The 288358-nt window shown below is 43.3% G+C and overlaps 1 protein-coding gene across 2 annotated transcripts; it reads right to left on the bottom strand.

Annotated features, from left to right (window-relative positions):
• Positions 1–66760: 66760 nt before the first annotated feature.
• Positions 66761–244777, bottom strand: LOC311107015 (serine/threonine-protein kinase MRCK beta-like). Of its 2 annotated transcripts, none has more exons than XM_084149466.1 (37): positions 243812–244777; positions 196077–196168; positions 165537–165620; positions 156877–156972; positions 156337–156485; positions 152629–152722; positions 149148–149348; positions 140130–140378; positions 139453–139711; positions 139129–139248; positions 138171–138304; positions 136474–136716; positions 132727–132837; positions 128759–129012; positions 128107–128212; positions 127659–127783; positions 127363–127468; positions 124392–124540; positions 123705–123802; positions 120553–120632; positions 113355–113438; positions 112742–112822; positions 112522–112627; positions 112159–112295; positions 111476–111615; positions 111314–111395; positions 108374–108590; positions 107816–107878; positions 106332–106573; positions 105594–105948; positions 102859–102956; positions 102148–102232; positions 84529–84646; positions 76368–76485; positions 72379–72487; positions 72113–72183; positions 66761–68872 (listed from the first exon to the last, which is right to left on the bottom strand). In XM_084149466.1, the coding sequence occupies exons 1-37, from the start codon at positions 243984–243986 to the stop codon at positions 68744–68746; spliced, it is 5160 nt and encodes a 1719-aa protein (XP_084005592.1). In that variant the 5' UTR covers positions 243987–244777; the 3' UTR covers positions 66761–68743. The 2 variants fall into 2 exon arrangements, with proteins under 2 accessions (XP_084005592.1, XP_084005593.1); XM_084149467.1 differs by having other exon boundaries at positions 84529–84643.
• Between the last annotated feature and the right edge of the window lie 43581 nt (positions 244778–288358).

Here is a 288358-nt window from a genome sequence, read left to right as displayed (position 1 = left end):
CTCACTTGCCAAAGACTGTGACTGCAAAAAGCAGACCACTGATGTCTGTGTGGGTGCCGTGGTCGAGACTACCGCGTCCGAATGTTGAGTGTAACCATCAGCCATCATGTAGAATCCTGATCCAACATTTTGTTCTCTCGGAATCACCTTTTCATGGATAGGTAGTGAAAGTAGTTGCGTAACAAAAGGGTTGCCTGCTAGAGCCTTTCCAAATGTGTCAGGAAGTGTTAACTGTCATAAAGGCGCTGATGGGACATCCTCCCCAAATCTAACTCGTCGAACATCTCATTCCAAAATCATTGGCATTAATATGGAGTTGGTTCCCCCTTTGCTGCTTTAACAGCCTCCACTCTTCTGTGAAGGCTTTCCACTAGATGTTGGAACATTGCTGCGGGGACTTCCATTCAGCCACGAGCATTACTGAGGTTGGGCACTGCTGTTGGGCGATTTAGGCCTGGCTTGCAGTCGGGGTTCCAATTCATCCCAAAGGTGTTCGATGGGGTTGAGGTCAGTGCTCTGCAGGCCAGTCAAGTTCGTCCACATCGATCTTGACAAACCATTTCTGTATGGACCTCGCTTTGTGCACAGGGGTTTCATGCTGAAACAGGGAAGGGCCTTCCCCAAACTGTTGCCACAAAGTTGAAGCACAGATTCCTATAGAATGTCATTGTATGCTGTAGCGTTAAGATTTCCCTTCACTGGAACTAAGGGGCCTAGCCCTAACCATGAAAAACAGCCCCATCACGTGGCAGCCCTTGCTTGTGGAAAAGGCTACTCTGAAAAGTTTCACAACAGCTGGCATGTCTGTGTGCCAAGCGCCAATAAGAATACAGAGTAAGGAGCAGTAGCTCTGTCAGCCTGTATGAAATAATAATAAACACCAGCAGATATACGCAGTTCCCTTCCCTCACTGTGGAATGTGTCCCCTTCCTTGGCTCTTCATTGTTAATAACTAAGGGTTTGCACAATTTTACTACTTCTGTTGTCCATAACTACTACACGGGATATCCACCCGTATCCACAATTTCTTATTATGAATCATACGTAAATAAAACTGAAATGATCTTGTCTGCATTGAGCCACATTCTTAAATAGGCCGGGGCGCAGACTGCCGGCTCTACTGTTGTAAAGCCCCGGTGTTGATGCTCAGCCGATGACACACAGACCCATCCTTCCAACACCCCAGCACGGCTGCACACAGACCCCACCCTAAGGACAGAGTCAGCCTGAACATCACCACACAAACGGAACAATAAAACCAAGGAGACTTTTATATCACACCATCAGCGTTCTTCAGTGTATCCTCCCTGCTCACACTGCTGAGAACTGTGCATCGAATGAGTTTAGTTTTTAAGCTTTGTAAGCTTTCGTTTTTTTATTCATTCATTTTCTGTATGATTTGTTTATTTTGATAACAAGATTGAGATAATATATTGCATTTATTGAAGTGACAAAGGTCTGGGGCTATTGTAGTAGAGTTCCGGACCAATTTTATTTCCAACGAATAGGAAATGTTGTGAAAACGCACGTCTGTTAAATATTTGTTGCGGATCATAAAGAGATTCTTACATAGACTGTAAAAAAAAAAAACTATGGACGAAGCCATCGATGACGTCACCCCATTGTTTCCTATGAGAATGCTCAGTGGCGCATTTAAAGATCAGGAAGTGTCATTTCAGCGTCTCACCATCTTGCTAAATGGAGTTTTTGGAAACATCGCATGCTCAGTTTGAGCTACTGTAAGAAGTGAAGTTACAGGCTAGCTCTGCCCCCTCATTGAGTATCTCAAGTTGAAGGCCGACCGAGGTGCTGCCATTAGCAATTCAATTATCCTTTTCACTTCGTCTGTGTGTGAAGTAATCGGTTCAAGGACATACATTTGGTGAAATAGATGCAAATATTGGCACCATGATTGTGTTAGATGTTTTCTTATATATCCACGAAGATTGGCATTCACTACACTGGGGGATCCTGTTCTCTGGAAACAATGCCTTCAGTACTGCGGTCGCCATTCAACTTGAAATCATCAATGCGAGGGGGCAGTCGTTCTCCCCTGGATTGTTATCATTGATTGATATTTTAGATGTATGTAACTGGGTCTTCCCTCATTTTGACAATGTGATTCTAACAAATAAATGGAAGATTACTATGGACCAGGCAGTCTAAAACTGGCAGCTTTTCGCTGTTTTCAGCCTGCAGCCACTTCGCGAAGTTAACCAAAATATGAAATTGCAGTATAGGTGGTACATGTACATTTGTAAAACCAGTCAATGTCCCAGGATTGAGAAATGGAATGTGTTATAATGATAGAATACCAGTCCAATAATTCTGGCCGGTCAAGTAACTCCGTAGCCCTCTGGTTCCACTCAATCATTTTTAAGGACTGTCTTAGGCTTTGTGTATTTCTGTTGCCACGATGGCGCCACACCTCAACTTTTTAGGTTTTCCATGCTCTTTCAATGTGCTTGGTGTATGCCATCGTGACGGGATCCACAAAATGCCTCCTTTGACAAACAGTGTGATGCTCATAGCTGTCGGTCTGGAGGACTCCTGCATACAGTGGTCCTCTGTAGCTCAATTGGTAGAGCATGGCACTTGTAACGCCAGGGTAGTGGGTTCGATCCCCGGGACCACCCATACGTAAAAAAAAGCATCTGCTAAATGGCATATTATTATTATTATAGGCTTTCCACTCATCAGACACAATAGCAGCGCCTCTACGCACATATTTCCTGATGATAGGAAGAAGCATTTCTCGTAACCGCCTCTTCACAATCTTCAGGATCGGCCTCCTGGATCTGGGCCCCACCTCCAAGATACCAAAGCCTATTTCTTCGACCGCCTCCAGGTATTTCCAATCCTTCCACGATTATACAAAACAGATGAATAGAGAAAAAAATACCCCTTTCACTCCTGGCCATTCTTAGTCTCCCAATGCCAATCTTCCAAATCACGTTTTCTTGGACAAGAATTGGAAGTCTGGAGAATTTTCTCGAGCAAAGTAAGAATTGAGTGCTGATGGCCTCCGTCTGTATGGTAAAGCAATGAAACGGTGGCCAGTTCTGGTTGATAAACATCCCTCTCTCTGAGTAAATTAGCCCATTTTCGCAAATCTACTTGCCAGTATACTACATTTAAAAAAACAGAATTATTACGTTGTATTGAATTTTTTTGAATTACAATTTGTTTATTGCCTGCTCTGTTTGGAATCTCCACCACTATATGAAGCTGCCTATTTCACAGATTGCACATGTGGCAATGGTGTGGATACATTATACTCATACTCCACACCCATTTAATGTTGTTCTGACCGTCTTCCTCAGAGAATCTCAAAAACACTACAGGCTCCCAATGTGTGAAAACCTTCACAAACAATATAGCCTACAGTGAGGGAAAAAAGTATTTGATCCCCTGCTGATTTTGTGTGTTTGCCCACTGACAAAGAAATGATCAGTCTATAATTTTAATGGTAGGTTTATTTGAACAGTGAGAGACAGAATAACAACAAAATAATCCAGAAAGACCATGTCAAAAATGTTATGAATTGATTTGCATTTCACTGTAGCGACCTCAACAAGGGGTTCAGACCTCTTGGCGTAACTGTTAAGGCGTTTGCTTGACAGTCACTGAACCAGGGTTCGAGTCCCTGTCGGGGCTACCTCCTGAATTGGCTGCAATATCACCAGCAAGATTCCGGGTGGTAGCCCAACACTCTATGCCAGGGGTTCCAAAACTTTTTCACTCGGGGCCCCCTTCCAGCATTGTGGAACACCCCTGCGTGCACGTCACTTCTATTTCTAAGCACTGTTCATGACACAAACTGTTCAGTTTTAAAGCTAATTTTCTTGCAATTCTATACATTTTGCCATGTCTAATGTGTATTCATGTGACATTTGAGTGTCTAAAACATTACAACAATGTCTATGGGCTAGAAAACCTAACTAAAAAACATTAGCTGACATGGGCTAGTTGTTCTGGACATTTCTGACAAGTTATAAATAGCTCTCTAAGATATGCAATGACTAACATGACAAGAGAAACTGTTGATGCACTACCCAATTTCGAAATTGCACCTTGTGCATTCTACTATTACAACTTTCAAGAGTAAGTTTAAAGCCGGACTGAGTTCCAAAAAACTCAGCAAGTCACGCCATGATCAACAGTAAAAACGAATTGCTGTAAGACATCCCTGTTTTGGACACTGTACAATTGTATTCGCGATCTACATTGTGGGCATTGGACTTTCGTTTTAAGCAATCCCTTTTTTTGCATCCATCTTGCTAGTTTATGTTTGTTTTTAAAATTGTTCTCCTTTCGAATCAATTTCTTGACTCTTTTCTTTATCGTCATAATGAAGCTAATTAGATCAAATCAAACTTTATTTGTCACATGCGCCGAATACAACAGGTGTAGACCTTACCGTAAAATGCTTACTTACAAGCCCTGAACCAACAATGCAGTTCAAGAAAGAGTTAAGAAAATATTTACCAAATAAACTAAGACTGGAGTTTATGACAATATTTTGGGCTTTCCTCTGGCACCGCCTAGTATATAGGTCCTGGATGGCAGGAAGCTTGGCCGTACGCACTACCCTCTGTAGCGCCTTATGGTCAGATGCCGAGCAGTTGCCATACCAGGCGGTGATGCAACTGGTCAGGATGCTCTCGATGGTGCAGCTGTAGAACCATTTGGGGAACTGGGGACCCATGCCAAATCTTTTCAGTCTCCTGATAGGGAAAAGGTGTTGTCGTGCCCTCTTCACGACTGTACCCCTAACATTAATGCAGATAGAAAAAATGTATCTTACTGCGCCAGATCCAAGTCGGATCTGTTGCAACATCTGGTCCGGATCCATAAAACTGAGCTGGCCCGGGTCCAAATGCACATTGGGCGAATACCTGGTGCGTATTTGGATTTCCAGATCTAAAACAGATTTGGCCAGAACAGGGTGCGTGGACTTATCAATCCAATAATTGAATATGATTGTTCAAATTGATAAGTTATTATTTTTTATGTTTAACTTTCTCTGATTTACATTTTAGTCATTTAGCAGACGCTCTTATCCAGAGCGACTTACAGTTAGTGAGTGCATACATTATTTATTTTTTTCATACTTCCCCGTGGGAATCAAACCCACAACCCTGGCGTTGCAAACGCCATGCTCTACCAACTGAGCTACATCCCTGCCGGCCATTCCCTCCCCTACCCTGGGCCAATTGTGCGCCGCCCCATGGGTCTCCCAGTCGCGGCTGGCTACGACAGAGCCTGGATACGAACCAGGATCTCTAGTGGCACAGCTAGCACTGCGATGCAGTGCCTTAGACCACTGCGCCACTCGGGAGACTCATTAAATTGAATAACATTCTAGCCTATAAACTGAGTTCCAATTTTTCAATTTCCAATTTTTATATAGCTTTGGTTATTCCATTTTTTTTATTTAGGCTACCTTGTGTAGTTTGAAAAATTAAGGTGTGTGGTTAGGAAATCCTGGGTGATTTTGTGTGTTTTTGAGCGTTTTTGTGTGGCTTAATTAGTGTGAAAAGACACTAATTTGCGTGTACATTACACCATTTCTTTTTTTTTGGGGGGGGGGGGGGGGGGGGTATCGATGAAGGTATTTGATTGGGGAATGGGGATACATTTTTATGATGGGAAATTATAATACACACCCTAATACACACACACACACACACATACTTACACACATATACACACTCACTTTGTTTGTTTGTACTCATGTTATAGCCAACTCTTGACTTTTGTATGACTTTTTTCTAATAAAATACTTGTGTCTAGTTGTCATGTATTCATTATCTTTAATTGGTTAAATGTTTGTATTTGCATGTTTCAGTAATGATTAACATGGTTAAATAATCAAATCTCTGCTTGATTTAGCTTTTGGTATATTTGGCATATTTATATATATTCTGTATTTCCACTGAAGAAATCAATAATTAATCAACACACTACTGTAAAAACAATTAACACTACCTGTTATAAAAAGGAAATTGCTCTCCGTAAATAAATGGTGAGAAATGCTCAGTCTGAAGCCATTCGGCTATGGGTTTCACAGCCCTATAATAATGATACAAGTTATATCACCTTAAAAAGGGTTTATTTACAACCTATGTTGGGAATAGTGGCATATGAGAGTCTGACATATAATCCCTAATTTGAGTTCAATCTTCGCCGATTGGAACCAAGAGGGGCATAGCTTCGTCCTTGACGATTCTAGGCAGTAGAAAAACCTACATCCATCTCATTAGATCACAACAGGATGGATCAACAGTGATTCATATTACTGGTTTGCGTCCTAAAAAAGGATATTGTCAGGTTATTTGATATATAAGCTTCAGTAACAAAAGAACACCATGGTTGTAATAACATTTTAAAGAGGTAGTTTGTAAATGTGTAGAATATGTTTGTTTTGGGTCCAAACTGGTAAGTTAACTTATGTAAATTAAACAGTCACAGAGGATTTTCTTCTGAATAACTGGTCAGGGCATAGCACTTTCCATTCAGCTTCAGGCAACTTTGATGTAAGGCTTGATCACACCTGTAGTGACTACTTCTAACCGTCACACACCCATTGTTGCTTATCCATTGTTCACTAGATATATCAATGTAATTACACCCAACACAATGTTGAAAAACAGAATGCTTCCCACCACTAGATCACATAACTAGACGTGAGCTGGACGTGAGCCCAACGCTGCCACCAATGTAGCAGAAGTAAGTGAAAGCTGCAACAGGGACTCTAACCAGGGCTCATACGTGGCAAAGTGAGCTATAATGGCCATTGTCATGAAAGCCTAGTAGGCCTCTGGGCAGAGGCAGTAGGCCTACAATGCTGGCATATGCCTTGTTACAATAACCTAAGTATATAACATGATTGACACGACTGTAATAATCATCATGAATTGGCCTTGGAAGTGCCATAAGTGTAATCCAACATAATTCATTATTTTACATTAACCTGTTAACTACATTGATATGGCTTAATTGATCATAGTCCAGACTCGTTATAGTTGCAAATACCATGCAGTTGCACCAGGGGAATTTAAACCAAACAGATTTTTTTTGTTTCCTTCTGTTTCCTCACATTTATTGATTAATTAATTTCCCATCATGAAAATGTATACCCATTCCCCAATCAAATACCTTCATCGATACCACAAAAAAAACAGACAAAGACAGCTTTTTATTCCAATCTGGCAACCCTCATAAAATCCGACATAGCACCAGTATCCCAAAGTATTAAGTGAAAACAAGCATAGAAAACAGCATTGGCATTAACCTCTTAAGGATCAGACCCTTCTTTTCAATTTCCGCCTAAAATGACATACCCAAATCTAACTGTCTGTAGCTCAGGAGCTGAAGCAAGGATATGCATATTCGTGGTACTATTTGAAAGGAAACACTTTGAAGTTTGTGGAAATATGAAATTAATGTAGGAGAGCATAACACAATAGATCTGGTAAAAGATAAAACAAACAAAATAACATACGTTTTCAGTTTTTATGTTTGTTGCATCATCTTTGACATGAAAAATAAAAGCCATACATTCAGATAGGAAGCTATAGCTAATTTAGATGTTGTCTACAAGAGGGCAACAGTGTATGTGCAAAGTTTCAGACTGATACCTTCAAGAATGAGGGAGTTACATAACATTTAGTATGAAGTCACCCAGGTGTCCCTCACGAGTTTGCCCAAATGTACCCAAGTGGCCTCCAAGTGGCCGAATTGGTAAATTGAAACATTTTCAAGAACATACAGTGCCTTGCAAACGTATTCATCCCCCTTGGCGTTTTTCCTATTTTGTTGCATTACAACCTGTAATTTAAATTGACTTTTATTTGGATTTCATGTAATGGACATACACAAAATAGTCCAAATTGGTGAAGTGAAATGAAAAAAATTACTTGTTTCAATGAATTCTACAAAAATAAATAACGGAAAAGTGGTGCGTGCATATGTATTCACCCCCTTTGCTATGAAGCCCCTAAATAAGATCTGGTGTAACCAATTACCTTCAGAAGTCACATAATTAGTTAAATAAAGTCCACCTGTGTGCAATCTAAGTGTCACATGATCTCAGTATATATTCACCTGTTCTGAAAGGCCCCAGAGTCTGCAACACCACTAAGCAAGGGGCACCACCAAGCAAGCGGCACCATGAAGACCAAGGAGCTCTCCAAACAGGTCAGGGACAAAGTTGTGGAGAAGTACAGTTCAGGGTTGGGTTATAAAAAAATATCTGAAACTTTGAACATCCCACGGAGCACCATTAAATCCATTATTAAAAAATTTAAAGAATATGGCACCACAACAAACCTGCCAAGAGAGGGCCGCCCACCAAAACTCACGTACCAGGCAAGGAGGGCATTAATCAGAGAGGCAACAAAGAGACCAAAGATAACCCTGAAGGAGCTGCAAAGCTCCACAGCGGAGATTGTAGTGTCTGTCCATAAGACCACCTTAAGCCGTACACTCCACAGAGCTGGGCTTTATGGAAGAGTGGCCAGAGAAAAAGCCATTGCTTAAAGAAAAAAATAAGGCATGTGGGAGACTCCCCAAGCATATGGGAAACTGGTCAGAATAGAAGGAATGATGGATGGCGCTAAATACAGGGAAATTCTTGAGGGAAACCTGTTTCAGTCTTCCAGAGATTTCAGACTGGGACGGAGGTTCACCTTCCAGCAGGACAATGACCCTAAGCATACTGCTAAAGCAACACTCGAGTGGTTTAAGGGGAAACATTTAAATGTCTTGGAATGGCCTAGTCAAAGCCCAGACCTCAATCCAATTGAGTTCTGTGGTATGACTTAAAGATTGATGTACACCAGCGGAACCCATCCAACTTGAAGGAGCTGGAGCAGTTTTGCCTTGAAGAATGGGCAAAAATCCCAGTGGCTAGATGTGCCAAGCTTATAGAGACATACCCCAAGTGACTTGCAGCTGTAATTGCTGCAAAAGGTGACTCTATAAAGTATTGACTTTGGGGGGGTGAGTAGTTATGCACGCTCAAGTTTTCTGTTTTTTTGTCTTATTTCTTGTTTGTTTCACAATAAAAATTATTTTGCATCTTCAAAGTGGTAGGCATGTTGTGTAAATCAAATGATACAACCCCCCCAAGAATCAATTTTAATTCCAGGTTGTAAGGCAACAAAATATGAAAGATGCCAAGGGGGGTGAATACTTTCGCAAGCCACTGTAACTATAGAGAACATACAAAAATGCTATGGTAATATAAAATACAAGTTTACACATTCCCAGGAATGTCATACATGATGGATCATTAGCGTCCCTACATAAAAGGGACTAACAGGAGACGCCTCGAGAATGCTGATCCAATGCCTCCCAACACAGAAGTGAACTATTTAAGATAATGGCCAAGTTAGCAGCCAACACTGATCTAATGTCATAAGTGAACACACCACAACCCACACACAAAGTGAAAAAAAAAAAAGATATATACAGTGGGGAGAACAAGTATTTGATACACTGCCGATTTTGCAGGTTTTCCTACTTACAAAGCATGTAAAGGTCTGTAATTCTTATCATAGGTACACTTCAACTGTGAGAGACTGAATCTAAAACAAAAATCCAGAAAATCACATTGTATGATTTTTAAGTAATTAATTTGCATTTTATTGCATGACATAAGTATTTGATACATCAGAAAAGCAGAACTTAACATTTGGTACAGAAACCTTTGTTTGCAATTACAGAGATCATACGTTTCCTGTAGGTCTTGACCAGGTTTGCACACACTGCAGCAGGGATTGTGGCCCACTCCTCCATACAGACCTTCTCCAGATCCTTCAGGTTTCGGGGCTGTCGCTGGGCAATACGGACTTTCAGCTCCCGCCAAAGATTTTCTATTGGGTTCAGGTCTGGAGACTGGCTAGGCCACTCCATGACCTTGAGATGCTTCTTACGGAGCCACTCCTTAGTTGCCCTGGCTGTGTGTTTCGCGTCGTTGTCATGCTGGAAGACCAAGCCACGACCCATCTTCAATGCTCTTACTGAGGGAAGGAGGTTGTTGGCCAAGATCTCGCAATACATGGCCCCATCCATCCTCCCCTCAATACGGTGCAGTCGTCCTGTCGCCTTTGCAGAAAAGCATCCCCAAAGAATGATGTTTCCACCTCCATGCTTCACGGTTGGGATGGTGTTCTTGAGGTTGTACTCATCCTTCTTCTTCCTCCAAACACGGCGAGTGGAGTTTAGACCAAAAAGCTCTATTTTTGTCTCATCAGACCACATGACCTTCTCCCATTCCTCCTCTGGATCATCCAGATGGTCATTGGCAAACTTCAGACGGGCCTGGACATGCGCTGGCTTGAGCAGGGGGACCTTGCGTGCGCTGCAGGATTTTAATCCATGACGGCGTAATGTGTTGCTAATGGTTTTCTTTGAGACTGTGGTCCCAGCTCTCTTCAGGTCATTGACCAGGTCCTGCCGTGTAGTTCTGGGCTGATCCCTCACCTTCCTCATGATCATTGATGCCCCACGAGGTGAGATCTTGCATGGAGCCCCAGACTGAGGGTGATTGACCGTCATCTTGAACTTCTTCCATTTTCTACTAATTGCGCCAACAGTTGTTGCCTTCTCACCAAGTTGCTTGCCTATTGTCCTGTAGCCCATCCCAGCCTTGTGCAGGTCTACAATTTTATCCCTGATGTCCTTACACAGCTCTCTGGTCTTGGCCATTGTGGAGAGGTTGGAGTGTGTTTGATTGAGTGTGTGGACAGGTGTCTTTTATACAGGTAACGAGTTCAAACAGGTGCAGTTAATACAGGTAATGAGTGGAGAACAGGAGGGCTTCTTAAAGAAAAGCTAACAGGTCTGTGAGAGCCAGAATTCTTACTGGTTGGTAGGTGATCAAATACTTATGTCATGCAATAAAATGCAAATTAATTACTTAAAAATCATACAATGTGATTTTCTGGATTTTTGTTTTAGATTCAGTCTCTCACAGTTGAAGTGTACCTATGATAAGAATTACAGACCTTTACATGCTTTGTAAGTAGGAAAACCTGCAAAATCGGCAGTGTATCAAATACTTGTTCTCCCCACTGTATATACACTACCGGTCAAAAGTTTTAGAACACCTACTCATTCAAGGGTTTTTCTTTATTTTTACTATTTTAATATGTGTTATTTCATAGTTTTGATGTCTTCACTATTATTCTACAATGTAGAAAATAGTAAAAAAATAAAGAAAGACCCTTGAATGAGTAGGTGTGTCCAAACCTTTGACTGGTACTGTAAGTACATTATTTACCTTCAGAGGTGAATGTATCAAACCAGTTGCCTTGATAAAATTGTTTTGTTATTGTGCACTATCTTCAAACAATAGCATTGTATTTTTTCACTGTAATACCTACTGTAAATTGGACACTGCAGTTAGATTAACAATAATTTAAGCTTTCTGCCCATATAAGACATGTTTATGTCCGTGAAAATGTGCTTTTGTTTACAACGTCATTGTAGTCACATTATCCGTATTGAGCAACAACTGTCCCGATTTCTGGACACCCATCTAGTAGAGGTTAGTACAATTTTCTAATTAAACGTACGGCTGCTATTATATTATAAGTATTTCGGTGACAACCTGGTTGATTAACAACATTTGGTTGTCAACATTATTTGTTTATTTAAATTGTTTTTGCCCAGACAGAGCAAAACATGCATGCAACTTCTCTTGTTTAATTAAACTACCCTACTGTGTATTTGTTATTTCCATGTTAATGTAAAACCATGTTCTGTTGTGGTGGCAGACACAGAGATTTTGCTTCCCTACCTCTCATCCAGAACTCTCAGCACATGCATATTTTAACAGGGCTGTCCAGGATCCTGAACATGTCAAAATACAAATCGGAGTCCGTTTTAAATTGTTCGTTTCTTGATGGGATTATTTTGCCTGGACGTTTGTAACGTTCACCCTGATACACAGCAATGAGTTGCTACGAAAAACATGTTCATATTAAAAACAACAAATTACTATAGAGAAACTGAATCCCTTTGTTATTCCTTAAATCCCTTATGTATGAAATTGGAACAAAATAATCACACAGATATAGGCTAGTATATACAAAAATATTGTATTGTCTCAAAGGTCAGATAAGGACAACAGAAAACACTTTCTTTACACAACAGACTAGTCCCAACCCTATGAGTCTTAACTAAATCATTGTCCGTTAATAGTCCAAATACCGCCCTACACGCATCTCAGCCTAGTAATCCAATCCGTCAGTTACGCGGCTGTGAGAGCGCAAAACGAAAAGTAATTTGTAATCCAACAAAAAGGAATACTTCACCAGCCTTAAAAAGTAAAGGAATGACAGCGTAGCAAAAACAAATAGCGAGGTAAAAGGATCGTGTAGCCCATAATCCACTGTTTGGAGAGGCTTGCCAGAACAGGTAGCCGCTTAGGCATATTCCAGCCATATAACAGCAATCAAAACAAACACTTTAGCCTACTTGATTTACTAGAAATGAACCTGCGAACCCATGTCACAACATACTACCCAGGAGCGGCATAACTCTCTTTCTGGTGCCAACTGACAAAACCCCTTTTCACATCTATTTCCCCATCTGCCCCCATTAAAATAGGCTAAACATTAAATTCACAGACATAGCCTATACCCTTATTGTCATTTGGAAAAATTGATATTCTTTAAGCTTACATACAATTATTAGTCTAGGGATGACCTTTTACTCTTTTTACCTGTAGTTAGATGACCTTAGATGACAAAGCGAAAACAGTTTTTTTTTGCAAATGTAATAAAAATTAAAAACAGAAAAACCTTATTTACATAAGTATTCAGATCCTTTGCTATAAGACTCTACATTGAGCTCCGGTGCATCCTGTTTCCATTGATCATCCTTGAGATGTTTCTACAACTTGATTGGAGTCCACCTGTGGTAAATTCAATTGATTGGACATGATTTGGAAAGGGACACACCTGTCTATATAAGGTCCCACAGTTGACAGTGCATGTCAGAGCAAAAACCAAGCCATGAGGTCCAAGGAATTGTCCGTAGAGCTCCGAGACAGGATTGTGTCAAAGCACAGATCTGGGGAAGGGTACCAAAAAATGTCTGCAGCATTGAAGGTCCCGAAGAACACAGTGGCCTCCATCATTCTTAAATGGAAGAAGTTTGGAACCACCAAAACTTTTCCTAGAGCTGGCCACTCGGCCAAACTGAGCAATCGGGGGAGAAGGGCCTTGGTCAGGGAGGTGACCAAGAACCCGATGGTCACGCCAGAGTTCCTCTGTGGAGATGAGAGAATCTTCCAGAAGGACAACCATCTCTGCAGCACTCCACCAATCAGGCCTTTATGGTTGAGTGGCCAGACGGATTCTCTGGTCTGATGGCACCAAGATTGAATTCATGGGATTCTTGTGGCACCATGACTTGCTTCTCAAGAGAGCACTAGAAGGTCATTAGATCAGATAAGAGTTTTCCTGGAAAAGTTTGTTGATCCTATTCAACTCTCCCACGATTGGCTGCAGAAACTTCAGGTACACAAGGTTGGTTTGGTCAGTGTACATATGGTAAAGTAGCTCTGCGGCATAGTTTCTCTCACTGTCTTTGGTGATCTGAAAGTGCAGCTTCAGCTCATCATACTGTGAAAGTACCCAATTGACACACTCACTGATTGCAAGCCATCTGGTGTCAGAGAGTTGCAATATCTTCAGAGGGGCTTCACCAACATTGATGGTGATATATATGTCCTCATATTTCGAGAGTCACTGGGTGGCATTGGAGAACCATGAATATGTTTGTGACACCATATATTCAACGTTCTGTGGAAGAACATTCACTGCTTTGGAGGCACAGAGTTGCCTGGAATGACACACACATTTAATGTAGACGATATTCGGATTCTGTGCTTGAAGTTTTGTCAGGACGGAATTGTTTTAGCCACACATTGTATTGCAGCCATCTGTGGCTAGACCGATGCAGTTGTCAATGGGCAATTTATTTTCATCAAGAAACTTGAACAAAGCATTGGCAATGGTCAGTGAATTATAAGATGGAATGATGATTATTCCTCCAAATGTGCTTATGATTTGAGAGAGTTTCTTGCTGTGGTATCTTATCACCACACACAGTTGCTTCTTGGTTGTGACATCAGTACTTTCATCAATAGTCAATGAGTAAGACACATTCCCAATGTCCTTTATTAGTTCCTCATGCACTGCAGGCACTACAACTGAGCACTGTGCATTTTGTTCTGTGGATATTGATTCCCATCTTTGCAATGTCTTCAACAACACAGGTGATCTACAGTTGCAATGCTGCAGTGGCATGCAATATGTGCAGCCATCTGTAACTCTGATCGTTTAACTGTGTTATTCTCTCTTACAAATGTAGTTCCTGTGTCAAACAATGTTCTTGCATTAGAAAATGGAGCAGCATTTCTCCTGTTTTTCTGTGTTTGTGCATGAGAAATAAGATCAGCGTGGTGGGCTCGCATTTCTGATTTGAAATATACCTACAGTAAGCTTTTCTGTTATCTCCTGGGATGCTCTTAATCCATTCCATTATACCCCGTTCTCTTTCCCAGTCTTTGCAATATTTTCGCCCATATTTTACCCATTTACCTGACATTCTGACAGTAGAATCGTGTCTAGCCAGTAAACTAGCGTGTCAAATCGGTTAGTTCCTCTGTCCTCACCTCTGCACATTGCTCTCTCTCTCTCCTCTGACTTCAACATTATGGCCAATGAATGTTAGCTAGCTAGCTACATACCCAGAGAGAAAGCACATTGTTCGATACTCTCTCCCTCGCTCTGAAACTATTGGATCATTATTTCTCAGTTTCTCTCCCTTGCGGTATTGGCTGTAATGATTGGTAGGACTTGGGGCGGTCAGGATACAAAGAACGAGGCAAAGAATTGTATTACCGGAAATGATCCAGATGTGAGTCAAATAGAGCAGTCAATTTTGCGAGCTAAACTGCAGATGGGGCTGCCCTCACCAGTAAGGAGCAAACTGGCAGAGGTGGTTGGACTTGGAAGCATGGCAAAAGGTATCTATACAGATCATATAGCCCATCAAGTGGATCTATACAGGAAAAAGGAACACAACTAGAAAGAACAGCTCCAAGAAACTCTCAGAAAACTCAATCAAATACAACTGGTGGAGAATAAGAAGACGGAGAAGAAACATGCTTTGGTTATGCAGAATCAGTGTTCACCAAATCAACAATCACTGCCACAGCTTCAACCGAACCAGGTCCAACCGCAATTGTCCCAGCCACCACTAGTGGTACCAGTTGTTTCATATCCACAGCCAGTTTCCGGACAGACACAGAATTGGAGAGGACGAGAAGGCTTAGGAAGACTCCATAGCAATCTTTCCTGGACACAGGAAGGCCTTGTAGCATTTGAAACGATCAAACAGAGGTTACAAGAGGCACCAGCACTCACACTACCAGACTACTCTAAGAATTTCTTGCTATATGTGTCTACTTCTACTGGAGGTAAATATGCTTGTGCAGTTCTTTGTCAGCTGACAGGTACAGGAACGAATCCTCAACCAATTTCCTACTACTCTACTGCCTATTCAGAAGTAGAACTAGGGCTACCACTGTGCTACAGAGCAATGGTGGGAGTATATTTAATGTATGACAAAGCATCATCTGTTACGATGGGTTACCCAGTAACATTTCTTACCCATCATAGTCTCAGAAATCTTCTGAACTATGGAAAATATACATTGACTATGCCTAGGCTCAGAGACTATCATAGGCTCTTAGAGCAGGAAGATGTCACCCTAGTGAGGTGTGATACAGTAAATCCAGCCGAGAGTTTACCAACTTCAGAGGATGGTGAGCCACATGATTGTGTTCAAGAAGCAGAGAAATACTTGAGGCTTAGATCAGATTTGCAAGCCCTTCCATTATGTGAGGCAGACCTGGAGTATTGGACTAATGTGTCTTGTTATCGTGTGGGAGATAAATTGTGTGCTGGCTATGCAGTAGTTAAAGCCGAAGGAACTGGATTTGTTGTTGAAAAGGCTGAAGTAATACCACAGCCTGCGTCCGCACAACTTGCTGAACTTGTGGGGCTAACAGAAGCATGTTTGTTAGCAGAAGGAAAGCGAGTGACGATATATACTGATTCTGCATATGCACATAGTGTATGTCATTTGTTTGGAGCAGTGTGGAAAGGTTGAGGGTTTAAGAGAGCGGATGGTTCTCCGATACAACATCATTCGCAAATAATGAAACTGTTGCATGCTATGATGAAGCCTAAAGAGATAGCGATAGCTAAGTGTGCAGCTCATAAAACAGATGTGTCAAAAGTCACACAAGGGAACAAAGCTGCTGATGAAGCTGCAAAAGCCGTCACAGGAGCGGACAAATTGGGCAAGGTATTTCTGGTCACTCATGGAGTGGACTTGGAAGACAAAATTACGCTTAAGGATGTGATTTTGATGCAGGAAGCTGCTTCTACGATTGACAAACAGTTATGGCTAGACCGAGGTGCCGTCAAAGATGCTATGGGTCTTTGGAGAAACCATGAGGGGTTGATAGTAGCGCCTCTAGACCTATTATGTCTGATGATTCAGGAAGCACATGGGTTAGCTCATGTTGCAAGGGGGGAGGTTAGGAGAAAGATCACAAAGGAGTATGGTTTTTGGGCACCATATTTGCTTGAACAGGTTGACTATGTCATAGACAGGTGCACAATCTGTCTGAAAAATAATGTTCGCAGGGGTGTGACTGTTCTTCCTGGTCACATTCCAACACCGAGAGGTCCTATGCGTGAGTTGGTTATCAACTTTGTTGATATGATAAAACCAATTGAAGGGAAAAGATACATGCTGGTGGTTGTGGATAGATTTTCACGATGGCCGGAGGCCTGTCCAACCAAGCGAAAAGACGCTCAGGCGGTTACCAAGTTCTTGTGTAAAGAAGTCATAAGCAGGTGGGGACTTCCCGATCGAATATCCTCAGATAATGGGAAAGAATTTGTGGATAAATCAGTGAAATTGATTTTGCAAAAATTGGGAATTAAGCAACGTCTAGGAGCAGTTTATCACCCACAAAGTCAAGGGATTTGTGAAAAAAATGAATGGTGTTTGGAAAAATCGCATTGTCAAGATTTGCCAGCATACGGGTCTAAACTGGATAGCGGCGCATTAATGGTGTGTTGCTCAAGTGAGTTGCGTGATCTACGTATGACACCCCATGAACTGGTCACAGGAAGAAGGACGCCAACGCCTTGTTTGCGAACAAGCGGAAAGGGTCCAAGTTTGGCTCTTTTGGAAGATGAAATGAGAGCGTACGTTACATATATGGCCAATTTTCATAAAAAGTTATCCACATATGTTTCTGACAGGCAAAGAAAAGAAGAGGTGCAGGAGAAGCTCGATGAGTAAAAAATGAGTACAGTGCAACCTGGGGACAAGATGTTCGTGAAGGTATTTAGAAGGAAGTGGTATAACGAACGCCGTGAGGGACCATTTGAAGTTGTTCGTAGTACTGGAACGGCTGTCCAGGTTAAAGGGTCTCCAACGTGGTATCATTTGTCACATTGTGTTAAAGCGCCTAGAGAAGAGGTGCCACACGCAGAGAGCCAAGATGTTGAAGGCTCAAGAGAGCAGGATGAAGATAGGGAAGAACAGACAGAAGGAGAGATGCATGACAATATCCAGAGTCAACACCCAGAAGGAGAGATTGTCCATGCTGTGGACAACGTTGATAGTCATGTGTACACTTCTGATGATGCCAGACACGACTCTGCAATGGATGGACAGGAAAGGAGATTTGGGGACATTGATTTTCAATACGTCCCAGAAACAACAGGGCATATTTCAGTGGAATGTGAAACCGCAGAGATCACCAATGGCAATTCTGTTACAGGAGAAGCTGGTGATTCGGTTAGACAAAGTAGCCCCAGACCAGTTCGGAAAAAAGTCAGACCAAAATGTTACGAAAACAAGGGTTGTTAACAGTGACTGATCTAGATGGAGATGAACAAGTGGTACTGGATGGAGTATTGATGGATAGATATCCATTTTGAATATCTGATTGTGCGATAATTTCTTTGCATATTGTTGTGATATTTAGTGTTGTCTTATGAATCAAAGGGGGGAAGTGGAATGTGATTCATTTTTATATATCATTTTTATATATTATTTTTGATATTGATGTTTTAATTTTCATGTGTTGCTTTGCAAAAGATACTGGTTGGTATTTTATTTTCTTCCAGAAGCATATGGGGAATGTGTAGAGTGGGATTCAAATACTCAAACATGGACAATATGAATGGAAGTTGAACAAGGACGGTGTGGAAATGTTCAGATTCCATCATCGACGTTGCATTGAAAGTCGACACTGCTGAGGAGCTGCAGTGTAGTGGACTACATTTCAGTGTCTGCAATGATATATATAGACATATTTGCATGTGTAATCCATCATTTGTGTCATATTCTTTCTGTATTAATTTTTTGAAGAATGATGTTTTCTGTTGTTGGGTACAAGTGGGGACCTCAGATGTTTTTTGGTTTTTTCATTGACGCTTAGGGATATTGGGTCTAGGCAGGGACAGAGAGAATCCACAGGAGGGTCCGATGGGTCGACCAGCCTGAAAGTGGACAGGTTTTTGATTGTATTTTGTTTTCTGAGGCTTTCATGTGTATTCAATTGCATCATAGCTTAAAATGCATTGAGAAAGATGTATAAATTGATCTGGAGTACTTAGGTGGTCGCCTGGGGCAGAGGGGCCGTGGGAGAATTTTCCTGTCTTGATTGATTGATGGATATTTGGAAAGAAATCTGCCAGACAGGTTTTTCGCTCTTACACTCCATAACAATTTGTTCACACGCCATAAACTTGGTTTTATTACTAAAGTTACACAAGAAGCGTGATGTAATAAAAATTGTTATTTGTCATAATCCTATTATTTTTGTTTTCGAGACTTAATGGTGCGGCAGGTAGCTTAGTGGTTAAGAGCGTTGTGCCAGTAACTGAAAGGTCGCTGGTTCTCATCCCCGAGCCGAATAGGTGAAAAATCTGTCGACGTGCCCTTTAGCAAGGCATTTAACCCTAATTGCTCCTGTAAGTCGCTCTGGATAAGAGCGTCTGCTAAATGACGTAAATGTAATGTAAATGTTAATTAGTCTTGAAGAGGGGAAATATGTAGTATCTGAACATTTATAACTTTGGCTGAGGTTTTCATATTGAACTCTACTTTACTTTGCTGAAACATCTGGAAAGTGTTACTATAGGGGCCCCGTAAGACAGAGGACATTTGGCTATGTGGAGGCCAGGGATTGGTCTATTCAAAACACGGCATCTTATGTTACATAGGGCATAGGATATATACAGTGGGGGAAAAAATTATTTAGTCAGCCACCAATTGTGCAAGTTCTCCCACTTAAAAATATGAGAGAGGCCTGTAATTTTCATCATAGGTACACGTCAACTATGACAGACAAATTGAGAAATGTTTTCTCCAGAAAATCACATTGTAGGATTTTTTATGAATTTATTTGCAAATTATGGTGGAAAATAAGTATTTGGTCACCTACAAACAAGCAAGATTTCTGGCTCTCACAGACCTGTAACTTCTTCTTTAAGAGGCTCCTCTGTCCTCCACTCGTTACCTGTATTAATGGCACCTGTTTGAACTTGTTATCAGTATAAAAGACACCTGTCCACAACCTCAAACAGTCACACTCCAAACTCCACTATGGCCAAGACCAAAGAGCTGTCAAAGGACACCAGAAACAAAATTGTAGACCTGCACCAGGCTGGGAAGACTGAATCTGCAATAGGTAAGCAGCTTGGTTTGAATAAATCAACTGTGGGAGCAATTATTAGGAAATGGAAGACATACAAGACCACTGATAATCTCCCTCGATCTGGGGCTCCACGCAAGATCTCACCCCGTGGGGTCAAAATGATCACAAGAACGGTGAGCAAAAATCCCAGAACCACACGGGGGGACCTAGTAAACGACCTGCAGAGAGCTGGGACCAAAGTAACAAAGCCTACCATCAGTAACACACTACGCCGCCAGGGACTCAAATCCTGCAGTGCCAGATGTGTCCCCCTGCTGAAGCCAGTACATGTCCAGGCCCGTCTGAAATTTGCCAGAGTGCATTTGGATGATCCAGAAGAGGATTGGGAGAATGTCATATGGTCAGATGAAACCAAAATATAACTTTTTGGTAAAAACTCAACTCGTCGTGTTTGGAGGACAAAGAATGCTGAGTTGCATCCAAAGAACACCATATCTACTGTGAAGCATGGGGGTAGAAACATCATGCTTTGGGGCTGTTTTTCTGCAAAGGGACCAGGACGACTGATCCGTGTAAAGGAAAGAATGAATGGGGCCATGTATCGTGAGATTTTGAGTGAAAACCTCCTTCCGTCAGCAAGGGCATTGAAGATGAAACGTGGCTGGGTCTTTCAGCATGACAATGATCCCAAACACACCGCCCGGGCAACGAAGGAGTGGCTTCGTAAGAAGCATTTCAAGGTCCTGGAGTGGCCTAGCCAGTCTCCAGATCTCAACCCCATAGAAAATCTTTGGAGGGAGTTGAAAGTCCGTGTTGCCCAGCGACAGCCCCAAAACATCACTGCTCTAGAGGAGATCTGCATGGAGGAATGGGCCAAAATACCAGCAACAGTGTGTGAAAACCTTGTGAAGACTTACAGAAAACGTTTGACCTGTGTCATTGCCAACAAAGGGTATATAACAAAGTATTGAGAAACTTTTGTTATTGGCCAAATACTTATTTTCCACCATAATTTGCAAATAAATTCATTAAAAATCCTACAATGTGATTTTCAGGATTTTTTTTTCTCATTTTGTCTGTCATAGTTGACGTGTACCTATGATGAACATTACAGGCCTCTCTCATCTTTTTAAGTGGGAGAACTTGCACAATTGGTGGCTGACTAAATACTTTTTTCCCCCACTGTATGTGTGTTAACCATCAGAAGAGTATTTTGGGAGATTCCCTTCCATGTGTTGCAATCTGAGTGACTTCTACCTCCTCTGTCGCTGTTATCAAGGGCAATTCGACTTGTTAGGTCTCTAACCTTCTTACTGAGTGTGGCTGGACAGACTGTTGCTGGCATTGGTACTGGTACCCAAGGGGACCAGCTATCCTACCGATTTATTCCTAAATGTTATCCTACCAAAACACATGATTAGAGCATTTTACTAGTTGCATTGTAGTTGAGACTACACATGGCAAGGAATTATTATTGTTACCATTTGTTTTTGGAGGTGGAAAGTCCACTGGACATTTACGACCAGTGTGGTACAACTCAGTGATATCTCAGATGTGTTCTAACGTTATCCCCGTCGAGGGGCCTGTCCGCTCCTCTCTGTTCTCGTTGGGAAGTTTACAACTAGATTTGTTTCCTGATCGGGCTGCCTCGTACAGTGTTGCACGTAGTCTCGACCACCCCCCCACCGGCCTCGACGAGGCTCATCATGGGTCTGGGCTAGTATTTCCCCCCTTTGTGTCTCGGGACCCCCCCCCACCAGTGGTTGGTGTTGTTGTCTGAGGCACAAATGAAAAAGTCGGACCCTTTGTACGAGTCGTCAGCAGCTGCGTTGTTAGTAGATTGGCTGTAACCTTTCAACCAAATCTCCTGTTGTTTGTGCTTCAAAACGGTCAATGGCTGTCATGGCCTGCCAGTCACCACAGCATCCGCATGTGGCAACTGTTCCAGTACCTGCGAACTGAGACAAGGATATCTTTCTGCGATATCGCACACTGTTTCACCAGTGGGAGTCATCGGGTCAGTTGCGGGACTGACGCCAATAGTTTCATTGTAAGGGCTTTCAGTCCCCCTCAAAGCAGAACATTTATCATCGAAAGCAGAGTACACTCTGCACGTTGATGTTTTGTTTCCTGAGACAGCCGCGGTGCTTGCGGAATTGTCCGAAAGGACAAGAGAAGTTAATCTCAGCTACAGTGTCGTATGACTCCAAGGAGTAGGGAAGTTGCTCACTCACAGAGACTGCAGGCTCGAAGACATGAAAAGAACAGTCAATCAGGTTTGCTGATTGAATGTGACCAGATATCGTAATATCTCCTTGAGTCAGATTCTGCACCAAGGTTCTTTTTCGACAGCTCCTCCTTGTGGATGACTGTGTTGCAGCCAGCGTTAGGAGAAGACAGTGTGGTCAGTGGAGACGGCATGGTTACCTGTGACCATACTTGGTTGGTTTTCCAATCCATTAGTGCGATCAAACGATCCATCAAGTCTGCTCCGAGAAGCAGGTGTTCAGTTTCAAGGCTGGTAACATACACAAGGTGAACAAGCGGTACGTCTTGGAAGTGTAGTTTCAGCATGAGTCTCAATGTGAGAGGTGAGGTAATCTGAGTGAAACCTCAAAGTTTAGTATCGCATCATTCTGTTTTTAATCAACGTTTAGCTGGATTCAAAGCCCTTTTGAGATTAACGATATAGTCAAGCCTGAATCAATTATTGCATCACAGGTTAAGCAGTCCTCCAGGACTGTTTCCAGGTATGGCCTCTTTGAGTTGCGTTTTGTGGTCATATTCCCCACAAAGTGGAGTGGTTGTTCGCAACGACGTGATGTGTCATTTGTGTTCATGTTGAAGACAGATCAAGTGGAATTGGCTATTGCGATGTTTTTGACCTTTTTCTTCGCAACATTTGTATCTGAGTCTATAGACAAAGCTTGTTTCTTGATCGTGCGGGCCCTGGATAGGGTCTCGATTGAGAGTGGGAGTAAGTTGATTGTTTGCGTCCTCGCTAAGGGTGTTAATTCCGGCTGACCTGTTGTCCGGCAATTCCACGTCTAGTCATAGTGACTTATCATTTTCCCCTTTCTCAAAATGTTCTCGCTTTAGTAGTTCTCGTAGCAGAACTTCTAGAGAGCATCGGTCTACGTTTTTATCGTCATTGAACTCTTTGTTACCCTTGTTACCCTTGTACCCTGACACTTTGTGTGGGTTGGGTGCAGGAACATAGCGATCAGGTTGATTGTAACGGTAGTCGTTTCACTGGCGACGTGCTTTACAGTTATTTTTACCGCGGTGGTTATTGTTATCGTGGTTTCGTGGTAGATACCTTTGTTGTGCGTCATCTCTCAACGCTCCTATCCCTGATAACGCACCCTCTAACTGGAGTGAGTGCTCCTGTTCAATCTTCAAAACCAAGATGTCAGGGCTCTTAGCGCTGTGCACTTTTGATGCCTCAAAAGCTGTGTTCGCAAGCTCTCTGAGTTCTGAGATTAGCAAACCAACGTGGGCTTTAGGGCCCAAGTAGTTAATGAAGTGAGGATACATGTTCGACAGAAACATTTGTTTGAATGGTAAGAGCTCTTCCATTCTTGTTTCAGTGAGTAGGCCAAAGTAAGCTGAACGAAGCCTATGATAGTATGCTTGTGGGTGTTCATTCTGAGCTTGTTTGACAGTGTTAGCCAGCGAGCTGTCATGTTTGCAAGTCGCAGAACCACTGAATTCGATTTTCAACACGTGGCAAGTTTCACATAGTCGTTTTGCACGTGTTGCTGTTGTAGACGGATGAACCTTGTCACGTGTCTATTCAACGTTCGCTTCGACAGGTAAAGCCTGTCAGTATCCGTAGTGTTCGGGTAGCCATCCATGGCGTCCTCTAGGTCTGCTAAGAACGTCTCAGTGTCGTTTGGCTTCCCCAGAACGGGGTGAAAGGTGCGGAAGTTTTTGACGATTTTGTCAAGGCTTTTCGTGCCAAGTGTGTGGACAGGGTTGGCTTCATCCTGTGGGGAAATTTGGGCCAAAAGGCCAAGAGGAGAATCCAAGCTTTGGCTTTGTTGGCAAGGAGGTGCCAGATTACTCTGTGCCGAATGGCCAAGAGGAGAAGACTGAGGGACACTTGAGAGAGGCAAGTCTGAAACCTTCTGTCATCTTCACTCCTTTGTGTACCGAGCTCCGGTTGCGAGCTTGGTTGTTTGGTTGGGTAGTCACGCTGTAGCGTGTGACTGTTCTGGAATTCCTCCAGATGGTACCTAAGGGTGGTATTCTGATGCATAGAAGAGTCCACTTGGGAGCTTAGAGTACTTATTTAAACTCTAAAGGTCTTTACCTATCAATATGTATAAAACAGTCAACATATTAATCATTACCTCTTATCAGTCTCATTCTGAACGGTCATGGACTTCTTGGATCTGCACGAACCCCAGCTTTACTTATGATTCAGCACTATGCAAATTGGTTTAATCATTTATTTACTAGCTAACTAAATAATAACACAGAATAAAATACACACTTAATACATGAGAAAAAGTTCCTAGCGAACTAACAACAACATGACTGCCAAGTAATCATAATACTTTGCTCACGAACCACCGCCCGTTTGGAGAAAGAAATCATTCATGTATTTACGTGTGGATGTCTTTGTTCGTCGTCTATCTCTGTTGACCCAATCCCTCTTGGAAAGGAGGTTTTAGCTGGTTCTTCGCTCAGCTCACTTGTAAGGCTCTGATTATCCTGTGGATGTAAGGCTCTGATTGTCCACAAGAGGTCACAATGTCCTTCTTCTTAGTTGTCCTGGCTTGTATTGGAATGTTTCCTCAGAACAGAACAGATACTCAGATGTACCAGTGATTGTCTGAGAGGGGAGCTTTCTTCTTCCCACCTCGTGTGGTTCGTCAGAATTAGAACCACTTTACACGCACAGCTGCAGCCTGGCAATGTTCAGGTCTAGTCTGAGAGGTGATCTTCTTCACCTCGTGTTGAGGTTCAACCTTCCAACCATTTTCAGACGTGTAGCCACCGCTTTCTGGTCTGATGTTAATTTGTCTTTCAAGACTTTATGCACTCTTGGTAAAAGGGTCATTCCATCGTGCTGACACGATCTCTGAGCTCACTCGGGGCGTGGCTACTTACTGGTGCAAAGCTTATATGAAAACTATGATCTCGTTAGAAAACTAAAATCACATTCCTATCTTCGTAAAGGATGAAAACCTGACACATATAGTCTGTATCCTTTTCAAGTTACAATATTTTCTTGATACCATTCTTAATGACATCACAAAATAATAAACAATATGACATGATTATTCTTTAGGTCCCCACTGACCATTCCCCACATTCTTATCTTAGAAATATTGTTCCAGTATTCACTTTTTGGACGTTATAGTTTTGGCGCCAAAAGGCTTCTGGAGACAAAGGACATTCCTTTACCAATACTGATGAGCAAGAGAGGGATTCCCCTCCTGCCTAATTTACGACAGAGTGTTAAGGTGTCAAAACCGGCCCAGCCCCCCCCCTCCCTCTTCTGTGGGTGAGAGAGGGTCTGGTTATTGTCAGCCATTGCCAAGATGATCTGAGGCCTTGGATCCTCACCCAGGAGAGTCTTGACAACGTACTGCCACTGTGGGGACGGCGTCGTCGATGCACTTATTATTGAAAACGTTGACTGATGTGGTAAACTCCTCAATGGCATCGGATGAGTCCCGGAACATATTCCAGTCTGTGCTAGCGAAACCGTCCTTTAGCATAGCATCCGCTTTATCGGACCACTTCCGTTTTGAGCGTGTCACTGGTACTTTCTGTTTGAGTTTTTGCTTGTAAGCAGCTACCAGGAGGATAGAATTATGGTCAGATTTGCCAAATGGAGGGCTAAGGAGAGCTTTGTATGCGTTTCTGTGTGTGGAGTAAAGGTGATCTAGAGTTTTTCCACCTCTAGTTGCAGAGGTGACGTGCTGGTAGAACTAAAGTAAGACAGATTTCAGTTTCCCTGCATTAAAATCATTGCCTCAGGATGAGCATTTCATTTTTTGCTTATGGCCCTATACAGCTTGTTGAGTGCGGTCTTAGTGCCAGCATTGGTTTGTGGGGGTAAATAGATAGCTACGAAAAATGTAGTATGGTCTTAGTAATTAGTATGGTCTACAGCTTATCATGAGGTATTCTAACTCAGGTGAGCAGAACCTAGAGACTTCTTTAATATTAGAGATTGCGCACCAGCTGTTGTTAACAAAGAGATACACACCAGCCCCTTGAGCTTACCTGACGGTGCCGTTTTGTCTTGCAGATGCATAGAAAAACCAGCTAGAATATTATCCATGTCCTTGTTCAGCCAAGTTTCCAAGACACATAGGATATTACAGTTCTTCAGGTCCTGTTGATAGGATAGTCTCAAACGGAGCTCGTCCAGTTTGTTTTCTAACAGATCAGAGGGTAGAGGTTTATTTACTCTTCTCGATAGTTTAATCAGATTGCCAGCACGTCACCCTCTATATTGCACTCACTTTCTCTTCAGAGTGTCGGGAATTAGGGCCTGGTTTGGGGTGAGCAGTATGTCCTCCGCCGCTGACTCATTGAAGTAGAAATGTTCATCCAAATCGAGGTTAGTGATCGCTGTTCTGAAGTACAGAAGCTAATTTCAGTCATAGGAAACGATGGCGGAGACATTATGTACAAAAAAAAGTTACGATCAGCAAAATAAAAAAATTAACACAAAATAGTAGAATTGGTCAGGAGCCCGTAAAACGTCCACTATACTGTACATTCCAGCGCCATTGTGTACATGTTTTGAAAACTGTCATGTTTACATGAATTCTGATTATTTACAGGGATACACAACATCCTGAAATATATGTAGATATCCTTGGTAGAAATAATGCTATATTTCCCTTGAAGGAGTAATGCTGAATGTAAAAAATGGCTCCACTTACCCAACACTGTGATGGTTCTGGCTGGAGGTTAGATAATTTATACATTTACATTTTAGCAGACGCTCTTATCCAGAGCGACTTACAGTTAGTGAGTGCATACATTTTCATACTGGCCCCCCGTGGGAAACGAACCCACAACCCTGGCGTTGCAAGCGCCGTGCTCTACCAACTGAGCTACAGGAGGCCCTATGGTGTTGAACGCTGAGCTATAGTCAATTGTTGTGGAAAACTTAACCAAAAAAGTAGGCAGGGACTATTAGAGTAAAATAGTAAACCTTTAATCAAGCAATTGCTAGGGAGGTCTGTCTCTGGGAGTAGCCAGGGAAGAACTCAGAGTACAGATAGTTGCATGTCCCCCATATAGAGGTGATAATACAATCATATTGGTTAAACAACAGTTTTTCTATGCAGTAGACTGCTGCAGAGCGGCACAGCTCAGCCATTTTTTATTCCCCATGATGGGGTGTGTGTTCACGGAGAGCGCCGACTCTGCCCGAAAGCTGGTATTGGGAACAAACAAGTAGGCTATATGACAGGCTACTCCCGAAGCAAATTCAACTTAGCTAGCTAGTTTGTAGCCGGCTATTGACTGACAACAGTAAAGCAACAACATGGCTGATCCTCGCAAGTAATGACATCTCTGCAGCAGGCAAACATTGCAACATGAGCATATTGAAGGATGTGGGGGAGGTTCAAACACAGCTAGCGAGCATTCCCAAAGAAAATATTATATCAGAAAAGAAAACAGCAGCACAGTGAGAAGAGCTAGTTACAGCAGCAGTGTCAATGAAGAAAAAGAAGCCAACGCATATTAGCAGTAGCAGCAAGCGGAAGCAGGATGAGTGAGCAGACCCGGTCAGCTTAAATAGACCGCCAAATAAGGTAGGCGTAATTGATACTAGCCTCTAATTGATGCCATCTCAGCTCATCAGCCTGAGAAGGGGCACTCGGGTTTCCTTTCTGAACTGGCTCCGGTTAATTTACAGAAAACAATGGCCTTGTGTTAGAGTACAGACAGATAACAGGCGTCGGAGTCTATGAAATGCAGTTCATGCAAGGACAGAATACAACTTCGAAGAGTTCCAACATAGCTTACCCCAACATTCTGCTACCACACAATGAACAGCATTCTCTTGTATGTGTTCCTCTTGTCCAGGTGGGAGAGGGCAGTGTGGAGTGCAATAGAGATTGCGCCATCTTTGGATATGTTGGGGCAGTATGCGAATTGCAGTAGGTCCTGTGTGTCTGGGATGATGGTGTTGATGTGAGCCATGACCAGCCTTTCAAAGCATTTCATGGCTACAGATGAGAGGTTACCTTGGCGTTCTTGGGCACAGTGACTATGGTGGACTGTTTGAATCATGTAGGTATTACAGACTGGGTCAGGGAGAGATTGAAAATGTCAGTGAAGACACTTGCCAGCGCATTGGTCAGCGCATGCTCTGAGTACGCGTTTAAAGGTCTTACTCACATCGGCTACAGGGAACGAGGTCCGGAACAGCTGGTGCTCTCATGCCTGGTTCAGAGTTGCTTGCCTTGAAGCAAGCACAGAAGGAATTTAGCTCGTCTGGTAGGCCCGCGTCACTGGGCAACTCGTGGCTGGGTTTCCCTTTGTAATCTGTGATAGTTTGCAAGCCCTGCCACATCTGACAAGCATCAGAGCCGGAGTAGCAGGATTCGATCTTAGTCCTGTATTGACCTTGAATGTTTGATGGCTCGTCAGAGGTCGTAGTGGGATTTCTTATAAGCGTTCGGATTAGTTCGGATTAGTGTTCCACTCCTTGAAAGTGGCAGCTCTAGCCTTCAGCTCAGTGAGGATGTTGCCTGTAATTGACGTCATTGATGCACTTAATAACGAAGCCGGTGACTGATGTGGTAAACTCCTCAATGTTATCGGATAAATCCTGGAACATATTATAGTCTGTGCTACCGAAACAGTCCTGTAGCTTAGCTTTATCGTACCACTTCCGTATTGAGCACGTCACTGGTACTTCCTGTGTGAGTTTTTGCATGTAAGCAGGAATCAGGAGGATAGAGTTATGGTCAGATTTGCCAAATGGAAGGCGAGGGAGAGCTTTGTATGCGTTTGTGTGTGTGGAGTAAAGGTGATCTAGAGTTTTTTCGCCTCTAATTGCACAAGTGACACACTGGTAAAAATGAGGTAAGACAGATTTAAGTTTCCCTGCATTAAAATCACCGGCCACAAGGAGCACCACCTCCGGATGTGCATTTTCTTGGTTGCTTATGGTCCTATACAGCTCATTGAGTGTGGTTTTAGTGCCAGCATTGGTTTGCGGTGCTAAATGGACAGCTACAAAAAATATAGATGACAATTCTCTTGGTAAATAGTATGGTCTATAGTTTATCATGAGGTATTCTAACTCAGGCGAGCAAAACCTTGAGACTTAACTTTAGAGATCGCGCACCAGCTTTTATTAACAAAGAGACACACACCTCCCCGCTTAACCTTACCAGAAGCTACTGTTCGGTTTTGACGATGCATAGAAAAACCAGCTAGATGTAATGTTTCGATCTAGCTACTGTACTCAAAATGTATTTAGCTTGTTAGCTACCTGGCTAGCTAACCAAACAACAGCTGGAACAACCTAGTAATGTTTACAAGTATCCCCACTAACTGGCTACTAGACGACCAATATAACAGTTGGCCCTGAAGCTTTTTGTAGGGAGCCAAGGAAAGCAACTAGCCTGTATCAGTGTTGGATACTAGCTAGAATGTGGAACAATACTATTATAGCAATAGACCAATACATTAGGCCAACTTCTTGCACAGAATAAGTCTCTCAATTGATCAAATCATAATTTATATTCTGTACCAAATACATTGCATATCAATACACATCTTACAATGAATGCATACCATGTAATTATACTGTATGTTCCTTTGCATTTACTTAGTATTATCAAACTTCATCCACTGTTGATGTGTACGGAGTACAACATTTCAAGGTAGCTTTTATTCTCTGAACAATAACACTAGTGTTCCTGTCAGAATGTGTATGTACTGTAATATACTGTAGGTTATAGCCAAGAGAGGAGGAAGTGGAGGCTTGTTAGAACACAGACATGGTTCTAATTTCAGTGGTGCTGATGAGAACCCCCACAACGGGTCCACTTTGAAAGCAAGCTAGCTTGCTAGCTTTTTTTTACATAACCCCTGAAGAGATGATAACATTGGGAACTCAATATGTAATCAATATGTGATAGAACCTTGAGCACAGGAGTAGACTATAATGAACATGCTGTCTTTTTATACATTGTAATCATTTATTTTCCATTTCATTGTTTGCTCAGATTGTAATTGTAGTTGGTTGTTTAAACATTATCAGAACAGGCATTGAATGATAAACATAACAAAACATGGACCCATTTGGGAACTTTATTTTTATTTTTATGTCAACCACATCTTACTTTATGTCAATATAACTATCGCTGCTGGCTCAGCCTGTCCAAGTCTGCATCACTCAGCCTGGGGAATCTTTGGTCCTGTAAGACACATGAAGCACAGGTCTGTTGTAGAATTTGTCATTATGTCTGTCATGGATTCAGTCCATACATGACCATTTTGCTGTTCTCAGTTTAGCCCAGAGAACAGAATCAGGCATGGATTCTCTCTCTGTATACAGTCAAGACAGAGCTGTTGGGTTCATACCCACCCTATGTATCTCAACGACCGGCTCAAGCCATCCATAATCCAGCCTTGTAATCCTGACGTCCTCTACTCTATTTCACATAGGGATTTTGGGGGGATGGGCAAACAAATCACAGATGGATGAAACTTGGGTCAATTTACAATTTAATTTCTTAGTTTTCTGGCCTTGATGTTTAGATTTTATTTGTATTAGTGGGGTCCGACACATAATGAAAAATACATTACAGACAAAATACTTTACAATTTACATACATTTAAAAACATTAACATGTAATGTGCGTGAGTGTGTGCACATCTATAAGTTACATATAAATGTCAGTACATACACACACAAAGTAGGTCACATGGGGGAGAGGCGTTGTGCCATGAGGATTTGCTTTATTTGTTTTTTGAAACCAGGTTTGCTGTTCACTTGCGCTATATGAGATGGAAGGGAGTTCAATGCAATCATGGCTCTGTATAATACTGTATGTTTCCTTGAATTTGTTCTGGACCTGGGGAAATGTGATTTACAGTGACATAGCCTACCTGTACAGGCTACTCAAATGAATATGTACACTGCATTTTTCTGGACAAACTTAAGTGAGGCTGAATTGTTGTCTGTTGACTCCTGAAACACATAGACACAGAGGTGGAGTTAGTGAATAGGCCTAGTTAGTGAATAGTCACCTTGTCTGTCTCATGGGTCAATGTATAGCTTAATTTCTATGAATTTGACAATGACATACAATGAAATACTCAAGCATTCTTCATGGAGAGGAACTGTCTGATCATGGTAGGATGGGTAGCCTAAGAGAAAATGGCATAGAGGCAACTATAATATTACTTCTCACATTTTGTGCCTGTTGTATAGGACATAATGTTACTCTGCTAAACACAGAAGTGCAAAATGTAGGGATGAACTAATTTCACTTGCTACTGTACATACATTACACACTGACACCAAATCTCTCAACTTTGAAAACAAGCTAGCTAATTATAACATAATTATGTTTTGTCCTTACTACTTTACCTGAACTGTAGTTTGCACGTTTTGATATTAGCCTACTTTGCAGAATGTTCTATCGCATTGGCCAGCAAGCACATTCCCTTTGACAGCTAGGTTTATTACGAGACAACTTGCAGTTTTGGAGACCGCTTCGCGTTTGGTAACATAAAGGCGGTGCAGTAGCGTTGGTACTGGTAAAGCAGTGATTTACTCACTGAGCTATATATGAACTTAGCTACTTCATATGGATTTACTTCACTGCACAGTTAGCTATACTATAGCTAGTTAGCTAGCTAGCCAGCCAAAGGTGTATAGTTAGTGACCCATAGGCCTACTCTTGCTGCTACTGTAGCTGCCCTGCATAACGTCTCGGACAATGTGTCCCAGCTGTGTTGACATTTCACCTATCCACGTCTTCATCCACTTTTGATGTCACTAGCTAGCTATCCAGCTAATGTTAGCTAGGTGACGTTAGCCATGAAGCTAGCCCCTGATAAGTCATTTGGCTAATGTATGCCTTGCCAGGCTGCTCACTTAACCGATTGGCTATATGGCTATATAAGTGAATGTCAGTACCTCATCAGAATAATATTATTAGCTATTTTCTTACTCGCCGTTTCACAGTCAGCCCATACAACAGCTCCAGGTTGAAGTGCATTGCAGCCACAGTAGCAAGCAACAGGTTGTAAACAGGAAGTAAAGAGCTGACATGTGGAACATATTTGTAGGTGGTTCCAAATGAACTAAACCCAGCCCTAGCAAGAGACGCGTAGTCAGATATAAAGTTATACGTCAGTTTATCGGGAGTGAAACGACATTGACATGGATTTCCACAGAGTTCCCACTTCTGATTTCCTACTTCACATCCAAATATATCATAATTTGACTAAAACGATGACTTATTGACTTAAATCATTGTGTAACATCATGGGTAAGCTCTGGGCATCATCTTTCAGCTGAGAAAATATTGGTTTTCGCTGGTGTGGGCATTTAAGGCTTTCCAACTACAGACTTGATATGTCATATTAGCTTGGTATTTCTAGAAAGTTTCTACCTGCAAGTTAAATAAGCAATACTGTGCTCACAGTGAAGCAATCACAGTGTTTTGGCTCTGTACTCCAGCAGTTAAGATATAAGATCAGATGATGAATATGAGAAAAAAGTACAGAATGTAAGCTTTTCCTCAACACGGGGGCCCCTCAGGGGTGCATGCTCAGTCCCCTCCTGTATTCCCTGTTCACCCATGACTGCATGTCCAGGCACGACTCCAACACCATCATTAAGTTTGCCGACGACACAACAGTGGAAGGCCTGATCACCGACAACGATGAGACAGCCTATAGGGAGGAGGTCAGAGACCTGGCCGTGTGGTGCCAGGACAACATCCTCTCCCTCAACGTGACCAAGACAAAGGAGATGATTGTGGACTACAGGGAAAAAAAGAGGACTGAGCACGCCCCCATTCTCATCGACAGGGCTGTAGTGGAACAGATTGAGAGCTTCAAGTTCCTTGGTGTCCACATCACCAACTAAGTATCATGGTCCAACACACCAAGACAGTCGTGAAGAGGGCACGACAAAGCCTATTCCCCCTCAGGAGACTGAAAAGATTTGGCATGGGTCCTCAGATCCTCAAAAAGTTATACAGCTGCACCATCGAGAGCATCCTGACTGGTTGCATCACCGCCTGGTATTGCAACTGCTCGGCCTCCGACCGCAAGACACTACAGAGTGTAGTGCGTACCTCCCAGTACATCACTGGGGCCAAGCTTCCTGCCATCCAGGACCTCTATACCAGGTGGTGTCAGAGGAAGGCCCTATAAATTGTCAAAGACTCCAGCCACCCTAGTCATAGGCTGTTCTCTCTGCTACCGCACGGCAAGCAGGACTGGAGCGCCAAGTCTAGGTCCAAAAGGTTTCTCAACAGCTTCTACCCCCAAGCCATAAGACTCCTGAACAGCTAATCATGGCTACCCAGACTATTTGCACTGCCCCCCCCACCCCACCCCATCCCCCTCTTTTATGCTGCTGCTACTCTGTTTATTATTTATGCATAGTCACTTTAACTCTACCCACATGTACATATTACCTCAATTACCTCGACTAGCCAGTGCCCCCGCACATTGACTCTGTACCGGTACCCCCCTGTATATATAGCCTCCCTACTGTTATTTTATTTTACTGCTGCTCTTTAGTTATTTGCTTTTATTTATTATTTTGGTATTTTACTTTTTCTTTAAAAAACTGCATTGTTGGTTAAGGGCTTGTAAGTAAGCATTTCACTGTAATGTCTACACCTGTTGTATTCGGCGCATGTGGCAAATACAATTTTATTTTATTTTATTTTAGGTTATTTGTCATGGGGTGCTGAAGGTGGGTGTGGTGCAGGAATCAAGCGCAGGACGCAGAAGCTAAGTCCAAAAGACTTTAGTGAGTTATTCACGTAGTACACGAGAACAATAAGCCCGGAGGCGAAATAACGGCGCACACAGGCGTCAAACAAACGGCGCACTAACATGTGCGAAAACCTCTCCTAACACGGAGGGAAGAATACGTAGCTCCGAACACCAAACAGAGGAGCAATCACACACAACACCATACACACACAACGAGAACTAAATAGGACACTAATGAGGACTAACTAGACACAGGTGTACAACATCCAGACAAAACCAAACGAATGTGAAACATAGATCGGTGGCAGCTAGTACTCCGGGGACGACGACCGCCGAAACCTGCCCGAACAAGGAGGAGGAGCAGCCTTGGCCGAAACCGTGACAGTACCCCCCCCCTTGACGCGCGGCTCCAGCCGTGCGCCGACCCCGGCCTCGGGGACGACCAGGAGGGCGCGGAGCAGGGCGCGCGGGATGGTCCCGGTGGAACTCCGACAGGAGAGATGGGTCTAGGATGTCCCTCCGCGGCACCCAGCACCGCTCCTCCGGGCCGTACCCCTCCCACTCCACGAGATACTGGAGACCCCCCATCCGGCGTCTTGAGTCCAAGATGGACCGAACGGTGTACGCCGGAGCCCCCTCGATGTCCAATGGGGGCGGAGGAGTCTCTCCTATCTCACCTTCCTGGAGTGGACCAGCTACCACCGGCCTGAGAAGAGACACATGGAACGAGGGGTTAATATTCTTATATTCAACAGGCAGATGTAACCTATAACACACCTCGTTCAATCTTCTCAGGACTTTAAAAGGCCCCATAAACCGCCGACCCAGCTTCCGGCAGGGCAGGCGGAGGGGTAGGTTTCTGGTGGAGAGCCAGACTCGATCTCCGGGTGCGTACACCGGCCCCTCACTGCGGTGGAGATCGGCGCTCACCTTGTGACGACGGATGGCCTGCTGCAGATGGACGTGTGCAGCGTTCCACGTCTCCTCCGAGCACCTCATCCAATCATCCACCGCAGGGGCCTCGATCTGGCTCTGCTGCCAAGGTGCCAGAACCGGCTGGTAACCTAACACACATTGGAAGGGGGTTAGGTTGGTAGAGGAGTGGCGGAGAGAGTTCTGGGCCATCTCGGCCCAGGGAATGTACCGAGCCCACTCCTCAGGCCGGTCCTGGCAATACGACCTCAGAAACCTACCCACATCCTGGTTGACTCGTTCTACCTGCCCGTTACTCTCCGGGTGGTACCCTGAGGTAAGGCTCACCGAGACCCCCAAACGTTCCATGAACGCTCTCCATACTCGGGAGGTAAACTGGGGGCCTCGATCAGACACTATATCCTCGGGTACCCCGTCATGCCGGAAGACGTGGGTAAATAGGGCCTCTGCAGTTTGTAGGGCAGTAGGAAGACCCAACATAGGGAGAAGACGACAGGCCTTAGAGAACCGGTCCACAACGACCAGGATGGTGGTATTCCCCTGAGAGAGGGGAAGGTCTGTCACAAAATCCACCGAGAGGTGGGACCATGGTCGTTGTGGAACGGGCAGGGGTTGGCAGGTGTCTGGGCGCCTTACACTGGGCGCACACCGAGCAGGAGGAGACATAAAACCTCACATCCCTGGCTAACGTGGGCCACCAGTATTTAGTGCTAAGACAATGCACTGTCCGGCCAATACCCGGATGTCCAGAGGAGGGTGACGTGTGAGCCCAGTAAATGAGTCGATCCCGAATCTCGAGCGGAACGTACTTCCGACCCTCAGGACACTGTGGAGGGCTGGGGTCGGTACGCAACGCTCGCTCGATTTCGGCATCGACCTCCCACACCACCGGTGCCACAAGACAAGACTCCGGTAGTATGGGAGTAGGCTCAACGGACCTCTCCTCCGTGTCATACCGCCGGGACAGCGCATCTGCCTTACCATTCTGGGACCCAGGGATGTACGTGATTTTAAATACGAACCTGGCGAGAAACATACTCCATCGAGCCTGGCGAGGGTTCAGTCTCCTCGCTGCCCAGATGTACTCCAGGTTCCGATGGTCAGTCAAAATGAGGAAAGGGTGTTGAGCCCCCTCAAGCCAATGCCTCCACACCTTAAGGGCCTGAACTACAGCTAACAGCTCCCTGTCCCCGACGTCATAATTTCGCTCCGCCGGGCTGAGCTTTTTTGAGTAAAAAGCACAGGGGCGGAGTTTAGGTGGCGTGCCGGACCGTTGAGAGAGCACGGCCCCTATACCGGCTTCAGACGCGTCCACCTCTACCTGAAAGGGTAATGCGGGGTCCGGATGCGCCAGCACCGGAGTCGACGTAAACAGGTCCTTCAGTCTCTTAAAGGCCCTGTCCGCATCAGCTGACCACTGCAGGCGCACCGGACCCCCTTTCAGAAGGGACGTGATGGGAGCTGCCACCTGTCCAAAACCCCGGATAAACCTCCGGTAGTAATTCGCAAAGCCCAAGAACTGCTGCACCTCTTTGACAGTGGTTGGGGTTTGCCAATTACGCACAGCTGACACACGATCCACCTCCATTCTCACCCCTGACGCGGACAACCGATAACCCAAAAAGGAGACCGACTCCTGGAAAAACAGAAATTTCTCTGCCTTGACATATAGGTCGTGCTCCAACAGCCTCCTCAATACACGACGCACCAGGGCTATATGCTCGGCTCGGGTAGACGAGTACACTAGAATGTCATCAATGTACACGACCACCCCTTGCCCCTGCATATCCCGGAAAATGTCATCTACGAAGGATTGGAAGACTGATGGAGCATTCATCAACCCATATGGCATGACGAGATACTCTAAATGACCTGACGTGGTACTAAACGCTGTTTTCCATTCGTCGCCCTCCCTAATGCGCACCAAGTTATACGCGCTCCTGAGATCCAGTTTTGTGAAAAACCGCGCTCCATGCAATGACTCCGTCATGGTCGCAATCAGAGGGAGTGGATAACTGTATTTCACAGTAATCTGATTGAGACCACGGTAATCGATGCACGGGCGCAACCCTCCATCTTTTTTCTTCACAAAAAAGAAGCTCGAGGAGGCGGGAGAAGTGGAGGGCCGTATGTATCCTTGTCTCAAAGATTTGTCTATGTAAGTTTCCATAGCTTTTCTCTCCTCTTGAGACAAAGGATACACGTGGCTCCGTGGGAGCGCTGCTCCTGCCTGGAGATCAATCGCACAATCCCCCTGTCTATGAGGAGGCAACTGCGTCGCCCTAGCTTTACTAAACACGAGAGCTAAATCCCCATATTCAGGCGGAATGTGCAGTGCGGGCACTTGGTTTGGACTTTCCACCGAAGTCGCCCCTACGGAAACACCCAGACATCGCCCCTCACACTGAGCAGACCACCCATCGAGAGCCCTCTGTTGCCACGAAATAGCAGGGTTATGGGTGCTTAACCAGGGAATTCCCAGCACCACCGGGTACGCAGGAGAGTCGATCAGATACAACTGTATAGTCTCCTCATGACCCCCCTGCGCACACATCCTAAGTGGCGCTGTGACTTCCCTAATCAACCCCGACCCCAATGGGCGGCTATCTAAAGCATGAACGGGAAAAGGCTTGTCAACAGGTAGGAGAGGGATCCCTAAATCTAAACAAAACTTCCGATCAACAAAATTCCCAGCTGCGCCTGAATCTACTAGCGCCTTATGCTGGGAATGAGGTGCAACCTGTGGAAAACAAACAGGTATACAAAAGTGCGCAACAGAGAGCTCTGGGTAAGTGGGGCGTCTACTCACCTGGGAAGCCTCCCCAGTGCGTGGCCTGTTGTCTCCTCCCTCGGGGAACCCTCCCCAGCACCTGGCCGCAGTGTGCCCTCCACGACCGCACTTGGTGCAGGGGACAGGCCCCCTCGGGCTCCTCCTCCTCCTTCCTCTAGCGCCAGCACCCCCGAGCTCCATAGGGCTCGGCTCGGAGGTGCCGGAGGGTGGAATGGACGGACCCCACTCGGGACGTCCACGGGTGGCCAGCAGGGTGTCCAGACGGATGGACATATCGACCAACTGGTCGAAGGTGAAATTGGTGTCCCTGCAGGCCAACTCACGTTGAACGTCCTCCCGTAGGCTACATCGAAAATGGTCGATGAGGGCCCGTTCATTCCACCCTGCGTCTGCCGCTAGAGTCCGGAACTCCATCGCGAACGCCTGTGCGCTCCTCCTCCCCTGTCTCAGGTGGACTAGACGCTCCCCCGCCGCTTTGCCCTCAGGTGGATGGTCGAACACGGCCTTGAAGCGACGGGAGAACTCGATGTAGGAGATGGTGGTGGCGTCCATCCTCCTCCACTCGGCGTTGGCCCATTCCAACGCCTTGCCCGTGAGACAGGAGATGAGGGCGGAAACGCTCTCGTGTCCCGAGGGCACCGGGTGTACAGTGGCCAGGTAGAGCTCCACCTGCAGGAGGAACCCCTGACACCCGGCAGCTGTTCCGTCATACGCCCTCGGGAGCGAGAGCCGAATCCCACTGGGTTCCAGACCTGGGACTGGTGGACCGGCCGATGGGGGTGGCAGGGTAGGTGGAGGTGTGGGTACCCCTCTGGACTCCCATCGGTGCAGGGTGTTGATGACGTCCTGAAGAGCGGTCCCCAGTTGTCGTATCTGGTCATCCTGGCCGCGGACATGCTCCTCCAGCGACTCAGGCGTGACGGTTGCTCCTGCTGATTCCATTCAAGTGGTGTGTGATTCTGTCATGGGGTGCTGAAGGTGGGTGTGGTGCAGGAATCAAGCGCAGGACGCAGAAGCTAAGTCCAAAAGACTTTAGTGAGTTATTCACGTAGTACACGAGAACAATAAGCCCGGAGGCGAAATAACGGCGCACACAGGCGTCAAACAAACGGCGCACTAACATGTGCGAAAACCTCTCCAAACACGGAGGGAAGAATACGTAGCTCCGAACACCAAACAGAGGAGCAATCACACACAACACCATACACACACAACGATAACTAAATAGGACACTAATGAGGACTAACTAGACACAGGTGTACAACATCCAGACAAAACCAAACGAACATGAAACATAGATCGGTGGCAGCTAGTACTCCGGGGACGACGACCGCCGAAACCTGCCCGAACAAGGAGGAGGAGCAGCCTCGGCCGAAACCGTGACAGTATTTTCTTACAAATCGTTTTGACCATTTTAGGAAACCAAAACTATTTGAACAAAAGGGCTGACAGGTGTGCTTATTCGTCAGCTGTATCCTGTTGCATTGATTGAGCATTCTTAGAAGAGCTGACAATGTCTAGGTTCTAGTCTTTGACTTTGGAGTCTGTCACCACTCAACATGAAGAGCATAGAAATGCCAATGCAGGTACCTACAGAATTGTCAGTTTCAAAACCAGGCTTAAAGAGCAACTGGTAGAAAATGGTGGCATCGATATTAGTCAGAAACATTTATTCCAGTGCCAAAGTTGACAAAAAAGTGTAAGTAGGGTAAAGTCAGTATATTCCTGTGGTGGAAATTCAACACCAGGGACACCTGTAAGTAAGCATTTCGCATGTGACAAATAAAATTTGATTTGATTTGAAGTCAATAATAATTGAATCACTCTTTATTATCAGTTAACTGGAGAGGTTTACAAACTCATCCAAGCTTGATGAAAACTCTGAAAAGGGCGTTCCCTTTCAGTCTTTATATAATGCTACACAAACAAGTCATATAAGCATGATTCATGATTCATTATTAAATGTTGGTTCCAGCGTGTGACTGACTGATACTGCACGAGGCTTCTTCTCTCAAAGCTGGAACCTTGAAACTGAGATACCCCTTTCGGCTTCTTTGCTAAGAGGGTACTGAGCTTTGTAAGGTCTCTGGGTGCTTTTTGGAAAGACCACAATGTCAGTCTTTGATTTAGCCGTTCTTCAGGTATATCTTACAATGTAGGTGTTCAGATACTTCCCAGTCCATTTGCCCTCTCCCCACTCCACGTCCAGGGGAAAGGTCAAACATTCTTCAGAGGGAATTCCAGATGCTCCAACTGTGTGCATTGTTTTCTTTGAGGGGGGGACAGACAGGGCAGATATTTTCAACACCGAGACCACAGCCCCAGTGTCCACCAAAAATGGAATTCTATGTTTATTAACTAATGTGTCAATAAGGGGGTTTTGGGTTGACAAGGTGGTCAATTTTTGCATGTGACAGGTCTCTTCTGGTTCTTCATCATTTTCTTCATTAGTTTCTTCCTCTGTTTCCGCCTCATCCTATGTTTGGTAGCCCCCTCGTCCACCTCCTCTTCCAAATGATTTGTCCACCTGCACGCCAACAGGTGGGGACGGCCACTCTCCTTGGCCTCCTCCTAATCCAGTGTCTTGAGAAATGCCCTAACTTCCCACAGTTGTAGCAGCTCCCGTCTCTCCCTCCGTCAGCTCCAGCAGGGGCCCCTCAGCCTCTACCTCTTCCTCTGCCTCTTTCGTTTCCACGACTGCTGCCATTTTCTCAATGTCCTCTTTCTCCCCCAGAGTAGTACATCAGCTGTGCCTTCTTCAGTGTCTTTCCGTTCTTAGTTTCATTTTCCTTCAACTGTCTTTCCGCATGGGTGATATATGGCTTTACTTCAGGCAGTGGTTTTGTTTCCCATGCAATACAAGTTGTAGTTACAGCTGTCTTCAGATCTTGTCTCAGGCCTGTCACAGACTCCAGTTTTTTTGTGCTCAGTGACCCATCAGCAGGGAACTCTCCATCTGTCCATCTTGTCCAGTCCCCCCTACCAAATATTTTTTGCCATTACACCACACAGCCCTTTTGGTTCCCAGCACGGATCCTCCATCCTACTCTTACTAGTTCCCTTTCCCATACTTAAACCCTTTGTTGAACTTATTTAAAAAAAACATCCAGTTTAACACGTCATCCCACACTCACACAATTCTCACACCGGGGCTAAACCCCAGTTCAGTCAATTAGTCAATCACACAATACTCACATCCACATTCACTTAGTACTATTCCCAAACACACTCAGTAATCTTCCTTATTTCTCCCTATGCATCTTCAACGATTCTCTTGTCGTTACTTCCTATTCATATAAAATAACACCTCGTGCTCAATAACACCTTGTGCTATTATCTGTGGTTCTCAGACCATGCAGACACTTCTCATAAATGCCTACAGACAATTATTAGTGGGGCTTTTCCTGCCCTCACTCTAGTCTTCTCCTAAGACTATTGTACCTTTCTTCATTTTTATGTTTAGTTTTATTGGTTTTATTATTTTATTTTACATATTCATTTAAATTGACTTACTGAAATTCATTAGATGTGTCCCTCAGAGGTTCGCGGATCAGGTATCTTCACCCGGGCAGCTCACAGCAAAAGTCTGGTCTGGGCGGGTCCACGTCATCTTTGGCCAGACGGGAATTTCCCTCATGCCTTCACATGGAATGAGCCACCGGTGTTCCCTCGCAGACCTTCAATGGGATGCTCCGAAGCTGGAATCACTGATTAGTTCGTGACGCCAAGATTGTGGTGGAAATTCAACACCAGGGACACCTGAAGTCAATATTAAATGAATCACTTTTTATTATCAGTTAACTGGAGAGGTTCACAAACTCAATCCAAGCTTGATGAAAACTCTGAAAAGGGTGTTCCCTTTCAGTCCTTATATACTGCTACACAAACAAGTAATATTTGCATGATTTACATTATTCATTATTCATTATTAACGTTGGTTCCTGCATGTGACTGACTGATCCCGCACGAGGCTTCTTCTCTCAAAGCTGGGACCTTGAAACTGAGATACTCCTTTTGGTTCCCAGAGCAATGTTCTGGGCATACTGCCAAATTGCTTATCAGTGATATTATGGTTTACTCCTGTGTGTAGTAAATCCGTCACTCGCATGAACCCAACGAAGACATGTAATTACAAAGCAGCATTATTCTAAACATACGGTCTGATACACACAGAGAACATTTCTATCACATTCCAAAACAGTTTTGTGAGATTTATGTAACTGAGTTCATCACGACATACTGAGGGTTTGGTTTGGATTGCAATCATGCCCACTTGCCCTCTAACACGAGATGGTAGAATTGTCATGCACGGAGAAACAGCTGCACTGATTGCGCTCGATCCAATCACCCAGAACCTACAGACAGGTTCTAGCAATAATATTGTTTAACATGATTTTTGAATGACTACCTCATCTCTGTACCCCACACAAGTATCTGTAAAGTCCCTAAGTCGAGCCGTTAATTTCAAACAGATTCAACCACAAAGACGAGGGAGGTTTTCCAATGCCTTGCAAAGAAGGTCACCTATTGGTACATGGGTAAAAAAACTAAAAAACAGGCATTGAATATCCCTTTGAGCATGGTGAGGTTATTAATTACACTTTGGATGGTGTATCAATACCCCATCACAACAAACATACAGGAATTCTTCCTAACTCGCTCAGGGATTTCACCATGAGGCCAATGGTGACTTTAAAACAGTTACAGTGTAATAGCCGTGATAGGAAAAACTGAGGATGGATCAACAACATTGTAGTTACTCCACAATACTAACCTAAATGACAGAATGAAAAGAAGGAAGCCTGTACTGAATAACAATATTCCAAAACATGCATCCTGTTTGCGATAAGGCACTAAAGTAAAACTGCCAAAAACGTGGCAAAGAAATGAACTTTATGTCCTGAATACAAAGCATTATGTTTGGGGCAAATCCAACACATCACTGAGTACCACTCTTCATATTTTCAAGCATGGAGGTAGCTGCATAATGCTATGGGTATGCTTGTCATTGGTAAGGACTAGGGAGTTTTTTTAGGATAAAAATAAATGGAATAGAGCTAAGCACAGACAAAATCCTAGAAAACCTGGTTCAGTCTGCTTTCCAACAGACACTGGGAGACAAATTCACCTTTCAGGATGCGTTGTTTCTTGCCTAGACTGCACACGCTGGGCATCATTCACAAGTGATAATATTCTCACCCATCAGACTATTATCAATTTAATCTTGTCTTTACATATACTAAATAATATACAGTACCAGTCAAAAGTTTGGACACACCTTCTCATTCCAGGGTTTTTCTTTATCTTGACTATTTTCTACATTGTCGAATAATAGTGAAGACATCAAAACTATGAAAGAACACATATGGAATTATGTAGAAACCGAACAAGTTTGAACAAAACAAAATATATTTTAGATTTGAGATGCTTCAAAGTAGACTATGATCTCCTCTGCAAAAATGTCAAAAATAATTACAGATTTCTTGATTTATCTTAGATTATTTTGAGGAAAGGATAGTGGTTATGTTGTTTCTACGGTGACTCAGGAGGGACAAACAAGAGTAACTACCAGGGTATGATATGCAAACATACAGTAACACACCCACATCCAACCACACCGCAAGACCCAAATCTCGTTTTTCTTAATGAGCACCATAAAAACACATGCGGAATCAGTGCATTCAGTCCCCCTTTGAGACCGACTTGTTTTGAGAGGCTTTTAAAGTGTAGGCCTAATGCACCATTTTGGTTTATTAGGATCCCCATTAGCTGGTGAACATGCAGCAGCTACTCTTCCTGGGGTCTGTAGTGTTATGTATTATATGAAGAATCCGAAAGGCGAATACCACTTTGGTTGGCTTTAATGAAACAATAAACATAACACGCAGACTGAACGCAGACTCACTCGCCCAATCACGTTTTATGACATCATGAATACACTTGCACCCTGCACTGAACAAAGATATAAACGCAACATGCAACAATTTCAAAGATTTTACTGAGTTAAAGTTCATAAAACAAAATCAGTCAATTGAAATTCATTAGACCCTAATGTATGGATTTCACATGACTGGGAATACAGATATGCATCTGTTGGTCACAGATACCTAAACGAAAAGTTGTAAACGGTACGTTACCTCATTAACCTTCCTCAGAACTTTAAATGGCGCCACAAACCGTGGGCTCAGCTTCCGGCAGGGCAAGCGGAGGGGCAGGTTCCGGGTGGAGAGCCAGACCCGGTCGCCTGGTGAGAAAACAAGCGCCTCACTGCGGTGGAGGACGGCCTGTTCCTTGTGCCGACGCAAGGCCCGCTGGAGACGAGTGTGCGCAGAGTTCCAGATCTCCTCAGTGCGCCGAAACCACTCGTCCACCGCAGGGGCCTCGGTCTGGCTTGGATGCCAAGGTGGCAGGGCCGGCTGATACCCCAATAAGCACTGGAAAGGAGTAAGGTTAGTGGAGGAGTGGCGGAGGGAATTCTGCACGTACTCAGCCCAAGGTAGAAAATCCGCCCACTCCCCCAGCCGGTCCTAACAGTAACCCCTCAGGAACCTGCCCACTTCCTGATTGACCCTCTCCACCTGCCCATTAGTTTGAGGACGGTACCCGGAGGTGAGACTGACCGTGACCCCCAGGCGTTCCATGAACGCTTTCCATACACGTGAGGTGAACTGAAGACCACGGTCTGACACAATGTCCTCCGGTATCCCGTAGTGCGTAAAAAGAGCCTCCGCAGTTTGCATGGCCGACGGGAGCCCAGGCAGAGGAAGGAGGCAACAAGCTTTGGAAAATTCCCGTTTACATAAGTATTCGGACCCTTTACTCAGTACTTTGTTGAAGCACCTTTGGCAGCGATTACAGCCTTGAGTCTCCTTGGGTATGACGCTACAAGCTTGGCACACCTGTATTTGGGGAGTTTCTCCCATTCTTCTCTGCAGATCCTCTCAAGCTCTGCACAGCGTTTTTCAGGTCTCTCCAGAGATGTTCGATCGGGTTCAAGTCCGTGCTCTGGCTGGGACACTCAATGACATTCAGAGACTTGTCCCGAAGCCACTCCTGCGTTGTCTTGGCTGTGTGCTTAGGGTCATTATCCTGTTGGAAGGTGAACCTTCACCCCAGTCTGAGGTCCTGAGCGCTCTGGAGCAGGTTTTCATCAAGGATCTCTCTGTACTTTTCTCCGTTCATCTTTCCCTCGATTCTGATTAGTCTCCCAGTCCCTGCCACTGAAAAACATCCCCACAGCATGATGCTGCCACCACTGTGAGTCACCCTAGGGATGGTGCCAGGTTTCCTCCAGATGTGACGCTTTGCATTCCGGCCAAAGTGTTCAATCTTGGTTTAATCAGACTTGAGAATCTTGTTTCTCACTCATGGTCTGAGAGTCCTTAGGTGCCTTTTGACAAACCTCAAGGGGGCTGTCATGTTCCTTTTACTGAGGAGTGTCTTCCGTCTGGCCACTCTACCATAAAGGCCTGATTGGTGGAGTGCTGCAGAGGTGGTTGTCCTTCTGGAAGATTCTCCCATCCCCACAGAGGACCTCTGCAGCTCTGTCAGAGCGATCATCGGGTTCTTGGTCACTTCCCTGACCTAGGCCCTTCTCCCCCGATTGCTCAGTTTGGCTGTGCTCTTTAGAATGATGAAAGCCACTGTGTTCTTGGGGACCTTCAATGCTGCAGAAATGTTTTGGTACCCTTCCCCAGATCTGTGCCTCGACACAATCCTGTCTCGGAGCTCTACGGACAATCCCTTCGACCTCATGACTTGGAATTTGCTCTGACCTGCACTGTCAACTGTGGGACCTTATATACACAGGTGTGTGTGCCTTTGCAAAGCATGTCCAATCAATTGAATTTACCACAGGTGGACTCCAATCAAGTTGTAGACACATGTCAAGGGTGATCAATGAAAACAGGATGCAACTCAGCTCAATTTCGAGTCTCAAAGCAAAGGGTCTAAATACTTATGTAAATAAGGTATTTCTGTTTCATTTTATTTTATAAATGTGCAAAAATTTCTAAAAACCTGGTTTCGCTTTGTCATTATGGGGCATTTTGTGTAGATTGAGGATTATTTTGTTAGTTAATCCATTGTAGAATAAGGCTGTAACGTAACAAATTGTGGAAAATGTCAAGGGGTCTGAATACTTTCTGAATGCACTGTATATAGAAATAGCTTACCTCAAGGACATGTCAGGAGAAACTACTAGAGTTAAACTGAAAAAACAACTTCGGCAGGTAGCGATGCCCACTTGTGCTAATTACAGACAATGCTCCCCAGTTCTCAGGTAGAGCTTTCAGACAATTCTATATGATTTCATACACATTACCACCAGCCCTCACTTTGCCCATGCAAATGGTGAGGCAGAGAGAACCATGCAGACAGCCAAAAGTATCCTGAAACAGGCTGACCCATTCCTAGCTCTCATGACCTACAGAGCAATGCCACTTCAAGCCATAGGTGTGAGGCCAGCACAGCTCATGATTGGCAGACAGCTCCGCACCACAGTCCCCACTCTGGAGGCTAACCTACAACTGGAATGGCCAGACCTCCAGCAGGTGAGATGATGCTATACTGAAAAAATATATAAACGCAACATGCCACAATTTCATTGATTTTACTGAGTTACACTTCATATGAGGAAAGCATTAAATTGAAATAAATGCATTAGGCCCTAATCTATGGATTTCAAATGACTGGGAATACAGATATGCAACTGTTGGTCGCAATGGGTCTCAGGATCTCTTCACCTGATTTTTTGTGAATTCAAATTGCCATTGATAAAATGCAATTGGGTTCGTTGTCCGTAGCTTATGCCTTCCCATACCATAACCCCACCGCCACCATGGGGCACTCTGTTCACAACGTTGACATCAGCAAACTGCTCACCCACACAACGCCATACACGTGGTCTACGGTTGTGAGGCTGGTTTGACGTACTGCCAAATTCTCTAAAACGAAGTTGGAGGCGGCTTATGGTAGAGAAATTAACATTCAATACTCTGGCAACAATTCTGGTGGACAGTCCTGCAATCAGCATGCCAACTGCATGCTCCCTCAAAACTTGAGACATCTGTGGCATTGTGTTGTGTGACAAAACTGCACATTTTAGAGTGGCCTTTTATCGTCCCCAGCACAAGGGGCACCTGAGTAATGATCATGCTGTTTAATCAGCTTCTTGATATGCCACACCTGTCAAGTGGACAGATATATTGGCAAAGGAGAAATGCTCACTGACAGAGATGTAAACAAATTTGTGGACAACATTTTAGAGAAATAAGCTTTTTGTGCGTATGGAAAATGTCTGGGATCTTTTATTTCAGCTCATGAAACATGGGCCCAACACCTTACACTTTGCGTTTATATTTTTGTTCAGTGTACATTCCTTTATTGTACATAGGCTGGTAATCTAGGTTTGTACCTGTAGACTTTCCATCAACATGAGAAAAAAAAGCACAATACAGTAACTGAGCACATTGAGACATCAAGTGGTTGTGATGATATGATGATGTGCCTCAGTTGGTAGAGTATGGCGCTTGCAATGCTAGGGTTGTGGGTTCAATTCCAACGGAGGACCAGTACGAAAAAGTATGAAAATGTATGCACTAAATTCTGTAAATTGCTCTGGATGAGAATATACCATTTCAGTTTTCACATAAATATAAATTGCATTTGCAAAGTATTTCAAGAACCTGGAAAACATATAACAAGCAAGTATTTTATATTCCACAAGAATTATCAGATTAACTGTTTTGTACAGATAATTATCAGACAAGTTACAAATGCTGGTAAACAAGCAAATACATTGTTTCATTTTTTTCACAAAAGTACTGCACTGGGCCTTTACTAGTCCTATATTAGTGGACCCATATAGACGTCTTCAGTGCAAGGCAATTTATATTTTCTGCATCCCCCCTCAGCAAAAAGATCGCAGCACCCCAACCCCCAAACATCTTCCCGCGGTTACACTACCAGTCAAAAGTTTGGACATACCTACTCATTCAAGGCTTTTTCTTTATTTTTACTATTTTCTACATTGTAGAACAATAGTGAAGACATCAAAACTATTAAATAACACGTATGGAATCATGTAGTAACCAACAAAGTGTTAAACAAATCAAAATATATTTGAGATTTGAAATACTTCAAATAATTATGACAGCTTCACCTGGAATGCTTTTCCAACAGACTTGAAGGTGTTCCCACATATGCTGAGCACTTGTTGGCTGCTTTTCATTCACTCTGCAGTCTGACTCATCCCAAGCGATCTCAATTGGGTTTAGGTCTGGGGATTGTGGAGGCCTGGTCATCTGATGCAGCACTCCGTCACCCTCTTTCTTGGTAAAATAGCCCTTATACAGCCTGGAGGTGTATTGGGTCATTGTCCTGTTGAAAAACAAATGATAGCCCAAACCAGATGGGATGGCGTATCGCTGCAGAATGCTCTGGTAGCCATGCTGGTTACGTGTGCCCCCACACCATAACACCTCCTCCTCCATGCTTTACGGTGGGAAATACACATGCGGAGATCATCCGTTCACCCACACCGCGTCTCACAAAGCCACGGCGGTTGGAACCAAAAATCTCCAATTTGGACTACAGACCAAAGGACAAATTTCCACCGGTCTATTGTCCATTGCTCATGTTTCTTGGTCCAAGCAAGTCTCTTCTTATTATTGGTGTCCTTTAGTAGTGGTTTCTTTGCAGCAATTCGAGCATGAAGGCCTGATTCACACAGTCCTCTCTGAACAGTTGATGTTGACATGTGTCGGCATTTATTTGGGCTGCAATTTCTGAGGCTGGTAATGAACTTATCCTCTGCAGCAGAGGTAACTCTGGGTCTTCCATTCCTGTGGCGGTCCTCATGAGAGCCAGTTTCATCATAGCGCTTGATGGTTCTTTCGACTGCACTTGAAGAAACTGAAAAAGTTCTTGACATTTTCCGTATGGACTGACCTTAATTTCTTAAAGTAATGATGGACTGTAATTTCTCTTTGCTTATTTGAGCTGTTCTTGCCATAATATGGACTTTTACCAAATAGGGCTATCTTCTGTATACCCCCCTGGCTCAAACGCATTAAGAAGGAAATAAATTCCATAAATTAATTTTTAACAAGGCACACCTGTTAATTGAAATGCATTCCAGGTGACTACCTAATGAAGCTGGTTGAGAGAATGCCAAGAGTGTGAAAATGCTGTCATCAAGGGTGGCTATTTGAAGAATCTCAAATATAAAATATATTTTGATTTGTTTAACACTTTTTTGGTTACTACATGATTCCATATGTATTCCTTCATAGTTTTGATGTCTTCACTATTATTCTACAATGTAAAAAATAGTAAAAATAAAGAAAAACCCTTGAATGAGTACATGTGTCCAAACTTTTGACTGGTAGTGTATGTAAATGTGATTTTAGTTTTTCATCTTTAATACATTTGCAAACATAAAAAAAATAATAACTGTTTTTGCTTTGTCATTATGCAGTATTGTACGTAGACTGATGAGGGGAAAAACAATTTTAATCAATTTTAGAATAAGGTTGTAACATAACAAAATGTGGAAAAAGTAAAGGGGTCTGAATACTTTCTGAATGCACTGTATACCATGGGTATGAAAAAACATTTATTTTTACCGCTTTAATTTAATTGGTAACCAGTTTATGATAGCAATAAGGCACCTTAGGTGTTTGTGGTATAAGGCCAATATACCACGGCTAAGGGCTGTATCCAGGCACTCCGCGTTGCTTAAGAACAGCCCTATGGCGTGGTATATTGGCCATATACCACACCCTCTCAGGCCTTATTGCTTAAATATACAATGGGGGTTGGCAACTACAATAGGTTTGGTCTCCAGCCAATTTGTTCCTGAGCTGGATAGCACCACTAGTTGGCAGGCCAGAAAATATTAGCCTATTATCAAATAGCCTACTATCTGACCAATTCATAGCCTTACACTACACTTTTAACACGTGGTTACTGAGCTAATAATCAATCAAATCAAATCAAATTTTATTGGTCACCAGTTGTGTAAAGTAACGAAGTAGAACTACTTCGTTACTGAACTTAAGTAGTTTTTTGGGGTATCTGTACTTTACTTTACTATTTATATTTCTGTGGACTTTTACTTCACTACTTAAAAAAAAAAAAGGATACTTTTACTCTGATACATTTCCCCTGACACCTTCGTTACTCGCTACAAAATCAAATCAATCTGAAGCTGGAAGAAAAAAACGAATCATGTTGGAAAAAAGATGCAAGCAACATCGGGGAGTCGGCACACTCATGGGTGAACTTGTTTTGCAATTCAGTAGGCGACGACATGCAGAGTTGATCCAATCCTCATCAGTTTGGGCAAATCCAAGGGTCCTAAAGTGCAAACCCCAACCACCGGGAGCCTGTCACTTGCAAAACAGTCATCCACGCAGTAGCACTTTGCCCAAGCATGTCCGAAATAGCACAATCATGTCTGACATCGCTCTACCACCTCCTCCTAATGAGGACGAACACCCTTGGCTGTATCTAAAATAAATGTTTTATTTTCTCGGAATGACAGATTCATCCTACCGGATGAAATGTCTGTTATGTTTACCAAAAGTTCAGGAAATACTAGCATTGAAGAACTCGCCTTCGAACTTAAAAAAACACATTGAGGTAAGCCTACTGTTAGCTTGCTAGCTAGAATTAGCTAGCCATTTTATTCCTTGTGTTAGTTGATAAAGTTGTTCTTACCTAGCTATTTACTGTAGACTTAAATGATTGACATAACCTATTAGCTACATCAATTAACATCGTTTTTTCTCATTGTAATATTAAATGGTGGTCACAAACTCTCACTTAACTAATGTTGTTTATAGTTTAAAAATTAGGATCCTATACCTTAAGTATTTGGTGATTGTAGTTATGTAGCTAAGTAACTGCCTTTCTCTTTTTCCTTTCTTCTTATTTCAGAGAAAGCATGTACAACATCTTAAGAAGTATGGAGAACTGACGGCAAACACACTGAAGACAAAACATGCCCCTAAGACTCCCTCCACCATCAAGCAGAGCACATTACTGAAGACAGTGTCTCAAAAATCCATTGACAAAGCTGTGGTGAAGTATGTGGTCCAAGGGCTCCAACCATTCACTGTTGTAGAACAAGAACTGTTAAGAGAGTTTGTCCAGGATCTGCAGCCTAACTCAAAGATCTTATCAAGGCCCACACTGCGCTCCAGGATTGATGAAGCCTCCACGGAAAGGAAGAATGTGACTGAGGCCATGAGAGGAGTTGACCACATCGCCACCACCATCGACTGCTGGTCTGCAAGAAGACGGAGCTTCATTGGTGTTACAGCCCACTGGATAGACCCTGACAGTCTCAACAGATGCTCTGCAGCCCTGGCCTGTAAACGGTTGAGAGGATCGCACACCTTTGATGTGTTGGCAGGCGCCATTAAATGACATCTATTCTGAGTTTGAAATCTGGGGTAAGATTGTGAGAACAACAACAGACAATGGCTCTAACTTCTTGAAAGCTTTCCAAGTTTTTGGAGAAGATGAAAACAACGAGGCAGTGGAAGCAGTGGGTGGTGAAGCAGCTCAGCCAGGATGGGAAGATGGTGAAGAGGAACAAGAGGAGAGTGAAGAAGAGAAGTGGAGTTTGTTGATGTGGCAACGATCCTGAATGAAGATGATGGTTTTGAGTACCAGCTGCCGAAGCACCAGCGCTGTGCTTGCCACCTACTCAACTTAATATCTACAGTCGATGCCCTGAAAGCAACATCCTGTGAGGCTTACAAGAAAGTGTCCCGTTCAACATTTTGCAAGTGCCAAGCACTTTGGAACAAATGCGGAAGATCCATGTCACGATCGTTGAAAGGAGTGGACCAATGCGCAGCGTGGAATGCGAACATACTTTTATTAAATAATCACCACACGAACAAAAACAACAAAACGATACGTGAAGTCCTTGGGTACATACACAAACCATACACAGAACAAGATCCCACAATCACACATGCCCAAACGGCTGCCTAAGTATGGTTCCCAATCAGAGACAACAAGCAACAGCTGATTCTCGTTGCCTCTGATTGAGAACCACCCCGGCCAACACAGAAACACATGAACTAGATAATGAACATAGAACACAAACACATAGAATCTACACACCCTGTCTCAACATATAAGAGTCCCAGAGCCAGGGCGTGACAGTACCCCCCCCAAAAGGCGCGGACTGCGACCGCGCCAAACATAAACCGAACAGGGGAGGGCGGGGTGGGCATTCCTCCTCGGAGGCGGTTCCGGCTCCGGGCTTGACCACCACCCTCCAACAATCCCCCCGTAGCGCCCCTGGTCCGGTCTGGCCCCGCTGGCTGGAGCTGGACTGGACATCAGTGGAGCGGATTGCTTAGGCTCCGGTGTGGAGCAGCTGACCGGTACCTGACCAGGCACCGGTGACCCAGGCACGGGCTGTGCCGGACTGACGACGCACACCACAGGCTTAGTGCGGGGAGCAGGAACGGGCCGGACCGGGCTGACGACGCGCACCACAGGCTTGGTGCGGGGAGCAGGGACGGGCCGAACCGGGCTGACGAAGCGCACCACAGGCTTGGTGCGGGGAGCAGGAACGGGTCGGACCAGGCTGACGACGCGCACCCCTGGCTTGGTGCGGGGAGCAGGAACGGGCCGGACCGGGCTGACGATGCGCACCACAGGCTTGGTGCGGGGAGCAGGAATGGACCGGACCGGGCTGACGATGCGCACCACAGGCTTGGTGCGGGGAACAGGAATGGGCCGGCCCGGGCTGACGATGCGCACCACAGGCTTGGTGCGGGGAGCAGGAATGGGCCGGACCGGGCTGACGACGCGCACCCCTGGCTTGGTGCGGGGAGCAGGAACGGGCCGGACCGGGCTGACGACGCGCACCATAGGCTTGGTGCGAGGGGCAGGAACAGGCCGGGCCGGGCTGGCGACGCGCACCATAGGCTTGGTGCGAGGGGCAGGAACAGGCCGGGCCGGGCTGGCAACGCGCACCATTGGCTTGGTGCGAGGGGCAGGAACAGGCCGGGCCGGGCTGGCGACGTGCATCACAGGCTTGGTGCGAGGGACAGGAACAGGCCGGACCGCACTGGGAACACACACCACTGGCCTTACACGAGGATCAGGAACGGGCCAGACCGGACTGGCAACACACCTCAGTACCTCTCGCCGTGCCTCTATACTTTCCTTCCCTCTACTCACCAATGGCTCCCGTAACCCGGTGGCCTTCTCTCCTCGTCCACTAACTCGCCCTTTATCTGCCTCCAGCCCCGTCGTCCATGCCGTGTGCCCCCCCCCTAAAAATGTCTTGGTGTGCCTCTCGCCTGTCCGACGACGGACCGGTTGGCGCCGCTTCTCCTCTCCTGCCTGGGTCTCCCCCTTCATAGCCCTCCGGTAACGGACGGCCTCCTCCTCCGTAATCTGACCCCAACCGAGGAGGACATCCACTAATGTTACCTCCTGCGTGTGCTCCTGGACACGCTGCTTGGTCCAGTATTGGTGGGATCTTCTGTCACGATCGTAGGAGGAAGTGGACCAAGGCGCAGCGTGATATGCGTACATACTTATATTTAATTCACCACACGAACAAAATCAACAAAACGATACGTGAAGTCCTTGGGTACATACACAAACCATACACAGAACAAGATCCCACAATCACACATGCCCAAACGGCTGCCTAAGTATGGTTCCCAATCAGAGACAACAAGCAACAGCTGATTCTCGTTGCCTCTGATTGAGAACCACCCCGGCCAACACAGAAACACATGAACTAGATAATGAACATAGAACACAAACACATAGAATCTACACACCCTGTCTCAACATATAAGAGTCTCAGAGCCAGGGTGTGACAATCCACACTTGCAGCCGAAACGGTTGAAGATGCTTGTGACATCCAGCTGCTGCGCCCGAATGCTACAAGGTGGAACTCCTGGTTCATGGCTGTAGAAAGACTCCTGAGGATCGTCAAAGACAAAGGCGAGGCGGCCGTCAGAGTTCTCTGCACAGACTTCGAGGCTCCAATGTAAGTAAGGATTATGTATTATTTTGTCATAATTTAAGGTCTTGAATGTTGTCTAAATCTGTTGCAGTGTTTCCTGACCCTTTGCTTGGGGACTTAACTGTTTCACATGTTGTAGCCATACACTATCATTGATCCATTTAGTCAACTACTCATCCAGCCATTGATTACTGTAGTTAAATCAGGTGAAATGGTTAGTGGTCCCCTTTGTATAGGGTTAGGAAACAGTATATTAGGTTCAATCCAGCTGAACTCGCCTTCCTCACAGAGTATGCTGCCACCATGAGCCCAGTCACAAAGGCCATCAACATCCTGCAGGCTGAAACCAATGTCCAGATGTAGTGGCTACTTCCAACTATCAACCTGCTGATCACAAAACTTCACAGACTCAAGTTGTCCCTGAAGTACTGTAAGCCTCTGGTGGATGCGCTACAACTGGGACTGAAGAAGCGCTTCAGCCACATGTTTCACGACCCTGAGCTGATCGCAGCTGCAATCCTTTTCCCCATATTCAAAATAACGTGGACAAAGGATGACGCCACCATCAGAATGGGTAAGACAACATGGTTAATTAACAGTATTTTATTATTCATAAACAACTGTGTATAGTGTACATTTGGACACTTCATAGATTTGAGAACCACTCATTTAAACTACAATCCTGACTTTGTGGTTCAGTCCAGTGGGTAGCCTACTTAGCCCTGTTGCTTGGTTTATATAGATGGGGGATGGGGATGGATTAATGTAGGCTCATAACGGCATAATTTCTATTGTCATCTTCCTAGTATTTCTGGAATGGACTACATCAAGGACCACCTGGAAGAACCCTTGCTGCAGCTAGGTGATGGCACCAGTTCATCAGATGAGGAGGACTTCTTCTCTGCCATGAAGACGTCTCAAGCACAAGAACGCTCCAAACAGCTGGACGGATACCTGGCCTGTTCAGCTGATCATATGGAGTTGCTCAAGGCCTTCCCGGCAGTCTGTAAGCTGTCTCTGAGGCTAAACACACCCTTACCTGCTTCAGCTGCATGTGAAAGGCTGTTCAGCATTGCATGACTGTTTTCAGCCCCAGGAGAGCAAGGCTGGATTCCAGAAACATTGAGAACCAGCTTTTACTGAAGATGAACCATAAATTCTTCAACTTCAAGTAATGACAGCTTAAAGCTAGCAAGCCCAAGGATACAGATGCCTAATGCGTTTTGTTAATTTATGTTTAAAATTCACAAGTTATAGGTGTCCTTGTTACAAAGGCATGACCTGACACACTGATTTCTAATACAGTTCTATCAGTGGTGATGTCCTCATATTCCTACAGTGAGGTTGTGTGCAGTTCTGTACATGTACTTTTGATAAGCTCATAAATTTTTTTTTTGTATGTATAAGGTTCTATTATAGGATGTTTTTTCTGAAGCAAAGTGACTGTGATGGTAAGTGCTTCTGTTTACTGGCTATATTCCTTCATTATTAAGGCATAATTCTATTTTGTCTGTAAGAGATGTATTTTGAAGTGTTGCCTATTTGAGAATCCACTTTTTTCTTTATCTGAGCTCTTCTTGTATCCGTAAGACTGTTACCTTTCAGAAAAGCTCAAACCAAATAAAAGGTCTGGCTGTTTTGCTTTTTGGATTTACGGCTCTTACGTTTCATACTTTTACTTTTGATACTTAAATACATTTACCTTACGGCTATTTAATATCAGCTACTTTAAGAATTTTACTCAAGTAGTATTCTAATGGGTGACTTTCACTTTTACTTGAGTCATTTTCCAGTAAGGTATCTTTACTTTTACTCAAGTATGGCTTTTAGGTACTTTTTTCACCACTGCTTAATATAAGGAATTTGATGTATAACATTTACTTTTACTTTTTACTTTTACTCAAGTATGATGATTGAGTACTTTTTCCACCACTGTACTTAAGTACATTTAAAAACAGATACTTTTAGACTTTTACTCAAGTAGTATTTTACTTGGTGACTTTTACTTGAGTAATTTTCTATTAAGGTATCTTTACTTTTACTCAAGTATGACAATAGGATACTTTTTCCACCACTGTTGGTCACATACACATATTTAGCAGACGCTATTGCGAGTGTAGCAAAATGCTTGTGTTCCTAGCTTCAACAGTGCAGCAGTATCTAACAATTCACAACAATACACACATCTAAAAGTGAAGAATGGAATTAAGAAATATATAAATATTAGGATTAGCAATGTCGGAATGGCATTGACTAAAATACAGTGGAAAACAGTATACACATTTGAAATGAGTAAAACAGTATGTAAACATTATTAAAGTGACTAGTGATTCCATTTCTATGTACATAGGGCAGCAGCCTCTAAGGTGCAGGGTTGAGTACCCGGATGGTAGCCGGCTAGTGATGGCTATTTAACAGTCTGATGGCCTTGAGATAGAAGCTGTTTTTCAGTCTCTCGGTCCCAACTATGATGCATCTGTACTGACCTCGCCTTCTGGATGATAGCGGGGTGAACAGGCCATGGCTCGGGTGGTTTGTATTTGTATTTATTACGGATCCCCATTAACGGCTGCCAAGGCAGCAGCTACTCTTCCTGGGGTCCAACCACAATTGACATACAATAAAACAATACATAACACAACACCTTATTACACACTACTCTACCATAACATATTTACAATACAAAATCAATAATACAGCAAAATAACAATATTAAAATGTGTGTGTGTAGAGTGCGTGTGTTAGCATGTGTTTGCGAATGCTGCATGTGTGTGTGTCTCTTCACAGTCCGCGCTGTTCCATAAAGTGTAGTTTAATCTGTTTTTTAAATCCTATTCTACAGCTTGACTGAGTTACATGATGTAGTCATGGCTCTATGTAGTACTGTGCGTTTTCCGAAGTCGGTTCTGGACTTGGGGACTGTGAAGAGACCTCTGGTGGCATGTCTCGTGGGGTATGCATGAGTGTCCGAGCTGTGTGCCAGCATTCCAAACAGACAGCTCGGTACATTCAGCTTGTCTACTTCTTTAAAAAACAAGCAGTGATGAAGTCAATCTCTCTTCCACTCTAAGCCAGGAGAGACTAACATGCATGTCATTAATGTTAGCTCTCCGTGTACTTTTAAGGGCCAGCCGTGCTGCCCTGTTCTGAGCCAACTGTAATTTTCCGAAGTCCCTCCTTGTGGCACCTGACCACACTACTGAACAGTAGTCTAGGTGCGACAAAATTAGCGCCTGTAGGACCTGCCTTGTTGATAGTGTTGTTAAGAAGGCAGAGCAGCGCTTAATTATGGATATACTTCTCCCCATCTTAGCTACTGTTGTATCAATATGCTTTGACCATGACAGTTTACAATCCAGGGTTACTCCAAGCAGTTTAGTCACCTCAACTTGCTCAATTTCCACATTATTCATTACGAGATGTAGTTGAGGTTTAGGGTTTAGTGAATGATTTGACCCAAATACAATGCTTTTAGTTTTGGAAATATTTAGGACTAACTTATTCCTTGCCACCCATTCCGAAACTAACTGCAGCTCTTTATTAAGTGTTGCAGTTATTTCAGTTGCTGTAGCAGCTGACGTGTATAGTGTTGAGACATCCGTATACATAGATACACTGACTTTACTCAAAGCATGTCGTTAGTAAAGATGGAAAAAAGTAAAGGGCCTGAACAGCTGCCCTGGGGAATTCCTGATTCTACCTGGATTAAGTTTGAGAGGCTTCTGTGTTCTGTTAGACAAGTAACTCTTTATCCACATTATAACAGTGGGTGTAAAGCCATAACACATACGTTTTTCCAGCAGCAGACTATGATCAATAATGTCAAAAGCCGCACTGAAGTCTAACGAAACAGCCCCCACAATCTTTTTATCATCAATTTCTCTCAGCCAATCATCAGTCATTTGTGTAAGTGCTGTGCTTGTTGAATGTCCTTCTCTATAAGCATGCTGAAAGTTTGTTGTCAATTTGTTTACTGTAAAATAACATTGTATCTGATCAAACACAATTTTTTCCAATAGTTTACTTCGGGTTGGTAATAGGCTAATTGATCGGCTTTTTGAGCCAGTAAAGGGGGCTTTACTATTCTTGGGTACCAGAATGACTTTTGCTTCCCTCCAAGCCTGGGGGCACACACATTCTAGTAGGCTTAAATTGAAAATATGGTTATTAGGAGTGGCAATATCGTCCGCTATTATCCTCAGTAATTTTCCATCCAAGTTGTCAGACCTCGGTGGCTTGTCATTGTTAATAGACAACAATAATTTTTTCACCTCTTCCACACTCACTTTACGGAATTCAAAATGACAATGCTTGTCTTTCATAATTTGGTCAGATATACTTGGATGTGTAGTGTCAGCAATTGTTGCTGGCATTTCATGTCTAAGTTTGCTAATTTTGTCAATGAATAAAGTATTAAAGTAGTTGGCAATATCAGTTGGTTTTGTGATGAATGAGCCATCTGATTCAATGAATGATGGAGCTGAGTTTGCCTTTTTTTCCCAAAATGTAATTTAAGGTACTCCAAAGCTTTTTACTATAATTATTGATGTCATTTATCCTTGTTTCATAGTGTTGTTTCTTCTTCTTTTTATTCAGTTTAGTCACATGATTTCTCAATTTGCAATACGTTTGCCAATCAGTTGTGCAGCCAGAGTTATTTGCCTTTCCTTTTGCCTCATCCCTCTCAACCATACACTTTTTCAATTCCTCATCAATCCATGGGGATTTAACAGTTTTTACAGTCATTTTCCTAATGGGTGCATGCTGATCAGCAACTGGAATAATCAATTTCATAAATACGTCAAGTGCAGTGTCTGTCTGATCCTCATTACAAACCACGGACCAACATATATTCTTTACATCAACAACATACGAATCACTACAAAACGTATTGTATGACCTCTTATACACAATATTAGGCCCAGCCTTTGGAACTTTGGTTTTCCTAGATATGGCTACTATATTGTGATCACTACATCCAATGGATTTGGATTCTGCTTTCAACCAAATCTCTGCAGCATTAGTAAAGATATGATCAATACATGTTGATGATTTAATTCATGTACCATTTGTAACTACCCTGGTAGGTTGACTGATAACCTGAACCAGGTTGCAGGCACTGGTTACAGTTTGAAGCTTTCTCTTGAGTGGGCAGCCTGATGAAAGCCAGTCAATATTTAAAATCACCCAGAAAGTATACCTCTCTATTGATATCACATTCATTATCAAGCATTTCATACATGTTATCCAGATACTGACTGTTAGCACTTGTCAGCACTACTGACTGTTAGTAGCGTCCCACCAGAATTGGCTTTAGGTGAGGCAGATGAACCTGTAGCCATATTACTTCAACAGTATTTAACATGAGATCCTCTCTAATCTTCACAAGAATGTGGTTCTGAATATAAACAGCAACACCTCCATCATTGGCATTTCTATATTTTCTGTAAATGTTATAACCTTGTATTGCTACCACTGTATCCTCAAAGGTATTATCTAAGTGAGTTTCAGAGATAGTCAGAATATGAATGTCATCTGTTACTAGCAAATTATTGATTTCATGAACCTTGTTTCTTAAGCAACATATGTTAACGTGGGCTATTTTGAGCACTTTTCTTCTGGGATGCTTACTTGTTTTTATTGCTTTACTGGGAAGCTTAGCAGCAGTATATGTGGTCATGTTCTTTATGTTAGTGCAGGGTGAGCTGCACACAGTGGCCTTCCTCCTCAGGCACACCGGCTCAGTGTTAACAGTATAAATTTGGTTCTTAGGCACATGATTACTGCATACAATAGCTGTAGGATCAGCAGAGGCATTCAGGGCAGTTAGAGGGACATAAATTAGGTTACTTATATTGTGTCTACCGACGCCCCTGTTGTAATGTACATTTGCTGAAGCATTTTGACAACTCTGCGTCACAATGGTAGGGATTAGCTGAGCTAGGCTTGGGTCATTGCTAAGTCATTGTCTCAACGCAGCCTTATAATTCTGTGAAAGGATCCAGGAACCCAAATGATTTGGGTGGATCCCATCCTCCTTATAAAACATGTTTTGTTTCCAAAAGGTATCGAAATTGTCAACAAAAGTTACACCCATTGTGCTGCAATAATCACGTAGCCAATTGTGAAGAGCAAAAATCCTGCTAAAGTGTTCAATGCCACGATTCAGAGAGGGCACAGGGCCAGATATGATGGGTTTTTTGTTAGTGTCTAGCAGAGAGTCAATCAGTTCTTTAAAATCCAATTTCAACTCTTCATAGCTGCCCTTCATAATGTCATTAAAACCCACATGGACTACGATAGAATCGATTTCCATGTCCTGACTTAGTACATTCGGGAGCAGCTTAGTAATGTCATTTACTCCAGTTCCGGGATAGGACATTGTTTTTGCACCAGGAACGGTCACATTTCTTACCATGGAGCTGCCCAAAATGTCCTTGGTTGATGTCCTTGATGATCTTTTTGGCCTTCCTGTGACATCGGGTGCTGTAGGTGTCCTGGAGGGCAGGCAGTGTGCCCCTGGTGATGCATTGGGCAGACCGCACCACCCTCTGGAGAGCCCTGCGGTTGCGGGCGGTGCAGTTGCCGTACCAGGCGGTGATACGACAGGATGCTTTAAATTGTGCATCTGTAAAAGTTTGTGAGGGTCTTAGGGGCCAAGCCAAATACCTTCAGCCTCCTGAGGTTGAAGAGGCAATAACATCATAATTTCGATCTGATTACAGTGGTAAAATCACCAATGTCACTATTAATAGGCCTACCTACTCTTTAAAATATATTAATTTTATGGTATTTCTCCAATGCCAAACCAGTGTGTCTCGTTTGCAACGAAACTGTTCGCAAATAATTCAATCTGAGATGTCGTTATGAATCTCAGCATGGTACTGTCAGAAGTTGATTTTTCCACCCCAGACATGAGGCCCGAGTACGATACAGAAAGGAGGTGGGCCTATTTAAGGAGTGCATGGTGACAGTATAGGAGGAAAAGCTATAGGGCCTACCGACAAATATATGGATAACATAATTGTGTCTGTCAAACAGGTAGGCCCACCTCTTATGTTATAGTGCTCTAACTACGCCCTCTTGTTAGTAAATTTGCCTACTCAACTTTCAGCACTGGGCGATGCCCATATTAATTTTAAAAATAGCAATCCACAAGTGAGTGGTGGCTGCTTCTCAACTAATCTTTTTTCAGATGTATCCAATTATATTCCATTACTTTGTTTTTATCATGGACATATTCCCACTAATATTGTAAAACCGGGGTCTGAGGTACTGGAACACATTGAGAAAAGAAGTGTCAAACACAACGTAGCAGCAAAGTAGCCTACTATCTATGGTGGTGAAACGGACAGCACTCTCCAAGGTGCTAATTAATTCAAAGCATTTTAGACGTCACTGCAGTATGCCCACATACTTGAGTATAGCTGCGGGGCTTACACAAGTCCGAATTTATTATAGCCTAATTTTCTAGACATCAATGTACAGCAACATTTTTAGACGACACTGCAGAACACCCGCCATATGCACACATACTCAGCTGTGGGGCTTACAAGACCACAATTTCATATAATTTTCAAGCATTAATTGTTTTTTTAATTGTTTTTATTTCACCTTTATTTAACCAGGTAAACCAGTTGAGAACAAGTTCTCATTTACAACTGCGACCTGGCCAAGATAAAGCAAAGCAGTGCGATAAAAAACAACAACACAGAGTTACATATGGTGTAAACAAAACATAAAGTCAAAAAAACAACAGAAAATATATACAGTGGGGAGAGCAAGTATTTCATACACTGCCGATTTTGCAGGTTTTCCTACTTACAAAGCATGTAGAGGTCTGTAATTTTTATCATAGGTACACTTCAACTGCGAAAGACGGAATCTAAAAATCCAGAAAATCACATTGTATGATTTTTAAGTAATTAATTTGCATTTTATTGCATGACATAAGTATTTGATACATCAGAAAAGCAGAACTTAATATTTGGTACAGAAACCTTTGTTTGCAAGTACAGAGATCATACGTTTCCTGTAGGTCTTGACCAGGTTTGCACACACTGCAGCAGGGATTTTGGCCCACTCCTCCATACAGACCTTCTCCAGATCCTTCAGGTTTCGGGGCTGTTGCTGGGCAATACGGACTTTCAGCTCCATACAAAGATTTTCTATTGGGTTCAGGTCTGGAGACTGGCTAGGCCACTCCAGGACCTTGAGATGCTTCTTACAGAGCCACTGCTTAGTTGCCCTGGCTGTGTGTTTCGGGTCGTTGTCATGCAGGAAGACCCAGCCACGACCCATCTTCAAAGCTCTTACTGAGGGAAGGAGGTTGATGGCCAAGATCTCGCAATACATGGCCCCATCCATCCTCCCCTCAATACGGTGCAGTCGTCCTGTCCCCTTTGCAGAAAAGCATCCCCAAAGAATGATGTTTCCACCTCCATGCTTCACGGTTGGGATGGTGTTCTTGGGGTTGTACTCATCCTTCTTCTTCCTCCAAACACGGCGAGTGGAGTTTAGACCAAAAAGCTCTATTTTTGTCTCATCAGACCACATGACCTTCTCCCATTCCTCCTCTGGATCATCCAGATGGTCATTGGCAAACTTCAGACGGGCCTGGACATGCGCTGGCTTGAGCAGGGGGACCTTGCATGTGCTGCAGGATTTTAATCTATGACGGCGTAGTGTGTTTTTCTTTGAGACTGTGGTCCCAGCTCTCTTCAGGTCATTGACCAAGTCCTGTCGTGTAGTTCTGGGCTGATCCCTCACCTTCCTCATGATCATTGATGCCCCACGAGGTGAGATCTTGCATGGAGCCCCAGACCGAGGGTGATTGACCGTCATCTTGAACTTCTTCCATTTTCTAATAATTGCGGCAACAGTTGTTGCCTTCTCACCAAGCTGCTTGCCTATTGTCCTGTAGCCCATCCCAGCCTTGTGCAGGTCTACAATTTTATCCCTGATGTCCTTACACAGCTCTCTGGTCTTGGCCATTGTGGAGAGGTTGGAGTCTGTTTGATTGAGTGTGTGGACAGGTGTCTTTTATACAGGTAATGAGTTCAAACAGGTGCAGTTAATACAGGTAATGAGTGGAGAACAGGAGGGCTTCTTAAAGAAAAACTAACAGGTCTGTGAGAGCCAGAATTCTTACTGGTTGGTAGGTGATCAAATACTTATGTCATGCAATAAAATGCAAATTAATTACTTAAAAATCATACAATGTGATTATCTGGATTTTGGTTTTAGATTCCGTCTCTCACAGTTGAAGTGTACCTATGATAAAAAGTACAGACCTCTACATGCTTTGTAAGTAGGAAAACCTGCAAAATCAGCAGGTTATCAAATACTTGTTCTCCTCACTGTATACAGTGTGTGCAAATGTAGCAAGTTATGGAGGTAAGGCAATAAATAGGCCATAGTGCAAAATAATTACAATTTAGTATTAACACTGGAATGATAGATGTGCAAGAGATGATGTGTAAATAGAGATACTGGAGTGCAAATGAGCAAAATAAATAACTGTATGGGGATGAGGTAGTTGGGTGGGCTAATTTCAGATGAGCTGTGTACAGGTGCAGTGATCGATAAGGTGCTCTGACAACTGATGCTTAAAGTTAGTGAGGGAGATAAGAGTCTCCAGCTACAGAGATTTTTGCAGTTCGTTCCAGTCATTGGCAGCAGAGAACTGGAAGGAATGGCGGCCAAAGGAGGTGTTGGCTTTGGGGATGACCAGTGAGATATACCTGTTGGAGCGCATACTACGGGTGGGTGTTGCTATGGTGACCAAAGAGCTAAGATAAGGCAGGGATTTGCCTAGCAGTGATTTATAGATGACCTGGAGCCAGTGGGTTTGGCGACGAATATGTAGTGAGGACCAGCCAACAAGAGCGTACAGGTCACAGTGGTGGGTAGTATATGGGGCTTTGGTGACAAAACGGATGGCACTGTGATAGACTACATCCAATTTGCTGAGTAGATTGTTGGAGGCTATTTTGTAAATGACATCGCCGAAGTCAAGGATCGGTAGGATAGTCAGTTTAACGAGGCTTTGTTGAGAAATAGAAAGCCGGTTCTAGATTGAACTTTGGATTTGAGATGCTTAATGTGAGTCTGGAAGGATAGTTTACAGTCTAACCAGACACCTAGGTATTTGTAGTTGTCCACATACTCTAGGTCAGACCCGCCGAGAGTAGTGATTCTAGTCGGGTGGGTGGGTGCCAGCAGCGTTCGATTGAAGAGCATGTATTTAGTTTTACTAGTGTTTAAGAGCAGTTGGAGGCTACGGAAGGAGTGTTGTATGGCATTGAAGCTCGTTTGGAGGTTTGTTAACACAGTGTCCAATGAAGGGCCAGATGTATACAAAATGGTGTCGTCTGCGTAGAGGTGGATCTGAGAGTCACCAGCAGCAAGAGCGACATCATTGATATACACAGAGAAAATAGTTAATGTAGCAGTAGAACAAATATAACAATATTGGAATAACATCAAATAAAATAAATCAATGTAGGCTACAGCAGAACACACATATGAGAATATATAGCCCTCCTGCCTATGTGATAATAGGAAGCACATATTCAGATTACATACTTGTTCTGTGCTGTGAAGGTAAAGGAAAAATGTTTTTCCTACCTTAGTTTTCAAAACCTCCCACAATGACTCTCCCCATGTCACATCCATTTATCTCCTGAGACTCAACTTCTTGCTCAAAGCCATGAGCGGGCATGTGGCTGTGATGTTTAGCCTCCTTCTAAGGCTGTTCTGAAGACTCTGGCTGTAAAGTGTCAAAACAATGTTTTCATTTTGAGTGTTAACCTGGGTGTCCTCTTTAGCCTTGTCTACACGGATTGCTGCCACCAAATGCGCCTTGGTTCAGGCAAGTTCAAAAACCTTTTTTTGAGGGCTATTCTTTGCTAGGATGTTAATTTACTGTACATTCCACCCACTCTGTTGCTAGTTTAGTGCCGCCAGTCGTTTCTAGACCGAAGCTCCCCACCTTTTTGCATGTTGTACACAGTGTTACCAACTAGCAACACATTTTCAAAAAATCGACTAGCGACAAATCTAGCAACTTTTTCTGGTGTTATTGGAGACTTTTGGAGACTCTGACGTCAAAGCACGTATCGTTCTTACTCTTCTCAACGAGCAGCGGGTGCTGCCGTGGGCCCCACCCCTGTCCCAAAGCACTCACAGGCGGCCCAGTCCTCGCGCAGCAGTCCCTCCCAACTGCAGTCAGAGCAGGAGACGTTCACCCCTCCGCGTCCAGACTGCAAATGAATCGCGCATGAGGGAAGCCGCCGCTGGCTGATCCCACCCTGGCTTACATTCAGGGCGGGATGTAAATGTAAAATATTTTAAAAAACAAGAATCGACAGAAGAAAGTTCATTTGTAGTTCTAAACATATTTAGGGTGTTTTTTACTCACTTCCTCTCTCCTACAGCATCCATCACAATTACATGCACATGGCCAATTATGCAAATTAGGTGATTACGTCATTTAGCGACTTTTAGGACAGCCAATAGCTACTTTCCTTACTGAGGAGTTGGCAACACCTGGTGTACAGCCCAATTTTGAATTCTGCATGACAAGCCAGGGGTTATATGTTTGCTTGTTCTTGAACTGCAAATTGCACCTGCTCCGATCACTTCATCGGTGGATGCACTGCCTCCCTCCTCTGCAGCTCCCCGTCTCCCTCTCCCGCTGAGTCTGACTCGCTAGTAGCCTACTAGCTAGTGGAGGTGCCGGTGGTGATTCTGAACTGGCGGATTAGCATCGCCATCAGGAACAGTTTGCCCCTCACTCCTCTCCTCCGGCACTGCCAGTTCTCTGGCTCATTCTGGGTTCGATTCACCATCTTTCTCTGGATTTTTGGATTTGAAAAATGTAAAACTCGATTGCCTTTTCTTATCAATTTTTTATTTGGCTTTCCCACGACTCAAATTCAGTAGTGAGACTAGGTTACGTGACGTGATTACGTAGGGACCTCTTCCCTAGCTGAACACCACTACCAAGACCTGTGTCAAGATCAGTTACGTACCCCACTGGCCCGCCCCATAACCTCTATGTACAAATAAGAGAGCAGGTCTGGAATCATTGTGGCAGGATAGGATGATTACATGGAAGGATCACCACGCTTTTACATGATGGTCTTTCTGGGGGGCGGGAGAAATAACGAGGAGGCAAATTGATTTAATGCTGATCGCTTTTATTAGAACGTCTACAGTGCGAACAGTGAAATAAATCATGCTGCGAGAGGTACCGGATCTGGGCGAATAGGTGCCGGAACAAACAAAGTCAAATCTGAGAGGTGCCGGATCCTGTTCAGGCAAATTAAGCACTGGTGATAGCCCCTGTGATGAAACTCATCCCGAAACGCGCATTACGCGCCATTTACTTTTCTGATTTCTCTGACCTGATGGGAGATCAAAGCAGCGGTGGAGTGGTTAGTCTGGGTTGGAGATAATGTGGCGGTCTTTGCGCTCATGCGCTGTATAGCGCGTTCGTTCAGTAGATGAGGGGGATCCAATCAGTTTAGATGCCGTGAACATTTTTAATAATAGGCCTATAGGCTACTCCAGTGATATGTAATAGCCTATACACTTTATTTTTTATACAAACCTTCATTACATACAGTGTGAAAATACATTTCAATCGTGTTTTCATGCGATTTTTTCCCACCCTTCTCCATGTTGTATGCCATTTCAAATGTGGCTTCCAGTGCCGCTTTACTTCCAGGCGATTATGAAGCATCTGGCAGTTTCTTCTCTGGATGGTCCTAGTACAGTACATGACAAGGGTGTTGTCATCAGAGCCTATGTAATTCAACAGTTAGCACAAGAAGGCTGCAATGGTACTAATGCAACCCGGCAGAGCATACAGCTGGAAAAGCAAAGTTGCAAGGTAAAGCAGTTTGATAAATTGCATGGATGACAGATTCATTGCTTGCTCTATTTATAATGGCCCGCTTTTTTAATGTCTTATCTTTGCAGCTGGGAGAAAGGGCTAAAACTAAGTTGAAATCCAAATGGGTTAAGAGTCAGGAGAATGCAAAGGTGAGAGAGGATGTACTTCTAATAAAATTTTCACTATTCATTTAGGTTCTCATTCATTACTTATTTTCTATACACATTTTTCATGCATCACAAGATTTTGTAAAATAAATAAAATGTCAATTCATAGCATTAAAGTTGTGTTTTGAGCTGATGAAAATCCATGAAATAACAATCCATATATAATACACACAGTATATAAAAAATAGCACACACAAAGCACACGGAGACAAGCGAAGCACAACAGATACTATTTTATTGTCTGTTCAAATGTTTGTTGCAAACAATTCAATAATTACAAAGATTTCAACAGGTGATTTATGAGAAAGAAAAGCAGTAGTATTTCAAAGAGAAAAAAAGTCATTTTCAGAGAGCTGAACAGTCCAGGAAGGGGGAGAATAAAAAGAACGAGAAAGATCACTTACACAAAATCAAAGAGGATTTTCCTTGGATTAAAACATGTGCAAGTTTAATACAGTGTTTCTGAAAACCCCCCTCTCACCGATGGCCTGCAGAGTTAAATTCACTTCAGGAATTGATCTGAATGTGGTGCTGCAAGACAAAAAATAAAATGGCACTGAAGGCACACTAGTGATTAAACTGGATATGCCACACACGCCTGTACAGTATCTCACGCTTCTTTCTGTACAATGAAACGTCCCACAGTTGAGGAGGAACCACTATTCACATGCCCCCTTGTGGCGGTACGGCGCTATGACTACAGCTCCGCTAATGCTTCTCACTCTCATGATTGAACAGTTAAAAATGCAAGGGCCTTGTCCAGGAGGTTCTCTCTCTATGGTGAGCGGGTCTTCACACATATACTTATTTATTTAAACATAGCATACAAAAGCAGCAACTTGTGAAGAAGTCTTATTAATAATCCTATGAGTTATGTGGTCCTTTTCGCTGTTCAGATTCCCACCAAGTCTCAGTCTCATGATTCTGTGGCTATGGCGCATTGGTTTTGCCAAATATACCTTTCATGGCAAAAGGTCTAAGTTAAAAACAATGCATGTTACAAAGGCTGGCGGAAGATGTGTAATTGCTGTAAAAGATGCCCACTGGTTTAGCTTAATAGTAAAACCCCTGCAGTCTGTTGAGTGGCAGCTCGTCCCCTGGGTAGGTACTGCTCTCAAATTGGTGGCCACTGGTCCGGGAACAGCTCAGTAGGGGTTACAATGCCAGTATGGCAGGGGCTGGGATATGTGGGAGGGGTTCATGGTCCTTGAAGAAGGCTGCCCTTTCTCTCACTGTTCTGTTTTGTGTACCCCATACTATATACACTTTAAAAACAAAAAGTAATCCTTCCCTCTTTTCTTTTTTTTCCCCTAAAATGTTTGTTTAGAAACACAAACATATACCTATAATTAGGATAGTTCATCATTAATGCTTTTCTTCTGTGAGTGTCCTGTTGACAGTGATCTTGGTTTTTAATTCAGCTCATCGCATCTATGTATCAGTAACTTAAACTAAGTAATAATATTCCTTAAACTCATTGGAAAAATGAACGGCCTGAAATTAAGAACAAATAAACAAAAACAAATCTACTGCGCTGTTCAAGGTTTTTTTTTTTTTTTTTTTACTGTTAGCTAAAAATACCACATGCCCCTCAGGAGGGGGGCGCCAGTCACTGGTGGCAGTTTGTCCAATCCTGCCTCCGCACAATAATTCATCAAGTCCCTCCCCAGTCTCTTTTTTTTTGGGGGGGAGCAAAAAAGCCAAGCGCATGACAGGTCTGAAAGCAGCCAGACTAGAGGGAGGAAGAAGAGGGGGATGTTGAGGGGGTGGAGCCCTGTGACATCACCACACTCGAGTCCCATCAGGAAGTGAGGTGGAGAGGGGGGTTCTGGGTAAGGGAAGGGGGTGGGGGGGGAGTGATGGGTGGCTCCTCCAACATGGAACTGGAGAGGTGTGTGTGTGTGTGTTGGGGAGAGGCGTCCACACAGGATTGATAGTAGTGCTGTGGGGTGTACCTGGTGGCACCCTCCCTAAACAAAGTGAAAAAGAAAAGAGGAAGGAAGACAAGTAGGAATGGGGGGAACCAAAACGATAAACGTTCATCAAGAATCAGGGTGGGGGGGGGCCGGGGGACAGTCTGTTCTTGGCACTTTTGCAGCGATACACAAGTTCTATGTCGAATGTAGCACACATTATGTGTGTGTGTGTGTGTGTGTGTAAGGTGTATGGGGTGTGTGTGTGTCTGGTGGTGGGGTCCTCAGCCATCCAGGGTGTGCTCCAGACCGTCCAGTGTTAGCTGGCTGCGGTGGGGGGAGTTGGGGCTGGGGGGGCTGCTGGGGTTGGAGCTGTTGGAGGGGGTGGAGTGCTTGGTGGAGTCCGAGTCCGGCTGAGGGAAGACAGAGTGTGTTTATGTTAAAGATGCAGTATAAAGGGATAGTTCACCCAAATTACATATTGGTTTTCTTACCCTGTAAGCAGTCTATGGACAAGGTATGACAGCAATCCATGCTTTGGTTTAGTTTCCCTGGCATTTGTGGGCCAAATCCCATTCAAGTCATGGGACAGATATTAGCATTTTTCGCACATCACGTCTACAAGTCTTTGTTGAGCTTAACAATCAATTTTACATACTTTTGGATGATTTGGACATGATGTGCACAGAATGCTAATATTGGTCCCATGACTTGAATGGGATTTGTGCCACAAATGCAAAACCGTTAGCATGTGAAAACAGTGAGTATGTTTACATGCACACTCATAATTAAATATTAAACTGATTATGGCAGTAGGCCGAGCACGGAAATAGTAATGTAAAAACCTACACTGCTTACACTATATATACACAAAAAGGTATGTGGACACCCTTTCAAATGTGTGGATTTGGCTATTTCAGCCACACCCATTGCTGACAGGTGTATACAATTGAGCACACAGCCATGCAATCTCCATAGACAACATTGGCATCACAATGGCCTTACTGAAGAGCTCAGTGACTTTTAACGTGGCTCAGTAATAGGATGCCACCTTTCCAACAAGTCAGTTTGTCAAATCTCTTCCCTGCTAGAGCTGCCCCGGTCAACTATTTACATTTACATTTCAGTCATTTAGCAGACGCTCTTATCCAGAGCGACTTACAGTTAGTGAATACATATTTTTTTATACTGGCCCCCCGTGGGAATCGAACCCACAACCCTGGCGTTGCAAACGCCATGCTCTATCAACTGAGCTACATCCCTGCCGGCCATTCCCTCCCCTACCCTGGACAACGCTGGGCCAATTGTGCGCCGCCCATGAGTCTCCCGGTCGCGGCCGGCTGCCGGTCGCGGCCGGCTGCTTTTATTGTGAATTGGAAACGTCTAGGGGCAACAACGGCTCAGCCGTGAAGTGGTAGGCCACACAAGCTCACAGAACGGGACCGCCGAGTGCTGAAGCGTGTAGTGCGTAAAAATCGTCTGTCCTCGGTGGCAACACTCACTACCGAGTTCCAAACTGCCTCTGGAAACAACGTCTGCACAATAACTGTTCGTCGGGAGCTTCATTAAATGGGTTTCCATGGCCAAGCAGCCGCACACAAGCCTAAGATCACCATGTGCAATGCTAAGCGTCGGCTGGAGTGGTGTAAACTCTAGAGCAGTGGAAACACGTTCTCTGGAGTGATGAATCACGCTTCACCATCTGGCAGTCCGACGGACGAATCTGGGTTTGGTGGATGCCAGGAGAACGCTACCTGCCCGAATGCAAAGTGCCAACTTTAAGGTTGGTGGAGGAGGAATAAAGGTCTGGGGCTGTTTTTCATGATTCGGGATAGGCTCCTTAGGAAATCTTAAAGCTACAGCATACATGACATTCTAGATGATTCTGTGCTTCCAAATTTGTGGCAACAGTTTGGAGAAGACCCTTTCCTGTTTCAGCAAGACAATACCCCTGTGCACAAAGTGAGGTTCATACAGAAATGCTTTGTCGAGATTGGTGCAACAGAGCCCTGACCTCAACCCCATCAAACACTTTTGGGATGAATTGGAACGCCGACTGCGAACCAGGCCTAATCGCCCAACATCAGTGCCCGACCTCACTAATGCGCTTGTGGCTGAATGGAAGCAAGTCCCCGCAGCAATGTTCCAACATCTACACCAATGTTCCAACATCTAGTGGAAAGCCTTCCCAGAAGAGTCTAGGCTGTTATAGTAGCAAAGGGGGGACCAACTCCATATTAATGCCCAGGATTTAGGAATGAGATGTTCGACCAGCAGGTGTCCACATACAGGTGTTTACATCCACAGGTCATGTAGTGTACCTTAAATTGGTGTATTTGATCTGCACATGTACCAGCACCGGTAGCGCAAGCCTCCCACTTATGTGATCGTTTGGAAAAACTGAAAGTATGCATCTTAGAAATAGTTTTCACATACAAACGTTATACACCGAGTGTACAAAACATTAAGGACACCTGCTCTTTCCATGACATAGACTGACCAGGTGAATACAGGTGAAAGCTATGATCCCGCATATTGATGTCACTTGTTAAATCCACTTCCAATCAGTGTAGATGAAGGGGAGGAGATTGGTTAAAGAAGGGTTTTTAAGCCTTGAGACAATTGAGACATGGATTGTGTATGTGTGCCATTCAGAGGGTGAATGGTCAAGACAAAAGATGTGCCTTTGAACGGGGTATGGTAGTAGGTGATTTGTGTCAAGAACTGCAACGCTGCTGGGTTTTTCACGCTCAACAGTTTCCCGTGTGTATCAAGAATTATACACCTTCCAAAGGACATCCATCCGGGGGGGGGGGTCCTTAATATTTTGTACACTCAGTGTATGTCCGAACTCAGAATCAAATAGGCTTTGCAAAAAGAACATGATCACTGTGGTAGAATGTTTCTTTTGATTAGTGGTTTTCTGCATTTATCAAAATTCTCATCAGGTAGCCTGATTTCAGATGTGTCCATGCAAACAGGATTATTAGGGAAATTGCTCTTCTTGCAAAGCATGTAAACATTTTAAACAAACTATTATATTAATCTGACTATCCACAATAATCTTATTATTGTGTGCACGTAACAGTGCTCAGTGCCAGGGAAACTAAACCAAAGCATGGATTGCTGTCATACAGTACCTTGTCCATAGACTGCTTACAGGGTAAGGAAAACAATGTGGCATTTCGTAATTTGGGTGAACTATCCCTTTAAGTTGCTAATTGTTTGGCTCAACTGTTGGCTGGTTCATATACATAAAATAAAAATATGAATCAATGTATTTTCTCATGAAACCACACACATCCTTAGCTTTAGGCAGACATTATTATATGCTTTTGCTCATCAGTGTAGAGAGGTGTATCCCTTTCCTATCAAATTAGGTAATTTCTGGACAATATTTATGTCAATTTTGGCTCAATAGCCTTTAACAATACAAATTGAAATATTAATGATTAATGTTTGCCTTGGCATTGTAAGATAATGTGTTATCATACCCAGGAAGATAGTTTAATTGAATTTAACAGAGAATGTGGGAGAGAGGGATAGAGGGGGAGATGGACAGGGAAAAGAGAGGGGCATAGATTGAGTAAACGTGTGAGTGATTTAATGTGTGTGTATAGTCAGTGTGTGTGTGCTGTGTCTGGGGTCTTTACCTCTCTCTCAAAGTCCCCGTCTGGGTCGGAGATGTTCCGAGACGATCCTGCTCCTCCAAAGTCTGCACCTCCTTTATGACACACACACAGAGACACACACACACACACACACACACAGACACAGCGCATTAGCGTCAATGACAGAGAGAGCGAATGGATTTACTAGTGCGTGTGTGTTGAAATGTAAGCATTATGTGTTGTAACCAGTGTTCACATGTGGAAGGTGTGTGTGTGTGTGCGCGTGCGTGTGCTTGGGGTCCTCTCACCAGAGGCCGTGCGGGTGATGTGGGTCTTGCTCCTCTGTTGCCGGGAGATACTGGATAGTGGGCGGGGCTTATCCTTGGTTGGGTCGTCCTGAGAAGAATGCATCACACTCTGTACCGCCACGCAGTCGCCAAGACACACAAAGAGACAAGACAGTAAGACAATGACATACACAGCCGTGTGTACAGAAGGACCTTACTATATGAGTGAACAGGTTTATGCTCATTAGGACACACAACGGAAAACTTTTTAATTTTTAATTTTTTTAATGAGTTTCTTATTGGACAAGCCCCAGTTTGGACCTTCCCTGTTTCATTGACTTTAATTCCATTGGGTGCCTAATGAACACGACCCATGTACATGAGTGGACAATGTCAAGACATTTACATGGACGCTCACACATGAAACCAACAGCCTTGTACAGGTCCCTCATTTGACTGAAACAAGTCACACGTACCCTGGTATGTTTTCACAAAATTCAATGGGGGGAAATATCCATAGAGAAGTGTCTACTTGACTTTTGGTGGCCGTCTACTAATGAAATTAACCTTTTTTTCCAACGCTTTCTCTCCATTGAACCCTGAGGTAAGCTTATCAAGCATGTTGCCGTTTTTTTTAACATGACAAATATGCGGAGATCACACAAAGCACAACCACACTGCAGCCAGTACAGAAAAACAGACTCATATGACGTCAGCCGAAATAAAACGACCCCAGCTTCCGAAAAACTCACTGCACTCGAGCAAATGGAAAAAAGAACAGCGAGAAAGGAAGGAATGGGAAGAAGGAAGAGTGCAAAGGGGTGAGAGAGAGGGGGGCGGGAACGCTGGAAATAAGCCCGATCCCAAGTCGACCCCTCGTACCAACTCCCTATTCACTTGTGGAGATCGACGAGTAACGGGTTAGATAGGTATGATCAATTTAATCATATTGCTTACACTTATCCAATCCTCTCAGATTCACACAAGTGCATAGGGGTCCTTTTCACAAATTTAGGCCATGAGGGTAGAAGTATAGCCAGTTGTATCATTTCCCTCTAATTAGGGACTGATTCAGGCTTGGGACACCAGGTAACTCTGTCCAATTAAAAAATAACATGAATCAATCAATTAACAACCAGAGAGAGAAAATGAAAACCAGCAGTACTCCAGAACTCCAGGCTCGTATTTGACTACCAGTAACACTGGCATAGGGTGTCGATTTGTAATTGCGCAAAAGAGGTGGTGGTGGTAAAAGGAGGAGGGAGGAGGGGTGGGAAGCGTCAGGTTAGGCCTACCCTTCCTAGGGAGGAGGTGGAGGGAGAGGAGGAGGAGAGCTGGGGCAGGCTGCAGTGCTGCAGCGAGGAGGAGGTGGCGGAGGAGGAGGCAGGTTCTTTCTGCAGGTAGTGGTCGGCCGACACAGGGCTCATGTGATAGACGTGCTCAAAGTTGCTCGGTGGGGAGATCAGGGCATGGTGGCGGGACGATGAAGGGGAGGGGGTGGTGGCGGTGCTCTCGCTCTGCTGCCGGGCCGGGTGGGGGGCGGGGGGCAGAGAGAGGAAACAAAGGAAACAAACAGGAAACAGAGAGAAATAGAGAGTGAAGAGGGAGGGAGAAAGTGAAAGAGGGCGTGGACTATAGGGTCATTCTCGAAAAGGAGGAGTAGGAAGATGGGCAGAGGTGGTGGAAAGTAAGAGAAGGGTGACATCTAGAAGGTAGTATAGCAGTGCTATTCTGTGGAGTTAGGAGTGGGAGCTGCTGGTGTCAGAAAATGCTGGGTGACACCATTTTGGCTCCAGTAGTGTCTTGTGATCGTTAGAAAACAGCTGTTATGGCTCCTGTTTTGTTACGTTTTAAGGGGCGGCATTTTGTCACCTGCAGTAACGTTATCACAGCCACATTGGCTGCTGCAATATCAGTAAGCTTATCAGGGGTTGGGAGTAGGGCTGTGGCGGTCACAAAATTCCGTCAGCTGGTGATTGTCAAGCAAATAACTGTCGGTCTCACGGTAATTGACCGTTAATTAACATAAACACATTTAGCATCTCCTGGCTTCCACATTCCATGTAATATAGCCTACACCTTCACAATAAATCCATTATTTATTTTAGACAGGTCTAAAGTTGCACGATATGAAGAAAATGTAGTCTATTTCAGAAGAAATGAATAGCATACTCTGAGTTGTCCTTAAGTTAGGTCCTGATGTGGCTATGCCAAATGGCTGTGGGCTACACTAGTTCATTTATCAGCCAAGATTTGCTTATAATTCCATGGCATTATTTTATATTATTTTACAGTATGAAGAATACAATTGAACAAAGCTGAATAAAATTTAAATATTTTCTCCAAATGATTTGAGGGAGTGCGCACATGCGGCTATTCTGTGTTGAGCGGTTAGCAAAGAAATAGGTACTCCTATATGCTTCATTTAGAGTTATTCATGTAACTTTAGTTGTTCTACAAACGTTGGGCTATATGTTTTGATTTTTAATACATTCTTTCTCACAGGCTACAAGTTAAGACAGACACATCGGGGACGCAACTGCGCGCGTCCTTATCCAATTTCGAGGTGCATAATGGAGATATTGGAAGAACCGTCCATATTTACTTTCCGTCAGCCAACAAGATGAGTAGGCCTAACGAACAGCAAAACCACTAGCCTATGTCAATCTACCATCCCCCATAGTACAAAAGTTGACCTATTCTATTCTGTGCGATAAATAAATATTCCAAACATAGTCTGGGACAGTTGTGGGATGCGATAGATCCCAAATTAATACAACCACTAGCATCAAAAAACCTTTTTTGTGCAATGTGGCTGACGCAACAGAAAGTTTAGCTTAAAATGTTGATAAACTATTAGGCTATTTCTTCACATTATAAGCGCAGCAATGCGCACATGGTAGTAGGCTATAAGCTCACATTTTCCATTAGCAGAAAACACCATTATCAAAAGTGACCGCAAATGCAATTATGCATGTAATGCTTTTATTATAAAGGTGTATTTTTATGGTGAAAATGATCTTCCCCAAACTTGAAACTCACGCGCTGCTTATATATGCCAGTTAGGCTCTACACCCCTTGTAAAGCGGATTAATGTGCTTAATTTTAAGAAGTTATTTGGCCACATTAGGTGTGATACAAACCTTATTAAAACATATAGGCCTATGGGCTAGGCTACATGAGGTGTGTGACTATGATTCGAAGTCGCAAAAAAAAAGGCATTGTTTCTTATGCTGGGCATCATTCACAAGTGACAATATATAATTCACAAGTGATAGACAAATATTGTCACCCATCAGACTATTCTTGATTTAATCTCGTCTTTACATATACTAAATAATATGTGTGACCTTTGTTTTGATTTAGAATGGACCATTATCATGCACCTGTATCAAAACAGGGGCAGCGGGAAAAAATACGTCATCTATGAACTTAAATAGCAAATGGAGGACGCTTTTCCCCGTGGTTTATTTTCATGCCAGCCAGGTAGGCTATCCTTCTGTTGTAAATATAAGCAATGTGCTTAATATTAGGAAAGTTGAGAAATAAATATAGTAGGCCTAGCCTATAGAAAGCTGATGGGATCCTCCTCTTTTTAATAGTGGCCATCACTCTGTTTTCTCCCACAATTGCATAGCCTATAGAAATGTTGCGCAACATGAGCTCATGGGCTCTCATTAAGTGTTAGATTAGATTTTCAAATACATTTGCATTGATGTTAGTGATTACAGGGATAATAGAGTGCGGAGTACCAGGCAGTTAGCAAGTTTGGTAGGCTACTAATGACCATCAGCAGCATCAGCGCTTGGAGAAGCCTAATTACCGTGACAAAACGGTAATGTGGAATTTGACTCCCTTCATGACTCGTGACTGCCGGTGTGGCAGTAATATATATGGTCACCGCAACAGCCCTAGTTGTGAGGCCATTTTGGTTCCTGAGTTATAAATACAGTATGAGGCAGACATTTTGTCTCAAGCTGTGTTGACAGGTGATCAGTTGCGGCCCTTACCAGAGGCAGATCCATGAGGACCTGCATTCCGTCGCCGGGGCCCATGTGTGCCACGTGGTTGAAGTTGATTGGGTTGGAGATCATCTTGGACCTCAGCTCTGGGTCCCTCAGCATCTCTCTGTCAACACAACACAGATGGTTAACAATGGTCAGTGTGTATTATTGTGAATAGTTGTACGGGGTTGAGTGTACTACAATGGGGGTATACAGACTGACTTAAGTAATGATTGTCGGAAGTTAGACGTATAGTCATATAATGCATTCACATTGGATTTACGGTATTTTGCCTGTAAAAAAAAGGGCAATGTTTATATGACCCCCTTACTGTATATGACCCCCTTAACATTTTTACCAGATTCTTGCCTGCATACACCTTTTATACCTCCCGTGGGCATGCCGGGGATGAGTGGTAGTAGTGGTGTGCAGATGTGGGTGGGTGTCTATTTAATAAATCCATTGAGAATATATACCATCAAAAATAAATCCATTATTGATTTGTTTAGACAGGTCCTAAGAAACATACGACTAATAAAATGTATTTTCAAAAGAATAGCATATTCTTTGTTTAATTAGACCTATGTCAATAGTTTTTTATTTTGTTCATTAAACAGACAAGACACACTTACCCGATCAGTGAAAGCACATATACACTAATCGGCGTATGCTTACTTCGATTTTGACCTTACGCCAATTAAGATACACTACATGACCAAATGTATGTGGACACCTGCTCGTCGAATATCTCATTCCAAAATCATGGGCATTAATATGGAGTCCCCCCTTTGCTGTATAACAGCCTCCACTCTTCTGGGAAGGCTTTACACTAGATGTTGGAACATTGCTGCTGGGGACTTGCTTCCATTAAGCCACAAGAGCATTAGTGAGGTCGGGCACGGATGTTGGCCGATTAGGCCTGGTTCGCAGTCGGCGTTCCAATTCATCCCAAAGGAGTTCGATGGGGTTGAGGTCAGGGCTCTGTCAAGTTCTTCCTCACCGATCGACAAACCATTTCTGTACGGCCCTCGCTTCGTGTCATGCTGAAACAGGAAAAGGCCTTCCCCAAACTGTTGCCACAAAGTTGGAAGCACAGAATAGTCTAGAATGTAATTGTATGCTGTAGCGTTAAGACCATGAAAAACAGCCCCAGACCATTATTCCTCCTCCACCTAACTTTACAGTTGACACTAAGTATTTGGGATGGTAGCGTTCTCCTGGCATCCGCCAAACCCAGATTCGTCCGTCGGCCTGCCAAATGGTGAAGCGTGATTTATCACTCAAGAGAACGTGTTTCCACTGCTCCAGAGTCCAATGGCGGCGAGCTTTAGACCACTCCAGCCAATGCTTGGCATTGCGCATGGTGATCTTAGGCTTGTGTATGGCTGCTCGGCCATGGAAACCCATTTCATGAAGCTCCCGACGAACAGTTATTGTGCTGACGTAGCCTCTAGAGGCAGTTTGGAACTTGGTAGTGAGTGTAGCAACTGAGGACAGGTGATTTTTACACGCTACTCGCGTCATTTACATTACATTTACATCATTTAGCAGACGCTCTTATCCAGAGCGACTTACAAATTGGTGCATTCACCCTATAGCCAGTGGGTCAGCGGTCCCGTTCTGTGATCTTGTGTGAACTACCACTTCGCGGCTGAGCCATTGTTGCTCCTAGACTTTTCCACTTCACAGCACTTCCAGTTGACCAGGGCAGCTCAAGCAGGGCAGAAATTTGACGAACTGACTTGTTGGAAAGGTGGCATCCTATGACGGTGCCACGTTGAAAGTCAGTGAGCTCTTCAGTACGGGCCATTTTACTGCCAATGTTTGTCTATGGAGTTTGCATGGCTGTGTGCTCGATTTTATGAAATAGCCGAATCCACAAATTTGAAGAGTTGTCCACATACTTTTGGCCATGTAGTGTATTTTATACTAAGAATATAATGGAATATAACAGAATAAAATAAAATAAATATTTTTCCCACACAACTTGTGTCAGGGAACATGTGGGACCGTTGGCATATAAAAAAGTTATTTTTTTAAACAGAGCCCAAGGCCCATGCTCTTTCCTACCCTCACTCCACTTTGTTAGGGAGCAGGCGTAGGGTCTTACCTTCATCATGATACCGATAAAAAATTATAGCAATTCTATTTTCAAAAGCATGTGAGTCTCGTTCATATTTCACAACCTCAGCGGGCTTTTGGAGTTGCTACAGTCGGAAGTTTACATAAACTTAGGTTAGAGTCATTAAAACTCGTTTTTCAACCACTCCACAAATTTCTTGTTAACCAACTATAGTTTTGGCAAGTCGGTTAGGACATCTACTTTGTGCATGACAAGTACATTTTCCAACAATTGTTTACAGACAGATTATTTCACTTATAATTCACTGTTTCACAATTCCAGTGGGTCCGAAGTTTACATACACTAAGTTGACTGTGCCTTTAAACAGCTTGGAAAATTCCAGAAAATGATGTAATGGCTTTAGAAGCTTCTGATAGGCTAATGGACATAATTTGAGTCAATTGGAGGTGTACCTGTGGATTTATTTCAAGGTCTACCTTCAAACTCAGTGCCTCTTTGCTTGACATCATGGGAAAATCAAAAGAAATAAGCGCTTGAAGGTACCACGTTAATCTGTACAAATAATAGTACACAAGTATAAACACCATGGGACCACGCAGCCATCTTACCGCTCAGGAAGGAGACGCGTTCTGTCTCCTAGAGATGAACGTACTTTGGTGTGAAGATGCTGGAGGAAACCGGTACAAAAGTATCTATATCCACAGTAGAACGAGTCCTATATTGACATAACCTGAAAGGCCGCTCAGCAAGGAAGAAGCCACTGCTCCAAAACCGCCATAAAAAAGCCAGACTACGGTTTGGAGAAAGGTCCTCTGGTCTGATGAAACAAAAATAGAACTGTTTGGCCATAATGACCATCGTTATGTTTGGAAGAAAAAGGCGGGCGTTTGCAAGCCGAAGAACACCATCCCAACCGTGAAGCACGGGGGTGGCAGCATCATGCTGTGGGGGTGCTTTGCTGCAGGAGGGACTGGTGCACTTCACAAAATAGATGGCATCATGTGGAAGGAAAATTATGTGGATATATTGAAGCAACATCTCAAGACATCAGTCAGGAAGTTAAAGCTTGGTCACAAATGGGTCTCCCAAATGGACAATGACCCCAAGCATACTTCCAAAGTTGTGGCAAAATGGCTTAAGGACACAAAGTCAAGGTATTGGAGTGGCCATCACAAAGCCCTGACCTCAATCCTATAGAAAATTTGTGGGCAGAACTGAAAAAGCATGTGCGAGCAAGGAGGCCTACAAACCTGACTCAGTTACACCAGCTCTGTCAGGAGGAATGGGCCAAAATTCACCCAACTTATTGTGGGAAGCTTGTGGAAGGCTACCCGAAACGTTTGACCCAAGTTAAACAATTTAAAGGCAATGCTACCAAATACTAATTGAGTGTATGTAAACTTCTGACCCACTGGGAATGTGATGAAAGAAATAAAAGGTGTATGTTGTATGTAAACTTCCGACTTCAACTGTACATACACCTACACACAAGCATCCACAGTCACCACCCCACACAGTTGGGTCCAGGCATTTGACCTTTCAAGGGATGTGGAGACACATGTATCTTCTCAAGGGTCAAACGTGAAAGAGCTAGTGCAAGGTAGCTAGCTAGTGTAAGGTAGCTAGCTAGCTACACGCTGATCTATGTGAAGGTGTAGTTTCTTTTTAATTATGTAAGCACTTAGTTCTCACTCTCTCTCCCTCTCTCTCTCTCCATGATACACACAATCTCTTTCAATCTCTCACACAGCAAAGTGAAGGATTCCGAGTCCAGGAGCAGGGAGATGGCAGAGCAGCTGGAGAGCATGATGAAGGACTTGGAGGAGAGCCGCTCCCGCTCGGACAAAGGTTGGCTAACCATGCTCTAACCCTGAACCAAACCTCTGGCCAACCATGCCTTAACCCTAAACTGTCCCTGGCATACAGTGTCTTCAGAAAGTATTCAGACCCCTTGACTTTTTCCACATTTTGTTAGGTTACAGCCTTATTCTAAAATGTATTTTAAAAAATTATATTCCTCATCAATCTACACACAATGCCCCATAATGACAAAGCAAAAACTGGTTTTTAGAAATATGACATTTACATAAGTATTCAGACCCTTTACTCAGTACTTTGTTGAAGCACCTTTGGCAGCGATAACAGCCTCGACTCTTCTTGGGTATGACGCTACAAGCTCTCCCATTCTTCTCTGCAGATCCTCTCAAGCTCTGTCAGGTTGGATGGGGAGCGTTGCTGCACAGCTATTTTCAGGTCTCTCCAGAGATGTTCGATCAGGTTTAAGTTCGGGCTCTTGCTGGGCCACTCAAGGACATTAATAGACTTGTCCCGAAGCCACTGCTGCAGTGTCTTGGCTGTGTGCTTAGGATTGTTGTCCTGTTGGAAGGTGAACCTTCGCCCCAGTCTGAGGTCCTAAGAGCTCTGGAGCAGGTTTTCATCAAGGATCCCTCTCTAATTTGCTCCGTTCATCTTTGCCTCGATCCTGACTTGTCTCCCAGTCCCTGCCGCTGAAAAACATCCCCACAGCATGATTCTGCCACCACCATGCTTCAGAGATGGTACCAGGTTTCCTCCAAACGTGACACTTGGCAGTCAGGCCAAATAATTAAATCTTGGTTTCATCAGACCAGAGAATCTTGTTTCTCATGGTCTGAGAGTCTTTAGGTGCCTTTTGGCAAACTCCAAGCAGGCTATCATTTGCCTTTTATTTCCGTCTGGCCACTCTACCATGAAGGCCTGATTGGTGGAGTGCTGCAGAGAAGGTTGTCCTTCTGGAAGATTCTCCCATCTCCACAGAGGAACTCTAGAGCTCTGTCAGAGTGACCATCGGGTTCTTGGTCACCTTCCTGACCAAGGCTCTTCTCCCCCGATTGCTCAGTTTGGCCGGGCAGCCAGCTCTAGGAAGAGTCTTGGTGGTTCCAAACGTATTCCATTTAAGAATGATGGAGGCCACTCTGTTCTTGGGGACCTTCAATGCTGCAGACACCTCATGGCTTGGTTTTTGCTCTGACATGCACTGTCAACTGTGGGACCTTATATAGACAGGTGTTTGCCTTTCCAAATAATGTCCAATAAATTGAATTTACCACATGTGAACTCCAATCAAGTTGTAGATACATCTCAAGGATGATCAATGGAAACAGGATGCACCTGAGCTCAATTTCGAGTCTCATAGCAAAGGGTCTGAATACTTATGTACGTAAGGTAATTTATTTCAGTTTTTATAAACAAAAAAAAACTGTTTTCGCTTTGTCATTATGGGGTATTGTATGTAGATTGCTGAGGATGTTTATTTATTTAATACATTTTAGAGTAAGGCTATAACTTAACAAAATGTGGAAAAAGTCAAGGGGTCTGAATAATTTCTGAAGGCACTGTATGTCTACACAAATACATTGCCTTCAAAAAGTATTCATGCCCCTTGGCTTATTCCACATTTTGTTGTGTTACAGCCTGAATTCAAAATGTATTAAATATATATTTTTTAAACTGTACAGTTGAAGTCGGAAGTTTACATACACCTTAGCCAAATACATTTCAACTCAGTTTTTCACAATTCCTGACATTTAATCCTAGTAAAAATTGCCGTCTTAGGTCAGTTAGGATCACCACTTAATTTTAAGAATGTGAAATGTCAGAATAATAGTAGAGAGAAGGATTTATTTCAGCTTTTATGTATTTCATCACATTCCCAGTGGGTCAGAAGTTTACATACACTCAATTAGTATTTGGTAGCATTTGCTTAAAATTGTTTAACTTGGGTCAAACGTTTCGGGTAGCTTTCCACAAGCTTCCCACAATAAGTTGGGTGAATTTTGGCCCATTCCTCCTGACAGAGCTGGTGTAACTATGTCAGGTTTGTAGGTGTCCTTGCTCGGACACGCTCTTTCAGTTCTGCCCACAGAATTTCTATAGGATTGAGGTCAGGGCTTTGTGATGGCCACTCCAATACCTTAACTTTGTTGTCCTTAAGCCATTTTGCCACAACTTTGGAAGTATGCTTGGGGTCATTTTCCATTTGGAAGACCCATTTGCGACCAAGCTTTAACTTCCTGACTGATGTCTTGAGATGTTGCTTCAATATATCCACATAATTTTCCTTCCTCATGATGCCATCTATTTTGTGAAGTGCACCAGTCCCTCCTGCAGCAAAGCACCCCCACAGCATGATGCTGCCACCCCCGTGCTTCACGGTTGGGATGGTGTTCTTCGGCTTGCAAGTGCCCCCCTTTTTCCTCCAAACATAATGATGGTCAAACAGTTCTATTTTTGTTTCATCAGACCAGAGGACATTTCTCCAAAAAGTACGATCTTTGTCCCCATGTGCAGTTGCAAACCGTAGCCTGGCTTTTCTATGGCAGTTTTGGAGCAGTGGCTTCTTCCTTGTTGAGCAGCCTTTCAGGTTATGTCAATATAGGACTCATTTTACTGTGGATATAGATACTTTTGTACCTGTTTCCTCCAGCATATTCACAAGGTCCTTTGCTGTTGTTCTTGGATTGATTTGCACTTTCCGCACCAAAGTACGTTCATCTCTAGGAGACAGAATGCGTCTCCTTCCTGAGCGGTATGATGGCTACGTGGTCCCATGGTGTTTATACTTGCGTACTATTGTTTGTACAGATGAACCTGGTACCTTCAGGCATTTGGAAATTGCTCCCAAGGATGAACCAGACTTGTGGAGGTCTACAAATTTTTTTTCTGAGGTCTTAGCTGATTTCTTTTGATTTTCCCATGATATCAAGCAAAGAGGCACTGAGTTTGAAGGTAGGCCTTGAAATACATCCACAGGTACACCTCCAATTGACTCAAATAATTGACCAATGTGTCGGAGGAAACACCATACTGCTGGCGACCGAAGTCGGCGTGCATGCACCCTACAGGAGTTGCTAGAGTGCGATGGGACAAGGACATCCCAGCCGGCCAAACCCTCCCCTAACCCGGACAATGCTGGGCCAATTGTACGCTGCCTCATGGGTCTCCCAGTCGCGGCTGGTTGCGAAACAGCCCGGGATTGAACCCGGATCTGTAGTGACGCCTCTAGCACTGCGATGCAGTGCCTTAGACTGCTGTGCCACTCGGGAGGCCCCGCAGGCAGAACTTTACCGAAATTATTACTAGGTCGTTGGCGGAAATAAAGGTTTCGGCTTTGATACCGGCAATAACTTTCAGATATGTGATTTATTTCAGGAAATAGGCGTTTGTCGCGCGTCACTACTTCACAGGGGCGCCATTTCAACGTATTGGCTGAGATAATGGGTGGGCTGGACATGCCGAGAGATGAGTTTGGATTGGTCTGCCATGTAGCACACTTCTGTCTATAACATGAGCTGGTCAGTATGTGTAGGTAATCCTTTCTAATGCGGCTTTTATTGAAAGATATCTCGTAGTAGAACTACAAAAGTGTTACTCTTCACTTTCTAGAGGGACCGAGTTTTGAAATCAATGTAATGCCCGGTGGAATTAGAGTATGATACCTAAGGAGATGGAGAAAAATCTGGCGTTTGATTGCAAATATGCAGAAGGCTGTTGTATAAAACACCTGTCTCCGGATTACATCTTCAAACTAAGGGCAACCATGGCATCCGTGACAGAGAGGGAGAAGTGTCCATCCATGTATACGGATAAGATAGTATAGCTAGCTACATTTTTCAGATATTATACATTTCTTATTTTGTCAGAAAGTCGTTTTCATTTCAAGTTAAAGCGTACTGCTAACGTTACGTGTATGATCTGTGTAGTAATATTATTCATATCTCAGAGCCATTTGCATTGCTAGTTATAGCGTAATGTTAGCTAGCTAGCTAACATCGAACCTTGGCTGTATGATAGTTGCCAGAAAAACGTCTTAGTATGAAAGGGATAATAGTGATAAGTGAACAGAGTAATGTTACCTCCTCTGATGCTGGAGTCTGGTCGAGCGGTAGCGCTCTCGACTCCGGACCACAAATAACCCCCTTGCGACTGTGGTTCAAGCCCCGACTCCGCCTCCCTTGTCTATGCCCCTACTTTCTGTCTCCTCTCTGTACTTTACTGCTGAACAGTCTAAAAGTCAATTAAAGATAAATCGTAAAAAAAGGTTACCTCCTCTGCTGAAGTCTCTCTTCCTCGGGAACCTTGAAGAGGAACTTTCTCTTGCTGCGCGTCCTCACCATCAGCTTCTTACTGTTGTCAGATGTCTCCGGGATAGCCAGGTCACCTTCTGGAGGAGAGAGGGAGGGAGGGGGGAGTGGGAGAGAGAGAGATGTTAAACATTTACAAAAAAATCGATCACTGACTACATTGAGAAGCTGTACAGAGACAAATGCTCCTGAGGATTTGTTAATGAGTATATTGTGTATGGGTGTAGTTGTGCCTGAGGAGTTAGTAGTGAGTTAATGCATTGAGGGGTCAGTAGTTAGTAAGTATATTAAAGGCAGACTCAGCAAAATGATGTAGATGCAGAAAGTAAAACAGCATAGTGGGTCAATTTCCACAACAATAAAGAGTGTTGAAGCGCGAGGCTTAACTTCTCCACAGTTTTGGTGACCTGGCTACCACACTGTAACAGTGTGAAGCGAACCCGTCCACATGCGCAGATACTGTGTGTGACTGAAGTCTTGCATCTCGCTCATCTCAATATCTGCGGGGCTGCTCGTGGCAACGTAATTTCGCTGAGTCTACCTTTAAGGTGTATTTGAGTGTATTTGGGTTTACTGTATCCAGTGCCTTCATAAAGTGTTCATACCCCTTGACTTATTCCACATTTTGTTGTGTTACAACACAAATTCAAAATGGATTAAATAATTTTTTTTCTCTCACCAATCTACACACAATACCCCATACTGACAAAGTGAAAACATGGTTTTAGAAATGTTAGCAAATTTATTGACAATTAAATACAGAAATATCTAATTTACATAAGTATTCACGTCCCTGAGTCAACACCTTGTAGAAGCCCCTTTGGCAGCAATTACAGCTATGAGTCTTTCTGGGTAAGTCTCTTAAGAGCTTTACACACCTAGATTGTGCAACATTTTCAAAATTCTTCAAGCTCTGTCAAATTGGTTGTTGATCATTGCTAGACAACAATTTTCAGGTCTTGCCATAGATTTTCAAGTAGATTTTTAAGTCAAAACTGTAACTTGGCCACTCAGGAACATTTACTGTATACTCCTGTGTAGAGTTGTCCTTGTGTTTTAGGTTATTGTCCTGCTGAAAGGTAAATTCATCTCCCAGTGTCTGGTGGAAAGCAGACTGAACAAGGTTTGACTAGGATTTTGCCTGTGCTTAGCTTCATTAATTTTTTTATCCTGAAAAACTGCCCAGGCTTTAACAATTACAAGCATACCCATAACATGATGCAGCCACCACTATGCTTGGTACTCAGTAATGTGTTGTTTTGGATTTGCCCCAAACATAACACTTTGTATTCAGGACAAAACAGTGAATTGCTTTGTCACATTCTTTGCAGTATTACTTTATAGCAATGGAATGAAACATACAACCAATGCCTCAAGTGTCATGCTGTAGGTCAACCACACACCTGACGAGTTGTGCGGTCCTGTCCAGAAACAACCCCCTAACCCCTACCCACTTGTGGAGATCTGTGAGGATTGGACAGGTGTAAGCAATACTGCCAAAATTCCACTGAGCCTACCAGAGGGTAAGGTGGAGCTCTCACCATGTCACCATCCATCAATCCCACTCAGATCTCCACAAGTGTCTAGACTCTGGGCAGTAGGGACTAGAGATTGTTTCTGGACAGGCCATGATTATTATGGTAGCTCAGTCAGTCAGTCAGTCTAGCACGGTCAAAAAATTGTAATAGCTGTCAAATACTTGCTTCCTCTCTTCTTGGAACAATCTAAATAGCATTTCCTTGATTCGTCACATCCTCACTCCTGCAGGAGCAAGTCACTGCTTTAATGTTTGCAGAGAACAACAGGATGTTGTCCAGGGTCACGCCAAGGTTCTTTGCATTCTGGGAGGGCGACACTGTGGAGTTGTCAACCGTAATGGAGAGGTCTTTGAGCGGGCAGGCCATCCCCGGCAGGAAGAGTAGCTCTGTCTTGTCGAGGTTGAGCTTGAGGTGGAGGGCCGACATCCAAGTTGAGATATTTGCCAGGCACGCAGAGATGCGTGTCACCACCTGGGTGTCAGAAGGGGGAAGGAGAAAAGTAGTTGCGTGTTATCCGCATAGCAACGATAGGAGAGACCATGTGAGGATGATGGAGCGAAATTACTTGGTGTATAGAGGGAAGAGGAGAGGGCCTAGAACCGAGCCCTGGGGGACACCAGTAGTGAGAGTATGTGGTACAGAGAGAGATCCTCTCCACGTCACCTGGTTGGAGCAGCCTGCCAGGTAGGATGCAATCCAAGAGTGTGCAGAGCCTGAGACGATGCAGAGAACAGCAGTCTCGGTTGAGTGAGCCGTCTATAATCCTAACTGGTAAGGGTCAAGAAGTTCGTTCTGAGAGAGATAACAAGAAAGTTGATCAGAGAAAGCACACTCAAGTGTTTTGGAAAGAAAAGAAAGAAGGGATACAGGTCCATCGTTTTTGACGTCAGATGAGTCTAGTGGTGGTTTCTTGAGGAGGGGAGCGACTCGGGCCATTTTGAAGTCAGAGGGGACACAGCCAGTGGTCAGGGATGAGTTGATGAGGGAAGTGAAAGTAGTGATCAGAGACCTGGAGGGGGGTTGCAGTGAGAGGCAAAGAGGAGGTCAAGCGTATTGCCTGCCTTGTGAGTTGGAGGGGATTGGGAAAGGAAGAGGTCAAAAGAGGCAAGGAGGGGAAAGAGAGAGTTGGAAAGAAATTAATCGAAGGCAGACGTCGGGAGGGTTGAAGTCGCAAAGAGCGGTGAGCCATCATCAGGAAATGAGCTTATCAAGGTGTCAAGCTCATTGAGGAACTCTCCAAGGGCACCTGGTGGGCGATAGATGACAATAATGTTAAGCTTGAGTGGACAAGTGACAGTGACAGCATGGAATTCAAATGAGAAGATGGACAGGTGAGAGAGAGAAGAGAGAAAATCTCCACTTGGGAGAAATGAGTAGACCTGTTCCACCAGTGTGACGACCAGATGCTCTTGGATGATGAGAGAAAAAGAAGGCAGATGAAGAAAGAGCAGCTGCAGTAGCAGTGTTCTCTGGGGTGATCCATGTCTCTGTCAGGGCCAAAAAGTCAAGGGACTGAAGGGCATCTTAGGCTGAGATAAACTCTGCATTCTTGACCGCAGATCAGCAGTTCCTAATGCTGCCAGAGACCCGGAATTCCACATGAGTTGTGCGCGCAGGTTACACTAAATTTGAAGGGTTGCAACCAAGTGGTGGGGAGTCTCTGTGAAGCCTACAGGGAAAGGAGCGAAAAGGTACAGTGAGGGAAGAAAGTATTTGATCCCCTGCTGATTTTGTACGTTTGCCCACTGACAAAGAAATTATCAGTCTATAATTTTAAATGGTAGGTTTATTTGAACAGTGAGAGACAGAATAACAACAAAAAAATCCAGAAAAACGCATGTCAAAAATCTTATAAATGTATTTGCATTTTAATGAGGGAAATAAGTATTTGACCTCCTCTCAATCAGAAAGATTTCTGGCTCCCAGGTGTCTTTTATACAGGTAACGAGCTGAGATTAGGAGCACACTCTTAAAGGGAGTGCTCCTAATCTCAGTTTGTTACCTGTATAAAAGACACCTGTCCATAGAAGCAATCAATCAATCAGATTCCAAACTCTCCACCATGGCCAAGACCAAAGAGCTCTCCAAGGATGTCAGGGACAAGATTGGAGACCTACACAAGGCTGGAATGGGCTACAAGACCATCGCCAAGCAGCTTGGTGAGAAGGTGACAACAGTTGGTGCGATTATTCGCAAATGGAAGAAACACAAAATAATGTCAATCTCCCTCGGCCTGGGGCTCCATGCAAGATCTCACCTCGTGGAGTTGCAATGATCATGAGAACGGTGAGGAATCAGCCCAGAACTACACGGGAGGATCTTGTCAATAATCTCAAGGCAGCTGGGACCATAGTCACCAAGAAAACAATTGGTAACACACTACGCCGTGAAGGACTGAAATCCTGCAGCGCCCGCAAGGTCCCCCTGCTCAAGAAAGCCTGTCTGAAGTTTGCCAATGAACATCTGAATGATTCAGAGGAGAACTGGGTGAAAGTGTTGTGGTCAGATGAGACCAAAATCGACAACTTCACCGCATCAAAGGGATGATGGACGGGGCCATGTACCGTCAAATCTTGGGTGAGAACCTCCTTCCCTCAGCCAGGGCATTGAAAATGGGTCGTGGACGAGTATTCCAGCATGACAATGACCCAAAACAAACGGCCAAGGCAACAAAGGAGTGGCTCAAGAAGAAGCACATTAAGGTCCTGGAGTGGCCTAGCCAGTCTCCAGACCTTAATCCCATAGAAAATCTGTGGAGGGAGCTGAAGGTTTGAGTTGCCAAACGTCAGCCTCGAAACCTTAATGACATGGAGAAGATCTGCAAAGAGGAGTGGGACAAAATCCCTCCTGAGATGTGTGCAAACCTGGTGGCCAACTACAAGAAATGTCTGACCTCTGTGATTGCCAACAAGGGTTTTGCCACCAAGTACTAAGTCATGTTTTGCAGAGGGGTCAAATACTTATTTCCCTCATTAAAATGCAAATCGATTTATAACATTGTTGACATGCGTTTTTCTGGATTTTTTTGTTGTTATTCTGTCTCTCACTGTTCAAATAAACCTACCATTTAAAATAATATACTGATCATGTCTTTGTCAGTGGGCAAACGTACAAATTCAGCAGGGGATCAAATACTTTTTTCCCTCACTGTATAGAAAACACACACGTAGTTGCCAAAGCTGCAAAAAATAGCAAAAATGTGATAATCTGAAAATAACTAGGTAAGATACTCAAGTGAGAGAGTGGTGTGGAGCCTTCCTCGAATAACTCTGCAGAACAACTCGGCAGAACCGCCACACACACACATACAGTGGGTGAAAGTGTTGTGGTCAGATGGGCGGCAGGTAGCTTAGTGGGTAAGAGCGTTGTGCCAGTAACCGAAAGGTCGCTGGTTCTAATCCCCGAGCCGACTAGGGGAAAAATCTGTCGATGTGCCCTTAAGCAAGGCACTTAACCCTAATTGCTCCTGTAAGTCGCTCTGGATAAGAGCGTCTGCTAAATGACAAAAAAAAAAAAAAAACATATCCACAATGCTTGAAGAGTTTACTGATTATAATGATTTTATATTTGTTTATTATTGTCATTGAGTTTGACAGACACCAAAGTATTTTATTATTATTTATATTATTATATAAAATGAAATGCTGTTAATAGGAATGTTTAGAATGGCTATAAATGATACAATAGTTGACTAAAGCACAAACAGACCTGGCTACTAGGCATGACGAAGAAACATGCATTGTCCATGTTTCACGTGAAATTATTTATTTTTATGTTTTGTTGTTGATAGGTTGAGTTATGGTCTCATTGTGCCTATCTAGACTTTTATTCCTGTAAGTACACATGTGGAGCTGAAAGAAAATCATATTTAAATGTATATTAAACCATTTAGAAATGTATTTATATAGAAAGATCCAAATACAGTGGGGTCCGACATTATTGATTAAGATTAGCAAAAATTACTGTATGAAATAAATAATTCAAATACTGAGCTATATTGCGTGTAAAAACAAAAGGGGAAATTTAATGATTTTATACTAATACAATTGCTCAGAGAATCAAAGGTTTGCTGTCATTCAAATTCTCGTCAGTTATTTACATAACATAATAAACAGATAGTAAACAAGGTTATAATGAAAGTCAAAATCATGGCATGTACAGTGGGGGAAAAAAGTATTTAGTCAGCCACCAATTGTGCAAGTTCTCCCACTTAAAAATATGAGAGAGGCCTGTAATTTTCATCATCGGTACACGTCAACTATGACAGACAAAATGAGAATTTTTTTTCCAGAAAATCACATTGTAGGATTTTTAATGAATTTATTTGCAAATTATGGTGGAAAATAAGTATTTGGTCAATAACAAAAGTTTCTCAATACTTTGTTATATACCCTTTGTTGGCAATGACACAGGTCAAACATTTTCTGTAAGTCTTCACAAGGTTTTCACACACTGTTGCTGGTATTTTGGCCCATTCCTCCATGCAGATCTCCTCTAGAGAAGTGATGTTTTGGGGCTGTCGCTGGGCAACACAGACTTTCAACTCCCTCCAAAGATTTTCTATGGGGTTGAGATCTGGAGACTGGCTAGGCCACTCCAGGACCTTGAAATGCTTCTTACGAAGCCACTCCTTCGTTGCCCGGGCGGTGTGTTTGGGATCATTGTCATGCTGAAAGACCCAACCACGTTTCATCTTCAATGCCCTTGTTGATGGAAGGAGGTTTTCACTCAAAATCTCACGATACATGGCCCCATTCATTCTTTCCTTTACACGGATCAGTTGTCCTGGTCCCTTTGCAGAAAAACAGCCCCAAAGCATGATGTTTCCACCCCCATGCTTCACAGTAGGTATGGTGTTCTTTGGATGCAACTCAGCATTCTTTGTCCTCCAAACACGACGAGTTGAGTTTTTACCAAAAAGTTATATTTTGGTTTCATCTGACCATATGACATTCTCCAAATCCTCTTCTGGATCACCCAAATGCACTCTAGCAAACTTCAGACGGGCCTGGACATGTACTGGCTTAAGCAGGGGGACACGTCTGGCACTGCAGGATTTGAGTCCCTGCCGGCGTAGTGTGTTACTGATGGTAGGCTTTGTTACTTTGGTCCCAGTTCTCTGTCCTTTGACAGCTCTTTGGTCTTGGCCATAGTGGAGTTTGGAGTGTGACTGTTTGAGGTTGTGGACAGGTGTCTTTTATACTGATAACAAGTTCAAACAGGTTCCATTAATACAGGTAACGAGTGGAGGACAGAGGAGCCTCTTAAAGAATACGTTACAGGTCTGTGAGAGCCAGAAATCTTGCTTGTTTGTAGGTGACCAAATACTTATTTTCCACCATAATTTGCAAATAAATTCATTAAAAATCCTACAATGTGATTTTCTGGAGAAAAAAAATCTCAATTTGTCTGTCATAGTTGACGTGTACCTATGATGGAAATTACAGGCCTCTCTCATCTTTTTAAGTGGGAGAACTTGCACAATTGGTGGCTGACTAAATACTTTTTTTCCCCACTCTAAGTATCTATTCAAGTTATTGTTTTACATGTGCTCAAGCTCTGGATGGTGTTCCTGTGAGAGGAAAACAGATCATGGTGAAAGTAAGAGGGTGTTCGCTAAACATAATTGGATAGGAGATATAGCGCAGTAACAGAGTAGTCATCGATGGTATTAAGAACAAAAAAGTAATGGTTTTATTAACATTGTCATCACCAGCTTTCTCGAACACTGACATTACCATATACAATTAGACAACTATAATATCATCCCCTGACAGGAAAAGTGGAAGAGTTACAGTATTGCACACACACTTAGCTTCTCACCAAGAACTTTGTTTGGCAGAATCTGTTGTGATATGTGATGGTTGGAGTGAAAATCTACCGGAGAATAGATGTCCAGGAGGATGGTTGGTGACCACTGCCCCTACACACACTACAAATGTGTCTTCCAATAGTCATACAGTCAAACACAGATAGACATAGGCCCTACCAATTTACAATTCCTACTAATCGGTTATAGGGCATAGTTTAAACACTACACTCTGAAAAAAGTAATAGGACAGGGGTGATGTGCTGCTAGGACTTGGTGTGGGTGAGAAGTCGGGCTGCAGAGTTTTGAACCATTTGGAGCTTATTGAGGGAGCTTGTGTTGATGCCAGAGAGTAGTGAGTTACAGTAGTCTAGTTGGGAGGAGATGCCTTTGAACGGGGTATGGTAGTAGGTGCCAGGCGCACCGGTTTGTGTCAAGAACTGCAACGCTGCTGGGATTTTCACACTCAATAGTTTCCCGAGTTTATCAAGAATGGTCCACCACCCAAAGGACATACAGCCAACTTGACACAACTGTGGGAAGCATTGGAGTCAACATGGGCATTCATCAACATGTTATTCCAAATAGGAGACAATACATGGAACTTGCAGGTTACAGACAAATATGTTTCAAGTTGAGATCAGACAATCAAAGTATTGGTTATTATAGACCCCATATGTGACACAGAAGTATTTTGCTTAACTGCAGAGAAAGGCTAAACTTGGATTCTGATTTGGGTGGGATAGGGCGTTCTCTAGCGTATGCCAAGGCACACAGGAAGAGGGATCCAGTCAATTCTTAAAAGTTCTCAGCTGGAATGCCTAATAGTAATATTTGAAGTTGGGCAAAGAAATGCCACCCAACTTTTTTGGACGTGTAAAGGTGGAAAGGCTGATTGTAGGACATTTCTCATTCCAAATGAAGTTTCTGAATAAGGCACCATGTCCTTAAAAAAGTTAAGAGGGGGAAAAAGAGTAAGCACTGAAAAAAGAACATTGATGCGGGGCAGAATATTCATTCGTCCATGGAGACTGACATGCATGGTGGACCAATTATTTAAGTATCTTGATTTAACGAGGAATGCACTGAAGTTGTCACCAATGATAAGAGGGAGGATGGGTCTGATATGAATACTAGGTAAGTAAAGCCATGACATTCAAGAGACAGACAATGATGGTAAATTGACTTATTTGGCTGTGGCACTTAATGGCATTATGATAGACCCAATTAATCTTGTAGTCCCAAAAAATATATATATATATTCGACGAGGGCAAGGACTTGAGGAACAGAGTTAGCAATGTCAGATAGGTACAGTAAAATGTAATTAGCGTGAAGGGAGATATGATGAGTTGTTCCTTTGATTAAAATAGGCGCTCTACAGTGCCGTGAAAAAGTATTTGCCCCATTTCAGATTTTCTCTATTTGTGCATTTTTTTTTTTACACTGAATTTGATCAGATCTTCAACCAAAACCTAATATTAGATAAAGGGAACCTGAGTGAACAAATAACACAAAACTTGGATGCTTATTTCATTTATTTAACTGGTTGTGCCACCTTTAGCTACAATGACTGCAACCAAACACTTCCTGTAGTTGTTGATGGGTCTAACATTGCTGTGGAGGAATTTTGGCTCACTCTTCCATGCAGAACTGCTATAACTCATTGACATTTGTGGGTTTTCGATCATGAACTGCTCATTTCATGTCCTGATACAACATCTCAATCGGGTTTAGGTCTGGACTTTGACTAGATCATTCCAAAACTCAAAATGTGTTGCTTTTCAGCCATTCTAATGTAAACTTGCTTGTGTGTTTTGGATCATTGTCACTGATACAGAGCAGAATTCATGGCATGACCCACCTGCGCTTCAGCTCACAGACAGATGGCCTGACATTCTCTTGTAGAATTCACTGATACAGAGCAGAATTCATGGTTCCTTCAATGATCACAAGTCATCCAGGTCCTGAGGCAGCAAAGCATCCCCAAACCATCACAATACCACCACCATGACCGTTGGTATGAGGTTCTTACTGTGGAATGCAGCGTTTGGTTTTTGCCAGACATGTTGTCCAAAAAGTTACACTTTTGACTAATCTGTCCATAAAATATTCCTCCACAGTGATGTAAGAGACTGATCAACAACTACAGGAAGTGTTTGGTTGCAGTCATTGCAGCTAAAGGTGGCACAACCAGTTATTAAATGTAAGGAGGCAATTACTTTTTCACACAGGGGCATCGGGTGTTGCATAACTTTGTTTATTTATTCACTCAAGATCTGATTACATTCAGTGTAAGAAATATGCAAAAATAGATAAAATTAGAAAGGGGGCAAATACTTTTTCCTGGCACTGTAGTTCCCCAACAGCATGCGCTAGAGGTTCTAGTGAGAGAGCAAATAGACCCGGAGAATGTGAGCAACCCTGTTTCATACTCCTATGCAATTCAAATACAGGTGGACCAGGGTGGCCTGTTTAAACGCGTGCAGTGGGACCAGCACAGAGGGTACGAACCATATGGATAAATGACGGTCCGAAGCCAAACCGCTTCAAAACTGCCAATACTCCAGTTTGTCAAAAGCTTTCTCTGAATCCAAAGAAAATACTGCACCAGGCTGCTGCTGAGCAGGGGCAGCGTCAATAACATTAAGTAAACGACAGATATTGTCCGAAGCCAGACGGCCAGGTCCGGATTCTTGATAGAACCTTTGCATACAGCTTGAAATCACAATTCAAAATTGACAAGGGCCTGTAGCTGGTACATTCCAAATGATCTTTACCACTTTTTAGAAAAAGGGAAATAAGTGCTGTTTTTTTTTAAATATGATTATATTTGATATTTTATAAACAATACAAAACATACACATACAAACGACTACATCATACAAACATCACACCTGTCCAGACCCCCTAGCCACCACCCCTATCTCCACATGGCCTCAAACTACATTATTTTATTTATCTCCGTCACCCACACTCTTTCAACGTTTAGATAATAAAGCATTTGACCTTTCCATTGCGTGAACAATGGAGGACTGGCTGATTTCCAGTTTGAGTATACGTTTTTTTTAAAGATAATTGATGAGAAGAGTATTGTCCAACCCATCAGGTATCTCACTACACCCTCATATGTCATGTCTTGAAATATACAGACAAATAACGTATTTATTTTATTACTCTGCAATTTTTTTATTCATGCCCTCTGTCCTTGACTAAATAGGTCTATATAACACACTGCCGTTACAATCTTAATATCACAAACAGAACTGGAGTTATAACCAGTTTCAGGAGGGCATGTCATTATTTGAATGGTTTTCCCCTGTTGCCCCTCCTTCTCCTGACAGTATGGCCTGCTCCACTCATTCTCCCAACATTGGAATGTGCAGTGCCCAGTTGACAATCACCCCGATAAATGCCTTGAAACTGAACCTAAACTATACCGAAACGAATTTCACACATATAATAGATGAAATAAATGAAGTATGATGGGGGAGAAAGGAGGAAAATGGGTGTTGATGAGCTAGGGGAAGCGAATTATGCATAATGATATAATCACCAATTGTGAATGAAGAACAGAGTGGGCCATTGTATTGTATTGGTATATTCTAATTATAATCTCAAAATGGTATGTACCCTATCTAGGGCTGTGGTGGTTATGAAATTTTGTCAGCTGGTTATTGTCATGCAAAAGACTGCCGGTCTCACGGTAATTGACCGTTAATTCACATAAACGCGTTTAGAATCTCCAGGCCTCCACACATACAAGCCGCTGACATCTATATTTTAAAAAGTTGAATAAATCAATTTAATGAACACCATCACAATAAATCCATTATTTATTTTAGTCAGGTCTAAAGAATAGCCTAGTAATAGGGCATTTATTATATTTTAATGATTAATTGGGTGACACTTTACCTTTAGCTATACAGAATATCTCACCACCATGCATTTCCATCTCCTCCTCTTCTTTATTCCTTTCTCGAGCGCGCAGACGGGCTGTCAACAATTTAGTAAAATATGTTTTGTTGCGAAAACATCTTACTATCGATGTTCCCAAACAGATTTCACTTCGTTCCCCAAATGAAGCACTGGGTAGCTGCAGGAACAAGGTTGGAGAGCCCATGGCATACAGAGTTTGGGCAGAAAATTACCTGTTGGGGCAGCGAGAGCATACTTTGCTCCGTTAATCTTTTCCTTGATTCTGACTAGTCTCCCTGTCACTGAAAAACATCCCCACAGCATGATGCTGCCACCACCATGCTTCACTTTAGGGATGGTGCCTGGTTTCCTCCAGACGTGCATTCAGGCCAAAGAGTTAAATCTTGGTTTCATCAGACCAGAGAATCTTGTTTCTCATGTTCTGAGTCCTTTAAGTGCCTTTTGGCAAACTCCAAGCCGGCTGTCAAGTGCCCTTTACTTAGGAGTGGCTTCTGTCTGGCCACTCTACAATAAAGGCCTGATTGGTGGAGTGCTGCAGAGATGGTTGTCCTTCTAGAAGGTTCTCCCATCTCCACAGAGGAACTCTGGAGCTCTGTCAGAGTGACCATTGGGATCTTGGTCACCTCCCTGACCAAGGCCCTTCTCCCCAGATTGCTCAGTTTGGCCAGGTAGCCAGCTCTGGGAAGAGTGTTGGTGGTTCCAAACTTCTTCCATTTAAGAATGATGGAGGTCACTGTTTTCTTGGGGACCTTTAATTCTAAAGCCATTTTTTGGTACCCTTCCCCAGATCTGTGCCTCGACACAATCCTGTCTCCGAGCTCTACGGACAATTCCTTTTACCTCATGGCTTACCTCTACTGTGGGACCTTATATAGACAGGTGTGTGCCTTTCCAAATCATATCCAATCAATTGAATTTACCACAGGTGGAGTCCAATTAAGTTGTAGAAACATTTCAAGGATAATCAATGGAAACAGGATGCACCTGAGCTCAATTTCGAGTCTCATAGCAAAGGGTCTGAATACTTATGTAAATAAGGTATTTCTGTTTGTTATTTGTAATACATTTGCAAACATTTCTAAAAACCTGTTTTTGATTTGTCATTATAGGGTATTGTGTGTAGATTGCTGAGTATTTTTTTTATTGAAACCATTTTAGAATAAGGTTGTAACGTAACAAAATGTGGAAAAAGTCAAGGGGTCTGAATACTTTCCGAATGCACTGTGGGCTGCAGAGTGGCGCAGCAGTCTAAAGCACTGCATCTCAGTGCTTGAGGCGTCACTACAGACCCCCTGGTTCGATTCCAGGCTGTATCACAACCGGCCGTGATTGGGAGTCCCATAGGGCGGCGCACAATTGGCCCAGCGTCGTCCAGGTTTGGCCGGTGTAGGCCGTCATTGTAAATAAGAATTTGTTCTTAAATGACTGGCCTAGTTACAGTGGGGGAAAAAAGTATTTAGTCAGCCACCAATTGTGCAAGTTCTCCCACTTAAAAAGATGAGAGAGGCCTGTAATTTTCATCATAGGTACACGTCAACTATGACAGACAAATTGAGAATTTTTTGTCCAGAAAATCACATTGTAGGATTTTTAATGAATTTATTTGCAAATTATGGTGGAAAATAAGTATTTGGTCACCTACAAACAAGCAAGATTTCTGGCTCTCACATACCTGTAACAACTTCTTTAAGAGGCTCATCTGTCCTCCACTCATTACCTGTATTAATGGCACCTGTTTGAACTTGTTATCAGTATAAAAGACACCTGTCCACAACCTCAAACAGTCACACTCCAAACTCCACTATGGCCAAGACCAAAGAGCTGTCAAAGGACACCAGAAACAAAATTGTAGACCTGCACCAGGCTGGGAAGACTGAATCTGCAATAGGTAAGCAGCTTGGTTTGAAGAAATCAACTGTGGGAGAAATTATTAGGAAATGGAAGACATACAAGACCACTGATAATCTCCCTCGATCTGGGGCTCCACGCAAAATCTCACCCCGTGGGGTGAAAATGATCACAAGAACGGTGAGCAAAAATCCCAGAACCACGCGGGGGGACCTAGTGAATGACCTGCAGAGAGCTGGGACCAAAGTAACAAAGCCTACCATCAGTAACACACTACGCCGCCAGGGACTCAAATCCTGCAGTGCAAGACGTGTCCCCCTGCTTAAGCCAGTACCCGTCTGAAGTTTGCTAGAGTGCATTTGGATGATCCAGAAGAGGATTGGGAGAATGTCATATGGTCAGATGAAACCAAAATAGAACTTTTTGGTAAAAACTCAACTCGTCGTGTTTGGAGGACAAAGAATGCTGAGTTGCATCCAAAGAACACCATACCTACTGTGAAGCATGGGGGTGGAAACATCATGCTTTGGGGCTGTTTTTCTGCAAAGGGACCAGGACGACTGATCCGTGTAAAGGAAATAATTAATTGGGCCATGTATCGTGAGATTTTGAGTGAAAACCTCCTTCCATCAGCAAGGGCATTGAAGATGAAACGTGGTTGGGTCTTTCAGCATGACAATGATCCCAAACACACCGCCCGGGCAACGAAGGAGTGGCTTCGTAAGAAGCATTTCAAGGTCCTGGAGTGGCCTAGCCAGTCTCCAGATCTCAACCCCATAGAAAAACTTTGGAGGGAGTTGAAAGTCCTTGTTGCCCAGCGACAGCCCCAAAACATCACTGCTCTAGAGGAGATCTGCATGGAGGAATGGGCCAAAATACCAGCAACAGTGTGTGAAAACCTTGTGAAGACTTACAGAAAACGTTTGACCTGTGTCATTGCCAACAAAGGGTATATAACAAAGTATTGAGAAACTTTAGTTATTGACCAAATACTTATTTTCCACCATCATTTGCAAATAAATTCATAAAAAATCCTACAATGTGATTTTCTGGATTTTTTTCTTCTCATTTTGTCTGTCATAGTTGACGTGTACCTATGATGAAAATTACAGACCTCTCATCTTTTTAAGTGGGAGAACTTGCACAATTGGTGGCTGACTAAATACTTTTTCCCCCACTGTAAATAAAGGTACAAAAATAAAAAATGTGTGTATTGGGCCATATGTAGTGAGTGAGTATATTGAGATGTACAGTGCCTTGCAAAAGTAGTCATCCCCCTTGGCATTTTCCTATTTTGTTGCATTACAACCTGTAATTTAAATGGATTTTTATTTGGATTTCATGTAATGGACATACACAAAATAGTCCAAATTGGTGAAGTGAAATGAAAAAAATTACTTGTTTCAAAGAATTCTAAAAAATAAATAACGGAAATGTGGTGAGTGCATATATATTCACCCCCTTTGCTATGAAGCCCCTAAATAAGATCTAAAGGTAATGGGTTGCACCAGAAGTCACATAATTAGGTAAATAAAGTCCACATGTGTGCAATCTAAGTGTCACATGATCTAAGTATATACAGTGGGGAAAAAAAGTATTTAGTCAGCCACCAATTGTGCAAGTTCTCCCACTTAAAAAGATGAGAGAGGCCTGTAATTTTCATCATAGGTACACGTCAACTATGACAGACAAATTGAGGAAAAAATTCCAGAAAATCACATAGTAGGATTTTTAATGAATATATTTGCAAATTATGGTGGAAAATAAGTATTTGGTCACCTACAAACAAGCAAGATTTCTGGCTCTCACAGACCTGTAACTTCTTCTTTAAGAGGCTCCTCTGTCCTCCACTCGTTACCTGTATTAATGGCACCTGTTTGAACTTGTTATCAGTATAAAAGACACCTGCCCACAAGCTCAAACAGTCACACTCCAAACTCCACTATGGTCAAGACCAAAGAGCTGTCAAAGGACACCAGAAACAATATTGTAGACCTGCACCAGGCTGGGAAGACTGAATCTGCAATAGGTAAGCAGCTTGGTTTGAAGAAATCAACTGTGGGAGCAATTATTAGGAAATGGAAGGCATACAAGACCACTGATAATCTCCCTCGATCTGGGGCTCCACGAAAGATCTCACCCCGTGGGGTCAAAATGATCACAAGACCGGTGAGCAAAAATCCCAGAACCACACGGGGGGACCTAGTGAATGACCTGCAGAGAGCTGGGACCAAAGTAACAAAGCCTACCATCAGTAACACACTACGCCGCCAGGGACTTAAATCCTGCAGTGCCAGACGTGTCCCCCTGCTTAAGCCAGTACATGTCCAGGCCCGTGCTAGAGTGCATTTGGATGATCCAGAAGAGGATTGGGAGAATGTCATATGGTCAGATGAAACCAAAATATAACTTTTTGGTAAAAACTCAACTCGTCGTGTTTGGAGGACAAAGAATGCTGAGTTGCATCCAAAGAACACCATACCTACTGTGAAGCATGGGGGTGGAAACATCATGCTTTGGGGCTGTTTTTCTGCAAAGGGACCAGGACGACTGATCCGTGTAAAGGAAAGAATGAATGGGGCCATGTATCGTGAGATTTTGAGTGAAAACCTCCTTCCATCAGCAAGGGCATTGAAGATGAAACGTGGCTGGGTCTTTCAGTATGACAATGATCCCAAACACACCGCCCGGGCAACGAAGGAGTGGCTTCGTAAGAAGCATTTCAAGGTCCTGGAATGGCCTAGCCAGTCTCCAGATCTCAACCCCATAGAAAACCTTTGGAGGGAGTTGAAAGTCCGTGTTGGCCAGCGACAGCCCCAAAACATCACTGCTCTAGAGGAGATCTGCATGGAGGAATGGGCCAAAATACCAGCAACAGTGTGTGAAAACCTTGTGAAGACTTACAGAAAACGTTTGACCTGTGTCATTGCCAACAAAGGGTATATAACAAAGTATTGAGAAACTTTTGTTATTGACCAAATACTTATTTTCCACCATAATTTGCAAATAAATTCATTAAAAATCATACAATGTGATTTTCTGGATTTTTTTTCCTCATTTTGTCTGTCATAGTTGACGTGTACCTATGATGAAAATTACAGGCCTCTCTCATCTTTTTAAGTGGGAGAACTTGCACAATTGGTGGCTGACTAAATACTTTTTTCCCCCACTGTACACCTGTTCTGAAAGGCCCCAGAGTCTGCAACACCACTAAGCAAGGGGCACCACCAAGCAAGCAGCACCATGAAGACCAAGGAACTCTCCAAACAGGTCAGGGACAAAGTTGTGGAGAAGTACAGATCAGGGTTGGGTTATAAAAAAAATATCTGAAACTTTGAACATCCCACGGAGCACCATTACATCAATTATTAAAAAATTGAAAGAATATGGCACCACAACAAACCTGCCAAGAGAGGGCCGCCCACCAAAACTCATGGACCAGGCAAGGAGGGCATTAATCAGAGAGGCAACAAAGATAACCCTGAAGGAGCTGCAAAGCTCCACAGCGGAGATTGGAGTATCTGTCCATAGGACCACTTTAAGCCGTACACTCCACAGAGCTGGGCTTTACGGAAGAGTGGCCAGAAAAAAGCCATTGCTTAAAGAAAAAAATAAGCAAACACGTTTGGTGTTCGCCAAAAGACTCCCCAAACATATGGAAGAAGGTACTCTGGTCAGATGAGACTAAACTTGAGCTTTTCGGCCATCAAGGAAAACGCTATGTCTGGCGCAAACCCATCACCTCTCATCACCCCGAGAACACCATCCCCACGATGAAGCATGGTGGTGGCAGCATCATGCTATGGGGATGTCTTTCATCGGCAGGGACTGGGAAACTGGTCAAAATAGAAGGAATGATGGATGGCGCAAAATACAGGGAAATTCTTGAAGGAAACCTGTTTCAGTCTTCCAAAGATTTGAGACTGGGACCAGGGTTCACCTTCCAGCAGGACAATGACCCTAAGCATACTGCTAAAGCAACACTCGAGTGGTTTAAGGGGAAACATTTAAATGTCTTGGAATGGCCTAGTCAAAGCCCAGACCTCAATCCAATTGAGTTCTGTGGTATGACTTAAAGATTGATGTACACCAGCGGAACCCATCCAACTTGAAGGAGTTGGAGCAGTTTTGCCTTGAAGAATGGGCAAAAATCCCAGTGACTAGGTGTGCCAAGCTTATAGAGACATACCCCAAGAGACTTGAAGCTGTAATTGCTGCAAAAGGTGGCTCTTCAAAGTACTGACTTTGGGGGGGGGGGGGGGGGGGGTGAATAGTTATGCATGCTCAAATTCAGTTTTTTTGTCTTATTTCTTGTTTGTTTCACACCCAAAAATATTTTGCATCTTCAAAGTGGTAGGCATGTTGTGTAAATCAAATGATACAAGCCCCCCAAAAAATAGGAAAAATGCCAAAGGGGGTGAATACTTTGGCAAGCCACTGTATTTGTACCTGTGGAGTTGTTGCTGAAGTAGATGAGGCGTGGTTGTTCGGCGCCCAGCAGGTTCAGACTGCCCTCCACATTCAGAGGCCTTATCTGAGGGGGCAGGGACATGGGTTACACCAAGCCACACTACAGGTGGACACATTCATACATGCAAGCAGGGGCATACACATGCGCATGACAAGTAAAAACACACACGTGCACAAAGACACTTACACTCTTCTCACTCATGCGCACACACACATACTTTGTAACATTCACCCCCTACACACAAACCGAGATTAGAACACGCATCCTCTCATACACTCACCAAGACACACCATTATGGGGCATTCGACTCCAGACTGTTGTACGGGCAGCGCTGCTCTTTTGCCTGACGACTTCCCCTGAATTTAATTTAGCTACTCTATCGATCGCTACATACATTCAGTCTGAAACTGCAATCCTAGAAGTCGTTTGTGTAACTTCAAAATGAGGGGTGTTGTACAAAACAAATGAATCCGCAATTGGATCATCTCTAACAAATCTAACCAATCAGAGTATCAAAGTTAATAACGTCATCATGAAAGCCGGTTCTGGCCCAACCTATCGGTTTCTGGGACCAATCAGAACGGTCAGAATGGGTTTACAATCTAGAAATCGATGGGGAGGGAGGCAAATCCAGACTCATCAGTTGGCAGGAGCGATGTGGATGGGTAGCCATGGAAAGCTGCTCTTACCTTCCTCAGTGAAATGGTCTGGACCCACTCGGTGGTGTGGATGTCAAATACATCCACTCCGTACTCGCTGTACACTGTCAGGTAAGACGAGTTGGAGCCTGGCGGACACACAGGAGAGACAGTGAGCAAAAACAGAGGCCTCCACAATTTGATCTATTTGTAGGATACAATATACCAGATAGTAAAAAAGAAAAAAAGAAAAAACATTTAACGTTTGAGCAATATAAAAATGTTGTCTTCAGTGCCCCTTTGGATAGCTTACAATTTCTGGGTGTCATGTATTGGGAATACATTCAGGCATTCTACATAGGCTGTTATAAGGTGTCTCCATCACTAGCAATAATAAATATTGTTTTATCTGGTGCCAACATTGCTGTATAGCCCTACTATTACATGTCATTCTGCATTTCTTAAAAAATATATACAGTGAGATCTAAAAGCATTGGGACAGTGACACATTGTTTGTTGTTTTGGCTCTGTACTCCAGCATTTTGTATTTGAAATTATACAATGACTATGAGGTTACAGAGCAGACAGTCAGCTTTAATTTGAGGGTATTTTCATCCATATTGGGAAAACCGTTGAGAAATTACAGCACTATTTGTACATAGTCCCCCCATTTTAAGGGACCAAAAGCATTGGTATTAAAGTAGTAAAAAGTTAAGTGTAATGGTTCCATATTAATTGCTCGCAATGACTACATCAACCTTCCGACTCTACACATTTGCTGGATGCATTTTCTGTTTGCTTTCAGATAATTTTGTGCCCAATAGAAATTAATGGTAAATAATGTAGTGTCATTTTGGAGACACTTTTATTGTAAATAAGAATATAATATATTTCTAAACACTTCTACATTAATGTGGATGCTACCATGATTATGGATAATCCTGAATGAAATTGTGAATAACGAGTGAGAAAGTGAGACGCACAAATATAATATACCCCCCCCCCCAAAAAAAAAAAAATGCTAACCTTGCAAAAGTATTCATCCCCCTTGGCGTTTTTCCTATTTTTGTTGCATTACAACCTGTAATTTAAATGGATTTTTATTTGGATTTCATGTAATGGACAAAATAGTCCAAATTGGTGAAATGAAAAAAATAACTTGTTTCAAAAAATTCTAAAAAATAAATAACGGAAAAGTGGTCCGTGCATATGTATTCACCCTCTTTGCTATGAAGCCCCTGAATAAGATCTGGTGCAACCAATTACCTTCAGAAGTCACATAATTAGTTAAATAAAGTCCACCTGTGTGCAACCTAAGTGTCACATGATCTGTCACATGATCTCAGTATATATACACCTGTTCTGAAAGGCCCCAAAGTCTGCAACACCACTAAGCAAGGGGTACCACCAAGCAAGCGGCACCATGAAGACCAAGGAGCTCTCCAAACAGGTCAGGGACAAAGTTGTGGAGAAGTACAGATCAGGGTTGGGTTATAAAAAAATATCAGAAACTTTGAACATCCCACGGAACACCATTACATCAATTATTAAAAAATTTAAAGAATATGGCACCACAACAAACCTGCCAAGAGAGGGCCGCCCACCAAAACTCACGGACCAGGCAAGGAGGGCATTAATAAGAGAGGCAACAAAGAGACCAAAGATAACCGTGAAGGAGATGGAAAGCTCCACAGCGGAGATTGGAGTATCTGTCCATAGGACCACTTCAAGCCGTACACTCCACAGAGCTGGGCTTTACGGAAGAGTGGCCAGAATTGAAGGAATGATGGATGGCGCTAAATACAGGGAAATTCTTGAGGGAAACCTGTTTCAGTCTTCCAGAGATTTGAAACGTATTTCTTGTTTGTGGAAGGCATGTTGTGTAAATCAAATTATACAAACCCCCACAAAATCCCTTTTAATTCCAGGTTGTAAGGCAACAAAATAGGAAAAATGCCAAGGAGGGTGAATACTTTCGCAAGCCACTGTAATGGTGAGAGGTTAGCATGTCTTGGGGATATGATATTTGTGCATTTGTAACTTTCTCACTCATCATTATTTACCATTCATTCAGGATTATCCGTAATCATGGTAGCATCCACATTAATGTATAATAATATAATAATATGCCATTTAGCAGACGCTTTTATCCAAAGCGACTTACAGTCATGCGTGCATAAATTTTTGTGTATGGGTGGTCCCGGGGATTGAACCCACTACCTTGGCATTACAAGCGCCGTGCTCTACCAGCTGAGCTACAGAGGACCACTTGTAGAATGTATATGGGACACATGTAGAAGTGTATATGGGACTAAATACTTTTTACTAATTTAATACACATAAGTGAATTTATCCCAATACCTTTGGTCCCTTAAAATGGGAGTATTATGTACAGAAAGTTCTGTAATTTCTAAATGTTTCACCCGGCATGGATGGAAATACCCTCAAATTAAAGCTGACAGTCTGCACTTTAACCTCAGTAATTGTATCATCAAAGTGTTGGAGTACAGAGCCAAAACAACCACAAAATTGACACTGTCCCAATACTTTTGGAGCTCGCTGTATATTTTAAGATAGTTTCTGATTTTATTGAACAGATAGAGGATGATAGTGGGGAAAGACAGGGAGAAGTTGTGTCAAAGAGCAGTAGGCCGGATTCAAACTTATGCCGAAACCATGCCAGATGCTGCGGCATTACCGCTAGACCAGCCAGGCCACTGCATTTCTTCTCCAAACCTTGCCTAACCCAACTCAACCACTCAAAATAAAACAAAACCGTGACGTACTGCAGGCTAGCGGTGTGGCGGGCCACATCAGCTCCTGGGCCCTGCTCCTCCTTCCCGTGGGGTCTACATAGATGCCTAGCTGGCTGAAGCAGAGCAGCAGCTCGGCCGTGCCCACCTCCAGGGCATGCAGCGCGTCCAAGGGCTGCTGGGCCAGGAAGGCCAACGACGGGTCCCCAGGGCTCACCAGACTTACGGGCGATGACTCGCCCTGAAGGGCCAGCAGGGCGAAGCCCGAGGGGTAGCCCACGCACAGGCGTTCACGCACCATGCCCAGCCACTGGGCCACCCCCGGGGCCTGCACCTCCCACAGCTTGCGGTGGTGCGGCTTGGCCCGGGTGATCTCATAGCACAGCACCTGGTAGAGGCGGAGGGGGGAGAGGGGACATTTTACCATACATTCTGGCAAAGCAGCAGATGTAAAGGACCTTTCATGTCACCTTTGATGTAGCTAGTATGAGTTCGCTTATGAATGATTTGCGAAGCATCTATGCAGTGCTTATGAAGACTTTATTGATGCTACCTTTATATATGTTGTTGTTTGTTTTGAAGTGGGGCCGACATGAGATACATTTATGACTTTTCCCCCCTATTTCTTATATAAAAGTTACAACTTCACCTACACATGTAATTTTAACTGTATTGGAACTATTTTGTTTTGGAACTCTTTAATGAACTAACTTTTTTTTACTTTAGTCACTACATTTGTCTGCATGTGTAAATAAGTAAATAAATACTGACCTGGCGCTTGATGGCGGCCAGCAGGCAGGCGGGTCCCCCGGGGCGCAGCACACCGGTGGTCAGCGCCTGGCAGCCCTTGGTCTCCGTCAGCTTGATGTCAAAGGCCGACTCAGCCCCCTCCAGCACCCCCCAGGGGTGCAGGTGCACGTGGCGGTTGCGTCCGCACAGCAGGGCCACCATCTTCTCTTTTGGGATCAGCTCGATCTGGTGCACCTTCTTGCAGTCAGCCGCCCGCACGATCACTGGAGGGGGGAGAGAGGGGGGAGTCAACAGGGGAGTCTGTAGGGCAGGGTTCCCCAACTGGCGACGCACAAGCCAAATTTTCCCGCGGGTGATTTTATTTGTCCCCCGAAGTTTTCTGAGCAATTGTAGGATATAAGATTGTAAAAACATCAGCAAATCAGCTCCAAGTGATTTTAATTTTGGAAATCTGTTCCAAAGTATTCCGTATTCCCACACATAATAGACAGAAGGGTTTGAAATTATGTTTAAGTTAAATATTATATATCTGTTTCGGCTTCTTGCAGTCAATTTGCAGTCAACAAATTATTTGTAATTATGTTCCGGCCCCCTGACCATTCACTCATGTAAAAATCGTCCCAAGGCTGAATCTAGTTGATGATCCTTGCTGTAGGGGCTAATGACACACTGAAGTCGATGGAGAATTGTGTTAAAAGGAAGGAATCACAAATAAAAGGTAGAAGTTCATATCAAATTATAAACCATTAACAATTTATTTGGATAGTCCATCTGTAGATGCTCTACAGACTATCCATAACATTCCAACTATCTATCTACTGACCCTAACCCTAGCTCTAACCTTAACCTTATCCTAACCCTAAACTTAAACCTTACTCTAACCTTAACCCTTACCCTCATTCTAAACCTAACCGTAACCTTAGCAAGCAGTTGCTTATCAACAGATAGTTTGTTGATAGTATGGTCATCTGCAGAGCATCACATGATCACAAGACAAGCAAAATGTTGGAAATCTACAAATCCTTGGTCTGCATGTTGCTATGCACAAAACCAGTTATGTTCATATCGTATCATCTGAGCCTCTATGGGCGCTCTCACATACATATCCCTGTATGATATTGATCCTGGAGCATTCGGTACCCTGATGATCTGCACTATAGAGCATTTGTGAGATGCAAATTAAACCTGGCTGAAACAAATCCTGGACCCTGGCCAAGTGGTGGATCCAAGATCCAGGACTAGAGTACCAGGTATCGTGAAGTGTCAGTGCGAGTTGAGTGGAACTTTTTTGCCCGTTGTAAACAAGCTAGCTTGCTACTGTCATGTAGAATGTGCGTCTAGGCAAATCGCACCATGAAACAATTATTTTCAGTTCTTGTGAAAGCACAAAGTATATGGTAGAACTTTCACAACCGCTCCAGGAAACTCTACCATGGTTCCGAATGTCATAGGTGAAAACGCCCTATGAGTGAATATGACCAGATGTCAGATAAGTATGTTCTTACCATCTCTGGTGACCTCCACTACAAACAGACCTTCCTCTGTGCCCAGGGCGATACGCTCTCGATCTGCAGAGAGAAGAGCAGTCAACAGTCAATCACACTTCCTCTGACAGTAACACATTCTCTGCATACACCTCTCTCGCGCTCTCTTTCTCTCTCCATCTTTCACGCACACATTCTGGAACTCATTTATCAATACATACACCTTACATTTGTTATTAATGAAAATGCATAAATAAAACACACAAGATATTTAACTAATGTTTCTTACACCTTGAACATAGTTTTTATTTACCTGTTCGAGCTACTAAACTGTGTAAAAGCTGAAATCTTTGAGAAAAAAATATTTCCACACACATTTTTTGCTGGTCACGAATGATAAATGAGGCCCACTGTCCCTTACTGATCATGCAGAGTGTGGTCTTGATGACAGACAGAGAGGAGTCGTATGCCTCTCACACACTATCCCATTGCCATCCTCACACACACAAAAACACACAGCGCAGGTGTGTTTGCAAGAGGTAAATGTCACACACAGTCTCCCCATTCCCTCCAACTCACCGATGATGGCGGCGGAGATCGTAGTCTTGATGGCGGGCAGTGACGAGTCATAGGCTTCGTGCAGCGCGTGCACCACACGGTTCTTGAGGCGGTTCTTGGCCAGGATGCTCTGCAGGCCCTCCAGGATGCCAACCCACTTCCTCTTCTCCGCCTCGCTCTCCGCCAGCACCAGTAGGGAGACGGCGCACACTGGCGAGCTCAGCAGGGACGACGTCACCTGGGACAGAGAGAGAGAGAGCGAGGGTTAATAATAATAATAACTGGAACTTTATTAAGTGTCTTTGGGTCCTTTAATGGCGCATTTCCATACAGGATTTACCCAAAAGGCTCAGACTTTTCTGTTTCCATCTACGCGGGCCGGCACCCGTTGTTTCACTGGGCCATGGCTCTGGCGAACCTGCTTTCACCTGGGGCGAAAGCCAGGGCACTGGTATGTTTCAGCGGGCATTTACATAACAATGGCCAACTTTGAACTTTAACACCTCACAAATCGACGGTCTTGATGCAGAGGTTGTTGATTCTGCTCTCCCAAAGTTCTTAAGTGTCACACTCCTAATGGAAACACAATTACACTACAGTTCACATTAACATAAACACTGGTAACACACTGGTGTGGGGGTAAAACTCCATGGAAATGCGGCAGAAAAGTGCTATATAAAACCCATGTTTAATTATTACTATTTCAAGTTTGTTTATTGCGTTTACTTTTCTCACATAGGAAACATCCCATATTAACAGTAGATTAGAATACAATTATACAGTAATCAATATATTAACATTATTTACATAAAGGGTAATGTGTTAATTTTTTACATTTTACATTTACATTACATTTACATTTTAGTCATTTAGCAGACGCTCTTATCCAGAGCGACTTACAGTTAGTGAATACATATTTTTTTTATACTGGCCCCCCGTGGGAATCGAACCCACAACCCTGGCGTTGCAAACGCCATGCTCTATCAACTGAGCTACATCCCTGCCGGCCATTCCCTCCCCTACCCTGGACGACGCTGGGCCAATTGTGCGCCGCCCATGAGTCTCCCGGTCGCGGCCGGCTGCGACAGAGCCTGGATTCGAACCAGGATCTCTAGTGGCACAGTTTGCACTGCGATGCAGTGCCTTAGACCACTGCGCCACTCAGGAATACACTTATTCAATATAACATTCCTTAGTAACTCCTAAATAGTTATAACATCCTTTAGAATGTGTTACAATAATGACTTTACTTAGAGATTGTTTATTGGGTTTTCTCTGATAGGAAACATCATCCCATAGTAGGAATAGATTACAATAAAACTATAAAGGGGTCAATATAATAACTTTACACATACAGTGGGGGAAAAAAGTATTTAGTCAGCCACCAATTGTGCAAGTTCTCCCACTTAAAAAGATGAGAGAGGCCTGTAATTTTCATCATAGGTACACGTCAACTATGACAGACAAAATGAGATTTTTTTTCTCCAGAAAATCACATTGTAGGATTTTTTATGAATTTATTTGCAAATTATGGTGGAAAATAAGTATTTGGTCAATAACAAAAGTTTCTCAATACTTTGATATATACCCTTTGTTGGCAATGACACAGGTCAAACGTTTTCTGTAAGTCTTCACAAGGTTTTCACACACTGTTGCTGGTATTTTGGCCCATTCCTCCATGCAGATCTCCTCTAGAGCAGTGATGTTTTGGGGCTGTCGCTGGGCAACACAGACTTTCAACTCCCTCCAAAGATTTTCTATGGGGTTGAGATCTGGAGACTGGCTAGGCCACTCCAGGACCTTGAAATGCTTCTTACGAAGCCACTCCTTCGTTGCCCGGCGGTGTGTTTGGGATCATTGTCATGCTGAAAGACCCAGCCACGTTTCATCTTCAATGCCCTTGCTGATGGAAGGAGGTTTTCACTCAAAATCTCACGATACATGGCCCCATTCATTCTTTCCTTTACATGGATCAGTCGTCCTGGTCCCTTTGCAGAAAAACAGCCCCAAAGCATGATGTTTCCACCCCCATGCTTCACAGTATGTATGGTGTTCTTTGTATGCAACTCAGCATTCTTTGTCCTCCAAACACGACGAGTTGAGTTTTTACCAAAAAGTTATATTTTGGTTTCATCTGACCATATGACATTCTCCCAATCCTCTTCTGGATCATCCAAAATGCACTCTAGCAAACTTCAGACGGGCCTGGACACGTCTGGCACTGCAGGATTTGAGTCCCTGGCGGCGTAGTGTGTTACTGATGGTAGGCTTTGTTACTTTGGTCCCAGCTCTCTGCAGGTCATTCACTAGGTCCCCCCGTGTGGTTCTGGGATTTTTGATCTTGTGATCATTTTGACCCCACGGGGTGAGATCTTGCGTGGAGCCCCAGATCGAGGGAGATTATCAGTGGTCTTGTACGTCTTCCATTTCCTAATAATTGCTCCCACAGTTGATTTCTTCAAACCAAGCTGCTTACCTATTGCAGATTCAGTCTTCCCAGCCTGGTGCAGGTCTACAATTTTGTTTCTGGTGTCCTTTGACAGCTCTTTGGTCTTGGCCATAGTGGAGTTTGGAGTGTGACTGTTTGAGGTTGTGGACAGGTGTCTTTTATACTGATAACAAGTTCAAACAGGTGCCATTAATACAGGTAACGAGTGGAGGACAGAGGAGCCTCTTAAAGAAGAAGTTACAGGTCTGTGAGAGCCAGAAATCTTGCTTGTTTGTATGTGACCAAATACTTATTTTCCACCATAATTTGCAAATAAATTCATTAAAAATCCTACAATGTGATTTTCTGGATTTTTTTTCTCAATTTGTCTGTCATAGTTGACATGTACCTATGATGAAAATTACAGGCCTCTCTCATCTTTTTAAGTGGGAGAACTTGCACAATTGGTGGCTGACTAAATACTTTTTTTCCCACAATGCATATCATTTTTCATGCTGCAGCTCGAAGCTTACCCTGAATATGCAGGGGACGTCTTTGCGGGTGGCGTGGATGACGTCTGAGGCCAGGACGGAGCTGACGGAAAACTCCTCATCTCTGTGGACATACACATAACATAGTGTTACAAACACATACATCTACACTGCCCCCACCCCACCCGCCCACAGATCCCCTACCTGAGGTCCAGGACCTGACTGGCCACCACGCCCGGCTGGGTGGACTTGCCCTCAGGCACCTCGTACAGGAAGAGCTTACAGTCACACACCACAGAGTACGCCCGTTGCCAGCCCTTCTTCACCCCGGTGGGCTTGGGGATCTGACAGAGAGAGGAGCAGCAACCTTTCAATTAAGGTCTGTTTTTGTTGTTCAATTCCAATATACGTTACAGTTTCCTATCTTGTTAAGCTGAACAGAATTGAGATGTTTTGATTGTTAACTCCAAATGACACAACAACTAGGTTCCAGATTAACAACGTTTACTTCGCCGTATCTCCACGGTACATAGATGCCATTACACTCAGGCCTGGTCCAACAACAAGGGAAACTTCTGCGCAGGCGCACTAATAACAGAGTGAGAGTACCGTAATAACAGAAATATAGGGATACTTAAAACATGAACTTAACATTAATTACATCCGATACAACATTGAAAAATTGTATTAGTGAATTATCTTGAAACTGAATTACGCACGACGCTCTGAAGCTTCAGGGCCAAGACCATGACTTAACCATAGAATTATAATGACTCGAATGGGAAAAGCCCCTTTGACTGTACACTTATGGGTACACAACATGGCGGCCAGAATGCATATTCTAGTCATTCTATTTCTATGGTCATAACCTGTCACTAGGTGCTCACCCTGACGAAGCCCTTGTAGGCGGTGCCGATGCCCCTCTGTACGTCGATGCCCAGCGGCCTCTTGGCCTGCTCGGGGGGGATGGGGCACACCAGGGGGGCGTTGTCCTTACAGGACACGTGGCAGATGAAGGAGCACACTGAAGAGAGGGAGGGGGAGAGAGAGAGAGTATTAGTTTACAAGGACACATGCAGTACAATGGCGAGCTGCAGTATCAGATCTCTCGTATATTTAAAATGTTACAGTCCGTTTACTCATAAGTGAGTGTGTTAGCCGGAGAAAAATGCCGCCCATAGTTTCCTCAGTCCCCCAACTCACCGACAATGGCGGCTGAGAGTGTGGTTGTTTGTGTGTATGAAACTTACCTTCGCAGGCGTAGCCCTGGCGGATGAGGCCCACCATCAGGGAGGTGCAGTGGGTGCACTGGGTGGGGCTGGAGAAGGTCTTGATGCTCAGCTGGTGAGCTTTGGGCTGCGGGCGCACGCGCACACACACACACACACACACAGAAAGAGATAAGAACACAGAACACATAGCCAAGCATTACAGACTACCTGACAGCGTGTGTGTGTGGCCAGGCGGTACCTTTGGTGCGGTCAGCAGCGACGTCTGATATACAGGGGAGGGGGCGGCAGGGGCAGCAATAGGGGGCTTGTGGACTGGCTTCTGTGGGAGAGAGAGAGGTCAAAGTTCACAGGTCAGCAGGTCAGACTGGAGAAAGGACAAAGCTGGGTCGTGTTCATAAGGCACCAAATGTAAGATAATTTACTGAAACAGGGACGGACTATATTGAGTTGCCCAATAAGAAACCCTATTTTAGTTTTTTTTATTGCAAAACACTTTAAATTGCATGCCCTAATAAACAGGACTCCGGTTCTGTACTGTGAAACTGAACTATGCTTTACTGGGATAAGATAGTCATTCAATGACCAACAATCAGGATTAAGGTCAAATGTTACTTCTAGAGAACAATTTAATTCATTGATTGGACATTGAGTTAAAACGCACCTAAACCCTGTTAAAATGATCAATAGGCATTGTGAATAATAGCACACAGTAAAAGCTTAAATTGTACAATGGTGACTGGTGAACTCGGATGACACACAGGGAATGTCTGGAGAAAGGATCTCTGGGAGGGATGTGCGACGGGACGGAAGTGTGTGCGTGTGTGTGTGTGTGAGAGAGACAGGACACTCACATCCTGCTCGGATGCCACAGAGATTGATGAGGATGGGACGTCTGACTTCTGGGGTGTGGCGTCTATTTCGCTGACAGAGCTGCTCTGGAGGAGGAATGACAGGACAAGTGAGTGTGTGTGTCTGTGTACTGGGCGGGTGGTACAAAATGCCAGTGTCTCAATGCCTGTGTTGTGTCAAGATGTGTTCCCCTCCTCAAATGCTTGCGTTTCCCATGTACCAACTAGTGTTTTGATAAATGAGTGTCAGTTTCCGAGGTAGGAAACACATCTCAACAACACCTGCACCAACTCACACACAAATAACTGCCAATGCTAATAGTATTTCACCATCACGAAGGCATATTAGGGACATGTACTGAGCTGATGAGGTTTTGTAAATAAAACAAAAATACATAAGCCCACTTGTAACATGTACAATGCCTTCCGGAAGTATATATACCCCTTGACTTTTTCCACATTATGTTGTGTTACAGCCTGAATTAAAAATGGATCAAATTGCTTTTTTTCTCACCCATCTATACACACACAATACCCCATAATGACAAAGTGAAAACATGTTTTTAATGTTTGCTAATTTATTGAAAATGAAATACAGAAATATCTCATTTACATAAGTATTTTTACACCCCTGAGTCAATACATGTTACAATCACCTGGCAGTGATTTCAGCGGTGAGTCTTTCTGGGTAAGTCTCTAAGAGCTTTGCACACCTGGATGGTACAATATTTGCACATTATTATTTACAAATTTCTTCAAGCTCTGTGAAGTTGGTTGTTAATCATTGATAGACAGACCTATTCAAGTCTTGCCATAGATTTTCCAGCCGATTTAAGTCAAAACTTTAACTAGGCCACTCAGGAAAATTCAATGTCGTCTTGGTAAGCAACTGAATTTGTCTCCCAGTGTCTTTTGCAAAGCAGACTGAACCAGGCTTTCCTCTAGGATTGTGCCTGTGCTTAGCTCTATTCTGTTACTTTTTCTCCCAAAACACTCCCTAGTCCTTGCCGATGACAAGAATACCCATAACATGATGCAGCCACCACCATGTTTGAAAATATAAAGAGTGGTACAGTGATGGGTTGTGTTGGATTTGCCCCAAACATAATGCTTTGTATTCAGGACACAAAGTTAATTTCTTTGCCACATTTTTTTTGCAGTTTTACTTTAGTGGCTTATTGCAAACAGGATGCATGTTTTGGAATATTTTTTATTCTGTACAGGCTTCCTTTTCCCTCTGTCATTTATGTTGGTATTATGGAGTAACTACAATGTTGTTGTGGATCCATCTTCAGTTTTCTCCCATCACAGCCATTAAACTCAATAACTGTTTTAAAGTCACCATTGGCCATCGGGTGAAATCACTGAGCGGTTTCCTTCCTCTCCGGCAACTGAGTTAGGAAGGACGCCTGTATCTTTGTAGTCACTTGGTCTATTGATACACCACACAAAACGTAATTAATAACTTCACCATGCTCAAAGGGATATTCAATGTCTGCTTTTTAATTTTTACCCAACTACCAATAGGTGCCCTCTTTTGCAAGGCTTTGGAAAACCTCCCTGGTCTTCGTGGTTGAATCTGTGTTTGAAATTCACTGCTCGACTGAGGGACCTTACATATCATTGTATTTAGTGGTGTACAGAGATGAGGTAGTCATTCAACAATCATGTTAAACACCATTATTGCTCACAGAGTGAGTCCATGCAACGTATTATGTGACTTATTAAGCAACATTTTACTCCTGAACGTATTTACAAAGGGGTTGAAAATGGAACGCCATTTGGGTCTTTGCGTGTCAAAAAAGATACACGTCAAATAACACTATTTGACGTGTCAAATAAGCTTGTTGACCAATCAGGATCTGAATATGACTGCACGTCACATAACAATTTAACACGTTCATACATTTTCTACGTAGTTATTACACATTGATTACACTATCACTCGTATGTCATATGTCACAATGACTCATCGATACATATGCTATGATGCAGGTAAAGTTGTCTCGCGCACCTGCCCTTCCCCAAGCGCTGGACAGTGCTGGTCATAAAAAAGGCTAGCTAACGTTAGCTGATGGATGCAAACAATGTTCTTCCCCCAAAACATAGCAAAACGACATAATCTGTTTCAGTAGCTATAGTTAGCTAGCTAACTATCTAGCTAGCTAACTATCTAGCTAGGTGTCATCATCTAAAATACCCCTCATTTATAAAACTGTTCTTATTTGATTAATGGTTGTCGGACCCACCTACGACAGTGATGCAAATGAATACAAATAGTGGAATTATGCCATGGATCATGCTAAACAAGGTTGGATTGTTGTTCTATAAATTCAACAAAATAAAATAGTTAATTTGACAAAAATTTGTTGAAATCACACTGGATGTATTAGACTTTAGAATTGCATTGGGGGCATATTTATTTAACTCTACAGCCTTACCTATGGATCAATGACATGGGGTATCAGTCTACTCAGCGACACCCAGAGAACATTAGCGTCGTAGCTCTTTTTGTAGGACTCTGAAACCACTGTGAATTCAGTCACATTTTTGTACCAGTTACCCTACTTTGTGTACATTGTACACTATTCCAGAGGGAAAACAATACAACCTAGACGTTTTGGAATCTGATAACTCTGAGGAGGACGTTGGGGAAAAAGCTATTGGTACAAGAGTAGACTGACACCGCATTTAATTGATCCCCAATCCTTAGGTAAGGCTGTACAGTGCAATATGAATGTCAATATGCACAATAGGCTGACTGGATAGGTTATTTAATTTTACTGCTGCTCTTTAATTATTTGCAATTTTTTATTAATCTATTTTTTACTTAACACTTTTTATTTTCTTAAAACTGCGTTGTTGGTTATGGTAAGTAAGCATTTCACTGTAAGGTCTACACCAGTTGTATTTGGCGCATGTGGCAAATAAAATGTGATTTGATTTCACAGTCACAGTCCCGCGATAAGAGCTACAACGCTAATATTTGCATAAACTCTTCACAGTAGTGTTCTGTGGGTGTCACCGAGTAGACTGATACCCCATTTCATTGCTCCACATTCCAACCTTGTTTAACATTATCTAGTCTAAATATTGCATGATTTCACCAATTGTAACCTTCCGCGTCACTTTCAAAGAGGTACTTTTATTTTGAAGGTAAACCACAAATTCCACTATTGTGGCTAATCCTTATTGTGGCTATTTTCACAACACATAACCCTGTCCGGTCAAGCCTCACCAGCCAAATGAAGTTTACTGGCTGCTTATAACGTTAGCTTTGGGCAACAGGGTTAAGTAGCTGGCTAGCTAGTTATTTTCATGAACTGAAGTTAAATTTCAAGTTCAGGTGGCTACCTAGCTAATACTTACTCACATGGATTCCTAAATCATTGCTAAGAATATTGAAAATGACTGCAGTTTCTATTGGTCATTGTTTTTAGGCTAACGTTAGTTGCATTGGTGCTAGCTAGGTAACGTTACCAAGCTAAAGCTAGCTAGCTACCCCAGAAGTTGCAAATAACATCTGTATCAAAGATATTTGGAAACATTTTTGATCCTGCTTGTTTGATCCTGATCTTATTTCAAATGCTCACACAGACGTTTTCCCATTCGGTCGAACAAATAATGCATTATTACCAACGCGCTATTGTTAACACATCGTTGGTGGTCGGTGTGTTTTTTGTACAGCTTTGACAGTGCTACTGATCGTAGTGGTAGCGCTTGGCTTGCACATGCAAATTCAGCACACACAACATTCTATAATATAAATGTATTATTTGACGTGTCAAATTAAAAGCTTATTTGACACGCAAAGACCCAAACGGCGTTCCATAGTTGAATACTTATTGACTCGAGTCATTTCGGCTTTCTATTTTTTATTAATGTGTGAAAATGTCTAAAAACATAATTCCACTTTGACATGGGGTATTGTGTGTAGGCCAGTGACTCAAAATCTCAATTTAATCCATTTTTAATTCAGGCTGTAACACAACAACATTTTGAAAAAAAATCGAGAGGTGTGAATACTTTCTGAAGGCACTGTATTGTCTAAAACCTAATAACAACAGTATACTGTATTATACAGAAATCATGTCATCATACCCTACTTTGATGTTGATGGTCTACTATACTGTGACAAACCTTCAGTACACAAAATTCGATATTAAACTGTCATGTAAACGCCTTACTCTGCTTATCTTAATTGCCATAAAGTCATAATCGAAGTAAGCATACACCGATTAAAACACCTGGTTTTCTGAGCAATCTTTCAAATTATTAGGACATGTAAACAGCTTATATCGGTGTTCCAGTTGTGTATTTGATCTGTGCATGAGCCAGCAACGGATAACGCAAGCCTCCCTCTTATGCGCGAGTGAAGTGAGTCTGGAAAAACTGAAAGTATGCATCTTACAAATAGTTTACACATACAAACATTATATGTCCCAACTCAGAGTCAAATAGTATTCGCAAAAATAACATGGTCAATGTGGTAGAACGTTTATTTTGATTGGCATTTCTCCATTTATCAAAAGTCCCATCAGTAGCCTGATTTCAGATGTGTCCATGTAAACAGGATTATTAGGGAAATCGTTCTTCTTGCAAAGCAAGTAAACATTTTAAAAGGAACTATTATATTGGCCTGACAATACACAATAATCACATTATAACCGTGGTCAATGAGTTAACAGATGACACATTTAAATGACACACAGTACTTGCCATATACAGTGCATTCGGAAAGTATTCAGACCCGTCAACCTTTTCCACAATTTGTTACCTTACAGCCTTATTCTAAAATTGATGAAATACTATTTTTTTCTCATCAATCTACACACAATACCCCATAATGACAAAGCAAAAACAGGTTTTTAGAAATGTTTGCTAATTTATTCAAAATATAAAACGGAAATATCACATTTGCATAAGTATTCAGGCCCTTTACTCAGTACTTTGTTGAAGCACCTTTGGCAGCGATTACAGCCTTGAGTCTTCTTGGGTATGATGCTACAAGCTTGGCACACCTGTATTTGGGGAGTTATTATACCCATTATGGGGTATTGTGTGTAGATTGATGATGGAAAAAAACAATTTAATCAATTTTAGAATAAGGTCTGAATACTTTCCAAATGCACTGTATACATATTTTTTCTTTTAAATGTTTCTTTACATTAATTTAACCATGGATTGTATCAACTCAAACGTTATGTAGTCTACATCAAACACTTATAGCCTAACAATGTCACAGATAAGGTTTTTACTTTTGAAAAAAAGTTTGGCAAGATTAGGAGAAATCATGGAGGTATCCGACGCTAATCACTTTTTAATTAAAGTAAAATTAAGGGCAGGTTATATATCCTCCCACTCATTCATTGACTAAAGACACTGAAAAGGTCCTGCTCATTAATATTCTCAGTGCGCTGCTGTAGGGTTAATTCGTTTTGACTCGCCGTTAGTTGTAGAGGCAGCTAACAATTATGCTAATGGCTAACAGGTTTTGTGAGGTGACTGGCTATACAACTAAGGAGTTATGACTGACGTTAGCGGTAATAGCGGTTAGTGGGCCGGTTAATGCTAATGGTGGGGATGCTAATGTGGAAGCACATTCTAGAGGAGCAGCTCGCTAACATTTTAGCGCCCAACATATGCTATGCAGGTTTAGGGGGAGGTTTACTAGGGGAGGAGAGTGCCACCAGCTATGAAAAGGTCAATTTTAGCATAACTATCATCCTTCTAACTAAATTAGCATTAGCCAAAAACTGCGCTAACCAAAGTCATTTTATTCCACTAAACGTGTAGCAGCTAGCCTGTTCACAATATTAACAATAGAAATACTAGGAAAAGTTCAAACTATAAGTGTATCATGCACACCGCTTTTTGAGACAAGACGCTAAAGAAGCTTTCGTCCATATTAGTATGCTAATGGTTAACGGCTAATTGCTAAAAACAGGGCAACACACACCTGGAGAAAGCTCTATGCTTTCCTCCCAACCTTTTTGTATGCTGGCAGCACAATCCCTCGGGTTAGGGGTTAACTGTGAGAAAAAGGGGTAAGGAGCTCTGAGCAGCCAACTTACATCATCCCAAAACGCTAGCAGAGAGGACGCGGACGAGGAAGAGACCGAGTCCTTTTTTGGAAGGGTGACAAACGAGAGGGACAAAAAAATAAAAAGCAGAGGTTTTTCGGGGGGTTATTTTGCACCAAAAAAAATAACACAAAGGGGGCCAGAGTTGACAAGGTAATTTACCAGGGTTTACTGCGAGAACATAATTAGACCACCACTGCCGATGGTTTATCCTGTTTCAATTAATGGCCCTAAGAGACTTGAAGGAACAGAGACAAAATGGCCCCTTCACCACAAGAAGTTTCCTCTGAACAAACACTTAATCAGGTTTTCTGGGGCCTTTACGCTGACCTGTTGTGACTTCAATGCTGACTAATCCCTTTTTTTACAACCTCGGCGGTGAAAAAAACCTTAGTTCACGGCTGAGTTGAGCACTACGATCTTTTGACCGCAAAGCCACATGCATTTGTGGTGATGAAAGTGAGGGGAAGCAGTTAGAAGCTGACAGACCAAACTAGCTTCTCTCTCATTAAGTTCAGGTCACGGCCAGCTTTCTTGTACCTCTACTCTCTCCGTTGCAGTTCCTCCCTTTGTGGCCTTAAGCCCTTTTCATAACTTTGGCCCATTAGCTGCGGATCCGGTCCAAACTGTGGTGGCTGCATCGGGTTACCATATGCTGATGGGTAACATAACACAGATTTATTCCGTGGGGAGAGGGTCAGGAAGTATGATACTGCTCGCTTACCCCCTCCACGCCTTTGAAGTTCTTTGGGGTGATGAGGTGATTGAGCACATCAGAGGGCCTGGCGATATGAACTCCAGAGCTTGGCACTCTCACATTTGAACTGTGTGTGTGTGTCTCAATCTCTGCATCTAAGGATTTTAGTGTGTGTGCGTAAATGTGTGTGTGCGTGTTCATCACTGTTTGACAATGTGAGTGTGACAACAGCGCCAGCCAGTCTGTCTGTCTCTGTGCGTGTCTGTTTATGTTGGTGTGCCAAGTCCCCCACCCTTTGAAATATCTTTATCAACTCCCACCGGCCTGCCACCACTGATACACACAGAGGCGGTGAGACAGTGGCTGTTAAGGTTTGTTACTGATGTGACGGGGAGAGAGAGACATGCAGAGAGACACTCACTCTGAACGTCAGGTCGTGGGCCAGGGGAGAGGTATTGAAGTACTCGAAAATGGAGTCCTGGAAATCAGGCAGTTTCATCCCTGTGTTTAGAAGAGAAGGACAGTCAGCTTTTATGTTCATAGCCTGCATTTACACGATTCTAGAGAGGAATACTGTTCATATTTGCACAGTTGAAGAGAAACAAGTAACTGACATTACTAGAGAAAGAAATGTAATGTTCTGTTTCTATCTGAGAGGTAATCCTTAGAAGTTATGGATGCATGTGTATCCCCAATGAGCAAATAAAACCAAACAAACATTATTCTAAAACTTTAAGACCAACTACAATCATACATTTGTATGAGGTATAGTATACTAAATACTGGTTATATTAATCCAGATTAAGAGAATTTAACAACCTACAGTGCCTTCAGAATGTATTCACACCCCTTGACTTTTTCCACAATTTGCTGTTTTACAGCCTGAATTTAAAATCTATTAAATTTAGAAAAAAAAATTCACTGGCCTACACACAATAACCCTTTTGTTATGGCACGCCTAAATAAATTCATGAGCAGACATTTGCTTAAAACAGTTACAGAGATTAATGGCTGTGATAGGAAAAAAATGAGGATGGATCAACAACATTGTTGTTAATCCACAATACTAACCTAATTGACAGAGTGAAACGAAGGAAGCATGTACATAATACAATTATTCCAAAACATGCATTCCTAAAGTAATACTGCAAAAAATGTGGCAAAGTAATTCACTTTTTGTCCTGAATACCAAATGTATGTAGCAAATCCAATACAACACATTACTGAGTACCACTCTCCATATAGATCAAGCATAGTGGTGGCTGCATTATGTTATGGGTATGCTTGTAATCGTTAAGGACTGGGGAGTTTTTCAAGATAAAACAATTAATGGAATGGAGCTAAGCACAGGCAAAATCCTCAAGGAAAACCTGGTTCAGTTTGCTTTCCACCAGACACTGGGAGATTAATTCACCTTTCAGCAGGACAATAACATAAAACACAAGGACAACTCTACACTGGAGTTGCTTACCAAGAAGACTGTGAATGTTCCTGAGTAGCCAAGTTACAGTTTTGACTTAAATCTTCTTGAAAATCTATGTAAGACCTGAAAATGGTTGTCTAGCAATGATCAACAACCAATGTGACAGACCTTGAAGAATTTTGAAAAGTATAATGGTCAAATGTTGCACAATCCAGGTGTGGAAAGCTTTGAGAGACTTACCCAGAAAGACTCACAGCTGTAATTGCTGCCAAAGGCGCATCTACAAAGTATTGACTCAGGGGTGTGAATATTTATGTAAATTAGATATTTCTGCATTTCATTTTCAATACATTTGCAAAAAAAAATTCAAACATGTTTTCACTTTTTCATTATGGGGTATTGTGTGTAGATGGGTGAGAAAAAAATATATTTAATACATTTTGAATTCAGGCTGTAACACAACAAAATATGGAATAAGTCAAGGGGTATGAATACTTTTTGATGGCAATGAATTTTTGTAGACACACAGTGCCTTCGGAAAGATTTCAGACCCCTTGACTTTTTACACATTTTGTTAAGTTATAGCCTTACTCTAAAATGTATTAAATAAATAAACATCCTCAGCAATCTACATACAATACCCCATAATGACAAAGCGAAACTTTGTTGTTGTTGTTGCTGCTAATTTAAAAAAACTGGAAAAAAAAGAATTACCTTATTTACATAAGTATTCAGACCCTTTGCTATGGGACTCTAAATTGAGCTCAGGTGCATCCTGTTTCCATTGATCATCCTTGAGATGTTTCTACAACTTGATTGGAGTCCACCTGTGGTCAATTCAATTGATTGGACATGATTAGGAAAGGCAAACACCTGTCTATTTAAGGTCCCACAGTTGACAGTGCATGTCAGAGCAAAAACCAAGCCATGAGGTCGAAGGAATTGTCCGTAGAGTGCCGAGACAGGATTGTGTCGAGGCACAGATCTGGGGAAGGGTACCAAAACATTTCTGCAGCATTGAAGGTCCCCAAGAACACAGTGGCCTCCATCATTCTTAAATGGAATACGTTTGGAACCACCAAGACTCTTCCTAGAGCTGGCCGCCTGGCCAAACTGAGCAATCGGGGGAGAAGGGCGTTGGTCAGGAAGGTGACCAAGAACCCGATGGTCACTCTGACAGAGCTCTAGAGTTCCTCTGTGAAGATGGGAGAACCTTCCAGAAGGACAACCATCTCTGCAGCACTCAACCAATCAGGACTTTATGGTAGAGTGGCCAGACGGAAGCCACTCTTCAGTAAAAGGCACATGACAGCCCACTTGGAGTTTGCCAAAAGGCACCTAAAGACTCTCAGACCATGAGAAACAAGATTCTCTGGTCTGATGAAACCAATATTTAATTATTTGGCCTGAATGCCAAGCGTCACGTTTGGAGGAAACCTGGCACCATCTCTACGGTGAAGCATGGTGATGGCAGAATCATGCTGTGGGGATGTTTTTCAGCGGCACGGACTGGGAGACTAGTCAAGATCGAGGCAAAGATGAACGGAGCAAAGTAGAGAGATCCTTGATGAAAACCTGCTCCAGAGCTCTCAGGACCTAAGACTAGGGTGAATGTTCACCTTCCAACAGGACAACAATCCTAAGCACACAGCCAAGACACAGCAGGAGTGGCCCAGCCAGAGCCCGGACTTAAACCTGATCGAACATCTCTGGAGAGATCTGAAAATAGCTGTGCAGCAACGCTCCCCATCCAACCTGACAGCGCTTGAGAGGATCTGCAGAGAAGAATGGGAGAAACTTCCCAAATACAGGTGTGCCAAGCTTGTAGCGTCATACCCAAGAAGAGTCGAGGCTGTAATCGCTGCCAAAGGTGCTTCAACAAAGTCCTGAGTAAAGGGTCTGAATACTTATGTAAATGTCATATTTCTAAAAACCAGTTTTTGCTTTGTCATTACGGGGCATTGTGTGTAGATTGATGAGTATTTTTTAAAAATATATATACATTTTAGAATAAGGCTGTAACCTAACAAAATGTGGAAAAAGTCAAGGGGTCTGAATACTTTCCGAAGGCACTGTATGCCAGGGACAGTTTAGGGTTAAGACATGGTTGGCCAGAGGTTTGGTTCAGGGTTAGAGCATGGTTGGCCAACCTTTGTCAGAGCGGGAGCGGCTCTCCTCCAAGTCCTTCTTCATGCTCTCCAGCTGCTCTGCCATCTCTCTGCTCCTGGACTCGGAATCTTTCAGTTTGCTGAGAGAGAGAGAGAGAGAGAGAGAGAGAGAGAGAGAGAGAGAGAGAGAGAGAGAGAGAGAGAGAGAGGTGGGTAACGCGTCATCCTCTTACATCTTTCACATTTGAAAGCCATATCAGTCATGCTTACGTAATTAAAATAAAACTACACCTTCACATAGATCAGCGTGTAGCTAGCTAGCTACCTTGCACTAGCTCTTTCACGTTTGACCCTTGAGAAGATACATGTGTCTCCAACTGTGTGGGGTGGTGAATGTGGATGCTTGTGTGTAGGTGTATGTATGTGGAGTTAGGATCAGGGTTAAGGTATGTTGAAATTCTTATTATTTTTCAAACAAAATATATAAGAACTTCATATTCTAAATAGAATGCTTTATATTGTGTATCTGAAAAAATTTAACTAATATTGTAACAAAACAAAGCTGCAACATTGTATGGGTGTGCCTTCCTTGCCATTCAGGGGCGTCACACACACATACCACACACGCACTGAGGATGGTGGAAGCCAAAACCTATGCCATTTCAGAAGAGGATTTAGAGTTGAGCACATTCTCTTATTGACGGTTGGGGTCGCCAGGGCGGGGCTGACCTTTCAAATGAGATGTTGGCGGCCTTGAACTTGCGGAGCTCCTCCTGGACTAGTTGCTTGGCCCGAATCTCGGCATCCAGGGCCGACTGCAGCTCCAGACGGGCCGACATGTCCAGCTTCTGGCTGCGACGCACCTTCCACAGGGGGTCCTGGGGACGAGAGCATGATTCATGTATTGTAATTCAGGGTGGGGAGCAGGGATTCATGTGATTACATTAATCAGTGGTCAATTATTGGGTGTGGTTGATTTAACTTGCTCTGAGTAGGGAGTGCGGTTAAGAGTACAGCGCTGGCAACACCAGGAATGTGGTTTGGATTCCCTGATGGGCCAAAATGGGTTAACTAAGTCACTCAACTGATTCCTGTCAGAGATGAGTGACTCAGCATCTGGCCAATAAGGTCACTTTCTCTTTGTGCAGAATCTGCTCCTGTATTCACATTATTCTCTACCATGGAAAGTCTGGTGACTGGTCTTCCAGGAATCACTGGATTCCTGTCTATAATCAAGCTGTGATGTAATAGTCCATATGTAATTCAATAGAGTGTGTAAGACGTAAGAATCCATCATATTATAAAAAAATGCCCTCAATGAAAACAGCTGTTCAATAATAAACCTCAAACACAACCATATCAGCCCAACTCAAACACAATTCAGCAGGTGCAAAAATCATATTTGAGATTTCATAACTTCCACCCCCCCCCACCATACATGATGGACGTCTTTTATTGAGTGAATGAGGGAGCGCCATTCAGCTGCTGCCGATGTCAAATTGACTTTTCAGGAAGCGGAGATGACATTCCTTGGATGCTGGCGGATCGCGTGACATCACGGCCCGATGGGACAGGAAATGATGAGGCATCACATCCTCTAACCCAGCCTGTCTCTGATTGAAATAGCTAGCCAGCCTCATGTTACAGGGGGGAGAGATGGGGGCAATATGTCTGGAATGGATGCTAATCTCAATATTACCTTCAGGATCCATACAGTGCTGTATACTGTATGTGAACCACTGACCGCAATGACTCACACACTACAAACGTCAATATGGAGCACAGTCCAGGACATTAAACTGTGTGTACATTTTGTACAGCACAATTTATTTATTGAAGGTATCTGTGACCAACAGATGCATATCTGTATTCCCAGTCATGTGAAATCCATAGATTAGGGCCTAATTTATTTATTTCAATTGACTGGTTTCCTTATATGAACTGTAACTCAGTAAAATCTTTGAAATTGTCGCGTTTATATTTTTGTTCAGTATAATTTGTAAAAAAAAAAAAAAACATAATTCCACTTTGACATTATGGGGTATTGTGTGTAGGCCAGTGACAAACATCTCAATTTAATCCATTTTAAATTCAGGCTGTAACACAACAAAATTTGGAAAAAGTCAAGGAGTATGAATAATTTCTGAAGGCACTGTATATTGTCCCATATTTATGCTGCTACACAAACAGGACCAGATTAACCCCTACCCCCAATCCTAAATTTACCCATTAGGGTGATGGAAGAATATGTGACCCTATATCAGATGTTAGGGGCAACTTCTACTTACACCCTCTACTAAAATGTGTTTCTGGGTTCTTAGAAGCAATGAGAAGCATCTTACAGTATCAGTCTCGTCTGAAACAGATATGGCCCCCTCAAACTCCTCAGATAATTTTCACTCTGAATTCAAATGTGGCTTTCTAGGTCTCCGAATGCTTGAAAGTAGTGGCAGTCTTTTTAAATACTCCTAGCTGGGAACGTCAACCCCCCTTCAAACGTGCCTGAAATATCATGTCAGAATTCAGATCACGCTGGCTATTCCAGGTCATTATTCACACAAAAATCAAATCACCAAATCGGAAGAAACTGGGCCATATGAGTGACAGACAAGTGACCCTATCGGCATGAGAGCAGCCCTCTGCCCCGCCTATGGTGGAGCGTCACATCCGCAGTGATTGGAGGCTGGGTTTGATTGACAGACGCACTCACCAGCATTTCCTCCCCAGCCGAGGGAAAGGGCTTCAGGGGAGGAGAGGCCACTCCTGAGCCTTGCTGGGGGCGGCAGGTTAAAACAGTAGAGCACTCAACGCAACGTACTCCACACAACGCACTCCACACACACTTCAACACTTCAGCAGAGTACACCAACACAAGTTTGCGAAAGAGAGGAGAGGGGACGGTTTTATGGTCCAATGATCAGTATGTAATAAAGAAGTGGGCTAAAGGGATAGTTGTCTGACTAAGGGCCAGGGACAATGTATGGTGATTTTTTCCAGATTCTAAATCAAATGTTTTAAAACCAAATGGTTTCTCTACCATTGAGGAGTTCAATGCTTTTTTACCATTTACCTTCTTTTTTGATTGCTTGAGCCATCTACTACAGTAAGTCAATGCTTGCATCCCAAATGGCACCCTATTCCCTACATAGTTCTGTACTTTTGACCAGAGCCCTTTGGGCCATCTACTACAGTAAGTCAAACTTACTCCATAAGCACCATATTCCATACATAGTGCACGACTTTTGACCAGAGCCCTATGGGGCCAACTCAGTGGCCTTGTGTTTAGAATGTTCACCCTGAGATTGGAAGGTTGGGAGTTCGATACCAAAGACTATAAAAATAGGACCCGATTTGTCTCTGCTTGGCACTCAGCATTAAGGAGATAGATTGGGGGTAAGGAAGGCCCTGCGATAGATTACCGTTCTGTCCAGGGGGTGTACTTGTACATTAAGCTGCCTCACGCTCCAGAAACAGGAGATAGGCTCCTCCTGCTCCTATGAGTCATTCCGGCCAAACTTTCACTGGGAAGCTACAATGGGGCATCGGAAAAACTGTAGGTTTTTACTTACTGGACGCTCAACTTTTTACTAGTGTGAGCAGATACTGCAGCACAGCAGTAATGACAGGGTAAAATGAGTAGATGGAGTGTAGCCTACACACTACACAGCTTGTCTAAGTTTCTCTCTGGTATCTATCGTACCAGGGGTCTGGAGCCCAGGCTGGAGCTGCGGAGTGACTCCAGCTCCTCTGTCATCTTGGAGGCCAAGGCCTGCAGGTAGCCGCGGGCGTCCTTCTCATCACTCACCCTATGGGGTCAAACAGACACATCAGCAGCTTAGGAAAGGTTTCTGAAGCATCTATACAGGCCTTACACAGGGTTTACTAAGTCTTATATTCATTAGGGCACACCATGGCAAAGCATTTTAAAACAGAAAAGGAACATTTGCTATCCTATTGGACAAGTTCACGGCCCTGTATAGCTGCCTGTCCACTCACCACTGGATGATCTCAGCTATTTGGGCCTCCCAGTGAGCCACACTCTCCTTTTTAGAGGCCAGGTCCTGCAGCTCGTCCTCCAGCTGACGGTTCTGATCGGTCAGCTTGTCCACAAACGTACACATCTGAGAGAGAGACAGAGGGGGTGAGAGAGAAAGGGGGTGAGAGAGAGAGCGGGAGATAGGGAGGGGTGAGAGAGAGAGCGGGAGATAGGGAGGGGGGAGAGAAAGCGGGAGATAGGGAGGGGGGAGAGAAAGCGGGAGATGGAGAGGGCGGAGAGAGCGAAAGAGAGTGACAGGAATGGAGAGAGGGGGAAAGAGGTAGAGAGAGGGGGGAGAAGAAGAGAGAGTTAGCGAGAGAGAGAGAGAGACAGAGTGTCAGGGTAATTGTCCATTCACAACACCTCTTTCCCACAATGTGTACCTCTGTACCTATGTGTGGTCCTTACCCGGTCGGTCTCTGCGGTCAGTTTGCAGTTGTCCTCGGTCAGCATGCTGCGCTCACGCTCGTACTTGTCCTTCAGAGCGCCCACTGCCTCGTCCATCTCGGTTTGCCTGCACACACACGCACAGAATGAGATCTCAAGTACACAAGTCTACAGGTCAAACAAATAACAAAGCAGTCACCTCTTGGGTAAACCGTTTTGGGATGGGGCAGGAGAAATTTAGCCACTCTCAAATTCATAGTGTTTGTTTACAATTACGTTGTTTACAAACAATGGAGTAAAACAAGTTTATATTTTGGGTTCTGATGGGGTACGACAGTTGAACTGAGCTCATAAGGCATTTATACATTATATTCTCCAAGAATCAAATGGGTGTATATAACTAATTTAGAAGTCCAAGAATGTATGTAGCAATCACAGATTGCCACTTTAATGTAGAAACATAAGTGTTTGGACAATTGTCAGAAGGTACGCACCCCCTAATCTGAAAATGTACTCATACCTGACATCATACCTCAAGTATTCCATTAAAAGGAAGCTATTCCATTTTTACTTCAGCCATATAGTGGATGCTAGCCTAGCCCACCTCTCACTCTTGACAAAGCCTATCCTATTAAAACCTGTACTAGCTAAACCTACCCTATCCTAAACCCACCTCTCTTTCTTGGCTTTCTCCAGCTTGTCCTTGAGCACGAGCAGCTGTTTGTGAAGGGAGAACTGCTGACCCTCCGAGTCGTGGAGCTCCTTCCGGAGGCCCTTGAGCTCGCTGGTGTGGGAGGCCTCGCGGCGCACCAGCTCCTCTTCGTAGAACAGCACCTTCTTGTCCAGCTCCGACTTCACCTTGGACAGCTCCTGAAGCAACTCTGGGCTGCTGCTTCCGCTGCCGCGCGCGCAGCCCAGCTGCTTCACCTGGGGGGAGGAAGCGAGAGAGTTTTGTTTCTATTGTGTTTGCATTGTGTTTTCGATCATGAGAGATGTAATGAGCATGGTTTTTAAAATCAGAAATAGCAAATAAACAAAAAACGTGAAAGAGAGAAAGTGAGAGAGAAATGTCTGGGAGTGGTCTGAGTAGGGAGGTGAAAACCGAAAACGAACTGTTATTGGCAGAGGTTTGGAACTCTCTTTCTTATTAGTCTATTAACTAATGAAATGCCTGGTGATGACACCAGGCAGGCCAAAACGCCATCCACTTTTCAAACAGCACTTAAACTAAAAGGGCATTATCATATCATTTTCACAATTTCACAGTATTCTTCCAATCACAGTGTGGAAATACATATAAAACATAGGAAAAACACATGTTTTATTGCACTGGACCTTTAAGAGGAGTACGTCACAGGGGAGAGGGGAGTTGGGGGGACCGAAGGGAGAGGGGAGGGTGGTGAAGAACGGAAGGTGAGGAGGTGTAATTAGGAATGTAAACAGAGCCAGGGCATAAAAAATTGAACCGCCACCCACCAAACGCAGGTAGATTTTGGTATTGGAGGTTAAGAATGTCTATTTCACCAGCCACGTTGGCAGGTGGTCAATTTGCAGGGCTCTACAATCGATTTTCAAAGATTTTCAGCTGTTTTGTTTCATAGCTGCTAATCGCACAAAGAAATATAAATCCTATATCCCACCTCGCGCAACAACACTGCCTGGCTGGGGAGCTGTGCACACTGTGTGCACACAAGCATTCCGCTACACCCACAATAACATCTGCTAAACACGTGTATGTGACAAATCAAACGAGATTTGATTAGAAGATATTTGTATTTATTTTTCACAAGCTCTGATGTTTTTCAATGTTCATTGGAGTTTGCTTTAACTGCTAGCGAAGAGATGAGTCTACTACCAGTCAGTAGTCAGATTCAAAATCTCACACACAGACACACTTGACAGGACTCAAGTGGCACGTTACCACTGTAAACTCCCACACATAAAGGGGCAGCTGAACATTTGTCTCATCTGATATTTTGGTTAAAAGACACAGGTTTAAAAAAAAAATGAAATTGAGCAATATACCACATATACTATATACAGTGCATTCTGAAAGTATTCAGACCCCTTCCCCTTTTCCACATTTTGTTACATTACAGCCTTATTCTAAAATTGACTAAATAAATAAAATGTCCTTAATCTACACACATTACCCCATGACGACAAAGTGAATACATGTTTGCCGCCCCCCCCCCACTTTGACCTATAAAACAAAAATGAATAAAACAATGTGCTGATTTTTTTTTATAAAAATGAGGAAGTCAGGATTAATGGCTACAATGAGCACGTTTTGCAGTGCACAGCTTTTCGAAGTGGGGTTTGAAGCATGATACTGCAACTCTCAGCTCCTGCTCAATGTTTAGCTGGGACCTGTACTTGGTCTTCAGTGCAGCAACAGCAGAGAAGCCAGTCTCACAAATATAAGATGTTGCAAAAGGAAGAAGAATGCCCATGGCCCTCTGCCCTAAGAGTGGATAATGCCTCTCTACACTCAGCCAGAATTCACTCAGTGTCTGTGATGTGAACCTCAGTCTCAATGTGGAGTCAGATGTCATATCAATGAACTGGTCCTCCTCTGCAGAGCTGAAACCAGTTGGAGCTGGTGCATTGAATTGATCTCTCACCCAGTCATATTGGGAACTGTTTTCAGGGAAGTACTTTTTAAAGAATCCCATCAGTGATGAAATATGCTCCTTAATATATGGAATCACTGAGGTGGCATCATAGTCAGTAGTGTCAACAAATTCATGCAGGTTCTCGAATGAATCAGTATTTCCTTCATCAAGTCGCCTGCCCCACATTGCAAGCTTTCGAGTGAAAGAGCTGATCTTGTCTGTGACCTGAGGGAGGTGTTTATCTTTCCCTTGAAGCTGTAGATTTAGTTCATTTAGCTTTCCAAATATGTCACTCAGGTAGGCCAGTTTTGCCAGGAAGTTCTCATCACTACATTTTTCTGCGAGGTCATACTTGTGCTCCTGCTCCGAAAACATTCTTATCTGCTCTCTGAGCTCAAAAACTCGGGACAAGACTTTTCCTCGTGACAGCCACCTTGCTTCACTGTGAAACAGCACAGCTTGATAGTCAGCTCCCATCTCCTCACAGATAGCAGAGAAGACTCTTGTTTTTAGTGGTCTGGTCTTTATAAAATTGACTACACCTACAATGTCAGTCATAACCTCACTTAATTCAGAGGAAAGGTGCCTTGATGCCAGTGCTTCTCTGTGTATAACACAGTGTGTCCACTCAGCATTAGGTGAGGCCTTCTTGATGAGTGCCCAAAGTCCTTTTCTCATCCCTGCCATGGTCTGTGCATCATCACTGCAAACACCAATGCAGTTCTCCCACTTTAGCCCATTCTCAGTCAGAATGCAGTCCATCATTTTGAATAGCTCTTCAGCTGTGGCTCTGTCTCTGACATATTTACAAAAAAGTAGATCCTCACACAGGGAGTTTGTCATGTCAAAACGTACATAAGCGATAAACAAACAGTCTTTGTTGCTGTCAGTTGCTTCATCGAACTGTAAGGCAAAACGTTTCTCTTTGAGTTTATCTACCAGCTGTTCTTTAAGATCGTTAGCAATGTCATTTATACGTCTGGCGACAGTGTCATTGGACAGAGGGATAGTTTTTATTTTTGCAGCACTTGCGTCATCCAGCATGACAGAGACCTGTCTAATGCTGCAGGCAGTATCAGCTCCTCTGCTATGGTGTGTTTTTTTGTTGCACTGAGCAATTTGGTACGCCACCTTATATGATGCTAACAGTGCTCTCTGGTTTACTGAAGTAGCATTCACAAAGCGGGACGATTGTTGGCAATATTCGGCACGTTTTCGCTGAAAAAACTCAAGCGGCTTATCAGCGTGATTGGGGTGTAATGTCTTTAAGTAACGCCTTAATTTATTTGGCTTCATGCTGTCCGCTGCCAACATTTTTAGACACAGTAAACATAACGGTCTTTCCTCGTCTCCCACCGTAGTCACAGTGAAGCCAAGCGCTACATACGCTTCGTCATATTTCCTCGTCTTAGCTTTCGGGAGACTTACGTTTGTCTCATTATCTCCGTCTCTCTCCGCCTTTCTTTTCATCCCTGTTAGATATGTTTCCATGGTGTCTCTTAAAGGTTTGTTATCTGCACTTCATTTCTCCTGCTCTGTGCTGTGTGCTCTTGTTCGGTGCAAAAAAACACTACTCCCTGCGGCAAAAATAAGCATGTTCCCCGGGGTCACACGCGCCCCCCCGGCATCGCTCCGAGCCCCCCCAGGGGGGCGCGCCCCACTATTTGAGAAGGACTGGTCTAGACCCATTGACAACAGCAACAGACAACAACAAACACACTGTTATATATAGCCATGCCAGAGGGAAGACCCCTCAGCTAGCATGGGGGGGGAAGGGAGGAGAGGGGAGAAGTGGGATGGGAGAAGGAAAAGTATAGAGTAGGGGAGAGAGTACGAGGATAGTGGAGAGAGTATGAGGATAGGGGAAAGTGGGGAAAAGGGAGGGAAGCATAGCAGGGAGAGGCAGAGCAGTGAAAAAGGAGAAGGGGAGAGGTGCTAGTAGGGGTAGGGACAGGAGAGTGGAGAGAACGAGAAAGGGTACAGGAAGATCAGTGAAAAGAGAGAAAAGGAGTGTGTGATCTCTGACCTTCAGGGTCTCCAGCTCCATCTCCAGCTGTTTGGAGTAGACCTCGCTGTGCTCGCGCAGCTTATGCTGCTTAGACACTTCCGCCTTGGCATCCTCCAACTGGGCCTCCAACTAACACACAAACACATGGAGACAAAGCAGAGGTTTAACATCACCATCCACACACAGAGTTTTATATCCTTCTACCAGGAAATATTTATGCACACATATACAATTTCTCACTCTGAACCACACACAAACATTCATGGGCATGTATTGAGTAAATGTGTGTATTGGCATTATGCATCCCAGTAATGTGTATATGAATAAACAGTATTGGGGGGGATGGTGAGGAGATGAGAAATTGGCCTATCACCCTGCCACCATTGACCCCGTCCCTGGCCCCATGCAGTTTAGCTGGGGTCACCAAAATCCATCTGGACCCTGTTAGCGCTTATCTCTAGGGAAGGCCTGAGGGTGCATCTAAATAATCTAAAGTGCCATTCCTTGTCTCCTCTCCATCTGCACTGATCTAAAAACATGGGCAAGGCGAAAGCAATATCGAGGAAGCCTACTAGGAATTCGCTTTCACCTGCCTAGATCTTCAATGTCAGTGCAGGTGGAGGAAGCTATTTTAGGACTATTGAGATGCAGCCCTGGCTTGTTTTGGCAGTGTATGTATTATGTTTCCTAACCCCTAAAGGGCTCTACACACTCTATGCAAACTGAGCATCGTACAGTGGGGGAAAAAAGTATTTAGTCAGCCACCAATTGTGCAAGTTCTCCCACTTAAAAAGATGAGAGAGGCCTGTAATTTTCATCATAGGTACACGTCAACTATGACAGAGAAATTGAGGAAAAAAATCCAGAAAATCACATTGTAATATTTTTTATGAATTTATTTGCAAATTATGGTGGAAAATAAGTATTTGGTCACCTACAAACAAGCAAGATTTCTGGCTCTCACAGACCTGTAACTTCTTCTTTAAGAGGCTCCTCTGTCCTCCACTCGTTACCTGTATTAATGGCACCTGTTTGAACTTGTTATCAGTATAAAAGACACCTGTCCACAACCTCAAACAGTCACACTCCAAACTCCACTATGGCCAAGACCAAAGAGCTGTCAAAGGACACCAGAAACAAAATTGTAGACCTGCACCAGGCTGGGAAGACTGAATCTGCAATAGGTAAGCAGCTTGGTTTGAAGAAATCAACTGTGGGAGCAATTATTAGGAAATGGAAGACATACAAGACCACTGATAATCTCCATCGATCTGGGGCTCCACGCAAGATCTCACCCTGTGGGGTCAAAATGATCACAAGAACGGTGAGCAAAAATACCAAACCACACAGGGGGACCTAGTGAATGACCTGCAGAGAGCTGGGACCAAAGTAACAAAGCCTACCATCAGTAACACACTACGCCACCAGGGACTAAAATCCTGCAGTGCCAGACGTGTCCCCCTGCTTAAGCCAGTACATGTCTAGGCCCGTCTGAAGTTTGCTAGAGTGCATTTGGATGATCCAGAAGAGGATTGGGAGAATGTCATTTGAAACCAAAATAGAACTTTTTGGTAAAAACTCAACTCGTCGTGTTTGGAGGACAAAGAATGCTGAGTTGCATCCAAAGAACACCATACCTACTGTGAAGCATGGGGGTGGAAACATCATGCTTTGGGCTGTTTTTCTGCAAATGGACCAGGACGACTGATCCGTGTAAAGGAAAGAATGAATGGGACCATGTATCGTGAGATTTTGAGTGAAAACCTCCTTCCATCAGCAAGGGCATTGAAGATGAAACGTGGCTGGGTCTTTCAGCATGACAATGATCCCAAACACACCGCCCGGGCAACGAAGGAGTGGCTTCATAAGAAGCATTTCAAGGTCCTGGAGTGGCCTAGCCAGTCTCCAGATCTCAACCCCATAGAAAATCTTTAGAGGGAGTTAAAAGTCCGTGTTGCCCAGCGACAGCCCCAAAACATCACTGCTCTAGAGGAGATCTGCATGGAGGAATGGGCCAAAATACCAGCAACAGTGTGTGAAAACCTTGTGAAGACTTACAGAAAACGTTTGACCTGTGTCATTGCCAACAAAGGGTATATAACAAAGTATTGAGAAACTTTTGTTATTGACCAAATACTTATTTTCCATCATCATTTGCAAATAAATTCATAAAAAATCCTACAATGTGATTTTCTAGAATTTTTTTCTCTCATTTTGTCTGTCATAGTTGACGTGTACCTATGATGAAAATTACAGGCCTCTCTCATCTTTTTAAGTGGGAGAACTTGCACAATTGGTGGCTGACTAAATACTTTTTTTCCCCACTGTACAAGGTCCGTTCCAAATATTCAGCCGCACAAAAGTACGTAGAACTACGTAGAGAGCGGCGCAAACGGAGCTCCATCGTTCCGTTTGCATAGAGCCCTTAAGGGAAGCTGTAGGACACACCAAGTAGCGCATTCCTCTGTCGCCAATGCAGACAGCACTAGAAAGACGATGCCCTTAAGGGAATACTGACATTCAGATGGAGAAATAAACAAGTAGATAACAAGCTGATGATAAAAGATACAGCTGGAGAGAAGTTGGTTTGTGCTTTCTGAATGGCAGGAGGAGCTGTAGCACCAAAACTCAAATCGATTCAAATTTGATTTGCCACATGCGCCGAATACAACAGGTGTAGACCTTACAGTGAAATGCTTACTTATAAGCCCTTAACCAACAATGCAGTTTTAAGAAAAATAAGTGTTAAGTAAAAAATAAGAAATAAACATTATTAAAGAGCAGCAGTAAAATAAAATAACAGTAGGGAGGCTATATACAGGGGGTACCGGTACCCCCTGTATATGTGTGTGTTGAGGTTGAGAGTCTGGGATTCTTGTACATAGACACACTCACATAGGCACACACACACAGTTAATAATACACATATAACCCACAAGCAATGCACTCAATTATGCCCTCACCACAGAAAGCTAAACGTTGCTAATTAGCTTAACGTTGCTTACACATTGCCACTCCGCCTCCAGCTTTGACAGCCCATGTGGCCTGTGGTGTGCTAACTTTATCCACAATTGTTAGCATGCTAAGTGTTAGCAAACTTAATGTTAGTAAGCTAAGACTTAGCAAGACAAATGTTACCAGAGACAGTAGAGAAAGCGAAACATTCCACTCCCTCATTTTTTCAGGTCGGGGCAGGGCCGCTCTGGTCTGCTTATTGCCCCCGACCCCCAGAGACTGTAGAGAAAGGAGACATCTCACTGGCAAATTTCTTCTGGTCGGGCGAGCAAGGTGGGGACAGTAGGTAGACCAGAAGCAGCTGTTCCTTCTCTCGCGTAAGCATGCCAGAGATTATGAAGGAACCGTGAGCTTACACGGGAAAGCATGCTCACAAGAGAGAGGGCACGCCCACTTACACAGACAGGAACCGTGACTATTTTTTTCAATGGTAAAAGGCCTGAGTGAACTATCTTAATTTATCCACCAACTTTGATGTTACCAAGCTAAGAGTTAGCAAGCTAAATGTTTGCAAGCTAAGCATTAGCAAGCTAAGCATTAGCAAGCTAAATGTTAGAAAGCTAAGGGCGAACAAGCTAAACGTTAGCAATCTAAGTACTAGCAAGCTAAATGTTAGCAAACCAACTGTTAGCGAGCTAAGTGTTATAAAGCTAACTATAACCAAGTTAAGCTAAGTGTTAGCAAGCTAAATGCTAGCACTTTAAGTGTTAGCATTAGTGAGCTACGCGCTAGTCAACTTTTACATCTCACCTCCTTGCGAGCCTTCTCGGTCTTGCGGATGTCCTGGCGCATTGCATCCACCTTCTGCACAGCAGCGTCCATCTCCTCCTCCTTGTCGCGGAGCTGGCGCGAGAGGCGCTGCTTGGTGGAGCGCAGCTCTGCCATGCGCTCACTCAGCTCAGAGAACTCCTGCAGGGCCAGCTTCCGCTGGCTATGGGCCTCCTTCAGCTCCTTGGTCTGGGACTTGAGGCGCTCCAGGGACTCCACCAGTTGCTGTTGGTGGAGATGGAGAGGGGAGGCGGGGGGGTGAGAAAGAGGTGGGGAGAGTGGATAAGTGAGGGAGAGAGAGAGGAGGAAGGAAGGAAGGCAGGAAGGTGAGAGAGATGTGGGGGAGGTAGGTTGTAGAGGGGGAAGGGGGAAGAGAGGGAAGGGAGAGGGAAGGGAGAGAAAGGGTGAGTGGGTAGGTGAGAGGGGGGGGGTGGAGAGAAAGAAAGAGTCAAGAGAGAAAAAGGAAGGGTGGGAGGGAGAGGGCAGCAAAATAAATGAGAGAAAGAGCAGAGGAGAGGCACGAGAGATGGGGAGAGGGAAAGAGCCAGACAGAATGACAGGTGTGTAGATTAAATGAGAGGGAGAGGAGGGGAATCGTGAGAAAGAAAAAAGAATCAGTGAACTACCAATTATAAGCTTGACTGACACTATAAACATACAGACAATTAGTACCGAACAAATTATTTTAAGAAAAATTCCACCCTTTTTCAACATTACATTCATAATCTCCAGCTCCACCCCAACATGTGAAAATGGCGGGTTTTTATGTCCATATTCAAGGAAAATCAAATCCTTTATGCATTGTTGGTAAATAAATGGTGACTGAATGATCTACAAATAATAATGAGTAGTTAATGATGCAAGGTGATTTGTAGATCAGTCAGTCGGCAGTCACCTGCAATGTCAAACAAGTCCTATGTTTTGTAGTTCAAAAGATAGAAGATAGGATATTTCTGATGACATCATCCAGAGACACTGATGACATCATCTGGTGTGCTTCATGTGAATGTAACCGCCTATGAGCAAGCAAAGGTTAGTTATGTAAACTAGACAATGTAAAGTAGAGTAGACAAACACATCCCCAGTGTAAGAGAAGAGGATGGGGTTAAATAGTTTAGCGAATGGAATTAGACAACAATTTGGTGTGTGTCGAGAATCCGGACTCCCGCTAACCCATGACATTGACGGAATTAATCGGACTAAAAAGCTCCCAGTGTTTACACACTGTGGTGATCTAATGACCTGAGGATATTAGGTTAGGCACTGTGTGTGTGTGTGTATCAGGTTGGAGAGGTGTGTGCGTTTGTGTTTCAGCATCAGCATCTTGCACATCAGATACAATGGGACTTCACACTGAGTGAAATGTCCTCTATGCACTATGCAATGAATAGGCAACGGTGAACAACATTGGTCCTGGAGAGCTACAGTGTGCCCAGTGAATCATGTCAGCTCTATTTATTGCATTCACCTCACTGAATACACCCCTAGGTCGTATTCACTTGACACCAAACGGAAGAAAACGGTCCGAAATGAGAAATGGCTGCCTGAACTTGTCCAATAACAAACACTAGATTTTATTTTCCTTAGCAAAACATTTTGCTATGGTGTGCACTACTGAATATGACCCTGGAGGAGGGGGGTGAGTTTGAAGGTCAGGGGGGAGAGAAGAGTGATGTTACCTTGTGGATCTCCTCCTTCTCCTGTCTCAGGGCTTTGACCTGCTTGTCCAGGGTTTTCAGCTTGGAGGAGGAGCTCTCATAGTCCTGGCGCAGTGTCACCGCCTCCTCCAGCTGGTGCTCCAGCCTATCAGAGTCTGAAAGAAGGCGAAAAGGGGAGGGACTTCTTGGTTAGTGAGCTGGTGATAGGTTAGGGTCAATGTTTCCCAAAAGGTCACAATAGTAGTGGCTTCAGACTGGGATTTGGGGAGAAAACTTTGATTTATTTTGTTTTAAACATAATACTTTGTTTATGCGAAAGGTGACAAGAACTGAGCCCTACAGACGAAGAACCATAGATGATAGATGTGCCTTATATATTTTCAGATTAGTGATGTTTCAAATGTCATTATCTGCTGACTAACATCCCGAGTGGCGCAGCGGTCTAAGGCACTGCATCTCAGTGCTTGAGGCGTCACTACAGACCCCCTGGTTCGATTCCAGGCTGTATCACAACCGTACGTGATTGGGAGTCCCATAGGGCAGCGCACAATTGGCCCAGCGTCGTCCGGGTTTGGCCGGTGTAGGCCGTCATTGTAAATAAGAATTTGTTCTTAACTGACTTGCCTAGTTAAATAAAAGTAAAATAAAAAAATAGATAGTAGATAGTAGCGGCTGTGTCCTTTCAGGTGATGTGTAACATTCTAACTCCAAATTATTTTGAATATGTTTATACAAATGCAACTACATCAGCTTTTCAAAATAACTCAAAATGGAGATATGGTTCTTCATCTCTAAAGCTCTCTAAAGAGTTTAGGTGAGAGGTACTTGTGCTGCGCTGGAATAGCCCCAAAAGTAAACTGAGCGCACCTCAAACACTTTCAGGTATTTGACCTTTGGGTTCCACCCAGGCCTGATTTAAATGCTTAGACAGTGTTGGGTTGTCTGACGACTATGTTGGATTGCATTGAGAGAGACTGACCTTCAAGTTTCTTCTTGAGCCTCTCGATCTCCTCGTTGAGCTTCTTCATCTCCTTGTCTCGGCCCAGGGTGCCAGCCCCGCGGCCCGGCCCGTGGAGAGACTGCACAGCCTGAGTGGACTCTGGAGGGGGTCAGAGGCAGCAACAAACACAGGTCAAGGGTTAGAAGTCATGTCCACATTTAAACTGTGGGTCACTTAGGGTGTGTATCAAGGGTGTTTGTGTGTGCATGCTGTGTGAGTGTTTCTCCTGGCCTCACTGGTGTGTGTGTGTATGTGTGCGCATGCAGTCTGTGTGTTTCTTTTTGCCCACTCCCGCCCTCTCACCCTGCAGCTTGCGACTCAGCTCCAGCTTCTCCTGCTCCAGCCGGCGGATCCTCCTCTCGAAAGCCTCCACCTCCAGCTCCACCTCCTGGTCCCTGGGACCCCCCTTTCCTCCTCCCCCCTCCTGGAAACCCCCATCGAACAGGCCGGCTCTGTTGACGCTGCCGCTGTCCGAGAAGCAGCTGTCCGTGGTGTAGGTGAAGCCCACGAAGGGCAGGTGCTGGCCAGTGAAGCCGGTGTGCGTAACTGGAGGGGCAATGTCCTGTTGGGTAGGAGAGAGAAAGAAAGAGAAAGAGAGATCGGTTAGAGTCGAACAGCCAAACTGACCAAGGGAAGAGCCAATTAAACAACTGAGGTCGTGGATGACAAAAACACTTCTGGTTTTCATTCTTAATCAGGGACCTGGGACTTTAACTGAGCGTCTTTCGCTGGCCAATCAGTGACATTAATTTATACTTTCGTTTTCGTGGGCCAGTTGCTGAAATAGAGTTAACTTTAGCTTGGCTGGCTAGCTGGTTTCCAGTTAGCATTAACTAGCTAGCTCCTTTCCAGTTAGTGTTAACGAGCTAGCTTGTTTCCAGTTAGTGTTAACTAGCTAGCTTGAGTCTAGTTAGCATTTGCTAGTTAGCTAGTTTCCTGTTATCTTTAGCTAGATAGCTAATTTCCCCAAGTCCACCCACCGGGTTTTTAAGAATATCTTCATCCACGTCGAAGTTGGAGGTGTCAGATGGGGAGCTGACGTCGGGGATGTAGGGCGCCTCGGTGGAGCGGATGTGATCCCAGTCGATGCCAGCAAAGAAGGGGTGGTCCTTGAAGTCACCGATGCCGTTCTGGCCCAGGCGGTGCTCGCGGCCACAGATGAGGCGCGAGATCAGGTCCTTGGCATCCTCCGACACGTCGCTGATGTTTGAGGGGAACTGGAAACGCTCCTGTGAGAGAGTGGGTGAGAGAGGAAGGAGAGGAAGGAGAGGAAGAGGGAATCAGAATTTGACCTTTAAATCTCTTTTATTGGGTCAATATCATTCATTAGAAAAACACATCAAAAACATCAAAATTTCAGCCCTCACATATAAACATCTGCAAAAGAAGCAGGAGGGGGATGAAAGAGAGAGGGGGAAGGGGCGTGATGAAGGAGAGTTCAGAGAAAGGGGGGGTAAGATTAGGGAGCCTGACCAAAAGAGGCACAGGAACAGCAAAGGAAGTAGAGGGAGGACAACAGTGAGACCCACAGAGAGAAAGTCAGAAAGACAGCAGGAAAAGATAAAGAGAGAAAAAGGGGTAGAGAGAGAGCGGTGCAATGTGGTAGAGAGCAAAAAAGAGAAAAGGGGCAGAGAACGAGGGAAACGGTGAAAGAGAGAGGGAGAACAAGAATCAGAGACAGGAGGAGAGAGACAGTGTTAGATGATACATAACAAGCTCCATTTGAGATGTGACAGAGACTTTGATGAAAATAGCAGCAAGAAAGTAGGCAAGTGTTTCAGGAACTGGGCCTTCGAGAGGAGCACTTAACCTGGATAGCCTTCAGGAAATAAACAGACCGTGTAAGTGGCCAACTTCTTAATAAAACACACCAGTACCTACACTATAAATAATCACAAACCTTTGGAACAGGCAACACTGAAGGGCAACCAATCAACAGAATTACAGTGATATACAGTGCCTTCAGAAAGAATTCACTTATTCCACATTTTGTTGTGTTACAGCCTGAATTTAAAATGGATTAAAAAAACTAAAAACAGCCACCTCCACACAATACCCCATAATGAAAAAGTGAAAACCTGTTTTAAGAATAGTTTGCTAATTTATTGAGAATGAAATACAGAAATATCTAATTTACATAAATATTCACACCCGAGTCAATACTTTGTAGAAGCAACTTTGGCAGCGATTAAAGCTGTGAGTCTTTCTGGGTACGTCTCTAAGAGCTTTCCACTTGGATTGTGCAACATTTGCCCATTATTCTTTTCAAAATTCTTCAAGCTCTGTCAAATTGGTTGTTGATCATTGCTAGACAACAATTGTCCATCTGCCAGTGTAGATTTGGCCTTGTGTTTTAGGTTTTTGTCCTGCTGAAGGGTGAATTAATCTCCCAGTGTCTGGTGGAAAGCAGACTGAAACAGGTTTTCCTCTAGGATTTTGCCTGTGCTTAGCTCCATTACGTCCATCCTTAATACTAGAACTGCTAAAACGGTCAATCTGACCGTTTTTTATTTCTATAACTTAATTTCTATAAAAACCTTGAACCCACCTGTCCCTGACATTTCCTAAATATGTGTATTTTACACTCTAGCAGTACTTGTAGACAAATATCACAGAAGACAAAAACTTTGATTCTCAAAGCACCATGAAGGTCAAAATGACATGCATATTTAACAGTAGAATAGCAGGGCCTCGAGGAGTACCAATAGCCACCAGCCTAATAAATCAATTTAACTAGAAAATGTTTACACACAATACCCCATAATGATGAAGCGAAAACAGGTTCAGAAAATCTTGCAAATTGATAGAAAAACAGGAAAAACAACAATACAGTGGGGAAAAAAAGTATTTAGTCAGCCACCAATTGTGCAAGTTCTCCCACTTAAAAAGATGAGAGAGGCCTGTAATTTTCATCATAGGTACACGTCAACTATGACAGACAAATTGAGAAAAAAAAAATCAGAAAATCACATTGTAGGATTTATGGTGGAAAATAAGTATTTGGTCACCTACAAACAAGCAAGATTTCTGGCTCTCACAGACCTGTAACTTCTTCTTTAAGAGGCTCCTCTGTCCTACACTCGTTACCTGTATTAATGGTACCTGTTTGAACTTGTTATCAGTATAAAAGACACATGTCCACAACCTCAAACAGTCACACTCCAAACTCCAGTATGGCCAAGACCAAAGAGCTGTCAAAGGACACCAGAAATAAAATTTTAGACCTGCACCAGGCTGGGAAGACTGAATCTGCAATAGGTAAGCAGCTTGGTTTGAAGAAGTCAACTGTGGGAGCAATTATTAGGAAATGGAAGACATACAAGACCACTGATAATCTCCCTCGATCTGGGGCTCCACGCAAGATCTCACCCCGTGGGGTCAAAATGATCACAAGAACGGTGAGTAAAAATCCCAGAACCACACGGGGGGACCTAGTGAATGACCTGCAGAGAGCTGGGACCAAAGTAACAAAGCCTACCATCAGTAACACACTACGCCGCCAGGGACTCAAATCCTGCAGTCCAAGACGTGTCCCCCTGCTTAAGCCAGTACATGTCCAGGCCCGTCTGAAGTTTGCTAGAGTGCATTTGGATGATCCAGAAGAGGATTGGGAGAATGTCATATGGTCAGATGAAACCAAAATATAACTTTTTGGTAAAAACTCAACTCGTCGTGTTTGGAGGACAAAGAATGCTGAGTTGCATCCAAAGAACACCATACCTACTGTGAAGCATGGGGGTGGAAACATCATGCTTTGGGGCTGTTTTTCTGCAAAGGGACCAGGACGACTGATCCGTGTAAAGGAAAGAATGAATGGGGCCATGTATCGTGAGATTTTGAGTGAAAACCTCCTTCCATCATCAAGGGCATTGAAGATGAAACGTGGCTGGGTCTTTCAGCATGACAATGATCCCAAACACACCGCCCGGGCAACGAAGGAGTGGCTTCGTAAGAAGCATTTCAAGGTCCTGGAGTGGCCTAGCCAGTCTCCATATCTCAACCCCATAGAAAATCTTTGGAGGGAGTTGAAAGTTCGTGTTGCCCAGCGACAGCCCCAAAACATCACTGCTCTAGAGGAGATCTGCATGGAGGAATGGGCCAAAATACCAGCAACAGTGTGTGAAAACCTTGTGAAGACTTACAGAAAACGATTGACCTGTGTCATTGCCAACAAAGGGTATATGACAAAGTATTGAGAAACTTTTGTTATTGACCAAATACTTATTTTCCACCATAATTTGCTAATAAATTCATTAAAAATCCTACAATGTGATTTTCTGGATTTTTTTTCTCATTTTGTCTGTCATAGTTGACGTGTACCTATGATGAAAATTACAGGCCTCTCTCATCTTTTTAAGTGGGAGAACTTGCACAATTGGTGGCTGACTAAATATTTTTTTCCCCACTGTATATCCACATAAGTATTCAGACCCTTTGCAATGAGACTCGAAATTGAGCTCAGGTGCATCCAGCTTCCATTGATCATCCTTGAGATGTTTCTACAACTTGATTGGAGTCCACCTGTGGTCAATTCAATTGATTGGACATGATTTGGAAAGGCACACACCTGTCCATATAAGGTCCCACAGTTGACTGTGCATATCAGAGCAACAACCAAACCATGAGGTCGAAGGAATTGCCCGTCGAGCTCAGAGACAGGATTGTGTCGAGGCACAGATCTGGGGAAGGGTACCAAAACATTTCTGCAGCATTGAAGGTCCACAAAAACAGTGGCCTCCATCATTCTTAAATGGAATACGTTTGGAACCACCAAGACTCTTCCTAGAGCTGGCCGCCCGGCCAAACTGAGCAATCGGGGGAGAAGGGCCTTGGTCAGGGAGGTGACCAAGAACCCAATGGTCACTCTGAAAGAGATCCAGAGTTCCTCTGTGGAGATGGGAGAACCTTCCAGAAGGACAACCATCTCTGCAGCACTCCACCAATCAGGCCTTTATGATAGAGTGGCCAGACGGAAGCCATTCCTTAGTAAAAGGCACATGACAGCCCACTTGGAGTTTGCCAACAGTCACCTAAAGGACTCTGACCATGAGAAACAAGATTCTCTGGTCTGATGAAACCAAGATTGAACTCTTTGGCCTGAATGCCAAGCGTCACGTCTGGAAGAGACCTGGCAGCATCCCTACGGGGAAGCATGGTGGTGGCAGCATCATGCTGTGGGGATGTTTTACAGCGGCAGGGACTGGGAGACTAGTCAGGATCGAGGGAAAGATGAACAGAGCAAAGTACAGAGAGATCCTTGATGAAAACCTGCTCCAGAGCGCTCAGGACATCAAACTGGTTCAAAGGTTCACCTTCCAACAGGACAATGACCCTAAGTACACAGCCAAGACAACACAAGGGTGGCTTCAGGACAAGTCTCTGAATGTCCTTGAGTGGCCTAGCCAAAGCCCGGAATTGAACCCAATCTAACATCTCTGGAGAGACCTGAAAATAGCTGTGCAGCGACGCTCCCCATCCAACCTGACAGAGCTTGAGAGGATCTGCAGAGAAGAATGGGAGAAACTGCTCAAATACAGGTCTGCCAAGCTTGTAGCGTCATATCCAAGAAGACTCGAGGCTGTAATCGCTGCCAAAGGTGGTTCAACAAAGTACTGAGTAAAGGGTCTGAATACTTATGTAAATGTAATATTTCAGTTGTAAAAATTTTATGCATTGGCAAAAAAATTCTGAAAACCTATTTTTGCTTTGTCATTATGGGGTATTGTGTGTAGATTGATGAGGGGGGGAAAAAACAATTTAATCCATTTTACAATAAGGCTGTAATGTAACAAAATGTGGAAAAAGTAAAGGGGTCTGAATACTTTCCGAATGCACTGTAGGTAAAAACGAAAAACCATCAAAAGACAGTATTTCAAGTGCAAAATTGTTTTCATTCGTGGAGTGCCTTTGTTTCAACTATGAAACAAAAAGCATCCCCAAACCATCACACCACCACCACCATGCTTGACCTTTGGTATGATGTTCTTACTGTGGAACGCAGTGTTTGGTTTTCGCCAGGCATTACTGGAACCATGTCGTCCAAAAAGTTATACTTTTGAATAATCTGTCCATAGAACGTTATTCCAAGAGTCTTGATGATCATCCAGGTGCTTTTTGGCAAACTTGAGTCAACTTTTTGGACGAGATGGGTCCCATTATGCCTGGCGAAAACCAAACACTGCATTCCACAGTAAGAACATCATACCAACAGTCAAGCATGGTGGTGGTGGTGTGATGGTTTGCTGCCTCAGGACCTGGACGACTTGCCTTAATAGAAGGAACCATGAATTCTGCTCTGTATCAGAGAATTCTACAGGAGAATGTCAGACCATCCGTCTGTGAGCTGATGCTGAAGCGCAGCTGGGTCATGAAGCAAGAAAATGATCCAAAACACACAATGAAGTCTATGTGAAAATTGCTAAAAAGCAACAAATTGGAAGTTTTGGAATGGCCTAGTCAAAGTCCAGACCTAATCCCAATTGAGATGTTGTGGCAGGACTTGAAACGAGCAGTTCATGCTTGAAAACCCACACGTCACTGAGTTAAAGCAGTTCTGCATGGAAGAGTGGGCCAAAACTCCTCCACAGCAACGTGAGAGACTGATCAACAACTACAGGAAGCATTTGGTTGGAGTCATTGCAGCTAAAGGTGGCACAACCAGTAATTGAATGTAAGGGGGCAATTACTTTTTCACACAGGGGAATTGGGAACTTTGTTTATGAAATAAATATGTAATTGTTGTGTTATTTGTTCACTTATGTTCCCTTTATCTAATATTAGGTTTTGGTTGAAGATCTGATAACATTCTGTATCACAAATATGCAAAAGTAGAGAAAATTAGAGAGGGGGCAAATAATTTTTCATAGCACTGTAAGTGTCATTTGACAGTGGTCAACATTTTTATATTATTGTCAGTTATTGGACACATTATTTGTGGCCTCGCTCGTGCTTATAGTATGGTGTGCATCTTCGCGCAACAGTTGGATCTCATTTAGCTGTTATCCCTTGTCCTAATAGTCCCCACAAATCTTTGTCACTGAAACAGGTGTCTTGGGTTCCGTTCCGTGTGCATCTGCCCACCTTGCAGTTTCTCCTCCCCAGGAGCTGTGCGAAATTTGGCATGCGCAATGGCTCGTGTGGAATCTTTGCTGTTGCCTTGGCCCTTGTATGTCTCTCACGTAGCCCGTGTGCCAGACTCATGATGAAGTTTCTCCAGGTCATGGGTGTAGTTCATGCACTGCTTGAACAACACGTGTGCGTTGATAGCGGCCAAGCATGTTGTAGAACACAGCAACAGGCGAGTTCCTCCTTTCACCTAGTACAGCCGTGCCATATGATACGAAACATTATTCGACACTCGCTCACCTGCTGCCCGATATGGATATTTTCCCAGATATGGAAAGCCGTTAAGCATGAACCAGAATAATCATGATCAGAGATGTCATGATCCATTTCTTCCCAGCCATGTGAGTCGTTTTCGTTCAGATATTCTAGCAACGCTAGTGCAGCATGTGCATCCATTCATCTTGGTCTTGCCATTGTAAATTATGCATGCTCTCAATGTGTAGCCTTCTCCAAGTAGGCCTAGAGTAGACTAATAAGACTACTTGGATTCGGTGGACTGATATAGGGTAGACCTTTGAGATTATAATTAAAATAGATGAATAGAATGGCCCATCCTGTTCTTCATTCACAATTGGTGATTACATAATTACGCATTGTTTGCTTCCCCTCCCTCATCAACTCACCCATTCTCCTTTTTTCTCCCCCATCATACTATACTTCATTTATTTAATCTGTTGTTATATGTGTGAAATTAGTTTCGGTATAGTTTAGGTTCAGTTTCGAGGCAATTATCGGGGTGATTATCAACTGGGCATGGCACATTCAACTATTGAAAAAGGAGCGGAGCAGGTCGGGGAAAACCATAAAGAATATTACATGCCCTCCTAAAACTGGTTATAACGCCAGTTCTGTTAGTGATATTAAGATTCTAACAACGACAGTGTGTTATATAGACTTATTTAGGAAAAGTCAAGGACGACCGGGACATTACTTTAAAAATGTCATAGCAATTAAACATTTAAAATTAGTTTTGAGTCTCATTCAGATGTTCTCTGCCTTTCTAGTGTTAATATACACACTCACAAATAAAGCATTAATAGTTTGTTTAGGAAGGTCACAAAAAAACATGATACAAGGCAATTTAATTAAAAAGAAAAGAATAGCATGTTTTGAGTTGTATTTATCTGTGCTTAGTAGCCAAGGCTATGGCTGCACGATGCCAATGATATCTACTTTGTTTAGCAGACATCACAGACCCTACCACAGTCACAGATATTTTACAGTAAGAATATAATGGAATATCCCAAATGGCTATTGCTGATTATCACCTGTAGCCTACTCACATGAGGAAAGCATGGAGACAAGGTTATTCTAGGAAAAATTTGTATTTTGAAACAGAGACCATCCGCGCGATTTGTACAGTTGTTTGGCAAAAATAGGTTAATTAGAAACCTTGAAATCTGCTCTTTCTAATAGGGTATAGCAATCAAAACGTCTGGCCTGCAATGTATTATTTATTATGGAATATTTATACAATTGCCTTGTTGCAAACAGGATGCATGTTTTGGAACATTTCTATTCTGTACAGGCTTCCTTCTTTTCCCTCTGTCAATTAGGTTAGTATTGTGGAGTAACTATAATGCTGTTGATCCATCCTCAGTTTTCATCTATCACAGCCATTAAACTCTAACTGTTGTAAAGTCCCCATTGGCCTCATGGTGAAATCCCTGAGTGGTTTCCTTCCTCTCCGGCAACTGAGTTAGGAAGGACGCCTATATCTTTGTAGTGACTGGGTGTATTGATACACCATATAAAGTGTAATTAATAACTACACCATGCTCAAAGGGATATTCAAGGTCTTATTTTTATTTTTTTTACCCATCTACCAATAGGTGCCCTTCTTTCGAGGCATTGGAAAACCTCCCTGGTCTTTGTGGTTGAATATGTGTTTGAAAATCACTGCTCGACTGAGGGACCTTACAGATAATTGTATGTGTGGGGTAAAGAGATGGGGTAGTCATTCAACAATCATGTTAAACACTATTATTGCACACAGAGTGAGTTCTTGCAACTTATTATGTGACTTGTTAAGCACATTTTTACTCCTGAATTTATTTAGGCTTGCCATAATAAACGGTTTGAATACTTATTGACTCAAGACATTTCAGCTTTTCATTTGTAATTAATTTGTAAAATATATATATATATATATATATATATATATATATATATATATATATGGGGTATTGTGTTTAGGCCAGTGACCCAAAAATCTCAATTAAATTTTCAATTCAGGCTCTAACAACAAAACGTGGAAAAAGTCCAGGGGTGTGAATACTTTCTGAAGGCAGTATTCTATAAACAATCTATAAACCATGACAGACTATTTCAACCCATTCATAATTCAGTGTACCGTTTAATTAACGGTGAAATACTGTACATTTGGAAGTAAACAATCAATAAATCATTCAAAAACATTCATTATTCAAATGTTTGGAATACGTAGCACTTTTTGCTGGCCAATAGGAGAGCAGCATTCTGTTCTTTTTTAGAAACAGAGGCGGGAAAAGCATATGTGAGTTGCTAGCTGTGTCACTAAGGCAGTTTGGATGCTGATGACACACACGCAAGCTAAATTCTCTAGATAGTTGCAAGCTAGTCACTAGGGCCCCCTCACTTTGTCCTGCCTCAGAGGTATGCTTGTCCCTAAACACAGACCTAGGACCAGATTTCCCAACCCATACCTGTGACCAGTGGCTCTGTCCCAATTCTCTTGCATGGCATCCTATCCTTGTTTCCTTTCCTTGTTTTCAGGAATGGACACAAATGTGTGAAAACACAGACTTTCAAGCCCCGCTTTCCGCTCACCTCACCAGGTTGCCGCTACAACCTACACTTTTCAAAAAAATATCTGCCAGTTTCCTCAGGTTTACCTCGTGGTTCATGATCTTGCCGTAGGTCTCCACCAATGACTCGGCATAGAAGGGCGTCTCCCCATAGAGCATTTCGTACATACAGACCCCCAGGGACCACCAGTCGCACTCTGGGCCATACTTCCCCATGCCGTCCTCCATGGCCTGCAGGATCTCAGGGGAAATGTAGTCCGGAGTGCCAACAGCCACAGACGACTGGACCTGGAATAAGAGAGGATTGAGGGGGGAGAGTGAGGTTGGGAACTAAAAATGAGGGGGTGGAAGTGAAGTGTTGTCAGAGAAGCACGATTTAACGTTGTACTTGTAAAGAGGTCCTGCTGTGACGACATCAGAGGGGTTTGTGTGTGTGTGTATAATGAGACCCTATTCAACCATTAAAAACACAGTTTGAGTTTGCTCTGATATGAGGGTTCAAATTCCATTTAAAAACCCCACTATGGCCTTCAAGCACCTCATCAAGTTCGAACATTTAAATATTAGTACGATTTTCACTAAACACTGCACCACCTTATATCGGACAAATCATCTTGAACCTCAGGTTCCTTTCGTTTTTCACAAACAGCTGAGTAATAGAAAGGGCTATTGTGGTAGAGTCGCTGAGCGATGAAAATCTGAGTGATAAAGACATTAGATTTAGCATAAGAGCAAAAAACGACTGGGGGCTGAAAAGTTGTTCAATAAAACCTCGGCCTGTTAGCGCTCAGCTAACATCATTAGCCCACCGTGTGACCCCTCTATTAATTCCCTTATGCCATGTCATAAAAAACATTAGGACCTATGTGCCCCTTCTGTGTCCCAAATGGCACCCTATTCCCTATATAGTGCACTACTTTTGACCAGAGCCCTATGGGTCCTTGCCAAAGGTAGAAAAGTAGTGGACTATGTAGGGAACAGGGTGCCATTTGGGATGCATCCGTCATTCCATTTTACACCCGGTGAACTCTGAGGGCAGTCGGGTATTTCACGTAATTTACTATTTATTTACAGTAGTACAATAAGGACTGGGTGGGGGACTTGTAGCTAGGTTTTTAAGAGGGAGACAAGTCTTATTGAAAAATTAAGAGCTGGATTCCAAGACAGATTAAGCCTACTCCTGAGCTATTTAGATTTTTAATCAAGATTAATTGTCATTTGGCCTGGACTGTCTTTGTGTAAAATGTTTAGAGACTAGAGGCATATAGTTGGACCTTCAAGGAAAGATTCACCCATTTTGAATGATATATATTTTTTGGCCATCTCTGAGCGATGTTCTATCGATTCTCCGGGTCATTTCATGTGTATCATGAGCTCTTGCCGTTCACGCAGGCAGAAATACAGCTGGCATGACGTAGCATTGTGATAAAGCTGCTCTCACTACGCCAGAAGTTAATAGGAAGATTACTTTTAGATCGCAAAAACCTCTATCGTACATGTCAGATTTCAACACTGGCCGATGTCAAAAGCGGGAGATTGTCTTCTCTTGATTGAGCCATTGATCATATTTTTGCGATATTCCTACCTTGAGAAATTTGTAATTTAACAGAGGGTCCATCACATTTCTCCTATTTTTCTGCCTCTTCAGTCCAGGGTGCATTGCATGGTGCTGCCCAGTGGCTCAGAGAGCAGAATGCTGAGAGGCTTTGTGGGAAATGTAGGAAACTGAAAAGTCAGAGGAAGCTTGGGGAGAGGATTGCGCAATCTTGGAGGATATTTTAACCATGCTGCGTGACGCTCCTCAGCTCGGCAACGATAACAATGTTGGTGGTGCAGCCAGTGGCGCCGTTTACCCCTAAGGCAGATTCTAACTTTAAACAATGCTGATTAAAAATCAAATGTTTACTTATTGGCTAAACCTAAATTGAGCATATATCAGGTTCTATGAAAAGGCCAATAAGTGAATGAAATCATTTTATCATCACTAGCCCCCTATGAGACCCAGGTCTAAAGACCCGGTCTAAAGACGCTGATCTTGCATCAGTTTTGCATTTCCCCACACAAATGGTTAAGGTTAAGATTGGGGGAAGGGAAGCTGATCCTAGATCTGTTCCTAGGGAAAACTTCACCCAGAGCGCCGCTGCTGTTGCACAGTTCCGCAAGGCAGTTGCATTTGAATGTGGCTTCTTCTTCTGGTACTAGTTCTCTATACCATTGTTCAGGTCTTTGTTGTATGTATAGAATTAGAATCTATTGTAATCTCTAGTCATTCCATTTCTATGGTTTATGTATTTACTGTAAGTCACTCCTCATTGACTTCTTCATTGACCTGACTAAAGTGTAGGAGAGCCTCTTATTGACCAATGACCACTCAGTCTGCGTACCAAATAGCACCCTATCCCCTATAGACCCATTTACCAGCCCGTCATGAAAAGTAGTGAGTGCAGTTCATCATCAGAAACCTCTTTGTTTACCTAGCAGTGGATACAATCACATGCAACTTCAACATCGCAGATGTCAGAGGATTGATTACCTAGCAAGTTAGAGAGGCAAGGTAAAATATCACAAATAGAGCTAGATAAAGCCAGAAGCAGTCAAGCTTGTTTTCATGGTAATCACCCACTCACTTAAGTTTGTCAAGGTCCCGACTTTAAATGTTAGCTATCATGCTACAGAGCTTTTTGGTGCCGGGATGCGCATGCATCACTCGACGTGACTTTCTTGTAAACAAAAAAAGGCTCTAGTCAAAAGTAGTGTACTATATAGGGAAAAGGGTGTCATTTAGAACGCAGTGTCAGTCAGCTAGAAAGAAGCCTGAACTTCTGTACATTCTCCTGCATTCTACGCTTGTGATATGTTTTGAAGATGTGGCATAGCCTGTGGGGTTATGTCATTGTCACACGTGTACACGTGACACACACACATACAGTAGTAGAAGCATAGTGATTTCCTGTCTATTGGAGCTAAGGGACTGGTACACCTGTAGAGAAAGAGAGGCTTCAAGTCCTATGTGCCTAGAGAGCTTTACATTGCTCCAGGAGCACTGCACTGTAGGTGACCTTGTGCTGCTTCCAACCTCTCTCAACTCTGTGTGTGTGTGTGTGTGTGTGTGTGTGTGTGTGTGTGTGTGTGTGTGTGTGTGTGTGTGCGTGTGTGTGTGTGCGTGCTGTACGCTTCCAACCTCTCTCAACCTGGAGCTGTACGCTTCCAATGTCTACCTGTCCATGACGTACTACTTTGATCGTGATGACCAGGCCCTGCACAACTTTGCCAAGTTTTTCAAAAACCAGTCCCACGAAGAGCGTGAGCACGCTGAGAAGCTGATGATCTGTATCGTTTCCTAGCGGTGGCTATCTCCCTCCGGAACCAGTTTGCAGTGCCAGGGCTGTTCAGTGTGATCTTTTTACCATTTTTACCATGCTGCACGTAGCTCCTCAGCTCGGCAACAAAAACAACGGTGGTGGGGCGGCCAGTGGAGCGGTTTCCCCCGAAGGCAGATTCTAACTTTAAACAATTTTACTTATTGGCTAAACCTGTGTGTGTTTGTCTGTCTGTCTGACTGACTGACCGTGCCATCCTGCATCATCTTCAGGCAGGAGCCAAAGTCGGCCAGCCGGATGTGGCCGTTCATGTCTAGCAGCACATTGTCTGGCTTGATATCTCTGGAGGAAGGAAGGAGATAGAGAGAGAGAGAGAAAGAGAGAGAGAGATGGAAGGAGAGAGAGAGAGAGAGAGAGAGAGAGAGAGAGAGAGAGAGGGAAGGAGAGAGAGCGAAAGAGGAGAGAGAGAGAAGGAGAGAGAGGAAAGGAGAGTGAAGGAGAGAGAGAAGGAAGGAGAGAGAGAGAGCGAGAGAGAAGGAGAGAGAGAGAGAGAGAAGGAGAGAGAGAGCGAGAGTGAAGGAGAGAGAGAGCGAGAGTGAAGGAGAGAGAGAGCGAGAGCGAGAGCGAAGGAGAGAGAGCGAGAGCGAAGGAGAGAGAGAGAGAGCGAAGGAGAGAGAGAGCGAGAGCGAAGGAGAGAGAGCGAGAGCGAAGGAGAGAGAGCGAGAGCGAAGGAGAGAGAGCGAGAGCGAAGGAGAGAGAGCGAGAGGGAAGGAGAGAGAGAGCGAGAGGGAAGGAGAGAGAGCGAGAGGGAAGGAGAGAGAGAGAGAGAGCGCGAGAGGGAAGGAGAGAGAGAGAGAGAGAGAGAGGGAAGGAGAGAGAGAGAGAGGGAAGGAGAGAGAGAGAGAGAGCGCGAGAGGGAAGGAGAGAGAGAGAGAGAGAGAGAGGGAAGGAGAGAGAGAGAGAGCGAGAGGGAAGGAGAGAGAGAGCGAGAGGGAAGGAGAGAGAGAGCGAGAGGGAAGGAGAGAGAGAGAGCGAGAGGGAAGGAGAGAGAGAGAGCGAGAGGGAAGGAGAGAGAGAGAGCGAGAGGGAAGGAGAGAGAGAGAGCGAGAGGGAAGGAGAGAGAGAGAGCGAGAGGGAAGGAGAGAGAGAGAGCGAGAGAGGGAAGGAGAGAGAGAGAGCGAGAGGGAAGGAGAGAGAGAGAGCGCGAGAGGGAAGGAGAGAGAGAAGGAGAAAGAGAGAGAGACAGACAGGGAAAAATGGTTAGGATAACGGAACTGCGTAAAACCAACCTTTCAATACAGGGATAATTGATTGGCCGTGAGTATGTCTCCTCTCCACCAATATATAGTCCTGTATATCATTGTGACATTGTCTTAAAGAGCACCTTAAAGTGCATCAGATAAAATGTATGGTTCAATACACACACCCTCCCCTCAACATTTCTCTCCCGGGTGGCTCTCGGAGCTGAACAGCTTGGCATTGTTCATCCACCGTCCCTCTCTTCCCATCTCTCTCTCTCCCGTTCCCCCTCTACTCACGCTCCCTGGCTGGATGCAGGCCACACAAACTGTGCCCTCTGTTGTACTAATCTTGGCACCATGCTGGGCACAGTGGGCACAACGGGCACGGCGTAAACACCTAAACACAAACACAACCAGCCCAACACAAACTAACAGGCCAAGCACATACATTTCTCTTTACAGATACACTCATATTTTACATTACATTTTACATTTTAGTCATTTAGCAGACGCTCTTATCCAGAGCGACTTACAGGAGCAATTAGGGTTAAGTGCCTTGCTCAGGGGCACATTGACAGATTTTTCACCTAGTCGGCTCGGGGATTAGAACCAGCGACCTTTCGGTTACTGGCACAACGCTCTTACCCACTAAGCTACCTGCCGTCTCATATTCTCTCTCTCTCGCACAAACCGAAGCATCTACACACAACCATTAGAGTAGAGACCAAACAAACAGTGTAAGGTGTGTTTGTCAATCAGTTCACTAAAGCAATCTACCATGGCTCCTCTAATTTCAGACTAATGTGCACCACAGTTTTCATTTATCCTTTAAACTACTACTACTAGTTTGATGGTTGTAGCCATCAATTGTCCCATTAACCCTTTACACCTGACAAGACTGAATCCAAACATTACCACTGTTGATTTTGTGACATTTTACTGTACTTTTCGCCGCATTCGTTGATAACGAAATCTGAAAACACTCTGGATACATTCAGTAACATGATAAGACTATTGCTGGAAAATGTGGGACAGGTGCAACATAAGACCAAAACAATTACAAGGGCTTGAGTGAGGGGACTAACTGGTGTCTCCAAGTGGCCACACACTTCTCCAAAGTGTGCAACGTTCCTAAGCAATTTCAATGCACTTTTATGACTCAAAGAAAAGTCTTCAACTATAAGGTACTTTTTGAGCTCTCTTTGCTGTGCTGTTGAGGAACTAGAGCAAGCACACTTGTAGTCGTTTCGTTTGGAACACAACCCTGCATCCCCGCCATCACACAATTACTGTTGTTGTTTACGCAATCCAAAACCGCTCCATTATAAATCTGGTTCAGGTAGCCATGATTTGAAAGCTTATTCTATTGCCAACATGACTAGCTAAGTTATAAAATACAATCTTACAGTGTTAGGCTTTCACAAGGCAATTCAGAGAAACAGATCGTAATTTTGGTGCGCATAGAAAGGAGTCATGAGTGCATTCAGGTGCGTGTGCCGCGGCAAATCTTTTCACAATAATTCTGTTCAGAACAACCCAGGTTATGACGCCAGGTAATCTTGTAACTGTACATCAAACAGTGATCATAAACGTTTACACTGTATATGGCATGCGTTTTATGATTTGGAAATCTGCACATTTGGACTCACGGGTGTTTGGCTTGCTTTTATGACATCAAAGCGGTATTTATTACATTGAGTCACCTTAATTTGTGCATTTCCCTCACTCAGACAACAAAAAAGTTGCAAAAGTTGCCCAATTACCGGGAGGGATGGGGGCAACTTCCTGTCACACGCGGTGCTCAAATTCAGAACGTCTGTCAGTCAACACCAGAGCTCTGACAGTTACTGTACAGCCACTACGTTCCAATTTAAGCACTTATTAGTGCTCAAATCTGCCATTGTCAATCCGTATACGGGTACGAATGTCAAGGGTTAACAATCACCCATATTAGTGAATGTATTTCATTTCAAACTTCACATTTCTCTAGTGTAGGCTACTCATCATAATGAACGATATCAGCAAAATGCCTGCGATAACTAGTCTGTATAGTCGGTGACAATCATTTTCGGTTTATAGTCCCAGCTCTAGTGTGTGTGTGTGTGTGTGTGTGTGTGTGTGTGTGTTTTAGAGTCAGCAAGTGTGTCAGAGTGTGCGTCACAGCGAGAAAGTATGCTTCCCCCAACTCCTCCATTCTGTCGTTCGGTTGCTCCCTCTCTCTCTCACACATCATCTCCCTCTCTCTTCGTTCCCCTTCTATCCCACCCTCAATCTCTCTCCCTCCCTCCCTCTGTTGATTAATCTTGTCCCTCTCCCTCAGTTTCCCCCTCTATCTCGCTACAGTACATCACAGTCTAATACGGCCCGTTCCATTTTGGCCCCTAGCCCCTTCTGCTGGCTCCTCCACCCCTCGGGTGTTCCCAAATCTGAAAGGATGCCATAGGGGGAAATGCAATTTGCAGGAGGCTCCACTTAGCCCAATTGGAAAGCCAACTTTCGCCGCATAGTTGGCAATTACACCTATCCATCCCATTCAGATTGGGTTAGGGGATCTCTCATAGGCAGAGCTCTCTCATAGAGATAGCTCTGCCTACTCTATACCTGTCACAGATTCACATTCACACACACACCTCTCTTCACACACTCACAGAGCGAGATCTGCTTATTCTATATATCGGTCACAGATACACTGACAAACACACACATCCCTCTTACCTGTGGACGTAGTGTTGTTGGTGTATAGAGTGGATGGCCAGCACCATCTCGGCCACATAGAACTTGGACATGTCCTCTGGGAGACGGTCCTCAAACTTACTGAGCAGGGTCAAGAGGTCTCCTCCCACATAGTAGTCCATCACCAGGTACTGCAGAGGAGAGACGGGTATGGGTTATAATGAGGTATACACACGCACAGATACTACACACCCAGACAGAGTATACACAAGTGTGTGTGTGCGTGTGTGGGTTGGTTCTTCTATCCTTGTGGGGACCTACAATCCCCAAATGTCCCCACAAGGATAGTAAAACAAGGAAAATTATCCCTCATAGGGACATTTCCCACGTCCCCATGAGGACAAATGCTATTTTAAGCTTAGGGTTAGGGTTACAATTAGGGATAGGGTAAGGGGTTAGTGGTTAGGTTTAGGAGTTAGGTTAAGGGTTTGGGGTTAGGGAAAATAGGATTTTGAATGAAAATTAACTTTAGGTCCCCAAAAGGATAGAAGAACATAATGTGTGTGTGTGTAAAGCTGTTACCAGGAAGTTGTCATCCTGGAAGGCGTAGTGGAGGGTGGTGATCCACTGGCAGTCTCCGTTCACTAGAACGTTCCTCTCCTCGCGGAAACATGCCGTCTGTGTGGGAAACAATGGCATCGAGGGGTCAGCTATGACATATTCCCTACTTTCGTGCACATACAGGTACGCATACAAACACACACACACATACACATAGACCTATAACCTCAATTCTCACACACAGACACACACAGATGTGGATCAACAGAGAATTGGAAAACAGTAAAATACTCTTAGAAAAGGTCAATTTCATACAGGTCAGTCTGAACGGGGAATTCTTGAAAAATCACTAAAAACCACATCTTTGACCCGCCTCCTGTCACTAAATTTCCCGTACTCTTCCTCTCACTCGAGCAGTCTTTCTTTTGCACAATTTCCCTCGCACACAATCGGTCATTCATAGATCCCGCGCTTACTCGCTCTTACTCACTATAACATGACGAGACTGATGTCATGGGGGCAAACAGGACTACCGGTATGTTCAGTGCTGTTTGCTATTCCCACCTGATTCCAGGAATCCTCCAAACAGGATCTCTGGAAAAACATGGGAACTTTGGGAAAGCTTCCGGGAATTTTGCAACCCTACTTTTGTGTGCAAAATTTGAAACGTATGAATGTGTCTAAAAGACACTACGCATGTACACTGAGTGTTAAAAACATTAGGAACACCTCCATAATATTGTTTTGCACCCCCTTTTGCCCTCAGAACATCCTCAATTCGTCGGGGCAAGGTGTCGAAAGCATTCCACAGGGATTCTGGCCCATGTTGACTCCAATGCTTCCCACAGTTATGTCAAGTTGACTGGATGTCCTTTGGGTGGTGGACCATTCTTCATATACACTGGAAACTGTTGAGCGTGAAAAACCTAGCTGCGTTGCAATTCTTGACACACTCAAACGGGTGCACCTGGCACCTACTACCATACCCCGTTCAAAAGGCACTTAAATATTGTCTTGCCCATTCACCCTCTGAATGGAACACACACAATGCATGTCTCAAGGCTTAAAAAGAATTTTTTTTACCTGTCTCCTCCCCTTCAACTACACTGATTGAAGTGGATTTAACAAGTGACATCAATAAAGGATGATAGCTTTGACCTGGATTCACCTGGCCAGTCTACGTCATGTAAAGAGCAGGTGTTGCTAATGCTTTGTACACTCAGTGTATAATACCCTAACAGGTGAATTTTGTCCATATTATCAAAATATTTCACTAATTGGTCACGCTAAATGCGAACAAATTTGCCAACAAATGCCAACAATTTTTTTTACGGGAAGGTACTACATAAATGTACCAACTCTGTGGTTTTGTGGTTTGAGTGTCCGCCTGAGACTGGAAGGTTGGGAGTTCGATCCCCGACCGAGTCATACCAAAGACTAAAAATGGGACTGATGAGTCTCTTGCTTGACACTCAGCATTAAAGAGGTGGATTAGGGGCAAGGACGTGCAACAGACTAGCATCCTGTCCAGAAGGTGTACTTGTACGTCAGCTGCCTCACACTACAGACACAGGAGATTGACTCCTGCTCCTATGAGCCATTCCGGCTCGTGTAAAGCTACTTATTTTACTACCGGAGCTTGACCAATAGTTTTCCATTGCAAAACTTTTTGCTGGAGTCTGCAATACTTTTTATTTATTTTTTATTTTATTTATTTCACCTTTATTTAACCAGGTAAACCAGTTGAGAACAAGTTCTCATTTACAACTGCGACCTGGCCAAGATAAAGCAAAGCAGTGCGATAAAAAACAACAACACAGAGTTACATATGGGGTAAAACAAAACAAAGTCAAAAATACAGAAACAGAAATACATATATATACAGTGTGTGCAAATTTAGCAAGTTATGGAGGTAAGGCAATAAAATAGGCTATAGTGCAAAATAATTACAATTTAGTATTAACACTGGAATGATGTGCAAGAGATGATGTGCAAATAGAGATACTGGGGTACAAATGAGCAAAATAAATAACAATATAGGGATGAGGTAGTTGGGCGGGCTAATTTCAGATGGGCTGTGTACAGGTGCAGTGATCGGTAAGGTGCTCTGACAACTGATGCTTAAAGTTAGTGAGGGAGATAAGTGTCTCCAGCTTCAGAGATTTTTGCAATTTGTTCCAGTCATTGGCAGCAGAGAACTGGAAGGAATTGCGGCCAAAGGAGGTGTTGGCTTTGGGGATGACCAGTGAGATATACCCGCTGGAGCGCAGACTACGGGTGGGTGTTGCTATGGTGACCAATGAGCTAAGATAAGGCGGGGATTTGCCTAGCAGTGATTTATAGATGGCCTGGAGCCAGTGGGTTTGGCGACGAATATGTAGTGAAGGACCCTGATGTGTCTGCATGTTCCAGGGCAAAAAAAAAATTGTAGAACCTATTCCCCTTTGGAAAAATAACTTAACAGGTACAGATGCTTACAAAATCTATTCCTAGACTGAAAATAACAAACAAACACAGCAATAACCTATTGGGCAATGGGCATACTCAAACAACTGTGTGTAGCTACAGTATTTAACCAGACTGACATCACAATCCAGGGCCCAACAATGTATTGTGTTCTAACAGTGGATTTGTAACAATTTCAATTTGTCAGGTATTTTAGATTTAGTTTCAGTCTTAGTCTTTATGACTAAAATACCTTTTGGTCTTAGTCCCATTTTAGTCATTTCATCCTTCTTAGTTTTAGTTATCAGTCGACTAAAACTCACGGTCATTTTAGTCACATATTAGTCACTCCATTTTTTCCCCCATGACATAATTCAGATTGACCTTTAAGTTCCATCGTGCACATTAAGATAGCCATGTCCAACTAGGGCTACTATCCCCTCATATAGCTGGCGCATTGCTATTGTGGCAGATTGTAACCAATGCCAGCCATGATTTACCATATACAGTGCATTTGGAAAGTATTCAGACCCATTCCCTTTTTCCACATTTTGTGACATTACAGCCTTATTCTAGAATGGATAAAACATTTCACCAATCTACACACAATACCCCATAATGACAAAGCAAAAACTGGTTTTTATAAATATTTGCTACTTTATATTTAAAAAAACAAAACAGAAATACCTTATTTACATAAGTATTCAGACCCTTTGCTATGAGACTCGAAATTGAGCTCAGGTGCATCCTGTTTCCATTGATCATCCTTGATTGGACACAATTTGGAAAGGCACACACCTGTCTATATTAGGTCCCACAGTTGACAGAGCATGTCAGAGCAAAAACCAAGCCATGAGGTCCAAGTAATTGTCCGTAGAGCTCCGAGACAGGATTGTGTCGACGCACAAATCTGTGGAAGGGTACTAAAAAAATGTATGCAGCATTGAATGTCTCCAAGAAAACAGTGGCCTCCATCATTCTTAAATGGAAGAAGTTTGGAACCACCAAGACTCTTCCTAGAGCTGGCCGCCTGACCAAACTGAGAGAAGGGCATTGGTCAGGGAGGTGACCAAGAACCCAATGGTCACACTGACAGAGCTCCACAGTTCCTCTGTGGAGATGGGAGAACCTTCCAGAAGGACAACCATCTCTGCAGCACTCTGCAGCAAGATTCTCTGGTCTGATGAAAGCAAGATTGAACTCTTTGGCCTGACTGCCAAGTGTCACGTCTGGAGGAAACCTGGCACCATCCCTACAATGAAGCATGGTGGTGGCAGCATCATGCTGTGGGGATGTTTTTCAGCTGCAGGGACTGGGAGACTAGTCAGGATCAAGGGAAAGATGAACGGCGCAAAGTAGAGAGATCCTTGATGAAAACCTGCTCCAGAGCGCTCAGGACCTCAGACTGGGGGTGAAGGTTCACCTTCCAACAGGATAATGACCCTAAGCACACAGCCAAGACAAAGCAGGAGTGGCTTCAGGACAAGTCTCTGAATGTCCTTGAGTGGCCCAGCCCGAGACCGGACTTGAACACGATCGAACATCTCTGGAGAGACCTGAAAATAGCTGTGCAGCGACGCTCCCATCCAACCTGACAGAGCTTGAGAGGATCTGCACAGAAGAATGGGAGAAACTCCCCAAATACAGGTGTGCCAAACTTGTAGCTTCATACCCAATAAGACTAAAGGCTATAATCGCTGCCAAAGATGCTTCAACAAAGTACTGAGTAAAGGGTCTGAATACTTATGTAAATGTTATATTTCAGTTTTTTATTTTTTATAAAATTGAACAAAAATCTAAAAACCTGTTTTTGCTTTTTCACTATGGGTTACTGTGTGTAGATTGATGAGTTTTTAGAATAAGTCTGTAGCAAAACAAAATGTGGAAAAAGTCAAGGGGTCTGAATACTTTCCAAATGCACTGTAGTATAAAAACAATAAAAAACTATTAAAAAAATAAAACATGTATGCACTCACTAACTGTAAGTCGCTCTGGATAAGAGCATCTGCTAAATGACTAAAATGTAAAATGTAGCCTAAGCTACAAAGTCTTGGCTACAGGTTAAACAATTTAGGCATACAGCTCTTTTCTTCCCATCATAACCTTAGGATGGGGGTTAATAACAGTGATTCCCTTAAAATGGTAGAATCTGAGCATTCCAACGATGCCAGCAATATTACTGCTCCTAATTTCAGCAAATAGCATTAATATTATGCAAAACCATGCATGCTTATGATTGGACAAAACAGATGAAAAGGAGATTTGATGTCAAATTGAGTGTCCATTACATGCTGACCACACCGCTCGCGATGCGTGCGTTGCTAAATTAATGTACACATACATGTTATTCAATCATTTCATCCAAACTTCTCGTGCGCATCTGCATAGCCAGGCGCTAAAATAGAACTTGGTTCTATTTTTGACACTTGACACGCTACAAGTCCCACCTCTCCCATCTCCTCATTGGTTTTTAGGAGTATATACCCACGTGGGTGATTGACAGATGAACTAAGGTCCACACTCCAGATATTTCAACCTGAGTGTCCTGATTGCGTCAGGTGTGGATGGACAAAATCAACATGCGCGCGAGGGCGCACGCCCGATCTATTCAGCATGTTAGTCACACGTGGAATTCTCGTCTCGTCACATTTCCGTCAACTAAAATGAAAACTCATTTGTTACAGTTATCATTTTTTTTCATGGTATCTGGTCTCGTTATAGTCATCAGTTTTCGTCAGGGAAAATAGGTTGTTGACAAATATTTGTCGTCATAGTTATTGTTGACGAAATTAAACAGTGATGTGCAATGTGGTTTGTTTGCGAGTCCCATCTGTCTATCCATCCATCTGTCTATCAATCTATCTAGGGTCTACATACCCATTTATTTACCTATCCATCTATCTATTCATCTTTAAATACTAAAGATTCCTCCGCTGCTGGTTGGAATGCCATGCTGCAGGCAGTGTGTACAGTACAGTCGTAAACTCCACACCCGTCTTGCCTAGGCTTTACAGACACTGAGGGATTGTGGGATGGGGATTACTGACCATTACTGACAAAAGCTCCCATGACGCAGTGTGTCGGGGCCTCAGGCCACTGTCAGAGCCCATTGGGCTGAAACTAGGTGAAGATGTGGAGAGCGGCACAGTCAAAGAAAAATGGCCGTCCTGGCCCGGCCCTCCACACTCCAGCTTAGAATACTGGTGTAGGGTGAAATTCACCCTACACCAGAATAACTCCAGAGAGGCTGACTAGGTTCAGCTCAATGTCCTTTACCACAGGTCTAGGATCAGTTGATTTGGATCAATCCTAACCTTGAGCATTGCAGGGATTAATGAATATCTGACCCTGGATCAGTGACTAGGGGCAACCTGGCTAACTATACTCGTGGACAGTGGTATTACACTAAAGCCGAGCCTCCAAGGATAATAGTTAGCTGTGACAGTCATGAAATTTTGTCAGCCGGTGATTGTCAAGCAAATAACTGCCGGTCTCACAGAAATTGACCATACATTAACATAAACACATTTAGCATCTCCTGGCTTCCACGCATAGCCTACAAGCCACTGATGCAGACCTTTGGAACATCTACATTTTAAAAAGTCTAATAAATCCATGTAATATAGCCTACACCATCACAATAAATCCATTATTTATTTTAGACAGGTTTAAAGAAACATGATTTGAAGAAAATGTAGTCTATTTCAGAAGAACAGAATAGCATACTCTAGTTATCCTTATGTTAGTCCCTGATCTGGCTATGCCATATGGCTGTGGGCTACACTAGCTCATTTAGCAGACAAGATTTGCTTAGAATTCCGTGGCATTATTTCATATTATTTAATAATATGAAGAATGCAATTGAAAATAGCTGATTAAAATAGATAGGATATTTTTGCCAAACGATTTGAGGGAGTGCGGCACACATGCGGTTATTCTGTGTTGAGCGGTTAACAAAGAAACAGGTACTCCTATATGCTTAATTTAGAGTTATTTATGTAACTTTAGTTGTGATACAAATGTTGGGCTTTATGTTTTTTAATACATTCTAAGGCTGCATGATGGTGATTTGTAAAAAGTTGAAAGGCATGAGCCCTGCTTTGTTTCTTGCGCAGGCTGTACACACTTCATCGGTCTCTCATTCACAATTTGACAAGCACTTGATAATGCCTCGAATTTCCCGGCTGCATCCCCTTTGTGTGGCCGTAATGCCCTTGGGCTGAATATAATAATTATAATTCCCTTCTCCCGGCTGCGTGCCAAAGCACCACTCACTCACATGGCTCTCAGTCACGTGATCGGGTCTTTCTCACAGGCTACAAGTGAAGACAGACACATCGGGGACGCAACTGCGCGTGTCCTTATCCAATTCCATCCACATTTACTTTTCGTCAGCCAACAAGATGAGTAGGCCTAATGAACAGCAAAAGCACTAGCCTATGTCAATCTACTATCCCCCATAGTTGACAAAAGTTGACCTATTCTATTCTGTGCGAGAAAGAAATATTCCAAACATAGTCTGGGAGAGTTGTGGGATGCAATAGATCCTAACTTAATACAACCACTAGCATTAAAAAAAGCTGTTTTAAGCAATGAGCCTGACGCAACAGATGAAAACGATTAGCTAAAATGTTGATAAATTATTACGCTATTTCTTCACATTATAAGCGTAGCAATGCACACATGGCAGTAGACTATAAGCGCTAATGTTCCATTAGCAGGAAAACACTATTCTCAAAAGTGCCCACAAATGTGATTATGCATGTAATGCTTTTATTATAAAGGTGCATTTTTATGGTGAGAATTATCTTCCCCAAACTTGAAACTCATGCACAGCATATGTATGCCAGTTAGGCTCTACACAACTTGTAAAGTGGATTAATGTGCCTCATTTTAGGAAGTTATTTGGCCACTTTAGTTGTGATACAAGCCTTATGAAAACATATAGGCCTATGGGCTAGGCTACATGAGGTGTGCGACTACGATTTGAAAAAGTCACAAAAAACGTGCACTGTTTCTTGTCTTAAATTGATAGGCTAATATTGTCACCCATCACACTATTCTTGATTTAATATTGTCTTTACATATACTAAATAATATATATATATATATATATATATATATATATATATATATATATATATATATATATATATATATATATATATATGTGAAATTTCTTTTGATTTAGAATGGACCATAATCATGCACCTGTTTCGAAACAGTGGCAGTGGAAAAAAAAGACATGTCGTCTATGCACTTAAATAGCGAATAGTGGACGCTTTTCCCGTTGTTCATTTTCATGCTAGCCAGGTAGGCTATACTCCTGTTGTAAAGAGAAGCAATGTGCTTAGTATTAGGAAAGTTGAGAAATAAATATAGTAAGCCTATTGAAAGCTGATGGGATCCTCCTCTTTTTAATAGAGGCCATTACTCTGTTTTCTCATGCAATTGCATAGCCTATAGAAATGTTGCGCAACATGAGCTCATAGGCTCTCATGAAGTGTTTGATTAGATTTTCAATTACATTTGTATTGACGTCAGAGTGATTAGAGGGACAATAGAGTGCTGAGTACCAGGCGGTTAGTACGTTTGGTAGGCTACTAATGACCATCAGAAGCATCAGAGCTTGGAGAAACCTAATTACTGTGACTAAACAGTCACGTGGAAATTGACTGCGGTCATGACTTGTGACCGCCGGTGTAGTAATAGTCTGTGTGTGATGCAACCCTTTGCCCTTCAAAGGGTGCAACAAAATTTTACTCATACTAAAAAGCCTCTTAACACACCTTTTATATGAATGTTGGCATATTTCTTAAAGATTTAGTCACTTACAAAGTTCCCAGGTTTAAAGAAATCCAGGTTGGAGGATTCCCAGAATCAGGAGCAGGGAATAACCAGAGGGAAACCTTCAACCAGGATTTCTGAAAACCTCTGGAACTTGGGGAATGTTTCTGGAATTATGCCTACCCAACACATTTAGCTGTTAGGTATGTAGGAAATCTTCTGAGTGGAGATATTCTTTCTGCTTTTGCAACACAAGTGTTTGTCTGGGTGACCGTGGCTAACATAATAATTGTCAACCATGAAAATTAAGCCTTGAGCACTTATTGGGAGCACATGTCAGTTTACACCCAGCACAGGACCTTGACTTGAGTGGGAATATCCGTTCTAGCAGTTCTATTTATAGCTTTCAATTGGAGATTTTGGACACTACAGTACAGTATGATCCTTACCTCGGCTCTCTTCAGCATCTCCCATTTGTTCAGGATCTTCATGGCGTACACGCGTTCTGTGTTCTTCATCTTCACCACCGCAACCTAGAGTGGGAGAAAGCGAGATGGAGGGATGGAGGGGGAGAGAGCGATATGGAGGGAGAAAGAGAGAGATGGAGGGGGGAGAGAGAAGTCAAGAATACACAATTAAAATGCAGCCTAATTAAGAGAGCTGAGAATTGCAGCTTCTTCCTTATTGATGTTTCCTGCCCCTTCCTACTGGCCTATTTACTGTAAACCCAGAGTCTCCCCCAGGACCCACTGCTTTCTAAGATAGTGGATGCATCCCAAATGGCACCCTATTCCCTATATTGGTATTGGGCCCTGGTCAAGAGTAGTGCACTATAGGGAATAGGGTGCCATTTGGGACACATCCATAGTGTTTTAATCCTTAACCCTCATGTACACACCAACATCCAGTATGCATTAAGGGGGAATACAGGCTCGTGTTCATTAGGCCATCTGTACAATGTTAAGGGAAACACTAGTACGCTGGCTTCTGGAGATTCTGGTCCGTAAAATAGTTCTGGCCCTAGACATGTGTAGGAGAGCTGTCACTGAGCTATGATTAAGAATACATTATAAACTAAGGTTTTTAAGATGCAAATTCAAAACCGTACACAAGTACTTACAGGCCAAAAACAGCTAAACCAACAGTTACGGTGCTTCAGATACACCTGGGGACAGGGGTTACATGCGTACATGAGCCCATGCCAATACTGCTTGTGTGTGTGTGTGTGTGTATGTGTCCTGAACCTAACCACAAATCACACGGTGTGTGTTTACCCAAGTGAACTGCCAGAGTGGAGGTGCGTAAGAGAGACTCACCTGACTGGAGGCCTGTGTGCTGCCTCAGCAGCGCAGGAGACCAGACACAACCACACAGGCAGACACACAAACGGGCAGCCCCCCCACACACACCCACACTCGGGCAGTAGTGATGGGGTAAAGTAAATTGACAGTTACAGCGCATTCGGAAAGCATTCAGACCCCTTGACTTTTTCCACATTTTGTTATGTTACAGCCTTATTCTAAAATTGATTCAATTGTTTTTTCCCCCCTCATCAATCTATCACAATACCCCATAATGACAAAGCAAAAACAGGTTTGTAGAAATGTTTGCAAACGTATTAAACATAAAAATCTGAAATATTACACCTTTGGCAGCGATTACAGCCTTAAGTATTCTTGGGTATGATGCTACAATCTTGGCACACCTGTATTTGGGGAGATTCTCCCATCCTTCTCTGCAGATCCTCTGAAGCTCCTGTGTTGTCTTGGCTGTGCGCTTAGGGTTGTTGTCCTGTTGGAAGGTGAAGATTCACACCGTCTGAGGCTCTGGAGCAGGTTTTCATCAAGGATCTCTCTGTACTTTGCTCCGTTCATCTTTCCCTCGATCCTGACTAGTCTCTCAGTCCCTGCAGCTGAAAAACATCTCCACAGCAAGATGCTGCCACCACCATGCCTCACTGTAGGGATGGTGCCAGGTTTCCTCCAGACGTAACACTTGGCATTCAGGCGAAAGAGTTCAATCTTGGTTTCATCAGACCAGAGAATCTTGTTTCTCATGGTCTGAGAGTCCTTTATGTGCCTTTTGGCAAACTCCAAGTGGGCTGTCATGTGCCTTTTACTGAGGAGTGGCTTCTGTCTGTCCACTCTACCATAAAGGCCTGATAGGTGGAGTGCTACAGAGATGGGAGAACCTTCCAGAAGGACAACCATCTCCACAGAGGAACTCTGGACCATCGGGTTCTTGGTCACCTCCCTGACCAAGGCCCTTCTCCCCCGTTTGGACGGGCGGCCAGCTCTAAGAAGAGTCTTGGTGGTTCCAAACTTCTTCCATTTAAGAAAGATTGAGGCCAATGTGTTCTTGGGGACCTTCAATGCTGCAGAAAATGTTTGGTACCCTTCCCCAGATCTGTGCCTCGAAACAATCACGTCTCAGAGCTCTACGGACAATTCCTTCGACCTCATGGCTTGGTTTTTGCTCTGACATGCTCTGTCAACTGTGGGACCTTATATAGACAGGTGTGTGCCTTTCCAAATCATGTCCAATCAATTGAATTTACGACAGGTGGACTCCAATCAAGTTGTAGAAACATCTCAAGGATGATCAATGGAAACAGGATGCACCTGACCTCAATTTTGAGTCGCATAGCAAAGGGTCTGAATACTTATGTAAATAAGTTATGTTTATAATTTTTATACATTTGGAAAAAAAATCTAAAAACCTGTTTTCGCTTTGTCATTATGGGGTTGTGCGTGTAGATTGCTGAGATGTTTTAATTTTTTTAAGCTGTAACGTAACAAAATGTGGAAAAAGTCAAAGGGTCTGAATACTTTCAGAAGGCACTGTATATTGCGCATCGTGCCTCTCCACTTACTCATTGCTAGCCTGCACTGGGAGTCTGGGCTGCATCATGTTAGCTAACCACTCATGCTGCACAGAAGTTAAAACACTTGAATAATGCAACACTGCACGTAGAAATTTTGAAACTGTTAATTACTGTTCACAAAACAATGTCCATACAGGCTAGAACACTTTACTATGAAAGATACTGGTAGCTTCCAGCTATTGTAGGCTAACTTTCCTTGCTAGCTTACAGCTAAAGCCTAAATCAATTCACTACCCTAGTACTTTGTTTGTGAAACCATAACGCAAAATATGATTTCAAAGCTGATTTCCACCGAAAACGTCATTCATTCACTTAATTAATTCACTCTCTCCCAAAGATTATCGACTGCCTCAGCAAACTGACTGTGCTCCAATGGGCCACCCCCATCTTGCCTTGACCTCATTACTGGTTAAAGAGACAGCGCAAATCTTCACTATGCAAATGTTGTTGATCAGTGTAATAAAATAAGTACCAAATGGAAGGGAAACAGATTGTCATCTGTAGCCCCATGAAATCAGCCAAAACAAGCTCAATAACTCAATGCACACACTCCTATAGAATATGCATTCACTTGTATTGTGGATAGGCTACATTTAGATATACCCAGTTTATCAATAGAGATTTACCATTCAAATAAATGATTACCATTATGTTATGTAGTTTGTTTTTACAAATGTATGTCAAATTGATTGTATAATTGATTCATTAATGCATACAGTGCATTCAGAAAGTATTCATATACCCTTGACTTATTCCACATTTGTGAGTCATTTCAGGAAACTAGGTGTATGTAGTGCATCACTACTTCACAGGAGAGGCATTTGAACATACTTTTTTTCAATCAAAATGCATTTTTTGGCAGAAATGCCTTCTGGAACATGTGAACTTTCATGTGCCTTAATAACAAACGTGTATGCCATCTGTAAATACAAATAAAATTGTTAAATTACAAGCTTAGTTGGTTTAGCCACGGAAAAAGACAGGGACCTTCCTGCTAGCCATGATTGATTGAGATAATGGATGGGCTGGATATGCCGAGAGATAAGTTTGGATTGTTCTGCGATGTAGCACGCTTCTGTCTATAACATGAGCTGATTAGTATGTATAGATAATCCTTTCTAAAGTGGCTTTTTTTAACAATATCACGAAGAACTGCAAAAGTGTTGCTAAGGCGCTCCACTTTCTGGAGGACCGAGTTTGGAAATCAGTTGAATGCCTGGTGGAAACACAGTATGATAGCTAAGGAGATGGAGAAAATTCAGGCATTTGATTGCAAATGCAGAGTGAGTCGAAAAGAGAACACAGAAGGCTGTTGTATAAAACACCCCTCTCCGGATTACATCTTCAAACTAAGGGCAACCATGGCATCTGTGACAGAGAGGGAGAAGTGTTCATCCATGTATAAGAGAGTCTAGCTATCTACATTTTCAGATTTATTACACGTTTCAAATTTTGTCAGAAAGTCGTTTATTGCGAGTTAAAGCGTACGGTTAGCTAGCTAGCTAACGTTAGCTGGCTGGCTGGCTCGCTAGCTAACGTTACTTGTATAATCTGTGTAATAATATTATTCGTATCTCAGAGCCATTTGCATTGCTAGTTATAGCCTAATGTTAGCTAGATAGCTAACATAGAACCTAGCTAGTTGGTTAGCTTTAGCGACCTGTAGATTCATGCAGGGTAGCAACATTATGAGTTGGATTATGGCTCATTGTTTTGCTAGCTAGCTAGCTAGCTAGCTCGCTACATGTTTAAACAAAAGACTCCATTATGCAAGTAACCATTTCACTGTACCGGTTATACCTTCTGTATCCTGTGCATGTGACAAACTTTGATTTTATTTTATATAGAATGTGTTTACCAGAGATGGTAATGGTAAAGAACAACATGACCTGCACCAAAGTCAAATTAGGATATAATGTTAGGCCAACGAGACAGTGTCCAAGTTCTAAAATTCTCCAGTGGAATGCCCTGCTTTAATTGTCACACTCACAACCGTAAGCTATTTTCTGTAATTAGCGTGCCATTAACATGTAAATAACGATCTTGTTGTGAGTTTTTTGTCCTGTAATAATGAATACAAATTAGCTCAAGTTAAGACCTTGTCAGCTATATGATATGGTAGTTATTTGAACTGGCTAGCCAGCTAACTTACCGTAAGCTAACAAGCTAGAAACAATTGCTTTGAGTTGCCTGGTTTGCTAGACAGACATATTCTAAATTCATTTTTAAACGGGTGGGTTTATTTGTGTCAAAATACAACAGTTATGCTATTTTGGACCACCAGGCTGCTGATGTCATGAAGCCTGTCGTTTTTATGTTTATACTTTTCATAACAAGTTCGATGTCGGACGACAATAGAAAGTTCATTACATCACTGCGACAACTGTCTACAGACATGTCGATAGACGTAGTATAAAGCAGCCTTTAGTCTTGAAATCTTTGGTTGTACACTACCGTACTCACTGTTTAGCACATGGCCTCACGTGAATCCTTCAATAGATGGGTGGGGCTAAAGCTTAAGAGGGTGTGAACTATGCTGAATGTTCAAATAAACCTACCATTAAAATTATAGACTGATCATTTCTTTGTCAGTGGGCAAACATACAAAATCAGCAGGGGATCAAATACTTTTTTTCCCCTCACATATATATGCATGAAAAAAAAAACATGGGGGATTGGAAGTGATGCAGACAATTACATTGATGGAAGTTACAATCTATCTGCAATATTAAAGCTGCTCTACCCCCTAAAAAATATATATATATATTATAATAATAATAATAATAATAATAATAATAATAATAACATAGTTCAAGCATACCAAGACTATCGTGAAGATGGCACGACAAAGCCTATTCCCCCTAAGGAGACTGAAAAGATTTGGCATGGGTCCTCAGATCCTCAAAAAGTTCTACAGCTGCACCATCGAGAGCATCCTGACTGGTTGCATCACTGCCTGGTATGGCAACTGCTCGGCCTCCGACCGCAAGGCACTACAGAGTGTAGTGCGTACGGCCCAGTACATCACTGGGGCCAAGCTTCCTGCCATCCAGGACCTCAATACCAGGTGGTGTCAGAGGAAGGCCCAAAAAATTGCCAAAGACTCCAGCCACCCTAGTCAGACTGTTCTCTCCGCTACCTCGCGGAAAGCGGTACCGGAGAGCCAAGTCTTGGTCCACAAGGCTTCTAAACAGCTTCTACCCCCAAGCCATAAGACTCCAGAACATCTAATCAAATGACTACCCAGACTACTTGCATTACCCCCCTCCCCTCCCCTTTTACGCTGCTGCTACTCTCTGTTTATTATCTATGCATAGTCACTTTAATAACTCTACCTACATGTACATATTACCTCAATTAACCGGTTCCCCAGCACATTGACTTGGTACCGGTACCCCCTGTATATAGCCTCGCTAATGTTATTTTTACTGCTGCTCTTTAATTATTTGTTACTTTTATTTCGTATTCTTTTATTTCATATTTTTGTGTCTTCTTTCTTAAAACTATATTGTTGGTTAAGGGCTTGTAAGTAAGCATTTCACTGTAAGGTCTACACCTGTTGTATTTGGCACATGTGACAAATACAATTTGATTTGAGTGGTACTCAGTGATGTGTTGTGTTGGATTTGCCCTAAACATAACACTTTGTATTCAGGACATAAAGTTAATTTCTTAGCAGTTTTACTTTAGTGCCTTATTGCAAACAGGATGCATGTTTTGGAATATTTGTATTCTGTACAGGCTTACTTCTTTTCACTCTGTCATTTAGGTTAGTATTGTGGAGTAACTACAATGTTGTTGATCCATCCTCAGTTTTCTCCCATCACAGCCATTAAACTCTAACTGTTTTAAAGTCACCATTGTCCTCATGGTGAAATCCCTGAGCAGTTTCCTTCCCTGAGCAGTTTCCTTCCTCTCCGGCCACTGAGTTAGGAAGGACGCCTGTATCATTGATACACCATCCAAAGTGCAATTAATAAGGGATATTCAATGTCTGACTTGTTAAGCACATTTTTTCTCCTGAACTTATTTACCCTTGCCATAAACAAAGGGGTTGAATACTTATTGACTCAAGACATTTCAGCTTTTCATTTTGAATTAATTTGTAAAAATGTCTAAAAACATAATTCCACTTGGACATTATGTGATATTGTGTGTAGGCCAGTGACATAAAATCAATTTGAAATTCAGGCACACAACAAAATGTGGAAAAAGGGGTGTGAATACTTTCTGAAGGCACTGTACATGGCTGTCTCGGAAAAATGCACGTACATTTTTTATTTTGTAATGATATTGAACTCAAAAGATGCCCAACGATTCATCAGAGCAGTAGCTGAGTTTATCCGTCTGTTTACGTGACATTATGTGACTGGCTAATATGCCTTATTTTTTGCCGTGGCATCGCTTTGGTATCATTGTGGTATAGAGCATCAAATAAAATAAAATTGCTGAATACAACTGGTGTAGACATAACCGTGAAATGCTTACATACAAGCCCTTAACCAACAATGCAGTTCAAGAAATAGAGTTAAGAAAATATTTACTAAATAAACTAAAGTAAAAAATAAAATGTAACACAATAAAATAACTATAACAAGGCTATATAACTGGTCGAGGTAATTTGTATATGTAGGTAGGGGTAAAGTGCCTACGCATAGATAATAAACAGAGAGTAGCAGCAGTGTAAAAACAAAGGAGAGATTACAGTCTATGACTCGGGTGACTGGAGTCTTTGACAAATGTTTGGCCTTTCCTCTGACACCGCCTAGTATATATCCTTTGACAGCTCTTTGGTCTTGGCCATAGTGGAGTTTGGAGTGTGACTGTTTGAGGTTGTGGACAGGTGTCTTTTATACTGATAACAAGTTCAAACAGGTGCCATTAATACAGGTAACGAGTGGAGGACAGAGGAGCCTCTTAAAGAAGAAGTTACAGGTCTGTGAGAGCCAGAAATCTTGCTTGTTTGTAGGTGACCAAATACTTATTTTCCACCATAATTTGGAAATAAATTCATTAAAAATCCTACAATGTGATTTTCTGGATTTATTTTTCTTATTTTGTCTGTCATAGTTGACGTGTCCCTATGATGAAAATTACAGGCGCCTCTCATCTTTTTAAGTGGGAGAACTTGCACAATTGGTGGCTGACTAAATACTTTTTTTACCCACTGTAGGTGTTCCTTTTGTCCAGGTGGGAAAGGGCAGTGTGGAGTGCGATTGAGATTGCGTCATCTGTGGATCTGTTGGGGCGGTATGCGAATTGGAGTGGGTCTAGGGTTTCCGGGATGATGGTGTTGATGTGAGTTATGACCAGCCTTTCAAAGCACTTCATGGCTACCAACGTGGCACTAATGGGTTGTGGGATCTTGTTCCAGTTAAGGTATGTTGTGTTGTGCTGCCTTGGACTTCACGTTTCGTTTCGTTTCTTGTTTTGTCGTTGTGTTTAATATTTAATAAACATGTACGCATATCACGCTGCGCCTTGGTCTGACCCCGTCGATGAACGAACGTGACAACAGTGCCAAAACTGCAAAACCCCACCTACCTGGCAGAATCAAATATTTCAAATAGTATCGAACCAAGATCAGTATCACAACAGCAATATAGGCTACCACTAAAGACAGGGAGACACAAGCAAAACCACATAGCCAGACAATGTAAACAGATCAGATAAAACCAGAGGTAAGAGAGGACAAAGGAAAAACAAACCCAACCCTCATCCAACCTGACAGAGCTTGAGAGGATCTGCAGAGAAGAAATGGGACAAACTCCCCAAATACAGGTGTTCCAAGCTTGTAGCATCATACCCAAGAAGACTTGAGGCTGTAATTGCTGCCAAAGGTGCTTCAACAAAGTACTGAGTAAAGGGTCAACAAAGTACTGAGTAAAGGGTCTGAGTACTTATGTAAATGTATATATTTTTTATACATTCGGTAACATTTCTAAAAACCAGTTTTTGCTTTGTTATTATGTGGAATTATGTGTAGATTGATGAGGGGGAAAAAACAATGTAATCTATTTTAGAATAACGCTGTAACGTACCAAAATGTGGAAAAAGTCAAGGGGTCTGAATACCGAATGCACTGGATGGAAGTTGAGACTAAGGAGTCAGAGACATGACAATGGCCTTTCAATACGTTGTAATAGAATTTGCACAAGTCTGTCATCATTGACTGGGTGGAAGGAAGGAGAGCGGAGCGCAGAGCTTTCATTGGGTCTGATGCCCAGGTTACTGATTGACTAGAGGGTACAGAATCCCTCAAAGCCCTCATGCACTTGCACAGCCGCAGCCGTGTGTGTGTGTGTAGGGCTGGGAATGTGCACTGCATTAGTGGTGGGTATATACTGTATTGCTAGGTTGGGATATTGCCTAAGGCCGATGAGGGGATCATTTTGAGGACATGCTGCAGTGAATATGGAAAGCAAGTGGTATTGCAGATAATGATCAATGATGTCGGTGCCACTACTAACTATTATGCAATTACTTATAAACTAACAAAACTCACTTATTTGAGCCAAGATTGCAACATTGTGAAATGACACTGGTCTGAATGCACCACTCTGAGCTTCTCAATGTAAGCCATTGTTAAGTGAAGAGATGCATCTAGTTTTTTTTAGTATCAATGGGATTTGGCCTACACAGTGAACGTCACTAGAACAGCAAAGTCTCCACTGAATTAATGGAAAGAGGGACCCCGACACCCTATCCCTTTATAGGTTACCTACTGGGGCTATAAGGTTAAATGTAGTGCACCATTTAGGCTAGGGTGTCATTTCAGATCCACCCCCCCCCCCCCCCCAAAAAAAAAACATTGTAAAGTGGTTATCCCACTGGCTATAAGGTGAATGCACCAATTTGTAAGTCGCTCTGGATAAGAGCGTCTGCTAAATGACGTAAATGTAATGATATTGACCTCTTGCACCATCGTCTGCATGATAATTTTGTCTATCCCCACCAGACACGATCATGACATGCAGGTTAAAACACCAAAACCAACTGTGAATCAATCCTTAAGAGTCTACTGACACACCTATGTGTCAATCTAAATACCAACATTAAGAAATTCCCTTCAAAATCTGTCAGTTTAAGCCAGAGATACCAGGTTTTCTTCCATGGGCAATGTTGGCCTTCCACATCTGCGGTGGAAAGTGGCCGAGTTCCAGCGGTGTTTGTCAGACCATGAGACATCCCGAAAATGGTTCTTCTCACGAAAATGTTTGTAACGTCCGAATGATTTGGCCTACAAACTATTATAACCACTCTATGAAAAGGGGAGACTTTTTGCTCTACAACCCACCACAAGTGTCACGGAACTCGTCTGAAGGTAACACATACAAATGAATGGAAGTATGCAGGTAGTTTTGTACCAACAAAAATAAGGGGTTAAATGAGTGTCCAAATAAACTAAAATATTTCCTCAGCTTTCTTATATCTCCTAGATATAGGACAGACACTTCAAAACCTTATTCCTTATGATTAATTGTTTTACTGTCTTTTTTGCCATTTATGAATGTGTTATTCAATGCGTTTCTATGGGCTATAGTAGTAAAGACCAAATTCAATATTATTATTAAAAAAAATTATATCTAAAGGGGTCGTAAAATTCCAAATCAAATAGCTAAATGAGCCATGGTATGACCATCTTAAAACAATTCCATATGTTGGCTTAGTACCATTTCCTGGATATGTTAGATGAAATAGACTACATTACCAAAAATATGTGGACACGTGCTTCTCGAACATCTTATTCCAAAATCATGGGCATTATTGTGGAGTTGGATCCCCCCCTTTGCTGCTACAGTGAGGGAAAAAAGTAATTGATCCCCTGCTGATTTTGTACGTTTGCCCACTGACAAAGAAATGATCAGTCTATCATTTTAATGATAGGTTTATTTGAACAGTGAGAGACAGAATAACAACAACAAAATCCAGAAAAACGCATGTCAAAAATGTTATTAATTGATTTGCATTTTAATGAGGGAAATAAGTATTTGACCCCTCTGCTAAACATGAGTTAGTACTTGGTGGCAAAACCCTTGTTGGCAATCACAGAGACCAGACGTTTCTTGTAGTTGGCCAGCAGGTTTGCACACATCTCAGAAGGGATTTTGTCCCACTCCTCTTTGCAGATCTTCTCCAAGTCATTAAGGTTTCGAGGCTGACGTTTGGCAACTCGAACCTTCAGCTCCCTCCACAGATTTTCTATGGGATTAAAGTCTGGAGACTGGCTAGGCCACTCCAGGACCTTAATGTGCTTCTTCTTGAGCCACTCCTTTGTTGCCTTGGCCGTGTGTTTTGGGTCATTGTCATGCTGGAATACCCATCCACAACCCATTTAATGCCCTGGCTGAGGGAAAGAGTTTCTCACCCAAGATTTGACGGTACATGGCCCCGTCCATCGTCCCTTTGATGCGGTGAAGTTGTCCTGTCCCCTTAGCAGAAACCCCCCCCCCAAGGCATAATGTTTCCACCTCCATGTTTGACGGTGGGGATGGTGTTCTTGGGGTCATAGGCAGCATTCCTCCTCCTCCAAACACAGCGAGTTGAGTTGATGCCAAAGAGCTCGATTTTGGTCTCATCTGACCACAACACTTTCACCCAGTTCTCCTCTGAATCATTCAGATGTTCATTGGCAAACTTCAGACGGGCCTGTATATGTGCTTTCTTGAGCAGGGGGACCTTGCGGGGGCTGCAGGATTTCAGTCCATCACGGCGTAGTGTGTTACCAATTGTTTTCTTGGTGACTATGGTCCCAGCTGCCTTGAGATCATTGACAAGATCCTCCCGTGTAGTTCTGGGCTGATTCCTCACCGTTCTCATGATCATTGCAACTCCACGAGGTGAGATCTTGCATGGAGCCCCAGGCGAGGGAGATTGACAGTTCTTTTGTGTTTCTTCCATTTGCGTTACCTGTATAAAAGACACCTGGGAGCTAGAAATCTTTCTGATTGAGAGGGGGTCAAATACCTATTTCCCTCATTAAAATGCAAATCAATTTATAACATTTCTGACATGCGTTTTTCTGGAATTTTGTTGTTGTTATTCTGTCTCTCACTGTTCAAATAAACCTACCATTAAAAATATAGACTGATCATTTCTTTGCCAGTGGGCAAACGTACAAAATCAGCAGGGGATCAAATACTTATTTCCCTCACTGTATGGAATCATGTAGTAATCAAAAAAGTGTAAAACAAATCAAAGTATATTTTACACTTGAGAATCTTCAAATAGCCTCCCTTTGCCTTGACAGCTTTACACACTCTTGGCATTCTCTCAACCAGCTTCACCTGGAATGTTTTTCCATCAATCTTGAAGGAGTTCCCACATATGCTGAGCACTTCTTGGCTGCTTTTCCTTCACTCTGCCGTCCAACTCATCTCAAACCATCTCAATTGGGTTGTGGAGGCCAGGTCATCTGATGCAGCACTCATCACTCTCCTTCTTGGTAAAATAGCCCTTACACAGCCTGGAGGTGTGTTGGGTCATTGTCCTGTTGAAAAACAAATGATCGTCCCACTAAGCCCAAACCAGATGGGATGGCGTATCGCTGTAGAATGCTGTGGTAGCCATGCTGTTCAAGTGTGCCTTGAATTCTAAATAAATCACAGACAGTGTCACAAGCAAAGCACCCCCACACCATAACACCACCTCCTCCATGCTTTATGGTGGGAAATACACATGCAGAGATCATCCGTTCACCCACACCGCGTCTCACAAAGACACGGCGGTTGGAACCCAAAATCCTCTAATTTGGACTCCAGACCAAAGCCCAATTTTCCACCGGTCTAATGTCCATTGCTCGTGTTTCTTGGCCCAAGCAGGTCTCTTCTTCTTATTGGTGTCCTTTAGTAGTGGTTTCTTTGCAGCAATTCGACCATGAAGGCCTGATTCACACAGTCCCCTCTGAACAGTTGATGTTGAGATGTGTCGGTTACTTGAACTCTGTGAAGCATTTATTTGGGCTGCAATTTCTGAGGCTGGTAACTCTAATGAACTTATCCTCTGCAGCAGAGTTAACTCTGGGTCTTCCATTCTTGTTGCGGTCCTCATGAGAGCCAATTTCACCATAGCACTTGATGGTTTTTGCGACTGCACTTGAAGAAACTTTCAAAGTTCTTGAAATGTTCCATATTGACTGATCTTCATTTCTTAAAGTAATGATGGACTGTCATTTCTCTTTGTTTATTTGAGCTGTTCTTGCCATAATATGGACTTGGTATTTTACCAAATAGGGCTATCTTCTGTATACCCCCCTACCTTGTCACAACACAACTGATTGGCTCATACACATTAAGAAGGAAAGAAATTCCACAAATTAACTTTTAAGAAGGCACACCTGTTAATTGAAATGCATTCCAGGTGACTACCTCATGAGGCTGGTTGAGAGAATGCCAAGAGTGTGCAAAGCTGTAATCAAGGCAAAGGGTGGCTATTTGAAGATTTTCAAATCTCAAATATATTTTGATTTGTTTAACACTTTTTTGGTTACTTCATGATTCCATGTGTTATTTCATAGTGTTGATGTCTTCACACTATTATTCTACAATGTAGAAAATTGTAAAAATAAAGAAAAACCCTGGAATGAGTAGGTGTGTCCAAACTTTTGACTGGTACTGTATGCCTATTTATATGCTTTATAATGCTTTTGAATGACACTTCCAGTTTTGACGGGAAATACCGGGATACCCGGGAGAAAATCGCGTGTACTCTGACAATTAATCCACAGATAAGGGAAACCTACACTGCTCAAAAACATAAAGGGAACACTTAAACAACACAATGTAACTCCAAGTCAATCACACTTCTGTGAAATCAACCTGTCTACTTAGGAAGCAACACTGATTGACAATACATTTCACATGCTGTTGTGCAAAGGTGGAAATTATAGGCAATTAGCAAGACACCCCCAATAAAGGACTGGTTTTGCAGGTGGTGACCACAGACCACTTCTCAGTTCCTATGCTTCCTGGCTGATGTTTTGGTCACTTTTGAATGCTGGTGGTGCTTTCACTCTAGTGGTAGCATGAGACGGAGTCTACAACCCACACAAGTGGCTCAGGTAGTGCAGCTCATCCAGGATGGCACATCAATGCGAGCTGTGGCAAGAAGGTTTGCTGTGTCTGTCAGCGTAGTGTCCAGAGCATGGAGGCGCTACCAGGAGACAGGCCAGTACATCAGGAGATGTGGAGGAGGCCGTAGGAGGGCAACAACCCAGCAGCAGGACTGCTACCTCCGCCTTTGTGCAAGGAGGAGCAGGAGGAGCACTGCCAGAGCCCTGCAAAATGACCTCCAGCAGGCCACATATTTGTGCATGTGTCTGCTCAAACGGTCAGAAACAGACTCCATGGGGGTGGTATGAGGGCCCGACGTTCACAGGTGGGGGTTGTGCTTACAGCCCAACACCGTGCAGGACGTTTGGCATTTGCCAGAGAACACCAAGATTGGCAAATTCGCCACTGGTGCCCTGTGCTCTTCACAAATGAAAGCAGGTTCACACTGAGCACATGTGACAGACGTGACAGAGTTTGGAGACGCTGTGGAGAACGTTCTGCTGCCTGCAACATCCTCCAGCATGACCGGTTTGGCGGTGGGTCAGTCATGGTGTGGGGTGGCCGCACAGCCCTCCATGTGCTCGCCAGAGGTAGCCTGACTGCCATTAGGTACCGAGATGAGATCCTCAGACCCCTTGTGAGACCATATGCTGGTGCGGTTGGCCCTGGGTTCCTCCTAATGCAAGACAATGCTAGACCTCATGTTGCTGGAGTGTGTCAGCAGTTCCTGCAAGAGGAAGGCATTGATGCTATGGACTGGCCCGCCCGTTCCCCAGACCTGAATCCAATTGAGCACATCTGGGACATCATGTCTCGCTCCATCCACCAACGCCACGTTGCACCACAGACTGTCCAGGAGTTTATATAAAAAAAATATATAAAATAATCTGCACGCACGCAACGTAGCCGGTCTAGTCAGGGTGTTGGACCAAATCCACTTTGGCAAACACTGTGGCTGAAAACGTTGGGCTACAAGTTGTTAAATCCTTGGTTTCTCTGTCCTTTCCTACATCAACATCCTTGCCTCCCTCTCAAAGCTCATTGGAGGACAAAGTCCGAAGGAGGGACCTTATATCCTCTCCTCCAATGTATTTGGAGGAGGTGGTGAGGAATTGAGGAAATAAAGACTAAGGATTTGACAGCTAGTAACGTTTTCAGACGCATCCAGTGATCTTTTAGCCTTGAGTGCTACCTCCAAATCCATCTATCTCCGTTCTCCTTCCCCCTCTCTGTCTCTATCATTTTCCCCTTCACTCTTCTCATCCCTCGCTTTCTCTGTGACCTTCTCGCTTTTGCTCCCGTCTCTTGCGTACCCTTTCCCTCTTCTTACCCTCCTCTCGCTTTTAATCGCCCTTGTTCTTGCTCTCCCTCGTTTTAAAAGTCACGCAGGGTGAGTTTCAGAGGGAGGAAGGAACAGGGAGGGGAGTGAGCTTTTTGGCAGTACTCGGAGGGCCGGTTCTCTGACCTCCATTTCTCCCAGAAAATGACTGTTGAGTGTGGTGAGAGAGAGAGACGGAGAGGGGGAGACACTATCCATCATAAACAGGAAATCCAGGCCAAACACTTATCTGGAAAGGCATCATGTAACTTAAGAGCCCACAGGAAACTGAAGAGGGCGCGAGGGAGGGCAGAGTCGACGGCAATAACGGCTAACAGAACGTAGAGACTCGCAGCCTTGTTCACACACAAACACACTCACTATGAGAAAGTGCAAAGTAACAATTTAAAGTGTGTGTGTGCGCGCATGTAGAACTAGGCCTTATATATTGAAATCGACAATAACAATAGTTGTGTTGAATTAATTGAGTGAACTAGCAAAAAGGGACGTGGAGCATTGGTTTCACACACAGTATCATAACAAAATTTGAACTTTTGCAGAGTCACCACCCTCAAGATGGCACCCCTTAAAGCAAACAAACCACATCCTAGCTAGCAGCCAAAGCACTGAACTGAACCTAAGAGGCAGAACAAGTGGCCCTGCCCAGTCTATGTGAAATGGCACATTATCAGTATGTGTGTGTGTGTGTTCTGTTAAGGGAAACACTATTTTTGTGAGAGTTTCCCCTTGGTTACGGTATTCCTTTCCTGAGGGTTTCCTGGAAGCGGGGCTGTTGTCCGGACCTCCTTCCTGTACCTAGTGTGTGTGTGCACATTTTGAATAGTACCACGTAGTAGTCCAAGTCTAAGGAGCTCTAGCTGAGACAAGGCATGAACACAAAGACAAAATATATTTGAACTCCCTCACACACAGACATTATATGAGTGATGGGCTGTGTCCAAAATCGTACCCTATTCCCTCCCTATGTAGTGCACTACTTTCAACCAGGGTCCATAGGGCTCTGGTCAAAATTATTGCACTTACAATATAGGGAATAGTGTTAACTCCAAATGACACGACGACTAGGTTCCAGTTTAACAACGTTTACTTCACAGTATCAGCACTGTACATAGCGGCCATTACACTCAGGCCCGGTCCATCAGTGACAGTAACTTCTGCACAGGCGCACTAATAAGAGGGGGAGAGCAGCGTAATTACAAAAGTATAAGGATACTTAAAACATTAACTTAACCCACTTTTCTTTAAAGACAAATAAAACAGCAACAAATAATTAAAAGTATATGCATTATTCAAGTCCCTCATTTCAAATGGGTCATATGGCAATGTCACGTGACAATTGTTTTACTCAAACTGCCACTTTCCATTACTGAGTGTCTTTAGGATTACAAGAGCGGATGCTCCTTTTTTAGTCAGACAGTCAGCCATCTGTTCCTTTGTGGCTGACCACAGAATCCGCTGGATTATCTGAGCCGGAATAAATTCCTTGATGCTGCTAATCTCAAAATGAATCCCTTCTGATACTTTTTGACTCCCAACAGATAGGTGAGAATCTTCCTTCCTCATCCCATTAAGACAATTAGATGTCCACCTTTTGTGCCTCCATTTTTAAAGGTTCCCTAGGGAAGCATCACTGAAGACAACTAGTTTGAGAGTCATCTTTTCCCACATGCTGAAACTTTAGTCACTTGTTGTGATTTCAGTTTACGAACAACTTTGTTATCCTCATGCATGGTTTGTACAGTGGCGTGTTTTGTGTTGGATGCCAAGTTGCAGCCATCAAACATTACATCAAGTCTACTCTGTCTAGCAACCTAGAGAATTGGATGTATCTTTGACCTCAGCTGATCAGCATAAATTGCACAGAGTGGGGAGTCCCTTTGTACGGCTCTTGAAGAATCCATATGGATGGGTTGAAGATTCTTGATGTAGCTTTCCTGTTGCATCAGTATTATTCCGTCAACTGAAACTAACTCCATGCCAACATAACAAAAAAACGGCAATGCCAGTAAATGTATTTGTGGTGTGGAATCAGTTGTAGCAAAGGTCTGTGAGCCACCCCAGATTAAGTCAGCAACATGAAAGGCGAGTACTCCAGCCATTGCAGTCTTGATCAAGCCAGTAGAACACAGCAGGATCCACTTGACATTTTGCCTCCTGTACTCAGCATTGTTGCCTTGACTTTGTTGTACCAGTAGAGGGATGCATCTGCCAGGCCATACACACACTTTAGTTTCCACAGTGTTCCTTCACCCTTAACTTCAAGCGCAAGTCAGATGTGATTGTCCCTTGACAGATCTGTTCCCTGCAGAAATGCAGATTTGATGTCCATTGAATTAAGTATACATTTATTTCTGCCAGATCACTGTCAGCAGCAATCTGAGTGACACAGACTCATGTCGGTGTGTCTTTTGGGAGTTCTTTAGTGGCCAGCTTTTCAAAACCTCTAGCCACGCTTTTGGCAATATTCTGGTTGAGAATTATTTAAGGGTACACATCCACCTTGTTGAGACACATTTTTGGCCAATTTCTTTGACTTCCTCAAACACATTTTTTTCTCCAATTACTGAGCTTATCTTGTTTAGCCGGGTCAAATGACACGTCATTTGTTTCGAGTACATCATCCTCTTGAATGTCATTCATTCAGTCATTCTGTTTTAACATGTGGCTGTTGTTCAATGTTTCATTCATATGGGCCCTCAACAGTATTACCCGTGTCATGGTTGAAGGTCTCTGCTCCATTTCCTGTGCCAGTTTCAGTGTCCATATCAATGGATGCGACATCTGGTAGGTTTGTGACTGTGTCCTTTTTTGTGTCATTTTCGGTAGGAGGCCGATTCTCAGCAACAGCCCCTCCAACTCGTTGATAATTTATTTACCTTCTGCAATCTTGAGTGATGCACCCAGACGATGGTGCGTCCGTGCTTCATAAATATCACCATACCATCTTGGCCAATGACGACTCCAGGTCCTTTCCACTCGACAGTCAACTCGTTTGTAGTATACTTTGTCTCCAGTCACGTACCTCTCATCTGTGGGACAAAATTGTTTACGCAGAGCCCTGCGAATTCTCTCCGAACACTGCTTCAGTGAATGCTTTTCTCGCTGCATGTAGTGCTGAAAGGTGCTGTCCCCAGCAGACTCTGTGACTGTCTGACTAAAAAGGCACTCAGTAACGGAAAGTGGCAGCTTGAATAAAGCTTCTGGTGCTGGTGGCTTGTCAACCAGTACAGTGGGAAGATTAGGGTTCTGCCCGAACACTAACTGGTATGGGCTGTAGCCATGAACATTGTGCATTGAGTTCTTTGCCATTAGCACCCAATCTAGGGCTGTTTCCCCAGTTACATTCATTGTCTTGCTTCACTTTCAGCAAAATCGTTGTGAGTGTTTGATTATGTCTCTCCAAAAGTCCATTGCTCCATGGACTGTATGCAGCAGTGATCTTTACTTCCATGTTGAATTTGTCTGCCATTTCATTATTATTGAATTCTTCTCATTGTCAATTTCTGGGGCGGGCCATGCACACTTATCCAGTAATTAATGAAGTGCTTGACGACTTCACTGGGTTTCTTTGTGTTCACAATGCTTCCAGCACTGAAGCATGTGAAGTGGTTGATTATGTGAAGTCACCACAGACTTGGTCCTAGCTCGTGTCAAACCAACAGCTGGTCTGGGCTTAGGTTTTCTGTACTTCTGGCATGTTTCATTGACATGCTCACTATCTGCCGTAGAATAGAACTACTCTCATCATCATTATTCCCAGTACAGAGGGAGAGCACTGTAATTAGAGGTATAGGGCTACTTAAAACATGAACTTAACAATAGGGTGCCATTTAGGATGCAGACATGGGTTTCCATCTGTGGGCCGGAGCAGCTAATGGCTTGGCCATTGATTGGCTGCATCACCGCTTGGAATGGCAACTGATTGGCATCCGACCGCAAGGCGCTACAGAGGGTAGTGCGTACAGCCCAGTACATAACTAAGGCAGAGCTCCCTCCCATCCTGGACCTATATACCAGGCGGTGTCAGAGAAAGGAACTACAAATTGTCAGACTCCAACTACCCCAGACTGTTTTCTCTGCTATCGCACGGCAAGCGGTACAGATGCACCAAGTCTGGAACCAAAAGGACCCTGACGAGCTTCTTCCATCCCCAAGCCATAAGACTGCTAAATAGTTAACCAAATAGCTACCCTGACTATCTGCATTGACCCCCTTTTGCACCAACTCTTTTGACTCATCACATACGCTGCTGCTACTTGCTTATTATCTATCCAGTTGCCTAGTCACTTTATCCCTACCTATATGTACATATGTACCTCAATTACCTCGGACCCCTGCACATCAACTCGTTACTGGTACCCCGTGTATATAGCCAAGTTATCGTTACTCATTGTGTAATTATTCTTTATTATTTTTCAGTTATTCTCTCTGCATTGTTGGAAAGGGCCCGTAAGTAAGTATTTCATTAACAGAAATTGATGGAAATGTCTAATCTACACAAAATTACAACAAACTAATTGCGGCATTACTGCAAACATGGAAGAAGCAAGTGGAACGGGGAGAAAGTAAGGAACTTGTCTGTCGGCCCTGCATTAAAGACCAAAATTGGTTAAAGAGAAGTGATACATAAAAATGTATACGAATTTAATTTAAGGACGAAAACATTTACAGCTGTGCCATATAGATTGCAAAATAGTTGGGAAGAGATTTTCGATGTACCGATTCCATGGCACATGGTTTATTAATTGATACACAAAACGACACCGGATTCAAAACTTCAATTTTTTCAATTTTTATTATTATACCAAATTCTTGCAACCAATAGAATGTAATATATATATGGGTGATACAACCATCCCAGCTCTGCAGATTTTGTTGCGAAGAGACAGAATCATTAGATAATTTGTTTTGGTACTGTCCATATGTAGCTTGTTTTAGGAAGCAGGTTCAGGAATGGCTGAAGAATTGCAACATTTACATGGAGCTAACTCTGCAAATAGCACTGCTAGGTGATTTGAAAAGTCATAGTCAATCGATCAATAATATAATAACTCTCTTAGCAAAAATGTGTATCTTTAATTTACAATCTGTAGAAACTATGAGAATAGAAAGGTAAAACTGGATGGTGTTCAGAGATAGATGGGAGGGGTTGAGTGGAGCTGAAGGGTGGGACTAAAAATAAGGTAACTAATGTAAAATATACTGTGTCCGTAAAATGTATAAAGTATGTATAAACTGGGAGTAGAAGCCTAGGTATTATTGTCCATTAGTTTACTCCAATTAGGGGAGCAGTGGTAGGGTTAGGGGAAAATAATAAAGGAATATATTTTTTTTAAATACTGAACAAAAATAAAACGCAACATGCAAGAATTTCTAAGATTTTATTGAGTTCATGAAAGAAAATCTCTCAATTTAAATAAAAGCAGGGGTGTGAATTAGAAAACCAAATCAGTATCTGGTGCAACCACCATTTGCCTCATCAAGCATACAGTGATCAGGCTGTTGATTGTGGACTGTGGAATGTTCTCCCACTACTCTTCAATGGCTGTGCGAAATTGCTGGATATTGGCATGGACTGGAATACACTGTCGCACACGTCGATCCAGAGCATCCCACACAAGCTCAATGGGTGACATGTCTGGTGAGTATTCAGGCCATGGAAAAACTAGGACATTATCAGCTTCCAGGAATTGTGTACAGATCCTTGCGACATGGGGCCGTGCATTATCATGCTGAAAAATGAGTTGATGAATGGCACGAAAATGGGTCTCAGGATCTCTTCACGGTATCTGTCCATTCAAATTGCCATCGATAAAATGAAATTGTGTTCGTTGTCCGTAGCTTATGCCTGCCCATACCATAACCCCGCCGTCACCATGGGGCTGTTAACAACGTTGACATCAGCAAACCTCTCACCAACACGACGCCATACACGCCGTCTGCCATCTGCCCAGCACAATTGAAACCAGGATTAATCCGTGAAGAGGACATCGAAGGTGAGTATTTGCCCACTGACGTCGGTTACGACGCTGAAGTCAGGTCAACACCCAGACAAGAATGACGAGCACGCAGAGCGAGCTTCCCTGAGACAGTTTGGTCAGAAATTCTTCGGTTGAGCAAACCCACAGTTTCATCAGCTGTCCGGGTGGCTGGTCTCAGACGATCCAGCAAGTGAAGAAGCCTGATGTTGTGCTCCTGGGCTGGCGTGGTTACACATGGTCTGCGGGTGTGAGGCCAGTTGGCCTTACTGCCAAATTCTCTAAAACGACGTAGAGAAATAAACATTAGAATTTCTGGCAACAGCTCTGGTGGACATTCCTGCAGTCAGCATGCCAGTTTCACGCTCCCTCAAAATTTGAGAAATCTGTGGCATTGTGTTGTGTGACAAAACTGCACATTTTAGAGTGGCCTTTAATTGTACCCAGCACAAGGTGCACCTGTGTAATTATCATAATGTTTAATCAGTTTCTTGATATGCTACACCTGTCAGGTGGATGGATTACCTTGGTAAAATAGAAACGATAACTAACACTGATGTAAAATAATTTTGCACAACATTTTATTTCAGATCATGAAACATAGGACCAACACTTTACATGTTGTGTTTATATTTTTGTTCAGTATATATATATATATATATATATATATATATATATATATATATATATATATACACACACACACACATACACACACACATACTACCGTTCAAAAGTTTGGGGTGACTTAGAAATGTCCTTGTTTTCAATGAAAACATACATGAAATGAGTTTGAATAGGAAATATAGCAAAATGCATAGGAATTGTAGTCACTGACAAGGTTAGAAATAATGATTTTTAATATAAATAATAATTGTGTCCTTCAAACCTTGCTTTCGTCAAATAATCCTCAATTTGCAGCAATTACAGCCTTGCAGACCTTTGGCATTCTAGTTGTCAATTTGTTGAGGTAATCTGAAGAGATTTCACCCCATGCTTCCTGAAGCACCTCCCACAAGTTGGATTGCCTTGATAGGCACTTCTTATTTACCATACGGTCAAGCTGCTCCCACAACAGCTCAATAGGGTTGAGATCCGGTGACTGTGCTGGCCACTCCATTATAGACAGAATCCCAGCTGACTGCTTCTTCCCTAAATAGTTTTGCATAATTTGGAGCTGTGCTTTGGGTCATTGTCCTGTTGTAGGAGGGAATTGGCTCCAATCAAGTGCTGTCCACAGGGTATGGCATGGCGTTGCAAAATGGAGTGATAGCCTTCCTTCTTCAAGATCCTTTTTACCCTGTACAAATCTCCCACTTTACCACCACCAAAGCACCCCCAGACCATCACATTGCCTCCACCATGCTTGACAGATGGCATCAAGCACTCCTCCAGCATCTTTTCATTTGGTCTGCGTCTCACAAATGTCATTCTTTGTGATCTGAACACCTCAAACTTTGATTCGTCTATCCATAACACTTTATTCCAATCTTCCTCTGTCCAGTGTCTGTGTTCTTTTGACCATCTTAATCATTTCTTTTTATTGGCCAGTCTGAGATATGGCTTTTTCTTTGCAACTCTGCCTAGAAGGCCAGCATCCCGGAGTCGCCTCTTCACTGTTGACGTTGAGACTGGTGTATTGCGGGTACTATTTAATGAAGCTGCCAGTTGAGGACCTGTGAGGTGTCTGTTTCTCAAACTTGACACTAATGTATTTGTCCTCTTGCTCAGTTGTGTACCGGGGCCTCCCACTCCTCTTTCTATTCTGGTTAGAGCCAGTTTGCGCTGTTCTGTGAAGGGAGTACTACACAGCGTTGTACGAGATCTTCAGTTTCTTGGAAATTTCTCGCATTAAATAGCCTTCATTTCTCAGAACAAGAATAGACCGACGAGTTTCAGAAGAAAGTTATTTGTTTCTGGCCATTTTGATCCTGTAATTGAACCCACAATTGCTGATGCTCCAGATACTCAACTAGTCTCAAGAAGGCCAGTTTTATTGCTTCTTTAATCAGCACAACAGTTTTCAGCTGTGCTAACATAATTGCAAAAGGGTTTTCTAATGATCAATTAGCCTTTTAAAATGATAAACTTGGATTAGCAAACACAACGTGCCATTGGAACACAGGACTGATGGTTGCTGATAATGGGCCTCCATACGTCTATGTACAGTGGGGAAAAATAGTATTTAGTCAGCCACCAATTGTGCAAGTTCTCCCACTTAAAAAGATGAGAGAGGCCTGTAATTTTCATCATAGGTACACGTCAACTATGACAGACAAAATGAGAAAAAAAAAATCCAGAAAATCACATTGTAGGATTTTTTATGAATTTATTTGCAGATTATGGTGGAAAATAAGTATTTGGTCAATAACAAAAGTTTCTCAATACTTTGTTATATACCCTTTGTTGGCAATGACACAGGTCAAACGTTTTCTGTAAGTCTTCACATGGTTTTCACACACTGTTGCTGGTATTTTGGCCCATTCCTCCATGCAGATCTCCTCTAGAGCAGTGATGTTTTGGGGCTGTCGCTGGGCAACACGGACTTTCAACTCCCTCCAAAGATTTTCTATGGGGTTGAGATCTGGAGACTGGCTAGGCCACTCCAGGACCTTGAAATGCTTCTTACGAAGCCATTCCTTCGTTGCCCGGGCGGTGTGTTTGGGATCATTGTCATGCTGAAAGAACCAGCCACGTTTCATCTTCAATGCCCTTGCTGATGGAAGGAGGTTTTCACTCAAAATTTCACGATACATGGCCCCATTCATTCTTTCCTTTACACGGATCAGTCGTCCTGGTCCCTTTGCAGAAAAACAGCCCCAAAGCATGATGTTTCCACCCCCATGCTTCACAGTAGGTATGGTGTTCTTTGGATGCAACTCAGCATTCTTTGTCCTCCAAACACGACGAGTTGAGTTTTTACCAAAAAGTTATATTTTGGTTTCATCTGACCATATGACATTCTCCCAATCCTCTTCTGGATCATCCAAATGCACTCTAGCAAACTTCAGACGGGCCTGGACATGTACTGGCTTAAGCAGGGGGACACGTCTGGCACTGCAGGATTTGAGTCCCTGGCGGCGTAGTGTGTTACTGATGGTAGGCTTTGTTACTTTGGTCCCAGCTCTCTGCAGGTCATTCACTAGGTCCCCCCGTGTGGTTCTGGGATTTTTACTCACCGTTCTTGTGATCATTTTGACCCCACGGGGTAAGATCTTGCGTGGAGCCCCAGATCGAGGGAGATTATCAGTGGTCTTGTATGTCTTCCATTTCCTAATAATTGCTCCCACAGTTGATTTCTTCAAACCAAGCTGCTTACCTATTGCAGATTCAGTCTTCCCAGCCTGGTGCAGGTCTACAATTTTGTTTCTGGTGTCCTTTGACAGCTCTTTGGTCTTGGCCATACTGGAGTTTGGAGTGTGACTGTTTGAGGTTGTGGACAGGTGTCTTTTATACTGATAACAAGTTCAAACAGGTGCCATTAATACAGGTAACGAGTGGAGGACAGAGGAGCCTCTTAAAGAAGAAGTTACAGGTCTGTGAGAGCCAGAAATCTTGCTTGTTTGTAGGTGACCAAATACTTTTTTTCCACGATAATTTGCAAATAAATTCATTAAAAATCCTACAATGTGATTTTCTGGATTTTTTTCTTCTAAATTTGTCTGTCATTGTTGAAGTGTAACTATGATGAAAATTACAGGCCTCTCTCATCTTTTTAAGTGGGAGAACTTGCACAATTGGTGGCTGACTAAATACTTTTTTTCCCCACGGTAGATATTCCATGAAAAATCTACCGTTTCCAGCTACAATAGCCATTTCCAACATTAACAATGTCTACACTGTATTTCTGATCAATTTGATGTTATTATAAAATGTAAAAAAATCTAAAACAAGGACATTTATATATGCACTACCCCAAACTTTTGAACGGTAGTGCATATATAAACTACCAGTCAAAAGGTTGGACAAACCTACTCATTCCAGGGTTTTACTTTATTTTTACAATTTTCTACATTGTAGAATAAAAGTGTGAAGACATCAAAACTATGAAATAACACATATGGAATCATGTAGTAACCAGAAAAGTGTTAAACAAATCAAAATATATTATATATTTGAGATTCTTCAAATAGCCACCCTTTGCATTTATGACAGCTTTGCACACTCTTGGCATTCTCTCAACCAGCTTCATGAGGTAGTCACCTGGAATCCATTTCAATTACCCCTACTTAAAAGTTAATTTGTGGAAGTTCTTTCCTGCTTAATGTGTTTGAGCCAATCAGTTGTGTTGTGACAAGGTAGGGGGGTATACAGAAGATAGCCCTATTTGGTAAAAGACGAAGTCCATACTATGGCAAGAAATGCTCAAATAAGCAAAGAAAAATGACAGTCCATCATTACTTTAAGACATGAAGGTCAGTCAAAACGGAACATTTCAAGAACTTTCAACGTTTCTTCAAGTGCAATCACAAAAAACATCAAGTGCTATGATGAAACTGGCTCTCATGAGGACCACCACAGGAATGGAAGACCCAGAGTTACCTCTGCTGCAGAGGATAAGTTCATTAGAGTTACCAGCCTCAGAACTTTCAGCCCAAATAAATACTTCACAGATTTCAAGTCACAGACACATATCAACATCAACTGTTCAGAGGGGACTGTGTGAAATCAGGCCTTCATTGTTGAATTGCTGCAAAGAAACCACTACTTAAGAACACCAATAAGAAGAAGAGACCTGCTTGGGCCAAGTAACACGAGCAATGGACATTAGACCGGTGGAAATGTGTCCTTTAGTCTGGAGTCCATATTGGAGATTTTTGGTTCCAACAGCCATGTCTTTGTGAGATGCAGAGTAGGTGAACGGATGATCTCCGCATGTGTACTTCCCACCGTAAAGCATGGAGGAGGAGGTGTTATGGTGTGGGGGTGCTCTGCTGGTGACACTATCTATGATTTATTTAGAATTCAAGGCACACTTAACCAGCATGGCTACCACAGCATTATGCAGCGATACGCCATCCCATCTAGTTTGGGCTTAGTGGGACTATCATTTGTTTTTCAACAGGACAATGACCCAACACACCTACAGGCTGTGTAAGGGCTAATTTACCAAGAAGGAGAGTGAAGAGTGCTGCATCAGAGGACCTGGTCTCCACAATCCCCCGACCTCAACCCAATTGAGATGGTTTGGGATGAGTCGGATGGCAGAGTGAAGGAAAAGTAGCTAACAAGTGCTCAGCATATGTGGGAACTCCTTCAAGACTGTTGGAAAAGCATTCCAGGTGAAGCTGGTTGAGAGAATGCCAAGAGTGGGCACATCTGTCATCAAGGCAAAGGGTGGCTATTTGAAGAATCTCAAATATAAAATATATTTTGATTTGTTTAACACTTACTACATGATTCCATATGAGTTATTTCATAGTTCTGATGTCTTCACACTTTTATTCTACAATGTAGAAAATTGTAAAAATAAAGGAAAACCCTGGAATGAGTAGGTGTGTCCAAACTTTTGACTGGTACTGTACGTGGTAGTAGAGTAGTGGCCTGAGGGCACACACTTACTGTGTTTTGAAAAGAGTTATGAAATATAATATCATGTAATATTTTAAATTGTAAATACAGTGCATTCGGAAAGTATTCATACCCCTTGAGTTTTTCCAAATTTTTTACATTACAGCCTCATTCTAAAATGAATTACATAATTTTTTTCCTCAATCGACACACAATACCCCATAATGACAAAGTGAAAACAGTATTTTTTTTTTATTATAAAAAACTAAAAAGAAATACCTTATTTACATAAGTATTCAGACCCTTTGCTATGAGACTCGAAATTGAGCTCAGGTGCATCCTGTTTCCATTGATCATCCATGAGATGTTTCTACAACTTGATTGGAGTCCACCTGTGATAAATTCAATTGATTGGACATGATTTGGAAAGGCACACACCTGTCTATGTAAGGTCCCACAGTTGACAGTGCATGTCAGAGCAAAAACCAAGCCATGTGGTCGAAGGAAACGTCCTTGGGCTCCGAGACAGAATTATGTCGAGGCACAGATCTGGGGAAGAGTACCAAAAAATGTCTGCAGCATTGAAGGTCCCCAAGAACCCAAGTGGCCTCCATCATTCTTAAATGGAAGAAGTTTGGAAACACCAAGACTCTTCCTAGAGCTGGCCGCCCGGTCAAACTGAGCAATTGGGGGAGAAGGGCCTTGGTCAGGGAGATGACCAAGAACCCGATGGTCACTTTGACAGAGCTCCTCTGTGGAGATGGGAGAACCTTCCAAAGTGGTGTGATGAAACCAATATTGAACTCTTTGACCTGAATGCCAAGCGTCACGTCTGGAGGAAACCTGGAACCATTCCTATGGTGAGGCATTGGTGGTGGCAGCATCATGCTGTGGGGATGTTTTTCAGTGGCAGGAACTGGGAGACTAGTCAGGATCGAGGGAAAGATAAACGGCGCAAAGTAAAGAGAGATCTTTGTTGAAAATCTGCTCAGGACCTCAGACTGGGGTGAAGGTTCACCTTCCAACAGGACAACAACCCTAAGCAGTTTGGAACCACCAAGACTCTTCCTAGAGCTGGCTGCCCGGTCAAACTGAGCAATCGGGGGAGAAGGGCCTTGGTCAGGGAGATGACCAAGAACCCGATGGTCACTCAGAGAGCGCCAGAGTTCCTCTGTGGAGATGGGAGAACCTTCCAGAAGGACAACCATCTCTCCAGCACTTCACCAATCAGGCCTTTATGGTAGAGTGGCCAGACGGAAGCCACTCCTCAGTAAAAGTCATGACAGCCCGCGTGGAATTTTACAAAAGACACCTAAAGGACTCTGACCATGAGAAACAAGATTCTCTGGTCTGAAAGCCAAGCGTCACGTCCTGGAGGAAACCTGTACTTGAGTGGCCCAGCCAGAACCCGGACTTGAACCCGATTGAACATCTCTGGAGAGACCTGAACATAGCTGTGCAGCGGCGCTCCCCATTCAACCTGACAGAGCTTGAGAGGATCTGCAGAGATTAAATGGGAGAAACTCCCCAAATACAGGTTCAACAAAGTACTGAGTAAAGGGTTGAATACTTATGTAAACGTGATATTTCCGGTTTTTATTTTTAATAAATGTGAGAGAAAAAATACTAAAAACCTGTTTTTGCCTTGGCAGCAGCTAATGGGGATCCTTAATAAATAGAAATACAAAACGTGCTGGGAGTTGAAAAGGAGAAGCCCATATTTCCCAATAATAGACCTAACTTAACACTGATAGGCTACAACCTCACAAAATACACGACATGAGTGGCTGAGGTACCTTTCTGGACCTTCTAAACTGTTGAGCATAGACCCAAACTGATCCAAATGCCTCCATAATCAGGCCTTGGCTGTATGCAGTTATTTCGGCATTAAACAAAACAGGACGTTTGAGCAGTTATTCAAACTTGCCTACATTGCAGTTTACAGCCTATAGACAATTGTGTACTTACTTGATAACAATACTTTTTTCCTCATTGCACTGTGTTGTTGTAGATTCATTTAATGGCCTAAAAACATAGGCCTAGGCGGGCCTAATGAATAGCGAAGCTTTGCGTGTCGGGGACCACAGAGTGCAGCTTGGAGGAACGCACAGATCTGCCATTTCATAATTTGTAAACTTATTTTTTCTGGCACTATGACAGGTACATATTTAGCCTATTATACCTAATATTTTGCTAATAAATGGTCTAATATCTGGCTAATATTTAGCTTCTTACTTCGGCTACACATGGCTATCCTCTCTTCCAACTGTTCCAGTGCACAATAGGCTACGCAAACCTCTCTGCAATAGGCCATTCCTCTCTCGTGAAATCCCAGGAAAAGCTATAGGACATTCATTTTGATAATTTTTTATACTAGGCCTAATAGCCTATTCGGGGGAAAGAAGGTTTGCTCTTGCTAATTGCCGAATGTAAAACGGGCCTACACAGCATAAGGCAAATTAACTGTCGGGGAAAGTTGAGGAGAGAAAGCGGGTTGGTGTGATCACTTTTGGCCGGTTATGATAACATTGTTGCACTGATGCATTACAAATAGTTGCACAAGACAGACCGAGAGATGAGCACAGTGCAAAAGAAGCCCCAAAGGAATTGACAACCATTAGAAAAATTGAAATCACTTGCAAAAAATGACATGTTGTTGAATTGCTACATTTAAACACAAGTTACTATATTATTTTTCCTTAGGCCTACATGTACATTGAAGTATTATTTGCAGTTGTCACTATGACAATGAACACAACCTGAAAGCACTGAATGGTCTTGTGTTACCACCTTATTAATAGGCCTACAGCATGCAGTAGGATGTGTTGATCAGTTGATTGACCGGTGTAGGACTGTAGAACGATAAACAATAAATGTTCCTCTAGTGTGGATGCTCACCAACGTTTTATAGTTATGTAGCCTATAGTATATCTTCATAGTTATCTTATCGTTATAGTTATTGTCTTGGTGGTTGGCCCTTAACTCTGACAACACAAATTATATCAAAACAGAACTACTATACTGAACAAAAATATTAAACGCAACATTCTCAACGATTTTACTGAGTTACAGTTCATATAAGGAAATCAGTCAATAGAAATAAATAAATTAGGCCCTAATCTATGGATTTCACATGACTGGGCAGGGGCGCAACAATGGGTGGGCCTGGGAGGGCATAGGCCCAGCCAATCAGAATGAGTTTTTCCCAACAAAAGGGATTTATTACAGACTGAAATACTCCTCAGTTTCATCAGCTGTCCGGGTGGGTGGTCTCAGATGATGCCGCAGGTGAAGAACCTGGATGTGCTGGGCTGGCATGGTTACACGTGGTCTGCGGTTGTGAGGCCAGTTGGACGTACTGCAAAATTCTCTAAAACGGCATGGTAGAGAAATTAACATTCAATTCTCTGGCAACAGCTTTGGTGGACATTCCTGCAGTCAGCATGCCAATTGCACGGTCCCTCAAAACTTGGGAAATCTGTGGCATTGTGTTGCGTGACAAAACTGCGAGTGACCTTTTATTTTCCCCAGCACAAGGTCATGCTGTTTAATCAGCTTCTTGATATGCCACACCTGTCAGGTGAATGGATTATCTTGACAAATGAGAAATGCTCACCATCAGGGATGTAAACAAATTTGTGCACAAAATTTGAACTTAATAAGCTTTTTGTGCATATGGAATATTCCTGGGATCTTTTATTTCAGCTCATGAAACATGGAACCAACACTTTACATGTTGCATTTATATTTTTGTTCAGTACAGTAGGTCTAGCTAGCGTTAGCGAACTTGAATGAAATAAATATAAAATGACACTTACACTTGTTTACTTTACTTTTATGCTATATAAATTGACTCCTTTAATAATTGACTCCGGAAGTTTGCCACCGGCGCGCTGCAGTAGGGAGGTAAAGCCGAAGTCGAATCCTTCACTTCCGTTGTTTGGCTGTGCCCATAGCAACGTAAAAAAAATGAGGTGGATAACACTGAAAATATTATCACAGAATACAATCGGCATGTTATATGGATCTACAAAATAGATAGCCATGGGACGGGGACTAGATAGCTCTGGGACATCTGAAAACATTTGACAAACTTTGGCATACCTCCTCTCTGACTTTCAGCAAATCATTTCCACTCAGGATAGTGACAGGTTAACCCATATATTTCATGCCAATAAAGCTTTATACTGAATTGAAGCATGACCGGTGGGTTCAGGCAGTCTTACCTCGCCAAATGCTCCCCTGCCAATCACCTTGAGCATCTCGAAATCTTCCCTGTGCAGACGCATCTCCTTCACGGTTGTGGTGAATGGCTTCACTGCAAGAAACAAATGGCAAACAATCAACTTAAGGCCTACACCTATCTTACATTACACCATCACATAATGTCCCTGGTGTTTCATATGTTAGGTGAATCTGTTTTAGTCTAGCAGTTCGGCCACATGAGCCTTGCTAGGACATGCATGAAGCACAAGCAATAGGTCTGTGTCCCTCAAAGGTTCTCAACCATAGGATGAACCTGTGTGAATATCCACACTTATTGTTACACATTAATTTCAAAGAGAATGATGTTTTACATTTGACCATTTGTCAACATTATCCAACGAATCGAAGGTGACAACTTATCTTTGTGTGTTATACTGATGTGTTACGTTCAAAATAGGATCAAGGAGGGTTTACCGCAATGTTAGCAACTGCATAGAAAATGTTACTTAGGCTTTCAATAGGGTTGGGCATTTGAAATAATTTTTCAAATAATCATGACATATTTTCGGATACCTGGATAGTCAAAATACATGTTTAAAACTGGCTTGCTGTGCAGCCTGCGCAACTTGGGAGCTCTGCTTGCAGCAGAGTGGGGGATGGGCGGGGGCCAGTCAGTTTGACACAGGAGGGAGAGAGCCATACAGTCTGCCGCAAGTTAAACAAACTTGTAGATCCCATGAGTTACCTTACTTTACTGACTTTTTCCCCATGGGGACATTTGTTCCAGTATCATGTACATGTATAAAGTGGCATTTAAATACAAAACAAATTGACAATACAACTTTCATAACAGTTACATACCAATAAAAAGAGACTAGCCTGATGGCCTTACTGGGTTTGATAGGAACATTAGCCCAAGCTATTTAGGAGGGATATGACACCTGGCACAAATGATTGTCTAGTTCTGTTTTTCCTGCCGAGGGGTGTCCTATACCTGCACCCAGAGCAGAGTAGTTCAAAGTCTGGGTACAGGGGGTGGCTTGGATCTAAAATGATTTTTTGAGCCTTGTGTAGGGCCCTGACAAAGATCTCATCAAGGCCTGTCTGTTTGACTCCAAGTCCCTTGCTTACTGTGGTGATAATCCTTCTCAGCATATTTCTCTGGCTGACAGTGGCATTGCCAAACCAACAAACAATACAAAAAGTTAAAATACTCTCAATGAAAGATTTGTAAAACAGAGTCAGTATAGTACAGTCAACATTAAAAGATCCCAGCTTTTTGAGAAAGTACAGTCTCTGTTGACTATTTTTGTAGATCGGGTCTGTACATTTACTCCACTGAAGCTTATTGTCCAAGAGGACACCCAGATATTTGTATTCCTCTACAATCTCTATGTTCTGACCTTTGATAGATGTTGCAGAGGTAGGTGCTGTACACTTCCTGAAGTCTATGCACATCTCTTTGGTCTTGTTGGTATTGAGGACCAAGTGTGATTCGTCACACCACTCTACAAAGTCATTTAGGACCGGGCCATGGTGTTTTGCTGTACTTCCCGTCCTTGTCTACAACAACATCCAGATTAAAAATTTAATTCTGTAATTTTAATTCCATTTTGCATTGATTAGAGATCTCCGACACTGATAGCTACACCTGGAGCCCGACTGTAGCCTAGTGTCATTTTGAAAGCCTGACAATAACAACAAACGCGTGAAACTCGTGTTTAGGCTACGGTATGTATTTTTATGGGGTGCACATCATAAAAAATACATTCAAAAGTTTGTTTTATTGAATTTCAAATGTCATAGTATATCCTTGTGTGTAGCAATGTCATATAGATAATTATTTAATTTAGACAAAGTCTTTCCATTGTTAAAATAGACCTATATTCGAATAACCGTGCCCATCCCTAGCTCCCTAGTGCTGACACTATTTTGTTTAAATATGCCTTAACTATATCATAAACTATTTGGGAAAGGGCAGCCAAGTCTACTTGTGCATGCTTATTTGAAAAATAAACCTGTCTCCACAGTGATCAGGTCAAGACAGACAAACAAACCAGCAGTCGTGAGCCAGTATGGCCAACAGACCTCACAACACAGCCATAGACCGTGAGCACTGTATCCCATCCCTCCACCCCGTTTTACAAGGCTCTGCGGGAGGGCTGGCACGGACCCAAGCAGGGCCTGCGAGGAGCCGATCTGCAGCACTCCTCGCCATATGAGGACATGCAGACCGAGCCTGTGTAGAGCGCGTTTATATCACTCCCAAGCCTTTTCCTCTAAACAGAGGGACCAACTTTCCTCTCGGCTGTGTTCATTTAAACAGACAAGAGAGACGTATGTTCCCTCCAGTGGTGGAGGGGGGGGGAGGGTCAGGCATCAGTTGCTCTCACTAGGCAGATCCTTCACAGAGCCTACTCACAGAATGACGGGTTTACGACTCGGCAATGGAGCTCACGAAAGGGTCGCGATACACGCATGACACTCACATGACGTGTGGAGTAATGGCTACCGCAAAATGTTAGAAACGTGCATGCTAAAAACTGTGGACCATTAGCACTTTTTTGACAGCAATTTAAATTGAGTGCACCCTTTGCCTTCAGATACCTGTTAGGTTTTTTTTTTATCCCTGATGTGATTGGTCCCTACTGTTCAACTGAAGCCTCGCAGCACTCAAGACACATTGGGTGAGGTGGTGAGGATTTACTTAACCTCAACGATTACGTAAACCAGCATTATGAAATGAGCTCTCAGATTATAATCCCAATTTGATGCTCTGCATATGGATACCAAGAGAGTGACAGTGATAGGCCTACATAGGGGCCTTGGTAGAATAAGGAAAGCGACAACGAAAATGACTTACACACTAGTGTCTTCATTGAAGAGCCAACCTTGTTATTCCAGCAAAGCCCCTTCGAGACAAAGACCGGCCATTCATATTCTGTGTCAAAAGGGGGTTTCTGATAATTCTCTCCTAAATAACGTGGCATTTCTGTAATTCACACAAGCCCCATCTTGTCAATTGCAATAAACTCCCATCACTGGCAATCAGAATGATTACGTGCTGAAAGTGGAACACCAGCTACAGAAGCTTTGTATCAATGTACTTCTTACAGGACCCCTGTCCCACTGCTAATTTAGCACCCCATCTCTGCGAGTGGGGTTTATCATTAAATTACTTGCACTTTGTTGGCAAACATCACAATAGCGTGAATGGAATTGTAGAGAGCAGCTTATTGCTTTTTCATTCATAGCTCAAACTCTAATTAGGTATCGGCCTACACAAATTTATTCAGTACATAGAGTACTTTGACAATTCTAGCAGCCAGTGTCTTTGAAACATTTAGGTAGTTCGTAGTTATTTTGGCCATAGAATGTTGAGTATTCAGTTGGTGATCCTCGTTCTCTTGGCTCACATCTGCCAAATGTTATGCAGGAGGGTGCCTGCAGCTTTGACAGCTGCTTTAGGCTCCCATACAGATCCAGAGGGAATCCACTTGGCACAGCACAGAGTGCCACTTGGAGAAGGGGTAGCACAGTGACAGAGGCATCAGCTGTTCACACTGATGGAAAGAAGAACCATTGTCTTTTAATTAAATAGATTACTGGTAGCCTTAAATGAATGCCATTCATGTCAACGCAATTACGATTTGTGGACGTGCAGTGCAAGATGTTAAAGAGGAAGCTTTAAATATAATTTAAGCCTGTACTTAAATCCCCTCACCTGAGATGTATTTGATCCATCTGCCTATATGAAACATTAGCCTAACTGTGTATGTTATCTTCAACAGGACACCTAAACTGAACAGGACTCAGAGGGGGTGGAGGTAATAAATGGCAGATGTTACAGGATGATATAGCCTCGAGGGATTGACGGCAAAAGTCAGTCAGTGCTGTCCAACACCGGAGCCATGACATAGGCTACCGGTGACAGAGCAGAAACGTGAGGACCATTTCCACATTACATGGTATAGATGCCATCTGGGACTGGCAGCCCTATTCAGAGTCCGACCCTGATGGATGTGCAGCACTACCCAAAGTCAACTCAATAATCTACAGCAGTAAATCTCTCCCCTGCTCCCCCGCAGTATGGGCCAGACTGTACACCCCCATTCATATCATCATTACCAAAGCATGTTTTCTCAGATGGAAATACTTTCACACAATAAGCTAGGGTTGTGCGGTATCCAGTTTTCCATACCTTCAAACCGTGCCTGTGCTATTCTGGGATATATGGTATTACTGGCAGTATCAAGGGCTGGTATCCTTTTTTTTTTTACATAAAAAAAAAAACCAAATAACGTCAGTTCCCAGAATGCTAACAAAATGCTGACAAGTACTAAAGAATTTGAGTGCTTCTCAAACTTAATATTTTATGCATTCCCCACACTCTCGTCCTCACAAGAACGTACTCAAAAGAACGTCGTCGGAGAATGCACTCGGAGCATGATGGAGCACGGTAGTATGCATATATTGAGAAACACCCACTCTCACTGATAACTGAGCGGCTCGAGTGCCCTCGTTGCCATGGTAACCTCCCTCCCTTAAAAGGGGCAGCTGAAATGTTTTGTCTCATCTGTGCCATTTTGGTTTAAAGACTCAAGTCACAGAAAATTAAATGACATTGAACAATATACAGTGGGGAAAAAAAGTATTTAGTCAGCCACCAATTGTGCAAGTTCTCCCACTTAAAAAGATGAGAGAGGCCTGTAATTTTCATCATAGGTACACGTCAACTATGACAGACAAATTGAGGAAAAAAAATCCAGAAAATCACATTGTAGGATTTTTTATGAATTTATTTGCAAATTATGGTGGAAAATAAGTATTTGGTCACCTACAAACAAGCAAGATGTTTGGCTCTCACAGACCTGTAACTTCTTCTTTAAGAGGCTCCTCTGTCCTCCACTCGTTACCTGTATTAATGGCACCTGTTTGAACTTGTTATCAGTATAAAAGACACCTGTCCACAACCTTAAACAGTCACACTCCAAATTCCACTATGGCCAAGACCAAAGAGCTGTCAAAGGACACCAGAAACAAAATTGTAGACCTGCACCAGGCTGGGAAGACTGAATCTGCAATAGGTAAGCAGCTTGGTTTGAAGAAATCAACTGTGGGAGCAATTATTAGGAAATGGAAGACATACAAGACCACTGATAATCTCCCTCGATCTGGGGCTCCACGCAAGATCTCACCCTGTGGGGTCAAAATGATCACAAGAACGGTGAGCAAAAATCCCAGAACCACACGGGGGGACCTAGTGAATGACCTGCAGAGAGCTGGGACCAAAGTAACAAAGCCTACCATCAGTAACACACTATGCCGCCAGGGACTCAAATCCTGCAGTGCCAGACGTGTCCCCCTGCTTAAGCCAGTACATGTCCAGGCCCGTCTGAAGTTTGCTAGAGTGCATTTGGATGATCCAGAAGAGGATTGGGAGAATGTCATATGGTCAGATGAAACCAAAATAGAACTTTTTGGTAAAAACTCAACTCGTTGTGTTTGGAGGACAAAGAATGCTGAGTTGCATCCAAAGAACACCATACCTACTGTGAAGCATGGGGGTGGAAACATCATGCTTTGGGGCTGTTTTTCTGCAAAGGGACCAGGACGACTGATCCGTGTAAAGGAAAGAATGAATGGGGCCATGTATCGTGAGATTTTGAGTGAAAACCTCCTTCCATCAGCAAGGGCATTGAAGATGAAACGTGGCTGGGTCTTTCAACATGACAATGATCCCAAATACACCGCCCGGGCAACGAAGGAGTGGCTTCGTAAGAAGCATTTCAAGGTCCTGGAGTGACCTAGCCAGTCTCCAGATCTCAACCCCATATAAAATCTTTGGAGGGAGTTGAAAGTCCGTGTTGCCCAGCGACAGCCCCAAAACATCACTGCTCTAGAGGAGATCTGCATGGAGGAATGGGCCAAAATACCAGCAACAGTGTGTGAAAACCTTGTGAAGACTTACAGAAAACGTTTGACCTGTGTCATTGCCAACAAAGGGTATATAACAAAGTATTGAGAAACTTTTGTTATTGACCAAGTACTTATTTTCCACCATAATTTGCAAATAAATTCATAAAAAATCCTACAATGTGATTTTCTGGATTTTTTTTCCTCATTTTGTCTGTCATAGTTGACGTGTACCTATGATGAAAATTACAGGCCTCTCTCATCTTTTTAAGTGGGAGAACTTGCACAATTGGTGGCTGACTAAATACTTTTTTTCCCCACTGTACCACATCACTCCTTACTGCGGTCCCCCACCCATTCAGCAACAATGGTATTAATGCAGTTTTAGGTTCTCTGTTGTGTGCCTCTCCTCCATTTTCTCAGTTGTCAGTACATAGTCCCATGTAGCTCAGTTGGTAGAGCATGGCGCTTGCAACGCCAGGGTTGTGGGTTTGTTTCCCATGGGGGGCCAGTATGAAAATGTATGCACTCACTAACTGTAAGTCGCTCTGGATAAGAGCGTCTGCTAAATGACTAAAATGTAAAATGGGACTTCATGTCCAACTCCCCATCAACGTGATAGCTCGTTGCAGTGATGTATGACAGCTTGTTCATAGACGTCGAACAATATGCCACGTATGGTGTTTAAGAGCTCGCGCTTTGTACTTGCAGAGCAACCATTGTACAACTTGTCTCCATCAGGGTCGTCACGGTTTTTCGACATGGCATCTTGTAGTCTTGGTTCTAGAAATGCCATTAGGGTATTGAAGCCGACATCCTCTACCATTGATAATGACTGCATATCAACTGCTCCGTCCCTTATCGCACTGCTTCCAGCAACGGGTTGAGTCTCACGGTGCCTCCCTTCGGCATTGCAACTGTACTGCCATTGCAGCTCAATTCCACCTCGCAAAGTTTGCATTTCATCAACTTCTCACTACAGTTCTCAATGTATTGCCATAGAGGACTTTGCTGATGTGGCTCCCTGTCTCACTCTCTGCCATTTTTCCAACTTACACGATGACGTTTGGAGCGCTTTATATCAGTGGCAAATCTCCTCCTACTTACAGCATTATTGCGTTAGGTATTTGTTTCTTTTTATGATGATTTTGCCTTTATGATGATGATCAGGACCTGTTAGTGGTAGTTTTGTGATAACTGTACTGTGATTTAAATGTTGTAAAAAAGTTTTCGGTTAGGGATATTTTCTAAAATGTTAACAATCACAAATTAGTTTAAACATCACACCCCTAATGCAAGTATCTCAAAACTTAGCAGCACGCACAAAACAAACAGTAGACAGCAGGGATGTTAATCCAGGAGGGAATTGTCTCTGCTGCTGTTGCCAGGGTGGAAAATTTACTTTTTTGGTCCACCAGCCACTGTGGGAGGTAGATGAAAAAAAAAAATAATGTACCATCAAAAATATTTAATTGCACAAAAAATCTCAAATAACAGATGAGCATGCTTTATAATGTTTCTAAAACAATAAATGTATTACCAGTAAGAAATAATGTGGTATACTGCTCAATTTCAATTTTGTGACCTGAGTCTTGAAAAAGTGCCTTTAGAAAGTATTCACACCCCTTGACTTTATCCACATTTTGTTGTGTTACAGCCTGAATTTAAAGTGGAGTTAGATTTTTTTGTCACTGGCCTACACACAATGTCAAAGTGGAAATATGTTTTTAGAAATTTGTGACCGACTGCCTCGGTCTTATGTAGCAATGTTTTTTACATTGGATAAAAGCAGACACACAGAGCTACAAAATGGTATATCATATACTGCATTTAAGGGAACAATGGGAAAGTAATTCTGCTTCGAAAATTGATAAACTTGTAATCTCACTTTTGAGAAAATGGCCTTTGAATGTTTTGGTACCTAGTGAAGAGCTCTTCATTGTCTACACACATTCAGCCTCATTCAAACCCTCTTAAGCTTTAACCCCACCCATATCGTTTCGCTCTCGGAGCGTTCAGAGCGCACACTTGACGCTCTGGCCGATGAGTAGGGTTGATCTGAGCGTTCTGACCTCACAACGGCAGTCAAGCACCCAAGCTAACTGGCTAACATTGGCTAGCTTGCTATTTACATTCAGACACAAAATTGGGATTTTGGTTGATTGTTTACCTCTGGATAACATGAAAACAGCCTAACCAGCTCTGCTGGCAACAATTTAATTACACTTTTTGCTGACTTTTACTGACACCGGCCATATTCAACGGGTGTTGTGCGTTCGTAAGTTCATCAGTTATTCTGCGCTCTGGCATACTCTGACTGAATTTAAGAATGCACCTGAAATGGTTACTTGCATTGTGGAGTCTTTTGTTAAGACATGTAGCTAGCTAACTAGGTAAACAATTAACCTAGCTAGGTAAACAATGTGTAAGATCATACACGTCACGTAATGTTAGCTAGCCAGCTAACGTTAGCTAGTAAAACAATGAACCATAGTGCCAACTCATGTCGTTACTTCCCTGCACGAATCTGCTAATAGCTAACCAACCAGGACCAATGTTAACTAGCTAACATTAGGCTCTAACTAGCCAAGCAAACGGCTCTGAGATACGAATAATAACATCATACACGTAACGTTAGCTAGCGAAATAGCCAGCTAACGTTAGCTAGCTAGCTAACAGTACAATTGAACTTCAAATGAAACCACTTTGTCAAAATCAGAAACATGTAATATCTGAAAATGTAGCAAGCTAGACTATCTACCCATATACATCATGCATGATGGACGCGTCTCCCTGTCAAGGATGCAATGGTTGCCCTTCGTTTGAAGATGTAATCCGGAGACAGGTGTTTTCTCCATCTCTTTAGCTATCATACTCTAATTCCACCTGATTTCAAAACTCGATCCACACTGCCCTTTCCCACCTGGACAAAAGGAACACCTATGTTATTCATTGACTACAGCTCAGCGTTCAACACCGTAGTGCCCTAAAAGCTCATCACTAAGCTAAGGACCCACGGACTAAACACCTCCCTCTGCAACTGGATCCTGGACTTCCTGACAGGCCACCCCTAGGTGGTAAGAGTGGGTAACAACACATCCGCCATGCTGATCCTCAACACGGGGGCCCCTTAGGGGAGCGTGCTCAGTCCCCTCCTGTACTCCCTGTTCACCCACGACTGCATTGCCAAGCACGACTCCAACACCTTCATTCAAGTTTACGGTGGTAGGCCTGATCACAGACAACGATGAGACAGCCTATAGGGAGGAGGTCAGAGACCTGGCCGTGTGGTGCCAGGATAACAACCTCTCCCTCAACGTGACCAAGATAAAGGAGATGATTGTGGACTACAGGAAAAGGAGGACCAAGCACGCCCCCATTCTCATCGACGGGGCTGTAGTGGAGAAGGTTGAGAGCTTCAAGTTCCTTGGTGTTCACATCACCAACAATCATGGTCCAAACACACCAAGACATTCGTGAAGAGGGCACGACAAAACCTACTCCCCCTCAGGAGAATAAAAATATTTGGCATGGGTCCTCAGATCCTCTAAGTTATACAGCTGCACCATCGAGAGCATCCTGACTGGTTGCGTCACTGCCTGGTATGGCAACTGCTCGGTCTCCGACCGCAAGGCACTACAGAGGCCAGTACATCACTGGGGCCAAGCTTCATGCCATCCAGGCGGTGTCAGAGGAAGGCCCTAAAAATTGCCAGACTCCAGCCACCCTAGTCATGGACTGTTCTCTCTGCTACCACACTGCAAGTGGTACCAGAGTGCCAAGTGTAGGTCCAAAAGGCTTCTTAACAGCTTCTACCCCCAAGCCATAAGACTCCTGAACAGCTAATCAAATGGCTACCTGGACAATTAGCTAAATAAAGAAAAACCCTTGAATGAGTAGGTGTGTCCAAACGTTTGACTGGTAGTGTATATATAGACATATTTAACCCCGTATTTTTGTTCGCACAAAACTACCTCCATACATTTATATGGGTACCTTCAGACGAGTCCCGTGGGGCTTACGTAAAAAAAATTATTATGCTCGGCTGCGTCAATAGTCTCTTAAGGATTATTAAAAAGGTGCAATATGCAGAAATTGTTCCACCATTTCCTGGTTGCAAACATTCTAATAGTTTCAGTTTGTATCAAAAAAAGTGTAGAGAATCATTGTACCATCTAATAGTGTTGCATGGTATACCAGTAACAGGGTACTTATGATACCAACATTTTAGAATACTGTAATACTGTTTCAAATGATATTACCAAATTTTTCAGCTCTACTGATCTAAAAAACCTGCTAGCGTCTATTATAAAATGCTTATAAAGTCAGTTTTGTTTATAAATTCAGTTGAATTTACGCAACAGCCACTAGTCTCGTGCGCAGGTCCAATAATATCCACTTCACTTTCATGCGCATCACGTGGCAGCTGTAATCAGATAGCCGCATCCCCTACCAGCCCTCACTCACCTGCTTCTCTCTATCCGCTCTTCATGGGTATCAGTTTTTAAATTCAGTTTTTAAAATATAATTTAGCCGTGATGGTAAGTGGAGATGCAGACCCTGATGAGTCTTCTGTTGTTAAATGTGTACATTTGTTGCATTGGAGCAGAGCGAGCAATGATGATGATGATAATTTCATCACCTGATAACCAAGAGCACAGGCCAGTCTGAGTAGACTTTGCAAGATCACTGTCATGCAGCCTCAGCGCCAGAGAGGGAAAGTGGAGCACCGCCTCGCGACAGGCATGCTTGCAGCTTTACAGCAAAGTAAATGGCTCATCTCTAGCCTAAACAGTTAAAAAAATAAGACCCATATAACCGGAGATCAGTGGCAATCTGTCGTTCAGGGCAGGTGTGGTTAGAGCCTGTTATTTGGGCATTAATATGTGTCACATATCAGTTTGCAAACAATGTAAAATAAAATAAAATAAAAAATAAAATAAAATAAAAAATAAGAATTGAGTTAATAAAGCCGCATACAAACATGGATCTCTTTTTTGCTTTCTTGAGTAAGGCACTCCAAAATGCAGGTGTTTCAGCCTAGCTCAGTGCTTTCTGTGGTGGTGGGGCAGCCAGTGGAAAATACAGAGCGTAGGGGTTGGTAATGTTCTCTAGTTGCGCAGTGATTGGCTCAGTGTTCTGTCACTCATGGGGACACTACGTCACCGCTAAATCTACGGGGGAGAGCTAGAAAATTCAAGCACCTTGGGTGCTGCCATAGAGTTACATTAGAAGTGCCCATCCAAAAAGTCTCAAGGTCATAGGCCACACATAAAATCATGTCAAATTCCGTTATATCTACCGTAGCTTTGACTGGACTGATCACGTAATATGTAATATGCCATTTTGCAGACGCTTTTATCCAAAGCGACTTACAGTTATGTGTGCATACATTTTTACGTATGGGTGGTCCCGGGGATCGAACCCACTACCCTGGCGTTACAAGCGCCATGCTCTACCAATTGAGCTACAGAGGACCACGCCAACATCATACTTTCAAAAATCTTAGCTAGCAAGCTAGACAAGCAGTCATCATCATGAATCAAGTCCACAATCTACTGGCAAATCCTTTTCAATCCTTGTCATATGAAGAGAAACTATAGATAAAACATATCAGTGATCATCGGCCATTGGACATAAACATTAAACAAGTTGGAAATCGCAAATTCAACAATGAGTGGTTTAGAACGAATTAGTGGCTATCTGCAAGTGTTGCAAAGCAATCACTAGCCTGCTATTCAGTGGAGTGGGTGTGTGGTCCAAGTCTGGGTTTGAGGGTCTCTTTTCCAAGCTTAAAAGGATTACCATTCATATGCAACAACATGGGCCAGAAAATGTTGAATACATTGGCCATGGTGTCAATCCAGCATGATTTCTACCGCGTTCAAGACAACTGGGAACTCAGAGATAAAACTAGCTCTGACTGGGAAAATAAGTTTTGAACGGTCATCCAACTCGGAATTCCAAGTCGGGAACTCTGGCCTATTTCTAGAGCTCTGACCTGAAGATCACTGGCGTCCTTGGGCCTCTTTCTAGAGCTCCGACCTGAAGATCACCGGCGTCATGATTCGACTTCGTTTTTTTCCCCGAGTTCCCAGTTGTCTTGATAGCACCATAAATTCAGAGAATGGCAGACTGATGATAAAGTTTGCCCACAAGAAGGACCGCCGCCCCACCTTCCTGTTCAAGTGACCACAGCACAACGGTGAGTCCAAAAATGTATTGTATGCCGCTGCATAGATTATATAATATGCCAGGGATATAAATTATGTATACTGTAGCTAAGAAAGTAATACTAAGTGTATGTTGTGTAGTAAGCTGTTAGTAGCCCATGTTCCTCACCCTAATAATTTGGTCCCTTTCCCCCTCATAACTTAGCCTACTGTTCTGACTTGGTGGTACACATGTAGCATATAGCCTGTTTTAAAGAAATGTAATCATCGAATATTGTAAGAGCTTTCATTAACTGCTTATATGCCTCCTTTATTTATCCTATGGTTCTGACTAGGTGTACAGGGAGAATACTGTAAAAACGCCCCATGTTCTGAATTCTGTCGCTGTACATTTCAAAAGTGCTGAACAAATAGTTATATTGACTACTTCCGTCCTAGCTCGCTCATTAATGTCTTAATCGAAATTACGGATTGCCTCTTATCTGCTTGTCGTCCCCTTATGCCATAGTTTGTAAATCTCAATTGTGAGTAGAAACCAAATTTGTTTAAGCAAGTCAGCCATATCAGCTATGTTTTTTTTAAAGGCAGTAAATGAGGCTGAATGAACTGTTTCGCTGCCAGACAAGGCTCCGCTGATAGCCAGGTGTAGCAGTGGTAAGGATTCACTCCATGGTGCTGAAAAGAAAACTCTGCTGTTGGGACAGCTTTATGTAGGCCCTATCAGTTTGTGGGCACCGTTTGTCACCGTTATAGTGCAATTATTATTTTAATTTTTTTATTTAACCTTTATTTAACCAGGTAGGCCAGTTGAGAACAAGTTCTCATTTACAACTGCCAAGATAAAGCAAACCAGTGCGATAAAAACAACAACAACACAGAGTTACACATGGGATAAACAAAACATACAGTCAAAAACACAATAGAAAATCTATATACAGTGTGTGCAAATGTAGTAAGTTATGGAGGTAAGGCAATAAATAGGCCATAGTGCAAAATAATTACAATTTAGTATTAACACTGGAGTGATAGATGTGCAGAAGATGATGTGCAAATAGATATTCTGGGGTGCAAATGAGCAAAATAAATAACAATATGGGGATGAGGTAGTTGGGTGAGCTAATTAGAGATGGGCTGTGTACAGGTGCAGTGATCGGTAAGCTGCTCTGACAACTGATGCTTAAAGTTAGTGAGGGAGATAAGAGTCTCCAGCTTCAGAGATTTTTGCAATTCGTTCCAGTCATTAGCAGCAGAGAACTGGAAGGAATGGCGGCCAAAGGAGGTGTTGGCTTTGGGGATGACCAGTGAGATATACCTGCTGGGGCGCATACTACGGGTGGGTGTTGCTATGGTGACCAATGAGCTAAAATAAGGCGGGGATTTGCCTAGCAGAGATTTATAGATGACCTGGAGCCAATGGGATTAGCGACGAATATGTAGTGAGGGCCAGCCAACGAGAGCATACAGGTCACAATGGTGGGTAGTATATGGGGCTTTGGTGACAAAACGGATGGCACTGTGATAGACTACATCCAATTTGCTGAGTAGAGTGTTGGAGGCTATTTTGAGCCTTGGCGTGACCCTGGACAACACCCTGTCGTTCTTCGCTAACATCAAGGCGGTGACCCGATCCTGTAGGTTCATGCTCTACAACATTCGCAGAGTACGACCCTGCCTTACACAGGAAGCGGCACAAGGTCCTAATCCAGGCAGTTGTCATCTCCCGTCTGGATTACTGCAACTCGCTGTTGGCTGGGCTCCCTGCCTGTGCCATTAAACCCCTACAACTCATCCAGAACGCCGCAGCCCGTCTGGTGTTCAACCTTCCCAAGTTCTCTCACGTCACCCTGCTCCTCTGCACACTCCACTGGCTTCCAGTTGAAGCTCGCATCTGCTACAAGACCATGGTGCTTGCCTACAGAGCTGTGAGGGAAACGGCACCTCCGTACCTTCAGGCTCTGATCAGTCCCTACACCCAAACGAGGGCATTGCGTTCATCCATCTCTAGCCTGCTGGCCCCCCTACCTCTGCGGAAGCACAGTTCCCGCTCAGCCCAGTCAAAACTGTTCGCTGCTCTGGCACTCCAATGGTGGAACAAGCTCCCTCACGACGCCAGGACAGCGGAGTCACTCACCACCTTCCGGAGACACTTGAAACCCCACCTCTTTAAGGAATACCTGGGATAGGATAAAGTAATCCTTCTTCCCCCCCTTACCCCACCCCAAAGAAAAAAATATATATATTGTAAAGTGGTTGTCCCACTGGCTATCATAAGGTGAATGAACCAATTTGTAAGTCAATCTGGATAAGAGCGTCTGCTAAATGACGAAAATGTAAATTATTCATAAATTATCGGCCTAATGTAAGCCTAAACTATATAAAAAATATACAGTTGAAGTCGGAAGTTTACATACACTTAGGTTGGCGTCATTAAAACTAAATTTTTGGCAAGTTGGTTAGGACATCTACTTTGTGCATGACACAAGTAATTTTTCGAACAATTATTTACAGACAGATTATTTCACTTATAATTCACTGTGTCACAATTCCAGTGGGTCAGAAGTTTACATACACTAAGTTGACTGTGCCTTTAAACAGCTTGGAAAATTCCATAAAATGATGTCATGGCTTTAGAAGCTTCTGATAGGCTAATTGACATCATTTGAGTCAATTGGAGGTGTACCTGTGGATGTATTTCAAGGCCTACCTTCAATCTCAGTGCCTCTTTGCTTGACATCATGGGAAAATCAAAAGAAATCAGCCAAGACCTCAGAAATTTTTTTGTAGACCTCAACAAGTCTGGTTCATCCTTGGGAGCAATTTCCAAATGCCTGAAGGTACCACGTTCATCTGTACAAACAATAGTATGCAAGTATAAACACCATGGGACCACGCAGCTGTCATACCGCTCAGGAAGGAGACGCGTTGTGTCTCCTAGAAATGAACGTACTTTGGTGCGAAAAGTGCAGATCAATCCCAGAACAACAGCAAAGGACCTTGTGAAGATGCTGAAGGAAACAAAACAAAAGTAACTATATCCACAGTAAAACGAGTCCTATATCGACATAACCTGAAAGGCTGCACAGCAAGGAAGAAGCCACTGCTCCAAAACCGCCATAAAAAAGCCAGACTACAGTTTGTAACTGCACATGGGGACAAAGATCGTACGTTTTGGAGAAATGTCCTCTGGTCTGATAAAACAAAAATATAACTGTTTGCCCATAATGACCATCGTTATGTTTGGGGGGGAAAAGGGGATGCCTTGCAAGCCGAAGGAAGGAAAATTATGTGGATATATTGAAGCAACATCTCAAGACATCAGTCAGGAAGTTAAAGCTTGGTCACAAATGGGTCTTCCAAATGGACAATGACCCCAAGCATACTTCCAAAGTTGTGGCAAAATGGCTTAAGGACAACAAAGTCAAGGTATTGGAGTGGCCATCACAAAGCCCTGACCTCAATCCTATAGAACATTTGTGGGCAGAACTGAAAAAGTGTGTGCGAGCAAGGAGGCCTACAAACCTGACTCAGTTACACCAGCTCTGTCAGGAGGAATGGGCCAAAATTCACCCAACTTTTTATGGGAAGCTTGTGGAACGCTAGATGAAACCCAAGTTAAACAATTTAAAGGCAATGCTACCAAATACTAATTGAGTGTATGTAAACTTCTGACCCACTGGGAATGTGATGAAAGAAATAAAAGCTGAAATAAATCATTCTCTCTACAATTATTCACATTCTTAAAATAAAGTGGTGATCCTAACTGACCTAAGACAGGGAATTTTTACTAGGATTAAATGTCAGGTTGTGAATAACTGAGTTTAAATGTATTTGGCTAAGGTGTATGTAAACTTCCGTCTTCAACTGTATATTTATTTCTGGTGCTGCTTAAATTCTGTTCGGTGCCTAACGTTTTAAAAGTTGGGAGCAGTGTGTGTATGTGTGTTAGTGGGAGAGAGAGTGGTGTGTGTGTGTGTTTATGAAAGAGGGAGACGCAGTGTGTGTGAGGAAGGGAGGGAGAGTGTGTCTGTGTTAAGTGTAGAGTAAAAAATATGCAGTGTTTTTCCCTTACTGTCAAAATGACATGCAGATAATTATGCATGTAAACTGAACAAAAATAAACGCAACAGGTAAAGTGTTGGTCCCATGTTTCATGAGCTGAAATAAAAGTTCCCAGAAGTTCTGAATACACATAAAAAGCTTATTTCTCTCAAATGTTTTGCACAAATTTGTTTACATCCCTGTTAGTGAGCATATCGCCTTTGCCAAGATAATCTATCCACCTGATTTGTGTGGCATATCAAGAAGCTGATTAAACAGCATGATCATTACACAGGTGCACTTTGTACTGGGGACAATAAAAGGCAGTTTGTCACACAACACAATGGGAGCGTGTAATTGGCATGATGACTGCAGGAAGGTCCACCAAAGCTGTTGCCAGAAAATGTAATGTTCATTTCTCTACCATAGGGCTATTTGAATGCACAGAGATACCGCTTTGAGATCCTGAGGCCTATTGTCGTGCCATTCATCCCCCGCCATCACATCATGTTTCAGCATGATATTGCACGGCCCAATGTTGGAAATTAGGCTTGTATCACAGTCAGCATTCCAATTCATCCGAAAGGTGATCGATGGGGTTGAGGTCAGGGCTCTGTGCAGGCCAGTAAAGTTCTTCCACACCGATCCCGACAAACCATTTCTGTATGGACCTCGATTTGTGCACGGGGGCATTGTCATGCCGAAACAGGAAAGGGCCATCCCCAAACTGTTGCCACAAAATTGGAAGCACAGAATCATCTAGAATGTCATTGTATGCTGTAGCGTTAAGATTTCCCTTCACTGGAACTAAGGGGCCTAGTCCGAACCATGAACTATGCAGTCGGGCAGGTAGCGTTCTCCTGGCATCCGCCAAAGGAAAATCCGTCCGTCGGACGGTGAAACTTAATTCATCACTCCAGAGAAGACGTTTCCACTGCTCCAGAGTCCAATGACGGCAAGCTTTACACCACTACAGCCGACACTTGGCATTGCGCATGGTGATCTAAGGCTGCTCGGCCATGGAAGCCCATTTCATGAAGCTCCCGACGAACAGGTCTTGTGCTGACGTTGCTTCCATAGATAGTTTGGAACTCGGTAGTGAGTGTTGCAACAGAGGACAGACGATTTTTATGCGCTACGCGCTTCAGCACTCACCAGTCCCGTTCTCTGAGCTTGTGTGGCCTACCACTTTGCGGCAGAGCCAATGTTGCTCCTAGACGTTTCCACTTCACAATAACAGCACTTACAGTTGACCGGGAAAGCTCTAGCAGGGCAGGAATTTGATATACTGACTTGTTGGAAAGGTGGCATCGTATGACGGTGCTACCTTCAGTATGCCATTCTACTGCCAATGTTTGTCTATGGGGATTACATGGCTGTGTGCTCGATTTTATACACCTGTCAGCAACAGGTGTGGATGAAATAGCCAAACCCACTCATTTGAAGGGGCGTCCACCTACTTTTGTATCCAGTGCTTTCGGAACGTATTCAGACCCCTTTCCCCAAAAAAATGTACATTACAGCCTTATTCTAAAATGGAATGAATAAATAAAAATCCTGATCAATCTACACACAATACCCCATAATGTCAAAGCAAAAACAGAAATACCTTATTTATTTAAGTATTCAGACCCTTTGTTATGAGACTCGAAATTGAGCTCGGGTGCATCTTGTTTCCATTGATCATCTTTGAGATGTTTCTATAACTTGATTAGAGTCCACCTGTGGTAAATTTAATTGATTGGACATTATTTGGAAAGGCACACACCACACCTGTCTATATAAGGTCCCACAGTTGACAGTACATGTCAGAGCAAAAACCAAGCCATGAGGTCTAAAGAATTGTCCATAGAGCTCAGAGATCTGGGGAAGGGCACCAAAGCATTTCTGCAGCATTGAAGGTCCAGAAGAACACAGCGGCCTCCATCATTGTCGCTGCACAGCTATTTTCAGGTCTCTCCAGAGATGTCCGATCGGGTTCAAGTCCGGGTCTCTGGCTGGGCCACTCAAGGACATTCAGAGACTTGTCCCGAAGCCACTCCTGCGTTGCCTTGTCTGTGTGCTCAAGGTCGTTATCCTGTTGGAAGGTTAACTTTTGCCCCAGTCTGAGGTCCTGAGCACTCTGGAGCAGGTTTTCATCAAGGATCTCTCTGTACTTTGCTCCATTCATCTTTCCCTCGATCCTGACTAGTCTCACAGTCCCTACCCCTGAAAAACATCCCCACAGCATGATGCTGCCACCACCACGCTTCACCGTAGGGATGGTGCCAGGTTTCCTCCAGACGTGATGCTTGCATTCAGGCCAGAGTTAAATCTTGGTTTCATCAGACCAGAGAATCTTGTTTCTCATGTTTGGAGAGTCCTTTAGGTGCCTTTTGGCAAACTCCAAGCGGACTGTCATGTGCCTTTTACTGGAGGGGCTTCCGTCTGGCCACTCTACCATAAAGGACTGATTGGTGGAGTGCTGCAGAGATGGGAGAACCTTCCAGAAGGACAACCTTCTCCACAGAGGAACTCTGGAGCTCTGTCAGAGCGACCACCAGGTTATTGGTGGAATGATGGAGACCACTGTGTTCTTGGGGACCTTCAATGCTGCAGAAAATGTTTGGTACCGTTCCCCAGATCTGTGCCTCGTCACAATCCTGTCTCAGAGCTCTATGGACAATTCCTTCAACCTCATGGCTTGATTTATGCTCTGACATGCACTGTCAACTGTGGGACCTTATATAGACAGTTGTGTGCCTTTCCAAATCATGTCCAATCAATTGAATTTACCACAGGTGGACTCCAATCAAGTTGTAGATACATCAAGGATGATCAATAGAAACAGGATACACCTGAGCTCAATTTTGAGTCGCATAGCAAAGGGTCTGAACCCTTATGTAAATAAGGTATTTCTGTTTTATATTTTTGTATACTTTTGTCAAAAAATCATTAAAACCTGTTTTTGCTTTGTCACTATGGGGTATTGTGCGTAGATTGATGAGGGAAGATCCATTTTAGAATAAGGCTGTAACGTAAAAAGTCAAGGGTTCTGAATACTTTCCAAATGCACTGTATACCAATTTAAAAACCACATGAAAAATAATCTGTTTCTCCTTTTCTCTATGTTTAGTGTTGTTGCGGTAATAAGAATTTTCAAATCAGTTGTGAAAATTGCAATAAATACATAACAATGAATAAACTCTTTTAAATAAACATTTATACTGACGTTAGACCATATTCTTTTTTCTCCAAATGAACGTCTCAAAAATCCCCCAAATATCTCTAAAATTACAATTATGAGAATCACCCTTTCCTCCATTGCAGCCTTTAAGACACACAGAGATTCAGGTTGTTTCTTACATGGTTTCCTATCCTTCGTCTGCACTGATATGAAAGATATGCACAGGTGAAACCAAATTCCCAGTAGGCATCCACAAAATTGCATTTCCAGATCAGAGCAGATGAAGGAGAAGGGGACAGGAGCCCTAGAGTGAGCAGGTGATTGAGGTGACTAGGTAAGGGTTCCCCATGACCTAGACCATCTATGGGTGTGGTCTCTACAAGTTTGCCTATATGGATGGTCACATGCTTTGGAGTAAGGAAGATTATATACTGAACAAATATATAGACGCAACATGCAACAATTTATATATTTTTTACTGAGTTACAGTTCATATAAGGAAATCAATCTATTGAAAAAAATTAATTAGGCCCTAAACGATCGATTTTAAGATACCTTAAAAGAAAAGGTAGGGGTGTGAATTAGAAAACCAGTCAGTTTTTGGTGTGATGGAAGAACTGGGACATTTTCAGATTCCAGGAATTGTGTACAGATCTTTGCGACATGGGGTTGTGGCCGTGCATGATCATGCTGAAACATGAGGTGATGGTGGCGGATGAATGGCACGACAATGGGCCTCAGGATCTCATCATGGTATCCGTCACTGTGCATTCAAATTGCCATTGATAAAATGCAACTGTGTTTGTTGTCCGTAGCTTATGTCTGCCCCTACCATAACCCCACCGCCACAATGGGGCAACTCTGTTCACAACGTTGACATCAGCAAACCACTCGCCCACACAACGCCATACACGTGGTCTGCGGTTGTGAGGCCAGTTGGACGTACTGCTAAATTCTCTAAAACGATGTTGCTTATGGTTGAGAAATTAACATAAAATCTCTAAATCTCTAGCAACAACTCTGGTGGACATTCCAGCAGTCAGCATGCCAAATGCTCGCTCCCTAAAACTTGAAACATCTGTGGCATTGTGCTGTGTGACAAAACTGCACATTTTAGAGTGACCTGTTAGTTCCCAGCACAAGGTGCACCTGTGTAATGATCATGCTGTTTAATCAGCTTCTTGAAATGCAACACCTGTCAGGTGGATGAATTATCTTGGCCTAGGAGAAATGCTCACTAACAGGGATGCAAACAAATTTGTGGACAAAATTTGAGAGAAATAAGCTTTTTATGCATATGGAACATTTCAGGGATCTTTTATTTCAGCTCATGAAACCAACACTTTACATGTTGCATTTATATATTTTTGTTCATTGTAATTATTAGGCTCTGATAGATTATTTTCAGATTACTAGCCTATTATAGAATAGATTTGCTCTAATTTCTCTCAAGTTATCTGGTAAGTAAGTAAGTGAGTGAGTGTTTTCAATTAACGCAATAAAGCAACATTCTAAAATGTAGACTAGTACCTACCTTTAAGCACAAATGATAACCTTGTCAGAACCCCTTATGCAACACTCAAACTGCCTACGACAGACTTCTTAATCTCAGACTAATTTGATATCACAGTTCCCACAACTTCCCTTTCGCTAGTGTTGCTTTAGCACTTCCTTTTCTTTGGCCTTGTGAGAAACATAGGCCTAGTGAAGTGAAGTGAGAGATCACAGGCAGCCCCCTCAGCTCAGAGAAACCTCAGATGAGACCACAAAGTTCCCCGTCACCCTAGTGTGCCCCACCAGCTGCACAGACACAGGGTGCCCTATGAGTGCATTGTCATCCGAGACGGGGATGTAGGGTGACCTCACCAGGGGCTGCAGCGCATAAGGTTGACAACAATATGGGAACAGCTCAACCAGCCTGTGAAATGTGATCCATCGCCTCTTCCTTTCAGCTTTGTAGCAAAGAGGTGGTGGTCCATGGTGTCAAACCCCAAAGATGTGGAGGAAAGTGCTCTGTAAATGTACACCAGTTCTGTAAACAAGCTGCATAACAGCAAAGGCTGCACAGGGAGATATGTGACAGAACATCACAAATCTCTCAGGGGGAAATAGTCTCACTGTGTAGTGTATGCAATAATCAAAACAACTGAAGTACACCAAGTGCAGTTTACACTGACAGCAAATAGACCTAAATATTCAACCCCTTTGTGATGGCAAGAATAAATAAGTTCAGGAGTAAAAATATGCTTAACAAGTCCCATGTAGCTCAGTTGGTAGAGCATGGCGTTTGCAACGCCAGGGATGTGGGTTCGTTTCCCATGGGTGACCAGTATAAAAAATTAATAATAATAATGTATGCACTTACTAACTAAGTCGCTCTGGATAAGAGCGTCTGCTAAATGACTAAAATGTAAATGTAAAATAAGTTGCATGGACTCACTGTGTGCAAACCAGGGAGGTTTTCCAATGCCTAGCAAAGAAGTGCACCCACTGGTAGACGAGTAAAAACGCGTATAAAAAATATACACACAATACCCCATAATTTCAAAGTGGAATTATGTTTTCCTTTAAAACAAATTAATTAAAAATGAAAAGCTGAAATGTATTCAACCACTAAATGAGTTGAGGAGTAAAAAAGTGCTAAACAAGTCACAATAAGATGCATGGACTCACTCTGTGTGCAACAATAATGTTTAACATGATTTTTCAATGACTACCTTCTCTGTACCCCATTAAATACAATTACAGTGCATTCGTAAAGTATTCTGACCACTTGACTTTTTCCACATTATGTTACGTTACAGCCTTATTCTAAAATTGATTAAATATTTTTTTCCTCTAATAAATCTACACACAATACCCCATAATGACAAAGCAAAAAAATTATTTTAGAAATGTCTGAAAATGTACATAAGTATTCAGACCCTTGACACAGTACTTTGTTGAAGCACCTTTGGCAGCAATTACAGCCTCGAGTTTTCTTGGGTACGATGCTACAAGCTTGGCACACCTGTATTTGGGGAGTTTCTCCCATTCTTCTCTGCATATCCCCTCAAGCTCTATCATGTTGGATGGGGAGCGTCGTTACAGATATTTTCAGGTCTCCAGAGATGTTAGATCGGGTTCAAGCCTGGGCTCTGGCTGGGCCACTCAAGGACATTCAGAGACTTGTCCCGAAGCCACTCCTGCGTTGTCTTGGCTGTGTGCTTAGGGTTGTTGTCCTGTTGGAAGGTGAACCTTCACCCAAGTCTGAGGTCCTGAGCAGATTTTCAACAAAGATCTCTCTGTACTTTGCGCCGTTTATCTTTCCCTCGATCCTGACTAGTCTCCCAGTTCCTGCCACTGAAAAACATCCCCACAGCATGATGCTGCCACCACCAATGCCTCACCATAGGAATGGTTCCATGTTTCCTCCAGACGTGACGCTTGGCATTCAGGTCAAAGAGTTCAATATTGGTTTCATCACACCACTTCCGTCTGGCCACTCAACCATAAAGGCCTGATTGTTAGGAGTGCTGCAGAGACGGTTATCCGTCTGGAAGGTTCTCCCATCTCCACAGAGGAACTCTGGAGCTCTGTCAAAGTGACCATCGGGTTCTTGGTCACCTCCCTGACCAAGGCCCTTCTACCCAGATTGCTCAGTTTGGCCGGGCGGCAAACTCTAGGAAGAGGCATGGTGTTTCCAAACTTATTCCATTTAAGAATGATGGAGGCCACTTTGTTTTCGGGGGCCTTTAATGCTGCAGACATTTTTTTGTACCCTTCACCAGATCTGTGCCTCGACACAATCCTGTCTTGGAGCTCTACGGACAATTCCTTAGACCTCATGGCTTGGTTTTTGCTCTGACTTGCACTATCAACTGTGGGACCTTAAATAGACAGGTGTGTGCCTTTCCAAATCATGTCCAATCAATTGAATTTACCACAGGTGGACTCCAATCAATCAAGTTGTAGAAACATCAAGGATGATCAATGGAAACAGGACGCACCTGAGCTCAATTTCGAGTCTCATAGCAAAGGGTCGGAATACTTATGTACATAAGGTATGAGCTTATTTTATACATTTTCAAAAATTCCTAAAAACACCTGTTTTCAGTTTGTCATTATGGGGTATTCTGTGTAGATTAATGAGGGATTTTTTATTTATTTAATCCATTTTAGAATAAGGCTGTAATGTAACAAAATGTGAAGAGAGTCAAGGGGTCTGAATATTTTCCGAATGCACTACATCTGTGAGGTCTCTCTGTTGAGCAGTGAATTTCAAAACACAGATTCAACCACAAAGACCAGGGAGGTTCAAATGCCTCACAAAGAAGGGCATCTATTGGTAGATGGGTAAAAAGCAAACATTGAGTATCCCTTTGAGCATGGAAAAGTTATTAAATTACACTTTGGATGCTGTAGCAACACACCCAGACACGACAAAGATACAAGCATCCAGTTGCCGGAGAGGAAGGAAACCGCTCAGGGACTTCACCATGTGGCCAATTGTGACTTTTAAACAGTTACAGATTTGAATGGCCGTGATAGGAAAAAACTGAGGATGGATCAACAACATGATACAATTGGAGTTGCTTCCCAAGAAGACTGAATATTCCTGAGTGTTTGTGCGTGTATTTATATATACAAATATATACACACACACATATACACATACATACATAGCTGTGAAAAAGTATTTGCCCCCTTTCTAATTTTCTCTACTTTTGCATATTTGTGATACTGAATGTTATCAGATCTTCAACCAAAACCTAAAATTTGATAAAGGGAACGTAAGTGAACAAATAACACAACAATTACATATTTATTTCATAAACAAAGTTAGGCAACACCCAATTCCCCTGTGTGAAAAAGTAATTGCCCCCTTACACTCAATAACTGGTTGTGCCACCTTTAGCTGCAATGACTCCAACCAAATGCTTCCTGTAGTTGTTGATCAGTCTCTCACGTTGCTGTGGAGGAGTTTTGGCCCACACTTCCATGCAGAACTGCTTTAACTCAGTGACGTGTGGGTTTTCAAGCATGAACTGCTCGTTTCAAGACCTGCCACAACATCTCAATTGGGATTAGGTCTGGACTTTGACTAGGCCATTCCAAAACTTCCAATTTGTTGCTTTTTAGCAATTTTCATGTAGACTTCATTGTGTGTTTTGGATCATTGTCTTGCTGTATGACCCAGCTGCGCTTCAGCTTCAGCTCAGGTACTCTGACAACTGACGCCTAAAGTTAGTGAGGGAGATAAGAGTCTCCAGCTTCAGAGATTTTTGCAGTTCGTTCCAGTCATTGGCAGCAGAGAACTGGAAGGAATGGCGGCCAAAGGAGGTGTTGGCTTTGGGGATGACCAGTGAGATATACCTGCTGGAGCGCAGACTACGGGTGGGTGTTGCTATGGTGACCAGTGTGCTAAGAAAAGACGGGGATTTGCCTAGCAGTGATTTATAGATGACCTGGAGCCAGTGGGTTTGGCGACGGATATGTAGTGAGGGCCAGCCAACAAGAGCGTACAGGTCACAATGGTGGGTAGTATATGGGGCTTTGGTGACAGAACGGATGGCACTGATAGACTACATCCAATTTGCTGAGTAGAGTGTTGGAGGCTATTTTGTGAATGACATCGCCAAAGTCAAGGATCGGTAGGATAGTCAGTTTTACAGGTCTACACCTGTTGTATTCGGCGCATGTGACAAATACAATTTGATTTGATTTAATTTGATTGGCTCAAACGCATTAAGGAAAGAAATTCCACAAATTAACTTTTAATAAGGCACACCTGTTAATTGAACTGCATTCCAGGTGACTACCTCATGAAGCTGGTTGAGAGAATGCCAAGAGTGTGCAAAGCTGTCATGAAGGCAAAGGGTGGCTATTTGAAGAATCTCAAATATAAAATATATTTTGAGTTGCTTAACACTTTTTTGGTTACTACCATAATTCCATGTGTTATTTTATAGTTTTGATGTCTTCACTATTATTCTACAATGTAAAAAATATAAACTATTGTATATATATATATATGCCATTTAGCAGATGCTTTTATCCAAAGCGACTTTGTCATGCGTGCATACATTTTGCGGGGATCGAGCCCACAACCCTGGTGGTGTAAGCGTCATGCTCTACCAACTGAGCTACAGAGGACCAAATTACACTTTTGACTTAAATTTCCTTGAAAATCTATGGCAAGACCTGAAAATGGTTGTCTAGCAATGATCAACAACCAATTTCACAGAGCTTGAAGAGTTTTAAAAAGAAAGACCTACCCAGAAAGACTCACAGCTGTAACCACTGCCAAAACTGCTTCTACAAAGTATTGACTCAGGGGTGTAAATGAGACATTTCTGTATTTCAATTTCAATACATTTGCAAAAATGTCAAAACAAATATCCATTTTGAATTCAGGCTGTAACAACAAAATGTGGAATAAGTCAAGGGGTATGAACACTTTATGAAGGAACTCTACATAGGCCTCTAACGTTATGGAACTAAGTCCTTTATGGACCAGGACTTTCTGCCTACATTTTCAATAGATTTGGTAGAAATATGTAAGGAAGAATTTCAGGTAGCACAGTATTTTTTAACCAGCTACGTTTTTAAGCTGCAATCATGCTCTGACAACACATTTTCTCCATGTGACCATAGTGTTTAAATTCAGAAATGAGAGGATATTGACTATACAATAGTGGTGAGTCTGCATATCCGCAGCGGGCCTTGATGTGATGTAAAAACTGTCCACACCACATTGTTGTGAAATTCCAACAGAGTGCCAAAACACTGTTCATTCAACCATTCCTCGCTGCTGCACAGGAATCGTAACACACAGGGCCAGTTGAACAGCTGAAAGGCCAGATCAAAAGATTGGTAATGAATGTTGCTGGGGCACCAGGGTGTGACAGATCCAAATCTGTGTGGCACTCGGTGACCTTGAGCAAGACTCAATCGTCCCACCAGCATCGCTTGGCAACAGGGCCACAATGGCAAGAAAACTACATCCAGGCACGAGGGGATGTTAATACCGCACTGAGACATTTTCCACTGTTGAGGCCTCGTGCCTGTGAGGAAGGCTTTGAGGGAAAAGCTTGGGAGCCAATGGCTAATCTGTGTCATGCCTGCGGCCTAGCACCTAGGAGGGGAGAACGCTCAAACATGCCTGGTGTTGGGGGAGGATATTAGCAGGAACTAATGGATTTCTCTTTGGTCATGCCATGGCTGCAAGTCAGGAGACTCCTCTTCCCTTGGGACATTAACTTTACAAAACTGAGCTTAACTCAACAATAATTATTCCATTTCAAACTTGCCAAATATCTTATTAGTGAGCAAAAAGATAGGGTAGTAAAATAAGAATTAAAGACAGTGCCCAAACTGCCTTTGTCCAGTAACATCACTCCACTTGTTTTGCTGCATCAATGGGAGTTAGCGCTTGAATATCCTCCATTCCTGAATCCTGACAAGCCCCGTCCTGTCTCTATTCAGACTGCCTGTGATGAGTGGTGTGTAGGTGAATGATGCAACAGTTCTACTGCAAGGTATGCTTTGAGTCAGGGTGGCCCTGGGAGACAAGATGCCTCATATGCTAAAAACACAGAGGCATTCGAGCAAATGGGAGTTCAGGCAGCTAAAACTAAACGTGGTCAACAGAGGAGTCGCGGCCTCCCTTTCTGCAGATTCCTGCCTTATGAAGTATAGTCATCCTAAGCTTAACCATTATGAAGAAGCAGATGCGAACAAGAGCACCTGGATTTCCGTGAGATTGGGCCTCATGTCTTCATTTATCAGTTGCAAGTCATTCCAGGAAATGTATCATTATGGACAGGCACCTCAAAGGTTAGCCCCTCAAATAATCATAATGACCATGGCATGCTGGTTAATTTTCACCAGGGTCTAAGGCTAGGCCTATACTAACATTTTACATTTACATTTTAGTCATTTAGCAGACGCTCTTATCCAGAGCGACTTACAGTTAGTAAGTGCATACATTATTTTAATTTTTTTTCCATACTGGCCCCCCGTGGGAATCGAACCCACAACCCTGGCGTTGCAAACACCATACTCTACCAACTGAGCTACATCCCTGCCGGCCATTCCCTCCCCTACCCTGGACGACGCTGGACCAATTGTGCGCCGCCCCATGGGTCTCCCGGTCGCGGCCGGCTACGACAGAGCCTGGATTCTAACCAGGATCTCTAGTGGCACAGCAGTGCCTTAGACCACTGCGCCACTCGGGAGTTTAAGCCATGTTATGATCAGAGTTGTACCAGAGTGAGTGATTGATAGCCATTAAGATAACCCTCTTGGCTCTGAGTAGCATTCATTTGCTGCAGTAAGAGGGAGGTGCTTTGTAACATGTGGCTTGAAGTGCTGGGAGGAGTGTGAGAAACACAGTGGAGTGTTCTGAAAGGTAAGCAAAAAGCCATGCTTTGAAAAAAATACTACCCCTCCCCAGGACATCCACAATAATGAGTGTGGTCACAATATTTAACACATCATTAGAGGAAAAACTGCGAAATATGGTTGATAAAACAGCATGTTACAACTCAAATACATAATATCTTGATTAAATTGAGGCTTATAAAAGTAACGGTATTTTGAACGTGGGTGTGGGCAGTTCTCTAAATTAAAAATGTTCATTGGCACAACATACAATCTAGGAGCACCAGAAAATACTTTTATCGATTGAGATATAGCCTATATGAATTCTAGCTACTTTGAAGCACATGGTGTGCCCTAGCAACTAATATGTAACTGAATAAGTATATTTGTTTATTATAGAAACGCTAAAATGTAGATACAAATACCTGTAATTGAAATTAAAAAGTCATTTATGGAATATTACGTTTCTACATTACAGTGCCTTCAAAAGTTTTCATACCCCTTGGCTTATTCCACATTTTGTTGTGTTACATCCTAAAATGAAAATTGATCCAATTCATTTTTTTCTCACCCATCTACACACATTACCCCATAATGACAAAGTGAATACATATTAGAAATGTTTGCAAATGTTTAATATATGAAATACAGAAATCACACCCGAGTCAATACTTTGTAGAAGCACCTTTGGCAGCGAGAACAGCTGCGAGTCTTAATTCTTCAAGCTCTGTCAAATTGGTTGTTGATCATTGCTAGACAACCATTTCCAGGTAAGTAGATTTAAGTCAAAACTGTAACTCGGCCACTCAGGAACATTCACTGTCTTCTTGGTAAGCAACTCCATTGACTTTTCTCCTATCACAGCCATTAAACTCTAACTATTTTAAAGTCACCATTGGCCTCCTGGTGAAATCCCTGAGCGGTTTCCTTCCTCTCCAGCAACTGAGTTAGGAAGGACGCCTGTATCTTTGTAGTGACTGGGTATATTGATACACCATCCAAAGTCTAATTAATAACTCAACCATGTTCAAAGGGATATTCAATATCTGCTTTTTTAATTTTACCCATCTACCAATAGGTGCCCTTCTTTGCGAGGCATTGGAAAACCTCCCTGGTCTTTATGGTTGAATCTGTGTTTGAAATTCACTGCTCGACTGAGGGACCTTACAGATAATTGTATGTGTTGGGTACAAAGATGAGGTAGTCATTCAAAAATCATGTTAAACACTAGTATTGCACACATAGTGATGCCATGCAACATATTATGTGACTTGCACATTTTTACTCCTGAACTTATTTAGGGTAGCCATAACAAAAGGGGTTGAATACTTATTGACTCAAGACATTTCAGCTATTCATTTGTAATTAATTTGTTAAAATCTCAAAAAACATAATTCCACTTTGACATTATGGGGTATTGTGTGTGGGCCAGTGACAAACAACCTACATTTAATCAATTTTAAATTCAGGCTGTAACAACAAAATGTGGAAAAAGTCAAGGGGTGTGAATACTTTCTGAAGGCACTGTATGTAAAGAAGGGGTTGACATAGGAACAGGACTCCTGTGGGTCTTGCAGGTCCTGCGGGATTCTAGCAGGAATGGGAGTGAAGTTCTAGAATCAAGTTCAGGACAGGAAGGGACAGGATCAACAGTCTACAGGAACGTGCAGTACAGGAATAATTATAAACAGTTGTTTGGGAAGAAATGTGGAGCATTTCATAAAAACAACAACTGTGTAGGCTAGGCCTAATATAGTTTACTTAATAAAAATCTATATAAAAATTAGGGCTGAACCCATTTAGTCGACTGGTCGATTGTTTGGTCAATAAACTGTTGGTCGACAAGATTTTTCTAGTCGATCAGTGGCAAATATAAACTCAGCAAAAAAAAGAAAAGTCCTCTCACTGTCATATGCGTTTATTTTCAGCGAACTTAGCATGTGTAAATATTTGTATGAACATAACAAGATTCAACAACTGAGACATAAACTGAACAAGTTCCACACACATGCGACTAACAGAAATGGAATAATGTGTCCCTGAACAAAGGGGGGGTCAAAATCAAAAGTAACAGTCAGTATCTGGTGTGGCCACCAGCTGCAATAAGTACTGCAGTGAATCTCCTCCTCATGGACTGCACCAGATTTGCCCGTTCTTGCTGTGAGATGTTACCCCACTTTTCCACCAAGGTACCTGCAAGTTCCCGGACATTTCTGGGTGAAATGGCCCTAACCCTCACCCTCCGATCCAACAGGTCCCAGACGTGCTCAATGGGATTAAGATCCGGGCTCTTCGCTGGCCATGGCAGAACACTGACATTCCTGTCTTGCAGGAAATCACGCACAGAACGAGCAGTATGGCTGGTGGCATTGTCATGCTGGAGGGTCATGTCAGGATGAGCCTGCACGAAGGGTACCACATGAGGGAGGAGGATGTCTTCCCTGTAACGCACAGCGTTGAGATTGCCTGCAATGACAACAAGCTCAGTCCGATGATGCTGTGACACACCGCCCCAGACCATGACGGACCCTCCACCTCCAAATCGATCCTGCTCCAGAGTACAGGCCTCGGTGTAACGCTCATTCCTTCGACGATAAACGCGAATCCGACCATCACCCCTGGTGAGACAAAACCGCGACTCGTCAGTGAAGAGCACTTTTTGTCAGTCCTGTCTGGTCCAGCGACAGTGGGTTTGTAACCATATGTGACGTTGTTCCCGGTGATGTCTGGTGAGGACCTGCCTTACAACAGGCCTACAAGCCCTCAGTCCAGCCTCTCTCAGCCTATTGCGGACAGTCTGAGCACTGATGGAGGGATTGTGTGTTCCTGGTGTAACTCGGGGAGTTCTTGTTGTCATCCTGTACCTGTCCCGCAGGTGTGATGTTCGCATGTACCGATCCTGTGCAGGTGTTGTTACACGTGGTCTGCCACTGCGAGGACGATCAGCTGTCCGTCCTGTCTCCCTGTAGCGCTGTCTTAAGCGTCTCACAGTATGGACATTGTAATTTATTGCCCTGGCCACATCTGCAGTCCTCATGCCTCCTTGCAGCATGCCTAAGGCACGTTCACGCAGATGAGCAGGAACACTGGGCATCTTTCTTTTGGTGTTTTTCAGAGTCAGTAGAAAGGCATCTTTTGTGTACTAAGTTTTCATAACTGTGACCTTAATTGCCTACCGTCTGTAAGCTGTTAGTGTCTTAACGACCGTTCCACAGGTGCATGTTCATTAATTGTTTATGGTTCATTGAACAAGCATGGAAAACAGTGTTTAAACCCTTTAAAATTAAGATCTGTTAAGTTATTGGGATTTTTACAAATTATCTTTGAAAGACAGGGTCCTGAAAAAGAGATGTTTCTTTTTGTGCAGAGTTTATATATTAAAAAAAAATGTGCCACATGAAATACCTGTCTGATTCACACCTGTCTCAGTGGACTAATCCATTGCAGTGATGGCACACCAGTATCACCAGTAGTACATTTACCGTTAATTCCCATCATTTCCAATCTACAATGTTTGTTTGGTTACGGTAATTTCTGTTAATGCATTCAATATATTATTATCATTATTATCATCATCGTTGTCATTGTATGAGTGGACACGTTGTTTGCTGAGCGCACAACCAAGGATACACTTGTGAAAAAAAAGTTTTGGTTTATTTCATTCCATTTAAGAGTTGTCCATTTATTCACAGTCTTTTGTTTGTAGCGCTCCTGTCAATCTTGAGTAAGGACATGCACCTGATTACACATAGAAGTAGGCTTAGGCTACCTGGCCTGCTCACAAATGTAGGCCTGTAAATGTGCCCATTCGGAGATCTGATACTATTGCTGATTGTCTTAACTCACCATCACTGTGTAGCTTCTCAAATAAAAATTGTATTCGCCTCAAACAGCAAGTAAACGAAGTCTGAGAATTACAATAGTTCCTCAACGTAGCCTATTTGAAAAATCTTTACAGCTCTCTCCCTTTCGATAAGCACTCAGCATGAAAGGGGGAAAAAAAGTAATGCTCTAATCCGGTGGAAACTTCATAAAAATAGGCCTACCTGATTCCTTCTTATCCCTTGCGCAAATAGTCTACAGATGTGTCTGTCTGTCTGGAGCTCACTGGCGTGGGAAACTGAGGGCCCCGAATATTTTATACAATGTTGCAAGTTTGCTAGCACGATCGAGCTGGACCAAGTTAATACTTGATACAATGTTTCAAGTTCCTTGCAAACAGGCCATGCGTAGCAAATGTGATTTATAAGATATTTATCAGGATATTTCCTACCTGCAGGCTGCAATGTTTTTATTTGTTGGTTTATGTAGGCTATATTTACATATTGGCAATGGCAATAGAAGTTACTTTTAAGCCTCCCGAGTGGCACAGCGGTCTAAGGCACTGCATCGCAGTGCATGAGGCGTCACTACAGACCCAGGTTTGATCCCAGGTGGTGCCACAACCGGCCGTCGCCGGGAGTCCCATAGGGCGGCGCGCAATTGGCCCAGCGTCGTCCGGGTTAAGGGAGGGTTTGGCCGGGGGGACTTTACTTGGCTCATCGCGCTCTAATGACTCCTTGTGGCGAACCGGACGCCTGCAGGCTGACTTCGGTCGTCAGTTGAACGGTGTTTCCTCAGACACATTGGTGCAGCTGGCTTCCGGGTTAAGAGGGTGGGTGTTAAGAAGCGCGGTTAGGCGGGTCATGTTTCAGAGGACGCATGACTCGACCTTCGCCTCTCCCGAGCCCGTTGGGGAGTTGCAGCGATGAGACAAGATCGTAATCGGATCGCAATTTGATATCACAAAATTGGTGAGAAAAAGGGGGTAAAATACTAATATATATATATATATATATATATACACACACACACACATACATACAGTGGGGAGAACAAGTACTTGATACACTGCCGATTTTGCAGGTTTTCCTACTTACAAAGCATGTAGAGGTCTGTAATTTTTATCATAGGTACACTTCAACTGTGAGAGACGGAATCTAAAACAAAAATCCAGAAAATCACATTGTATGATTTGTAAGTAATTAATTTGCATTTTATTGCATGACATAAGTATTTGATACATCAGAAAAGCAGAACTTAATATTTGGTACAGAAACCGTTGTTTGCAATTACAGAGATCATACCTTTCCTGTAGGTCTTGACCAGGTTTGCACACACTGCAGCAGGGATTTTGGCCCACTCCTCCATACAGACCTTCTCCAGATCCTTCAGGTTTCGGGGCTGTCGCTGGGCAATACGGACTTTCAGCTCCCTCCAAAGATTTTCTATTGGGTTCAGGTCTGGAGACTGGCTAGGCCACTCCAGGACCTTGAGATGCTTCTTACGGAGCCACTCCTTAGTTGCCCTGGCTGTGCGTTTCTTGTCGTTGTCATGCTGGAAGACCCAGCCACGACCCATCTTCAATGCTCTTACTGAGGGAAGGAGGTTGTTGGCCAAGATCTCGCGATACATGGCCCCATCCATCCTCCCCTCAATACTGTGCAGTCGTCCTGTCCCCTTTGCAGAAAAGCATCCCCAAAGAATTATGTTTCCACCTCCATGCTTCACGGTTGGGATGGTGTTCTTGGGGTTGTACTCATCCTTCTTCTTCCTCCAAACACGGCGAGTGGAGTTTAGACCAAAAAGCTCTATTTTTGTCTCATCAGACCACATGACCTTCTCCCATTCCTCCTCTGGATCATCCAGATGGTCATTGGCAAACCTCAGATGGGCCTGGACATGCGCTGGTTTGAGCAGGGGGACCTTGCGTGCGCTGCAGGATTTTAATCCATGACGGCGTAGTGTGTTACTAATGGTTTTCTTTGAGACTGTGGTCCCAGCTCTCTTCAGGTCATTGACCAGGTCCTGCCGTGTAGTTCTGGGCTGATCCCTCACCTTCCTCATGATCATTGATGCCCCACGAGGTGAGATCTTGCATGGAGCCCCAGACCGAAGGTGATTGACCGTCATCTTGAACTTCTTCCATTTTCTAATAATTGCGCCAACAGTTGCTGCCTTCTCACCAAGCTGCTTGCCTATTGTCCTGTAGCCCATCCCAGCCTTGTGCAGGTCTACAATTTTATCCCTGATGTCCTTACACAGCTCTCTGGTCTTGGCCATTGTGGAGAGGTTGGAGTCTGTTTGATTGAGTGTGTGGACAGGTGTCTTTTATACAGGTAACGAGTTCAAACAGGTGCAGTTAATACAGGTAATGAGTGGAGAACAGAACAGGAGGGCTTCTTAAAGAAAAACTAACAGGTCTGCGAGAGCCGGAATTCTTACTGGTTGGTAGGTGGTCAAATACTTTGTCATGCAATAAAATGTAAATTATTTACTTAAAAATCATACAGTGTGATTTTCTGGATTTTTGTTCTAGATTCCGTCTCTCACAGTTGAAGTGTACCTATGATAAACATTACAGACCTCTACATGCTTTGTAAGTAGGAAAACCTGCAAAATCGGCAGTGTATCAAATACTTGTTCTCCCCACTGTGTGTGTGTGTGTGTGTATATATATATATATATATATATATATATATATATATATATATATATATATATATATATATATATATATATATATATATATATATATATATATAAATATAAATGTACTTTTAGATTTGCATCATTTTCATTTAGATAGAATTTTGATTAACCACTTGATTGATTTTGAGATATGAAGATTTTATTATAAATTAAATTAAACTGTTCCACGAAAATATGCATATGAAAACCATAACTGGCACGCAGATCAGTGTAAATTGTCAAATAACTTGGCACTCCAAATGTTAAAGGTTGCCGACCACTGGTGTAGCCTATTACTGGCAACTTTAGGAGCATAATGGCAGAATCTGCAAAGACCAGCAGCAGCGGGCAGCGGGAGGAGGGGGGTCAGGAACAGGTTTTTTTCTTCTGGTTAGGCCATATTGATCTCTGGCTCCCTCTTTAGTAATTTGTGTGTCTTCATTTTTAAATCGCAGTGCATATAGCATCAGACAAGCTCAGTAGCCTACATATAGTTGATTTTATTTAGGGTGTGTCTATATATAGAAAAAAAACACGTAAAAAAATGTCGACCAATCAGTTGGTCAAAAGAACAAGAATAAATAAATAAATAAATAAATAAATAAAAGTAATTTCCCCCCTCTGGTGTCGGCTCAATCACGCCTCACTCCAGTCGTTGACAGTCACTAACCTACCTCCGATGCCAACTTACATCAGTAGAGTAATGATGACGCCTTCAAGGAATTGCAATGTCTTGTTGCAGCCAAGGACCCATAACTAACATTAACATTAGAGCCAAGGAAAGAGCAATATTTTAGCTAAATTTGTCTTTGACAAGGAAGGCTTGTAAAAGAAATGCTGTGGTTTAATCAAATAGGCTACTAATAGGGAGCGGGCCTAAATTTGCATGGGACTGGAGTCATTTTTATCGGGAAGGGACAAGAAAGTTCCGGGGTTATAGAACTGTTGCGGGATCAGGACAGTACAGGGAGAAAAAAATCAAATATCACTCCCTTGTCAACCTCTAATGTAAAGCAGTATTTTCCTATTGAAATGCATTGCACTGAAAATTGTAAACCATCTCTTTAAGAGCGTCAAGTTTGTGATGAGGACATGCAAGATATTTCTCATTCATTCATTACTATGATCATTCATCTCTTGAAAAAGCTGTGCCTTTTCCTTTCTTTCTGTGCCCCCAAATTTTTGGATATGCTGGTAAAGTTACCAGGTTGTTAGCTAGCTAATGAGGTAACAAACATGACTGAACTAGGTGTAAAACAAAATGCAGCCCACAAGTAGTTTTAGAACGGCCCACAACATGGTTTATGAAGGCAAAAACATGTGCTAGTAATATGGGTCAGATCTTTTGAACTTTTGGGGTTAGAAACAAGCAGTTTAAGCTGTATTAATGAATCTGCGCTCGGGGAACAATGGTACAACCAAGCCATATCATTACAACTATATACAGTACCAGTCAAAAGTATGGACACCTACTCATTCAAGGGTTTTTCCTTATTTTTACTATTTTCTACATTGTAGAATAATAGTGAAGACATCAAAACTATGAAATAACACATACGGAATCATGTAGTAAGCAAAAAAGTGTTACACAAATCAAAATATATTTTATATTTGAGATTCTTCAAATCGCCACCCTTTGCCTTGATGACAGCTTTGCACACTCTAGGAATTCTCTCAACCAGCTTCACATGGAATGCTTTTCCAACTGTCTTGAAGGAGTTCCCATGTATGCTGAGCACTTGTTGGCTGCTTTTCCTTCACTCTGTGGTCCAACTCATCCCAAATTGTGAGGCCATTACATTTGATGCAGCATTCCATCCCTCTCCTTCGTAGTAAAATAGCCCTTACACAACCTGGAGGTGTGTTGTGTAATTGTCCTATTGAAAAACAAAATGGGCCTCACAGGTCCTATACATGTAAGACTGCCACCTGAATAGAAAGAGGAGTGGGAGGCCCCGGTGCACAACTGAGCAAGAGAACAAAAATCTCACAGGTCCTCAACTGGCAGCTTAATTTAATAGTACCCGCAAAACACCAGTCTCAATGTCAACAGTGAAGAGGCGACTCCAGGATGCTGACCTTCTAGGCAGAGTTGCAAAGAAAAAGCTATATCTCAGACTGACTTAATCTTCTCTTTTTATTGGCCAGTCTGAGATATGGCTTTTTCTTTGCAACTCTGCCTAGAAGGTCAGCATCCCGGAGTCTCCTCTTCACTGTTGACATTGAGACTGGTGTTTTTCGTGTACTATTTAATGAAGCTGCCAGTTGAGGACCTGTGAGATTTTTGTTCTCTTGCTCAGTTGTGCACCGGGGCCTCCCACTCCTCTTTCTATTCAGGTTTGAGCCAGATTGCGCTGTTTTGTGAATGGAGTAGTACACAGCGTTGTTTGAGAACTTCCGAGAAGCCAGTTTTATTGCTTCTTTAATCAGCATAACAGTTTTCAGCTGTGCTTAACATAATTGCAAAAGGGTTAGAAAACCCATTATTCATGTATTCTTATACATCATTAGAAAATGATCAATTAGCCTTTTAAAATGATAAACTTGGATTAGCAAACACAACGTGCCATTGGAACACAGGACTGATGGTTGCTGATAATGGGCCTCCATACGCCTATGTAGATATTCCATAAAGAATCTGCCGTTTCCAGCTACAATAGCCATTTACAACATTAACAATGTCTACACTGTATTTCTGATCAATTTGATGTTATTTTAATGGACCAAAAAATTGCTTTTCTTTCGAAAACAAGGACATTTCAAAGTGACCCCAAACTTTTGAACGAGCGCATACGCACTTTAGAGCCCTGGGTGTGGGTGAGGCAAGTATGGATCATGGCAGTCTTACATTAGGCATGTTGCATGGATGTAGATGCAATGTAATAAAGGCTAGTACCACGTCCAGGGACAGAACATTTTCAGAGTACATCCCCCACCTGAAGGTAACAGGCTACAGGGATCAGCTGGACCACAGAAGGGGGAATGAAAATGAGAAAATGTTACTCAGGATGTGTAGTGCAATCCTCATTTGTGAGTTATCACAAACTATTATGTTGGCCTATGCCTAAATAAAAAAGACAATAAAATCATTCATTTTAAAAAGGGGCAAACAGCAGTTGCTACAGTAAATCCATTGTTGGACTTATTAATTAATGATATGTACACATTGATTCTTGAAGAATATAACAAATTCCTCATGAGTTTAGTTCAACTGTCGAGCCCCATCAGAACCCAAAATATAAGCTTGTTTTACTCCAACATTTGTAAACAAAGAAAATGTCAACAAACACTACATAGCCTCAAAAAATGGTTAAATCTATCATTTTGATATCATGGATGGTCAATCCTTGCATCCATAACTCGGTCTATGAATTTGAGAGTGATTACATTTCTCCAGCCCCATCACTCAGCTTTTTACTGAACCAAGGGTGGGGGGGGCGCTTAATTATTGTTTCTACTGCTGATTGCCGCTTTAACTCCAAATCCAAAATGTGATGTTTATTTTGTGTGAGAATGAGGGTGCACAGAGAAGAAGCCATGTTAAAAGGTGTCTCCCTCCTTTTCAACTGCTCCCAGCAGCACAGCATGCCAGACTGCTTTGATGAGAGCGCCAGTCAGATCTAGCTGCTGTTTGGTTTCCTTTGCACAAGTCCGGCCTTGTTCTTCTATGTTCCCTTTAAAAAGGTCAGTACATGAGATGCAGTAGCCAAACCTGTTTGACTGTGTGGTCTCTAGCCAGAGGCCATCACAGGTCTGTTTACCTGTAAAAACCAGCAGCAGGCCGTGCAAGGTCGCAATCTAGGCCTATATGCACAGACGGGATTAATCCACTGCCATGGCTTTATGCAAATACTAAATGTCACTCCTCTGGGTCCTGCTTCTGTGGCTTATTTGCATTAACACAGTTACAGCGAGAGCCTGCGGGGTAACCTGCCACAGAAGCAGGACCCAGAGGAGTGACATTTAATATTTGCATAAAGCCATGGCAGTGGATTAATCCCGTCTGTGCATATAGGCCTAGATTGCGACCTTGCACGGCTTCGCTACACCGTGGCAGGGGTATATGTCAGTAATGGCATAAAAACAAGGTGGTGGGGTTGAGCTCAAGCAGTCTCTGCTTAGGGAAATCAAGTCACAGCAGAATCTTACGCCGATACGACACACTTAGTGCAAATACTAGTTGATCTGTTTAGACCCTCTAATCCTCCATGTAGATGGCTGCAATAGCCCTCCTGTCTGAGTGGCAGTGAGGCAATAAACACCTGCATAGCAGTCTCCTCCCACTGACCTTGGCAGCTAATTCACTCAGCTACGGTTCTTGCTGCTCGGGTGCACAGGAATCTGGGCTCTCCCTTGGTAACGGGACAAGACCACTTCAAGCATACCAATTTAATAATGCCATTGACATACAAGAAACTAGGTTGATGGTTGTAAAATGCGTCAGGAATTTTAAGTCCGTTGAACACAGAACATTCACAAGCCCTGAATAAAAAATAAAATAGAAAACAGTTGGTGAAGCTAATTGCAATTCATTAACACTATTAAGCAATTCTTCCAGGGGACTTTTATGCATGAAACACACAGAGAATTTCACTGCCAATAGGTACAGTACTTATCACCATGGGAGGCCGTTCCTTCTCTTGCTAGAACAAAAGCGGCACCTGCTGCGTGCCGACCCGGTAGCGGTGAACATGACTGAGCCAATCAGAGCACAAACCCTCACGTAGGGGAACCACAAAAAAAATAGCATTTTCTCCATACATCCACGGATGAGCCAGTCATACTTCATATGCAATGTAGGCTATTGGATGGTAGCTAGCTAATGCACACAACACTAAAGACTTCCTTCATGCTAGCTAACCACTGTAGCTAGTATTGACATTATAAGTAAATCACTACAAGCTCGTTTCCATGATCAGCTGCCTATGTTAGCTGCCGAGTTAGTGCAGTGTCCTTAGCTAGCTATGTTGTGCTAGCTAGCGAATATGCTAATGTTAGCTAGCTAGCTAAACATTTGGCTATGGGCTGACACTGGCAGTATAGGATTATGGAGAGTGAATTAAATAGTTTGTTCGTCATCTTGCTAGGTAGTTATCTAGCTGTGGCCATCTGGCTAGTATCAACAAGGGATTTTACAAAATAGCAACATTAGCGCAGATAACTTGGACTCTAGAACATAAGCAATACGCACGGATATGCATTGCCAAACAACACTACTGCTACCTTCTGGTTTGGAGTATTTTAACAAGGATGAGTGGCTGACTTTGCTTTGTGAACTCAAGAGTGACTGACGACACTGTTCAGAGGTGCTAAGTACTGTCGGCAGGCAAACAGTTGACAATCCTACTATGTGTCTGAGCTTTTAGGCTACATCTGTGATGTGGCCACTGGAATGAGGAGTGTGCAGTAGAGGCCGCCAGAAGGTTACAGTGATGGACTGTGAACTCAATACTAGAGGGTGAGGCGCGGTCAATATGTCATTCAGTGATAAAGAGGGACAATTCACACTGCTGCTCTTCAGGGAATTGGACCCCCATAGATGCTCAACCTTTGACCATTGTATCTGCTGAGATCAAACTTTGCTTTGTGTCAGTGCCAGAGTAGTAAGTAGCCTATATGAACCTTTGTGGATATCTAAAGTTTCAATAAAATTATTATCTTAACATGGCAGTGTAAAAGGAGATATTTCACCTCAGACATTATGGAGGACTGAAAAAGCCCTAACCAACCTCCACTAAGGCATTTTTTCACTAAGGCTGAGCGATCTGGCCTAAAAATCATATGTAGATTTTTTCAAACTTATGGGTGATTCACAATATACAGTGCCTTCAGAAAGTGTTCATACTCCTTGACTTATTCCACATTTTGTTGTGTTACAGCCTGAATTCAAAATGGATTAAATAGATTTTGACTTCCAGTCATTGCGCTAATGCTAGTTAGCAATTCCGCTAGCACTAGTTAGCAACTGCCTTCAAACTACACGTAGAGAAATAAATGGTATCCACGAGTTCATCTGACTCTGGGGAAGTAGATAAAGGACGTCATTGCAAAAATCCCAAAGTATCCCTTTAACAGAACATGCAAGTCGAGGATGCAACTATGTGCAGTCCTTCTTACCGAATTCTGATGTGCACTTTGAAGATGTTAGAATAACTGTCCACATTTACTTTCCTCAGCCAACAAGATGTGTAACGAACAGCAAAATCACTAGCCTAAGTCTACTACTATACCCCATAGTAGAAGTGTATCTATTCTATTGGTTAGCTTGTCGAGAAAGAAATAGCCTATTCCAAACAGACTCTGGAACAGTTGTGGGACGATAGAGCCCAAATTCATACAACCAGTAGCCCTACATAAAAAAACATTAAGCAATGAGTCTGATGCAACAGATCAGAACATTTAGCTTAAAATGTTGATAAACTATTATTTCTTCACATAATAAGCGCAGCAATGCGCGCACAAGGCAATAGGCCATGCGCGAATGTTTGTTCCATAATACAATTAGCAGGAACACACCGCACATGCGATCGGTTTCATGTGACAGATAGAGGAAAATATCTTAATCTCTGTTGTAGAAAGAGGGGGAGATCTAATATTCAACAACTAACATGGGTTGCTAATATGACTAGGATTGTGCCTTTGGCTACCGGACAATGAAAGAAATTTGATACAAAATAATTACCTCCACGGATATGTTCTAATTTTGGCTAGGCTACTTTGAAGCAAGCTAAGACATACCTCATAATATGCAGTAAAACGTTCAGGTTTCAAACAATTAAGTATATGTTTTCAAAATGAATACTGCCTCCAGCTCATTGCAAAGTGTTGTGTGACGCACTGATGAGGGAAATGTTGATAGTGTTAACAGGGAAAACTCTAGAAACTTGAGTGAAGTTCAATCTCCGTGGGCTTATATTTCTTCTGCACGGCAGTCCCGGGGAGCTGCGTGGCAGTCTCTCAGGGCCACAGCCGCAGCTTAAAGGGAACATTGCCCATAACATGATGCAGCCACCACCGTGCTTGAAAATATGAAGTGGTACTCAGTGACGTTTGTGATGGATTTGCCAAAAAAATAATGATTGGTATTCAGGACATAAAGTAAATTGTAATTTTACTTTAGTGCCTTAGTGCAAAAAGGATGCATGTTTTGGACAGTTTTTATTCTGTACAGGCTTTTTAATTAATAATATTCCTAAAAACATAATTCCACTTTGACATGATGGGGTATTGTGTGTAGACCAGTGACATCTCAATTTAATCCCATTTTTAATTCAGGCTGTAACAAAAAATTTGGAAAAAAAGTCAAGGGGTGTGAATACTTCTGAAGGCACTGGATCTCGATTTCTGTCTTTAAATAAGCTTTGTTGTACAATTAAAAAGGTACATTTCAAACAGTCAGCAATAATGTAATGAATTCAGGGCTTGAGAAATTATACCTAGGCTAAATATAAGCCTTCCACAAATCATAACCCACTAATCGTTGAATTATTTTATCAAAATACACTGAACAAAAATATAAAAACGCAACATGGAACAATTTAAAAGATTTTACTGAGTTACAGTTCATTTAAGGAAATCAGTCAATTGAAATAAATTCAATAGGACCTAATCTATTGATTTCACATGACTGGGAATACAGATATGCATCTGTTGGTCACAGATACCTTATTTTTTTAAAGTAGGGGCGTGGACCAGAAAACCAGTCAGTATCTGGTGTGACCACCATTTGCCTCATGCAGCGCGACACATTTTACACTGCCATGTTAAGAGTTGATCGGGCTGTTGATTGTGGCCTATGGAATGTTGTCCCACTCCTCTTCAATGGCTGTGCGAAGTTGCTGGATATTGGCGAGAACTGGAACACGCTGTCGTACACTTTGATCCAGAGCATCCCAAACATGCTCAATGGGTGACAAGTCTGGTGAGTATGCAGGCCATGGAAGAACTGGGACATTTTCAGATTCCAGGAATTGTGTACAGATCCTTGTGACATGGGGCCGTGCATTATCATGCTGAAACATGAGGTGATTGCGGGGGATGAATAGCACAACAATGGGCCTCAGGATCTCGTCACAGTATCTCTGTGCATTCAAATTGCCATCGATAAAATGCAATTGTGTTTGTTGTCCGTAGCTTATACCTGCCCATACCATAACCCCGCCGCCACCATTGGGCTGTTCACAAAGCTGACATCAACAAACCACTCGCCCATACAACGCCATACACGCTGTCTGCCATCTGCCCGGTACAGTTGAATCCGGGATTCATCCGTGAAGTAGAGCTGTCCCCGCCTAAAAAAAGAATTGGTTGACCGAGAGTCGTCCTGTTCTTTCGACCAAACTGAATATTTAATTATTTTTCCATATATAGACAGACAAACCCTGTGTTTGAAGAAAATAAACTACATTGCACTGAGCTTGTCTGATGCTTTAAGCACACTGTTTGATTAAATAATTAAGATACACAAGACTCAAGAAAGAGCCTGATGGTCACACTGTGTTTAAAAAAATTACAGCGAGTGCCTGTGTGACTGGCGCATGTTGTCTCGCTCTCCTCCCTACTGCAGCGAAGAGGCACCACAGCACAGCAAGTGTTTATTGCGCTGTCCGTGCTGAAGCTGCAACATAATTTCAGCCATTTAGTCACCTGGAATGCATTTCAATTAACAGGTGTGCCTTGTTAAAAGTTAATTTGTGGAATGTATTTCCTCAATGCGTTTGAGCCAATCAGTTGACAAGGTGGGGGGGGGGGTATACAGAAGATAGCCCTATTGGTAAAAGACCAAGTCCATATTATGGCAAGAACAGCTCAAATAAGCAAAGAGAAATGACATTTCATCATTACTTTAAGACATGAAGGTCAGTCAATGCGGAAAATATCAAGAACTTTGAAAGTATCTTCAAGTGCAGTCGCAAAAACCATCAAGCGCTATGATGAAACTGGCTCTCATGAGGACCGCCACAGGAATGAAAGACCCAGAGTTACCTCTGCTGCAGAGGATAAGTTCATTAGAGTTACCAGCCTCAGAAATTGCAGCCCAAATAAATGCTTCAGAGTTCAAGTAACAGACACATCTCAACGTCAACTGTTCAGAGGAGACTGTGTGAATCAGGCCTTCATGCTCGAATTGCTGCAAAGAAACCACTACTAAAGGACACCAATAAGAAGAAGAGACTTGCTTGGGCCAAGAAACACGAGCATTGGAAATTAGACCGGTGGAAATCTGTCCTTTGGCCTAGAGTCCAAATTGGAGATTTTTGGTTCCAACCGCCATGTCTTTGTGAGACGCGGTGTGGGTGAACGGATTATCTCCGCATGTGTATTTCCCACCGTAAAGCATGGAGGAGGTGTTATGGTGCTTTGCTGGTGACACGGTCTGTGATTTATTTAGAATTCTAGGCACACTTAACCAGCATGGCTACCACAGCATTCTGCAGCGATACGCCATCCCATTTGGTTTGAGCTTAGTGGGACTATAATTTGTTTTTCAACAGGACAATGACCCAACACACCTCCAGGCTGTATAATGGGCTATTTTACCAAGAAGGAGAGTGATGGAGTGCTGCATCAGATGACCTGGCCTCCGCAATCCCCCAACCTCATGGTTTGGGATGAGTCGGACCGCAGAGTGAAGGAAAAGCAGCCAACAAGTGCTCAGCATATGTGGGAACTCCTTCAAGACTGTTGGAAAAGCATTCCAGGTGAAGCTGGTTGAGAGAATGCCAAGAGTGTGCAAAGCTGTCATCAAGGCAAAGGGTGGCTATTTGAAGAATCTCAAATATATTTTGATTTGTTTAACACTTTTTTGGTTACTACATGATTCCATGTGTTATTTCATAGTTTTGATGTCTTCACTATTATTCTACAATGTAAAAAATAGTAAAAATAAAGAAAAACCCTTGAATGAGTAGGTGTTCTAAAACTTTTGACCGGTAGTGTATATGGATGATTTATAAAGCCAGGCACATTTAACAGTTAGGCTATTGATTATAAACCTAATTAAGTTGGGGTTTCCTCTGTCCTCAATTTTCTTAGACAATTAGGCTAAGGCAAAGACTGTTTTCTCATCTCTGCTGCTGCTGCCTCCGCCGCATTGTTCTCAATCCCAATATGCTGGTTAACTTTGCTATTATGCACATAGCAACATAGGGAAAGGTGCCAATTCTACAGCGCACTAAAGATTGTTTCAGAACCGCGGACAGCGGTTCTTCCAACCTGGGATAAAGCGCATTTGTTATAAAATAATATTAGATTTATTAGTGTTGCACCATTGTTTTTACATTTAACCATATACAATTTCATATCATGTCTTAGAGTGACGGACTGTGCCATCCCCGTGGCCTCCGCATTGGATTAGTCCACAGAGCGAGGCGCGAATCAGACAGGTGTCTTGCGCACCATGAACCCCCCCAAAAAAATATGTGACTGTTCGACTTCAGAAATCTCGGTCGACCAACAGCCTATCGACCAAACAATCGACCAGTCGCATTTGCCCACTGAAGTCGGTTACGACGCCGAACTGAAGTCAGGTCAAGACCCTGGTGAGGACGACAAGCACGCATATGAGCTTCCCTGAGACGGTTTCTGACAGTTTGTGCAGAAATTCTTCAGTTGTGCAAACCCACAGTTTCAATCAGCTGTCCGAGTGGCTGGTCTCAGACGATCCCGTAGGTGAAGAACCGGATGTGGAGGTCCTGGTCTGGCGTGGTTACAAGTGGTCTGTGGCTTATGTTAGAGAAATTAACAATTCTCTGGCAACAGCTCTGGTGGACAATCCTGCAGTCAGCATGCCAATTGCACGCTCCCTCAACTTTATATTTACAGTCTAGCCGGGTCATTCTCACGAAACTGTCCCCAAAAAATGGAAATCAGACTTTTTCCCAATTTGAGCTCTTTAGCCCTTTGGGTAATGAGAAGGCCAAGTGGAGTAAAGGGGGTGTTTGAGAATAAGAACTTCATTCTGAAAGAATATAAGCGAATACATTATCTTAAATTGTGCTCATCTAAGGACTAACACTCTAGATGATGCATCATGGGTGAATAATTATATTTATAAACTGATTGGAGTTTTTACAGGAACTTGAAAAAGTGTTACGGTAATGAGACATGTCCACAGACATTGTTTGTACATAATAAATATAGTTTAATGTAAACTTCAACTAGTATACAATTTGGACAAACTACAGAAACATTATTTTATTCAAATAAGTTTTTCTAAAAAAAATTGTTTTTATTAAATGACCCGAGTTTAATCCGGGTGAGAATTTGGAGCTACATTTTTTCTAAATTCAGGCAAAATTTAAACATGTATTTCAAATAAGATACTTTACCAAAAACTAGATATCTTAGTCCTCAGAATGATAGTTGGTTTTTGCAGATGCGTCATGGTTTTGTAACTCAATTTGCTACAGACATTTTAAAACTGTTTTCATGAGAATCACCCAGCCAACTTGGATCTATTTGCTAGCTAACAACGTAGAACAGTTTAATTGTTATGAACACACCCTTCTTTCCATCTCCAACTGTTTGAACAGCATGCTAGCCTGTCCGCTTTGTTCAGATGTTGAAATCAAGTGGCCTACCTTATTTCTCAGAATGAGAATGAGTTGCCAATTCCTTATGTAATAGTTTTTTATGCTCATTGCACATTTATAAAACACAGACTAGACAGCTAGTATAACAGTCTGTGGCTAAAATGCTGCACGCGACAGAAACTGAGCATTCATTTTCCAGAATCAATGTACATTGATACTCCTGTTTTAGTAGTGTCTGCTCTGTACGCAATTTGAGGAGTTGAGACAAAAAAGGGTATCATTAGAAAGGTTAACTTGTCCTCTATTACAGTAAAATAATGTCTCAATGTGTTTCGGTGTCCATATGACCGATTCGGTTGGACCAAACCTCAAATAGCGAGTTGAACCGCTTGTTGTCAGAGAGGAAGTAGTGATCTTTCATCTTTCTTGTTGTGAGTGGCAGGGGTAGGGGCTTGGTGTGTGTGTAAATGGGAAGGTGCAAAGTCACAGCAGAAGGAGCGAAGGAGACGAGACCAAAAGACATGAGAACAAGCAAACATAAATACTCATAAATACGAAAATGAAACAAAGATATTTGATTCTTGCGATACAGGCATGTGGAATATCGTGCTTAAACGTACATTTGAATTAAATTGATACATCGCCCTACCTTTCACCCATTTTGTGCTGACTGAACACAACCCTGAGGTGTTCGATCTGACCAAGACCATAGAGATAAACTTGACTCTTGGACCTGCCCGTCGCAAATCATATGTAGGGTTTTGGAACTGGTTCATTACGCTACAGTATCATTTAGCTGCCCTGATTGAATTCCAAAAGGACCATTTACAAACAGGCCTAGGCTAAACCAAATTAGGCCATGTTATGAACCCAGAGGGTCGGCAGGAAACTGTGCAGCCATACTCTCTCCCCCCCCCCTCCTCTGATGCTGACTTAAGATCGTTCCACGACCAAAGGAGGAGTGGTGCACTGGACTCTCTTGGACAGTCAAAACGGAGTTGTGGCACCTTCTGATGACGGGTCCCCATGAGGACAGCGACGGCATTTTCGGGAGCAGACACACTGGGTTGTAATCTCATTACTGACGTCAATGAAAAGCCCAATGAAGTGAATCCTCTCATTGTGTTGAATGACTGCAGCCCGAAGGCCAGGTTGGACTACGGTATGTGTGTCTGGACTGGAGCAGATTGAGGGGGGGGGGGTCTGTGAGCAGCCTATGAGCTATGGAGCATAACAGTGTCGACTATGCGTCACAGTCAGGTCCTGACATAAAACGTGAGGAATTCTGGCACAAAAAATAGGTTGCTTGTTATTCATTCGGAATAATAACAAGTAGCCTATTTGGCTAAATGAATGCCTTTTAGTTGGAACATTCCTCCATTTCCCTTGACCTGGAAACTATAAACCTGATGTTATGAGCCTCCCCCTCAGCTGATTCTGAACACCATTCCTTGGGCATGAGGTTCAAACTGGAGATGTGGTCACATTTGTACGACAGCTCTGACAAGTAAAATGTAAACAGTGCCTGACAGGACAGGCTGAAGGAAGGTCAAAATCAGCAACTGGTTTCCCTGAGAAAACACAATCCTTTTGAGTGCATTCTGTTTGTAATCTGAGTCCACGCACTGAGTCATGCAATCCAATAAACAGTACATTCACCTCTGTAAGAGAACACTAACCGGGCCACATTTCATAAACATTTGCTTCTGAAATGTTTAGTGTGAAGAGATTTCAGCAACAAGGAATGATCATGAAGGTATTGGTTATTTCAAACTATATGCACAGTGTACCATGCCTTTAAATATAAGCAGCCTAATTAGGCTTATTGGTCAATAGAGCTTTAGAATTGACAGACACTGAAATGTTGTTTGCTGTCATTATTCCAAATGACTGACTCTTAGCTAGGCTATCCCATTTTCAGAAATGCAGTAAGCTTGTCAGCAACAGAGTTAGCATTGCTATGGTTACAAGTAATGGAGAATGTATTATTGTACGAAGAGCACGAGCTCTGTCACAGCCCGTGCAATCAGAACCGGTTATCAAATCTAACTTACCCCATTCCAGAAAGTCTGTCACGTGCTTCTCTCGTTTTAAAGGAGAGTTGCTGCATTCGTTGTACAAACATATCAATATATCCAGAAGTGTCTCGACGCTCAGTGAACTTGCATTCTTTTGGGTTCCGTCCACGAGCAATTGCTCCAACTTCTTCAGGCGCACCTTCGCTGACATTTTTCTATCAATGAGCTAGTTAGCTACCACTCTCTTTGCCGAAAAATCGCTCTCCGAGTTGGTATGGTAGAAGAAATCTAACCCTACTCCCTTCAAGCGCAACCGAAAAAGTAAATATTTATTTTGCCAATGTGGAGCATCGGGGTTTATTCATTATGCCGATTCTGTTGTGAAACGTTCCGTCTGTTGCAAAACGTTTTGAAACAAACCACTTATTCCAAACGGGAAACGTTTCGCAAAGAAAACGAGTTTCTATTGGACAAATTCAGGTAGGTCCCTCCCCGTTTCGTGTGTACCGTTTACTTCCGTTTAGTGCTTAAACAATAAATGGTTTCCGTTGCAAGAGGTAATGAATACACCCCTGAAATCCCAGACTCCAATTTGCTAGGTAGCAAAAAGAAATAACACCATCATTTTGTATAAACAATCATGTTTTCATCAACAGATTTGCCTTGTTTTTAAGCGTCGCCACCGTGTTCCCTTCACTCAGACTCGAGGCCCAGTGTGTCCCATTTGCTTTAATCCCGACAAATCTGTACTTTCCGTTCAGAAAATGAGATGTCGGGCTTTCCCCCGTCGAATCTCAGGTTGACCGGTCGTCTATTCTCTTGGTCGGATTATCTGCTCAATAACTCTTCTTCAACACTGCTAAAGAGAGGTATGCTCACAAAATTGGGGAGTGGCTGTCTTTTTGTAGATGAATCCTTTTTTTCTTAATTGCTTCCACTAGTAGCCGGTGTGGCTCACTACGGAGCTGAATTCGTGTCTAGCGTTGTCTCGCCCTAGTTTGCAAAAGAGTCCAGACCAGGGAATATGGAACCCCCGCCTACCCACACCGGAAACGCTATGGATAGGTGACGTCATTCGATGATTGACGGACACTGGGAGCAATGGTGCTTTCATATGGAACGCTCTTTCGGTCTTTGCGTGTCAAAAAATATACACATCGTGACGTTTTTCATTACGCCATACTTAATCTTCACGGAGTCTTGTGCCCGTTTATATAGTGACGTGTTTCATTACGCCGTAGGTAATCTTCATGGAGTCTTGCCCCACAGCTGAACCTGAACAGACAAGTGTAGTGTTTGTTATGCAAACTGGAGGAGAGCGGTGCATGGGTAAAATCACAGGGGAAGCTAAGCCAAGAAAAAAAGCCATATTACAACCTATGTGCTGTGATAATTGCGTTGTTTGCTCTATAACCTGTTAGTTCATATGCCTTGACACTGTGATATATAGGCCTAATGATGAGACAATAAGAATACACAGTGGCAAAATAAATTCAACCACACCTTTGTTTCATCACAAAACCAGAAAGCAACATCTGTCTGGTGAAGTCCACAAAACATATTGCATGTAACAAACAGTTACATGATCTACAGCATGGTCAAGCAAGTTAATGTTTCTGACATTTTCGGACTACTAAACAACTATTGATTTACTACCACAGAGAGTTACCGCAAGTCGCAAAGAAAACAGGCGCTGCCTCCACTATCCAAGCACCATTTCAACTTCAACATTTCAACATAATCTAATCACCTATGCTTAGTCTAATACAGTGACAACTAAAAGATACCAAAAACTATTTAGTCCAATCAATGTAAGTGAAATATGATGTGGCTGTCCGTGGTACTGATTTCTGTGTGTGCGTGCAAGTAGAAAAAACATGTTGACTCACCCTACTTGTAGAGAAACGATCTATGACTCTGTCATGATACAGTACACGCTTTTAGTTTTTGTTGTCGTTGGCCACCTGGCTAAAATGCCAGACCAGCTAGTTAATGTAGTGTCTGAAGAGTTATGACTTAGCTAACGTTTTCAAGTGGAACCTGAGAAGATGTTTATTCAGTTTTAGAGGGAGCAGTTTTAGAGGGACACCCCATAGAACAGAAGAAGTCTGTTGTGTGGAGACAGGTGATTGGTCTGTAGGGGAACACCCATATCAGATTACATAGAATATATACCACAGTTAGGACAGAGGAGAAGCAGAATAATCAGATTTGAGATGGGGCGATTATTCTCCGGGTATCTGCAGGTATCTGTAAATCGACGCTGTAACCCTTTGTTATGAATAAACCTTATGATGAAAATACAGCGTCAGCGGTTCTCCTTGGTCATCACGGCATAATTAGCAATGTTTACTCGACACAACGTTAACATTAGCCTACTACATCTAGCTACATGTTAAACTCCCATCCTTTCAGGCCAGGGGCATGAATCCAAATCCCTATCTCCATCCATGGCCAATGTAGGTAAGGGCCAATTTTAGCTACTGTAGCTATAGCCACCGGAAGACAACAACACAACGAGATGCAAGTTTTTTCTGTAAATGATGTTTGGCTTTTGGGGTGATGTGATAGGAGTGAAGCCAAATCCAAACTGGCTTCCCTTGACCCTTTTTTTTGGTGCACCAGGACCATTCACATTTAGCAGACGCTCTTATCCAGAGCGACTTACAGTTAGTGAGTGCATACATTTTTCATACTTTTTCATACTCAGTTTAGCTCAACACTGATTGGCTATTATTATTACTTTTTTCATCAAGGGAGGCCAAATGCTCGCTGGCTTCCCTTGTATTCAATGCTACCGGCGGCAACAATATAATATTATTTTTGACCAGACAGCATGAGATAGATGGGCTTCACATACAGAGACAGAGAGGCACTGTTTCGCTCGCTCGAGAGTGATTTCTCCGGTGAGATACATTCAGCCTCTTTCCTGTAGAAAATTATGAAGCAAAGAGAGACTAAATATACATTCATTTATGGGTAATTCTTCAACTATGGTACTCTTTGAGCTAGACAGTTTCAGAAAATAAAAACATTTCTACAAACAATTTTTTAGTATCAGTTGGTTTCTCAATCTGTCTGGAAACCTTCCCTGAAGTTGGCTGTGATGATTTGTATTTACTAATATATATTTTTTGCCATTTTTATCTGACAGTCGAAGAAAACGGTCATTTCCATCACATAACAAAACATGTATTTTTAAGAGAAAATAATGAAATATCTTCTGTTATAAATATATTTGATTAAATAGCACACACATATCTGTTCAAATTTGTAATTTATTATTTTTTTCAGAAATGTAACTGTAAAGATTTTACAATGTTTACACTAAAAAACACCTAAAACTAGGTCAATGGAACATTTCATTTTCTTATCATAGCTCAAAATCATATATTTCTCAAAGTGTATACACAAATCTTAGCCCTAACTGCACAATTATCAACACCACTGAATATAGTTGGTTTGATTGTATGTTTTTTATATGTTTTACTTTAAAATATGTGTTGTGGTGGAAATGACATGGCGTGGCGGAAGAGACAGTGTGTGGCGGAAATGACAGATAGGCAACTTCCAATTAAAAAAATTGTTCTACTGCTCTATGTGGTGAACCAGAGCAAATCAATAAGCAACAGCATTTGTGAACAAAAACATATCACCAATATTTTTAAATTAAAAACAATCCAAAAAATGAAAAAACATGAATTTGTGTTAAAAATCAGCAAATCATTTCTTCACTGTTTTCTACATGCTGAACTAGAGCAAACTAGTACAAACTAGAGCAAACCCTTTATGTCATCATTACCTTAACATAACCTTAATATAACCAGTTGAATAACAGATAAAATAGGCAATATATTTTGAAATTGAAAACTTATATGCCTATGCTGAACCAGAGCAAACACTCTGTACTTAAACATTACTGTCATGTGTGTTATATCGTAAATCCATGTACTGTCAAACGTAATCATGTGGAATAACAAGTTGAATCTGACTAAATAGACATTGTATTTGCTAAATACTGTATCTGTCAAACTTGCATATGGGCCAGAGGTTCAGTTATGTTTCATGGTCAAGAACAGAGCATATTTCTTTCCAAACTGTTGGCTCCACCATCACATGCCTCTTTGTTACTGGTTGAGGCTCTGGGACCAGCCTGATCACATCTTCTGGCCGGTACCAAATAACATCGTCTCTCATAGGCCAGAAGAACTTGTTTTTACCAATATGACTCATGGTTCTCACCAGAGCACAACCCTCAGGGTCCACATCCTGTATAATGCCAGGGTAAGGATCCCCATCATACCGTACCACACACCAACTTCCAATCAGTCCCTCATGCAGGTCTATGATGGGTTGAGATGTGCTGGTAAGTGTGCTTGAACTTGGTGATCCCAATGCAGTCTCCATGTTCTGTGCTCCCAGTATGTTGACTTTTTTGAGACCAAAACACTGGCAAGGATGGGGATCTGCACAAAAGCAGCTGAGAACTCACCAAGAAATCTCCTCCGGTCTTGTAGAGACAATCTAAAAGAACATCATCTTTGTAATTGTCTCTTTCTTTCCAGTAGTGGCCCTACTGTTATCGTCGCGTTCTAAAAACGTTGTTATCTTTTCCTTCACTTCTTGGCTGACTCTGTTTCGTTGTGTTTTGCGGGTGTATTTGAGTTTGTCGGCCCTTGTCATGTTTGTCCTGATTAGTTTTGTAGAGAATCCAAACTCCTTCTTGGCCATGGTGACCAGGCGGTATTTTTTTAAGATCTTGCCAGCCACAAGTTTGGAGATCAGTTGCCGAGCTTTACGATTGTCAACATTCTGATACTTTTTTCTTATTTCTGACATAATGGTGTTATGGAATAGGAGTGTCTTCTTTAATTGCTTGCTTTCTTGCTGCATCTGTTGCTTTGTTTTCATTTTAGGTGACTCTAGGATCCCCAGGTTCTTCTTCAGTCGATTACTTCTTTTTTTGTATTTTTCAACTTTTCTGAGGGCATCCTCAAGCTTTTGTTTAATGTCATTAAGATCTCTGTACACCTTTGCTTTTGCCTTCGCAACCTTTTTTCTCCCTCTTTTCCTCTGTGGAGTTCTCTCTGGTGTAGGCTCACACAGCTGAGGTGTTTCAGGGATGTCTTCTGCATTAACACTCATGTTGTCTGGTGATGGTGGTGGTGTTGTATGTGCCATGAAACTATTCACTGCTGAGACCATTTTCCATTTCCTACGTCTGTTTCGTTGAGAAATTCGCCACTGTCTTCTCATTTTTCGTTGTTCTCTTTTCGGCATTTCTGTCACAGATTTAACAACACCTTGTTGCTTTTTCTTCAGGTATCTTTCTCTGTCCTTCTTGAGGGACTCTGCATATTTAAGTGGATCTGATTTTATTCTTTCTCTGTATGATCTTGACCTCTGTGCTGTGGTATTGCTTGCCATCTTAAAGAAAGAGCCAAGACATCATGTCAAACCTACTTATCTATTGTTCTCTTATTTACCAACAATATTGTAATATTGTTAAAACTGTTTTTGAATTTAGTATCAGTATTATAGCCCAAATAATTTGCTGTTTAGCACGAACAATGTCATTTCCACCACAACCTGTCTTTACCACCACAATGAACACCGTGGTGGAAATGACTGTGGTGGAAATGACATTTCCCCACTTTCCCTCTAAAATCTCATGCTATGTTAGCCTGCTAATATTAGTTTTAGAGTTAGCATTAAATATACACCAATTACACATTATTAAATTAAATGTATCCAGTTATTTTTACGTCCATGTGAAATATGAGCTGTTTGGAAATGACGACCAATAAACATACTCTCAGTTTTACTCATATTTACCTTGATTTTTCTTCTTTTCATTACCCCCTGTAGAGGACACCATTTCATCCAGCCATGTGTTCCACTGTGGAGTTTCTGTTGCTATGGTTACTAAATATACAAACCTAAAACACTGATCCCAGGATTCTATTTTGTACAGTGTGGTGGAAATGACAGTGACCCCAAGGGACAAGGGTTCTATTTATGAAAAATATAGGAAAATGTGAATATGTATCACAATATATAATATGTAGAATTGAAATAAATGGTATTTTATCATTTGTACTTGAAATCTACATTATTTAAATATTTAATTTAGAACTAAGCGAGGTTGAAGATACAAAGTCTGGCTTAGGGACAGAGGGAAAACAGTAAAAACCATGCATAAAAGGCCTCATATTATATAATAAAAAGAATGATTGAGCCATGATACATTTTTTATAAGTTCCCCTTAGGGTGGAGTAAGTATGACAAAAACAAAAAAGAAGAAATGTTTTTTAGTTTTTATTATTTCATCCAGGGACAAGAAAAGTACCATAGTTAAAGAATCACCCTTATATGGGGTGCTGTTTTGATGTATATACTGTGGGGCTTCATGGGATGGCTTTATGGGATAGCTAGCAACTTGTAAACAATTACCCATTCCATTAATAAACACCACTGGAGGAGAGATTAAAATATTGTTTCAGGTGACAATAAAAAATGTTTTGTTTAGTTACTTTTTCCTCAACTTGTTTCTCTAACTTTATAGCAAGTCAAGCTAGCTTGCACTGCAGAGCAGCTAGCTAGCTAGCTAAAGGCTAGGCTAGGTTGAAGATACTATTGTAGCTAGCGACTTCCACCTAATAATTATACATTACTATTAAAATAGTCCTCACTTATAGCAATGGGTAATTGTTTACAAGTTGCTAGCTATCCCATAAAGCCATCACTGAAAAGCACATATTTTCATTTTCTTCTCTGTTTTGGTAACTTCCTGTTCATCGACGGACTCTGGCTGGACTGAAGAGAGAAGGGGGTAGCTGCATCCCAACTGAGCCCCACAGTGGACATGTCATAATACCCATAAAACCTAGCGGTTAAACATGGAAATGTTTCCAATAGTTTTTTCACCATTAATTTGATCCATTGTGGATTTTAGAAACACTTCAAATAAGGGCTGTGTTTTGTGTAGGCTTACCCTGGCGTGACGTTTTGATAACTGTGTAAATCTATCTCAGACAAGGTGACTTTTATCAATATATTTGGCTCTATGGTATGGTATGGTACGGTATGGTATGGAGCCTCATACAGTGGTGTGAAAAAGTGTTTACCCCCTTCCTGATTTGTTATTTGTTTGCATGTTTGTCACACTTAAATGTTTCAGATCATCAAACACATTTAAATATTAGTCAAAGATAACACAAGTAAACACAAAATGCAGTTTTGAAATGAAGGTTGTTATTATTAAGGGAAAACAAAATCCAAACCTACATGGCCCTGTGTGAAAAAGTGTTTGCCCCCCTGTTATAACACAACTCAACTGTGGTTTATCACACCTGAGTTCAATTCCTCTAGCCACACCCAGGCCTGATTACTGCCACACCTGTTCTCAATCAAGGAATCACTTAAATTGGACCTGCCTGACAAAGTGAAGTTGACTAAAAGATCCTCAAAAGCTAGACATCATGCTGAGATCCAAAGAAAATCAGGAACAAATGAGAAAGAAAGTAATTGAGATCCATCAGTCTGGAAAAGGTTATAAAGCCATTTCTAAAGCTTTGGGACTCCAGCGAACCACAGTGAGAGCCATTATCCACAAATGGCGAAAACATGGAACAGTGGTGAACCTTCCCAGGAGTGGCCGGCCGACCAAAGTTATCCCAAGAGCGCAGCGATGACTCATCCAAGAGGTCACAAAAGACCACACAACAACATCCAAAGAGCTGCAGGCCTCACTTGCCTCAGTTAAGGTCAGTGTTCATGACTCCACCATAAGAAATAGACTGGGCAAAAATGGCCTGCATGGCAGAGTTCCAAGACAAAAACCACTGCTGAGCAAAAAGAACATTAAGGCTCGTCTCATTTTTGCCAGAAAATATCTTGATGATCCCCAAGACCTTTGGGAAAATACTCTGTGGACTGACGAGACAAAAGCTGAACTTTTTGGAAGGTGTGTGTCCCATTACATCTGGCGTAAAAGTAACACCGCATTTCAGAAAAAGAACATCATACCAACAGTAAAATATGGTGGTGGTAGTGTGACGGTCTGGGCCTGTTTTGCTGCTTCAGGACCTGGAAGACTTGCTGTGATAAATGGAACCATGAATTCTGCTGTCTACCAAAAAATCCTGAAGGAGAATGTCCGGCCATCTGTTCATGACCTCAAGCTGAAGCGAACTTGGGTTCTGCAGCAGGACAATGATCCAAAACACACCAGCAAGTCCACCTCTGAAGGGCTGAAGAAAAACAAAATGAAGACTTTGGAGTGGCCTAGTCAAAGTCCTGACCTGAATCCTATTGAGATGCTGTGGCATGACCTTAAAAAGGCAGTTCATGCTTGAAAACCCTCCAAAGTGACTGAATTACAACAATTCTGCAAAGATGAGTGGGCCGAAATTCCTCCACAGCGCTGTAAAAGACTCATTGCAAGTTATCGCAAACGCTTGATTGCAGTTGTTGCTGCCAAGGGTGGCCCAACCAGTTATTAGGTTGTAGGGGGCAATCACTTTTTCACACAGGGCCATGTGGGTTTGGATTTTGTTTTCCCTTAATAATAACAACCTTAATTTCAAAACTGCATTTTGTGTTTACTTGTGTTATCTTTGACTAATATTTAAATGTGTTTGATGATCTGAAACATTTAAGTGTGACAAACATGCAAACAAATAACAAATCAGGAAGGGGGCAAACACTTTTTCACACCACTGTATATCAAGTTACAATTCTGTACCTACACTGAACAAAAATATAAACGCAACATGCAACAATTTCAAAGATTTGACTGAGTTACAGTTCATATAAGGAAATCAGTCAATTGAAATACATTAACTAGGCCCTAATCTATGGATTTCACATAGAGAAACCAGACATGTACATATTACCTCAATTACCTCGACTAACCGGTGCCCCCGCACATTGACTCTGTACCGGTACCCCTTGTATATAGCCTACCATTAAAATTATAGACTGATAATTTATTTGTCAGTGGGCAAACATACAAAATCAGCAGGGGATCAAATACTTTTTTCCCTCACTGTAAGTAAGCATTTCACTGTAAGGTCTACACCTGTATTCGGCGCATGTGACAAATTACATTTGATTTGATTTGACTGGGAATACAGATATGCATCTGTAGATCACAGATACCTTAAAAGAAAGGTAGGGGCCTGGATCAGAAAATCAGTCAGTATCTGGTGTGACCACCATTTGCCTCATACAGTGCGACATCTGGGACTAAACACCTCCCTCTGCAACTGGATCCTGGACTTCCTGACGGGCCGCCCCCAGGTGGTAAGGGTAGGTAACAACACATCTGCCACACTGATCCTCAACACGGGGGCCCCTCAGGGGTGCGTGCTCAGTCCCCTCCTGTACTCCCTGTTCACCCATGACTGCATGGCCAGGCACGACTCCAACACCATCATTAAGTTTGCCTGACGACACAACAGTGGTAGGCCTGATCACCGACAACGATGAGACAGCCTATAGGGAGGAGGTCAGAGACCTGGCCGTGTGGTGCCAGGACAACATCCTCTCCCTCAACGTGACCAAGACAAAGGAGATGATTATGGATTACAGGGGAAAAAAGAGGACTGAGCACGCCCCCATTCTCATCGACGGGGCTGTAGTGGAACAGGTTGAGAGCTTCAAGTTCCTTGGTGTCCACATCACCAACAAACTATCATGGTCCAAACACACCAAGACAGTCGTGAAGAGGGCACGACAAAGCCTATTCCCCCTCAGGAGACTGAAAAGATTTGGCATGGGTCCTCAGATCCTCAAAAAATTCTACAGCTGCACCATCGAGAGCATCCTGACTGGTTGCATCACCGCCTGGCATGGCAACTGCTTGGCCTCCGACCGCAAGGCACTACAGAGGGTAGTGCGTACGGCCCAGTACATCACTGGGGCCAAGCTTCCTGCCATCCAGGACCTCTATACCAGGCGGTGTCAAAGGAAGGCCCTCAAAATTGTCAAAGACTCCAGCCACCCTAGTCATAGACTGTTCTCTCTGCTACCGCACGGCAAGCGGTACCGGAGTGCCAAGTCTAGGTCCAAAATACTACTCAACAGCTTCTACCCCCAAACCATAAGACTCCTGAACAGCTAATCATGGCTACCTGGACTATTTGCACTGTCCCCCCCATCTTTTTACGCTGCTGCTACTCTGTTAATTATTTATGCATAGTCACTTTAACTCTACCCACATGTACATATTACTTCAACTACCTCAACTAGCCGGTGCCCCCGCACATTGACTCTGCACCGGTACCCCTCTGTATATATAGCCTCCCTACTGTTATTTTATTTTACTTCTGCTCTTTTTTTCTCAACACTTTTTTGTTGTTTTATTCTACTTTTTTATTAATAATAAATGCACTGTTGGTTAAGGGCTGTAAGTAAGCATTTCACTGTAATGTCTGCACCTGTTGTAGTCGGCGCATGTGGCCAATAAAATTTGATTTGATCTCTTTCGCATAGAGTTGATCAGGCTGTTGATTGTGGCCTGTGGAATGTTGTCCCACTCCTCTTCAGTAGCTGTGCGAAGTTGCTGGATATTAGCGGGAACTGGAACATGCTGTCGTACATGTCGATCCAGAGCATCCCAAACATGCTCAATGGGTGACATGTCTTGTGAGTATGCAGGCCATGGAAGAACTGGGACATTTTCAGCTTCCATGAATTGTGTACAGATCCTTGCGACATGGGGTCGTGCATTATCATGTTGAAACATGAGGTGATGGTTGTGGATTATTGGCACGACAATGGGCCTAAGGATCTCATCACGGTGCATTCAAATTGCCATCGATAAAATGCAATTGTGTTCGTTGTCCGTAGTTTATGCCTGCCCATACCATAACCCCACCGCCACCATGGGGCACTCTCCAAACCACTCGCCCACACGACGCCATACACATGGGCTGCGGTTGTGAGGCCGGTTGGACGTACTACCAAATGTTCTAAAACGACGTTGGAGGCGGCTTATGGTAGAGAAATTAACATTCCATTTTCTGGCAACAGCTCTGGTGGACATTCCTACAGTCAGCATGTCAATTGCACGCTCCCTCAAACTTGACATCTGTGGCATTGTGTTATGTGACAAAACTGCACATTTTAGAGTTACCCTTTATTGTTCCCAGCACAAAGTGCACCTGTGTAATGATCATGCTGTTTAATCATCTTACTGGTATGCCACACCTGTCAGGTGGATGGATTATCTTGGCAAAGTAGAAATGCTCTCTAACAGGGATGTAAACAAATTTGTACACAACATTTGAGAGAAATAAGCTTTTTTTTGTGCATATGGAACATTTCTGGGATCTTTTATTTCAGCTCATGAAACATGGGACCAACACATTATATGTTGCATTTATATTTTTGTTCAGTATAGCATCAAAGTAGACATGATGCAAAACTAAAAATCCCTGCAAGCTCCTGCACGTCATCTCTCGCTGACACCTTTGCTAGCTACCTACCTTGATTGAAAAATGAAGATAAATTGAACATTTTAATTTACTGTTCCATATTTAATTTAACTAATTTTTCTTTTCTTATTCATGCATTTGGTATTGTACATAATACTATTCTAGTAGCAGTCAGATATTTTCCATGTGCCATGAATACTAGGCTTGTTTTTTGCGAAGAAGCTATATAGCTAGCTACCTATCTAGATGATATTAGAAACATACCCTTATTTGACCAGATCCTCTTCCCCTTCAGCCGGTGGAGGTCTTTATTTATTCTCTTATCATTTCTGCCAACTATATGAACAAGGTGAAATGTATTTCAATTAATGGTGTCAGAATGCACTAAAGCAAAGCAGAGCTGAACTTGTTGTTCTGTTGCAGATTCAAAGCCAGATTAACTCATTGCAGAATGTATCCATAATCATGAATGAATAAGCATATTTATTTGAGAAGAATGCACCTAGTCACCCATCAATCACGTCAAACACCTTAACACCAACAATTACATTGTTGGCGCAGTGGTCTAAGGCACTGCATCGCAGTGCTAGCTGTGCCACTAGAGATCCTGGTTAGAATCCAGGCTCTGTCGTAGCCGGCCGCAACCGGGAGACCCATGGGGCGGCGCACAATTGGCCCAGCGTCGTCCAGGGTAGGGGAGGGAATGGCTGGCAGGGATGTAGCTCAGTTGGTAGAGCATGGGGTTTGCAACGCCAGGGTTGTGGGTTCGATTCCCACGGGGGGCCTGTATGTAAAAATAATGTAAGTCGCTCTGGATAAGAGCGTCTGCTTAATTACTTAAATATAAAAAAATGTTTTCAATAAATAAAATAGTAAACAATGCATACATATGCCTTTTATACATAACATAACATAACAACATCTGAATTTAAGTAAACATTACATTATTTATTCATCAATGCCACAAACCTGGGTCATCGAAGAACACGATATTAACTATTATTACTGTCCGAGAGCACACAAATTCTCCTGCTTTTCCGTTTTAGGAATTAGACTAGCACAAATAACACAAAATGTAAAACAGCATATTGTGAATACAAATGGAAAAACTGGATGCGTAAGGTAGGTTTAATATAAAATACTAGGTCAACAATATGAGAAACACACTTACCAGACTCAAAACAAGGAAGCCATGTCTAAACGCAACTACATCAACACCCTTCTTGTCAATTCAACAGGTCCATGTTGCTGCTGTCATTTGTGAGCAGCACATTTTCCACTGCATCCAGTCTGAACCCCAGAATAAGCAGGAGCACAGCATTACACAGGTGAAAAAAAGGTAGCAAAAACAATACACCACAACACTTTTAAACGTGTTACTGAGTCTAGATGTTATCAAATCAGGAGAAGAACAAGTGAAGGAAGCAGCATAGGGAAAATGGGTGAAGGTAAGGTGGGTTTATAGAGATAACATGGAGAATTCCAAAGTGTCCGAAGTTGAGGGTCCATGGGGCATAAAAGGCCTAATCTCAGCTCGTTACCTGTATAAAAGACACATGGGAGCCAGAAATCTTTCTGATTGAGACGGGGTCAAATACTTATTTCCCTCATTAAAATGCAAATCAATTTATAACATTTTTGACATGCGTTTTTCTGGATTTTTGTTGTTGTTATTCTGTCTCTCACTGTTCAAATAAACCTACCATTAAAATTATAGACTGATCATTTCTTTGTCTGTGGGCAAACGTACAAAATCAGCAGGGGATCAAATACTTTTTCCCTCACTGTATATGTACGGTCACTGTGGGGACTCGTCGATGCACTTATTAATGAAGCTGGTGACTGATGTAAACTCCTCATTGTTATCGTATGAATCCCGGAACATATTCCAGTCTGTGTTAATGAAACAGTCCTGTAGCTTAGTATCTGCTTCATCGGACCACTTCCGTATTGAATGCGTCACTGGTACTTCCTTTTTCAGTTATTGCTTGTAAGCAGGAAGCAGGAGGATAGAGTTATAGTCTGATTTGCCAAAGGGAGGGCGAGGGAGGACCTTGTATTCATTTCTGTGTGTGGAATAAAAGTGATTACGCTGGTAAGGATAGTTTCCCTGCATTAAAATCACCGGCCATGAGAAATGCCGCCTCTTCTTGTTTGCGTATGGCCCTATACAGCTCGTTGAGTGCAGTCTTAGTGCCAGCATAGGTTTGTCGTGGTAAATAGACAGCTACAAAAAATATAGATAAAAACTCTCTTGGTAAATAGTATGGTCTGCAGCGTATCGAGACTTAAACCTTTTACTAACCTTTTTTTTAACAGGGTGTCATACTGAGACCAAGTCTCTTTTTCAAATGAGCACTGCACAATACAAACACACACATCAATACAAAACTAAATTACAAAACATGATCATAAAAAACAAACACAACAGTTTTTGTGTCAAAACTATCAGTAGAGTTGAAAATGCGATGGAAACACATTGAACTACAGTTGTATTCGGTACATGAAAACTTAAGCGAAAAAGTACATTGTGTGCACGCACTGATTTTTATCCGCATAAAGTCAGGTTAGTGGAAAATCTGTCACCAATTACATGGAAACCTAGCTAGATTTGACCATTGAATGTCAATTTAGATACAGAGCATTTGTTTTGTGACTGTGATACTCAATGCACCCAGCAGAGGGTACTGCTAGATACTATTTAGCTGTTAGCTTGACCATGTCCATCTTGGAGCCCTCAGGTATGGTACTATTTAGCCTTTCGTGTACTGAATGACAAAGTCAAATGTCCCCACAATGGATGACATCAGAAGGGATGCACAGGAATCCCCCAATGCCCCCAATAATCACAGTGCATTTTATTAACGACTTCCGTAAACAAAAGCTTTTCCCAGAGTCTACTGGGGCTCATTACCCACCCCGGCTCCAGTAAGTCCACAGTACAAACAACAATAGGGCAGGATGTGATGTTGACCTATTGACACAGGTCCTATTTAGATGGGCTGCCTGCAAAAAAGGTTGTTTTAAAAATCCGCTGAGCTCAATTATCCAAATGTTCTAGCCTCCTGTCTCAGAGATGTAAACATAAGAGAAGTTAAGAAATCATACGTCCTTGTTTCTGTTGAGACTTTTTGGTTAAGGACAGATTTTCCATGTGCCTGACAAAAGTTCTACATGGTTGTCGATACCATTGAACAATCACAGACTGTATACTATACTCACTTGCTCACCAATGTCTAGAAGAATAAACAGTAGTGTCAGCAGCAGAATATAGTATACCCTTATAGTGAAGTACAGCCACAATAGCATCAATGTATTATTCTATAAAATAGTAGTACACTTTCATATCCCACACAAATGTCCCTATGGGATATACTATATTATACCCTTAGAAAAAAAAGGTGCTATCTAGAACCTAAAAGGGTTCCCATAGGAGAGAACCCTTTTGAAAAACCCTTTGTGGTTCCAGGTAGAACTCGTTTGGGTGCCATGTAGAAACTTTGAGGGTTCTACATGGAACCCAAAAGGGTCCTACCTGGAACCAAAAAGGGTTCTACCTGGAATCAAAAAGGGTTATCTTATGGGGATAGCCAAAGAACCCCTTTGGAACCCTTTTTTCTAAGAGTGTATACTATACTATTTTACATAGTGTGGCTATGGCCCCTGCTGACTGAAATGTTTGTGTTGATCTCATTTGGCTGTTTGAAGCCTGTCTCTCTCTCTCTCTCACGGCCGGCTCCAGGCATTTTTTGGGGGTCTCAACTTACTGAGTGTTAGAATAGTAGTTTGAAGTTTGGTTGTGCATCAACAGGTTTTCTCTTGTTTTGTCACTCAATTAACCATGTCAGCTAACAAGTTTTAGGATGATCAATTAGTCTAGCCAGTTATCTAAAATTGTAGTAATCATGGCCGAATACCGACCAGGCATGAAGGGCACATGCCCAGGGGCCTTGACCTCCATGGGACCCCATTGATTTTGTTAGTCACTCCCACTCAGATATCATTAACATGGCATAATTCATGGCAAAATGTGTAGAATTACAGGAAATTCGCTTGAAATCTGCAAAAATGTCTCTCTGCCCCATGGCAAAATGGGTACAATTGCATGAAGTTTGTTATAAAATTGCTAAATGTTCTCTCCACCCATGGAAAAATGTGTAGAATTGCAGGAAACAAACTACTATCGAGAACTGTGAAGAGAGCAGTGGGACAGGTGGATTCAATCAAGGTGACTAGAAGTGGCCTTGTTTTGGTTAATTGTGTAAATGAAGAATAGAAGAAATGTGCACTGGATCTGGCAAAAAAGAGTGGTCAGTGCATGTCGCCTGACCCGTATGGTAAATAGAAAGAAGGAGAAAAGCCTATCGATACTATTGTTGTTTGTGGAGACTCTACCTGCACATGTGAAGCTTGGATATTTCAGGTATGCGGTGAGAGCATTTGTGTCCAAACCGCTACAGTGTGGGAATTGCAAAAGATATGGCCACGTGTCAAATGTTTGCAGACGGGAGAAGTATGTTATTGAAGAAAATGTTGCAATTGTGGTGGGGATCATACTCTGGACTTCCTTAAGTGCCCTGATAGGGTGTAAGAGGTCAAGGTGTCAAGGATCAGGGCTGTAGAGCAGATATCCTATGTGGAGGCGGTAAAGAGAGTCGAAGGGGCAAGAAGATATGGCGGTGGATGCAACCAGTTGCAAATGTTTTACGTCAGTCAAGAGATCTGGATACACTCATTGTGAAGAAGGTGGATTTTGTAGCATTTACAGTGCATTCGGAAAGTATTCAGACCCTTTGACTTTTTCCACATTTTGTTACGTTACAGTCTTATTCTAAAATTGATTAAATAGCTTTTTTCCATCCTCAATCTACACACAATACTCCATAATGACAAAGCAAAAACAGGTTTTTAGACATTTTTGCAAATGTATAAAAAATATAAAACTGAAATATTACATTTACATAAGTATTCAGACCCTTTACTCAGTACTTTGTTGAAGCATCTTTGGCAGAGATTACAGCCTCAAGTCTTCTTGGGTATGACACTAAAAGTTTGGCACACCTGTATTTGGGGAGTTTCTCCCATTTTTCTCTGCAGATCGGGTTCAAGTCTTGGCTCTGGCTGGGCCACTCAAGGACATTCAGAGACTTTTCCCGGAACCACTCCTGCGTTGTCATGGCTGTGTGCTTAGGGTCATTGTCCTGTTGGAAGATTAACCTTCGCCCCAGTCTGAGGTCCTGAGCGCTCTGGAGCAGGTTTTCATCAAGGATCTCTCTGTACTTTGCTCCGTTCATCGTTCCCTCAATCCTGACTAGTCTCCCAGTCCCTGCAGCTGAAAAACATCCCCGCAGCAATTATGCTGCCACCACCATGCTTCACCGTAGGGATGGTGCCAGGTTTCCTCCAGACGTGACACTTGGCAAACTCCAAGCGGGCTGTCATGTGCCTTTTACTGAGGAGTGGCTTCCGTCTGGCCACTCTACCATAAAGGCCTGATTGGTAGAGTGCTGCAGAGATGGTTGTCCTTCTGGAAGGTTCTCCTATCTCCACAGAGGAACTCTGGAGCTCTGTCAGAGTGACAATCGGGTTCTTGGTCACTTCCCTGACAAAGGCCCTTCTCCCACGATGGCTCAGTTTGGCCGAGCGGCCAGCTCTAGAAAGAGTCTTGGTGGTTCCAGACTTCTTCCATTTAAGAATGATGGAGGCCACTGTGTTCTTGGGGACCTTCAGTGCTGAAAAAAAAAAATAGTACCCTTCCCTAAATAATTATTGCATAGTTTGGAGCTGTGCTTTGGGTCATTGTCCTGTTGTAGGAGGAAATTGTCTCCAATCAAGCGCCGTCCACAGGGTATGGCATGGCATTGCAAAATGGAGTGATTGCCTTCCTTCTTCAAGATCCCTTTTACCCTGTACAAATCTCCCATTTTACCACCACCAAAGCACCCCAGACCATCACATTGCCTCCACCATGCTTGACAGATGGCATCAAGCACTCCTCCAGCATCTTTTCATTTGGTCTGTGTCTCACAAATGTTATTCTTTGTGACCCGAACACCTCAAACTTCGATTCGTCTGTCCATAACACTTTTTTTTCCCAATCTTCCTCTGTCCAGTGTCTGTGTTCTTTTGCCTATCTTAATCTTCTCTTTTTATTGGCTAGTCTGAGATATGGCTTTTTCTTTGCAACTCTGCCTAGAAGGTCAGCATCCCGGAGTCGCCTCTTCACTGTTGACGTTGAGACTGGTGTTTTGCGGGTACTATTTAATGAAGCTGCCAGTTGAGGACCTGTGAGGCGTCTGTTTCTCAAACTAGACACTCATGTATTTGTCCTCTTGCTCAGTTGTGCACCGGGGTCTCCCACTCTTTCTATTCTAGTTAGAGACAGTTTGCGCTGTTCTGTGAAGGGAGTAGTACACAGTGTTGTACGAGATCTTCAGGTTCTTGGCAATTCCTCGCATGGAATAGCCTTCATTTCTCAGAACAAGAATAGACTTGACGTGTTTCAGAAAAAAGTTATTTGTTTCTGGCCATTTTGAGCCTGTAATTGAACCCACAATTGCTGATGCTAGTCTCAAGAAGGCCAGTTTTATTGCTTCTTTAATCAGCACAACCGTTTTCAGCTGTGCTAACATAATTGCAAAAGGGTTTTCTAATGATCAATTAGCCTTTTAAAATGATAAACTCAGATTAGCAAACACAATTTGCCATTGGAACACAGGACTGATGGTTGCTGATAATGGGGCTCTGTACGCCTATGTAGATATTCCATAAAAAAATCACCCATTTCCAGCTACAATAGCCATTTCCAACATTAACAATGTCTACACTGTATTTTTGATCAATTTGATGTTATTTTAATGGACAAAAAACTGCTTTTCTTTCGAAAACAAGGACATTTCTAAGTGACCCCAAACTTTTGAATGGTAGTGTATATACGTGTTTGTGTTGGGTGGAGTAAATTAAACCCCTAATACGTATTCCTGCACCTGTCTTCAAATCATTATACAACGTGACAGGCATTCTCTCAACCAGCTTCATGAGGTAGTCACCTGGAATGCATTTCAATTAACAGGTATGCCTTCTTAAAAGTTAATTTGTCGAATTTCTTTCCTTCTTAATGCGGTTGAGGCAATCAGTTGTGTTGTGACAAAGTACGGGGTGTATACAGAAGATAGTCACAGACACATCTCAACATCAACTGTTCAGAGGAGACTGTGTGAATCAGGCCTTCATGGTCAAATTGCTGCAAATAAACCACTACTAAAGGACACCAATAAGAAGAAGAGACTTGCTTGGGCCAAGAAATATGAGCAATGGACATTAGACAGGTGGAACTTTGGTCTGGAGTCCAAATTTGAGATTTTTGGTTCCAACCGCTGTGTCTTTGTGCCAAGAAACTAAAGATCTCGTACAACGCTGTGTACTACTCCCTTCACAGAACAGTGCAAACTGGCTCTAACCAGAATAGAAAGAGGAGTGGGAGGCCCCGGTGCACAACTGAGCAAGAGGACAAATACATTAGAGTGTCTAGTTTGAGAAACAGACGCCTCACAGTATCTCAAACTAGGCAATAAAAAGAAAAGATTAAGATGGGAAGTCTGAGATATGTCTTTTTCTTTACAACTCTGCCTAGAACGTCAGCATCCCGGAATCGCCTCTTCACTGTTGACGTTGAGACTGGTGTTTTGTGGGTACTATTTAATGAAGCTGCCAGTTGAGGACCTGTGAGGTGTCTGTTTCTTGGTAGTTTGAAACAAAAATATACACCTCACACACATGGTTAAGGGCTTACAAAAAAGAAGACACCTGTACAATGTCAAATACAATGCCTTGGAAAAGTATTCATCCCCCTTAGCATTTTTCCTATTTTGTTACATTACAACCTGTAATTTAAATTGATTTTTATTTGGATTTCATGTAATGGACATACACAAAATAGTCCAAATTGTTGAAGTGGAATGAAAAAAATTACTTGTTTCCAAAAAATTATTACGGAAAAGTGTTGCGTGCATACAGTTGAAGTCGGAAGTTTACATACACTTAGGTCGTTTTTCAACCACTCCACACATTTCTTGTTAACAAACTATAGTGTTGGCAAGTCGGTTAGGACATCCACTTTGTGCATGACTGTCACGCCCTGGCTCTGGGGACTCTTATATGTTGAGCCAGGGTGTTAGTTTCTATGTTTAGTGTTCTATGTTTATGTTCTAGTTTATGTGTTTCTATGTTGGCCGGGGTGGTTCCCAATCAGAGGCAGCTGTGGCTTGTCGTCTCTGATTGGGAACCATACTTAGGCAGCCTGTTGTGCACTTGTCATTTGTGGGATCTTGTTCCGTGTAGGTTTGTGTTTATGACCGAGGACTTCACGTTTCGTTTTGTTGTTTTGTTATTGTTAATAGTACTCAATAAAAGATGTACGCATTTCATGCTGCGCCTTGGGGACTATTGGTCATGAGGGAGCAGGAGTTAGTTGGTCAGAGGGAGGAACTACTGGAGGCGATAAGGGAGAAGGAGAGTGTAGAGGCACGGCGAGAGGAACTGGTTAGGCAGCAGAGGGAGCGGAGGTTTATGAGGAAACCCAGTCCCGCTCCTCGCACCAAGCAAGTGGTGTGTGTCACCAGTACGGCCCGACCCGTTCCTGCTTGCCGCACAAGGCCAGTGGTGTGTGTTCCCAGTACGGTCCGGCCCGTTCCTGCTCCCCGCACTAAGTTAGTGGTGCGTGTTCCCAGTACGGCCTGACCCGTTCCTGCTTCCCGCACAAGGCCAGTGATGTGTGTTCCCAGTACGGTCCGGCCCGTTCCTGCTCCCCGCACTAAGTTAGTGGTGCGTGTTCCCAGTACGGCCCAACCCATTCCTGCTCCCCGCACTAAGTTAGGGGTGCGTGTTCCCAGTACGGCCCAACCCGTTCCTGCTCCCCGCACTAAGTTAGGGGTGCGTGTTCCCAGTACGGCCCAACCCGTTCCTGCTCCCCGCACTAAGTTAGTGGTGCGTGTTCCCAATACGGCCCAACCCGTTCCTGCTCCCCGCACTAAGTTAGTGATGCGTGTTCCCAGTCCGGCCCGACCCGTTCCTGCTTCCCGCACAAGGCCAGTGGTGTGTGTTCCCAGTACGGTCCGGCCCGTTCCTGCTCCCCGCACTAAGTTAGTGGTGCGTGTTCCCAGTATGGCCCAACCCGTTCCTGCTCCCCGCACTAAGTTAGTGGTGCGTGTTCCCAGTCCGGCCCGGCCCGTTCCTGCTCCCCGCACTAAGTTAGTGGTGCGTGTTCCCAGTACGGCCCAACCCGTTCCTGCTCCCCGCACTAAGTTAGTGGTGCGTGTTCCCAGTACGACCCAACCCGTGCCTGTTCCACCGGTGCCTGGTCAGGTACCGGTCAGCTGCTCCACACCGGAGCCTAAGCAATCCGCTCCACCGATGTCCAGTCCAGCTCCAGCCAGCGGGGCCAGACCAGACCAGGGGCGCTACGGGGGGGGGGGGTAGCGAGAGAGTGGTGGTCACGCCCGGAGCCGGATCCGCCTCCGAGGCGGAATGCCCACCCGGCCCCTCCCCTGTTGGGTTTAGTTGCCGCGGTCGCAGTCCACACCTTTGGGGGGGGGGGGGGGGGGGGGGTACTGTCACGCCCTGGCTCTGGGGACTCTTATATGTTGAGCCAGGTTGTTAGTTTCTATGTTTAGTGTTCTATGTTTATGTTCTAGTTTATGTGTTTCTATGTTGGCCGGGGTGGTTCCCAATCAGAGGCAGCTGTGGCTTGTTGTCTTTGATTGGGAACCATACTTAGGCAGCCTGTTGTGCACTTGTCATTTGTGGGATCTTGTTTTGTATAGGTTTGTGTTTATGACCGAGGACTTCACGTTTCGTTTTGTTGTTTTGTTATTGTTAATAGTCCTCAATAAAAGATGTACGCATTTCACGCTGCGCCTTGGTCCACTCATTACGACGATCGTGACAATGACATTTGTTTACAGACAGATTATTATACTTATAATTCACTGTATCACAATTCCAGTGGGTCTGAATTCTACATACACTAAGTTGACTGTGCCTTTAAACAGCTTGGAAAATTCCAGAAAATGATGTCATGGCTTTAGAAGCTTCTGATTGGCTAATTGACATCATTTGAGTCATTTGGAGGTGTACCTGTGGATGTATTTCAAGGCCTACCTTCAAACTCAGTGCCTCTTTGCTTGACATATTGGGAAAATCAAAAGAAATCAGACAAGACCTCATAAAAAAATGTTTTCACCTCCACAAGTCTGGTTTATCCTTGGGAGCAATTTCCAAACGTCTGAAGGTACCACGTTCATCTGTACAAACAATAGTACGCAAGTATAAACACCATGGGACCATGCAGCCGTCATACCGCTCAGGAAGAAGACGCGTTCTGTTTCCTAGAGATGAACGTACTTTGGTGCGAAAAGTGCAAATCAATCCCAGAACAACAGCAAAGGACCTTGTGAAGATGCTGGAGGAAACAGGTACAAAAGTATCTATATCCACAGTAAAACGAGTCCTATATAGACATAACCTGAAAGGCCACTCAGCAAGGAAGTAGCCACTGCTCCAAAACCGCAATAAAAAAGCCAGACTATGGTTTGCAACTGCACATGGGGACAAAGATCGTACGTTTTGGAGAAATGTCCTCTGGTCTGATGAAACAAAAATAGATCTGTTTGGCCATAATGACCATCGTTATGTTTGGAGGAAAAAGGGGGTTGCTTGCAAGCCGAAGAACACCATCCCAACCGTGAAGCACAGGGGTGGCAGCATCATGCTGTGTGGGTGCTTTGCTGCAGGAGGGACTGGTGCACTTTACACAATAGATGGCATCATGAGGAAGGAAAATAATGTGGATATATTGAAGCAACATCTCAAGACATCAGTCAGGAAGTTAAAGCTAGGTCGCAAATGGGTCTTCCAAATGGACAATGACCCCAAGCATACTTCCAAAGTTGTGGCAAAATGGCTTAAGGACAACAAAGTCAAGGTATTGGAGTGGCCATCACAAAGCCCTGACCTCAATCCTATAGAAAATGTATTGGCAAAACTGAAAAAGCGTGTGCGAGCAAGGAGGCCTACAAACCTGACTCAGTTACATCAGCTCTGCCAGGAGGAATGGGCCAAAATTCACCCAACTTATTGTGGGAAGCTTGTGAAAGGCTACCTGAAACGTTTTACCCAAGTTAAACAATTTAAAGGCAATGCTGCCAAATACTAATTGGGTGTATGTAAACTTCTAAATAATTCTCTCTACTATTATTCTGACATTTCACATTCTTAAAATAAAGTGGTGATCCTAACTGACCTAAGACAGGGTATTTTTACTAGGCTTAAATGTCAGGAATTGTGAAAAACTGAGTTTATTTGGCTAAGGTGTATGTAAACTTCCGACTTCAACTGTATGTATTCACCCCCTTTGCTATGAAGCCCCTAAATAAGATCTGGTGCAACCAATTACCTTCAGAAGTCACATAATTAGTTAAATAAAGTATGTGTGCAGTCTAAGTGTCACATGATCTCAGTATATATACACCTGTTCTGAAAGGCCCCAGAGTCTGCAACACCACAAAGCAAGGGGCACCACCAAGCAAGCGACACCATGAAGATCAAGGACCTCTCCAAACAGGTTAGGGACAAAGTTGTGGAGAAGTACAGATCAGGGTTGGGTTTTAAAAATATATCCGAAACTTTGAACATCCCACGGAGCACCATTGAATCCATTGTTATAAAATGGAAACAATATGGCACCCCAACAAATCTGCCAAGAGAGGGCCGCCCACCAAAACTCACGGACCAGGCAAGGAGGGCATTAATCACAGAGGCAACAAAGAGACCAAAGGTAACCCTGAAGGAACTGCAAAGCTTTACAGCGGAGATTGGAGTAGGACTGTCCATAGGACCACTTTAAGCTGTACACTCCACAGAGCTGGGCTTTACGGAAGAGTGGCCAGAAAAAAGCGTGCTTAAAGAAAGAAATAAGCAAACACGCTAGACTCCCCACACTAGACTCCCCAAACATATGGAAGAAGGTACTCTGGTCAGATGAGACTAAAATTGAGCTTTTTAGCGATCAAGGAAAACGCTATGTCTGGCACAAACTCAACGCCTCTCATCATCCCGAGAACACCATCCCCACAGTGAAGCATGGTGGTGGCAGCATCATGCTGTGGGGATGTTTTTTATCAGCAGGGACTGGGAAACGGGTCAGAATTGAAGGAATGATGGATGGCGCTAAATACAGGGAAATTCTTCAGGGAAACCTGTTTCTGTCTTCCAGAGATTTGAGACTGGGACAGAGGTTCACCTTCCAGCAGAACAATGACCCTAAGCATACTGCTAAAGCAACACTCGAGTGGTTTAAGGGGAAACATTTAAATGTCTTGGAATTACCTAGTCAAAGCCCAGACCTCAATCCAATTGAGAATCTGTGGTATGACTTAAAGATTGCTGTACACGAGCGGAACCCATCCAACTTATGTCATGCAATAAAATGTAAATTAATTACTTAAAAATCATACAATGTGATTTTCTGGATTTTTGTTTTAGATTCCGTCTCTCACAGTTGAAGTGTACCTACGATAAAAATTACAGACCTCTACTTGCTTTGTAAGTAGGAAAACCTGCTAAATCGGCAGTGTATCAAATACTTGTTCTCCCCACTGTACATGACAAACGATTGAAATATATACAAAACTGTTTGACTTAAACACCAGAGTTTTTGCTGTTTTTTTTAAATAATGTTTATTAATTATGAAAAATATAACATTCCACCCATGAGGCCACTAGTTCATTTGACTGCAGGAAAGGTATACCATTTTGTGTGTATTTCTTAGTAGCTGGCAGGTTAGTTGGGGGGCTGCTCTAAGGTTTAAACTGTTTCATTGTGTTTAATATCTGCTCATAATTAGTTATCAGCTTTTACATATGAAATGATTAGCTGTAGAATTTTTGATAAGCATCCAGCTGCAGATTACACACGCTGACGCCTCGTGGTCTGCGAACCTTAAAATGCATGAGCGTGTGTCCCAGATGGTGTTTTTGCATCTCAAACGGTATGTGTGCCCAACCTGTAGATGTTTATTGGTCTCATGTATCGTGTGAGTCAGTAGCTTTGTTCCAGAGTGTTAGTTTGCGACGCACATACAAGTCTGCGCACTAGCTCTGGTCCAGGCTGTTATGTTAACCACTGTTGCTTGTGCAGCTAGCTAGTACACACTAGCTGGATAGATAGTACATACTAGCTAGCAAGTACACACTAGCTAGTACACACTAACTAACTAGTACATACTAGCTAGCTAGTACACATTAGCTAGCTAGCTAGTACACACTAGTTCTAAATAAAATTTCACCACCCATGCTGTTGGTGGCGGCAACGCACCATTCTCTCTGGCACCATTCGACATCCTGTCTCATCTCGTATGTCTCACAGCGTCTGTGACGTGAGAAGGTATCTGCTGGAGCCAGACCCTATTGGAATTTTCCACTCTATTATGATGTGATTGCTTTGTAACATATCTTATATTTGTGTCATGTGGAGTGCCTCCTCCACCAATCCCTCAGAGCTGCAATGTTAAACGTCAAACTCCATTCTAATATAAGCTGAGGTGAACTGATAGACAGTGGACCAGAAGCAGTCAGTATATAACCTAACACCACTGGAGGTTGTCACACCCTGGCTCTGGGACTCTATATGTTGAGCCAGGGTGTGTTCATTCTGTGTGTTCATTTTCTATGTTGGGTATTCTAGTTTGTTTGATTCTATGTTTGACGATGTGACTCCCCATCAGAGGCAACGAGTGTCAGCTGTTTGCTGGTTGTCTCTGATTGGGAGCCATATTTAAACTGTATGTTTTCCCTTGGGGGTTGTGGGTTTTTGTTCCTTATTCGGTCAGTGTCACCGTGGACTTCACGAGTCGTGTTTTGTTTTGTACTTTAACTAAAGTCATGTTTGTTTCACACGCTGCGCCTTGGTCTACTCACTCCTACGACGATCGTGACAGAAAAACCCACCATACAAGGACCAAGCAGCGTGTCCAGGAGCAGGCAGCCTGGTCATGGGAGGAAGCGCCAGGAAAGGAGATGGAGAGGCTGGCGATGGCCCAGGTGGGCAAAGTGTGGTCCTGGGAGGACATGCTCGGGGGCAAGGGACCTTGGGGTAGGATCAAGGCCCTGGCGAGAGAGGAGCAGCGGCGTCAGCAGTGCCATCGTCGGACGGACGAGAGGCACCCCCAATAATTTTTTAGGGGGGGGGCACACGGCATGGGCGACTGGGCAGCAGGAGGCTGCCACAGGGCGAAATAGGAGAAGAGGAGAGAAGGCCACCGGGTTACGGGAGCCATTGGCGAGAGGAGGGAAGGAAGTCGTAGAGGCACGGCGAGAGGGACTGAGGTGTATTGCCAGTCCGGTCCGGCCCGTTCCTGATCCCCGTTTAAAGCCAGTGGTGTGTGTTCCCAGTACGGTCCGGCCTGTCCCTGCTCCACGCACCAAACCTACGGTGTGCGTCGCCAGCCCAGCCCGGCCTGTCCCTGCTCCACGCACCAAGCCTACGGTGTGCGTCGACAGCCCTGCCCGGCCTGTTCCTGCTCCACGCACCAAACCTACGGTGTGCGTCGCCAGCCCTGCCCGGCCTGTCCCTGCTCCACGCACCAAACCTACGGTGTGCGTCGCCAGCCCAGCCCGGCCTGTCCCTGCTCCACGCATCAAACCTACGGTGTGCGTCGCCAGCCCTGCCCGGCCTGTCCCTGCTCCACGCACCAAGCCTACGGTGTGCGTCGACAGCCCTGCCCGGCCTGTTCCTGCTCCACGCACCAAGCCTACGGTGTGCGTCGCCAGCCCTGCCCGGCCTGTTCCTGCTCCACGCACCAAACCTACGGTGTGCGTCGCCAGCCCTGTCCGGCCTGTCCCTGCTCCACGCACCAGGCCTACGGTGTGCGTCGCCAGCCCAGCCCGGCCTGTCCCTGCTCCACGCACCAAACCTACGGTGTGCGTCGCCAGCCCAGCCCGGCCTGTCCCTGCTCCACGCACCAAACCTACGGTGTGCGTCGACAGCCCAGCCCGGCCTGTCCCTGCTCCACGCACCAAACCTACGGTGTGCGTCGCCAGCCCAGCCCGGCCTGTCCCTGCTCCACGCACCAAACCTACGGTGTGCGTCACCAGCCCAGCCCGGCCTGTCCCTGCTCCACGCACCAAACCTACGGTGTGCGTCGACAGCCCAGCCCGGCCTGTCCCTGCTCCACGCACCAAACCTACGGTGTGCGTCGCCAGCCCAGCCCGGCCTGTCCCTGCTCCACGCACCAAGCCTACGGTGTGCGTCGACAGCCCTGCCCGGCCTGTTTCTGCTCCACGCACCAAACCTACGGTGTGCGTCGCCAGCCCAGCCCGGCCTGTCCCTGCTCCACGCACCAAGCCTACGGTGTGCGTCGACAGTCCTGTCCGGCCTGTCCCTGCTCCACGCACCAAGCCTACGGTGTGCGTCGACAGCCCAGCCCGGCCTGTCCCTGCTCCACGCACCAAGCCTACGGTGTGCGTCGTCAGCCTGGTCCAGCCCGTTCCTGCCACTCGCACCAAGCCAGGGGTGCGAGTCGTCAGCCTGGTTCAGCCCGTTCCTGCTACTCGCACCAAGCCCGGGGGGCGAGTCGTCAGCCTGGTAAGACCGGTCAGCTGCTCCACAACGGAGCGTAAGCAATCCGCTCCGTCAATGTCCAGTCCAGATCCAGCCAGCGGGGTCAGACCGGACCAGGGGCGCTACGGGGGAATTATGGAGGGGTGGTGGTCAAGGCCGGAGCCGGAGCCGCCTCCGAGGAGGAATGCCCACCCAGCCCTCCCCTGTTTGGGGTTTTGTTGAGGCGCGGTCGCAGTCCACGCCTTTAGGGGGGGGTACTGTCACACCCTGGCTCTGGGACTCTATATGTTGAGCCAGGGTGTGTTCATTCTGTGTGTTCATTTTCTATGTTGGGTATTCTAGTTTGTTTGATTCTATGTTTGACGATGTGACTCCCAATCAGAGGCAACGAGTGTCAGCTGTTTGCTGGTTGTCTCTGATTGGGAGCCATATTTAAACTGTATGTTTTCCCTTGGGGGTTGTGGGTTTTTGTTCCTTATTCGGTCAGTGTCACCGTGGACTTCACGAGTCGTGTTTTGTTTTGTACTTTAACTAATTAAAGTCATGTTTGTTTCACACGCTGCGCCTTGGTCTACTCACTCCTACGACGATCGTGACAGAGGTCCTGATGTTATTTGTGTAGAACAAGAAAGAAAACAAGTAAGCAGCCAGCACAAGCAGAAAACATAAACAAAATAATCCATATAAGTAGGAGCAGATTAGGCTATAGTTTACATCAGGATGCACAACCTTCCACTTCTGTAAGGGGTTCTTTATCTTGTCATTCTTACTCTGATGCAGCACTTGTTGATTGTTTTTGAATAGCAGGAAATAAATAAAGTACCTCATGCTGTACTCATGTTGAAAAGACAGGTCTCTTGGCAGGGGTTAGAAAGGATGGACCTCCTACAGTCACAGCAAACAGTATATCTGACATCACTCCTAATATTGGTTTGACATAACTCACAATGTCAGTGGCTCTGTAAATACATAATACTGTTGTGAGTGTCTTATAGAATCCTGGAGTTGGTATATTATACTACTTGTACATAAAGCTTTTATCAAATACTGTTTATCATTTAGAATCATAACTGCATAACTTTTGCTGAAACTTTTTTCACAATCTTTTCATTTTGTACCAAGTCATATGTATTGTTGTGATTGCATTGTGAATAGAAAATATACAACTGTTAGGTCTCCTGAGGTGCACATGTAGAGCTAGCTAGAGCACAAAATGACCTTTCATGTTTCTAGTGGTTGTGGTCACTGTGGTGCCTGCAGATTTCCCCTCCTCCACTGGTGGTGGTGCAAAAGCTAATTTCCCCTCCCCCAGCCACTGCAGATCCATGTCCCCGGTAACACTGGCAGAATGCCCAAAAGCTTCCCACCCTCATGCTGATGATGATGTTGCTGTTTGCGCTGCTCCATTACTAGTGCGCAGGCGGAGTAGTCCCAAACCGGAACTAGCAAGATGGCAGCAACCATAAAACAGCGTATGCGAAGGTGAGTAGATTACGTTGAAAACAACGGTCGGCCATCTTGAATGCTGTCTCCACTTCTTTATACCTCAGTACTCCACACGGCGGTGCATGTTGTTTTAGCTTTCCTCTTCACCATCATCATAGCACTGAGCATACCACAAGATGCACAACCAACATTTTGGGACATCAGACAGGGGTCTGGAGAACAGAACAGCCATCATCGGTGCATCCTTCACACTCTCAAACTACGCAAGTCCCTACATACTGATCCTAGCCCAAGTTCATAGGATTTCACTCCTATCATGAACATTCGTTTGGGATGGCAAAAAGTTGATGAATTTGTGGCGAAATCGTGTAGTGCAGCGGCTCCCTAACTAGGGGTTGCCTGATATGAAAATGTGGTTGCGGGAGAATTTCCAAAATATACAAAAACGAATACACAACGAATATACAAAAAAAAATATATATATATATATATATATATATATATATATATATATATAATATCGTCTTTGTATCTCAAAATCATTGTAATGTGGTTAACCTTTGTCGTGGAAATTACCACCAGGGACACCTGAAGTCAATCTTTAATTAATTATTCTTTATTATCAGCAAGCTGGAGAGGTTCGAACCAACATAATGCACCAAGTAGTACACGTCTGTCAGGAGCTCCATCGGGGCAGTCCCGTTAGTTCTCTTATATACTGCTTACACAGACAAGTTATATTTGCATGATTTACATTATTAATTCATCATAATTAATTCATCATTAACTTTTGGTTCATGCATGTGACCGAACAATACCTCACAAGGCTTCTTCTCTGCAGGCTGAGATTTTGAAACTGAGATATCCCTTTCGGTTCTCAAAACAATGTTCTGGGCGTACTACCAAATCGCTTGTAGTGATAGTGAGGAATCCTCCCAGGCACAATCAATCAGTCACTTTTATGAACCCAGTCGAATTGGTTAATAGAAAAGCACAAACATAAAAACTCCTGAGTGGCGCAGTGGTCTAAGGCACTGCATCGCAGTGCTAACTGTGCCACTAGATCCTGGTTCGAATCCAGGTTCTGTCGCAGCCGGCCGCGACCGGGAGACTCATGGGCGGCGCACAATTGGCCCAGCGTCGTCCAGGGTAGGGGAGGGAATGGCCGGCAGGGATGTAGCTCCGTTGATAGAGCATGGCGTTTGCAACGCCAGGGTTGTGGGTTCGATTCCCACGGGGGGCCAGTATAAAAAAATATGTATTCACTAACTGTAAGTCGCTCTGGATAAGAGCGTCTGCTAAATGATGTAAATGTAAATGTAATAAAATGTTCCTTCACATTCCCTCCTCTTATCACCCTGTGATAATTATCGCTACATTTTAAGGTAAGCATTCGATTATAGCTTCTATCAAAAGGAGGTTCTTCTATTAAAGTAAGCGAAATCAACACATAAAACCAGACACTTCATCCTTTCAAACCCTTCACTCTGGGTTGTACAATCTAAAATACACACAAGGGATACAGTGGGGAAAAAAGTATTTAGTCAGCCACCAATTGTGCAAGTTCTCCCACTTAAAAAGATGAGAGAGGCCTGTAATTTTCATCATAGGTACACGTCAACTATGACAGACAAAATGAGAAATGTTTTTCCAGAAAATCACATTGTAGGATTTTTAATGAATTTATTTGCAAATTATGGTGGAATATAAGTATTTGGTCAATAACAAAAGTTTCTCAATACTTTGTTATATACCCTTTGTTGGCAATGACACAGGTCAAACGTTTTCTGTAAGTCTTCACAAGGTTTTCACACACTGTTGCTGGTATTTTGGCCCATTCCTCCATGCAGATCTCCTCTAGAGCAGTGATGTTTTGGGGCAGTCGCTGGGCAACACGGACTTTCAACTCGCTCCAAAGATTTTCTATGGGGTTGAGATCTGGAGACTGGCTAGGCCACTCCAGGACCTTGAAATGCTTCTTACGAAGCCACTCCTTCGTTGCCCGGGCGGTGTGTTTGGGATCATTGTCATGCTGAAAGACCCAGCCACGTTTCATCTTCAATGCCCTTGCTGATGGAAGGAGGTTTTCACTCAAAATCTTACGATACATGGCCCCATTCATTCTTTCCTTTACACGGATCAGTCGTCCTGGTCCCTTTGCAGAAAAACAGCCCCAAAGCATGATGTTTCCACCCCCATGCTTCACAGTAGGTATGGTGTTCTTTGGATGCAACTCAGCATTCTTTGTCCTCCAAACACGACGAGTTGAGTTTTTACCAAAAAGTTATATTTTGGTTTCATCTGACATTCTCCCAATCCTCTTCTGGATCATCCAAATGCACTCTAGCAAACTTCAGACGGGCCTGGACATGTACTGGCTTAAGCAGGGGGACACGTCTGGCACTGCAGGATTTGAGTCCCTGGCGGCGTAGTGTGTTACTGATGGTAGGCTTTGTTACTTTGGTCCCAGCTCTCTACAGGTCATTCACTAGGTCCCCCCGTGTGGTTCTGGGATTTTTGCTCACCGTTCTTGTGATCATTTTGACCCCACGGGGTGAGATCTTGCGTGGAGCCCCAGATCGAGGGAGATTATCAGTGGTCTTGTATGTCTTCCATTTCCTAATAATTGCTCCCACAGTTGATTTCTTCAAACCAAGCTGCTTACCTATTGCAGATTCAGTCTTCCCAGCCTGGTGCAGGTCTACAATTTTGTTTCTGGTGTCCTTTGACAGCTCTTTGGTCTTGGCCATAGTGGAGTTTGGAGTGTGACTGTTTGAGGTTGTGGACAGGTGTCTTTTATACTGATAACAAGTTCAAACAGGTGCCATTAATACAGGTAACGAGTGGAGGACAGAGGAGCCTCTTAAAGAAGAAGTTACAGGTCTGTGAGAGCCAGAAATCTTGCTTGTTTGTAGGTGACCAAATACTTATTTTCCACCATAATTTGCAAATAAATTCATAAAAAATCCTACAATGTGATTTTCTGGAAAACATTTTTACAGGCCTCTCTCATCTTTTTAAGTGGGAGAACTTGCACAATTGGTGGCTGACTAAATACTTTTTTTCCCCCACTGTATGTAGACTCAGATTGTTTCCATAGTTCTTACCTATAAAACCATTGCAATACACTGTTAACTTAAGACCTTCGCTTCATAAATTGTGTAATGTGCTTCATTACACAATTTAATTCATGGATTCTGGCAATGACATTTCAGCTGGAGTTTTGGTTGCGATTGGCATGTTAATGACAGATCGGTATGTCAATGTATTTTTTGTCTAAATTACTATACATTTCGCAGTGTGCAGACCTCCACAATCAACCTGATACCCCAAATAAACAATTTTGGACAAGCCTAAATCAATTATGGGCACGGTTGACCACCCCCTTCCCTCCCAGCACTCATTCTTCTGGCATTTCTTATTTTCTTCTTCAGATAGTGTTTCAGTTCATCCTCCCAATGGCACATGTTCAAAGTGGATGACCCTTGATAATATCCCGATTTCAATATCTGAGGAATAATCTGATTTTCCCAAGTAGCCAAATCCCTCACCTGAGCCACCACTGTCCTTTATGGTCCATTATGTCTTGTCCAGAAGTTTGGATGGGATCTCTCTCCATGCTCACTCCACGTGGAGTCATGTCGCACTCCTGAGAGAAAAGGCATGAGAGAAAAGGTGGTTGATAGCTTCGAATGGATGCTGTGCACAGGTTGCTGGCTCGGACTCAGGTCCCGGGCAGAAGTGGGGAAGGACCATAGTGAACACCATTGTTGCTATTACTTCTGCCGGTTGGAGGGGGTGAGGCTCACACTGTTCTTGGTCGAACAGCTGATGCGTTTTGGTTGGAGTTTCCCATCCAGCACGGGGACCGTCGTCCGGATCTGACGTCCAGTCATGAGTTGTGCTGGGCTTGCCCTGTTGCGCTGATGGGTGTGGCTCGGTAGCATACAACAAGTAGCATAGGTTGTTCAAGAATTCGCTTAGCTGTCTGTACAGCTCTCTCCGCAGCTCCATTTGCTTGCGGGTAATGGGGACTGGAGGTGGTCTGAGCGAAACCATACTTCTTTCTGAACTCCTTGAACTCAGTGCAGACAACCTGAGTAGCATTGTCGCTAACGAGCTCGGTAGGTATCCCCCATCTCACAAACATACCTTTGAGGCGGGTGATGACCTGCTGGCTAGTGGTAGTGGGCAGGTAAGCTATGTCCCTAGAATAGTAGTCCACCACTATGAGGTATGTCTTTCCCTCTAGCTCACACAGGTCGGCTGCGATCTTCTGCCACGGACCCTTAGGTAAAGGTGTCATGACAAGTGCTTCTCTGTTTTGAGTTGGTTTGATTTGTTCTCTGTACAGAACCTGCATGACATCACTATTCTCGCGATGTGGGCGCTGATGCCCGGCCACCACACCGACATCTTGGCTCTTTCTCTGCACTTTGTAAGCCCCATGTGACCTTTGAGTATCTGTTGTAGAACTTCTTCTCTCTGTGAAACTGGGATGACAATCCTGTCTTGATATAGCACAAGTCCGTCCCAATCCCTGTAGCGAGTAGGGTAGCTGCGCCATTCTCTGAGGCCAGCCTTTTCGGACCATTTGGAGGTCTGCATCGTTGTGTGTCACCTCTTTGATGTCATCCAGCCTGTGTGCAGACACTGGTCTGTTCTCCCCTACAGCTTCCACATACAGTACCAGTCACAGGTTTGGACACACCTACTCAATCAAGGGTTTTTCTTTATTTTTACTATTTTCTACATTGTAGAATAATAGTGAAGACATCAAAACTATGAAATAACACATATGGAATAATGTAGTAACCAAAAAAGTGTTAAACAAATCAAAATATATTTTATATTTGAGATTCTTCAAATAGCCACCCTTTCCCTTGACAAAAGCTTTGCACACTCTTGGTATTCTCTCAACCAGCTTCACCTGGAATGCTTTTCCAACAGTCTTGAAGGAGTTCCCACATATGCTGACCACTTGTTGGCTGCTTTTCCTTCACTCTGCCGTCCGAATCATCCCAAACCATCTCAATTGGGTTGAGGTCGGGGGATTGTGGAGGCCAGGTCCTCTGATGCAGCACTCCATCACTCTCCTTCTTGGTCAAATAGCCCTTACACAGACTGGAGGTGTGTTGGGTCATTGTCCTGTTGAAAAACAAATGATAGTCCCACTAAGACCAAACCAGATGGGATGGCATATTGCTGCAGAAAGCTGTGGTAGCCATGCTGGTTAAGTGTGCCTTGAATTCTAAATAAATCACAAACAGTGTCACCAGCAAAGCACCCCCACACCATAATACCTCCTCCTCCATGCTTTACGGTGGGAAATACACATGCAGAGATCATCCGTTCACCCACATCGCGTCTCACAAAGCCACGGCGGTTGGAACCAAAAATCTCCAATTTGGACTCCAGACCAAAGGACAAATTTCCACCAGTCTAATGTCCATTGCTCGTGTTTCTTGGCCCAAGCACGTCTCTTCTTCTTATTGGTGTCCTTTAGTAGTGGTTTCTTTGCAGCAATTTTACCATAAAGGCCTGATTCACACAGTCCCCTCTGAACAGTTGATGTTGAGATGTGTCTGTGACTTGAACTCTGTGAAGCATTTATTAGGGCTGCAATTTCTGAGGCTGGTAACTCTAATGAACTTATCCTCTGCAGCAGAGGTAACTTGGGTCTTCCATTCCTATGGTGGTCCTCATGAGAGCCAGTTTCATCATAGCGCTTGATGGTTTTTGCGACTGCACTTGAAGAAACTTTTCAAAGTTCTTGAAATGTTCCATATTGACTGACCTTCATGTCTTAAAGTAATGATGGACTGTCGTTTTTCTTTGCTTATTTGAGCTGTTCTTGCCATAATATGGACTTGGTCTTTTACAAAATAGGGCCATCTTCTGTATACCCCCCCTACCCTGCCACAACACAACTGATTGGCTCAAACGCATTAAGAAGGAAAAATATTCCACAAATTAACTTTTAAGAAGGCACACCTGTTCATTGAAATACATTCCAGGTGACTACCTCATGAAGCTGGTTGAGAGAATGCAAAGAGTGTGCGAAGCTGTCATCAAGGCAAAGGGTGGCTATTTGAAGAATCTCAAATATATAATATATTTTGAGTTGTTAAACACTTCTTTGGTTACTACATCATTCCATATGTGTTATGTCATAGTTTTGATGTCTTCACTATTATTCTACAATGTAAAAAATTGTAAAAATAAAGAAAAACCCTTGAATGAGTGTCCAAACTTTTGACTGGTACTGTATGCTTTGACGACTTCTTCTGTGTCTGACTTGTTTTCTTTCAGTGGGTTTCTTGACAGTGAGTCAGCCACCACTAACTGCTTCTCAGGAACTTGCACTGCTTTCACATTGAAATGCATGAGGCGCATGAGCAGTCACTGACACCTGAGTGGTGCTTTGTCCAGGTTGTATGCGTTGATCAATGGAACAAGTGGCTTATGGTCTGTCTGTAAAACAAAGCTGCCCATGCCCTACAGGTAGCGGGCAAATCGTTCACATGCCCATACACCTGCCAGACACTCTTTTTCGATTTGCGCGTACCTTCTCTCAGTCTCTGTTAGTGTGCGTGAACAAAATGCAACAGGACGGAGCTCGCCACCCTCTTGATCCTGTAGGAGTGCAGCTCCGAGGCCATAGCTGCTTGCAGCCGCACTGACCACAGTTGGTTTGCCGGCGTCGTACTATGCCAATACCTGTGTTGACACTAACATAGCCTTGACCTTGTGGAAGGCCTGCTCCTGTGGGTCTCCCCACATCCACTCTTTCTCTTTTTTCAACAGCTCAGCGATGGAGTGTATCACTGATGACAGGCCCGGCAAGAATTTACCCAAGTAGTTCACCAGTCCCAGCATTTGGCGGAGCTCAGTGATGTTTGCATTATCCCAGCCGCTCTGATCACATTACCGAAGTACTGGATCTCCGATTTCCCAAAGTGGCATTTGTCTTTGTTCAGCTTTTATCCTGACTCTTTGATGGTCTGTAGCATTTTGCTCAGATTCCTGTCGTGTTCTTCCTTGTTTGCACCATAGACCAGTATGTCATCCATCACGACGACTGTGCCCTCGTGTCCTCTCAGGAGCTGGCTCATCTCCCTCTGAAAGATCTCTGGCACACTGGTGATTGCAAAAGGAAGGCGCTTAAAGCAGAATTTCCCCACAGGAGTGATGAAAGTCGTCAGTTTTCTGCAGCTGGGTTCAAGCGTTGTCTGCCAAAAACCGCTAGACGCATCAAGTGTGGAGAATACTCTCGCCCCGGATAGCTTTCGTGCTATAGCCACCAAGGTGGGTAAGATGAACCTCTCCCGTTTCACTGCTTCGCTGAGTCGTTTGAAGTCTATGCATGTTCTCACTTTGCCATTTTTCTTCATCACCAGCATCATGGGAGCACACCAGTCTGTAGGCCCGGTTACTCCCTCGATGATGCCATTTCTTTCCATTCTGTCCAGTTTGAGGAAGAAACCCATCTTGCATGCAACGGTTCTGCTAATTAGGTTATTAGCATATGGTCCTCGAATCACAAAGATCCTGAATTTGTACTTTTCTCATTTTCTTTCACTCGTGGCTAGGAATTTTCCCATACAATCAATCCTGCCACTTGGGCTGCGAACATCAGTTTCAATATTAACCAGCAGGAAGCGCTGTGGCAAGCTCTGGTAAGTGCTCTGAGACATCACTGTAATATCAGCACCAGTGTCAATCTTGAACTTTACAATGTGTGCCATTCATTATGGCTCCACATGCCACTGATCTTCAGAATCAGACTGCTCAGTAACTGATCTTAAAAAGAATGCCCTTTGCATTTCCTCTTCATCCTCAGCTGTAACTTCTTTGACCATTTTTGTTTTGCATGCAATCTCAAAATGCCCCATTTTGTTACACTTCCTTTGTTGCATGCTGAACAATTTTCACTGTCATCATGGCTGCGGTTACAACGTGAGCAATTTCCCTGTTTTGACTTTGCTTAAACTGTTTGTTCTGGCCGCCTACAGTCTGCTTAGAATGGTTGTTGTAACGCTGTGGTTTGCGTCTCACCTCATCAATGTAGTTCTCAGCTCTTCCCCTGTCTGAGGTGGAATAGACGCTCACCCGCCGCTCTCCCCTCTGGTGGATGATCGAATACCGCCCTTAAGCGGCGGGTGAACTCCGCATAGCTGACAGTTGCGGCGTCTATTCCCCCCCACTCGGCGTTGGCCAACTCCAGCGCTTTACCGGACAGACAGGAGATGAGGGCGGACACGCTCTCGTATCCCGAGGAAGCCGGGTGGATGGTTGCCAGGTAGAGCTCTACCTGGAGCAGAAAACCCTGACACCCGGCAGCTGTACCGTCATAAGCCCTCTGGATCATGGCCGCTTGTTGTTGTACGCGTTCCTCCATCGATCCGGCTGGCATCGCTGTACCTGCTGACTCCATGTAGATGGTGTGTGTTTCTGTCAGGGCGTCAGTGAAATGCGGTAGGCAAAGTCAAGCGCAGGACACAGAGCTAATCAGAAGACGTACTTTACTAGAAGGTAAAATAAAGAACAACAACCTCCACACAGGCAGGGAACAAACCCGCACATTAACGACAGCTGAAACATGAACAAACACACACAACACACAGTGTGAGACAGAGGGTTAAATAGGGAAGACATCACTACATAATGGGAAACAGGTGTGACCAATAAAGACAGAACAAGTCGAACATAGATACATGGATCGGTAGCAGCTAGTACTCCGGTGACGACGAACGCCGAAGCCTGCCCGAGCAAGGAGGAGGGGCAGCCTCGGCTGAATCCGTGACAACGAGTGATGACTGCTCACATCCAACGCTCGGAAGAGCACTTTGGGATCTACTTCCCAATCCGTTTGACTGTGATCCTGCCTAAGTTGGCATGCCGGTAAGTGAAATCAAACAGCTGTTCGAGCTGTCATGTGACCGAATGCTGCAGACATTGCATTCACGGGTCACTATGGAGGAGTTTTGGTTCCTGACTCAAAGGGAACACCCTGCCGTCTCTCTCTGAGCATTAATGCCGCGTTCAAAACAACTGGGAACTCGGAAATCTCAGACTTCCGACTTCAGTGCGTTCAAGATAACTGGGAACTCTGAAAAAATTAGCTCCGACTGGGAAAAATAGTTTTGAACGGTCTTCTAACTCATAATTCCAATTTGGGAACTCTGGCCTCTTTCTAGAGCTCTGACTTTCCGACCTAAAGATCATTGACGTCATGATTTGACCTCGTATTTTTCAGAGTTCCCAGTTGTCTTGAAAGCACTATTAAATTCTTTGTAGGCTACCCTTCACCAGCTCACATCTGTGTGAAGCTGGAGTCAGTGCTCTTGTCTGCATTAAAACCAAATATCAATCCAGGTTGCATGTGACAGCAGAGATGAGATGTGCACTGTTGACCACGCCCCCTGACTTTGAGAAGCTCCGACGCGACATGCATCAAGCACACCCATCTCATTAGTGGTGGTGAGATAAGAGACATTATTTCAGACTCATTTGAAATTGACTGTCATAGCCCCACATTAAAAGTATGTGATTATGAGTTGAAAAGACAATCAGAAATACTGTTAGAATATTTTCCAATTGACTGCCATAGCCCCAAATAATAAAAAAAGTTAACATTGGCTGTAATTTACATATTCTTTTCACATGGTTAGGGGTCGCAATAATTTTCAGATATCAAAATTGGGTCATGGGCAAAAAAGTTTAGTAAACTTTGGTAGTGAATGTCTGGCATTACCTACAAAACAGCTGCCTGTGTCACCGTTTCGGCCGAGGCTGCTCCTCCTCCTGGTTCGGGCAGGCTTCGGCGGTCGTCGTCCCCGGAGTACTAGCTGCCACCGATCTATGTTTCATGTTCGTTTGGTTTTGTCTTGATGTTGTACACCTGTGTCTAGTTAGTCCTCGTTAGTGTCCTATTTAGTTCTCGTTGTGTGTGTCTGTGTTTGTGTGTGATTGCTCTTCTGTTTTGGTGTTTGAGCTACGTACTTCCCTCCAGTGTTTTGGAGAGGTTTTTGCACATGTTAGTGCGCCGTTTGTTTGACGCCTGCGTGCGCCGTTATTTCGCCTCCGGGCTTATTGTGGTCATTTACTACGTGAATATTTCACTAAAGTCTTTTGGACTGAGCTTCTGCGTCCTGCGCTTGATTCCTGCACCACACCCACCTTCAGCACCCCTTGACAGCCTGCATATTAGCCTGAGTCAGAATGACATAATAGCGTGGCTTCAAATATAGGGAGAAATTAAATTGTTTCATTCTTTATGCAAATTTCACAATCTAACATACAGTGAGAGAAAAAAGTATTTGATCCCCTGCTGATTTTGTACGTTTTCCCACTGACAAAGAAATGATCAGTCTATAATTATAATGGTAGGTTTATTTGAACAGTGAGAGACAGAATAACAACAACAAAAAATCCAGAAAAATGCATGTCAGAAATGTTATAAATTGATTAGCATTTTAAATGAGGGAAATAAGTATTTGACCCCCTCTTAATCAGAAAGATTTCTGGCTCCCAGGTGTCTTTTATACAGGTAACGAGCTGAGATTAGGAGCACACTCTTAAAGGGAGTGCTCCTAATCTCAGTTTGTTACCTGTATAAAAGACACCTGTCCACAGAAGCAATCAATAAATCAGATTCCAAACTCTCCACCATGGCCAAGACCAAAGAGCTCTCCAAGGATGTCAGGGACAAGATTGTAGACCTACACAAGGCTGGAATGGGCTACAAGACCATCGCCAAGCAGCTTGGTGAGAAGGTGACAACAGTTGGTGCGATTATTCGCAAATGGAAGAAACACAAAATAACTGTCAATCTCCCTCGGCCTGGGGCTCCATGCAAGATCTCACCTCGTGGAGTTGCAATGATCATGAGAACGGTGAGGAATCAGCCCAGAACTACACGGGAGGATCTTGTCAATGATCTCAAGGCAGCTGGGACCATAGTCACCAAGAAAACAATTGGTAACACACTACGCCGTGAAGGACTGAAATCCTGCAGCGCCCGCAAGGTCCCCCTGCTCAAGAAAGCACATATACAGGCCCGTCTGAAGTTTGCCAATGAACATCTGAATGATTCAGAGGAGAACTGGATGAAAGTGTTGTGGTCAGATGAGACCAAAATCGAGCTCTTTGGCATCAACTCAACTCGCCGTGTTTGGAGGAGGAGGAATGCTGCCTATGACCCCAAGAACACCATCCCCACCGTCAAACATGGAGGTGGAAACATTATGCTTTGGGGGTGTTTTTCTGCTAAGGGGACAGGACAACTTCACCGCATCAAAGGGACGATGGACGGGGCCATGTACCGTCAAATCTTGGGTGAGAACCTCCTTCCCTCAGCCAGGGCATTGAAAATGGGTCGTGGATGGGTATTCCAGCATGACAATGACCCAAAACACATGGCCAAGGCAACAAAGGAGAGGCTCAAGAAGAAGCACATTAAGGTCCTGGAGTGGCCTAGCCAGTCTCCAGATCTTAATCCCATAGAAAATCTGTGGACGGAGCTGAAGGTTAGAGTTGCCAAACGTCAGCCTCGAAACCTTAATGACTTGGAGAAGATCTGCAAAGAGGAGTGGGACAAATACTTATTTCCCTCATTAAAATGCAAATCAATTTATAACGTTTTTGACATGCATTTTTCTGGATTTTTGTTGTTGTTATTCTGTCTCTCACTGTTCAAATAAACCTACCATTAAAATTATAGACTGATCATGTCTTTGTCAGTGGGCAAACATACAAAATCAGCAGGGGATCAAATACTTTTTTCCTCACTGTATGCATGAACCAAAAGGTAATTTTTTAATCAATGAAAAATACACTTTCATTGCATTAGTGGAACCCCACTTGTTTTGGGAGCCTAGGAGGCAAGGCTATATAATGCACTTTAGGTCTGTGGCCAAGTAGCCTAGATTTGGTAAAAAGTGAGAATCATTGTCTACACGGTCTTAGGATATGTTCTCTTTCAATCCTCCTCTCTCTAGCTATCTATCTCCCCCCTCTTACCCTCTCACGACAGAGAGAGAGAGACACACATACACAGAGTGAGATAAACGAACCGCGCGCACACACACTGCTCACCTGACACTCCACTTCTCCAGTGAACTGAAGCTGTTGCCTCCACTGGGAAGTGGAATCAGAACTTCGCCCTACGCACAGAGGCGAGCCACTACTGTTGTAACTCCAGTACGACCTCGTAGAAAGGCGACGACAGCTCCACTCTTTATATCGGAGAGCCTACACCGTCTGCGGATAAATCAAGACCATAACATTAACGTTTGATAAAGGTAAGTGTTGCTTGGTTTCTTCTCCTTAGAGCTATCTTCAACCATGCGTGTTTTCAGCAACAATCTCATAAGCAGAATCACAAGTTTGAGGTGCATGCCCTTTTAAGCGTTCACTGCTTGTCCAACTGTCCATTTCATGGCATTATCAAGATAGCTTTCCTATCCAAAAAAGGCCATATATGGAAGCTAAAATAGTTTTATTTTAGATGTTTAAAAATGCATGTAGAACACAGAAGAAAAGAGTATAATTTATTGATAGTATATTGTAGGCTACAAAAAAGGCTGTAGTTGAAAAAAAAATTATGACTTCATTAAAAGGTGTAGTTGATCAATCTGTGATTTATAAATATGAAGAAATTGTGTAATTTTTGAAGTCATATGCAGATTATCCTAAATGACTAAATACATGCAACACATGTATGACACATTCAGATGCAGGCCTACAATGTACTATAGGCTACCTTTGTTTAGAACGTGGTTGGCAATGGGATTTCAATTTGCTCAACCAAGCTGGCAAAATATATGTGATCTTATGTGATTCTTTGGGCAATAGTTTTGCCTGATTGTGTTATATACCTTGCCATGCCTTAAAACCTTCTGTCGGTAGATGTGAATATTAACACAAGGGTTTACAAGCCTGAGCATGTTATTTCTGACTGATGTGAAATCAAAAGACTTCACTCATTTGCATGGATTTGAATGCCACGGGCAATGAATTGGGCCTGCTCGCACACACCCTTCAGGCAAGATCTCATAGACATACACACAAGCATTGAAGCATCTGTCTATTAGATTGTATTACCTCATCTGTTTTTTTACCATAAGAAACAATAACAGGCGCAAACTGTGCATAATATGTGCATTTGATAAATCAGGTTAGTGTAAATTTTGACTCTCTGATGTTTCAGGTGAGGCCCTTGGTCCTGGTCAGCATTTCTTAATGACAACTCTAGTTTGTAGTGCAGTGGACTGTGCTATGTGTGACATTTCCATAGATTTGAATATGGTTTACCATATTGCTCAGAGCAGGTGAAACTAGTCTCACTAACCTCGTTCAATAATTCAGGAGAAAGTTTATATTTTTCTCCTTCCTCATACTCTGATCAGGATAAATAATAAACAGAGTAGCAGCAGTGTATGTGAAGAGTGGGATAAGTATGGACATGGGCCAATTAGAGACCAGGATGAGTTTGGACATGATAGCATGAAGTGCAATTTACTGTTATCTTGATGAAGACTATTGTATGTGTGATGAGTTATGTATTTGTTTCTGGGCCTGGTTGATGCTAGGATAGGAGAACATTAGCTGCTGGAAATGAAATTGGAAGGCCACTAGGAGGCAAGACGTGGATTTTAGAATCTCAAATCAAATCTAATTTGATTTGTCACATGCTGTCAGGGCGACGTGTATGCTGTGAGCGAAGTCAGGCGCAGCACACCGAGCTACTGGCAGACGAACTTTACTTGCACAGTAATCAAAATTACAAACAAAACCTCCAAAGCAGGGAGGAACTAAATACGCATACACCCGAACACTGCCGACCTCACGGAAAACAATCACACACAATAACCAATGAGAGACAGGGGGTTATAAAGGGAATACAATGTAACATAATGGGAAACAGGTGAAAACAATCAGGACAAACTAGACAAACACCGAAACATAGATCGGTGGCAGCTAGTACTCCGGGGACGACGAACGCCGAAGCCTGCCCGAGCAAGGAGGGGCAGCCTCGGCTGATTCCGTGACACATGCGCCGAATACAGCAGGTGTAGACCTTACAATGAAATGCTTACTTACAAGCCCTTAACCAACAATGCAGTTAAGAAAAATAAGTGTTAAGTAAATAATAGATAAGTAAAAATAAAAAAAGAAGAAAAATAACAAATAATTATAGAGCAGCAGTAAAATAACAGTAGCGAGGCTATATACTGCGGGTACCAGTACGGAGTCAATGTGCAGGGGCACAGGTTAGTCGAATCTGTCACTGTTTTGGGCTCTGCTCCGGTCTCAAAACACTTATGTCACACACACACACACACACTGTGCATTGCCAACCCACTGTCCCTCCACCTACTCGCCATTTATACGCTCTTGAGTATGGCATTCATTTCCATAAAAGACGTCTCGGTTTTTGCACTTTCCCCCATAGATGCCTTCCAACCCCCTACAGACCCTCCAATCCAACCCACTTTGGTCACAGCTCACTCCCTAAGGTTATTCTTTGTTTTCAGGACTGGGCCAAAGCAATATACACATCCTAACCCTATCAATACCCACTTCCACTCTGGAGTATGGCACTTATTCATAAAAGGCATGTTGATTATTGACCGCCCACCATGTCTCCGTGGCAACAGCCGGGGGGAGACCATGCACACATTGAAATGGAAGTGTTGCTTGGCAGAGGAAAGACAATCAGTAGATTAGTCACCCCACGAAACACATACACACACACACACACACACACACACACACACACATTAGTAAACCTGCTTTTCGTATTCACACAAGATACCAGAATTTTGACTTCGATACCGATACCAGGTTTAGTATCACGATACTCGATACCATCACAATACTCAATACCAAAACGATACCACAGCAAAAAAAGTGGTTCAATGTAGTTCAATGTCATTACATTTTTTATTTTTTATGTCTGAATGTGTCACGATCGTCTGGGTAAGGAGTAGACCAATACGCAGCGTGTTGAGCGAACATGATTGACTTTATTATAATAACGCACAAAAACCAAAACAATAGACAACTCGTGAATTCCACAGTAACAATGACCGTAAAGGAACAAAAACCCACAAACACAAAGTGAAACACAGACAGTTAAATATGGCTCCCAATCAGAGACAACCAGCACACAGCTGACACTCGTTGCCTCTGATTGGGAGTCATTCATTCAAACATAGAAATACACCCAATGAATGAACACACCCTGGCTCAACATAATGAGTCCCAGAACCAGGGTGTGACAGTACCCCCCCCTAAAGGCGCGGACTGCGACCGCGCCTAAATACGAGCAAAACAGGGGAGGGCTGGGTGGGCATTCCTCCTCGGCGGCGGTTCTGGCTCCGGCCTTGCCCACCACCCTCCAATCAACCCCCCATAGCGCCCCTGGTCCGGTCTGACCCCGCTGGCTGGATCTGGACTGGACATTGACGGAGCGGATTGCTTACGCTCCGTTGTGGAGCAGCTGACCGGTCTTACCAGGCTGACGACTCGCACCCCGGGCTTGGTGCGAGTAGCAGGAACGGGCTGAACCAGGCTGACGACTCGCACCCCTGGCTTGGTGCGAGTGGCAGGAACGGGCTGGACCAGGCTGACGACTCGCACCCCTGGCTTGGTGCGAGTGGCAGGAACGGGCTGGACCAGGCTGACGACGCACACCATAGGCTTGGTGCGTGGAGCAGGGACAGGCCGGACAGGGCTGGCGACGCACCCCGTAGGCTTGGTGCGTGGAGCAGGGACAGGCCGGACTGGGCTGGTGACGCACACCGTAGGCTTGGTGCGTGGAGCAGGAACACGCCGGGCAGGGCTGTCGACGCACACCGTAGGCTTGGTGCGTGGAGCAGGAACAGGCCGGGCAGGGCTGTCGACGCACACCGTAGGCTTGGTGCGTGGAGCAGGGACAGGCCGGACAGGGCTGGCGACGCACACCGTAGGCTTGGTGCGTGGAGCAGGGACAGGCCGGACAGGGCTGGCGACGCACACCGTAGGCTTGGTGGGTGGAGCAGGAACAGGCCGGGCAGGGCTGTCGACGCACAC

The sequence above is a fragment of the Coregonus lavaretus genome (assembly GCF_964263955.1).
Source record: "Coregonus lavaretus genome assembly, chromosome: 31".
Classification (NCBI taxonomy): Eukaryota; Metazoa; Chordata; class Actinopteri; order Salmoniformes; family Salmonidae; genus Coregonus; species Coregonus lavaretus.
This window is presented reverse-complemented; position numbering and strand designations above follow the sequence as displayed.

Bases quoted from the DNA above. Each gene is read 5' to 3' on its own strand.
- LOC311107015 (XM_084149466.1), bottom strand. From the start codon at position 243,986: ATGTCAGCGAAGGTGCGCCTGAAGAAGTTGGAGCAATTGCTCGTGGAC. The intron at 152,723-156,336 runs GTAAGAGGGATG...TCCTTCCTCCAG, and splicing joins CAACAACACTACGTCCACAG to AGATATCAAGCCAGACAATG. The intron at 68,873-72,112 runs GTAAAGACCCCA...GTCTTCCCTCAG, and splicing joins ACGGGGACTTTGAGAGAGAG to CCGGACTCGGACTCCACCAA.